Source organism: Haliaeetus leucocephalus, unplaced genomic scaffold (genome assembly GCF_000737465.1).
Source record: "Haliaeetus leucocephalus isolate CR32 unplaced genomic scaffold, Haliaeetus_leucocephalus-4.0 Scaffold362, whole genome shotgun sequence".
NCBI lineage: Eukaryota > Metazoa > Chordata > Aves > Accipitriformes > Accipitridae > Haliaeetus > Haliaeetus leucocephalus.
Genome location: NW_010972798.1, coordinates 906,313 through 1,189,697, shown reverse-complemented (window position 1 = coordinate 1,189,697; position 283,385 = coordinate 906,313). Strand labels below are relative to the sequence as shown.

The 283,385-nt window shown below is 41.1% G+C and overlaps 2 protein-coding genes across 5 annotated transcripts in view; one reads left to right on the top strand and one right to left on the bottom strand.

Annotated features, from left to right (window-relative positions):
• The window catches only part of MECOM (MDS1 and EVI1 complex locus), a 189,688-nt gene extending 140,355 nt beyond the window's left edge, over window positions 1-49,333 (top strand). Inside the window, exons 2-16 of one of the 4 annotated variants that reach the window (XM_010572859.1) lie at window positions 1,271-1,405; window positions 11,892-11,994; window positions 14,235-14,451; window positions 17,633-17,780; window positions 18,829-18,982; window positions 24,782-26,144; window positions 28,133-28,220; window positions 31,030-31,056; window positions 38,289-38,455; window positions 39,813-39,890; window positions 41,601-41,770; window positions 42,876-43,020; window positions 45,761-45,997; window positions 46,555-46,741; window positions 47,682-49,333. In XM_010572859.1, coding sequence (XP_010571161.1) covers window positions 11,946-11,994; window positions 14,235-14,451; window positions 17,633-17,780; window positions 18,829-18,982; window positions 24,782-26,144; window positions 28,133-28,220; window positions 31,030-31,056; window positions 38,289-38,455; window positions 39,813-39,890; window positions 41,601-41,770; window positions 42,876-43,020; window positions 45,761-45,997; window positions 46,555-46,741; window positions 47,682-47,816 — 3,165 coding nt within the window. In that variant the 5' untranslated portion in view covers window positions 1,271-1,405; window positions 11,892-11,945 and the 3' untranslated portion in view covers window positions 47,817-49,333. Of the gene's footprint in view, window positions 1-1,270; window positions 1,406-11,891; window positions 11,995-14,234; window positions 14,452-17,632; window positions 17,781-18,825; window positions 18,983-24,781; window positions 26,145-28,132; window positions 28,221-31,029; window positions 31,057-38,288; window positions 38,456-39,812; window positions 39,891-41,600; window positions 41,771-42,875; window positions 43,021-45,760; window positions 45,998-46,554; window positions 46,742-47,681 lie in introns of those variants that run through there. The other 3 variants (XM_010572858.1, XM_010572861.1, XM_010572857.1) reach the window with 3 other exon arrangements.
• Window positions 49,334-89,303: 39,970 nt separating this feature from the next.
• Window positions 89,304-277,822, bottom strand: LOC104835196 (multiple epidermal growth factor-like domains protein 6). Its single transcript, XM_010573084.1, is given in 39 exon segments — window positions 89,304-89,383; window positions 90,434-90,597; window positions 90,599-90,773; window positions 93,001-93,126; window positions 93,790-93,918; window positions 94,235-94,363; window positions 96,571-96,699; window positions 97,376-97,501; window positions 98,372-98,500; window positions 103,230-103,361; window positions 104,467-104,595; window positions 104,824-104,952; window positions 106,025-106,150; window positions 106,668-106,796; window positions 108,470-108,598; window positions 113,318-113,446; window positions 119,681-119,809; window positions 125,687-125,818; window positions 126,934-127,059; window positions 127,480-127,614; window positions 128,632-128,766; window positions 129,608-129,736; window positions 130,099-130,227; window positions 132,504-132,635; window positions 135,199-135,351; window positions 136,354-136,476; window positions 137,056-137,178; window positions 139,280-139,417; window positions 142,007-142,129; window positions 144,783-144,905; window positions 149,129-149,302; window positions 152,708-152,712; window positions 156,118-156,244; window positions 176,437-176,559; window positions 273,047-273,151; window positions 274,622-274,731; window positions 275,392-275,526; window positions 276,145-276,272; window positions 277,802-277,822. Coding segments are annotated over 39 exon segments (4,848 nt in total).
• Between the last annotated feature and the right edge of the window lie 5,563 nt (window positions 277,823-283,385).

Genomic DNA, 283,385 nt, shown 5'->3' with positions numbered 1-283,385 from the left:
AGCACCCGCCTGTACCTGGGGCTGCCCCCCCCCGGAGCCGCCCGCCCCCGCGGGGAGAACGTGGGGGTTTTTTTTTTCCGCGGGTCTCGTTTAATTAATGAACGGGAGCGGGTCGAGGCGATATTGTGAAGCCTTGATAGGAAACTTCCGTGGGTTTTCATTAACTAAGTGATTCACAATGCCGGGGCTGCCGTCCATTCAGCTCGGAGGCCAAAAGTGCTCTGGGGCTGGACGGGAATACAAACGGTTCCCATCGGGGAAACAACCTCCCTCTGCCTTTGCTTTTCGTTCGGGGCGTGTGCGTTAAAGTTTGGGTGGGTTTTTTGTTTTTTTTTTCTCTGCGAAAATCGGGTGGTTTGCTGCCGGTGCCAAGCCGGAGAAGTTACAAATGTAGCAGTGAGCTCACTGGGATGCTGTGGAAAGTTTAGGATAGGCCGATGGTAAAGCTTGCAAATAAATAATGACATTCGGTCATATGTAATGATTAGTAATTTGTCATAATATTAGAATAGAACATCCTCTTTAGCTTGTCCACAAGCAGTCTCATTATATTTGTTTATTGTCTGCATAATTGGAACCATTTATTGGTATGTATTGAATACTGCCATGTTTTGCATGAGTGTTTACATTGTTTTTCATTTATTTTTCTGTAGTTTGGCATAGGGAGTTCTATTATTTGCTTCAATTAAGGGGAGTGATTTAAGTGTCGCACAGAAGGGCTCTTTGGGAAGCGTAATATTAAAACGAGATAAATAACTCTGCCTACCAAATAAAGTTTGGTTCAGAGCAACAAATACGAAAAGATAAGTGGGTGCTGCAGACAACGTAAATCCCCAAACAAACCAGAAACCTCAAATGAAGCCAACACCACTTGTTTTAATAATTATTGTTATATTCCCTGAGAGAATCATATTTAATTAAAGTCATAATTTCAAACATAGTCAGTGATGAACGCGTAGAAAATCAGATCCCTCTTAAAGTAACATAGTGTTTCTTAGCAATAATTAGGTAACGTCTCGATTACACGTAAATGTTTGTCAAGACATTTTGCAATACATTTATTGTCCTTTTATTGTTATGTATGTATTCCTACCGTTCCTAAAAAAAAAACCCCTCACTAGAGAAGCATATTTCTGAATAAACATGCCTGTGTTATTGTTATTATTATTATTATTATCTGTTTGTTTATCTGGAAACATGTGATTTATCTTTTGATTAGTGTGCCCAGACAGCGGCAGAAAGATTTACTCTTTCATATTCTTCCTTTTAGATCTTGGATGAGTTTTGCAATGTGAAGTTCTGCATAGATGCCAGTCAACCAGATGTAGGAAACTGGCTCAAATATATCAAGTTTGCTGGATGCTACAATCAGCACAACCTCGTTGCATGTCAGATAAGTGATCAGGTATGTGGTGTTCACTTTCTGGACTTATTTTTTTAAGGAACATTAAGGTGTCAATGGGAAAAAAAACCCCAACAACAATTCACAACAGATTTTGGCCTGTTTGCTGTTATGGCAAAAGATAAGGCACAGACGTGAAGTGCAGAATAGAATAATTTTGATTACGGGCTGTAGATAATACAAATTTTCTATTTATTCACATTGTTGTTCAATTCATAAATATTTTTATTTTTTTAATCTTATACTTGATAAAAATCGGGACAGCTTGCCTAGGAGTACAAAGCCAATATTTGCTGATTTTGAATCAGCAGCGTTTTCTGGCTCCTGTTCCAGTCCACTTGGATTGCTACATTAAACTGTTGAGTTGATCAGAAGCTGAAATGTGAAATTAATGGAGAGAGTGGAGGGGAAGAAGCAAAACTGATAATGCTACCAGTGTAGCTGCGTGTATGGGGCTTTGGATTTGAATGCACACGTGCGTGAATATTATTGTGCCTTCCCATACACTTTGCTGGAACTCGTAATACTTGTGTGCTGAACCAGGAGCTTCAGTGGTTTTCTTTTTCTTCTCATTTATTGCACTTAACTCCACTCTTTGTTGCGCCGAAACGTTATTTATCCTCGTGTGTTGGGAAAAAGGCTGGGATAGGCAGAGGAAGGACGCAGTGAAGCATTTTGTTTTCAATTATGCTGATGAGTTATTAGGTGTTTCTTAAATCAAGGTTCGCTTTAGTCTGCAGATAATGCATGCCGTTATGAAATATTTTAATGGGTGAAGTTAGGTTAAGAAAGCTATATTCTTTAAAGTAAAATATCTAAAATAGCAAAGCAACAATTGATTGTGAATTCTCCTTTCCAATTTAAACTTTGCTACCTGCAGCATAGGATTCGATTCATTTAATCAGTGTTTCGTTTTTCACCACTTAATTAAGTGCATCAGGTGAATGTTAAAGATTATCTTTAGCTGATTTAATTGCCTTGACAGTTTTGAAAGAAGAATCACAACCAGACACAAAGCTTCAATTAGAAATCATTCTTTCTAATCAAATTCCTTACTTATAGGAAATGAATGTGAGACAGCCTGCTATTTCCAGGACAGCATTATGTATTTCGCTCATGCGAGATGGTTGATGAAAACCGGTTTAAATAACTTTTTCAGAAACTATGAGAGAAGTTGTTTGTTTTTTTAATTTTCAACTTTCAGAGTTCAACCCTGAGCACATGTAAGACAGAATGAGCCAGCCGACTGAGATATAATTTCTTTTTTATATAGCAGCTGGTTCAACTAAAGAAACCATAAAGACTATTAGTAAATGCAAAATACGCTTTCCAAGTTGAAATATGCTTTATGCTGAAAAACGATAAATTCTCTCAGTGCAGAGCATTTATGGAACAGGGATGCAAAAAGGAAACTGTATAGATTAATTGAAACAGCAAATTCAAATATTTTATGTTTAATAAGAGCTGGCATAGATAGGAAAGATTAGAAGAGGAATCACGTGCATTGGCCAAAGCAACTTACTGTCTTTGTGTCGGTATTGGGGATCTGCAACTGAAAATACACGCTAGGCTGAAACCTCAGCATCCACCTCTGCGACGCAGACACGCACCCGCGTTTTGACGTTTTTGGAAGGAAAGTTATGGTGCTTTTAACTTTCTCTTTTTTTACTGTTTACATTTCTGACATTTGGTAATGGTGGCTGTACTGCTGCCAATAATTTCTTTCATTCACTGGAGACTTGTTATTTATTTTGCACAGTATCGTGCTGTTCATAATTCCATATTTTTATAGCTTATTGTTGCTGAGATTTGCAAATTAAGAATGGGTTGTCTTTCAAGTAGCGTGTTGTGAACTGGGTACTGTCAGCAAGAGATTGTTGTTCATTTGGCCCTCTGGAAACGCTGCACGTTTACACACAAAATCGTACGCGTACTCCAACGTTTTATGACCAGAGCCTAAAAAGTTAATGCTAAAAATGTGCTCTCGAATCTTAAAGCGAAAAAGCCTTTCTAACAGCTCCTCCTTCTGCTTTCTTCTGGCACAAGCTCACCAGAGGTAATATAAAATATAATAGGAAGGCAAACTGGGAAATGGACATTACATGGCCAAACGTGTGCGTGTACAAGGAGTGACAAATGTAAGTCAGGACTGAGCGTGCACATGTGCCTGTGTATAGACTGCGTGGGGCTGCCTTCGGGTCACTCTGCCTCTGTAGCTCTGAGAAAAAAGGCGGGGGGGAAGAAAAAAACAAAAGGGAAAAAAAAAGGGAAAAAAGAAAAAAAAAAAAAAAGGCGAAGCCTGAGGACGTGTATCAGTGGTTGCAGCTAGAGCTGGAGGGCAGAGGCGATGCAGCCCAGCTGGGACAGGAGGCCCCAGCTCAACTGGAGCCGCAGCCAGTACTGGGTGCAGGGGTGGGGGGGCACCCCGCTTCCCCCCCCCCGGAATAAGAAGCACCTCAGCAGCCCTGGTTGCATGGGGAGCATCTCCGCTGCGGGAGACGCTGCTCGCTCCCGAGGCACAGACACTCGATCAGCAGTAATTGTTCACCTCTAATTGCTTCAACTCATCTGTAAAATTCACAAGCAAACATTGGGCTGTACCTGAAAAGGTAAAAGATCCCGCCAGCGCTCCCAGCCTCATGCTGCCCATAAGTTTATGCTACTAAATTCAAGCTTGACTGACAGACAGGTATGATTCCCAGACTGCTTGAGGCAGGATTTGGATGAATCTCAGGGCGATGTGTAATCTAGTTGCTCTGCTAAGCTCTGCTTTCTGTATTTAACAAAAAGAGCGAAAGAAAAACATTTTTTGTTGTTTTCTCTCTTAGAGTTTTTTCAGAGACATACCACCCCACCCCCCGACTCACGGTTGAGGTTAGGTTTCATCACTTAGGATCAACTTTACAAAAGGCCTGGGCTCTTTCTTATGACTGTATAAATGAGCTTTGCTAAGATGAACAGCTCGATAATGGTGGGATGCAGTCAAAACATGCACGCTGGATGCAACTCATGTTTCATTTGATTGGAGGTGGAGTAGGGTTTAAAAGCTGCATTTTTGGGGGTTGTTTTTTCTATTTCAAACAAGGTCGATCTAGGATTTCTCTTTGCTGTCTTCCTATTATCTCCTGTCATACCCAATCTAACCTGAACGTATGTAATTCAAGATGTATATGAATCATAAAATTCCACAAACAGGGCACTCTCATTTTTTCCTTTCCCCAAAGAGACTACAGTGTGTGCAGAGCTGTAGAGAGTCTTGTCACTGTTACTGCCCTGGAATGCGTTTCTTCAGCTCAGCAGAAACGGGTATTGAATCCTAACTGACTCTAACTTGGATGTCTCCCCTCTGTTATCATTAAACATGATAACATTAGTTCAACTTTTTAATGACTTCACAATGATTAGCCCTGTTAGGCTTTCTGGCAGTGCTGTCATCCCAGCAAAAGCATTATTTTTAAATATATATGTTAATGAAAGTGCAGTTGCACATACAGCAGCGACTATAGCAATGGCATGTCAGGGGCTGTCACATGTTCCAGGCACATTTTCAGGCTGAGATCACGGTCACCTTCAAGCTATAAAAAATACATCTTTTTCTTTTTTTTTCTTTTAAGAAACGTAGTTGGTAGCAGTTGAAGCTAGAACTCCTGAATATTGTTTTTCTCTTACTTATTGCTTGCAGAGCTCTGACAGTGATACAGCTGTATAATGCTGTGAAACTGCTCTGAGCTTCCAGGTCTCTTCCCCCTCAACAAAGCAGCTCCTGAAGAGTCCCTTTCGTTTATCCATGGAAAACTCAACGTGCCTCAAGATCAGTTTACTGAGGTTTTGGGTCGCTGCGTGTGCTGAAATAGGTTTGGGGGGTTCTTTTTGGTGTGCGTTTTGTTTTGTTTCCTTAGACTCAAGTATATGCCACTGCGACGGGACAAAAACCAGTAGTACTACCACTCTTAACAATGTGCCCGGTGTCAGTGATATAAACTTACACGAGTGAACCTACTACTGTAGGTTTCACCAGATCTGATCACATCTTACACGTTTTACAAACTTTTTTAATCCGCAGACACAGCTTCATGTTTCAGATTTTACTGCCGCTGCCCCCCCTCTGCGGCCGGCAGCTCGCAGGCAGAAAACGGCAGAGCCTTCTCCAGCAGCCCTGGACGCGCAGCCACCTGCAAAAGTTGCGTATTTAAGGAAAAGTTTTGAGGCTTTGTTGTTAGAGAGTGAAATTAAGGTTTTGGCTGTTGCGGGTCAGGAGGGCACGCGCACACTGAGCTCATACGGGGCCCTATTCTGCCATGATTCTTCCTATGAATTATGAGTTTATTAAGCAAATCAAGCTTAATCCAGCTCCCACTGAAAATCTGTCTCCAGTGGAGCGGGGTTGTGTTAGCTTAGGGCTGGTGGAACGAGGGGCTCATCGGTGGTGATTTTCCACTTAACGGCAGGTAGAGCTGAGGCTGTGCATGAAACTCCTGCTCGGTCTCTGCATCCGCCGGTGTTAGCTGGAGTTTAATGCACTGGGAGTGTTACTGCTCTCGGCGTTGGCCTGTCCTGGCGTGACCTAGAAGAAATTGGTTAGAACCAAAAATGGCGACTAATTGTTGCCATTTCTGCAAAGCGATAAGCTTTTTATTGACTATTCGGGTTTAATAAAAGCAGTAAGGCATGTCGTCTCTAAGCAAAAATACCTTTTTTTGTGATGAGAGCTGTCAAACCACACCTGGGTGCTTGCCAGAAAGAGTACAGAGGATTATAGATGTCCACAGAGCCAGGACAAGGCTGTAACTCACTGAGCGCTTTGTGTGCGTCATGAACGAAGGTGGGATGTTAGAAGACAGCTGCGTGGGAAGGTCACCTCAGGAGAACAGGCGGACGCACAGAAGTTGTGGTCTGGTGTTGGTGGTCAGCGATCTCCGAGCAGGAGATTTTGCTTGGCTGGATGTGGCAGCCCCTCACCCAGACCCGGGGCTTTCGCAGAGGCTAAAATTCACCTATGATGGAAGAAGACATGAGTATTACTGGGGAGGTGGCCCACAGCTCCTGAAAAGCCAAAGAGGGTGCCCTGCGGAGGGACATCCTGCAGCTCCTTCCTTGCTTTGGGGCAGCCGGAGGCACCTTTTACCTCAGAAGGTGGAAAAATGGGGATTCCTGGTACCGTTTCAGGAGAGCATCCTTGCTCCAGCCCTTCGTGCTCAGTCCGCTTTGGCAGTTTTGGGGCATTTTGGAAAGGAGGAAGGGAAGGGTTCGCAGTGCCGGCACCGAGACGCCGCGGTGCTCCCCCACCATCTCCTCCCCGCCGGGCTCCCACCCGTGCCCCCGCAGCCGCTCGCACGCAGGCACTTGCTGAGTTTCGCCTGGGGATTTTTGCTGAAGTTTTCTTTGGGGCCAATGCAGTGCTCAGGAAGGACTCCTCTACGTTAGCCCTTGAAAAAAACTCCAGTTCGTTTGAATTTATCATTTGCCTGAGCATGGCAAGAAGAACCTGCCTCGAGTTTCATCACACAGGTCTTCAGCTGCAGAAGTTGTTCCTCTCAGGAGCTAAAATTGAAGCTTCGCCATTTAGACCCTTTTCTTTCTTTTTTTCCCCCTCAAATGCTTAATTACGGCTCAGAGTGAGGTTAGGTATCCATTCATCCTTCTCATTTTTCTGGTGGGCGTAAATCCTGATTTTGATCGAGCTCCTTGAACATAACGCTTACTATTAGTTTTGGACATTTAATTTGCTTTGCTTTTCAGGCAAGTTCCACTCTTGCTCTGAAGCAGCGTGGAGGCGAATGCCAGTTGGTAGTGTGCACGCCGCCTCTCCAGGCGCTCGCTTTCCTGCCCCAGCGTGGGGCACGCTCCCCCCAGTGCACCAGACCCTCCAAAAGTGGTTGGGAGACGGGACCGGTGCCTTGCTCGGGGTAGACGTACCCATGTGGTGGAGGTTGGGAACCCGTCGGGCGCTGGATGTTGGCGCAGGAGCAGCGGCGCAGGGTTCTGCGGACGCTGGTGGGCTTCACCCGGCTTTTGGTGGGGGTCCTCAGTTCCTTCCCACCATCGCATGCGGAGCGGGTCCTGCACCAGTGTGGTGCAGGACAAAGTCCCTCGGTGCCTTCCCCTGTGGTGCTAGCTGTAAGTTCAGTACATCACCTGGAGGGTTAAAGTACAAACAGCACCGACTCTGAGCACCGTCTCTCGCCTGCCCTAAAATCTGAATTTCCCAGGCAGCACTGGGGCACGTGCGCTGTTTTCCAAAGCTCTCGTATACACAGGGATAAAGGGTTTTGTTGGATGCAACGGAATACAACTCCTCTCCAGGGCCGAGCGCGACAGATGCACGTGTACCAGCTGGTGCCTTTGCTCACGCTCATGGGCTGAAGCATCGCTTTTTTCTCCCCCCAAACCGGCATCCTTCGGTTAAACCTTCCCGGGGGCGGGAGGACATGCTGGATGGGAGCGGAGGGAGGGCTGAGGCGGAGCGGTGCGGGTCTCGCCGGGGCAGGCGGGATGGCCAGGGTACTTCAAAGCGCGCGGGCGGCGGCCGAGCGCGCAGCCCCGGGCCGAGCTCGCGGGGAGTGCGTTTTTGCTATTATTTCAATTATTACAACTTCCTGAATAGGTTGAAGGTCATTCATAATTCACGCTTCTGTCATCTTTACACATGCCAAATGCAGTCTATTAAGCATAAATAAAATTTCAAGTGCCTGACCAGGAAAAGTAAACTGGGATTCATAACAATGAGGCCTTATTCATCCATTTAAAAGTAAATTGTGTGTGTTCCTTTTTTTTTTTTCCCCTTCCCTTTCCCTTTACGGCTTTGCAGTTTGGGAGCTTTTATTTCTGCTCGGTAGCATAAATATATGACCTGCGGTGTAGGCAGGCACAGAGGACTGATGAGTTAGGCCTCCCCCAACTTCTCCCCACCTCAGACCCCCTGAACTTTGAAAGTGTTTCCAGATCTGGATCCGATTTTGCTCTTCCTATATAAACTGCAGTCACACACCGCTGATCCCAGGGCATGTGAAATGTGCATCTGGACTTTGCTTTTATTTTTCACTCCCCCCCTCCTCTGGTCGTTCCTCTACCGTGCAGCAGCTCTTCCTGTACTTCTCGAGGCAGACGGGTGCGCGCTTGCGAGTCGTGAGCGCAGGTTAACCCGAGAAAGTCAGGTAACGAAACGGGATTTTGGTAGGCTGAAGAGGTGATAGTCAGAAAATTAAAACCTTTCGTTAGTTACAGTAGAGACGGGACTGTGCCCAAGAAATCTTCAAGCTTTGCAATAGAAAAGTCCATTTATTCTACATTAGTGTTTCCTAAGACAAAAAATACTGCCTGTGGTAGAGGTTGCTGTTGCAAAATAAGGGCAGCCAGGAGGGGACCTGCAGGGCTTGGGGGTAATTTATGAGCTTTTTCATCCGGGGGCTTGCAGGACCCCCGTGCCGTCTGCCCCAGAAGGCTGCTGCCACCTAAAAACTTGGGCAACGTGGTTTATTTCCACAGTTAGCTTCTCACTTTTTCTCAGACAGGGTAATTCCAGGAGGTTTTAGGTAGGAAGAGTGAGAAAAAAGCTTTTCACGTGAAGCAGTAAGGACAGCTCTTAAAACCACATTAAATTTACCTGCACGATCATTTTGGTTTAAAGTTCAATATGTTTTATTTTAGTTCCTCGCTGGAACACAAGCTGGTATATAAACTGTTAGTGCAGGTGGGGGCTTTTTGTACATACAGAAATTAAAAAAAAAATTTTTAATAATACTTAGAGTTAGTATTTTAATAATAATAACGTGAAAATGCCAGAGCTGGAAATCTGTCACTTGGACCTTGTTTTGGAGGGCGTTAGTTCTGAGATGCAAAATACAGAAACATCACTCAACCTAAACCATGGAGTTTTTCGGCATACCCTGCCTTGTCTCCCCGCTGAGGTACAGAGAGGCTGGCCGGGTAGTTTCTGATGGGTAGCTTAATCATCTCTGATATTTTCGAATACCAATGCAGACAGGACAACTGGCTGCAGAGTTTACACCCTAGTTAGGGATTTGTCCCACAGCTGCAAGAAAGATGCTGCATCAACCCGGGGCTTCCCAAAGAGAAGTGATGCACCCCGGCACAGCGCTTCGTGGACAAGACCCTCTTTATGCCTACGTACGGTCCATATGTCCTCGCTTTGTGACGAGAGGTGAAAAGGTCTATCAAAACACCTCTGACGGGACAGGAAAAATACTGGAGAAGGCTTCGTGGTGTTTTTTGTTCACTCCTTGGTGTGGATGCACCGCTGACCTCAGAAGAACAGCTGAGTTTACCTGACTGTGACACAAAACCCAGGAGCACCGAGGCAAGTCCCGGGCAGAGCAGGAGCTTTGGCACGGTCCCTCAGAGATGGTGGAGGTCCCACCTGGCTGAGGGGTGGGCCCGATCCTGCTCCCACCCCAAGGGGGAGGTGGGTGCTGTTGCAGCAGGGAGGTCTACAGAAGTCTCCCTGGTCAGTGTGTAATGCCATATGCATATTATTTCCACCCAAAGCCAGCCAGCAACCAGGCTTATCTTCCACAGATCGGACTGCAGCTTCCCTTTCAGATGTGTGGAGGCCATTATACTTCTGGAAAAAAAAAGCTAGTTTTCAATACATTTATCTTAATAAATGGAAAAACAAGCATCACTTAAAGCAAATATTCACTGGATGCGGCGCTGACATCAGATTTATTTGCGGGAGTTAAAAGCTGGCTTCGTTTAAATGTGTTTTGGCCTTTGATCAAATGACTTGTGTTGCCCCAGCCGCATCCCCGGCACGCCAAAGCCCACGCAGCAGCCCCGCGTCCTTCGGCACCGATGATGGCATCGGCTCCGGAGGGGATTGTGGTACCAGGCATTCGCCCAGCTGCACAAAGAGACGCTCTCGAGACCCTGCCACAGCTCTCTTGGCCCTTTGTGCCCTCTGAAATACCTGGTGGAGTTCGAAATCCCCTCGATAAAGGGCAAAAAGGGCAAGTCCAAGCAGAGCCAGCCGACGGTTCGACCAGGGCGGCGTGGAAGAGGAGGGAAGCGCAGCCTGGGCAGATCAGGCTGCCCATAAACTCCTTCTCCTGGCTTTTAGGGGGGAAATTGGCCATAAGGAGGGGGTTGTGGCACGGCGACCTTGTGCCCGAGGTGTTTTGCCAGTGCTTCTGGCACCGAGAGAGGGACGAGCTCCCCCGCATGCCTCCTTTAGAGCGGTTTTTGGGACAAGGCGAAGAAAAAAAAAAACAAATCCGAGGAAATGCGTCTTATTTCGTTATTTTTAGGTCTTTAGCCCATATCTGTGGGCAAAGGCTGCCTGTGCAGAAAGAAACGATTAGGCTATACGGCCACCTCCTGGAGGACATCGGTATGTGCTCAGCTGCCGGGGCCACCCGATGGGTGACGGTTCACGTGTGACCAGACAAGGAAAATACCCACGCACCTCTAGATACCCGTACCTACCTTGCGACAAACGCATCTGTCTGACTTTAAACAGTGGAGGTGATTTTCTGCCTTTCTCCCAATGCACTGGAATGAGTCTTGAGAGTTAAGAGTTTGAGAGCGAAACCTTTAAAAATACATCGGTCCGAGAAAACGCAAAGGCATCATTTTTTTAGCATAGGAAACATAGCTGTCGTGTTTTTGTTTAACAAGGCCTAAGGAAGTTACTAATATTTATTTGAGCTGCTTCATGGAGCTTTTTAGTGCTCTTCACATTTCCTGCTGAGACGGAAAGCAGCCAGATGGATTTTGGGAATTTCCTTTCGGCAAAGCCTCGCGGTGCCGCCGTGCTCTTGCTGTGGGTGCAGGGACCCAAGGGACCGTGGCCCCTTCGCCCCCCCTACAGCCTCCTGCTTCCCCGATGGGCTTCTTCCCAGAGCCCGGAGCCCAATGGCACCTGTACAGGTGGACCAGGTGCCACTGGCCGGGGTCACCACCAGGGCCTTTGGCTGCTCACAGTGCTTCTTCACCCGGGACTGATTTTTTCCCTTTGATTCCCATTTGAAGCTAAGGAATAACCAGGCACACTGGTTCATGTAAGTCTCTCACCTCACAGCTTCCTGGACAGTGTAGAGGATTGAAACGGGGGCTGGGATGCCTGTGGTTTAATCAGCAGCATCTTCTTAGGTCTGCTTTAGTACCTTTTCCCAGTGCAACAGGAGTTATCTCCCTTACGTGGATCACTCAGGGATGCATTTTACAGCTACTTTGTAACATGGATTTGGTATAACTAAGCACGCAAATTGCTGGTGATATTTGCAGTCATCGCGCAGCTCATTTTGCAGCAGAGGCTGTTGAAAGCAATCATCCTTTTTATCCTCACAGAGCCCAAAGCCCCAACAGCTTTGGGGCTAGAAGGAGCAGACCTGCTGTAGTCAAAGTCGGCACCTCTCCAGCAAACGGCAGCCACACAGTTTTGACCCTGTAATAGTTACCGACAGTGGTTTATGCCTCTTTGCCTGTGGTAGTCACATTGCTTTCTCTCTTTTTTTTTTTTTTTTTTTTTCAGATATTCTACAGAGTGGTAGCAGATATTGAACCAGGAGAGGAGCTCTTACTGTTCATGAAGAGTGAGGATTATTCACATGAAACAATGGCTCCGGACATTCACGGTTAGCGGCTTCTTACTGTCTAATCTAATAGAAAGTATCATTGGCATTAAGCAAAAAATTCTCCTCTCTTGGAATCCTTTTGAAATCTGGGATGACTTCACTGCAGTCAGGGAGGAGAGCTGGGCCACAGTTCTATTCCTCTATCTTCTGCCCTTCTGTTTCTCTGAAAGCTGTTTGGTGAATAAACTACTCTAATATTATCACAAATCCTTCAGTTCCTCTGAAGGGTGAGTCTGCTCTCAAAAGCGATGCCATCACTGGCATTGGGATTTCTCTGTTTTTCTTCATCACTCCATCACTCCAACCTGGTCCAACTAGGAGTGTAGCTTCATTCAGTGTTGCATTTCAATGCAACTGCATGTTGCTTCATTCAATGTTGCATTTTCTACCTGCTAATGTGGCGAGCTCTAGTTTGCACAGTCAATATTTCTCAGCATTGAATAACTGCAACAATCAATGTCATTCAGGTTTTACCCTTGCTTACTTGAACCTCCCTGGCAGAAACAGAGGTCTGCAGATGTAACTGAGGGCAGTAGTAAGGCTTCAGGATTGAAACTTGATCATTTTGTGGGTATTGCAAAAGGAGAGCAAGAGTCCATGTCCTTATCTCTAGGCTGTGCTGCTCCTGCAGGACCTGTGTGGACCCTGATTATAGGTTATTTTTTGTCACTTAGCCAAACAACTGTTATTCTGTCATCTTGAAAAGAGAAAATCTCAGGTTGTTAATGTTGCTGTCACTTGTGAGAACATTTGAGCCATTCTTCCTCCTCGTGCTCATTCGTTACTCATCTGACGCACATATTCTGCGTCTGAAACTCCTGAGCTGTTGCTCAGATTTGTCCCCCACCTCCAAAAACTCCTTTTGCTCTGCTGCCCATCGGGCAGTGGATTATATGGGCACAGCGGGGACTGGGTGTAGGATATCTGCTTGATGCCCATTAGGTTGCAGTTTATGCCAATGTGGACATTTTACAAATTCGCAGGGATTCAGGGACAGTACACAGGGGTTTTCCCAGGGCAGGAGGTATCGAGGGGTGCACTTTCTTATAACTGCCTGTACGTTTAGAGCAGTATCTTTTGTTCTCTTAAGAAAAAGGTGGGGATTATTATTTAATTCTTATTTGGTTTTGTGTTTGGGTTTTTTTCCATAGTAGTAACTTTGTTTAGTTATTGCTAAAGATGTCCCCCTTTTCGAGCATAGCGTTTTCCACGCCTAGTCCCTATGGTCAAGTAGCTGTTGTATAAATGACAGCAGAGGACATCTCTGCAGTCACACGCAGGAATATGTCCCACAGGGGTAATTTAGAAGCAGACTGAGCCAAAGTATCACTCATGAACAGCAGACAACAGAGCCCTATGATGCTTTCAGCTCTCAAGTAGCAACCAACTACATATATTTGAGATTTCAGCCAGACTCCACTGTGTGTTTCTGACTCAGAGCCCCTGGGCATTTATACCTGCAGGGCAGATAACACTGGAACCAAACCAGGGCGTCTGGATCCTCATATAGACCATCAGTAGAAAATCTAGCAGAAAAAAAAAATCATGGGATGCTCTTCTCCGAGTTTGCTTTTTGGGATTCTCTTCAGCTAATCTATTCTTTTGCAGGAATTACTCATTAATGGAATGCAATATTGACTTCAAAGTGACACTCTAGTGATCTTCTGCACTTGTTTTCAGTAAGAAACACATTGTGACCGATTTTATGGAATTTAAAGCAAGGCCCCCTGTGTTCATTACCCCAATTTCATGTGTCTCTGGCTTACTTTGAACAGGGTTGGGTGCTGCAGAAGGACTCTAATGGAAATGAAGAGACTTCTAAAAACTCAATAAACACCCTTTTGGCTATGTTAGGTGCTGATGTTCCTATCTAAGTCATTCTCCTGCATTCAGAAATGCAGAAACTGGCAGCCTCCACTGGATATCCACCTTAGACCCTGTATATCCCCATTTAGGATAATATATACTGACATACTGACTTTTGTCCTAAGCCAGTGTTAGGGATCCCTATTGGACGTCATCCAAGCAATTAACAGGTAGTATTGCACTATCATATATTGTAGAATTAAAGCATTATTATAAAGCGTTCTAAGGCACCCTTGTTTCTTTTGAGGTTCTTCTCTTTTTCACCGGATAGCTATTTATTTAACCACACCGTCATCGAACTCCTGATGGGACGGTAGTTAAAAATGACTGAAAACTGATGCGGTCTCCCTGTGCCCAACCCCTTTGTCTTCCAGAGGAGCGCCAGTATCGCTGCGAGGACTGTGACCAGCTCTTTGAGTCCAAGGCTGAGCTTGTAGACCACCAGAAGTTCTCCTGCAGCACACCTCACTCCGCCTTCTCCATGGTGGAGGAGGACTTCCAGAAAAAGCTTGAGAATGAGAATGACCTTCAGGACGTGCATGAAATCCAGGAGTGTAAAGAGTGTGATCAAGTCTTCCCAGACTTACAAAGGTAGGAGTAGATGCTTAAAATGTGATTCAATGAGGCAAGTTCTGTAATGGCTTCAGATCATGCAGGGCATCAGCCAGGGCAGAATCATCTTCTAAACAAACCAAAGATGAACATGAATAAGACTTCTGTGCCGGTTGATGTTTTATGGCATAGAAAGTGACGGAATCTCAATAAATCTGAAATTTGGTCCTTGTACTGAAGTCCTTAGTGGGGACCTTAAATTAAGAAAATCAGATCTTTAGCTGTCATGCATTGGGCTGGTTGCAGTGAAATCAGAGGAGTGATTATAGTTCAGATCAGCTAAGGTCTGAGCTCCTTATTTTTAGGTAGAAATAACTTAGAACATCTCCAAGGGGTGTTTGCTGATGTTACCAATTTTATCTTTGCAAAAAAGGCATGCTAGTTAGAGGCAGGTTCTAGATCTTAATATATATGTGTCTATATGTTAATATATATGTATAGCCATACTGTCTTGAAACACTGGGGTTCACTTTTTTCTTATATATATCTGTCTGTTTAAACAGATAGGCCTGTGTGCATATGTACCTGAAATATGCATAGAATGTAAATAGAAAGTATAACTTTTATATGTTGAAAATCATTTACATATTTCCTGTCACTATAGTTTTTGTAGCTACTTAAAATACCGTGTGGTGGTGCAGATTACAGCAAATTTTGAAATTTACTGAAAGATACTGAGATTACACAGGAGCTTCTGCAGCACATCCCTCACAGATTCACATCTTAATGCTTTCAGGGCCAGGAGAAGGTTGACCTCAGCCAACATTTGATAATAATGCTGAGATATCTCAATAGCAAAGTCCTGGGCCAGATCCTCCACTGGGATGAGGCACTGTATTTCTTAGGAAGCTGGTTTATAGCAGCAGCAGACATGGGCCAGTGTCTCTTGCTTTCGGCCGGAGTCTGTAACACAGCTCCCACACTGTCTTCTTTCCTCTCCACGTCGTGTGGGCACAACCTAAGTGACTATTAATTGCCCTCTTAGGGACAGCAGCATGTTTATTTGTGTTGCTTAATAATCCTGTGCCCCTTAAATATTGACTTGTCAATGTAAAGTATTTTGTGCGCTCGTATTTTTCATAGAAATCTTTACTAGTCCATGATTCAGGATGTTGTGGTGTCTGTCGGAGGTCAGCACGGATTTGTGCAGCCCCTTTGGACAACTGCTCCTGGATGCTTCAGGTTCTGCAAGGTGGAACCCTCTCTCCCAAAACACAGACGCTTCTTGGCTCCTCTTGACGGAGCGGAGGTGTCTCGGCATCACGCAGGGGGGTCTCAGATCAGCGTATCATATGACCTGATCCTTACGCTTCTGCAAAATTAATGACACCAAAATTAAAACATGATGTGCCAAACATTGTTGCCCGCATAGTAGGTCAACCCCACTGAGTTGGAATTTGTGCAGGCGCAAGGTCTTATTTACCAGCTGATGGTGAGAAGTAGGTGGCTCCGCACGTCTAATTTTCAATCTGAGTGATTGATTCGAAAGGGCTGATGTAGGTAGATCAAGTTGAAAGGGTTGCAGCAGTGTGGGTGAGGCGGGAATCTGGACTGTAACGTTTTTCCACATTGTGAGTTGTTTGGTGTTAAAGTTCTTTTCTGCCTGTGAACCAGAGGACGATATCTAACATATGGGAATCATTGAGGAAATGTAAATTTAGCTTAAAATATTAAATATTGAAGAGAAAGGGCAGAAAACAAAGAACGAGTCATCATAAATAGATGGGCAGTACTGTGAGAAAGAGTGAAAAATGAGAGAGAATGCAGTCATTCTCCGAACTCTTGAATTATTGAGAGGCTAATACACCACAAAGACAGTTCGCAGCAAAAAAGTACCGAAGCGTGCTATATCCAGATTATATAAAACAAAAGGCTCGAATGAGCCATGCTTGAGGGTGTGTGTAATTAAATGGAGAAAGAGCCGAGCAGGAAGATGGAGATCTGGGCGGCCAGGACTGCCCAGTGCTGATGGCGGATCACGTAGCTGCGGCAGGCATCCGGGAGCCAGAGCCAGAGCCAGGGACAAGATTCTCTTGGTCTTACAGCAAATTTGTTTACCAATGCATGGTGGAGAGTCAATTGTTACAGAAGTATTAGGAGGGGAAGCCAGAATTAGTTTTTTTCCCTGAGGGAAGGAGACCGAGAGGGGTAGAAGTAAAGAGCATCCGCAGGGTGAAAGCATTTCTATTACCTGTGGTTGAGAATGGAGGTTGCTATTTGGGCTGCACAACCCAAACGAGACTGTAAACCCAGCAGGTTTTGTCCGCTGCTTCAGCAGAGATCAGTGGGAGTTTCACGTGAGGAAAGATTGATCCGGTTTGGCATCCCAGACTAAAAATCCCAGTTTCCAGTGCCTTTTCTCTGAATCCACTCTTACATTATGTAGTGATCTTTCCTCAAGCAGTAGTCTGAGTTGCGACTATGTATGTGACCAAGCAATACAGGTGTTTAAAAATATGTATTTGCTACAAATGAATAATAAAATAGGAATTCAGCAAATTCAGAGACGAAAATGAATTAAAAAATGTGCAACAGAAATTAGGTGGATATTGAATACCTCACTAACAGACTGAATAAATTACTAAGAAATGAATGAATAAACAGCTATGTAGTTGAACACAGTTAATAATAATCAAGTATAACTTCAGTTGTAGTGTACCCTATTTAGAGACTTCTTATGCTTAATCCTGTCCTACTCCAGTGGAGTTATTCCTCATCTATTCCTGCTGAAAGAAAAATTGACTCCCATCAAAGGAATGGAGTTAGGTCAGGTGGTGGGATCCAAGGTGTGTTTAGAGGGAAAGTCGTAAGATAAAAATAATTCAGACTGCAGGGAAGACTTACCAGAGTGAAATACTGAGAGGTGTATGAAATAATCTCCTTAGGGAGCAATGGCAGCAGCATCTCCTGGAGCATTTGCAAGTGGTCTGGCAAAACATGAGAGGATGTGTTGTTCCGGTAGGGAGGAGGACGTTCTGCATCCCGGCTGGGATGAGCCTGTACTCAAAGGACTTGGGTCTGTCAGGGTTGGGCCTTTGGGGCTTTTTTCAATTTTTTTTTTTTTGCTGTAATTATGTGTTCTGTTGTGTCCTCTTCCTATAAACCACTGATAAACCCTGTGTGTGGGGGACCTCACTGAGACCTGTTTCTGTTTCTGCAGCCTGGAGAAGCACATGCTGTCGCACAGCGAGGAGAGGGAGTACAAGTGTGACCAGTGCCCCAAAGCTTTTAACTGGAAGTCCAACTTGATACGGCACCAAATGTCGCACGACAGCGGGAAGCACTACGAGTGTGAAAACTGTGCCAAGGTACAGTGAATTTATAGGCTGCCTGGCGCTTCTTACGCTGCTGGATACACGGGAGCATGGAAGCGGGGATGCCTGGGGCCAGGATGCAGGAGGGCGTAGGGCTTCTGCCATGCTCTGGACAGTTTCTCAAGGGTTTACACTTCTCCTTGATAAATATGTTGGGTTTTTACCCCTTTTGATTTGGAAATGGCTGTGGCGTCTGAAATGAGCGCTGATGCAGGATGCTGAGCATCCTCAAGCTCAGGGCTTGGTGCCTTGCGAGGACTGGTGGGGTGTAAGAGGATCACTGAGGGGCAAGAAACCCTGGGGAAATGCAACACGGGTGGGTTCCCTAGGCTGTGTGCCAGCCCTCGGGACCAGAAACTTCAGGACACTACTGCAATATAAATTCAGATAAGAAATAGCGATGGGCCCCGGCCACGCTAAGTAAGTGCAACTATCTCATCTCTAGAGCATCTCTGTCACTTCCTAGCACCGGGCTTGCTGTGTCGGTTATTTGTACAGGATGTGGTGCTCTGCATTGCTTTTTATCAGATTCCCAAAGCTTGGGCCTTTTGCATGAGGACTTTCTTGTTTTTAAGTAGGTTTGCTGCAGTAATGAGAATTTTATATTGAGCTGACACTCGTAAGACGCAGCCAAGCCCTGAGTGCTAGCACTATGTCATGTACAGGGTTTCTCACCGTCACGCACTCAGTTGTGGCTATAAAGTATTTCTATTGCAGTAATGCTTAGAGGTTTCAAGCAGCCACATTTTGTCTCGTTTTCTGTGAACTCCCTGACCTCAAAAGCACAATTTCTAATGGCAGGGTCAAATGCATCTGCTGCAGCGGCTGCAAAGGGGTTAACAGATCCACCAAATACTTGGCTGATCCTGGGAAACTGAGGCCCTATCCTGCAGGCACAGCTCCCATTGACGCCAATTAGCGAGGTTTTTAATCTTAAATACTCCCCAAATAGCTCCAAGGTTTGAATTTTAAAAGACTGTTGTAATAACTGGCTTCTTCCGCAGTCAAGTTTCTTGGTTAATCAGTACTCATTTCCTAGCAGGTTTTCACGGACCCCAGCAACCTTCAGAGGCATATTCGTTCCCAGCATGTTGGGGCTCGTGCTCACGCTTGTCCAGAGTGTGGCAAAACCTTTGCCACTTCTTCAGGCCTCAAACAGCATAAACACATCCACAGCAGTGTCAAACCTTTTATATGTAAGTCTTCAACTAAACATCTTTGGTTAAGTGTTATTTCGTTTGTCGTAAAGCACCATAATCTGGAAGCAGGAGGTTGCGTTGCGCTCCCGTTGAATTTCTCATCGGTTTCGCGGGGGCTGTGAGTTATTAAATGAGTTCTGGGTGATTCGTAGTCCAATGCAAAGCGTCATTTTCGTACAATTTTCCTTTTGAGACAGACACTGTACGCTGTATAAATGTACCTGTTGTCCTGGGGATATTTTTCCACACACAGATGCGAAGAGCAAGCGGGGAGCGAGATTTAGCAAGAAGGAGCCGCTCCAGGCTCGGCGGCTGCAGCCTCATTGCTTTGCACCGCGCCAAGGTGGCTGCTCTCCTTCCTTCTCCTCCACACGATCAGCAGCTCCCTGTGCCGGATCTGGCCCTGTGGCACAGGGCAGCGTTAGTGCTGGCGCAGGGGAAGAGGTGACAGTGCCAGGGTGGGCAGGGAAGGGTGGCGGTGGCTGCCACCACAGTCAGGACATGCTGGGAATTGGGCAGAGCCAGCAGTACCTGGAAGGCTGCTGTGCTTTAGGAGTTAATTTTGGGCCACAGAGTCTCCACAGCAGATGCCATGACTTTTGCTGGAGTTGGAAAATAAACCTTGGAGGCAGTGAATTGCAGTTGGAGGAGCTTGCCACCCTCCTTGAGGATCCTTTGCATGCCCCAGATTTTAAGTATTGAGTTGAGCTATTAGATCTTTGCCAACAGCTGCTCCGGCAATAAAACTTGTCTCGTATGTGGGCCTGACTCTGTACTGGGCTATAAAATGGATCCTCAAAGTCTCACGGGTTGTGCTTACTGCTGAGCCAAATCCTGCTAGGAGATGGGGAAGCTGGGTGCACGGTAACGTTGCAGGTTGCTTTCTCTCACCAGGGAAGCAGAGGCAGAAAATATTTAAGAATATTGTTCCTGGTAGTGCTAATCTTCACCACAGTCTTTTCACGCACCTGCTATATCTTGAAAGGCACCTTGTGACCACCTCCCGCTAAACCTTGTCCGTTAAACCTCTTAATCTTTTGCTGCTCTCAACAATAATTTTCTAAAATACCAACACCACACCTGGACAAAGCGGTGGCCGCATGCTAACGTAATTCCTCAAGAGGAGGAGTATTGGCTTGAAAGACTCATTTGTGCAAAATCTGTATACCTGCCATTGGGTTAGATAATACTTTAGGTTTGGGCTTCTTCAATGAGAAAATGTATAACTAGATCCGATAATAAATATCACTAATAATTTTAAACCTGATTACAGGTTAAGTAATTATACTTAAAGATTATAATTATTAGAAAACAGTAACTTCTGGATAGGTAGGGAGTTTTCAGATGGTCCTGTTGCAATGCCCTACATAAAAGTCTTAAGTGGCTTCTCTCATAAAAGAAATGATCTCTCAAGTGCTCTTTGTGACTATTTATTCTGATAAATCAAAACAGCAACCGGTATTCTTCGTTATGTACAGTGTGAGGGATGAAAACCCATTGAGCAACCTATGAATAACAGCCATGTAATTGCAGAACAAAAGGGTTTGGAGACCACATGTTTGGTAGGCTTTGCTGAGCGATGGGAGGGAGGTAGGGTCACCTAAAGGAGATATCTGTTTTCCACCAGAAAGGCCACACACCATGATTTACTCGTACCAGTCTGTTTATGGCAACTGTCTCTTATTACAGTACACCACCCAAGCTTGAGTGAAAACTCACCAACACTAAGGTAATTACTCACTGCCTTCGCAAAATCTCCAGCCTCTCCAAATAGAAACCACATGCCATAATAGACTGAACATATTCAAAATAGTACTTACGGTAATTTTTTTTAATAAGCAGAAAATATGCAAACTTAACTGCTGGCTAATTTGGGGTCCAGAGACAATCGCGGTACAGAGCGTGCATAGGCCTGAGATGAATTTTTGCAATTTGGGAGCCAGATTGGGAGTTTGCGTTAAACCTGGGGTCTGTAGAGCAATAAAAGCTGCAAGGAGGGAAGCTTCCCTTACAAGTTAGTTGCTTAAAAGTATGGCGCTGAGATTTAAAGGGTGTAATAAGGTGTAATAGGAGAAATCAAACCCAGCTTCTGTTGCTTTGATATGTGGAAGCAATTAAAGTTGATAACCATCCCCCATCTACTAAAGCTTAAGCAAAGCTTTACTTGGAAATAAAAGTCATGCGCTGAAAAAGAGGTAGATCTCGTAACATGAACTTATCTGAGGAGTCCTGGCTCCTGGGAATATCCACGGAGGTCAAGGTGGCATAATCGATTTAGACACAGTCTCCTCCAAAATCAGCGGAGCACTCGCTGTGCGCTTCACTGATGCCATGTTACACCCAGGCTTCAGGCGATGGTCCCCAAGAGAAAGACTACTCTGGGGAGTAACAGCTTCGGACCTGGGCCCAAAATTTCTTTGCCAGCCTTGACATCCTGTGGATTGAACAGACTGCCTGTTAAATGCAAGAGGCACCTTGAGCAAGCAGCACCTCATTAAATAGTTTTAAATAACTTTTATGCTCAAAAAGGTAAAGTCCTCAGTACAACCGTTAATTGTTTGATTGAGTTTATAATAATAAATATTTACATATTTTAATGGTGTTGCCATTATTGGTTTAATTTAGTTTTAACACTGAGATAAAATATATTTAGTCAAATGATTAATTTGCATCTCCCTTAATAGTTTGGAAGGATATCTCTCAATTGTAAGTGTGTATTTTTGCTTTTCTCCAGAGTAGGATATTTCTTGGTTCTGTTGACTTTTGACTATATTAATGTAGAAGAATAATTTAATAATGTATCGACGTTCTTTAGGGGAGAACTTCCCAAACTTTAGGAAGACCAAATCTGTGCCAATACACCCCTTTTCACCCACTTGCCTCTGTAGCTTACCTGAGTGTTATATTTAATACAGTCATGTGAATAAGAAGCAGGCCCTCAACACAACCTGGTAGAAGATCAAAAGTTCACAAAACAAGATTTGTTTTTAATTATACATTAGCCTTGCCTTGTAAATGTATGCACTGGAGATGATTTTTTTCTGGAAAAATATGCATGGTCTGATGCTCTGCTGCTCTATGTTACGCATAACTCTATCGGTGTTGATGGAGTTATCCTGCTTTACGCAAGGAGAAGAGTTGGCCCATAATATCCAAGATGATGCTTGTGCAAACCTATGGATATGTCCATATCCATGTGGATATGAGTCACCATTTTGGTCAGTTTAATTTTGGTTTCTGTGATCAGCCTGATGGGAGCATGGGGAGCTTTTTGTGTAAGGCCTCACCAGTGAAGGTAAGGGGCCTGATTTGGTACCATGAAGGATGGAGGTGACTTTCACTGTGGGAGCAGAAACCTTATGCTTGTGATTAGGCTAAAAATAGGAGAAAATAGCAGAAAAATTGGAGCTTTGTACTGCAACAAATAAATGACAAATAGTTCTATAATAAATAAAAAAAATAGTTCTATGTTAAATAGGCAAATAAAATATTTTCCAAAAAAAGAAACAGAAAGTACTTCTCCAGAGAAAATCAAGCATTTTCAAGGAACTAGAATAATTTCTTTTCTTTTTTCCTTTCTCCTCTCCTCTCCTCTCCTCTCCTCTCCTCTCCTCTCCTCTCCTCCTCCCCTTCCCTTCTGTTTTTCTCTTCCTTCTTGTCTCTCTTTTTCCTTTCTCTTCCATCTTTTTTCTTCTTACTTTTTCATTTTATTTTTTATTTTCTCTCTTTTCTTTCTTGTCTTTCCTTGTGAATGAAGATTTCCAGCAGGAACAGTAACTGATACACAGCAACAAACGTTCTTCCTGAATTACCGCATTGCAAATTTCCTGTGTTTGGGCCCAATTCTGGACTCTTTACCCCATGAATTGTCCCGGGGATGTCAGCGGGACGTGAACAGGGAAAATGGGTGGATGAGGCAGGATCAGGCCCTCGAACAATAGCGGCATTGTTGCTGAGATATGAAGCAGCCTGCTGAAGAGGTAAACAGTTAAGAGATGACAACAAGTGGTCAAGTTTCTCAAGGGCAGAGATTTAGAGGAGCAGGAAGGCTAGCGCAGGCCCCGGTGCGAGTGGAAGTTAGAGGACGTGATTGCAGTTCATGGGAACCAAGAGTGCAGGATGGGATACATTCAATTCAGTTTCCTTTGCAGGCTTAAAATAGAGCCATTGTAAATTATGTCAGTCTGTCTCAAATCATGAAAATGATTGTTAAAAAGGCCTCAGAATACACAATGTGTATTGTTGTGTGGCTTTGATGTGTGAAAGATGAGAGCTTATGATATAACACAAATTAAATAAAAATAAAGTGGCCACATGCTTTTTCCTGGCTGGGGAAAAAAAAAAAAAAAGGATTTATTACAGAGGGATAACACTGCTTACTGATAATGCGGCTGCCTTGTTTTTCAACAAGGCTGGAGCTGATACTGTTAGGAACAAGGTAGTGCAGAGGTACAGACAAATTTTAGCAGAATGAAGAGCGCAAGACATAGCGCAGCCTTGGGCCTTGCCCGATGCCCCTGCTCTTCCAAAGGATGGGGAGCTGAGCGTTACCCTCTTCCAAACCACATTTTAACTTACAGACCTATAACCCGGTTGCTGCACCAGTTTGCTCCCTAAGGTTTGTAGCGGCCAGAAAATCAGGGACCTGCAAAATCCCATTTGCTTCAATGACTTGATTCAGTCTTCATAGCGTCTCCGTCTGCACCACCGGGACCGCTTTCAGCCTCCTGCTACTGAAAATGGTTGGGGGAAGCTGGGTTCCGACGTGCCAAGTGTCGCAGGCTAGATCAGGCCCCTGAGCTCAAGGTAGATCTCCCCTCTGTGGTTTCAAGCTTTCTCCAAGTGCTGCTTTTGTGAGGCTGAAGCTGTTCTCATCCCAGAGGAGTTTGAAAGGAAATCCATCGAGCTGTTTTGAGCATCAGACATGCAAATAAATACAGCTGCATTCTTAAAGGAAATTGTTGTTGGAGTAGAGAGTATTTTTTTCATGTGCAGGAGACAAATAAGCAATATTAAAACTAGTAAATTTATTAACGTGGAATTTAGAGTTACAGCGTCCCAGGCACCTGTAGGGACTGTATGCAGTACACGAATAGAAGTGCTTTAGACATACGAGCGTACTAGATTGAGGTTACTCAGGCTCTCGCCTGGACTTCTGTGAGATTAAATTCTTAATTTTAAGTGGAAAAAAATGTTGTTTGTTCAAAAGGTTATGCACTTGGAAATACCCGGTTGTCTCCTCCTTCACCTCTTTCATATCTTTGTGGTCTTGCAGACTGAAAGCTCTGTGAGGCAGCTCTGTCTATCTCCTGTCTGGTCCTGCAAATATTTATTTTAATGACTAACTTTCCACATGTGAATAGTGACATAAATGGATGTCATTTGAAGACACAAGTGCTCACTCGCGTGGGAGCACTGTGGGTTCATACGGTGTTACAGCACCGAGCTGTGGCTCTTGGCGGGGCGCTGGGTGCTAATGCAATATGGAATAATGGTACCGAGTATGCAACAGTGTGCAATGCAAAGAGCAAACACGGGAACTTTGTCTTTTAGTGATTTCAGACCTTTTCTGTTTCTCGGAGCGGGTTTTGGTGCTGTCTTTAGACATTTGTCTGCTTGGATGCCTTGCTTTGGAAGAGTACGGTAGCTTTTCGTACGTTTGTGCACCCAGCCTTCTCCTTACGGCTTCCTAATTGACATTTGGTGGGTAAAAAAATGGTGTTATTTGCAAAATTTTGAGGGTGGGGGCAATTACCATAAAGCCTGAGATGTGTTGTTGTTGTTGTTTACATACAGGTGAGGTCTGCCATAAATCCTATACTCAGTTTTCAAACCTTTGTCGTCATAAGCGCATGCATGCTGATTGCAGAACCCAAATCAAGTGCAAAGACTGTGGACAAATGTTCAGCACTACGTCTTCCTTAAATAAACACAGGAGATTTTGTGAGGGCAAGAACCATTTTGCAGCAGGAGGATTTTTTGGCCAAGGCATTTCACTTCCTGGAACCCCAGCTATGGATAAAACGTCCATGGTTAATATGAATCATGCAAATCCGGGCCTTGCTGACTATTTTGGAGCCAATAGGCATCCTGCTGGTCTTACCTTTCCAACAGCTCCTGGATTTTCTTTTAGCTTCCCTGGTCTGTTTCCTTCAGGCTTGTACCACAGGCCACCTTTGCTACCTACTAGTTCTCCTGTTAAAGGACTACCGAGCGCAGATCAGACAAACAAAAGTCAAAGTCCCCTCATGACCAATCCTCAGATACTGCCAGCCACCCAGGATATTTTGAAGGCACTAAATAAGCAACCATCAGTAGGGGAGAATAAGCCAGTGGAGCTTCAACCAGAGAGGTCCTCTGAAGAGAGGCCGCATGAGAAACTCAGTGACCAGTCAGAGAGTAGTGACCTTGACCTTGACGATGTCAGTACCCCCAGTGGCAGTGACCTGGAAACCACCTCGGGCTCTGATCTGGAAAGTGACATTGAAAGTGAGAAAGAGAAATTTAAAGAAAATGGTAAAATGTTCAAAGACAAAGTAAGCTCTCTGCAGAGCCTGGCTTCAATAAATAATAAGAAAGACCACAGCAATCATTCCATTTTCTCACCATCCTTAGAGGAGCAGACTGCGGTGTCAGGAGCGGTGAATGATTCTATAAAGGCTATTGCTTCTATTGCTGAAAAGTACTTTGGTTCAACAGGACTTGTGGGGCTGCAAGACAAAAAAGTCGGAGCCTTACCTTACCCTTCCATGTTTCCCCTCCCGTTTTTTCCAGCATTCTCTCAATCAATGTATCCATTTCCTGATAGAGACTTGAGACCGTTACCCTTGAAAGTGGAGCCCCAATCACCCAGTGAAATAAAGAAGATCCCAAAGGGAAGCTCTGAGTCTCCCTTTGACCTCACCATAAAGCGTAAGGAGGAGAAGCCACTTACTCCCATACCCTCAAAGCCAGCAGCCCCCTCTGCGGCAAGCCAGGACCAGCCTCTAGATCTCAGCATGGGCAGCAGAAGTCGAGCCAGCGGCACAAAACAAGCCGAGCCTCGGAAAAACCACGTCTTTGGAGAAAAGAAAGGAGGCGACCTCGAGCAAAGGAAAGCTTCGGAGTCCTCCTTGCAGCACGCCAGGCCCACCCCGTTCTTTATGGATCCCATTTACAGGTAACGGACTATTGCTGCCTTCTAGCATCCTTTGGTACAGGCACTTAGGTTTGCCAGGACCACCCGCCCGTAGATGCAGGACAACCCCGTCCCCTTCCCACCATCCCTGGAGGCATCATCCCACCACCCGGGCACAGAGTGACCTGCGCACCCCACCTCAAATCCGAGCTGCTCAGAGCAAACCCTGGGTCTGGTACTGCTGCAATTAGCAAGTCTTCATGACTGCCCTCGTTGCAGTGAGTCATTAGTTTAACCTGCGCAGCTTGGCATGCAGAAGTTGAATGTATTCTCTTACCTAGAAACCATCGGTATTGATGGTTTATTTACCATACCATACCATTATGTATATTTACCATGTATTGGACACCGCTGGTTGCCCCAAATTCCTTTTCTTCCAAAATGCTGCCCACTCACCTTTACTGCCGTCAGCCTTCCCCTGGAAAGTAGAAAGCATCTCACCAGGGTGCCAGTTGTACACCACCTGAATTAAGTAGGAGTACCTCATAAGTCCAAAAAAGAAGCAAATTTGCCCTAAGGTGTATAGAAAGTAAGGAAATTGAGAGTGATTTCAGCCGGTTTTTGCACTGATTTGAGCAATGGGTTGGTTTATCTGGGCATTTCGTTAAAATAATTGAAGGTGCAGTGTCCTTGTGTGTACAAAGCCTAACCAGTGGGCTAGTTAATCTGATCTACCCTGTGAAATCAATGGGAGCCTTGTCGTTGGCTTTGATGGGTGCACAAGCACACACTGTCAGTGAGCTGAGGTTTTAAAAACCAGTGGTAAAATCCTGAGCCCTCAGTGATTCCCAGTAGTGCGGAGATGGATCTCACTGGGATCTGGATTTCACCTGCATCCTGTGTACGTCAGCCCCTCTTTGCCCTTCACCTTTCTGCTTGTATATCTGTAACCAGCCAAAGTCATGCATCTAAATTAGTTTAGAGAAATATTAGCCATAAAAATATTTGTCTGTAATATAAATGACTGATTTTACAGCCTATTGTTAAAAAAAAAAAAAGTTACTGCCATGTAAATGATGTTAATTTATTACTCTATCTGAAAAAGAAATGCTATGGGCAAAGTTTTTCAAGAATGCTCCCACATAAGACGACAGGTATGCATTATGAAGAAACAGGATGTGATGCTATTTACTGAGATGGTTTTATTCATGCCAGATTGATATCTGTATTAGACCATAGGTTTTCTTTGCGTCATATTAATTTTAAATGCCTGAAGCAGTGGAAATAATGATCCGTGTTTTATGGTCCTGCATTACAAACTAATGAAATCTGTACAAATCCTGGCAGAGTAGCACGAGGCCAGTTGTTACCAAGCCTTCCTTTGCCGTGACTTACATCTACGTATAGACAACAGGATCTGTCCCTTAAACCGTACACATCAGTAACAGAAAAAAAGCAAAAACCTCAAATTTCCACACTGCTTCTGAATTATCCGTGCTGAGTTTCGCTGCCTAAATGCCCAACGGTCTTTGTTGCTGGCACATCAGATTCAGTGCATTCCTACAAGGCTGCCTTTCTCGCCCTGCTTGTGCGCGGCCGTGCACGAGGAGAGGGTTCCAGGGTGGTGGCTGGGATGTCTCACATGGGCAGATGAGAAGGGACCCATTGCTCAAGGCTCCTCTTGCCTTGAATTCCACTCCTCTGAGTGGAGAGCACACTCAGTTGCCTTATTTCTTCATAAAAGTGCTTGGTAGTTAGTCATTGGTTCCTGTTATAATTATTACCGGTCTTTTGAAATGGGATTATTTCCTATGTAAATGGTATCATCTCCCTTTAATCCACAGCCCCCACCCGCAGTAATGAGTTGTATGCGGGAATCGCGAGTTGACTATACTTCCTTATCTTTTACCGTTATCTCTGAGAAACAAATTACTTGATGTATAATTGACTATTTTAAACATGAGTAGCTGTATAATTATTAATGTCTGAGACTGATTCATCACAAGCAAATCTAATTTTAACATTTACAGAGTAGAGAAAAGAAAATTAACTGACCCACTGGAAGCTTTAAAAGAGAAATACTTGAGACCTTCCCCGGGATTCTTGTTTCATCCACAAGTAAGTATTTTGGGAATTTTGATGTTGTAAACAAGCCTGTTGATGCTTCAAAGCAGGTGCAGAGAAATGAATGCAGTCTTAGTCATTTTTGGATTTCCTAAAACACACAGTTTTTGCTGCACCATTGTGGTGGAAAAGCATAAGCATTGTTCTGAGCTTCTTGATGTTTTGCAGATGAAACAACATGTTTTGATTATAGAGGAAGCCAGATTCAAACTACATGTATGTTTTAGAACTGTGTTTCTCTAAAACCGTAGCGTAGCTACCAACTCTTGCAGCTACCCATGTCTTCTTCAGCACTCTCCCATGCTCTGGGCCGTTGCAGTGGAGTCAATATTGACTACAAGGAGGCAATGTAGATTCAAAGTTGGGCCAGCAAAGCTGAGCATCCCAGTTGTCAATATTTAAGGACTCCCAGAAAAGAGAGAAAACCTTCCACCCAATTCTTTCAAGTCTTAGAAGCAAATGCTCCATCTCTTTTAGGTCGCCGCTGTGGGCTAGCTATAGCGTGTGCAGTGACATTGTAGGATCCCTGCTCCTCCGTACCTGAAGACATGCTATATGAGAGGGCTGCTGTCTTGTTCATAGGCCATAATTCTGCTGCTTATTTGCTGGATAACAAAAATTTAGGAGGGTGTCCCTAAAATGGGTAACAACTGCCATGTGTATGTAGTATAGAAAGAGGACCTGTACGCCAACTATACGTTGCTTTTCTTCAACAACACGGCACCCTCATTTTGTCCTCCTCCTCCTTGCTTAAGGAGCTTTTGCTAAAAATTTGGATTAAATCTTATGCCTGAAATAAAATGCTCTGTGATATTTGCAAATTTGAACCCCTTGCTGACTACGGGCTGTTTCATCCTAATAATGACACCCCATACGTGTCTTGTATTTTAAGCACACAACCAGGAGCTGCTGTCTCTGGTTCAGCTTCCTCTAATTCCTGGGCAAACAGTGCCACTAATCTGCCACCGCTTGCCTTTTTTTTTTTTTTTTTTCCCCAATGAAGTCAACAGTTGTTATGTCCTAAGTTGTATGGAATATATTCTGAAATATGGGACTTCTGGAGAACTGGGAAGAGCAGCTGATGGCATATATAGTTGCAGATGCACAAACATAATGCTATTGCATGGGTGGAGAGTGCCGAAAAACACCCCGTTCCAGTTCCAATGCCTGAAGGAAGTAACGGATCTATTAAGTATAAAAATTGCTGAGAATTTATGTACAGGATTTAATAACAGCTCAGCACCTCTTGCAGAGTTACCTTATTTGCCCAAGTTGCAAAGCAACAAGTAAAGATTCCCATTTCACAGCAGATAGTGCTAATGCACAAATATGTGAACAGGAGCTCAATCCCCTTTGTGTCCGCTGGTGTAAAACCAGGCTGGTTCCTCTCCATCAAGTGAGTGATTCTGTTAGAGCAGCTAAGGGGCTGTAAATTAATAGTAAATTATTTAAATGCTGCAGGTTGGTCTGGTGACGGTGGTAGGTAGCGTGGTCAGTGGGTGGGAAGGGAGGCTGTTTGGGTAAAATGCACTGTTAGAAGTTTGGCTGTGGTGGGCAGGGAAGGAGTTGGATACTCTTCTATGTAGCGTTGTACGAGACTGAGTTACCTGGGGAAAGGGAGGAGGGTTAATGGGAGTTAGGTGAGGATGGTGTAGGCGTGCAGGTGAAATGGGGACGTTGGGCGTTTTGCCATTAGCGGGCAGGAGGTTGGGATTTCACCCTTCGTGTTTTTTCCTGGGGGGTTGGTTAAATCTGTTGTTGGTGCCCAAGGAAGGTCCCAGCGTGGTCACCGAGTCCGTCAGCGTGAGCAGGAGGTGTCGGATGCCACCTCCCCGCGGCGGTGCCAGCCGAGCACCCTCTGGCAGGAGGGAGGGATATTGTGCACCTGCGTTGCTGAACACATGCACGGCAGCGCACAAATATGCCCGTTCTACCTTTTTGCCCATTCCACCACACTCCTCATTGTGCAATAGGAAAAAAAAAAAATCCATGGTAAAGACTGGCTTTCATTTTATCGCTTACCTAGCTGCTAGGGATAACGTCTTTAACTTGGTGTGAGATGGATGGATACAAAGGTCACGAGTGTAACATGCACTCTTAATGTATTGTAAAAAAAACCCTAAACCACCATCACATGTCCTGTCAAAAGAGTAAGTGCCAAAATCTGCTTTCTTGCAGACTTTAATAGAAAGGAGTCTCCTGTTTGCAAAGGCAGCATTTGGCTCAGTATTTATGGAGGACTGGGGAACGACTTGCAGAAAAGCTGTTTTTCCTTTATAGTCCTGTTCACTCCTGTAAAAGTACAGGTGTGGAGTGCACTGCAAGTTTTCATTTTCTGCTGGCAGGATTTATCTGTGTTAAATATAAAAAAAATTATTGTTTGTGTCCTACAAGTTTGTATTTCTGTAGGTGAATTTATTTCTGAAACTTGCTATCTGATGAAGCAAGAATTTATTTTTTTTAACTGGATAATATGACAGCTAACAGATGGATCTTTAAAATAGGCTGCTGAAGTAGAAATTAAAGACATAAACTCTAGTCCTTACCTTGTCCCTGCCTGGGCAAAATCCTTCCCAGTGGCAGTGGCCCAAAAGCTATGAAAATTAGATCATTTAATGGTATTTCACAGTAATCTGCCATTACAAGGATTGCATTTTTAGGGAGAGAATACCCCGATGCAACAAATCATTCAGAATAACATCTTAATTAGTATCTTTAAATAAAATCTTAATTAGTAGATTGATTGCAATGAGGGTTCCAACGCAGGAATAATGTGTTGTTTTTGTTTCAATTTTGCTCCCAGTTCCAATTGCCTGATCAAAGAATTTGGGTAAGTTCATTGCTTATATTTTTGATTTAATCATTGTGAAATAAATTGCATAAGAAAAATATAATATGAAAGATAACTTACCACTCAATTACGGAGCATGCCACGCTTTCCTACAGAGTGTCGTAGCTGTAGTGGATAAATATCCTCTTATGTCAAATTGGCTTTATTTTTACCTACCTCATCTTGCCGTTTTTATTTGGTGAAGGCAATGGGAGCTTTACCTGAGTGAGGGTTTCAAAATGCAGTCTTTGTTTATATTTAAGTAAAATTGTTCCAAGCCATTTCCTTCAGAGATTGCAGTGAAATTTTCAGGCTGAAATCTTGTTAGATTGCAATAGTTATAAATATTTAATCTGCATTCAAGACATTAAAATACAGAGCCTCAGAGGACTTCACGTTTCTATCTTGCATTGACTTCAGTGGGAGTTAGTCACTTTAACAGCTTTGAAGTTTTGAGCTTAATTGCTCATTGCTGTACTTAAAGCAGAAATAAAACACCCATTTATTTGCCATGTTTGGGTCAAATTTGTCCTCTGTGTATACTTACATCGTCCCCCTTATGTGAACAGGAATTGTGCTTTTAGTACTATGGGATAAATTTGAGCTTGCTCTTCTATTTTTATAAAACGTTATTTATAATACATCTAAATTGTTCATGAATATATAAAAGCTACAGCAACTGCTTTTGCAGATGCAACTCAAATAAGACCGTGTTTTGCTCTTACATTGCTGGCTCCTCAGCTGCAGTGCTGAACCCATAAGTACTTGTCCCAGATTTTTCCCAACCTTTGGGCTTCGGAGGGGAGAGCTGGAGCCAGCCGGCTGCGGCTCGGGTCCTGACTCACTCTCGCTCATCACTCGCAGTGCGACGTGGACTAATTTCACAAGACGAAGCCAGAATTTCGCAAAATGAGAGCCGAGATCTTCATGTACTCTTTCCCACGTGCGTCTCTGTACGGGGCTAGCGCAGGAGCCCTCAGAGGTGCTGCCCTTGCAGATTGGCACATAGCCCTGCTCTCCTGCCTGCCATGCACGGCACGCTGCAAAAGCAGCGACGGGCCTCTGCTTTGCGTACACGTGGCTTTTAATCTCATTTTCTTCCTGTAAAGCAATGGTTTAGGCATCTGCAAAAGATGCGCTAGGATCCAGAGGTGAAAGGAGCTAAGCAGGCACCAAAGGACTCCTGCGAGCACCCATAGACCCCTAACGAGCTCAACGGATAGGAGGTGGGGTTAGATGCCAGAGCACAAGAGGTGGTTCCCAAACATTTTCTCTGCAGTAGAGGGAATTCAGTGTAGCACGTGAAGGGGCCGTGGCAGGATTTGTGATTTGGTCCAGGCAGCCTGGATCCTCTGCTCTCAGAAAAGTGGCTCTGTTTGGGCATATTTGGGAAGGCAAAAAACCCAGTGCAGTCTATTTCTTCTGTCTGCTTCCCTTGACATTGGCTTGGTCCTCAACTTTCCATCATCCTGCTTTTTTTTTGTGAGCGTATGTCTCCTGGCCATGCTAGTGCTTTGAGCAGCTGCAGCAGAAATACGTATTTAAAACATGAAGTGCCTAGAGCAGGATGCTGGTTCCTGGATGAATCTTCATCTTGAGAGATTTGAATATGTCACACAAGCCTTTCTATCTCAATTCACACTTGCACGTGCCATATATTTCAGATTATTTCAGATTGTTTTTCATTGTTTGGCAGGAACCCTATAGTGCAAATCAATGGGCAACGCCCCCTCTTGAAGGGACCTTGATTTATTTAGTCCGCAGACTCTTTCAGCACCTTCTGATCCCATCAAGAGAAGGTGCTCTAAAGAGGTTCAGACTTTATTTGCAAAAGCTTTATGGAGAATCATTGTAAATAATTAACATAATTTTACAAATAAATGAAAAGAAATTTGGTAAGTGCATTAACAAAGCTTTTATTTTATTGGGCTTATTTTAGGACACTATCCATTCTGTTAGATCAGCCAAATCTCCACCAACTGCATTAATACAAATAGAGTCATTCTGGAACTATACTGCAGATCAGCAGGAGTTTCTCACTACTGCTTCATAAAACTCAGCCACGTGTGATAAGTCTCTTGAACGTGAATATAGCTCAGCCAAGTTCCATGGATGGATGTCCAAATACACACAGTTTCAAGACAACAAATTCACAAGTCGTAGTTTTTAGAAAAAGCATTACAACTTGAACCGGGGAGGAAGAAATCCTGAGCTTTAATAGTTGAGTTTTCAAGATTTCTCTAAATAACACTAGTAAAAATAGAAAGCAAACATTGAACATTTTTTTTCCCGTGAGTTACAACCATAAAGTCAGTTGTTTTTGCGATAATAGCGATGAAGGAGTCGCGTTTGTAAAACATGAGGTCATGTAATTCATGACATTGTCTGCTAGATTATTTCATATCATCAGGTTATTCTTAAAAAGCAGCAGCAAAACCCCTTTGCTTTATTTATGCCACTTTTTCTTCTGTTGGTTAATAAATTTTAAGACAAATGTTCAAGGCCCCTGCTGATCATATCTTGCCCGTTGAAATGTTTATAAATACTTGTTTTAGCCGATTATGGTAATGTCTGCATTTTTGAGTCGGAGCTGGGGAATTGCGACTGCATATTAGTTTGCGTCAGTAGGAGGTTAATAGCCTCTCAGGGAGCGGGAGGGAGGTGGGGGAAAGCTGCTTCCTTTTCCAGACATCTGGACGCAGATAGAATCAACAACTCTTATATACGTAAATCAAAAGTTACTGTTCTATATAAAATACTGTCATTCACTGATCTCAGATTAGTAGCAGACATGACTTGTCCATAAGGCAATAGCTGTATGTAAAATATGTAATCGGATCTTCTCGCTCTCCTACCTCCTTGGAGGGCTTTCTCCATGGACATGGCAATTACACTAATCCCATCCTTGGGGTCAAGCGGTACCTTCCTCCCCGTGTCCCGTTCAGGGATCGCCGCAGTCCTTGGGCAGTCGGCTGGGATGCAGACCCCTCCTGAAAGCGCTGCCGGGTGGCTCGAGCTGCACGCCTGCCTCCATGGTGGTCCTCCGGGACCATCCCCAGAGAGACAAGGTGGCCACGAGCACCCACCTAACCTGCCAGGACAGATGCTATCGCTAACAGCTTGCTCCAGGAGTTGGGTGGATTGCTGACCGGTAGCATCTCCATGGTCAACGCAGCTCCTGTGGAGGCAAGTCGTGATTTGCAATCAGCCCTAACGGTGTTTTGAAGGAGTAAGAGCTACTTTGGTTGTGTTTCAGCTGAAAGAGGGAGTTTCATTGTGGAAGAGGGAAAGTCATCCCCTGGGTTAATAATTAGTCAAAAAAAAAAAAAAAAAAAAAAAAACCCTTTGGAAAAAAGGGTAAGAATAAATTAGTGATTTTTACAATCATTGAAGATTATCGGTGAGTCCGCCTAGGGGTGTCACTGGGATCTGAACTGTGGCATATATCTGTAAATGGTATAGGAAGAAGCATGACCAGGCAAAGAGCAAAGTTTGTGACTGTTTATTGAGAACAGCTAAATCCAAAGCTGACTATGAAGATTATGCAGAAGATTCACAGAAAGCTGAGTCACTGGGGATTAAAATAGCAATAAAACTCAATGTCAGTAAGTACCCAGTAACACTGAGGGGAAAGTGTGACTCTTAACTCGTGTCATTCAGGAAAAAGATCTTGAGGTTGATAGTTTTATGAAAATATCATCCAAGTGCTTAGCAGAAAGGAATTGAAAACATCATTATGTTATAGTGCCTTCAGATCTTGAATACAGCGAAGTCTCTCTCAAAAAGGACATAGTAGATTAGAAAAGACACAGAAAAGTGCAACAATGATGGTCAGAGGTAGGGAACAGCTTCCATACAAAAAGAGACTAAGTAGATTTTGATTTTTTCAGCTTGGGAAAGAAATGCCTGAGGGAGTTGTGCCCCAGCTCTATGAGACCATGAATGGTGAGCAGAACCTGAATGAGAAATGGTTATTCATTAGTTTTAACAATACAGAAAAAAAAAAGAGGGGCACCTAGCTGAATTATCAAGCAAAAGGCTTAGAAGGAACAAAAGCCAGTATCTTTTCATATGCACCTAATTAAATTGGCGAACTCTCCTTGACAAAAACATAAATGGATTTGAAAAGGGTTTAGCCAAATGAATGGGAGCAGCAGCCACCACTGGCTGTTCAACACCACAGTCGAGATCCAACCTCCAGTTAAGGCTCTTGCATCTTTCATTGCTGGTGCGTGACAGAAGGCACTGGGGAGAAGGTCTGTCCCTTGCCCGCCCTCCTGCACATCCCCTGGGGCCACTGCTTCAAAGCAGGGTACCAGCTTCCCAAAAGCGTGTGTTGCAGGTTTATAATTCCTGCAGTCAGTGCGACAAACCCCGGATTTCATATTACTCAGTTAATATTTTGCAAGTAGACTGATCAGCAGGGGCTGCCTGTCTGCATATAAAGTCTGCAGGAGAGTTTGTTGTGGGTCTGAGCTGGCAGGATTTTATGGGCTGTAACAGGTCCATGCAGCCCAGGTGCCTGTCTTGCGCTAGGGAATTGCATCCTGAACGCCCCGAGCTCCAGGACTTCTTGAGAAAATGCCCCAGTTTTGGTTCTTGTGAGCCCTATCTCCAGCAGATAGTAACAGCTCAAATTATCCTGACAGCGATGGAGTGCAGCCGCCTCGTATTAGCACAGGCTTGGGGCCAAGCGCTTCCCGTTGTTGCTGGTGCATTTCTTGAAAAATATAAATCATACCAGGTAACTACATAGATCAGTCTTTAAAAAAAACCCAAACAACAAACACAATAGTCATTCCTACGGTGAGAAACATATTTTTGGAAAGCGAGTAATACTTTAAAATAATTGGAAGTGCTTGCGTTTCCTCTGAATAAGGGATTTAAGATTAGATGCTGATTTCATACCTATTTTGGGACTGATGTAATCCTGGAGGCCGTGTTGGAGGTACCACTGATCTGCATCGCCGTACATTAGAGAAGAATTAGTCTCAATTTCTCCTCTGGAAAATCCTGGAAATAAGAACTAAAACGAATAAGCATGACTAAGCCATTTTAAATGTAAAGGGGAAAATAGTTGCTTTAATATATTACTGTAGGGGACCATGTGCATGAGAAATGGTGATCCAAAAATGATTTAAAACCACTAGATAATGAAACTGACTTGAATATTAAATATACATAAATAAAACATTTATTATACTTCTCAATGCCCTTATTATTCTTCACCACAAATATGTGCTATCATAACCCATGCACTGTCTTGTCACTGCTAATCAGCCGGAAGGCCAAAGGTCATTTTTCATTCAAACCATTTATTTTCCACAACTGCAAAATAGACAAATGAATTCTTGTGGGGAACAATTAGAAGGAATTAAAGTCAGTGGAAAGACTATTGTAAAAGCTTTAAGAATCAATTCTGACTAAAGAAAAAGATTAAGTCATGTAAAAAGAAATATATGGTAATGTTGAGTTGTATGGGTTGATAATGACATCTCGGTGCCGAGATAGAATTACCTCCTCTCCCAGCAGCATCATCATTACATATCTCACGCCTGTGATCAGTACACGTCAAAATCCTTCATATTGACAAATGTGCTGTCCACTTGCATCTGTGGAGAATGGTTTAGCAGCTGAGTGATTATGAATCAAACCCCAGGCTTACGGCCCCTACTGCCTCGCAATGCTTTCACATTTGTTGCCTGACAAGTAAATGTATCTTGACTTCCCTCTGAGATTTTTTTTTTTTTTTTTTTCACCGTGTTTGATGAAAGACATTTGGCAAATTGGCAATGGTACCCTGTACATTGCAATTTGTACTCGGCATTAGGAATCTGAGCATGAAATGAGAGGGCAGGCTACAGGCTAAAGGGGAAAAAACCCCCACAACCCAAAGCCAGAGCTAACCAGCCTGTGAATAGCAATTCCAGGAGACAAATGTGCAATTCTGCCCATTCAGATAAAATTTAAAAAAACCAACAAATGTGCAACTCTTCCCATTGAAATAAAATTTTAAAATCCCAACATTCAGAGCGGTGTCTTAGGATTCTGAAGAATGGGCTGTGAAGGTGTTCTCAGCTGAGGAGCATTCAGCATCTTGTCTTTCATATAATTTCCTCCTTTGTTACAAGCAAGGTATTGCACAGGGCTCATGCTGTGGTTTTTATGCTCAGTAGGTGAGATCTTGGGTTTCTGGTTTTTTCATTTGTTTGTGGTGTTATGAAGAGGCAGATGGTTACTCTCAGCTGTCAGTAGGCTCAGCAGCAGTCTTGAACTCTCCAAGTGACAATGTTTGAGGTTTTGGAGCAGTATTTCATGATCAGTTCCAGACACCTTAAAGGAAACCATTCTTCAGAAATTATTTAGTCCCCACTGCCTGAAAATTACAGACAGCAAACCAAGAGTGGAGACATCCCAAAGTACATAGTGTTTACCAGCGACTAAAGGTAGAGCAGGAATATTAAGAGGTTGTAGAAAAATAGGATAGGCATCTAACAGGTAATGTAAACACATAGCACCAAACCCATCGAAGCTTCATTTCTTATGGATTTATCTCATGGTCTTTGACTGTGATGGGCAAGAAGACTGGACTGAATGGTTGGATGTGGCTGGAACATTGACAGAGCCTCTCTGGATCTGGCTTGTTGAAGCCCTTGGTTAAGCTAGAGTGTTCATAAGGTTTCCTCTGCAATATTTGTCCTCTGCAAGTTGTTTTAAAAAAAACCAACCCAAACTGTAGGAATTCAGTTATTGTTGGTGTATCTATTTTTTCTGTTGATTTGGTCAAAAATGGTCGATAGTTGCAGTAGATGGGATGCATAGACTCATAGGCACACACCCACACAGCATGACTGTATAGACTGGAAATTTATAGAAGCTGAGGCTTAAAAATAGGAAGAAATGAACACTGGCTAATTTAGATTTTGTGTGGAAGCAGCTTTCCATTATAGCAATCAGGACAGGAGTTCTGCTGTATGCTGGGCTTGCAGAGAAACGGCACCCTGTTGTAGCAGTTACGGGTGTTATTCCAAGTGGGACAACATCATGGCCACCACCTTACCTAATGTGCCCCATAATTTTTGAGACTGCAACTCTACATTTGCTTTTTTTTCTTTTTCCTTTTTTTTTTTTTCTTTTGGCAGTGTATGTTCTTTGTATTTTGGGTTTCCAGTGAGGGCAGAAAGCTGAAGCCGTATTCACCGTGACGGGTTCTGTGCTATCTTCTGTTGCAGATGTCAGCTATAGAAAACATGGCCGAGAAGCTGGAGAGCTTTAGTGCCCTGAAACCGGAGGCCAACGAGCTGATCCAGTCGGTGCCGTCCATGTTCAACTTCCGCGCGCCGCCAAGCGCCTTGCCCGAGACGCTGCTGCGGAAGGGCAAGGAGCGCTACACCTGCAGGTAGCCCCAAAACTGCCCCGTGGTACCCTCCTGGGCTCCCCAAATTGCCCCTGCTCGGGCGGTTGATGGTCTTTCATGTGCCCAACGAAACATGGAAAGTGTTTTGCTTTGGGGTTCTTATTTATTAAATTACTGATGTTATTAAATAACAAGTTTGCCCTGTGTCATACCAGTGTGATAAATGAGGTGGAAACTATTGTATAAACAATTCTTTTTTTCCAAATTTTCTCATCACTTTCACATGCATAAGTGTGCTTTTATTATTGATTTTTTTGATCATAAACTACAGACGTGTTTTTTCTCAGGCTTCTGGCTATAATATCCAAAGGGATAAGTGATAAAATACATGACTTATTAGGACTTATGTGTACAGACTTAAAAAAAAATACAATGAAGATAGTCATTGTACATGTAACCAAAATGAATGGGAGCTTTGTCAAGGAGAGTAGAATTAGCTGTGTGGGTATTTTGAAGGCTTATACATCATATTGTGAAAAAATAAATGGGATGTTAAAAGTGAAGGGATGCAATCTTCAAAGTCATCATGTGGAGCGACCACCACCCTCATTCACTTAAAAGAGTGCTGTGTGCTCTGTCCCCATACAGAAATGGGCTGAATGTCATTAATAGAACTGGGCCAATTATAAACCGAATATTAATATGTTACTTGAACGAAGGGGGAGGGCTCACAATAATTTTTTTTTCTTGCCATTATTTTTCCCATGACATATTATCGAGTTTAGAGAATGCTTTTTAAATTGCATTATTTAGGTCTCTATATAATCTCCAGAATGTGCAGGCGTTTGACACTGGCATATCGGTTTATCTGATCTTTTTGAAAACATGTCACCTTCTTTCAAGACATGTTGTTATAGAAACATACCTTGATGGATTAGGTCTTTGAGTCTTGTCTGCTCTGATCCTATTCAATGCACAGAATGATGTCACGTTTGCTGACACGTAGAATTGGTTGAAAGGTTTGAAATTTGCCTACATGGAGGCAGAAATCCCAGGCTTTAATAACAGATTTTCTTGATTCCAAATCTGAATGTGACCCATAATCACCTAGTGAGCTTAGAAATTTGGGGTGATCTTTAAAACTGGTATGTTTTCCTATATCCCTTGCTTATGCACAAGAAAAGCTGGTCAGTGCCAGCAATTCCAGTCCCATTCTTGTGCGTGTGTGTCTCAGTCACTTGCATTTGCTGAATGCTTTTATTGAAATGTCATTACACCAAAGCAATGCCAATAATACCATAGACTAATGATTCAATTTGGGCTATGCATCCAGTGCAGCTCAAATTGGGATGTAGCCATTGAAGATTGCATTGTCTTATCAAACCTTTTCTTATCACAGATACTGCGGCAAGATTTTCCCGAGATCTGCAAACCTAACACGTCACCTGAGGACGCACACTGGAGAGCAGCCCTATAGGTACTGCGACCCCTTACCCCTGTCTGTGGTGTGGTCAAGTGAATAAAGCAAGGGAATGAATGTTCAACAGCCTTCCTTGGCCAACTCCGGCGCTCGCTCCTTAGCATTGAAGACCCACCGTTGCGTTTTGCTCTCTAACAGGGCTTTTTGTGTTCGATGCTGATATTCAGCATTGGAGCTGCAGAGATAGGGGAAGGTTTTGGTCCTAGCTAGCCCAGGCGCCATCCACAAGTCCTGCCTTTGCCTCGCGGGATAGCTGGTGTTTCTACACCAGCATGGTTGAAGTGATTTTCAAGAGGGCTTATGGTGACATTTTCCCTTGCAAAAATGTTTTTTTGTAAGAGCTCTGCAGTGTTATTTACAGCCTACAGCTGGGTGTTTCGTCAATCATCTGATTTCTGAAAGGTCTTGGATGCAAAGGCGTTACTGTATTTATTTGTTTCCTGCTGAATCTGGATCCTTTCTGAGGTCTGCTTAACCAAAACCCATGTGGGTGTACTCTCTTGTTGATAAGAATATGTATGTGAAATTGTATCCAGGACAGTCACATGCAGAAATGTGTATAGAAGCTTCACCTTATTGAAAATGAAAGACCAATTTAAATCAACTGGAAAGAAGCCAGTTCATGTTCCAGTAAAACAAATGCACCAATTTCTGCATTTTATGAGCTGTAAAGAGCAGCCTCATTGTTTGTGAGGAAACAATATGTTTTTTGCCTTTAGTCTCTTTAGGAAATGAGATTCACATCTAATTTTATTGAAGGAAGGTCTTGATGCATGTTATACTCGTCCACTACATAAAAACCACAAGCGATTAGTAGCATAATGAACAATTTCAGCACACACAAAAAAAATTTGACATCACTGACAAGCATAAGAGAAGCATGGGAGAAGTAAAAGATTGAAAAACTAAAGTAGTGAAGACTGTTGGCTAGTTGCCAGCCAGAGAATTTGGAATAGTTATAGTATGACTTAGTAATGGCTTAAAGAGCAATACAGTAAAGGCTTTAGGGACTCCAAATCGCTATAGAGTATGAAAATTGATGCCTCTGGTACCAGAGTGATAGACTAAACTACTCACATTGGCACAGTATTAAAGGTTGGGATTGTTTATTGCTGGTTTTTGCAAGATAACCAAATTTCCTCTGGGATTAGCAATCGAGCAAGCTAATTCCTCAAGAAAAGATTTAATCACACAGTATAATTTAGAATAGGAAAAGAAATAGCCCCTTTTTACCTTATTTGAGCATTAGAAGAGATCTGTTTCATGTTTTTTCCAAAAGTGTTTAATTGTATTGTATTGGCAGCACATGAAACAATAGAGTTATTGCTCTACTGTTTTCAGACTTCCCAACTTTGCGTGCAACAGTTTTAAAAACATGGGAATCAATTACCCTAGCTAATTTGATGCCGTTAACTCGAAATATTATGCTTATTCCTAAAGGCAGTATTTAAAATAGAAAGCCTAATGTGAATTAAAGCTAAAAAACCCACTGTAGAAGTGACGTCTCCATTCCAAGAGCATGGCTCTCCAGTTATTCAGCCAAAACTTGTCTTTATTTCAGGTAGGGTTTTGCCTCAATAGGGACCAAGGAACTGCAGTTGAGTACTGACACTGAGCCCAGAAGGCGCTTCATGTCTCTTAGAACAAATATTACACTTCCAGCTACTAACAACACCTTTTCTACCTACTTGTTTTGGTTTTTTTTAGATGCAAATACTGTGACAGATCCTTTAGCATATCTTCTAACCTGCAGAGACATGTCCGTAACATCCACAATAAAGAGAAGCCATTCAAGTGTCACTTGTGTGACAGGTGTTTTGGTCAACAAACCAATCTTGACAGACATCTAAAAAAGCACGAGAATGGGAACATGTCTGGTATGTATGCCTTTTCCCTCTCCAGCGTGCCCTACGTACCGCCAGCGTTCATATACAGGGACTGCACGTTCACTTTCAATGCGGCTGAGTGTCAATAGGCACACGTTGCTCTGTGCCGTCTGCTCCGATGAGTGGGGTTTTGAAAAATATGTAAGTGCCTAAGCTCTGCTGACATTTAAAGTGCTTTGAAAATCCCAGCATAAACTCTACCCTTGTACAACTTAATACCACTGGATGATGTCCTTTCTTTTGGTTTTAATTAAGCCAACCATAGCATTTTGAGAACAGACTGGGAAAATTGGTTTAATCCCATCTCCGCAATCACTTGGCTCTCAATAGGAGTCCTAGATTTAGAGTCTCAGGGGGCACTCTAAAAGATTTTCTTGGCACCTTCTAAAATATTCCCACTGTCAGGAGCTGAAAAGCACTCGCTATTATGGAGGTAATGGTGCCTCCCAAGCCCCCAAGCAAATCGGTCACTGTACAACAGCAGCAACGGCAGCGGCAGGTAGTGGATGTCATTGGTCTGGTTTAGGAATCTGCGGGGTTTAGTGAAAACCCTGTCTGCAGTCTTTTCAGTCTACATTTTGCTCCACTGGAAATAACCAGGTACATGCAGGGAATGCAGAGCTGTCTTTTCCCCGATGCTCAGAGAAAGATGTCTGTCACTGGTCTCTCAGTGCTAATGAACCTGGGTGATTATGTCAACGGCTGCTCCATATTTTAAGCAAATCTGCATAATTAGTAGCTAAAATGAAATTCCATTTGCTCAGTTCAACCATTGGTCTAACACAGTTATTGACTGACAGTCTTGGAGTCGCAAGGGAACAGGAGGGGGATGTTGAAATAGATACTTGGCAAAAGCAATTATAAACCATGGAAATGGCACCCAGCATGCAAGCAGTCGTTTTGGCTGGAAACCACTTTCACCCCTGGATAATAATACTTCCCTTCTAATTACCGGTTTTACAGCCAATAGATCACTATGACCAACTTTCCTGGGTCTCACCCATTTTAACCATTGCTTCAATTTCAGTTTGATTTAAATAGTTAAATATAGAAAATGTGAAGGAGTAACAACAGAAGTCCTCTATTTTGCTTTAAGGTACTGCAACATCTTCACCTCACTCAGAACTGGAAAGCACAGGGGCAATCCTAGATGACAAGGAAGACTCTTACTTCACAGAAATTAGGAATTTTATTGGAAACAGCAACCACAACAATCAGTCCCCCCGAAACTCAGAAGAGAGGTGAGTAGCACCTTCCTTTTGCTACTCTTCCTTTCCCAGGTTTGCTCACTTATTAAACCTGATTTTTCACTTGTGATGATGTCTGGAGCCAGAGTTATTTAGCAATCTGGTTGCTTCAGCTTTCACCTCGGTGTCTTGTGAAAAGAAATGTGTTGATTCCCTTCCCATCCTGCGCGAACATGTTCCCGGTGGCAGATGCTGGACAGAAGGTTCCATCTATGAACACATTTCTCCTCATATCAGGACCTCTCAGTATCAAGTTCCCATAAATAAGTCTGTTGAAAAATTCCCTCATTTTACATTCACAGCAGAACAGGTGAATTCTACATCCTGTGGCTAAATGTAGAGATTTAAATGCGATTTAAATGTGTAATTAATAAAGTAGACTAAGCTAAATTCTTGGATCAAATGAAATATTATAACTGAAAGTCCTTTCCCGTAAGTAACTCAATCCCAAGAAAGATGCTGACTAGCAAAAAGCCTGTGAGGCTGTGGGTAGGCGTTGGTAGTCGACAGTGCTCTAGCATGTGAGACACTTTTTCCTACCAAGATTTATTAAGTATATGGGTGTTTCAATTCTTCTGAACTAACAGAAGAGAGACCACTTCTAAATATTTTCAGCTAATAAAAACACAGCTAAGCAGAAAGGGCTGTAGCATGGATACGCACATCAGCTGTACATATTTCTTTGAGGTTGGTTTTGCATTATGCGTTATTTGCGCTTTTGAATTGGCATTATGTTATCAGCATCAAAAATTTCTTACTGTTGGTGACAAACTTCACTGTCTTCTCAATTTCCAGATGCCTTTCTGAAGGGATAAAAATGGTGGACATAACACAATTTCCACAGAAGTATTGGATTAAGTGATTACATGCATATTCAAATTTCATTCCATCTTGATTGGCAATGAGGGCTTGGGATTTTTTCCTTGCACATCTGGTCTCAACATGTCCTCTGACAGGAAGTCAGCAAAGTGGAAAGGTTGCTGGGTTGTGCAGTGTTTCCTTTCTAAATTTGGCACTTCAGACTGCTCTTGATGGATATTTTATCCCTGGCAAATTGCTGCATTTGAAAGCATAATTAGAGAATCTGTTTTCTTAATCACATGGGTTTTGTTACTTTGGTTGTAGTCCATCTCCCTTTCATTTCTAGCAGCCTCAATTGAGCATAACAAGCAAGTTGGCAGCCCAAACTGTGCTCAACGATTTCTTATTTCTGCCTATTTAAATAAAAGATGATAAAGAGATATTGCTCTGATTATCTTAGAAGGGGGTGGCTGCTTCAGCTCTCCCGACTCTGCACAGCCTCAGATTTTTTGATAGTGTGATATAAACAGACCATTCCCTGGCTTTTTTTTAATGCAATCCTGAACTCATGACAATCAGCTGGAATTTGCTAGGAAAATAGATGAAACTCTATTATGTTTAGGAAAACGATGCTATTGTTGTATAAGAAACCAACTTTCACTTGTGTATGCTCCATAAGAAAGTACGTCTGTTACAACAGCAAGTCAAATGTTAAATACCAAATAAATTGCTAGGGTTCATCCTTATCTTGCTCAAACTTTTGATATATTCCATATTGTCCCGCACAGTTTGAAGCACACGGAGTCTAAAGCAAACTGCGGGCAGACAATAAAGTTTCCATTTTTATAACTGTATTCCTGGAAGAGTAAGGACCTTTTGCACAATGAGAACAATAGATGAATCAAGGCCTTCATGCTACATAACTCAGCGGAGCAGATATGCTGGTAGCGTGAATTGTGTGGCTCCACCAAGTGCAGCCCTTTTACACCACTAGTACCTCTGGCCGTGCATTTGTCGACATGGAGGTGCTGAATTTCTTTAGCTCTCATTTAATGTGGTGAACACGATGCAGCTGCGGATGCTCAGAATCCTACAGGGTTGAGGCCGTTAGCAAACGAGCCCCTACTTCAGCATGGGTATTATGTCCTTGATAAAATCCCGTAGGAAGTAGTTAAGAGAAGTCATTGTCTGAAAGCAAAGGACAACGTAATAACAGCGGGTAGACCAAATGGTTTTCCATGTGCGTATTGCTATAATTACTCGTTTAATAAGAATAAATGCACTTAAAATGCTATACGGCCTTTCTTTTCATTACTTCTTACCCTTCAAATCAGTCGATAATGTAGTTCAGCATGGAGGCAATATTGCAGACCGCTCTTCAGGTCTTCAGCTGAAGTCCCTTAGGTTCCCATGTATGTAATCCATACGTCAGTGAAGTAGTATGGCTTCCAAATGGGTGGTAGTGTGCAAAATTAATTATGCATGTAATTTTGACTTTAAAACTCTGAATGTGGTATTGGATGTCATTTTTGAAAATGCTGGATCTGATTTTCAGAGTTTCTTGGCCCCTACAGCTTCTGTTAAAAGGCAATGAGTTGTTTTGCCCAGACTACATATATGATTGGAAACATGAGATGAAATAATGCATGAGAAAATTTGGAACGGATATCTGAACATACCTCCGCTTGAACAGTAGTTTTAGCAGGATAACAGGAAAATCCCATGCTGATGGTACTGTAACCTCCCACTGATTTTTGAGTGGTATTTTCTCCAATACTGCCTAAACGTCTGAAGCTAAACAAGATATTAAATACAGAAATCACTTTATTCTACTGGGACAGATCCTTTTCAGATCTGCCTCTGACAATCTGCTGGTGAGGAGCTTTCATAACTCATTTGTGATTATTGCCTGGGTTTGTTCTGGTACTTTCAGAATGAATGGCAGCCACTTTAAGGATGAAAAAGCCATGGTAGCCAGCCAGAACTCGGATTTGCTGGATGATGAAGAGGTGGAAGATGAAGTAATGATGGATGAAGAAGATGAAGAGAGTGAAATTGCAGGGAAAGCAGTCAAAGAGCCTGTTACAAGTGACATGCACGAGGGGACTCCAGAGGAGGATTACGAGGAAACGAGTACTTTGGACATGAACTGCAAAGCTTCCCCTGGCAGGTTGGTTCCTTCCGAGTATTGGTGTGCCTGATACGTGAAATAAAAACAATAAACCATAGAAGAGTGCCAGCACCAAACTGTGTGCTGTGGGAACCGGTCCGTGGTAGCCAGCTTCCCAGTTACGATAGCAACATGCGTCTGTGTTTGGGTCAATACCAGCCCTGTTTTCAGTCTCTTCTTGCAATCTGTAGCTCTTAAGAGGAAAAATAGCTGTGCTCGGGGAACTATTGTCAGGTTCTGGGTGAGACAGGAAACATTCATGGGAGGGACGTTATCTGCTCCATAAACTGATCTGGGTCTCCTGTAATGGTCTTGTGAAAGGCTGAGGAGACACTAGGAGAGAGATGACCTCTCCCTCCCCCGCCTCTGCTGCCCACCCTCTCCTTTTTAGAAAAGAAAGGGGAATTTCTTTTATTTCAGGACCACAGTTCCACAGGGCAAGGTGGTTTATGAGTGTAAAAAAGGGAGAAATGGCTCAGATGTGTAAATCTGAGAGAATGAGGGAATGCAGAGAGGATTGTTTAATTGACATTAAAACCTCCGTGGTGTTTTTGTAGGTATAAAGAGGAGGAGTATAATAAGACTGGACTTTCGGCTTTGGACCACATAAGGCACTTCACAGATAGCCTCAAAATGAGGAAAATGGAAGAAAATCAATATAGTGAAGCTGAATTGGCAGCTTTCAATACTTCCCAGCTGCCAGAGGACCTAAAACAACCATTGTACAGGAAATCCAAATCCCAGGTAAAAGCTTAACTCAGTTAAAATGTTATTGTCGCCAAATACCCGAAGGATTAAACTGTTAGTGTGTGGCAGGCAAGGTCGTTTCAGCTTCATCAGACAGGGCTGTGCTCCATGTCCACAAACCTCAGCCTGCCCCGACCTCCCCCTGCGCTCCCACCGCACCACGGAGACATGGCAGGGTGCTCTGGTCCCTGTATAATGCAGGATTTTCTTACTTTTTTGCTATTTCTGCCATCCGCAGAAATGCCATGATAAGAAACAGTCCCACTCTGCTTTCAGACAGCCAGCGTGGTCACACTGATGCCCTGGAGTTGAGCTGCAGCCTTGCAGGGGTGTGACTCGATCTTCTGGCTGGCTTGGCTTTTTGGTGTTGCTTTTTTAATAGTCTGTTGGATGTTACTGCCTCTAGGTCCTCAGCATGTTTTTAAAACAGCAATAACTAGACTGATATCCTAGTGCTATTTCTTGAAAATTTTTTAAACATTAATTAAAATGGGTCTCTTTAGCCCCTTTAAAAGACTCCTGTTTTAAAAGCTGCAGAATATGCCTGCAGAAAAGGTCACCAAAGGGGACTGTGGTATTTGGTGAAATACAGGACCAGCCAAGGGATAATGTGATTCCTCAGGCTCTTGAAAAGAGCCTCCTGTGCCAAGAATCTAAAGGCACAGGAGACTCTGGGTGCTTGTCTACTATGAAAGGTTTCTCAGAGCTTCGTGAAGCCAGATGAAAGCAGAAATTATTATTACTATTAGTGAGTCAAAAGTGTCAGTGAAAAGGTTGACAGTGGTTTTACCTAATGCGTTTTGATTTTTTTTAAATAAGTTGAGAATAGCAGCTGTAGCCTAAACGATGCCCTAACCGCGTAGGGGTGGCACGGGTCCAAGCTCAGATCCGTGCCGCGGGATCATGACCTCTTCGTCCTTTTTCTTTCCCCATCCAGGCGTATGCGATGATGCTCTCTCTTTCCGACAAGGACTCCCTTCATTCTGCATCCCACAGTTCTCCCAATATGTGGCACAGTATGGCGAGAGCCGCTGCAGAATCCAGCGCCATTCAATCCATCAGTCACGTATGACAGTGTGAAGTCTTACCAAGGATGGGACCAAGTCCAAACCAGTAGCATGGCTCTTTTCATATATGACTATTTAAAAGACTGCTGAGCAGAATGCCTTATAAATCTGCAGGGTCACTCATTTAAAGTCCGGTGACCTTAAACTGAATAATTTTAAAAAGAAAGAAACTATTTATTCTCAATATTTTGTTTTGCACAGCAAAGGCAGCTGCTGACTTCTGGAGGATCAATGCGACTTAAAAAAAAAAAAAGTTTCAGTGGATTATGTAAACCGGGGCCGGGAAAAAAGTGTCTTCCAGTTCACCCGGCTTTGAGGGGCAGGGGCAAAAGGGTTAAGACTGCATTGATACACACATGGGCACTCCTTTAAAGTAGGAACTGAATTGATTTTCTTTTTGTATAAGATAGTTTGACACAGGATTGGGAACAGTTGCTTTTATGTACAAATCTCTTCATTAAAGCTTTATGCATTTTAGCCCTTCAAAGAAAGAAACTAGTTCTATCAAATGCGCACTATCCATCGTAAATGTAGAAAGAAGTAACAGGGAATATTTTGTTCTCTCCATAATTCTTTTGCCTTCTCAACTGCATTGTTAAAAAAAAAGGAAAAACAAGGAAAAAAAAAAGAAAGAAAAAAAAGAACTCTGAGAAACAATACATAAGAGGCTTGTGTATATTGTAAACTATGAATGTTCACTACTCCAAGAAGCTAAATCATCCAGATAATTCCGTGAAAGCACCGCGTTCATCGACAGCACCACTAGTTCAAATCATTGTAAGGAGATTTTAATTTTCGACAATCATGTCACTATTTTGTTGTATTGTTTCCTTTCCCCCCTACCCTCTAATTTCTTCTTTGTGTTGTGTGTACCATGTATTTATTTGTTGGCAAACGATTGTTTGTTGATTAAAATAGCACTGTTCCTATAACAAACAGCACTGCTCCAGTCCCCCACTGCGTTACGATGTAAGGCACCCATGTACTTCAAAAAAAGTGAGGTGAACTGATCTGTGTATATGGGAGTGCAAAACAGTGTTTGAAATTTTCTTACATTCCTCTTTTATTTTATTTTTGCCTTTTAATGAACTAAATAACTAATAGATGCGACTTAGTTTTTTTTTGTAATACAGTAAATTGATTCGATTGTATAAACAGTTATAATTTCTTCATGAAAGCATGATTCTTCTGATTAAAAAACTGTACCCAATATTTTATGCTGGTTGTCTGCGAGCTTGTGTGATGTTATGTTCATGTTAATCCTATTTGTAAGATGAAGTGTTCCAAATTTATGTTTTAAAAAAATAAATAAATGACGGAAGGTATTCAGTTATTTTTGGGGTTTTTTTTTGGCCTTTAGTGAGGGACCAGTTTATTTTTCCTTTTGTTTATAATCTCATTTTGAAATAATCGGCAAGTTGAGGTACTTTCTTTAAATGCTTTGTACAATGTAACTGTTACGCATTTCAGTACATTACTATGGGAGGATCAACTTAAAAAAAAATAAAGGACTACAAAACTGAAGGGATCTTTTTCCTTATTGTCTTGTTTTTCTCTGGATCAGGGCAAAAATGGCATATTTCGTCTGCAATCTGGGGAGCTGTGTCTGTGGGGTCATGAGGATAGGGGGAACCAGAGGATGGGGCACTGTGAAGCATCTTGGACTTGGTCATGCAATTTAGGACCCGATCCAGAGTCTCTCAATAGACCATTGGAGGCTTTTAGATCAGTCCTTTAAGGTTCAAAACACTACCTTGGAAAAGAGAACTATTTCATTTTACAAGAGGGATTGGTGCAAGGTCACCTTTGAACGCTGTTGTGGAGCCTTGAGCTCGGGCTGGTGATGCACCCGCCTGCTGATCATGGGGACGATGTTGGGAAGCAGTGGCTTGGCTGGCTAATAGCAAAAAATTGTCTCACCAGAATGATAAAAATCCATAGTTGAGAAGGTAAATGGACATCCAACTGCATGAAATGAGCCTTTAGGGTCTAAAAGGAGAAAAAAAAAAAAAAGAATATTTTAGTTTGAGCATTCTCTTTGAAATCAGATCCAAAGCCCTGCTTCTTCTGGACAACCTGCAGAGCGGTGGGAGGTGGGATGTCCAGGAAAAGCCGGCGTTGGCCCAGGCAATGCACATTTTACTGCTCTTCCCATCAGCAGAGATGGGAGGACTGAGAGCTCCAAAGGGGACCGTGAGGATGTCCCTGCCTGCCACCCTCAGCCAAGCTTGATCTTTCCGGCTACTGCACAGGGCTGTCCTTTAAGTAGCTTGAAAGAGTGGATGTGCCATACTGCGGAATCTTTTTTTGCAGTGGGACCAAGGGTTGCTATCACCAGATGCAAGCGAGCTGGCATGAGCAAGCAATGAGGGAGCGCAGCGCTGGGTATCAGTAACCCAGGGTAGTTAGTAACAAACTGCATATTAAACCCAGCACTGACCCAGTGGGAAAGGCACATTTAGGGAATATGATTGGCAGGAGGTTTTGTTAAATCTGGCTCTGCCGATGCCAAAAAAAGGGCCTCCAAAGATGGAGGCCTTGTCTCCAGGCCAAAGGCAAGGGGTGCTCCTCTCTTGGCCTCTTTCAGTACACAAAGACCTCTCGTAGCCCACCAGATCCTTAAGTTACATTTCAGAATAACCTGTCATTCTTGTCTTCAGCCTACGGTTTGACTTGTTTTATAACCATCACGTAGCAACGGGGGCATCAGCAGGCCTGAATCCAAACCCAGCAAGGAGAGGCCTGGGCTGCCTTTGGTGCGCGCTGATGGCTCCGGGGCCTCATGCTCAGGTTGATGGCAAGCTGAGGCCTACGGGCCGATGGTTTTCGTGCAGGAAGCCTAAACCACACCTGGAAAAAAAAAAATAAAATGAAATTTAAAAAAATAGCCTGTGTGCATGTTCTTGTACTCACTTCGCTGGCCTGAGCCAACGGTCAGGTACATGCTGATAATTGCATAAATAGGCTATTATTTTTAGTGCAGTTAAAGTCACCGTGAAACTTGGGTTTAGGTTTCTGCCAAATAAAGAGAACAAATAGATTAATCAAGTCAAGTTTTATCTGCAAACACCTTTCCAGATTGTTTTCCCCTTCAATTTGATGCAATGACAGTTCTTATCAGCTCTACCCTCACCTGCCCTAGATGAAAGGGGTTTTAGGAGGTAGAGAAAGGGTGGGACGGTTTCCCCTGGGTTTAATGTTCTGGGTTACAATAGCACACTCCCGTCATATAACTGTCAGGGAAAGTACTCCTTGAGCTGAGCCACAGGGTTAGTTTAACCTGTGCCTAACCAGGTCTATTGACCATCAGGGAGCGGCTGCCATGGCCTCATCGAATCCCCGGGCTGATGTTCCCATGGAGAGCCTTGAGCTTTGTACTTTCATGTCAAAGTATCCCACCCAGCAGCATGCCTACGGGGTGCGATGAGCAGAGGGGGGGTGAAACATATCACTGGGGTCCTTCAACTCCATGTAGATACCTTATCATGACCTTGATTTTCACTGCCTTTTCTCAGCAGCAGAGTTTTTCAGCCAGAGGAATAGCTGAAAAGCAAACCCAGATTAGATTAGCCATCTCATCTCCCAAATAGAGAAAACTGGATAATTTTTGTCTTCGTGTCATACACTCCCTGATGGACCACACAGATGCACTTGCTTAGATGCAAACAGATCACTAAGGACGGACCAATGTTTCTGGCTTTCTGCTACAGTGATTTTTTTTTCCTTAAAAAAAAAAAGAAAAAAATCAATACTTTTTAAAAGAAAAAAACCTTCAGCTTATTTCAGCATCATCCTACTGTTCACCCCACTGTAGTAGTTTTCCATAAGTCAACAAATCATTCCCATGTGACACAGCAGCCTTACTAGATGAAGGAGCTGTGTATTACTGCCTCAATTCCTATCTACAGAATCTAACAAAGCACCAGCATGACAAGATGATTAATCAATATTTCACCCTGGCCCACATCCTTAATACCACTGCAGGTCCGAGTCACCGTTCCCGTGTCAGCCCTGCTGTTTTACTGCATTAATAGCCACATTTGTGGAGTAATGGGAGGGGAAGTTATTATAAAAACATTTGTGAGGCCACTTTTGCTCAGCGATTCAGTTTGGACTGTTGCTCCATGTGTGTCTTGAACTTTAAAACTTTTTGTCGGGTCTCTCTTGCTCAGGCGTATGGAGAATTGCTGGAAACTCCTGGAACGTTTTGCTGCACCGTGCTGCCTTCCAGCTATATTAAGTCTCATTTGTGGTTTTGCTGGTCAGTCATATAGTGGCACAGAAAAGCTAGTTCATTTTAAAGATGCTTCCAGTAATGATTTAAACAAAACAAGGGCATCCAGCACCAAACAGAAGACCCTTTCTCCATGTCAAAGACAGTATACCTTGCCAAGACTACAGTTATAAGAAAAATGAATTCTGCAGCCTGGCCAAAACCATCCTCTTTCCCATCTCATTGAACAGCTGTGTAGGCTTGTGTGTATACCTGGTCTGTAGCTTCCAATAGCCCAATTAAATCATCTTTTGTTTCTATACCGAAAATGGTGCCAGCTTCAGGAAAGACTCAGCTTTATAATTCGGAGTTGCTTAATGAAGTCTGGGGAGAAGGTGAAGGAGAGAACATCAAATAGAAAGTAAAAAAAAAAAATAATACTGTATTCCTTTTCTTTTCCTGTACTTTTTAACCCCAACTCAGATTCATTTGCTGCTAGAGGAAAATAATTTTCAGCAAAATTTACTGTTTTCCCAGAATTCAGATTTTAATCAGACTAACATTTAAATAATCCCTGGAAAGAGGCTCCACTGCCACGCTGTGATTCAGGAACTCAAGGTATGTCTTGCAAGACTGAAGCCTTTTTCCCAAAACTACTGTCTAAATTTTGCTTGGGACCAGTTGCCCCCATGGGTATGACCATAAACCAGACTGAACACAGATCCCTTTGCCACCTTGTGCTGGAAGCAGAGCCTCCTTTTTTTTTGATCCAGGAGTGTCCTATTTTAATGGAAATTGAAGCTATTTATATCCATAAATCCATTCAGGAAAGTTTGGGGAACATTTTATTATGAAAGGTGCTGTGGAAATATAAAAGTAGTCTCGTATAACATGCTGGGTAGGAACTTTAGCAGTATCAGCTCCATCTGTCTGAGCAGAGGGTCTGAAAGAAGGCACCTCCAGAAAGCACCCTCCTTTTCCCTGCTTTATTTTAATACTAATTAATTCCAGAAAGGCTAAAGAAATGTGATGAAATGCTACACTTCTAAGAAAAAGTTTTGCCTGAGAGTCTTAAAGCAGGCCTCCCAGCTTGGGAGGGTCTAGTGGGAGAAGAGGGTTAGTGGTCATTTTGATGCTTAAATTATCAGTAATTAAGAGGTTGATTTTTGAGGATTGAAGAAAATTTTAAACAGCTGCTTCTTTCAGGCCTTTACTCCTCATTTTCATTAGCATGTGCTAAGGCAATCTGGAAAATATATTTAGATCTATATTATGCTATGTCAAGACCTCAGCATCTGTACCTTGGGGCAGATACATGTGAGATAGCTGAGGGTAGATGTGCCAGCACGCACATGTGGAAATGTTCAATTTGTAATATGATTATAGCCCCAAAACAAAGCTTGCTTGATACCTGTGGCATATTTGTTTCATGGTAAGCGCAGAAAATTCTCAAAAATAGTGTCATGTTTCGCATCACCAGCCAACTCAAACTAGAGAAGTAGCGCTTTAATTCCCGGGGAATCTCTTTCAACAGAAGCGTGTCAGGCCCAATTAAGGTCCAGGCAGCCCCACGTTAATTGGGTTGAGGTATGCAGCGGCATAACATGGCCATTTAGCAAAGCAACTCCTTTGTCCAGGCCAGCGCCCGCCCTCGCACCAGCCTGTCTCTCTTCCCGAGGGCGGCCAGTGGAGAAACTCCTGCTAGAAAATTGCCTGGAAAACGTTAACAAGTGCAGTGAGAGGTTTTAGTAGCAGTGGATAAAACAGCTCGGGGTGCTCTGCCAGCAGCTCGCCACGTGGCCTCCTGCATTAAAGTTACCATCACGGGAGACAAAGGTAGTGAGCTGCATCCTTTGCCCACGTAACACAAGCCACGACAGCAGCATCCTCCAAAGATGCTCTCTTGTCTCATCCGCAGGTCTTCCTCCACTCCCAAATTAAAGAGGTTTTTTTCTTACATCTGAAGTGCTAATGCACTAGAATAGAGAAAAAAAAAAAAATGAAGCCGTGAGCTGAGATGTGGAGATGAATTTAAGCATTCAACTCCTCCCGAATTTCAGCGGGATTTGTGTGAAAATCCCAGCAATAGCCTCAGTTTCAGGTCATCCATAATCCAAATGAAAGTGAAACATTGGAGGACAGAGACTAAGGGTCTTCACACAAAACTGATTCTTACAGACATTTTAATGATTTAGATCTTCCTAATTACAAACTAGGTGTTTCACTGTACCCAAGTCTTTCATAGAATCATAGAATGGTTTGGGTTGGAAGGGACCTTTAAAGGTCATCTACTTCAACCCCCCTGCGATGAGCAGGGTCATCTTCAACTCGATCAGGTTGCTCAGAGCCCCGTCCAACCTGACCTTGAATGTTTCCAGGGATGGGGCATCGACCACCTCTCTGGGCAACCTGTTCCAGTGTTTCACCACCCTCCTCATAAAAAATTTCTTCCTTATGTCTAGTCTGAATCTACCCTCTTTTAGTTTAAAACCATTACCCCTTGTCCTCCTGCACCAGGCCCTATGAAAAAGTCTGTCCTCTTTCCCCTGTTGCTGCTAGGCCTGTTGGGCACCCATCTGGCATGTCTTCTCTTGAATTCATCTGTAGTCTGAGCGTGGCGAGGGATCTTTTCTAGCACCCAGCCTCTCCTGGCTCATGTCTTAAAGGAGGATAATCTTTGCCATCCTCGGACCAACGTGAAGTCCCTGCATGCTGACACGTGCCTACCCCTTCTCAGGAGGGGACTGCTGGAGATGTGAAGTCCAGTCAGCTGCAGTCATAACTGTGTAATAAAAATTTAGTTCAGAAGGATCCACAGCCCCTCTGCTCTGTGTAACCACAAGCCGCAAAACACTTTGCAATCCACTGCAACAAAGTAAAGACCTTTATTACATTTAGACTTGATTCCCTGGTACTCTTTTTGGAAGCAGTTCTGCTGTTTTTATTACTTAAGAGCTATTAAAACCTTAACCACTGCATGGAGCAACTCACTCCAGCTTTACACTCGTCCATAAAAACTTTGAATGGGAGATCAAGAACTACTTTTTGGACCTAACACCCCGTTAGCTGAGGAACGCCAGAATCAGGTCTGAATTTGTCCCTGTCCCGGCTGAGCGTACAGACCAGGCTGAGAGATGCTGAAGGGCAGGAGCATGACTTGTTACGAGATTTTCCCCATGCTTTTTCTTCACTGCTTGTAAGGAAGGACAGAGAGTGGGAAGCCACAGTGACCTCTTCTCCCACCGTGTGTCAGTCATAAGCCGAGCTCTGCACATGCCACCCTCTGTTAGCTTAGGAAGGAGTGAAGTTGGAAGGAAAGTCATTGTGCGAAGAACTAAGGAGAGCAGGAAGAGGGACTGGGGTAAATCCCTCAAGAAAAACCAAAAAAAATCTTGAACCAGCCTAAATCTGGCATGGTGCTGTGGGAAAAGCAGCATGCATAGGTAATCAGTAAGATGGCACACTGGCGTTGGACCAGCTCAGTCACCCCTCCAAAAAAAACCCTCTGAAGCACGAGTGCAAAACCAAAACAACCTGACATGGTGTAATGGAAATGGCATCGGCCAAAAACTTCTATAAGGGAACTCCCTGTGTCGCTCTTTACGTTGCTCAGATACTGGTGGTGTGTGTAACACAGAAGCTAGCTCAAAGCCTCTCATTATTTTAACTTTTTTTTTATTATAGAGTCGAAAAATCTGGCTTTCTCAGCTCACCGCTAGTTCCAAAGCATAACTTCCTCCTCCTCCACTCTGCCACTGAATTTTTAATATTTCCTCTTTGGAAAATGTCAGGAGTCTCAGCAGGGTGTGGGTTTCTGCTCTAATACAGCTCTGCCGGGGGTGAGCGAGGCTGGGGTGTCTTAGGGCAACACTTTGCCCTCGGAAAATATATTTTAGTTACCCTCCCCACAGAAAAACAAGAGACAACAACAACAACAAAAAAGCTTTTTTTCCCAAACCTGGGGAACCAGCCTCGTAAATTATCCATTTATAATGTTTCTTCGTTTCAGCTGAAACAATGATCCCGGCACATTTTCTTTTAAACTTTGTCTCCCAGTCCAAGTGGCCACCTACTTTGTTGTCCAAATTTCTCGTGCAGTTCGAATCCTACAATGTGTAATCTCAGTAAGGTTATCAGTTATGTCATGCATTATACAGCCTCCAATCAGCGTAGTGGGAAACAGCATTTTCATTTAATACCAGGAGAAACAGTGGAAGTCAGCGATTGATACCAACACAATGATGGGAAAAAGTGTCCAGAGGTGCTACTCACATAATCTCACTTTACAACATCTTGAAAATTCAATAGAAAGGACTTTGCTAACAATACCAGAATGACATACCACTGATTATTGTTCCTAAAGCGCTTAACAATAAGAAAGCTCTCTAAATATATCTCAACAAAAAACATATAACAGTTTGTTTCTTCTTTTTTTTTTTCAAAGCACATAGTATTAGTCAACAATTGTTGTGTGGTGTGAGCCCATTAGGGCTGTTGGCTGGTAATGTTCTGGGAAATGAGCTCTTGAAAGATCTTTTTTCTTTTTTAAACATGCCTAACAATTGTATCTTAAAACAATCCTGGAAGCATTAAGTATCTGCAAACTGCAAGGACCCACTCTAACTTATTTTCTTAAGACTGAAGAAAGAATTAACTACCCTTGCATTTTATTCACTCACTTAGAAATTGAGCCGTGAGAAATAATTTTTAGCTCAGAACAGAAATTAGAACCTTTTTAAAGACCAACTGTTTCTTGTTAAGTCAAGTCCCTGGTCTCTGCAGGGTTGGGTGAGTTCTCCAAATGACACGTGAGCACTTTCCTGGTTAATCTCTCCCCAGCAGCCAGAGTCCCCAGTTTAACATGACTTTAAGAAAGGGTTAAAATGCAATTAAAGCGAACATTAAATATGCCGTGACATTGCCCTCAGAAGGAAAGCTGAAATAGGCATATTTACTGCTAAACCCACCCTTTAGAGGTTGAGCTGGCAACCACTTAGTAGTCAGTGTCTACTACAGAAGAGCCCTGAAAGTAATTAATTACTCAGCACCTTCCAAGAGCAGGGCCCACCTTCGGGGCCGTTTCTGCTAACGCTGAAGCACACAAATGAAGCCACGTATGGAGTAAAATCCTTCACTCGCTTTGCAGCGTCAGGCCCATAGCTATGTTTCATTACTGTGTTATTGTACAACGCTTTCGGTGTGTATGGCCATCCAGAAACTCATTGGTGAAGATTAAATAATAATTGTAATGCCTTTGATATTGTTTACATTTCAAAAGCAAACCTAACCCTTATATGTCAGAGATCTTCACTGCATTTATAGCATTAAAAGGCCAATGAAAGATCCCTAAAAATCATTAACTGAAGTAAACATTGAATCACATTACAGAGTCAACAACAGAGAATTTTTGAATGAAATAAATGTGTCGTGCTTGAGGATATCGAGTGAAATATCCACTGGATTTTCTTTTATTGCATGCTCTTAATCTCTCTGTTTATTATTGAAGTGGTTAATAAGCAATTCCTAAAACAGATCCAGAAGGTGTCTTTAGCAGCCTGACTGTCAGCCCACACCAGCAAAATATATTTTCCACCAGCCTTTTGCAATCCTAGCTTGATTTCACCTTAAACACTTTTTGGAATGATTATTTTTGTTCTCTGAACTTAGACATTAGTTGTATAGATTCAGTTAAGATTTGTTTGCCGTCAATATAAACAGCATTTACTGGGTACAAGATATATCAGAAGGAAGAATTTTAACTTCTGAAAACAGTTTAGGATGATCAAATGAATGGAGCAAGGAAACATTGTGAAAATCTGACTTGAGCGCTGGCCACTTGGCACTGTTTTCCCCGCTGCACCACCACACGGTGCTTGTTACTGTCCATCAATATAACCCAAATTTATTTAGAGACATAGACCCATTCTGTACTTCACTTGGAGATATTTTTGTTTTCCCCTTCCCCACTAAATACTATGGGAGTCCTTCAAAGCACCTTCTGGTACACTTTGTGGAACCTGGTATTGAACTAACTGTCGGATCTCTGCCAGTTGAATATATTTACATAAACCTATTTATTAAGTATTAAATATTAAGAATTTATTAAGTATTAAGCAAGATTTTGTTTTCTTATCCTTTCTCTAATATTTAAGTATATATTTAATTAGCGGTATTACTCCACACAGTAACCTGAACAAAGCACCAGCTAAATTAGAGGCTGACTCTCCCAAAGGCAGGACTGGAAATACTCCTGGACTTGACATGGTTTCAAACCTGGCTTTGCACATTTTGCTGCTTTTCACTCCCTGATTTTATATACTTACAATACTTAATGTATCAGTATTGCATATAATAATAAGTACTTATATACAAGTATTGCATATAATTGCATATATACTTAGGCAATTTGGAGATGATAGCGTTTATTGCTCACCAGAGGGATGGCAGCAACTGCAATGGCTGTGATTAACCCTGGCAATAAGGAGATGACTTCAAATTACCCCTGGCTGAAAGGTGTGGGGGTCCACGCGCCTGCGCCCAGCTGGGATGTGCATCTCCTGCGCCGGCCTCGGCACCGGCCAACGCGTGGCAGAGCTGGTGGTTGTTGTTGTTGTTGGTTGGTTTTGAAGTCAAGTCATAGGAAACCGCTTGAATGGCTGGAGCCAGAGCGTCTCTGCAAGGGGCAGCCAAATACAAAAAAGCACACAGGGCTGTATCGGTGTTTAATTACTTTGTTGTTTTTAAAAATGTTTTTTTTATCCCTGTTGAAAGGCTCCAACTCGACAGTACCAGGGAGCTGGGCTGGTGTTGCCAGAGGCTCCTCACTGGGAGCTAGGTGCCTTTGAGGACACGGGGCAAAGCACCAAAGTCCCTTTACAAACCTTTCAGCCTTAGGCACCTTCTCCCTCCTCCTCCTCCTCCCAGCTGAAAGCTTTCCCAAACCCAGTCCTGGGAGCAAAAAGTCTCTCCCCCAAGGGATGGAGCCCTGACTCAGAGACACCCCACAGCTGAAACCAAAGAGCCAAAGCACTTTTGCTGAGGGTATTTACTGCGCCACCCAGAGCATCGCCCGTGCCCCTGCCCGCCGGGGAGGACACCAACCCCAGCCTCGCTGCAGCACGGCCGGGACATGCTTCTAGAGGTCTTCAAGTCACCAGGAGCTCCGGCAGTGGGATGGGATCGAGCCTGAGAGATCACAGTTCTTAGCCGGGCATGCTGCCTTGGACCCGCGCTCGCACTGCAGCCCGAGAGCCTCTCTTACATGCCTGTGAAAATATGTACCCCAGTGACTACACAAGTAAACATGTGCCTCGTGAACTACATGATTCATATGTGATCTGAGGTTTTAGGAGTAGAGATTTCTGCATTTTTTTAATACTACCTGGCATGTTTGAAAGCACTGTCCAGGAACATGAAGCCTCTATGTAAATGATTTTCCATTATTTATTACATTTATGTTTATAGCTCACCCTAAGCCTTACAGTGAAAACTGGCATAAGCTCTTTGAAAACAAAGGTAAAACCTTAACCAAGGCTTTAATGTCTTCTTGGAGTGCTGCAATTCTCCGCAGGAGCATCAGAAACGTTCCCCACTGGGGACAGTGGCGGGCGATGGACGGACCATCCCTGCCTCCCTGCAGACCCCCTCCCCGTGCCCACTTGTACACACAACATTTCTTGTCTGTATCAATGTATTTAACATGTGAGAAATAAAGTGTGGAAAACTTATTTCAGCTGCATTTCACGGGCAGGCTCTTTGATCAGCCGATGCCTGAAGTATTATTCGGCACACAGGAAAATGGACAACTTAGGTAAAGAGCTAGCCGCCGCTAAATGGCTGTCGACGTTGCCAGCAGTCATTAGGCAGCCTTTGGCTTTGAATAAAAATATCATAAGCCAGGGGAAAACTCCCCCTTGCCCTGCATCGGGGCAATATTTCACAGCTACTGCCCCGATGCACCAACCCACGGCTAAACCTCGCAGCAACTTGCGACTCAGAACAAGTAGCGAGGGTTTAGTTAACCCCGGCTTGCTTTCTTGACTCCAATTTTGTTTAAAGAGAGTAAGGCGAGGAGGGAATCCTGCGAAGGGTTTCTCTTAACATTGTCGGTGATTTATTTTCCTTCGCAGAGCAGTGCAAAGCCCTCCCAGTCCTAATTGCCGGGTGCTCTCTCGTGGCTGCTTGGGGAAGTGCTCACGGTCCCTCCTCCAGCTCAGACCAGACTTTCTTCAAAACAAATTAAAGAAAAGGGCCCGGCGCCAACTAGAAGTAACTCTGGATGACTGTAAAGTCCCCAGTAAGAGGACTTTTTACAGCCCAGTACCCAAGTGCTGGGCTACCGCAGGTCCTTGCTGGGCTGGTGTTGGGGAGCAAATGCAGATTTTTACCTAATTATTGCCTGTTTGAGTAGCCAAGAAAAAAGCAGGAGCTAAACCAGGTCTTGCTGGGCAGAGGTACCAGTGATGACCTCCTTGTGCTGGCAGCAAGCTTCTCTCTGTTAGCTGGTAGCTCCTATAGCAGTTTTGAAATTCTGCTTTACCTTTTTTTTTAGTATACGTTAGTATGTGGAGCATAATACATGAGCCAGACCTGAGCAGTGCGGAAAGGCTGTCTTGATTCATTGCACTCATATGATTTTGGCTGCAGTAAATTCACTCTCCTGCTACAGCGTGCAATTTGAGGGTTTACTGAATACTGGCACAAACAGAGGGGAATCATCAAAGTCTAGATAATTGCAGGGCTTTTTTTGCTTCCGCTGTCATTGCTTTACCAGCTATTGTCTCACTGCTTGGGAAAGCACGGCCAAATACCTCTCATAAGAAATAAAATATTAAAAAAGTAAATTTTATTCCTTCTTCTATTTCTTTTCCTTGTGGTAGGACTTACTCTCATGTATGATTCTTTACAGTCTCCAGGAAGTTTTTGGTTTCTTCTCCTATTTCACTATCCCTTCATTCGGCGCTGCCTCTGAAAAACGTTATACAACGTCCCATCCGTTTTCTTTGTTAGCACCCAAACTCTTGGCCCCTTTCTGTTAGAGATGGAAACCTAACACCTCTTCTTCAGCAGAAGGGGTTTGGCCTGTGAAATCCCTGGAGAAGCTTTCTGTTCACCTCAGCGAGCACCAGACCGACCGCTGGGAGAGCGCCTTCCCTCCTCAGCCTTCCCCTACCATTTGTCTTCCCTGCTATCCCCACGTTTCAGTTCCCCTAAAAATCACCCGGAGATCATTGGCCAGTTCAGAAAAGACAACTGCTCCTTCACAGTTGAAATCTGAGCTCGCACATATGGTTGAAGTTAAGCTAAGGTCTTCTTCCCAGAAATGCTTTGTGAAGTTCTTCTGCAGGCAAGTCTTTTCCAGTAAGATAGTGTCTCCTCGCCTGCTATTTTGCTTAGTCTCGCTTTCTTTTATCTTCCTTGTCGAACTTAAATGTCGCCATTCACTGCTAGCAGATGTGGTTTGGGATTCCTACATTCTTTTATGCCTTTATTTCAGTGCTTTCATCACAGCTTCTCTTTCAGCTAGGTGAATCAAAGGCCTTTCCATAGTCCAGTCAATGCAAGCTATACATGATGGCTTGTTTTATTTGGCAATCTTCTCCAGTATGTGATTCATTGTCTGCAGGTGATTCATAGTTAGGAAATTACTTCTGAACCCTGCCAGTGCTTGTGGTTGATTAAAGTTCAGAAGTCCCTGTAGTCTGTTCACCAGCGCTTTTTTGTCAACTCAAATATTTGTGTGCAGTAAAGAACAGTAAAAAGTGGATGTGCTATTGACATGAGCAATTTACTTGAATGTTTGCATCTTTAGAAGGCTCTACCAAAATCTCCAGAACTGGCATGAAACTGTTTCACAATGTCTGACTAAATGAATCACGTTTTACAAATAAATATCTGTCAAATTGTTCAATTACTCGAGATCCAGTCATTAAGCAATAAAATAAAGCAGTAAATAGGAGACATCTGCTGCAAAGTGCTACAGAAACATAAGCATCTTTCTCAAGTTACCTTCTTTGCATTTTGGTATAATGATTCACCAAAAATGTCTTACCCAAGGCAATCAAACAGCAGAAAATTGTCCCCTGCAAAACAATATTGGCATAGCATGGTACCTTACCCAAAGCAAATACAGCTCAACATCTCGGTGGAGGCTACCTAGGAACAAAGAGAAGACTGATCAGTTGACGTGCTGCAGTGTTATTAGGTGAGATCAGACGGTTCGGGATACTGAAACCTTGAAAGAAAAATAGTATTGGAAGTCACTGCTTCTGATCTTGAATTAATTTTTTAAAGATGTAAATGCTGCCCTTTCTTTGAAAGATAATATTTCCCATAATGGTCGAGAGAGAACCCAACTTTTTCTTTACATCAGATGTGCTTTACATCAGAGTTTCTTGTAGGAATAACATTAAAACTCAAGGCATGGATGGTCGTGGCGTTTAAACACTGAGTCTCTAAGGACTGCCTGGTCAAATCCATTGCAGCAGTAACTGAATACCAAAGGTTGGCAACTTCTAGGTAGCTGCTCTCAGACCGAAGGGGGGAATAACAGCTCCTTTCGGTCAGGCACATCTCCACATCAGGGCTGCCACGCTCCCAAGAAGGATGAGGGGCTTTTTGGCAGCATCAGCCTACAGTGTTGACCCAGAAAAATGGTATTTCCAAGAATACAAATTAATTAAAATACCTTTTGGAAAGGCACTCGGATAACAGCAAATTTAAGGAGTTGTAGCCTCTTCCCTTTGCTCTCAGGCGGCTCAGGCTCATTGCTTCATCTAGAGTGTCAGTTTGCAGAGCAGTGCTTGATTCACATTTCTTTGAAAAAGAAAATATTTTTAAAACTTATCTTGATAGTTATAGAATTTCCTGTGAAAGATACATTTTTCCTGCCAAAAGATTCCTACAATGCTCAAGTAGCACTTCAAAAACAGTAAAGCTGGAATGACACTTGCATATTTTACTGGTAATGGAGCATAGTAAAAACAGAAATGGAAAGAATACTCAAGTATCCAAAGCTACATTATCACAGAAGTATCAGCTTCTTTCAGACCTTTCTCTGTATAACATTTCAGCACCAGCAGCTCTACCTATAACTTGGCTCACAGATTATGTTTAAAATTGGAATTGCACATATTAAACCCATACCGTGTGAAGATTTCTGTGTATAAGTCAAAATTCTTTTCTAAACAGAAACCCTGTAACTTCTCTGTGCTTCAGGTTGCACCAGTTTCTCTGTACATACCTCCACTTACAGGATTGGGTGGGTTTTGACAGAAGTGAGGTTTCAAATACCTATTTAGTGATTTTAGTTACTTTCCACAGCTCCCACAAGCCTGAGAAGGTCCAGCAAGCACAGTGTGTGTTTTAAACCTTCTCCCAATATGCTTGTTTAGACAAATATTTTTTGCTGAGTTCAATTTCTCCCAGGGGAATTGACTTTGGATAAGAAGTGGTTAAAAAAAATCCTCCCCCAGGATTTGACTGAGTATAATTGGCAGCAATTTAGTAAGAACACTGGGACACCATGAAATGCAAAATTGGATTAAAAAAAAAAATCCTTAAAACAGCAGGTTAAGACCTCAGTTTTCCATCTCATCAAGAAACTGCATCCAGCGCAATTTAAATAGAGACATTCAACAACTAGGAGCTGAACGCTTGACTTGTAGCCGCCCTTTAAACCTGTCTCAGAAGACATAGAAATGCTCCTGCTTAGGCGAGATTTTTCCAAACCCCATCAGCTCCTTTCTGCCGGCTGCCGTGTGTGTTTGCAAGTCTCGCTGGCTCAGCAAACCTCCAGGTTAGATTTGCCCACTGAGACCAGCCTACGACGCTCCTCTTCTATAAAAAACCACAAGCAATGACAACGAATTTGGCATTTTATTCATACGCGGTACTCAACTTTGAATTCCTGCCTCATTTAGCCAAAGATATTTGGCTTGGTCACTCTTCGGCTTTGATAGCTTAGATATTGGTGCACTTCACCTTAATGCCACATGTGCTTTTTATTTTAGGCTATGCAAAAACTGTGTCATGACGCTAGGGAAAATATATTGCCCCACATCCCAGGATAAAAGGGATGGTAGTCAATTCAAATTGGTGTCCACTTTTCCATGATAAGTGCATGCACATCTAGCTGATGATAAACTTATTTCCAGTGTTTTTTGTGGTTCAGATGTCAAGAGAAGCACAAAATCCACCATGAGTGGCACAATGACTTCCGTGAGAAGCCATGCCTCCGGCTGATCTATTTCTCGACTAGCTTTTTAATTAACCTGAAAATGTCCAAAACCACAAATGTGTCTTTAAAGTAGGACTCAAAAGACAAAGGACACATACTGATAAAACACAAACCTAGTGTGGTTTTGCTGTTTTTCTGAAAGAAAAAGCAGCGTTATTATAAAACCCCAATGTTCCTAGTTATGATATAGGGACTCATCACATGGGGGGAGAGAGAGGAGGTAGAACGATGACTTTCTGAAATAAAACCCCATGACTGTGTGTCACACTCACTTACACACAAGGCGAAGTGAGTGGAACTGCACGTGCAGACAAACGTCGCTAGAGCTGATGTCCACGTACGTCCCGGCTGCTCGGCCATCAGAAAATGGTGGGGAGGTTAATGGCATCAGGAGCTGACCAGTCCCACTGACACATTTTTAGGACATATAAAATAAGTTTAAAACAAAGACTAAGCACAAAGAACTGACATGGTGAGACCCCTTCTTGAAAGCCTGGAGGGACTCCTTGAAAACAACAACTCTTCAGAATCATTTACAAATGCTGCCCCATCTGTAAACACAAGAAACATCCTTAATGTAAACAGCGTCCCTCGCTCTGAAAGTGCGAGGAGAAATGAACAGGAAGCAAGGCAGCAGAAAGAGGAATAAATCAATGACAGACTTTTATGAAACAAGACATCTTGGTCCTTATGCATATACTCACACACCAAAATCGCTTATTAACTCCACATGGATCAAGCGAACTCTTTGGAAAAGAGAGCCTAAAGAGATGAGGAACATGAAAGGAGCATCTAGAAACAGATGGGACATAAGGTTTTCAATAAACCTGAACATAGATGGGAATCTCACATAGCAGCAGCTAAACTACCTCGTGCTGTGAGCCCATCAAATTTCACAAGCTTAACAACATTGGGCTGAATCTATACATGTGGATGAGAATTTGCAGAGGATAAATCTAGCATGTTATTTGAAGCTGATGAGCTGTGTGGTTCAGCAGTAGGGATGCTCCCTCCAGGTTAATATAAGGCACCCATGTAGCACGTCGCTGGAAGCAGCAGCTTCTCAATGTGCTTTGACAGCAACGGTATAATAATTTGTCAATGTATCTATCTTGCCTAGTCTATGGTTAATTAACTGATCTGGCAATTCCCTTTCCCATTCTCTAAATTGTCACTGGGCCAGAAATTCTTGTTCTAAGCCTGGACCTGGACCCCACTTTTAAATAAAATAAAAAAATCCCCAAAGTCTGGTATTATTCCATAGTTATTATTTGGGTTATAGGAAGACCAACAGGTCCAACAATAAGACCAGAGCCAGTATGTTCAGCTTTGTACAAATCTAGTGTAATTCTTCATGCCTTGAAGAATTGACAGTCAAAATAGAAATGATCAGAACACAGGTAATTAGCAACACAGAGAATAAACCCCCAGTTCCTTGATACCCCACGTACTGTCCTGTCCACGCTGCCCATTCAGCCTAGGCCCTCTAACACCTTCTAATGACCACTGAAGGTTTGTTTTGGTTTTTTTTTTGATCAAGAGCTGCTGTGGTACTGATGAATACAAGTATTCCCCATGACAGAGAAGAAAAGCAATCTTGATTGTGGAGAGAAAATGCCCCAAGGTGCAATCAGATTTCCCATTAAAAGGCTTTGTGTATCTTCAGATCTGACACTAATAGCCACCAATTAAACCTGACACAACAGATAATAAAAATCTATAGCTATCTCTAATATGTAACAGTGTCTACAACATAATTACCTTAATCACATTTACCCTTACTGTGAGGCCGGCTATTCATGACCAATCATTCCACCGACCTCCATCAAGCGTTTGATAAAAAGCACCTTTGAGGAAAACCTGCACTTTACAAGAACGCTCTATTAGGCTACGGATTAAGAAAGGAAATTAGTACCTAGGGTCAAATCATTTTGGTACTATTTACATTGGAAAGGGGCTTCCTGATTTATATCTCTGTAAATATTATCTCATCACTAGGTGCCAGCTGCCAACCCTGGGCCAGGCTGGATTGCGTAGGGTGTAAATCAGGGCAGGACGTAGTGCATCCTCTGTGGCTGAGGCCGGTGAGACCACCTGAAGGGCAGGTCCCTGTGGGACAGCATGGCGTGACGGGGTGAGCTCCCCAGGGGCCGTCCCTGGTGATGCAGGTGGAGATGTCAGCTGCGACACGACATCCTCCGTTTCGGGCTCCAGGGAATTTGAGGCAGAAATATGAGCTGAGCCCAGAAATGAGCATCACGGGCACAGCAGGTGGGACACTTAGGTACACACACTTATATATACTGGCTGTCCCATTCAGATCAACTGTGCGCACAAATTAAGGGATATCTCCGTAATTTGTAAGCACTCCTTTAAGCGGGAGCAGCAGCCACCTGCCTGACTTGGGGCAGGATTTATTTAGAGGACCCCTCGCCCTTTCCCCCAGGTCCATACAAATCGGGCTGTGCTCAGGATTTTCTCCAGACCTTATCAGACATTATCAGCCCTTACCACAAAATCCTGAAAATGGCTCACAGACCGGGTTGGTCCTGCCTTCTCATCTCTTTCTGTGCTGCGAGGTCAGTCCCAACGGGTGAACGAGAGATGAGCGTGGTGCTGGGTATCCCCTTCCCGCTCCGAAAGCTCTTCAGGACCCACCTCATCACCTCGCATCTTTCCAGGGCACAAGGTGGTTGGACTCGATGATCTTAAAGGTCTTTTCCAACCTAAACAATTCTGATTCTAAGGTGATGACGGTGACTCCATCACTGGGGGGTTTTTTTTGCTGTGATTTCATGTAGTCCTAACCCATCCAACAGGGAAAGGGCGATGCCAAAGCAAAGAGCCCCACGTTTAAATCAGAGCTGAGCTGCTGCCATGGAGGATTCCCAACAGAGATTTTGTTTGTGAAGTGCCTTGGCCGAGTCAGCAGAGGCTCTGCAGCGCACAGCCATTTGCAGGAGGGGTTTGGGAGAAAGAACATGAATTTTGTGCTCTACGTTTCTGAAAAAGGCCAGTGCAGGTTAGATTCAAGGATATTTTTGACAGAAGATGGCACAGCAGAAATATTTCGATCATCTGGATCATTACCTACAGCGTTATTCTCCTAGTCCATGTGTTAGCAGGATTTATGGTCAGATCATGCCTTCAACTAGTGCTACCACAACTGCTAGTTCTATCCAGTCATTAAATACTGTTTTTTTGGAAGAACTAAGAGCCTTTCATAGTAAATATAAGTAAGTATCCTCATTTTACTATTGGAGAAAGAAAGACAGAGGGCAAAGACTTTAGATCTTCCTGAGATCTCAGTCTATGAAATGTCTGTACTGGAAAACCACGATGCTCAGAAAAAAAAATGATATGGGATCTAAGAAAGCTTCAACTGTTTTATAGAAACATTTACGCACATCAAAACATTTCATCCCAGGCCACTGCCACTGCAGGTAGCTGCTAATTAAAATCTGGTGTGCTGTGGCTACTGTCTTTAAAACTCTGGCCAGCATATGTTTTATTTCTTTTCATTTTTTGTTTTTAGCTTCTAAGCTGTCTGATGATATTCTCAAAATTCAGTTTTATGTTTAAAGATTGAGTTTAATAAGCTTGTACGATATATAAAGAGATTATAATTTATTATTGAAAAAGTTTCCTGACAAGATGTCTACAAGAAACATGACCCAAACCACACCGCCTTGTAATAATACCTCTTAAAAATTCCTGACCTCCCACTAAACACTCCTGCAGACTTCCCTGCTTCAGTCCTCCCTGAATATCTCATATATGTCCCCTATAACATTACACAGGAGGAAATGAAACGGGAAAGCCATCAGCTCAGACAGACAAATGACGGCAATTATCTAGCACCGTGTTCTTTTCTCTAAGTATTGACAAAATGCACTTTTTCTGACAGTGAAGGGCTGGAGGCTCATGCAAAGAGTTTTGGGTCCCCTGCGACATTTGGTGCATCTTCCCTCTTCTTAAAGACGGGCTGCTAAGAATATGGCGCAATGGAAAAGGAGAGATGACACAGGCTGCAGTGAGTAGAGACGTGAGAAGTACAGCCATGAGAAGTCCAGGAGTGAGATGTCCAGGTGTGAGAGGTCCAGGCATCAATGTGAGGAGTGCAGGATTTCTGCCGTCAGCCCCAGCTCATAGGGGTTTGGTGCTCACATACCCACACCCAGGCTCAGCCTGCACCCAAGCAGGACTTCTTAGGGGCTCCTCCGCTCCCTGACCCTGCTCCTGCATGTCGTGTTCACTGCCACAGAGGTTTTTCCCACCGGCGAGCGGTACTCCAGGCTGAAGGCTGTGTCTCCTCTCCCTACGGTCCCTGTGTGCCCGACGCTCCCTCCCTCCCCGTGTGAAGCGGCTGTCTCCCTTCCCCTCATTGCAGCACCTCAAGGGGCTTTATCTGCCATACGAATCACCCTAACTGCTGAGCCTTGTCTTCAGGTCGGATGGCAAATCCCCGCCAGGCGAGCCGGTACGGTGGGCCACCGCCGCCTTTTTGGCATCGCCGCTGGTCCTGTGTCCCTGCAACTGCTGGTGACGACCAGGTCGGGCACTAAGTCGGTATTATAGTGACAGCGATTTGCCAATTTGTGATTCATGACAGTATGGATCTCATATTTGCTAAAAAGGACTTGCTTTTCTAGCTGGAGAAAAGCTTTTTAGAATTTTTTTATCTAGTTTTTTATTCCTTGTGATAGGGGTTTTTAACTTTAGGAGCGTTACTGTAAGAGAGCTTTTGTGTGAGCTCAGTCCACAGCATACCAACAGCTATTCACGATCACTAATAGGTAAAACTACTCCGGGATTTTAAAGCTTTTAACAAGACCTTGTCTAGACTGGTATTTAGTGGCAATACAATTAAATCATACTGCAAAAGAAAGAGGAAAAAAAAAGAAAAAACAAGAGATTAAATTCTTTTAATTACCTTCTGAAGCTGCTTCTCCCCTGTAGAGGTCAGACCTTGATCTGATTTAAATCGGTGCACATCAGGTGTTACTCCACTGATGTAGCAGCAGTGTAAAGGTTAAAGGGATCACAGTGTCGGACTATAAGACTAGCTAAAGCCTGGTCTATAGTACAGCTGTATTTGCAATAAATTAAGGGTTTTTCTTTTTCTTTTTTTTTTTTAATCTCCTACAGCCTTTGCCAAAGGAGTCCCACAGCACTGGGGGTGACTCAGGACCTCATGTGAAATGCCCGGGATGCAGACACTGGGCATAAACCTTCCCGGGACACATGGATGCGTTTTCCCTGCCTGTTCCCCACGGGCATCTCCTCGCCCCCACGTGCCACCCTGCCCTGCAGACCCACAGCACGGAGTGAAGCCCACCAACAGCTTTGCTGAAGGCAACGGGCTCCCACCGGTGACTGAGGAAGCATCTGTGGCCGTTCGATGTGGCACCGACCCAGGGACCATTTCACCTCTGAAGCGGGCTCACGATACCCAGTCCAGAGTGGGAGAGGGCTGGTCCTTATGGATTTCTCCTGTACCGTCCCATTAATTTTTTTCCCTGTTATGCTGGGGTGGATGGCTCGATGGCGTTGCTTTGCTCCTTGGGCTTTTGGAGCCCTCCACATCAGATGCATCTCCAAAGCCTGCTACTCTTTCCCTAGATAATTAAACCTTCATTTGTTGCTTCCTTGCGACTCCAGATTTTAAAACTATACTTTTTTTTTTTTTTCTGTTAGGTTAGGATCGCTTCCAACTTCCAATCCCCAATTTAGATTACATGCTCAGAAACTAACTCCAAACATTTACTGCGTTTGAAGGTCACAGTGCTATTGATTGATTTCCAGTTATAATGTATGTTGTCCTAACATGAGTTAAAAACATTCTGGGCTAAATCCAAAAATGCTGGGATCAAAGCATCTGGACTTGTTGCTTTCATGTTTGGCACATAAAGGGGCTGGCAGTCACCAATGTGGTCTTGGCTGGGCTATAGTTGTTTTCATTCTCTGATGTGAAACAGTTGGGAATCACAGACCCTCCAACAGTTATAGTGGACTAAATAAAAATTGGCTTAATAACCTGCCAAGCATTTGAAAGTGCCAGTCTCCACAGTTTTTCACAACTTATTGGCTATGGCATGTTTTTCTTTTCATTTCTCTTATGTGTTTTTTTTAGTTCCTCTCTCTCTTTTTTTTTTTTTTTTAAAGAAAGAATTTTCTATAAAATTGGACTTTTCAGTTGAGTATTTGAAATAGGTAAACTCTTCATCTCATCAGACTCAATTTATCATCTTTGATCTGACTTCACTCGTTCCTTTGGCTGCTCCATCTGATTTTTTAATTTTTGAAAAAAAAATTATAAAAACATTTTCCCTATCTAACTTATCACATAAGAAAATAAACAAGGGCCGATTTCTTGGCTAGCCCGCCTCAAAGATATCCCAGCACTGCATCTGCACATCAGCTTTTCACTTTCAAATTCACTTTAAACAGATTATTCCTAAAGTTTTTTTTATTAGTCTCCTTAAAAGGCTTCTATTTCTATTTGCTGTTTATAAAATAGCATCCAGAGGCCATTGTGCAATGCGCTGCATATAGTCAAAAGCCATCAAGCTCTCGAGACAAACAATGGAAATACTTTACAGATGGGAGCTGTTTTACAGATGGCGTATGGGGGCAAGAGAGACGCAAAGGTTGGCGAGAGGAAGAAATATGGATGTTGGCCGTGGTTGCGAAAGAAGCCAGTGGCAGAGCCAGGCACTTAACCCACGTTCCCATCCAATTGCCTCCCTATTAATTAACTTTCCTCTCTCATCCTTTTAGAAGACACATTATAATTTTTACCCCTTCCTCTCATGTTTCTAAAAAGATAAAGCACTGGCGACTGAAAAATCTAATTCTTCCGGCACGTCACAGGTTTTTCAGTCACTTCTTGGCTAATTTCAAGGAACTTTGCGTTGGCTTTGGGAGCGATGCTTTGGAGCAGACACAGAGGCTGCCCATGGCAAGGGCACTCTGGGGCAGTACCAGGAATGTCAATGCCTCCAAAGTAAAAGAGTTGGTCCCCTTATTTCCAGCTGGGCAATGGCTTCTCGTTGCACACTAGGTTGAGGTTTATGCTCATGTAATTTTTAGTGTAGCCTATTGGCCAGTGAGAGCAATGCTGCTCCTCTCGCTTCCCACTCTTGACAGCTAATCCACAGAAAAAGTGAATTTATTGTGGCTCCATCAGTGGTTCAGCCTTGCACTAGACCTTGGCACTCAAGATTGATGTGATAAATGTTCTTTGCTCCGAACCTGCGTGGCTTTCGGCAAACGTCACCCGAGGGACCACATGCTGCAAAATCCTTTTCAGCTGCCCAAGCCAAGCCGAGATTCCTTGAATTCATGCAACCGATATCACAGGGAAAAATAGGAGGAGAAAGAGGACTGTATGGTCCTTAACCTCTGAATGAGGAGCAGGATCTTCTCTGACTGATTTTTAAGCAGCTCATTTTCAACATCCCCATGAAGCTTCCAATCAGTTCTGGAACGGTAAGGCTTGGATTGAAGAGAGACTAAAACCAGCTAAAACTAATGTTTTAAAGACAGTCAGGACATGAGGGATGAAGTGTTCAAGTAAAGAGAGGATTTCAGTTCTGGCACCTTTGGCAGTGCTAAATATCTCTTTAGGACTCGTAATAATGAAAAAAATGAATCTACTGCTAAGAAAACCAATGCTCAGCATAAAAAACGTATTTACCATTAATATGTAGTCTAGAGACATCTAAAAGTAAGATTACTTTTTATAGTAAAAGGAATATAAATTTGGCCCGCTAAAGGATTTTGAGGACTTTTTTGTGTTCAGGTGAAACATTATCAATTGGTGCTGTGTGTGGCTGTATTTATACAGTTTGCTTTTCATATTGCCATTAGAAAAACCCATGCACATTCTTTCCATGTAAAATAATTTTGTAAAATAACTTAGTCCAACAGTTACACCTAGTCTGAGTATCAAAGATTTTTTTTTTTTTATTTTTTAATGTTTTGATTATAAGTGAGTAAATGAGCATATGTGCAATTATATTTTGGGTGCAATAGCTTCAGCCGCCACGTTTTGGCATTTTATTTTATTAGCTAAAAGCTCACATATGGTTTCCATGTTTCCAATCTGGCTTTAAGGATGCAATGGCTGAATTAAGCAATGTTTCTCCTCACTCCAATTCCCTTAGATATACTTAAAAAGTCCATTCAGATTATAAAAAAAGTAAATTAAGGTTTATATTATTCAGAAGGTGGCCCATGGTAGTGACTAATACAGTGCTATCTTGTAAGTGCACTTGCACCCTGCAGAAACTGTTAAAAGCCATGTTTCATAGTTTAAAATATTAAATCACTTCTATGATCCTGTGGGGCAGAGTCATGCCTGAATGCCAACATATTTCTTTTACGAACAACGCTGTCGTTATATCAGCGCGGGAGCCGCCAGATAATGGGTCACCTTGCGTGGCCACCAGGATTTGTGGGTCCTCCAGCACCTCCCAAGATTGGACCCGGGGGATTCAGGGAGGACTTTGACAGCCCCCATTCAACGTTGTCTGAAAAAGCCTAGAAAAATGACCTGAGGGAAGGAGCTCAGGGCCATTTGATGCATAGCCATGAGGGTGATGGACAGGAGGAGAGCAGTGGATGGGACAGAGGTCTGGAAGAGGGACACAGCTCCAGGGAGGGCATCACTGGAGAGAAATGAGTGTGCTGCACCCTCAGGAACAGCCACACTCGGGAGAGCAATGGGACTGAAGTGCCTTTATATATATATATATATGTATATAAAAAAGAAAAAAAAAAAAATACATGCACACATATATGTAAGCTGGAGGAGAATTGAAAAAGTGCTTGTTTTCATATAGGAGACGTGCTAGCTATCTCCCAGCGCACAAAGTGTGGTTATGAGAAGGGCAATGAACAACTCTGTATCCTGTGGGGAAAGAAATTGCCTGTGTTTGCAGCAGAGGTGGTGCGCTCGGACGTTAGGCGAAGCTTCCCAACTGCAAAGGTCATGAAGCACTTACTTAATGAAACGAATGAAGTTAGCGAGTCCCTGAAGAAGAGGTTTTCAATAACTGCACAGGCAAACACATGTCAGGGATGGTCTTGGCATCAGTGCAGCAGCTTGACTATGTGACCTCCCAAGGTCCCGGCCAACCCCACGTTTCTGTGAGCTCACGAAAACGCATCTAGCACATCTGGAAGCACAGGAGCATAGGACTTTTCTACTGCATTGATACAGATTCAGGATATCCCTTTTTTATACCCCTCTTCTCCAGGCTACCAACCTAACCAACACATAAACTCCCATGGTCCCTTTTCTGGACTTCCTAATTTACTTTGGTCCACACATTTCTGCTGAAGTGGAACAGGTTCAACATGAGGTGTCACGTATACTAAGCATCCGTGTTTGCTGCTGATGCTAGGTGCGGCATTAGGGGCTTTTTCAGAGCATGGCCACTCTTTTTGGGGTTGATGTGAGGTGTTCAGAGACTGGAGTACTTGTGATCCAATCTGTAGCACATCTTACAGACATAAGAAAAAAAAATGGGTAAGCAGATACTGAGCCCAAACATCTCCCAGTTATCACTGCTGGGGGGGGGAACTGGTCTCTGCTTACGGTACTTACCTGAGTTTTTATTGAGCAGTAAACAATCGGCTTGAGTAAAGACCGAAGGATCAGAAATATAGACTTGCTTCTCCAGATCTTCAAGTTTCCATCTAAAGCCAACCTAATCCAGCAAAACATGCAAGTTTGAACATAAACCATATCCATAGGTACACTTAAGTATGGGATTAAACAGTTTGTTGAATAGGGTCCCTACGTTACTAAGGCATTGGCTGCTAGTCTTGGCTCTTTTTTCAGCTAAATTGAGATGGGAAAAGGTTTCCACACTGGGATGAAGCCAAGGCTTTTTCTCTCCCTTTTTCTTTCCTTCTTTTTTTTTTTTTTGTTTCTCCAACAGAACAAGATAGACGCCTGACAACTGTTTCTATCTTGCTAATATCCTGGAATTTAGGTCTTTGGGTGTGGGAAATTCAAGACCAAATCTCTGCTCAGATGCGTTCAGCTGAAGGTTGTAATCCCAGTTCTCGCACATGTGAGCTATCCTCACCACTGGGTCACTTAAAGCAGCAGCAATCTTGTGATTTGGGTAAATCACAGACTAAGAAGCGGAGACAGTGGAAGGTACACCCTAAGTTCATCTGATCCTCCACAGAGCTTTGGTGTTGACAAATGATTTTCTAAAATTTTATTTTAATTGAAGCATCCTAAACAACTCTAAACATTCAACTGATGTTTTAAAGGGTGGCCACTCTTTTCTTCAGTTCTTCAGAGACGTCAAACTCCCATAACTATGCCTGGAGCCATGGAGAAGAAGGTGACCTCAGCTTTTCTGAAAATCAGCTTTACGTATCATGTTTGCAAACAGAATTACTGTCTGCAATCACTTTTAAAAATATAGACCTCGGAAGTCCTTCCGTCTTAGCACCAGTGAAATGAAATAATCAAAACATTGAGAGTTTGGAGAACAAGTGAATATTGTGTTGAAAATTCCACACAGTGCCTGGACTGGTCCGCATGGACATGCAATCTGCAAGATCAAGAGATGCTTCAGCCCTTCTGCTGACACTTGAAAAAACCATTACAAGGCTTAAGGAGGAAAACAAAGTAATGGAAACATCCGCTTAAAAGGAACGTTTCCAATCACTGGTACTCCATTCATTACAGGCCTGAGTGGTTCCAGAGACAACAGAAAACTATGCATTGTTGCAATGCCAAGAACAAGAGAGGCAATACGGATGTTGTGTTGCTTCTCACTCATGGCAATCTGAACGTTTTCATGCCCTTCCCATCTTGCCTGGCCGTGTTCATCAGCCAGGAGGTTATTGCCATCGTCTCACTCGTGACCAAAGGTGGTGGGGTGGTGGTGGGTGTTTCGGGGCCCTTCCAGCCAGACGCAGGTTGGGTTGGGGTGCTGGCACCAGAGCTGCGTCTGCTCGCGTAGCCCCGAGAGCAACATGAGGCATTCGCTCAAGAGCAGGCAGACACTGGGCAGGATTTCTGCCTAATGCATTGTCAAGCTAAAAAGCTTTTATGGGAGGTAAAGTTTTTTTTATGGGAGGTAAAAACACAGCAGTCATTTAATTAACAATACCTCAAAGTCTTTAGAGAACCACATGGCTGAATTTTTCCCAGGCCCACTGTGATAACCTTGTTAAAATTTGGACATTATTTAATCTTTGCTCTGTAAGCCAGACTTCTGCTATTTCCCCAGTGTCACTGCAGCGTGGCAGTTGCCTACATTACAGCACAGGCTCTCCAGCACGGCGAATATTTGAAAATGTCACCATATGTTACAGGTATCTCAAGAGCACTTTGAAAAACTTCATCTCGAGGCCCAGGAAGACACGTACAATAATATAGCACTGTGGTCTTTTTCGGAAAGTGAAGCAGCAGCCCTTCATCAAAGCTTGCTTCTAACCCGTCTCTAATGGAACGGAGGGTGCACCATTTCTGATTAGTACTCAAGGGACTTCTGCTCAAAATACTCACTGCTTCACCAGGTAAGGCAGAAATAACACTACATTGTCCAATAGTACCTGCATTGATGTCAACGGGCCACTGGACCATAACCAGGAGTAGGATATCAGCTGCCACAGCCCAGTGTAAAGTCCTTCACGGTCTACTGGAGTCATCGACTTCTGTTGAGTTTGATCAAGCCAGAATGAGTTAAGAAATGGGTATGTGTGGTGAAATTGTGCAACTTGTGTTGTTTTGGCACTACATATATTCTAAACTAATGATCTTGGCCGAGATAGGCTTTTTTTGATCTTTCCTTTTTGGCCTTTTGTAACTTAAGCTTACCCAAAAATTTATGGAAAGAATACATATCTGCTTTAAGCCAATCGGTGAAGATTAGTATTTGCAAAGACTATTTTTGTCGTGCTATTTTGCATCTTGGTGCAGTTTTCTAGATCTCTTAAATGTAAAAATAAACAAACATCCATACATCTGGGAGCAGATTTCCAAGTGGAGCTTAGCGCCAGCTTTTTTTCCTTTTCTGAGTGCTCAGCACCCACAATGGGGCCAGATTTTAAAGCCAGTTCAGCTAAACCAGGGCCAGGTTTCCACAGAAACATGGAGATCCGGAGGCTCCCGTCGTGACAAATATGTGCAGATTCATCGTTTAACTCATCCTCCCACCCAGGAATGATAAAATGACATAGTAATATAGCAGTAATAACATCATCTATTGATAAGAACAGCAATGACCCTATGACAGATGTGTAAACAGCTGAGAGGAATGTTGGCCGCGGAGGGCGATTGCTCAAGTCCCCAGTGAAGACCTGAGTGTTTGCTTATGTTCTTGCTTGGCAAGATATGGCACTATCAAGATACTGTTTAGTGTTTGAGTAAGAGTATCGTTTCTGACATGCCACTGATTCCTTGAAACATAAGAAAGCCATTGGGAAGGGAGATACGCCGTTGGTAACTGCTCTTCCTTGGCGATTTACTGGGCCTAACCCTGATTTATGAAGTGCAGCGCTGGACAGGATGTTGCCAGTTGAGGCTGTATATAGCATGTCAGCTGCAGAATTTAGGGATGACCTATGTCCTGCAGGGAAATGGCTCTGCACTGGATGGAAGATGGGCTGAGCAGGTGTTTTCCATCTCCAGCTTCTATGGTGAACCAAGACACTCGGTTTGATGACTGCCAAGTGCACATTTAATTGGATAGGAGAGATAGTTGGGTGAGCAAAGCGGGGAAGTCCTGCCCTTAGTCATACAAATAGCCTGCTGAATTTCTTCCTGCTACAGTCCCTCCTGTTTTGTGTTTCCTTCCCACAAACATTTGAATGAATCAAATTAATGGAAAAGCAATTCCATGGTCTCATGCAAAAGAGTTACTGGAAATCATTTTTGCACTTGTGCTGGTAATCAGGGGGCAATAATGTCCTGTGCCAGATAAGCCGCATGGTCAGATGTTGGGTATCTGATCAACATCTAAGTATCAAACGCAGGACTAGCGAATAGTCACGCCAAAAAACTATTTGTTGAGAAGTTAGTGAGAAAAAAAAAAAAAAGTTATGGAATAACAGTTAAATAGATCATCTACATTGTAAGAAATTATTTAGCATGTTAGGAACAACATTCATTGCGTGTGACTGCTTTGCATGCCACATCTTTTTCATAAGACTTTTTTTTCCCAGCATTTTATAAAAAAGAAAAGACAAACCCACACTTATTTGCTCACTGTTTGTAACACTCTGCAACTTTAAAAATTCTTCCTCCCCAGTGCAAACATACTTCCTCAGAGAGGCAGCAGCAGAGCCCCGCTAAGATGCTTAAGAGGAGGTCAAGAGAAAAGCCATTTACCAGGGGAATCTCTCTCACTCCTTAATACATTTTTATTACTACCTATGCACACAGTGTTCTCTCAGAGGCTAGATGAATAAATATGCCTCTTTTGAGCAAACATTTATAATGCTATTTGAACATGGGGGAAGAACAGTTTCAGCTTAAAAATGATACTAGCACCATGTTTACATTTTTTTTCCCAAGCTGCAGTTAAAAAGAAAATATCCAGACAGACATTCAGCATGAAGCTCGGGAAAGCATGTTTCTTTTGGCCACTTCCACTACAGAATTTCACCTAAAAATGAAATACAAAAGATTGGGGCTGGAGGCGGGGAAATACAAAAGAAAGCTCTGTTTGTAGATGAATTACTCTGTGCAAATCCATCCAAAAACATCAATGTAATTGTTCATTAATAATAGACTTGGAAGATACTTGGAAATGTTTCTCTTCCTTTGAACTTTCTGAAGGCGAACAGAGTCCTCGAGCTGGCGATGTGCTTGAGCGTAGACTTCACTTGGAGTGAAGACGTGCCCTTTCCCTCCTCCTCCACCACCCGCAGCCCAGCAGATAAGACCCTGGCCCATTTTGGGGCACTCTGGGCTCAGCCCTTGGTGGCAGATCTACCCCTGGGCGAGGAGCTTTCTTTCTCCCTCTTTTTCACCTCTTCACATTCAGATTTTAACCTCCCGAGGTCAGGGAGCAGCTCTTATGAAATAATAAGAGGATGGAGGCATGACCTGGACCTCTGGACACTATCTCAGCAGCATTACTAAGGCCAGTTTCGGGAGGACTCCTCACATAATAAAGTTAAGCAGCGCTTAAGGGCTTTCCTGGCTGGGGACTGGAGGAGGGTAATTAGCCCCTGTAAGGATCCCCGTCCACTGAACTGCGAGAAACTTCAGACCCCGCTGACTTCACTGGCACTTCAGGGCACTCAGCACCTCCCAAGATTAATTCCTCAAGCAGGGAGAGGTCTAGAAACATATATATTAGAGCACTTTACATCTTCAGCTGCAGTAGGACTCTTTCTGGTGAGCTTGACAAAGGACAGATTATATATTACGCCGTGCCATAAACTTCAGCAATCTAAGAATTCAGAAAATACCCTGTTCTATTACTCTCCTTGCTTTGACATGAAATATTAAACACCGCTTACCAAAGTAACGTTATTGAACACAGATGTCCGCTATCACATTCAAATTGTTCAAGTCAATCTAGGTTTATATATTTTCTTTACTTAAGCGTTTGTATAAACCTAAGTGTGCCCTGACAGTAATGATTTCACAATGTACTATATTCAATTAAGGAGACAAATATGCATTTACATTTTTACTGAACTTGTTTCACACACACACAAGCTCCAGCTCCAACTTTTTTTTTGACATTTGGTATAAAATAAAGGAATAGAAAGGGTGCCACCTACTGAGTCACTCAGACATTTTTGGAGGCCGAAAAATCGTGCAAATTACCAATATGCTCGTTCCAGTTAAAAATAAACAAATGTTAAAGCCATATTTATAAACCTGTGGAAAGATAGTCATAGATAGTGTTTTCCTTATCAAACCACTTGGTGACTAGAGCACTTACCAGGGTGTAGGAGACCCCAGCTCCAGCTCCCTCTTGTATCTCAGCAGGGTTGAATCCACATATTCCTCTGGAAAAGCCAGGCAAAACTAATCAGTCGTTGTCATGACAGTCCATGAATATCTTTTGCAAGCAATGGATGTGACACTCAACACATGAGAATCTAGATGCATTGAAACATCGACACGAACCGTTCCTCGGGACCCGCGTCATTTAGCCATCTGTCACTAATTGGAAATGTATGCTGTCAAATAGCTTGCACATAAACCGTATCAAGCAGATGAGATTTAAGCTGCTATTTAAATTTACAAACCCACTGAAAAGTTGTATCAAGGCTCAAGAAAGGCTCTCGGTACAACTTCAAAAGCCAACGTCCCTTTTAGACATCCATCAAGGTAGATACAGCCCTACCTTTAAGATCCAGCAGTGTGAGGTGGATATATTGAAAGTGTTGTGCTAGTGCTGCAGTTTCCTCACTGGGGGAGCATAAACTATCAAAATAAAATTCAGTGTCGCCTTGATATCAGGCACAGAAGCCACCATTCGTGGTTTTTCTTTATTTGGAGAGGTACACAGCCTGGTCAGCCCTGACTTCCACCATGGGAAGTCTCCCATGCCTATCAAGAGCGCTGTAAATACACCTTGAAGCAGGAGGTTCACATCTCTGATAAATCATGAGTTTGCATCTGGTCTGAACTGACGCCGGTGATGAACCAACATCATTGGAGGGATGGGGAAAATACAAGAAATCCCTCCTGACTGCCCACCGGTGCAGCTCTGCTCCATTCCCTTTTGCAGCCTCTACTGAAAAGTTAGGATGTGCCATGAATAGTTTGTTGCTTAACTTTCTTCCACAAAAGATGACATACTCAAGCTGATTTTCTTTGAGAAAGCTGTAGTCATGACTATAGAGCCACAGCTTTTTATTCTTCCTGATTACATACAGAGCAGGGGGGAGAAGCTACATGATGGCAGATGCGCCCCGTGTCAGGGGAGTGGCATGAAAAGCACAAGTCTGAGATTTTTTTTCATCTCTAATGAAATAAACCAGCTTTGGGACTAGAAAAGGATAGAGTAAAAATGAAGAATCACAAGGCTTGGGCAAACAACTAATGACAAATACAACTTTTAACACTATGGTAAGGAGGCACTGAATAGGTCAGTTTTCGTTTATGGACTACTTTCTCTTCCCTAGCGCTGGTTCCCAAAGGATCCCAAGCGTGTGCCCAACACACCCCATTAATCCCTCCCTGCTGAGTGCAAGCTTAGCTCCACAGAGTCCCCACCAGACCTGCAGATGCAGCTTTATCTTGGTCTTTGCAGATGCAGACAGACCAGAGTTTTCACAGGTATCATGTGTATTTAATGTTTGCCAAAATTTCTTGTGTCGGGGACCAGTGTAGCAATAACATGCTTGGGAAAATAATTGTGAAACATTAACAAGTCCTTATTGTTAACAGGTGTTTCTGGCAGAGATTCCTTTAGGGCAACTTGGACAACGCACCACAGTTGAGTTGGTAATGGCATTTTTCCCAGAGGGACTTTCAAAGTCTCTTGTGTGGTGCTTTCTACTCCTGGCAGCAGTCAGGAAGAAACCCGGTTTTCAACATCCTCCTTCATGCCTACTCAAAACATTCATTTACCGGCCGTAATGTTTTTCACCTCTCCCGTGACTTGGCACACGCTTATGATGCGATAGCTGTAGCGCAGGGCACTGAAGCACCATTTACATACTCAAGATAACAGGTGCGGTGGATTCGTCCCTTTTTCAGTTCCTGAAGTGTTCAGGGGCTGTTTTCTGCTTGCACAAGCACTCACCGAGATATGCATTAAAATGGATTTTTTACTGCTGCCGTGTTTAGGTGAAAATCATTCTGTCCCAAACCCTTACAGACCTTTTTTGATTTTTCTCAGGGGAGGCAGCCCTGGCTCTCCAGAGGGCCCTGTGTGGTAGTCGGGGGGGGCTGCACCCCTGGGAGTAGCACTGGTTTTTTATATATATTAAAAAAAAGAAGAAAAAAAAATCAGCTAAAAGGTGCTTTTTTTGAGCTAGAAATCAGAAATAAGAGAAAATTCACTGCAAATTCATCATGACACTATACTTATTTTTTTAGAGTAAAAAAAACCTCGACTTAAAGGGCTGGTTGCACCGCCCCAGGTCACACAACTCCGTTATCCTTCTTAGGTAGCACATTATCAAACCAGTGACACCAGACTACTGAATTAATCTGCAAAGCTTCCAAGGGAAGGAAAAAACCCAGCTACCATGCCACAGCAAAAGGGTTTGCAACAAGAATCCAAACCAAAACAACTCCGCCAACACACTTTTCAAAAATGTAAAGATTTTCCAGGTGCTTGACACCCACCTTAACTTTTTAAGTAATATATCTCGGAGAGAGGATTCCCCTTGGATCAGAGGGGAGACTTTGCTGCAACAATAGCTGTGCTGGCAAACCGTCTCCTTTCAACACATTCTTGAGTTTGTATTTTAAGTGGTTTTGCCACATTGACAGCCAAAAATAACTATTTTCTGATCAAATTCGCTAGTACTTGTAAAAAATTTGAACATGCTAAATAAGACTGTGAACAGTTCGAATAGTCCTTCAGGGTGTCTGTTCGAGCCTCTCGCTTTTGAGAGGGTGGAGAAGGGTTCCACAAAAGGCTCGAGCAGGGCAGTGCCCTGGCCAAAGCGGTTCGCTGTGAGGTCGTTCCTGCAGCACTCCCGTCCCTCGTAACCCAGGAATACGGCCCGTATTTAACGTGATGCTATTACGCTTGCTATTCTATACTTCATATACACCCTAAAGGTTAAAGGAATAATTAAAAGCAGCCTTTTCGTGTTCCTAGTAGTGCAAGGCCAAGATCCACAATGGCTACCGCAACATAAATGTCAAATAGAAAAAGGGAAAAAAGCAAACAGACAGGCAGGAATTACCCCCAATAGCCTCTGCTCGCACCCATCTTATTCTTTGCTGACGACATACAGCAAGGAATCCTACCGTGTATGTTACAGGATATATAAATCATTTAAAAGTGGATTTCTGGTTGAAAAAACCTCCAGCTGTGAAAACCAAAGAAATTTCATTAAGTCACTTTGTAAGTAATTTATAGCATGCTAAGACTTACAAAATAACAAAGAAATGACAGGCCAGCTTCTTGTTAATGAGAACTGGAACAACAGGGCAGAATCAGTGGGAACATGGCGCATTTCCACCCCAAATATGGCTCCACTTAACCAAGCAATGTGCGCTCAGTTAACTCTGGTGCTCCTACGCTGGAAAGCCTCCACGCCATCTTCCAAGCAGGGGACAGAGATGAGACAACCCTTGAATTTCACAAGAGGTTTCCTTCATCTTTCTGGATGAACAAAGAAAGACTTGTAGGTAGGAAAAAAATAATAATAATAAGAAAAAAGTCAATGCGAAGTAGAGAAACTCCTGCAAAGCGGAAAACTGTGAATTTTGTATTATTTTTGGTAAGAGGTCCGTGTGAGCGCTAAGGTCACCTGAGCAGAGATGGATCTCCGTTGCTGTAGACAAACATGGGGGTCTCAGGGCAGGACCGTCACCTCGTTATGTTTGTGCAGCCTTTGCTCAGGTGGGCCATGGTCTACGACTGATGCTAGTAGGTCACACTTTACTATATTAATTAATTCGCCAAGATTTGACATCCGAGGAGCAGCAAGCCTAACTCTTTGATCACTTACACCAAGAAATCACAGCCCCTAAAATAATTAATTAATTAGTTTAATTATCGTTAGGCTCTTGGAGTCACTAGAGGGAGATGTGAGCACATGCCTTAAGCCAAGATGTTACATCTGGACTGGAAAAAACACCCAGTAGATGATGGCACAAAGCATTTTAAACATTAACTATAATATCTACACCACATGCAGCTTCTCAAGATGTTTTGCTGTCATCAGCTTACTAAAAGATAAAGATTTATTGGGCTATTACTGAAAAGGAAGCTAGATACTGCCAAATGGCATGGACAGTTAGATGACTAGTTGCTGACATCTTTATTCATATATAAAACAACACAACTGAGTCGTATTTTTTTTAACTACCATGCTTGAAGGAATCAACAAAGCAGCGCCTTATCATACTGAATTTTTAAGTCATTTTTAAACCACTCATGGGCTTTGGACAGGTTTGGTTTTTTTACTGTGTGTATACAGAATATTAGCCCCCTGTGAACTTTTAGTGCTGACTAAAAGAAGAGATAAGCAGTGCTGGCCTCAGCCTGGTTTAACAGCGTCTGAAGATGCTGAGGGGACCATACCACGGAGCAGTGCTTTCTGGATCACAGGCACAAGATCACGCTTTTTCTGGTGCCATATATCTATTGCAGGCATACACGAACATTTCGAGTGCTGCAGAGATGTGGCTGTTTTACAGGTTTAAGACATAGATCAACGCTAACTCTGCGTAAATTGAGAATATTATGGTTTAATATTCCCACGTCTACCTTTTGATCAGCTATTAATAGCAATCATAGGGACTGAAAGGTTAGTGCAATAACATCAATTCCTTTGAATAGTTTAAATATTGCTTCTTAACAAAGAAATTATTGAATAGGTTGCAATGATTATAGAACTATCTTTATAACATGTTAAGAAGATGACAAACCAAATGAACTTAATTATTCTATTCCTTGTTGAAAACTCTATGAAAAGTGAAGTAAATCACATACGACAAAATCCTGCAGTACTACAGAGCTTAATTTAAAATGTTTGCTCTAAAATTTAAAAATAAGTCCAAGCCTGTAGAGCTGTTCTCCCAGAAGCTAGCTAGCCATATCTGTCGTCTTTTTCTCTGACAGCTTGATATACTGTCCCCCCTTTGTTACACATTTTGAATTCAATTTAGCATGCTACTTCCAATTAACCAGCACACACTTATTGCATTATTTGGCATTAAACAGGCACATGTGTTCCTTTAGCTCCTGCCAATGTGAGAAGACAATACCCTTAAGGTGAACCGAGCTATTTGTTCGGCGAGTATTAGGCTCTGGGAAGCATCCAAGAAAGCTGATAGAAGCCCGCAGGTGTGCGGTTTCGAATGCTTTCAAAGTGCTTCATGCCCAAGTCTTCTAGAAACGTTACACTTCATAACCATCCTCTCCCAGCAAGATTTATGCTGTGTTTTGAATATTTCTAATACTCTGGAGTCTGAGTGCCAGAAACCTCTATTTGTCAGGCTCGGTCACTGGACAAGTTGCTCTGGTCAGGGATCGTATATAAACCCATTTACGTATAGGCCATTATTTATTCTATACAAACTACTGAAAGCAGGTGTGAATTCACGTGTTTGCTCTGAATGCAAATTAGTTCAACAGAATAAAGTTTCATCTGCAACATGAGCCTACTGCTTCAAGACTATCAATGAGGAGAAAACAAGAACAAGTTTTAATGACATGTTTATATAAAAAAGTCAGCATCCTTTCGCTATGATACGTGTACAACAGAAAGTACAGTACAGTTTTGAGATACATCCCACATATTCTTTGAAGAGGGATTACAAATTCACAAAGACATAATATTGCTATGCAAGTGCTTATTAAAAGCAATAAAAAGAACAGAATAAACAATTTATGCTCTACAAGTCTGAGATACGGTGTTTACTCCTAGAAATTGCTTTACACAGTGTTAGAATTTAAAGCTTTGACCCCACAAAAGAATTATTGGGCAGTCGCAGCTCACGCACAGAGCTGCTGCAGTCAGCCACAGGTCGACGTGCAGGAAAAGTCCTTCAAGAACTGGGGACTGAGAAGGTTTCTAGCCTAACTAGAAAAAAAATTAACGCAAGGATGGGAGGATGGAGGTTTCTTGGTCCACCAGTTCTCTCAAGGACTCTTCCTAAGCTTTTCTTTGCTCTGATAAGAAGTTAAACTCTAACAGAAACGTCATTTGTCACTGTTAGATCAACAGTATGAAGCCACCATGGCTCCAAAAAGTGTCTTTGGCTCTTCTGGGAAGGACATAAAGGTATAATTTCCATGTTTGTCCCGTTGGCAGCTCCCGATACTATGATGGTTATTACTTACACAAACAGAAACCTGCAGCCAATCAAAATAATATGGTTGGCAAGAAATCTGGGCAAACTTTAATAGCTATAGTTCTTCAACATAAAAAGGATAAAAGTAGAATAATAATTTTTGGCAGGGAAAGCAGGGAATTTTTAAAATTCTGATTGTTTTCCTATGAGGATAGCGTTATAAATACTGAAGTCTAACTTAAAACATGTTCTGGTTTCGTGAATTCACATTGAGTAAGATTCTGCTGGACCCACTGAGTTACACTCAACTCATTTCCACTCTTCTCAAACTGAAGTTATCTGGAATATACAACAAGGTAAGACAGTGGGATTTGGCACAGAAACTGCATGGTCAAAGTAATTTAAATGTCTTTCTGAAAAGAGTTATCTGTGCACGCAAGTGTGTTGCAGTGGAATACACAGAGCACTCTTTTCAAGAAAGCATAATTAACTTCAGTCTTCTGGGAAATGGAGAGCCAAGAAAGGCATTTACCAAGTGGAAGATGGACATAAATTTAAATATAAAAGCCATTTTCACTGAAGTTTTCACTTTCATTTTCAACAAGCTCCAGTGCTATGTTCAGGACTGACAGTTTTTCACTGGAATCGGACAAAGCAAGTAAGCAGAGTTATATTATTTTAGTAGTAATTAAACTCACTTGCCGGAAAAACTAAGTTAGTAGCTTTTCCATTAAAAAGTACATGCTGTCTAATAAAGACCATTTTGTAGGCACAGAATTAGGTAAATTTGTTAATCTGCAGTAAGGAGCAGCATCAAAACATGTTAATGACATCACAAGCAAGTAAACTTCCTTAATTAATAGCTAATGACATAAACTTTTGGCCCTTCTAGAAAACAACATCCTGTAAACATTTTCCCTGCCTTGTGAAAAAAGTGAAAACCTTCACAAGTAGAGAATCAAGAAAAGACACTCAAAACCACCCCATCTAAAGTAATCTTTTAATATGAAATATTTCACTTTTTACCTTTATATGATGGTACTTTGTTTTGGAACAAGGTCATATGATCTGTTTAATGGCACTGAAGTGAACTTCTTTCCCCAAGGCAATAGCCTAAAGAAGCTAAGAAGTATTCTGAAGGAGGAATGCATAAAAAAGACTATTGCATGTGAACGGTTTTGTATGAAGTGGCATTTTTGGATTTAAAAAAAAGTTTGCTGAAATATTTCCCAGGCAGATCTACTTGGGCCTCTAATTCATTGGCACAGGCTCAGTATCAGTCACTTAAAATACATGTTTCATCATGTACCTAAAATTGTGACATTCTTTAAAAATACTTAATACAAAAATCTTTTATTTCCTTTATACTACATATTTACAATTCTATTATCAAGGTACTGTGGAAAATGTAAACAAGTATACACAGGTGTAAATAATATGGCTTGAGAAAGGCTTCCCCTTTGATTAGCTGCTCTAATCACCTATCAGTATACATAGATAAGAAAAAAACAGTACATTTTATAAAGTGCTGTCAAACAGCAAAATATAAATTCTTGGGTTTTGTGTATTAGCTGCTGAGTAACCATACCAGTCTAAACTGAAATGTCCGATGTACTGGAATGGGGAGAGTGGAGGGTCACCGAGGTAGTGGGGGCTGACACAGTTGGGGCTGAGGGAGCAGGGTTTGCTCAGTCTTCAGAAGAGAAGACCAAGGGGAGGTATTGCTGCTGTCTTCAACTACCCCATGGGGGCTGTAGATGAGATGAAGCCAATCACTTCTCAGAGATGCACACTGAAAGGATGAGAAGCAGCAGACCAAAGTTGAAACTTAGGAAATTCTGATTAGACACTAGGAAAAAAAAAAAAAGCGAGCATGACATTTTCACTGGGACAAGAGCTCAAAGAGGTGGTGGGATCTCCATCCTTGGAGATATTCAGAACTCAACTGGAAGAATCTCTGAGCAACGCCATTTAACTTTGAAGTTGACCAGGCTTTGAAGAGAAGCCTGGACTTCTAGAGGTCTCTTACAATTTAACTTACTCTATGATTCTATGAAAAATCTTGAATGCAACGCTTAGATTACTCCTGTAGTTTGGCTCTGCGGTAAATACATAGTTAAGATCAAAACATTTCAATTGCTTAACTTGGATTGTTCTTCTCCAGCAGTTGCTAAGATTATATCTGTCTCACACAAGAGTTACCTTATCAGTTCCAGTTCAGTGAAATCACCCCAAATTCACATAACTGTAGGATCAGACCCAGGCCATCACATCTCCAAAAGAACATTTAAAATATCACAGCTGACAGTAAAGCCCTGCAGAAAGCCACACGCTTCTGACTAGTTTTGGGACAACAATTGTGCCACATTTACATTGAGTAAACTTTCCAGCGACATTTATAGAGCTCTAAAGAAGAAATGACAAGGGATTAGCATCAGCCCCTGTGATTTTCTAGCTGAAAGCACAGTTGGTTAATTAATTTTGACACATTCACAAATATCTTTACTGTGTTTCGGATGACTTTCAATACCAATGAAGTGATGAATAACAACAATAAGACTTCCATGAAGCTTGAAAAATACCTACCAAACCTGTATTGCTTCCTATAGATCACAGTTTGAATTAAACTCCCAGGTGAGCAAAGTTGCGTGCTTCATACTGGACAGTTAATGACCACAGATTTGTTTAAGACCTGAGGTGAACCATGGGTTAAAACTGTTACTCACCTACTCATTATCCAACCGCAACAACAAACATCATCTTTAAAAATCACAAGTTAGCACCAATTATTGTCACTTTGTCTCTTCTAAGACAAAAACCTTCTCTTGCAGAGTTGCAGTTCGTTATGGTGTGTGAATGGTAGTGTGAACACAAGACCTGGAACTGCCTGTACTACCACGTCTGCTGAGCCCATGGTCCTGACGCCCTTTAATAAGTGCACTTTTGATATAGTCAGACTCAAGAGGTTACTACATAGATTTTGTAACTCCTAACCTAAAGAGAGGTATAAAGAGGTACTCTGACATCTTTTAGTCTAGTTAACTCAGAACATTAAAATAAAGAACATTATTTCTTTATTATGACATAGTCCTATATTAAAGAACAACCTGTCTAAAAAGACAAAATAGCACCAAAATGTCTTTGTTCTATTAGTGACCAACAGCAGCTGTTGAATTGTATCAGGACTTTTTAAAGCTGACTTAATCAAACTATTGTGCAGTAAAAGCACATTATAATCCTTTATATAAAGAACACAGAGATTATCTTTAAACATCTATCCTCGCTTACTATCTGCTTCCTCTATCCAAGATAAAACTCTTTTCTGCGTTAGCAGGTAATGTTTGGTGAGAACTGCTGCGCAGTTTGACTCGACAAACCACCGAGAAACTCAACTGACAAGACGAGAGAACACAGAAAGCCACAAAAGCATGACAGATGACACCATGCTCTTTGGAAGATGGTTTCAGACATAAGCAAGATATAGATGGAGACCTTCCAATCAGTCAATCCACACTAGCAATGCGGTACATATTCTTAAATCAATTAAAAACTTATCGAGGACTGTGGTGGATTCTTCTTCAGTTGCAAGTTTAAAATTAGACTGAATGCTTTTCTAGAGCACACAATGTTCTTCAAAGAGGAATTAATTTGGTGAATCCCACTAGTTTCTGTGCAATGTGATTTTGCAGTGAATCCATATTGGCTTCATAATCTGTGAAATGCTCATTAAACTTCATGCTGGTTGTCAAGCAGGTTCAGAAAGCCACTTATACGTGGTGTGGCTCACTGCACGTTGATACGTTACATACTGCTTAGCCTGATACTTTTTGGAGCTGGTCTTATTAAAAACATGTCCAAGCTTTCAAACAATGAATTATATTATATATCAGAAAGAATGTCCAGAGCAGATTAATGGAGGGGTAAGAGCTAGGAATAAATACATGAAACAGATTCAACTTTTTAAAAGGATCCAGCTACTAAATGGCCTCTGTAGTCTTCCATAAGAAGTGTGAATACTTCAGTACAATTCAAGCTGAATTGAATAGCTGTTTTCATATCCAAATTCAAATACCGTCTGTGCATATAAAACAGTTCATTTATTAGTCCAAATGTTACTGTTGTAGAGCTCTTGGAAAAATATTCCCTCTTTCTTGAGTTTGTTCTTCATAAAAAGGAAGCTTTGGAGGGCCACCTAGAGAATTAAGTAGAAACACGGTTTCAGGTCTATATAACATAATACTGAAATATTATATAGATTATACAATTTACACTTAAATAATTCAATAAATTGTACTCTTCAAAAGAAGGTAGAGGACTAAGTTACACTGACCTCCTCACAGAGGCAGAGAGCAGGCAAAACAATAAAACACCTCTCAAACGGAAGGTTCTCAAAGAGTTTCCTAAACTAAATGCAGAATCGTATGGTATCACCATCAAGCCAGTTGGTGATTGATTAGTCTACAAGTGGGAGGCAACTTTCACTCGGTATTATATCTCATTAAGAGGAAAAATTATCTAAATAAAAAGAACCCCAAACCTTTTTGTGATGATAGTGTGATGAGTGCTTTAGCACGCTCACAAATCAATCCAAATCTATTTTCCAATCTTTTATCTACTTGTCTGGCTTATCACATCTCACCATGCTCTTCAAAACCTGACACCTCTACAAAAAGTAAGCAAATGTGATGGCACGTAGAGCAAGTAAACCTCCTTATTCACTTTACAGAGGCTGTGGATATCAATTATTTTGGGCAAGATTTCATACTGGCAGGCATAGAAGAGTGTATTGCTCTCCGGCACAGCTGTGCTGGAGGCAGCCTCGGGAATCCTTGAGCAGGCTGTGCAAGATCCCTGCAGCCTGCTCTGAGGGGAAATCACTGCACTGAGTCAGTTCAGCTTGGCCAAGACCTCACAACCACCTGGAACGACTCCTGGCATTTGCAGTTGTCTGCTGGCATTTGCACCATCAGGCGCCTAGACATTTAGGAGGACAGCACACACCAAATGCAACCCTTCCAAGCGAAGCTGCTGCTATCACAGGCTCTGAGTTTTTAACCAGAGGTGGAAATGCAGAACAGCTTCTGCCTCACACAGCCCGATGCAGAAACTGTGGTGGCTGCTGCTGAGCACCATGTTTGCGTGATGGGTTGACACTCCTGTCCAAATGGTCCACTGACCACCACCATAGTTGATGCATGATTTCTTCAACTAAGAAAGGCTGCACATCTCCAGCTTGTGTTACCTTCTTTGCAGGTTGGCCCCATCCACGTGGCTGGGCATATGCAGTTCCCGTTGTACGGATTGCACTGGGATTTGCTGGCACACTGGCATCGCAGGGAGCAGTCGGGGCCGTACTGGTCTGACCTGCATTCTGGAAGGACAGAAGCATTTGGAAAAGGGTGAATGCTCCCTAGCAGTTTCCCTGTTCTCCGGGATCAGGAAGCTACTCAGACACCTACATCTGTTAACATTAAAACATGACATTTTGGAAAGCCTCGCAGTCCTCAGGTTTCATCTACCGCATGGTCTGCCCAAACTGTAGCCCAGCTGTCCTAAAGAAGTTCCCAGAATGGAAACCATGACTGGTGTAAAAACAGGGGTTGAGAGCCCAACAGAAAAGATCTTGGGATCTGCTCAGGAAAGTTACAGTCAGCATCCTGGATCCACACTATCTTCTGCAGCTCTCCACTGCACGGCTTGGCTGTCTGCGTGCACCAGCAGAGAGCCTTCGCTCAAAGAATGTGAAATTGAAAATTAATCCACTTTATATATACTCTTATGTCTTACTCTGACTGCACAATTCTGCTGCCTCCTGACAAATTAAACTCACAAAACGTCTCACTCCCAAACACAAATACGTTTCATACCTCGCTGCAATTTTTTTATGCAGTCAAGAGTATGGGCATGAAGGAAAAGTTAGCAGCAGGTCACAAGGCAGGGTGCTAAATACACTGTAAACAATAGCCCTCTCTCCCTCACCTTGCTAGAGAATACTGTAAATAATCAAGGCGCTTGCTTTCTCACACAAGCACCATTTAGGTAAATAAAAGTGCTGCCGAGCCCTGCATCAGCTGCAGCCCCAACACGTGGGAGAACTCTCCCTGTGCGCTCAGAGCTTGGCCTTTTCAATTAGGAAATGTTATGAGAAAAGGTCTCCTCAAACACCTCTGGACCTGATTTTCATTTATGTAATACCACATTTTCATGTTAATAACAATGTGTATTTAAGACATCTGTTTGAAAGTCTGCAATGTTAATTTACTACAGAAAAAGAGCGCCCATAAAAGTCTGTTATATTCTCTCTCTTTTTTTTTTTAATTAACATTTTGCCTGTTTAATGGGTGCTTTACCAGAGTTCAAATTAAAATCAGGCCTTTTATCTTTATGGCTGCTGCACAGTCACAGCTGCTCACAGTTATATCACAGATGAACTGAGCCTAATTGAAAATAAAAATGCAAATAAAACCTACCCCATAACAGCTTTTCATGGATGGGGGCTACCCTAGCTGGTTTAAGAAAAATAAAAATGACTCCTAGAGTTTGCAAGAAGCAAAAGATCTATTTACATTTTTGGTGCTGAGCTTCCCCCTTGTGTTCCACTTCTGCCTAAAATTTCGCTGGAAAGGCCCGTGGATGCCCAGTGCCGTGCTTGCTGCAGGGGTGGCTGATGTCCCCCATCGCACCAGTGCCTGCAGACTGGGTGGCTTCGCTTTCTGACCACAGGACAGTGCGGAGAGTGAAGCAAATAATTTTCCATTTTAGTTTTGCAGGTTGCACTAACACTTAAGGTCCCAGCAATTACTTTGCATTAATAACAGGCTGCTTAAAGCTGTTTCCTACTCTATCCTAGAACAAAAGGAGAAATAATATTCCCCCACTGTGATTTGGGGGCTCAGGAGGATTATGGTTCCTGGTGGGAACCTCCAATAGTAGCACATGGATGTTCACTCCTTTTATCTTGTTTGCCACAGCATTAGGATCACAAATCTCTTCTTACACTTGTTTAAACCACTGCAATTCCTTTTACTCCAATGATTACCCTAAATTTACTCCGTCATAACTGTGATCAGACTCTGGCTCAAAAATCTTGCCTGCCATTGCTGCCTCTCAGCCCTGCAACCATCTCATCAGGCTACAGCGGTAGGACTGGTTTTCCCTACAGGAGAATTTTCTCACCTATTTTTATACCCTTGTTACAAAATAATTCTGTTCTCATGGGCCAATCATTTCCCCAAACACACAGCCCAAGTGCCTGTGCTGCAAATGAGGGAATTTTATTTGGATTAAATGTTCCTGGACTACTGCTGAACCCCAGAGGCAGGCATAGCTGCTGCAGCTCCGCTACCCTCATCCGCAGGGATTCTGCCCTCCTTCCTGGCAAAGCAAACCCGGAGCTGGACATACTTTTGCATTGGTCTGAAAAGGGTCACAAATGTCCATGTGACAAGACACACAGCAATTGTATCCCTTCATGCCCATTTGCACCCTCTGGAGTCTTCCCAGCTACGTCTGGAAAACCATGGGCCTTCTTGGTATATTCTTCACCAGCGTACGTTCTCCAAAACTCAGGGCGAATGACATTTTACAGTTGACCCATAAACGGTTTTCCTATCAGTGTATCAGTCTAAATATTGATTAAATCAAGAGGTACAGCCTGTTGTTAAAGCTGTTGATAACCCGTAAGAGTAATTTGCTACAAACAATGTGTTCTTGAATACCGGTAAATGTCCTTTCACAGTTATGCTTAGACCAACAGGTCATATTGGTTTAACTATACGTAGTCCAGCCCTTAGAAAATATTACCCTTACCAACGACACATTTGTCTCCAGTCTTCCCAGGTGGGCAAAGGCACTTCCCAGTCTCTGGATCACAAGGAGCTCCTCCACAGTCACACCGGTGCTGGCACCTCTCTCCAAACCAGCCCCTGTCGCAGCCTGACAGTAAGAGCACTTTTTTAGATGTGCATTTGAATGGCAAGATGTACATTAGGCCAGAGTTTTTCCAGGATATCTCAGAGGAAAGCTCATAAACTCTCCACTGAAGCTAGCGTAAATGCCAAGTTTAATGAAGAATCAAACATAGTGGAATAGGCATAATATTTATATGAACTCTCCTTATGTCAGGTTCGTCTAATCTAACCTACCAAAGGTATCTGTAAAACTGTCCCAGAAATGTAACTGGCACTTATTTTCATTTTTAATTAGAACTCTCTAGAAGACCATTCCGTAACACTCAACAGGTCTGACATGCACCTATTTAATAATCTCATTTGGAGTTTTAGAATCAAAATGACAATCAGTAAAAGGGACTTATTTTTAATAAACAACATGTGGAACTCATTGCTGCAAGACATCACGGAAACCAGGACTTTCACCGTGTTAATTGGAACCAGATTAGTTAATTTCTAAGGAAATGAGAACACCCAGCTATATAACAGGTAAACAATCCCAAATCTAGTGGTTTGGGATATTCATAAAGCTCAAAGTATGGAAGAAGTTGCTCTCAATCAAAAATTTGAGTAATGACATGGTTTTTAGGGGGGTTTATTTTGTTTTTTTGTTTGTTTGTTTTCTTTTACGTCAGAGGGGTACAAGTACCTTTCTCGCAGTAGACACCTTGATAGCCCAACGGACAAATGCACTGTCCTGTCACTGCATCACAGCTCGCTCCATTTTTACAGGCACATGCATGAAGACAGCTTAGCCCATAAAATCCAGAGGGACACCCTGAAAAATGAAAGTATCAAATGAGGAAGGTTTATGAAGAAAAACATATATCACTTTAAAATCCTCTGTATTGTTAGCTACATTCCCTGGGAGCCAACAAAAAATTGTATTTACCATTCACTCTAATAATGCCATGTGCTTTTAAACTTCTACCACCCAGCATCAGAGGTATGCAAGTTAGTCAGATCTGGAAGCAGCCAGGTGATCTGGGACACCCCAAAAATTTTAACTGAACTGGCGAGGCGTTTACGTGACAACTCTGGAGCCCCGCATCCCATCACTGTTGGAGGAGGCTGCCCAGTGTGGTTCCACTTACTGTGCTCACAGGAGTGGCCGTAGTAACCCTTGGGGCATTGGCAGCAGCCCGTGAACCTGTCGCAGGTGCCGTTGTGCTGGCACGAGCAGTCCAAGCCGCAGCCAGACCCATACTTCCCTGGGAGACATTCTGCTGGCAGGACACGGACAGAAAAACAGACAAACAATGACAAAAAAAATCACTGACCTCACCCAGAAAAGCTCTTATGCAATAGCTTGTATAGCTGAAGTATGATGCCCATACAGTAAATTGCAGAGCCAAGGAGAATGTTTGTTATGAAGACACAGCATTTCTGCACAACTATGATGTATTTACATACTTTGATGAGAAATCTTTTGTATTCTATAGATGTCTGAACAGCAATTGCCTCGTACTTTTTATAGTCTACCTTTTTTAATTTGTCTCTTCATGTAGTCAGTGTTGTAAAGCCACATAGTAGATGGCATAAATGGTATCTTCAAATTTTTTTCTGTATCTACAGCAATATTTTCTTTCAGGCACTCAGAAAGTGTGAAAGAAAACACGAAGCTTTTCTTCCTCTGTGTTGTCATTGGAGTTCACACTATTCCAATTCCTAATAAAACCCAGAGGATCTCTTTTTCACACATAGCAACAGACTTCCCATGTATAATGAGATATCTGCTTTTACAGAACCAAACACTTCTCAAATTACTGAAAGACGAGTCATGCAAAAGTGACTGTGCCAATATAATTAACCTAGGCATCACTCCTGCATAAGTTAACTTCCCACTGCTGTGATAATTTGAATCTAGGCAGACCAACTTAAATGAGCGTGGCCGTCCAAATAATCAGATTCATAACTGCAAATGTCAGACAAGAGCTTTCAAGAACATCATATCTAATCACTAGAAAAAGGATGCCTGATTAGCTGCCTTTGATTTCAAGTCAAAACACACTCAAACCCACACTGCTGTGGAAATCAAGACTCAATTTTCCCAATAACTTAGCGATTTCTGTCAAAAGATAAACAGTGAAGTTCTTTCTAGTGATATAACACACCATCCCTTATACGATGTGTGCATGTCTGCCTCCTGTGCTTGACTTCAGAGACGTTTTATCTAAGCACATCTCTAAGATACACCCACGATCCACTGCTCCACGTGGTGACACCTGCATGACCCTACTGAGGTTTTGCAACCCAAATGCTGCCTATGGGTGGTTACAGAGATTTCAAGGAACAGACAAACAGAGATGAACACAGGTGGCCTACGCAACATGAAGTTAGCTGGTTTTTGGTAAACTGCACTTTTTTAGTGCCTGTCTGCGGTGGTATTCACATTGTGAGTGGCTCCATGTAGTTAGCATCGTTCCTTTTCTCTTGGCTCCTTCTCTGCACACACGCATGCACGAAGTGGGTGTCTGGGTCTTCTCAGGTGCAAAGTGAAACAGTTGCATTGAAGAATGCTGCTAAAAAAGTGTCAAGAACGACTAGTTCTTGGTAAAAATACGTATGGAGTTTGAGGTAGATATTCTACAGATGTCAGGGACAGAAAGGCTGTAAATGACGGCCTGGGAGTGTGTTGGGGAGATTGCACCATGACAGTTACGACTTAACAATGACATTTGTCTTGAATGTGAACTCAGAACTAACTACTCTGAACTAACTGTTCATATTTCATACCAGTAAACTCATGGTTTCCTGAACATTTAAATCCATAACTATACAGATATCTCTTATCTAGAGAGAGAAATGGGAACACAGAAATGCAGAATGACTTTTGGGAGATGAACAGAAGGAGACACTTGGAAAGACTCTACTCTGGCCTGTCAGGAGGGTTCCTGGAGTAAAACCTGAGCTTATTCTGTTTAAACGTGCTTTGTTTTGTGTAAGGGAGAGCTGTCATAGCACGACAATCTCAATTGCTTTGGACAGATGTCAGAACTGTACTAGCAGGGAAGTCAATACATGGGAAGTTCAACTGCAGTCCAATGTCAAAGGGAAGAGAATAACAAGAGAGAACATAACAAGAGAGGAGGGAGATGGAGGCTTCTGCTGACCTCGGAGGAGCACGTGAGAGAAGATACAAAATAATGTTCCCATGAACGAAGGAACACGAAAGTTGGACAGGAGAAGAAATAAGAGTCCGTGCAAAGGAATTTATGAGAGTTACAGAGCAGGACTCATGAGGAAACTTGTCTCTGAAAAAAGACCTAAAGCTCTAACTAGGGGCAGTTCTGCATGAGAGAAGCTACAGAGATGAATGCAGCTGGGAGAGAGTTTACTTAAGCAAAGCCTGTCCCCTTTTGTGGGTCTGTAGACACTGCAAACCGCTGCTTGAATGTATACATCCGCTATCACCAAAGCAGAAAATTACCTTTCTCGCATGATCTTCCTGTCCAGCCGAGCCCACAAGTGCAGTTGCCATCCACGTGGTCACAGATACCACCGTTCTGACAGGTACATGTCAGGTGGCAGTTGGGGCCATATTGTCCCTGGGGACACACTACAGAGAATTAACAAAGTTTGAAAAAAAAAAAAATTAGCATCCCCAAAAAGGATGAAGGTGACAGGGAATAAATACAAACACATGCTCCCCACAGAGTATCCCTGGTGTCTCCCGAGGGCTGTGGGACGCTGTACTCCGTGCTTATTAGCAGTTTCAGCCACTCTCTGTCTTGCCATATCTCCTCACTTGGCTTCACTCCACGTTTACGTCTCTTGCTCTCCGCCCTTTGTCCCATCTCTCAACTCTTCCTCTTCAGCAAATCCTCTCCCTTCACTTTTTCTGCTCAAGCAACTTACTTCTAAATTTAGTCCCATCCCTCCCCAGCACCCTCACCCTGCTCACATCGTGTGGTACAAACTACCCTTTTCCCCATCTTTATGTTCTCTTTGGACTGCAGTCTCTGAAAGGAGTCACTTCAGCTTTGCGGAGAGACCAGCGCAATGGTACCGAGTGTGGTGGAGCAAAGCGGTGATATGCGGACAGGAGACGGGGCCAGGATAAAGACAGGGCGATGGAGCGGAGAGGGACAGGGGCTGAGTACAGCAAACCTCAACGTTATCAAGCGACCGCATTGGGAAACAGTTATAAACAATGTTTGGCGCCGCGTTTTATTTGCTGGTGGTTTTAAGCATGTCACCAACTGACAAGATGACCTTGGGTCCCGCTTTGTTACCTTGCTGACAGCTGGGTCCCATTTGGCCGGGAGGACAGGTACACTTGCCAGTCCGTGGGTCACACTGACCTTTACCACATGCACAGAACAGGGTGCAGTCCTTCCCGTATCGGTTTTCAGGGCAAGCTGAAGGAAACGCAGACTTTTGTTAAACACCCTGGGTATCCAATGCCAGTTTTCATTTTTAACATAGGCATGATCTTATAGGTAGAGTTGGCTTCATTTTTATTCCAGCTAATATGCTTCAAAGCAACAGCTATGAAACCAAAATCCATCCAAAGTCATGACTGCTTCTTCCTCTGAAACTTTACTTGAGGTTATAAATACAATCCATGGTTTCACATGGAACATTTAGTAGCTTTCCTACCAAAAAGCTGAACATACAACTGAAATATCAGCTGCTCATCCTTCCAGCTAAAGACGTCTTTCCTTCCTTAATATTGATGCTGCCCTATGCTGAAGAGCAAAGCTATAGACTACTAAACATTAAAACATTGCCTTTCTGTGAGAGAGAGAACTTCAGAGAGATCATAGCTTTGGAAATAGCACAGACTTTCAGCCACACAACTTAGCTCTGAAATACAGAAGTAAGAGTAGGGTTGCCATGGAGTCTTTACCAGTTTTGCCATGACAAAACTTGATCTTTTTCCCATTTATTGAAACTAATGGCACCATAGTGTGAAGCAAAATATTGAGATAATTTCTCAACCTAGAAATTTTGGACAGGAAGAAGGAACTCGAGCAATTCATGCTGAGCTGGCTCTAGAAATAAATTTGGGCAAGCAGGTTGTAATCCTGGGATGAGTGTCTTTGCTTCTACACATGCAGAAGAGAGGGAAAATATTTTGCAAGAGATTTTTTTACAAAGCTGGAATCCTGATTTACAATTCAAGGAGGAGGTAGCTGGGATCTTTCTGTTTTCCTACTGACAAGCTCTTATGCAGATTATTCTCTCTGCTGTTTTTTGAAAGAAGCAGAACATGAATGTTGGCTTACTTTTACTACAGTCGGCTCCAATGAAACCAGGCGCGCAATCACAAGTTCCCAACGCAGGGTCGCACTGGCCTCCATTCATGCATTTACAAGGGGTTTGGCAGTTTGAACCATAAGTACCTTTTGGACACCCTGTTTTAAAAGAACAAAATAGCAATTAGGCTATGTTGCTACTGGGGCCATTGCATCTCATGTCATAAGCACTTTGTTGCTTTCAACCCAAATTGGCTTTTCATTTTCTAACTCTATTCCCTTCTAGAGGGCCAGGAGTAGATGGCACTCCTTGGGGCAGCAAGGCAGCGCTGACTTCCAATGTCAAACGCCTGGAAAGCCAGACCGACTGCTGCTGCCGACCCTGGTCCAGCTGCTCCTGGCTCTGCCTGCTCTTCCCATTCCTTCCACGTAACGGTAGCAAGAAAAGCGAGCCCCATTCTTCAGAGGTTTTTCCTCTTGGATTTCTGTTCCAAGTCAACCTGTTCCCCCTTTCCCTCCTATGGCAGAGATGGAGAGATGGGGCCCTGGTCCCTCTTCCTTTGGGCAGCAACAGCCTGGTTTGCCTGAGACGGTGAGAAGCCGTGAGCCATCTCGGCCCCTTTTAGCAGTCTTTTTAGCTGACCAGCTATGGATACTGGGCCAGGTCTCGTCTTTTAAAAATGTTGAAGAAAGTTTGTTTCCTTTATAATCTACTCTTTCCCTCCAAACTGGAGCTGGCATTGCTCTGGCACATCTAGTGGGCTGCGGATGGAAGACTACGAAAATATGATGTGACAATAGCATGAAATTTCAGAAGACACCTTCTCAGAAGATAGATACAGAAGAGAGATGGTTTAAATGCAAAGCCAGAAAATTCTCCAGAGGAAAAAAAAAAAAAAGCAGCTGTATTTTGTAATAACCAGAAGAAACATTAGACCTGGATGGATTGCTGAGCCAGTGTTACATGGCAACGAGCTGTCCATGAAGAGGTTTTCCAGGTGGTAGTGAGTATTTCTGGTTTCTTTTTGGACAGCTAATGTTGAAGGAGAGCTGAATACAAGATGAGAACGACATGAATGCATCTGCCATGCTTAGCCCATGTCTTCAAGATGCTCTTTAGAGTGATGGAGGCTGGAACTGAGGAAAAGAACTGGGCAGAGCTGCTAGGCACGTGCCTCCATGTGTCAGGGTTGCCTCCAGCATGCCACCACTGAACTCTAGAGATGCAGGTTATTCTCCTAATTTTCCAGTGAAGAGGGAAAAGCTGGTGTTTTTAAAGCAACGTGATCACTGCTGAACAGTTCCACTAGTGCTACTACCACTACATGCCATTTCTTTGCTCCTTCCTTCCTTCTCTTCCCCTGGCAAAAGAAAAGCCTATGGCTACTTTAGAAATCTGGTTGAATATATATTTGCACGTCTCCAAGCAACAGATCTCTCACAATCTGTGCATAAATAACTTTATATATTTTCTCTCTTTTCTGAAGGCATGAAACCATGGTCTGAAGTGGCTGGAGAAATCTCTGGATTTTTTGAACTGTGCAATAGAGAGGGAGAGCTTATGGTGAAGCTTTAAAGGGATGCCTTTTAAAATAAAACTGAAAATTGGCTTCCGCTCAAACCAGGATAGCAAATCATCAGGACTAAACAGATACACACTTTTATAACAAGCAGATACTCTCCCCAGCCATTCTCAACCACGGCTTCTTCTCAATGAATACTTCGTCATCAGTGCTTCCATCTGTCAGTACAGAAAATCTGTTTCATGTGCAAACCCTGGCACCAAGGAGTGAGCCCTGCAACATCCATTTCATTTCCACCAAGACATGAAGTTAAGGACACACCCAGATTCAACGATTTAACTGGACTCTAAGTGAGTTTCTCTTTTCCTCCTCCCTTTCCTTTCAGTCATAATTTGGCTTTTCTCTTTTTTTAATTCTGTTTCCCACACTCCTAAACATGTTGCTTCTCCCTGGCAAAGCTTTCAGAGTTGTTCCTCAGCTCAAGACTAGAAAGAGATGCTCCTTTACTGAAAGGGATGCAGTAATTCCCTCCTTACCAATGTATTTACCCTTGCAGCATTTTATTTGTTACGGTTCAACAGGGAGCAGCACAAGCAGGGCAAACACATCAGCTGCAACGTTCACGTGATTATTAACAAGGCCATCTCATCTGTTACTACTTTGCAGAAGAACTTCTATGCAGATAGCTAGGGCAATTTACACAGTGTCCTGCCATTTAAGTAGGCTTTGCCTTTATAAAGAGGGTTAGCCTCTAACCACCAGTTATCTCATAAAGACATTTTCTAATTTAACAGTTTCCTGTGCATCTGACTTATGTTTTTCTGAGAATGGTAGGAGCAGCAGCCAGATTTCTAACTCATTTCTTGAATTTTTCCTTCTGGTTTGGGTGGGTTCGCCATGATCAAGAGCTTCTAAATCTTTTCATACCAACTGCATACAGTAGGGCTTTTCTTACCAATGTTATTAATTGCATTTTCAAAAAAAATCACTTCTGAAGCATCCTGTTACCTACAGCTTGAAGGTGAAGGCGAAGCTGGTGTGCTCTTTCTGGCTCAGGGTTCACCCAGCCCAGTAAATGTCACAGAGACATAGCATGGGATTTTTTTTACCCATTACAACACTACTTACTGCTTTTTATTCATAACTCCACTCAAGTAGATCTGCCCGTCCACCGAGTTATGGACAATTGATGGGAACCTTATTGCTAGTTTGTCTGCTTCCTTTGGATCCTGCCAAGAGACTGTTTCAGCTCTTCACTCCAAAATTTGAGAACATGAAAGCCTCGTTGCTCTTGGCTCCTGGAAATTTGACTTCCCAGCCAACTACACCTTTTATAGATACTTTCTTGAACCTTTTTTCACAGTACTATAAATATAGCAATAGTTGCCAGAAACCGTTTCCAGCAGCATCCAACCACATGTTGACTGGACTGAAGCCCATTTCACGTCTTTGGGAGCGGCTCCCTATGCTGTTTTTAATATTATATCGAAAGCTTCTTCATCCTGGAGCAGTCCCAGTTCTCCCTGTAGTGAGGACGGCGGGAACACGGAGTATTCCCACCAAAGTCACGCTAGCTATCCTTGGTTATCAGTCACTTCAGAATGAGGTCCACAGTCTCCCACTCCACTGACCTAAACCTAAAAATAACTCCCACTTAAACTGTTTTCCTTCCAGTTTTGTGTCTATCTATGCAATGGTCAGAGTGGCATAGGGAAGAATAGGGAAAAAACTCCTCATAGATGCAAGACAAATGTTCTCTCTCTGTGAACCTCCACCATTCCATTATCTCTCCAGTAAACATTTAACAAAACTGTATTTATTAAGTGAGAATTTGCTGTGCAAGATAATGTGTATTTTTTGGAATCTAAGAGAACACGATGCCATGAAGGCTCATGTCTCATATGCTACAGGTTTAATCCTAGCTACACAGAAGTCCGTGCCAAAATCCCCTCTGAATGCAACGAAACATAGATTTCATTTTGTAAGTAATTTCTTTTATATCAGAACTTCAGTGTAATTACTGTTTTAAATTTTAAAATTCTGAAATTAAGTCTTAAGGATCTAAGCAAGCTCAAGGACATTTACTATAATCTATAGAGATTTGGTACTATACTACACGCACAGGTAATCACTACTGAAAGATTGCTACATAAAAGTAATAGGCTAACCATGATTAAGTCTTTTAAAATGATACTGTTAAATAGTTGATCTCCACTACTGCTCTACTATAATATTTATTATAATCTAATGTATAATGGATCCAGATGGCTCTAGCCGAGATGTTGAAGGCCAGATTTCAATCTCGTTTACAGTGAGAACTGATGTACAAAGGAGAATAGAATCAATCCTTACATTTACATTTAAAAGAATAACTTGTGATGACATGATGGTAATACAAATGCCCGTCTCTAAAATGAGCCTCTTTCCTATTTCTACTCAAGGAGTAAGGCACAGGTTTAACCCTTACTAGAGCCACATATATTGCGGCTGGCCTTTGTATCCAAATTGTCACCCAAAAAAGCAAGTAAGCAAACCAAACAGAGCTGTACTGGATTCCTAAGACAGAAAAATAAACATTTGCCAAAGAGAGAAAGACTGAGCTTGAAAGATGACAGCTTTTTTTTTTAAAACAGGATTATTACAAGCCGTGGAATAAGAACAAAATTAAAGTTGTAAATAATAAGGTAATTAACTGTCTCCTTTATTGGATACTTTGGTATATGTTTCTTATCAGTTGCCACATTCCACCAGAAACAACTTCACAGATGTCCTAAAACAGTGGCATGAAGCATGTGGATCAGGGAATATTTTTTATGATGGAGCATTCGGCCAATTGGCATGTTGTCCTCTACACTAGTCACCTTTTTTCAATCCAGAGTAACAATTTGTTTTAATTTGATTGTTCCTCAGAAGGCCCAACAACTTAAGTGACTTTATGAATCACTTAGATTTATTGCCAACTGAAGCTTGTTGTTTTCTAATAACCATTTGTCCTCACTTGAGCACGCAGAGATTTTGGGAATTATTTTGGCCTAGGTATTTTGAAATAAAGGAGCTACACAGTATCCAGGTGTAGCTGAAGATGAGAGGTAAATACAGAGAATGATACTGATATTCTTCAGCATGGCATGAAATTGGAAAGCATGTAGCTAGTAAATGAGTCTGTCTTTTAATTATTTTCTTTTTTAAAAATAATCCTTTGCAATAATACAGGTAATTTTATTATCGTAAATTAACCCAACCTAAGCTTATTTTATCTCAGTCAATGCTGAAGGTACTGACACAGATGAACTCAAAGCACCAGCACACACTTCTGCCTAACTCGGTCCTTGCTCGGAAAGCAGACAGCCCACAAAAATACTCACGGAGGTTGCAGCGGGCCCCGTAGTACCCTGGGCGGCACATACAGTCGCCGGTCACTGGGTGACATTCCTCATTCTCAGCAGAGCACTGACATACTTGGTTACATTTCTTACCATATGTGCCCGGTGGACAAGCTTGGGGAAGAGGAAATGTAAACCAATAAATTAAATTTGTCTTGGTAAATATAGCACTCAAACAAAGAGCAAGCTCAAATTTATTAAATAAAATCCCTGCCTATAGAACGATGCTCTCCTCTGGGACTTTGGATTTATTACATTTACTTGGGGGTTACTTCACTGCTTGATTTTGTTTTGTTCAGTCAATTTGTGCCCAACTGTCAAGGGCCAGATACAATTTTCTTGTCACTAGAAAAAATCATAGGGAAATGTCAGGTAAAATTGACTAAAATAACAGCATAATTCACAAGGAACCAGGCATGTGGATAAAGACATTCTAGCTTTTGCAGGGAGTTTAAACTTGCAAAGCTGCTGTAGCACCAACATCTTCACGGGTTTCATTTTGCCTGTTGACAGCCACATTGCCTACAGGTTTTGGACTTTCCACATCTAATTCTCACAGCTGACTTCCATTAAGTTGCCCTGGTTGTGGCTCAGGATTTAGAGTCTTTTAGTGGAGGATATGGGACACCAATGTCAATTCTTTTAATTCTTTTTTGGTGGTGGTGTTCTTTTTGCTAAAGCAGCCCTCAGGCAAAATGTTGTAAGGAAGAACAAAGTCAAAATTAGGCAGCTGGGGTCACAGAATGAGCCTCCTTTCAAAGACAGCTCCAGACGGCCAAACTCAATGCTGAAGACAAACCAGATAATGACATTTCCATGAGCTTTGACAGCGGGAAGAGACAGTCTCTCACAGCGACAAAGCCAACAGAAAGCAGAGCTGCTGCTTTACCCACGGCACAGCGATGGCCGCGGGCTGAAGCCGGGCTCCGCTGGCACCTCCTCAATCTATTTTGATCCAGTTTAGCCCCCAGCTGCTCCCTGCCAGCCTGAGTTGCAAAGCTAGAGAGGGCAAACCCCGCCAGCCCAAACTGTGCCAGGCACAGAGGCCAGAACCGACCAAACCATTTGGGTGAGCGACAAGCAGCCCTCGTCCATCTTCACTGCTGTGAGGTTGTTGTCTCCTCCCTCTTCAGACATTCTATCATCAGGTTTTTATTTAAGAAATTAATTTCTTAATTAATTTACAGGGGAAGCATTTGCATTCTTATAACAAACTTACTTTTCTCACAGCCGTAGCCGGTGAATCCCGGAGGACAGCCGCACTCGCCCGTCAGGTGATGGCAGGGGGTACCCACGGGACACCGGCACCGCTGGGCGCAGCCCGTGCCATAGCGGCCGGGCAAGCAAGCTGCAACGATGCAACCAGTCCTCATCAGGGCATGGGGCAGGGGCCAGGCAGGACGGTGCAAAGCTACCCCCCTCCACTGGATCTGCTGCACCCATCCCCGGTGAACGCTTCCAGACCGACCCCACAGAGCAACACAGGAGCGAAAGGATCCTGTCACCAGGTCTGGACCTGGGAGGAATGTACACGGTGACCTGAACTTCCCTCCGTAAACGCCCAGCAGACACTCACGTTTGTCACAGTGCCTCCCTCGCCATCCCTTTTCGCAGTGACAAGCTCCAGTTTGATGATGGCAGGACAAGCCGTGCACGCAGTCACATTGCTCCTCACACTGCTTGCCAAAAAATCCCGGGGGACAGACTGCGAGGAGAAGCAGAGGGTGTAAGGGTTCTTCCTGCTGCACAGAAATGATCCGTCATTGGCAAATGAGCCAATATTGTTCTTCTTGCACATGGCGATGTATATTTAGAAGGCTGCATGCCCAGGAAATATCATTGAAAGAGAATATATGAAAAATATTAAAAGCATTTAGCATTGGCTATTAATGAGTCCGCACATGGAAGTTTGTAAAGACTTAGTCCCAGTCTAGAGCACAAATCCAGATGGTGTCTATAGAGAACGCAATGTCATTCACTTTTACACAGTTACGCATAGACAAAGGGACAGCTCTTTGAACAGTGAAAATACACTGTGTCCACGTGTACTGCTTTCCACCTCACAGGTCTCTGCAAAGCGATCAAAGAGAAAGAGAGGCTTGAAGAAAAGGAAGGTGGGCACTGTGAAAGCTTTACAGGTCACACTAGTGGCTGGGGCTTTGCAAGTCCTCAGCACCTCAGGGGACATCAGAAAATTGCTTGTGGCTTACAAAAATCACAGCACCTCGGTAGCCAAGCTGAAAGTGCATTTCAAGTTATCTGATATTTACCATTTATAAGATTTCTATTTCAGGGATTTACATGGCTCTAAAAGTTCCAGACAGCTATGTCAAATCTGGGCAGTCTAGTCCACATGCAAAGTTGGTACAATCTGAACCATTACAGTCCAATTTGCTGAGCTCCCCTCAATGACCCACTGAGATGCAGCAGCATGTGCCTGATCTGGCAAACTCTCCTTACAACTCACTCCCTTTTGTACGTTCTTCCCTGTACCCATAAGGTAGAGAAATACATTAATTTTCTGAGCAGGCAGGGAACAGAACTAGGAGGACATAAAATGATTTGGACAGGGGCATGTATTTGTGGTTGGGCAGAGACCTGCTGTGGTGCTCCCAAGACACGGTGAGTTCTCACACCAGCTTTATTTCTTATTGGCCTACAGAATACTGGAAAATTAAGATACAAAGTAGAAATGGACTTCATATTGTGAAAGCAGAAATGACTGATTGCAGAAGAGAGCGCTAAAACACAGCATCTGCAGAAGGAACTGCCCTTACCAACATCACAGCGGTCCCCAGTCCAGCCGGCGCGGCAGATGCATTTCGCCGAGTGCTGGTCACAAACGCCATGGTGGCAGCTACAGTTGTGCTCACAGCCGTCTCCGTACCTCCCGTCCCCACACTCTGAAAAGAGAGGGGGAAGACTGACGGGGGGCCAGGTTGGAGAGGCTCCAGGAAGAACGCAGTTATGCCTCTGAAACATGGTGAGTCATCTAAGCTCGTCCCCAAAACCTTCAGTGAGGGAGATTTTGAAGCCTCCTTTGACAAAATTCTCTAGAAATACATTGTTTTCCTCTTGGAGGATTTCTTCTGGTTTTGTTTTTTCTCCTCAAATTGAGTTCATTAGCTATTTTCCTTCTCCCCAAGGGACAGAGAATAGCTTATTCCTCTCCTCTGTCCAGCAAGTTTCTAGCACCACAGTACATTTAAGTGCCAATACCGTATCTCCCCTCAGTCTTCTCATCCCTTACTAAACAACCCCAATTTTTTCAACCTCTTCATACCCGGTGCTCTCCAGCCCTCTGCCCCTCCACTCTCTTTTTTCTGGGCTGTCTCCAACCAGACCTCACCAAGACCTGAATTTCCTTGCAGAGCGACTGAAATGAGGTGCTGGAGGGGTGGAGGACACGTCGAGACTCACCCAGCTCACATGCTATCCCCGTCCAACCCTGGGGACACAGGCACTCGCCCGTCACGCGGTCACACGTCGCCTGGCCGTGGCAGACGCAGCGCTGTAGACAGTTTGCCCCATGCCATCCCGGAGGACAGGCTGCGAAGAGGAGGTAGGACAAAAACCTTCCATGAAGAAATGCAGAAGGACGCAGGTTAAACACAACCTTTCCCACCTTACACCTTGCCCCGGTGATCATGAAGATGATGTGGGAGGTACAACCAAGTAAAAATGGGGCCACAACTGATAAGGAATTACGCAGACCAGTGTAAAACTGGTCTGGGAACAAAATAGGTGATGAACAGAATTAGCTATGGCCCACCAAATGGCCTCAAGATTTTCTGTTCGCGCCTACAAAAAACATCTTTTGGTTCCTACCAGCTTTCTCGACACCAAGAAGTCGAGTTATCGATTTCCCTGTTTTCAGAATTTCTTGGTACAGTCCTCTTAAAATCACAACTGCTTTTCTGATTGATCCTGCTACCCACAGCTGGCTGACACCACTTCACAGTTTACCTGATTTTAGTTAAGGAAGTTTATTAATTCTCATCACAAGCACATCCTATAGATAGGACCTAATTTTTTTGGCACAGAAAATACACACCTCTGTCATGTGCCAGAGTAGCACCTTTTTAAGATGCTAACAGGAGCAAGTTCTCACTCTGCAAAAGCACAGTCACCAGAGGATGGCTCACCCAGCCTCACACATTTATTCTACCTCCTTACTTCCAAAGAGAAAAGAAATCCCCAAATGTACCATTAAAGACAAATGTTTTACAATGTCTTCATATTTGACAACAGCTTGTTTTAACTTTTGCTTTGGCTTTGTATTTGAGGCCTTCATGCAGAACAGAATATTTTAGATCGTGTCATACATGTCATGAAGAACAGTTTGGTGCCTTCTCAACTTTTTATTCTTTCATGGAAAGAGCTCTTTGTATTAGGTTTTAAAGGGGGGCCCACTTAATTTATATACTCCTTTACTCCTGCCAGCTTTCATCCCCTTTCCCTACCTGTCCTCTCGGTACACTGAAGGGCAGCCGCTGCTTGCATGGAGGTGCTGACTCCAAATCCCAGCTCACCCAGGAGCATCCGCAGCAGCATCCCCAGCTCCGTGGCACTGCTTACAGAGCCAGGTACCTCACGGGGGAGGCACAGAAAAAGGAGCCTTCTGCAATGGGAATGGACAGACTTTTTCTAGCAGCTTGGATGCAGGGGATTAGGATGTGTAACGTAAGCCTCAGTGCAGCCTTTTCTTTGCCAGCCTCTTTTCTTAAGGCTCCTTGGAGTTGGGCTTGTGTTCGAGTCACATGTATTGGTCTAATTGCCAAGGCTGGAAGTCCCAATGCCTTTCACATGTTCTGGATTTAGCCTATGTCTGGAACAGTGTACGGTAATGACGAGGATCAGTCGGGCGCACGGGACAGTAAAGCAGGCCATAGAAAAGAAACAGAGTTTTATTTCAGTGTCATAATTGGGAGTTTTATGGACCTTTCTCCCTTAATCAGCCTTCAAAATCAGCTCTGTTTCCAGTTTATGACTCTGTTTCAGCCCCCCTTGCCCTACGTACAGCGAGCTCCTACACCCGGCCCCTGCAACACAGTGTCACAGATTTATTTAATGGACCGATCCCCATCATTGCGTGGATACAAAACCAATGAACAACACAGGGCAATGAGCTGATAATTAAAATACCAATGAAGCCCCCTGGGCAGAAGTTTTATTTTTCCCTCCTATAATCCTCCGTGAAGGGTTTGATTTTCCGACTGTACCTTCTTGGCAGGTGGCTCCTTTCCACCCTGGGCTACAAAGGCACGTCCCGGTTACGTGATGACAGAGCGCTCCATTGTGACAGTGACAAGTGTGGCTGCAGCCTGGCCCGTAGCTGTCCCCCTGGCAGGCTGCAACGAGAGAATTCCATAAAACTCCATCAGAAAGCATCAAAGGAGGCATTGCACTGAGTAAACCTGAGACAGAACCCAGCGCCAGGGAAATCAGTTTGAAACTGGCTTCTGACGACACACTTTTCACATCATAAGGGTGCCTAAGTCTATGTATTAACTATGCCCGACACTAAACAATGTGGCTTAAAAATATGTATCATAGCACATTCTGAAGAGGTTTTTATCGAAGGGCAGGATCGCTCAGGTGATGGATCAGCTGTCATCCCCTGCCCTGCGGAATGTCTTTGTGCTAAACTAATGGTCCAGCAGAACCGCCAGCTTGACAGCCCGGGTATTTATTTGCATCCTGGTAAGAGAACTGACAACTTCATTGTTTTCAGTGTTCATTTTTCACAGCTGGATGCCTTCGCTCACCCAGAGTCTTATTCTTTGGTCAGAGAGGGGTGATATTTTCAACGCATTCGGTTAAGCAGCTGGCTCCCAGGTGGAAACTTAACAGCCATCTCACAAACGTACAATTGCTGCAGCTCCGTTTTCAGTGCTGCTGCCTATGAAAAATAGCAGTGATAAAATTCCTGTAGTCTCCATTGCACTGGAGATTTGGATAGCTTTAAATGGTGGAAAACAGTCAGTACTGCTACCCTGTTTTCTTCAGATATCACCCCCAAAAACACAAAACGAGTTAATGAAGATGGATAGCCTCCTTGCACGTTTTTTGCGCCTGCCTTGCAGAGGCTGTCCTTCACTTACACGTAGCTGTCAGAGCCTCTCATCCCTGCAGCACTGCTGGCATGCATTGGAGAGGCAAAAAAAGCCCTGATCCCGAGGAGTGTCCTGCACTCGCTGAACGTGACATCTCAGGATCAGACCCAAACGATGACTTTTCACCAGAACCTCTATGCCTTTGAGGGTGTCAGTGTGTGGAGCGAGATGCAGTGTTGTGGGAGGACACGTCCCTGGGGACCGAAGAGAGGCGTGAAACCATCTTGACCTCAGGGGTTAACTCAGTTGACATCTTGACCTCAGGGGTAAACTTGGTATCTGACCCAATCTCAGCTCTTCTCTTCCCATCTGAGGACTTCCAGCTTCCCACAGTTCTCACAGACACCATTTCTCCCAGGACTTCTTTTCAACAGTGTTCATTTTTGTCATCGCTTGGACCCCGTCCACATTGAAACCACAAGAAAGTGCAGGAGCTCAGTCCCATCACAGTTAAAAGTCTGTTCTGCAAATGAGGCTTGGTTGCCAAGTTAAAAGTTCAGCCCATCCTACAGAGCTCTGGCTCGGTTTTGGGAGCAGAACTAAATATTTCCACAATACAGACCAGAACTATATCACAACCAAGCCAAAGGAAAAAACCAGCTCATAACCAGGTCCCCTGACTGGTTACTTAGTGGTCCGTGCGAGGTTTTTGGAGTATGTGTGCAAAGCTCTTGTTATGCTTACCGAGAAGACAAGAGAGTTTTCCAGTGAAAATTCTGGTAAGAAAGCAGAAATTTCTGGAGAAGAAAATTTTAATTCTTCTGTTGGGTGGATACAAACGTTTTTAGCTTCTTGGTAGGACAATCCTGATTATCAAAGTACTTTTCTGAAGATTAAGATGACAAGTGATATATTGAAGCTATTTTATGAAGTTCCATAACTGAATGTACAAATATCCCTGGGCCTTTTCTCCTTTATTCATGATGAATGCAAAGGCAAGAAGCAATAGAAAGGTTTAAATTATTAGACTTCTTCTGGCTTCAAAATTTTCCTCTCGGTGCCTTTCCTCTGTAAGAGGAGGATTTATTCGTTTGCAATCTTTAAAATCCCTTTTTGCACGCAGAGCAAGGAACACATGAAACTGGAGATTTTTTTCCAGACTTGAAGTCAACAGCCATCAAAAGTGTCAGGGAGCATGGGGAAGTGATGGGCACTCAAACTCTATAGGGTGCCCAGAAGCTTTGATTTCATGCAGCTCCTGTGGATTATTCTCCCCCAAATGAAGCTTCAGCTTTAAAAGAACAGGGAATTTGCAAAGTCAAGTTCTCCCACACCATGAAATGTCAAACCCCTGGTTATCAGCGCCCCTGAGCAGAGACTCTGGCAGAGCCGATCTTTCTCTACTCATTTAGTTTGCAAACCAGTGTGGTCTCTTTTTTACCACAAGAAACTGCGAAGATCCAGCTGAGCCCCAACAGCTCCAAAACCAGGCGTTTTTAGTACTAATAAAGTCAGGGCAAAAAATGCAGATGCTGAATTGTGTTCAGCTTCTACAGACTATATGCAACATGAGATTTTTGGAGGTGTTTTTTTGTTTGGTTTTGGGTTTTTTTGAGACAGCAAAATTTGGAGGAATTTGTATACAGAAAGGAAGGTTACATCTCTGGCAAAAAGAGATACCAAATGGCAAGTCCTCACTTCTGTATCACTGAGTCATCACGACACTCAATGAAACAGTTTATTAAAAAAGAAAGAAAAAAAAAAAAGGCAACATACTTTTCCTAAACCTCTTTCCTGGAAACCTGAAATATCTTAGGTGGACACTCAAAAAAACCCCCAACATAAAAAAATCACCAAACACAAACTTAAGCTGAAGCAGAACTTGCTTGGCAGATTTCATCCCAGATTAATATAACTCATTTACAAGCAACTGAAAAACACGGTCATGTAATAGAAAGCATTAGGCAGCTTCAACAAAAGGTATTACTGTCCGTATTGCCCATAATTAGATAGCAGTGTATAAAATGCGCTGCATGGCCGGCTTAAGATCAATTCAAATCCCATGATGTCAGAATTATTCCTCAATATCCTCCAGCACATTGCCTGCAATCTGATTACTTGAACATGAGTGCTGTCCTTCCAGCTGCTAGAGCTGGCAAGTCCCAGGAACCGGCAAGGTGAATATTAAAACACCCAGCAAGGATGGGGAGCGGTGAGCTAGCGTCTCCAACCCATGGCGGCATTACTCCGAGCAGCTTTTGAGTGGTGTGGCTGAGGTCCAGTCTTAAAATCAAAATGAAGATTCACCATTTAGCCAAGAGAAAAGGAGATTACCCTTTGCACTGTTAAGTGACCCTGCTCTTTTACTTACAGGCAAAGGACACCTTGGAGGCTTTAGCATCTTCACCAGCGTGAGAAATAAATCAAAGCGGCATAAAGCTCTAATGGCTGCTGCGTAAGAGAATAAATAGGGTTTTTTTCTCATGCAAGTAGAGGCGCAGAATGCTCTTGACAAAGAGTTGTATTTCTTAATTGAGTTTAATGAAATATGTAGGAACAAATCTTCCCATCCCTAATGCAGTCCCTAAGGAGTGGGACATTGCTAACGCCACGGCTCGGCTGAAGGGCAGTAAAAGTGGGCTGTGACCAAGAAGCAAACATTGTACCTGTTCAGCAGCACCTTTTCTGCTCTGTGCTATGGCTATATGGCTCTGGCTCTGCATTTATTATTTCACGGTCAGCTCATTAACCTACACCCACAGGGGAGTATTACCACCACCATCTTCAGGCAGTGGGAGATGGAAAGCCAAGTGTTCCTATGGGGGGCCACGAGGAGACAAAAAGGAATGCAACGGTGTGATGTTTGCAGAATTGTCTAGAAAATGGAAAGATTCATCAGCATTGACTTCCTGTAAATCAAAAGAGCAGGGGATTTTGCAGGAGAAGCCCTTTCAGAAGACAGGCTGTTGCATGGTGGGGGAAAATGAGGGAAACCTATGAGGAGAAAGCGCAGCACTCAAACAGGGCTGATTATAACATGGTGTATGGCTGGAGAATAGAATTGTTTCAATACAAGTATCATTTCTCTCTATTTTCTAAGTTAAACCATTTTTCTGTTGCAGAAATCTGCAACCTGTGGATTAAAGAAGTCTTACGAAAGCGTTCACCACTGATGAACGTTGGGTCCTTGTGGAGCTGCCTTGGACCCCAGCTCTACAACACAGTCCTGCAGACGGCAGTCATATTTTCAAAAGCAAGTATAGACCATGACATCATCCTAAAGTGAAACTAGGAAGTTGAGAGGCTAAAACCTGAAAATCTTAAAAAAACCCCACCCTATTTGCTATATTTTGCAAATACGCTCAGTGATCTCCATATATAATGCTGTGTAGCTAAAGAAAATAATTTAATTTCCCATGAAATTTTGTGAACAATTTCTCAGAGGAGCCAATTTCATATATGCATACACACAAACATACAAAAACCCCCTTATTAGCTTAAAGATTGTGGGATAATCCACACTTATGGAAATCTAGGAAGTTGACTTGTTTTTAAAAACAAATAACTTTTCTAAGAATTAGTTAAAAACCTATTTTGTCAAGCTCAAATAACAAAATAGTCCCAGCTCTGATTTTTCCACTTTGCACATTGTAATCTGTTACTTTATAATTGATAATTAGATGAGATACACGAAAACCAGAGATACAGCATTTCATCTCTTAATGTTGCACAAAAATAAAAAGCAGAGATTCGTCATACGGTAGGAGACAGCTCTGCTATTTAAAAACTGATGCTTGTAATGTTTGACAAGTGCCAACAGCAGTTAAAAAAAAAAAAAAAAAGTTGATTATTTACACAGCTACCAAAAATGGTTCCCCTTTTTTGGCATCTTTGGAAAGGAATGTGACTTATCTAAAATTGTACCCTGGTAGGTCATCCTACATTCCCAGAAGAAACCCGTGTTAGCGCTGAAAGAGTTTGTGAACAGCGATGGTGAGTGTAGCCTGTACGTACGCTGCTCGCAGGTCTCTCCCAGCCAGCCGGGGAGGCAGCGGCATGTTCCCAGGACGTGGTCACAGCCAGCAGCATTCTTGCACTTGCACACCTGGTGGCAGTCAAGCCCAAAGAATCCATCTGGACAAGCTGAAAATGCAAAAGATTCATTTTTAGCAGAGTTCCTGTTTCTTTTTTGTATAAACTTTAGCTCAGAGATCTGAAAACACAGGGTGCTGCTCGTCTTTTTGTGGATGCTTTGTCACACGCTGCTCTGTGACTATGCTGAAGAGCCAAAGTTGCTTCAAGGGTTAAGCCTGCACAATTCTGCTACATGCATCTCAGAAAAATGTGACCCATTTTACACAAGCAACAGATTTCTGCTTAGAAAAAAACAGCTAAGAATATTGAAAAGCCATAGAACAGGAGAGAGAATGGGTCTGGATTCACACAAGTGCTTCTGTAATGGACAGAGGAAAAAAAGAAGTAATTCAACACAATGCAAGACTATGGGGCCATTCCTGCCTTTTGAAATGCAAAACTTATGCTCCCATTTACTGTCTCTAAACATTTTTAACAGCGAATATAAGCCATAGCATTGTAGTTCAGTGCTGAAATGAAAACCTGGCAAAGAGAATGAGGAGAGAAAACCAAGACAAATTAAATGCAGCAAAAGAACTCCGGGGAGCTTAGGGAGCTCGGTACCCACGGACACATAGGACACATCTAGGACACGTAAGGAAGAGCAGCCCCATGGACTCAATTTACATCTGTACCAGTGCTGACAGCAGTGAAAATAAGCCATTGGTGCCTGTCAGTGGGCCACATCATACCCAAAATGCTGCATTACAAGAACATTAAGGCTGCTATGCAGAGTTACAAAAAAAAAAAAAAAAAAAATTAAATTAGGAATTATGTTGCCTATGTAGCCTTAATTTAACCTCTCTGTCTGCATATATATGTGTGTGTGTTTAGATTATATAAGTACAAGTATAATTATAATAAATCTGTAGATACACAATTGTATGTCATTCTTTCCACAGAACCCCCAAATCACTCAGTCTCGGGAGCGACGGTGCTCATTAAATAAGCAGTTATTCAATAAAACTTAGCTCTTTGTCCTCCTTGTTCAATATAAACTTACATTTAAAACCCGATCCTCACTTTTCTACCATGAAATCAGAATGACTGGTTTCCCAATAGAGTCTTATGATGATTATCATCATATACACTACGCAACGACCCTCCACACTAATTTCACAGCTCTCTACCGGGTCAGAATAACACCATTCTCCATATGCACCTTCCACCCTTGGACTCTTTTGTCCCTTTTCTTGCCCTGTGTCTTCTTCATGCCCAGGCTCTTTGTCCCAGTCTACTTGCACTGCCTCTTCCACAAATGTAAATTCAGTCCTCTAGCAGAAAGCACTGCTGTCTGCTTTGGCTACAGGGGGGAAATTCCCTATCTGTAGATATAAGGCAAACCTGGACCTTCAGACAGGGACAGCCGTCGTGTAACGCTGCAACATCTGCTTTGGCTTCTCTACTCTCAGGGCTCCTGCTCAGCTTGTGACTACATGTGATTGTTTCATCTACTCAAAATCAGAAGGCTGTTCTTCCCTTCATCCTGTCCAGACTGCAGCTTCTTCTTCGGCCTAACAAAGATTTCAGGCTTACACCACTTTCCAAGTACGTGCTGTCCCAGAAAAACAGAAAAGTGCCTCATACCAATATAAAACTGTACCGCATCCGTCAGCCTCTGTTCGGTTCGTACTGGGGAGAGAGCTGTTATCAAGTTGTAAGGAAGAGATATGAGCATGTGGTTTCAATCTTTATGCCCTTATTTATTATGCTTTGGTAGCGTGTGTGGCACAGCATACAAGAAAGGACTTCTACTTAACCCTAGGTGATTCAAAGGCTGACAAAGTTTTTCTTTGTTTAATGCAGGGACTACACAGCGTTGTCAGCTATTCCTAGATATGCAGAGTATTTATTTTTCCCTTTTAGCTTATTAAAACAGAAATCTTGCTGGGCTATCTTATGATAATGAATAACTGCTGAAATTCCAAGAGAGAAGCCCAGTCAGTCTGTCCTGCGGTAGTGCTGATTTAGACAGCAGTTCAAATGCAAACTTCACAAGGGCTATATGTTGCTGTTATTCATGCATCAGTTAATGAACATACTGTAGGAAAAGTCCAAGACTCCTGCTGCCTCCAATTTGTGGAATAATTGTGTGGCATTTTGGGATATTCGGTCAGATTAAGCAGTGAACTGGATAATTCTTCTGTTGGCCTGATCCTGGAACTGGACACATGCCTTGAGTCATACAACACATACCAGAGCAGCGGGGAACAAAATTAAACAGAATTACGGTGCAGTGAAAACAATCGCAACCTTCAAAGCGGGAGCAGCAGATGCTCAGCACTTCACAGAATGAAACCAATTATAACAATTGCCTTCCCACCAAACAGGACCAGAGCAATCCCGGTGCAGAGGAGGGTGACCCGGCTCGCTCGGCATGGCACGGCACGCTTGTGACAGAGCTATGAGCACGGCTGGTGAACGCAGGCACGCTTTGATTCCTTTTGGGTTGGCTGGGTGGGTAGTTGGGCTGCCTGACATCAGAAGCCCATGGCCCAGGCTTCCTGCATGTCAGATGTTAACATTTATTTGAAGACAGCGTTGATATATTTAGCTGTTTATTACAAGAAAGATTGGGTTTGGGGTAGGGGTTTTTTTGGTTGGTTGATTGGTTTGGGTTTTTTGTATTTGCCTGCTTAGCTGTAAGCGCATTAAAACCAAAGCCCCGCAGCAGTGGGTGATCACGACAAGCATGTTTTCTGGAGAAAATGCTACTCACATTATCTATGCTTTAACAGGATAGAGAAAGGACTTAGAAAGCCATCTTTTGCTATAATCGCTGCCTTTGCACAGTCCAGGAATGCAGAGGCACTAATTGCTGCTTCAGTTCAGGAACAGCCAGAAGCCCACATGTGCCTGAGGTACCTTCTCCCCAGGCACATAACATTGTTCTCTCAGATAGGAAAGATACTTAGAGGCATTGCTAGTAGCATCACTCTCAAGGAACCACAGAAAACGATTCATTTTCCTTTGGTAATACTAGACCTTGTGAAGAACCATTCAGTGTTTCTTCAAGTGTTCTAGTTGTATCACTTGCTGCTTTCAAGAAAATGCAAAGGAAGTCTTTCCTAGGTTGTTCAGATATCCTGCAAACATTTCTTAGTAGATTATTTTGTTTCCGGGCTTATTTGCAAGCGTTAGCTACTTTGGAACTGAAACAGTTCTGCTCCTTTTGCAGCTATTTTGAAAGAGTTACAAGATTCACAAGGTTCATTTTTCCAACGGACTGAGCAGAGCTGAAAGATGGAGCGGGCATGTACCACCTTTAGAATTGTCTAATTTTCTTTCAGAAAGTGGCTCGATAGCTTTATTCTTACCCATTGTTATTATATGTGATCACACCACTACTGGAGAGGTAGCAGGACGACTGAATGATACCAGGTGGAGATGAAGTACAGCTGATTGAAGCTGATGCAGAGCAGAGCAGAACTGAGACGCTGATGGACAGACGAAACTACTTTGAAGAGTGTGAGGTCTCTTGGCAGCATCCTGTGGCTGAGGGCACAGAAGTTCAGGCAACCCCTGAAAAATTCACAGCAAGGTCTCACGAAACGGCAACCAGGAGCAACAGTATCTCCTGCTACTGCTTAGGCTTGGAAACTGTCGTGCGCTGGTGGATGATGATGTGGCTTTGGTTGTGGTTGTTATCTGTATTACTGACAGGCGATATATGTACGTACATACCAATTTGCAGTGAATATTGCAAATATCTTCTGAGCCACCACACTGTCCCCACTCTTCATGCTCTTTTCAGAGAACACTGAATCACATACAAGGTCTTGGGTCATACCTTCAAAATACTCAAGTCCAGGGAACTGAAAGGTTTGCCTTGATTCAGTTAAAATTGAAATATGACTGAAGCATCGCCCCTGCCTCAAACACGATGGCATGTTCAAGCATGGTGCTTTTCTGTTAGGTTGACTGTCTCGCCAGGGGATGAACACTGGTTACTGGTCAGGATACTGCAGCTCGTCAGCTGGTAACGTGACTGCTCAGACTGACAAATACAGGCTTGCTTGACCAAAGTGCCATAAATCCTCTAATGGCTTTCTACAGTTGCTAGTGCGCATCCACAGAGGCAGAGTAAGCTGGATAAGCCTGGTTAACTTCACCATAAAGAGAGATACTACAAAAGCCCAATGTTGAGACTTAGCAAGGGCTAAGATTACATTAACAATGCTAATAATAAGAGATTATGGAAACTACTACTTCACACTGAAGGTAGTAAATGAAGGAAAAGGAACAGCAGTACTTTGTTCCCACCTGAAAAAAGAAAACCAATTCCAAAAATCCCAAAGGCAAATCCTGGGACTTCTGTGATTTCAGCTTGAATCTGGATCCCATGCTGCCACAACGCAAAATACCAGAAGCAACAACTGCAGGCTCAAACATGCTTATTGTGCAGGGGTGAGATTAATATTAATTATTAATATTAATCAATATTAGGTTTCATAAGGTGCTGTCTTCTTCTAGGACTTTGAACTTAGAAGGCTGCAAAAGTTTCAGTTTCAACATTTCTGTGATGATGGAAAAGTCCTTCCCAGCCCTGGGATGAAGCATCAGCAGTATGTGAGAAGTCCAAGGCAATTCAGCCGCACCAGGTCTCAATCTCTACTTTCTTGTCTGCAAGGCGCAAAGCTTGGCTGACGTGGGTGGATTGCCAAGAGGACAGCAAAAAGCACATCCTTGCCAGAAGGAAACCCTGCCAGTCTCCTAGTCACTAAAAACAGAAGTGTTACAGCTCCTCAGAGAAAAGGTGCCAAGAAGGTTCTACCAAGGGCAAACCACCCACATGTTTTCCTCCCTCTTCATCTTTTGGAAACAGCCAAACCATTCTGGCTGAAACTTTCTACGTGAAAAGGTAACAGAGGTCAGCTCAGAGGAAACACTCTGCCTGCTTGAGAGAAAACTTGCAGAAAACAGGGTCTTAATGAATGGTAAGCGTTAAATTCTACTCTCCCCTCCACAATCTTCTTTCAGGAATTTAAAAAGAAAAAAATGTCCAACATGACTGATTTGGAAGCTGAGACTTGTATTTTTTTTTCCAATAGACGTCACCCAGGCTTCTCCATATTCCTCACACCTACTTTGGCGAAGGATATTTAGCCTCTTTGTCCCCATTTTGATTCCTTCTGGAATGAACAGATTTATACCACAACACAGATAACCATATAGCTTTTCCAATTAAGAAAAGAAAAAAAAAAGAAAAGAAAAGATAGACTTATGAAAACAGAGTTACAGTAAATAATTTAAAAAAGAGACATAAGGGAGATACCATAAACTATGAGGCACACTTTGCAGCAGAACCCCGAGAAGAGTATTTATTTTGTATAATCATTCCTGGTAAGAATGAGAGGGAAATAACGAGCAATATCTGAACTGCAGTCACTGGGGTGCTTTCCTACATAACCAGTAAGGCTGTGGAGCAACTCCCTTCCCATCAGAGGGCAGCAGCTGCCTGTGAGTGCTGTCTCTTCCCTCTGTTGTAGTTGTAACACTACCTTTGTAAACTGGCTGATAGAGCCGTTTTCCACGCAAAATAATTGTGACTGGTTTAATGATCATCATTTGTAGAATATTCAATCATTTACACTTAAATAACTTTCATAACGTCTGACTGACTATGTGCTGTTTCTGTTGTATTCAAGAGTGTATTTTTTATGATCTGCACAATGATGCAGCATGACAGCAACCTCGTTAGACGATGCCACAGACTGACTCATAATAATGTTTCCGAAGAATCCAGTCCAACCTTTCCAACACCTTACCAAATGATCAGGTAATAGAAAATGATCTGTTGGATTTATTAAAGTTAAAACTATATCTGTTCCTAAAGAGTTCCTTTGGGAAGATGCACAGATCCATGCTTTTCTCTAAAACGTTTCAGAGATGCACTAGGAACAAGCAAGTGTAAGGCAGGACAAGCATCTTTCTGCTCAGTGTGCTAATAATAGGAGTCTGCTTGAATAGAGAGTCTTCATAAAGATGTGTTATAGCAGGAGTCTTAAGCATGTATCTAATTTTAACCACGTTAAAACACGTGTCCAACACTAAGCACCCGGCGAAACGCTTTGCTGAGTTAGGATGGAAGTGCGCACCTCAGTATCATCTTCCAGTTAAGTTCCATGGTTTATTTAGATCAGGCACTGTAAACTGTAAAACCAGCTCTCTGCATAAAAAAAACCCAAACAACAAACCAACCATCTGCATAAACCCAAAAGGGACCAGAGGGAGCAGCGGTACCTCTTCCACAAAAGGTTCCTGTCCAGCCCGCTGTGCAAGTACAGGCTCCGCTCACGTGGTCGCAGGCAGCTCCGTTCTGGCACTGACAGCTGTACTCGCAGCTCGGGCCAAAGCTTCCCTCGGGGCATCCTGCAGTGGAGGAATCAAAACCAGATGATGGGTTAATTCTGGAGCAGATTCAACAGGGAATTTTTAAATACGTGGGAATTCTTACTATTCACAAAAGAAGAATCGAGGCATAATGGTAACGCCTTAAAACTGATGTGATTAAGCGTTCAGCTTGGGGTCCAGGTAAGTTGGACTGTGTTTATTAAGGTCTATTTTAGAAAAACTCTAGGGCATTGAAAGACTGAATTCTGCACAGAAAACTAATATCATCTGGTAGTTGCAAAGCCTGCGACTTCGCGGGTTCTGCTTGATGACACTTTGCACGCTGGTCTGGAGTTGCTTACGTGCACATCTCAGGGACTTCATCAGTCAGGAGGGGGAAAGCTCCCAGCTTCTGTACTCCTTTTGAGGCCCTATCCTCTGTTTTCCTGCAAATCCTCTTTCCCCAGAAAGCTGGAGAAAATAGGAAGTGTGGTGGCTTCCTTCAGAAAGCTCCAAACTGAATGCTGCATACTCTACTTTCAGGCTCTGCTTTGAAAAATTAAAGCAAAACCATTACATCTGGGGGATGGATTAACAATTACATTTCCACAGCAGTTAATGTAAGGAGTTTTAAAAGATTTGCATGGTACTCACTATCGAAGGAAAGAAAACAACACTTGAGAATGAAAATAACTTCTTCCAGGATTATAGGAAAATGAATTAAGAATAGGGCCAGTTGCCTAATTCACATTAGGTATTTTGGACAGGCTGAAATATAGAAATATACTTGGCTAAACACAATATTACAGGGCCTCTACTCATGTTTGAAGTCCTTGTGAATTCCTCTGTAAATGAGTTAGCAGATTATTGCCAGATCTCTTTTAAAATTGTATGATTTTAGCATTTACATCAACAAAGTGATTTTCAGGCAATCTGGAAAGAATCACAGAGAACAGAAAACAATGAGGATCCTCAAAGACAACTCTACATCTGGAATAAAGGGGTGGGCTTGGTGCTGCCTATTTGGTACCATAGGTGGGCAGTGCTCAGAGCTGGTGCGAATTCAGTTGCTCCTGCAGCTTAGTGACTCTCTACTAAGTGGAGGCAACTCCTCGGTCTCTTAGAGAGGCTACAGGTTGCAATGGGAGACAGAAGGATAGCAAGGTACCTTAAGTATTTCTTTGCTCTCAATCACCTGTGTCAGAAAATGGGCCCTTGTTTAAATGTGGAGTTGTTTGAATGTATTTTTTGCACTTACAGGTGAAATTCAGTCCCAGGGTTGCACCGGTGCAAAATCCTATTTGCACCGCCTCCTATTCCCAAAGCTGCAGATCATCGTGCATCATGCCTCCTACACTAGTTTAATGAGTAAATACGTAGAAATGCACTTGTGCCTTAAAAGCTCAATCCTGCTCAGTGTTTACTTTTCACTTGAAATTTCAGTCAGAGTCCAGAGAATCTATGCAAGGAAAATAGTATTCCAGTGCAGTAATAGGTGGGGGGCTTTCAGCTGAGCTTTCGTCAAACCTACGGCGTTTAGCCTGGGGCTGAGACTTTCAAGGTGATGGCAATGGGTCAGTAGACTTCACAAATGATTTCGCAGTCTACATCACAGAAAATCTGCCCCCTGCTCGAGCAGGCGCAGGCTGGTGCGATGCATGCTGAGATACAGCCACCCAGCCAGAGAACCGGAGCTGCCTGCAAATCCGCAAAGGGAAAGAGCCCGACCTGCCTCAAGAGGCTAGAGATGCCTCGGGAACAGAGGAGCTCTCCAGGGATAGCACAGATCTCACATCCAAGGCAGCATGAAAAGTTTGGGGAAGAATTATGGCTTTCATAATCTTGCACACACACACACACATATATATATGCATTTTTTATATGTATATTTATATATGTATACACACACACACACACACAATTCAAGTGGGGTAAAAAGCAGACTGAATAAAATGGAAAACCCATAAACAGAACATTAGGGGTTGCCAGATGTTTTGCTGGTGGCAATGGCTTCACTGATTACCTTGCCAGAGAAGATGACAACCAGCTATTTGGCTACTTTCTGTCTGCAGAGGTGCTGTTTTGAGAGACGTCAAGAGCAAAAGAGAAGTGGAGCTGGCAGCTCTTTCTCTGGGAGCTGGTCTTCCCACTAACTGCCCTTCCATTCCCTCTGTGCCAACAGCAACAAGAGCCCTAAGATCAACTTTCCAAGGTTTTCGTCTTAGGTCACCATTCCAGATTAATTGTTTTGACATTTCTGTGTGACACCACCAGTTAATTCTGCCTACACTTCTGAGCCTCTGGTAGCTACATCTGTGCTACTTTAAGATTGTTAAACTAATAGATAAAGGATTTATTTTATTTTACAACATTAATACTACTACTACTATTACTACTAATAGCAGCCTAACTACACAACTTATTGTCACAAGATGAAGTGGATACCAAATGTTTGCATGGAATCAAAAAGGAAATAAGCACATTAATTGGAAAAAATCAATTTGTATTAAATATAGAGATATTGCTTCTGTCTCAAGAAGCTCCTAAGTGACAAATTGATGAAACTTGGGGAAACATATCAGGAATTACATATATGACCATTTTTATCCTCTTAAGGCATCTGCTGTTGACCTCTGTTTGAGACAGATTAGTGGAGGTCGTGGCCCTCTGGTAAGACCATTGCGCATTTTTGTTGTTAACAAATAAAGGACCCTAAATCTTCCTGATTTTTCTTCTGTTATGTACATGTAAAGCATTTTACATGCTTGGCCTTAAAACAAGATTTATGAAGAAAAAGCGCAGACCTAAAACTGGATAAATAAAACCGATATGGAAACTTCTATGCCACAAGCCAAATATACATCAATCCTATCACTCACATGAGGTCTCAACATTAAAAATAGCTGTGGAGTCCAAAACAAGTCTGACAATAACTTTTCTGGAATCCAAATTAGGGAAACTACCTAACCCCGATGGAACCCAAGAGCCCTGCAACGCGCTGGGCAGACCGGAGGCGGTACGGCCTGGAGGTCTTCTTGGAGAGAATTATCAGGAAAAATAATTTCTGGTTTTGCAAATTCCCCGTGTTGACAAAGTGGCAACTTACTCCATTCACAGTGTTTCCCAGTGAATCCCGGCTCACAGAAGCAGGAGCCAGTGACCGGATCGCAGCTACCGTCGCTGTTATTGCAGACACACGTGTTTTCACAGCGCTGTCCCCAACGGCCACTATTGCAGGCTGCAAGGTAAAGCAGTATTTGCATTAAGAATCAACTTCGAGCTCAGCTAACGGATTATTTTACATCTAAAGGAGAGAACAGAAAAGATGCAAAATGGCTCCTTAAGATACAGGCGCTCTGGACTAGACTCTCAGCTGCAGCATGGGGCACAGATCAATGGAAATAAATACCATTTTTGCTGATTTATTTCAGCTGAAAGTAGGGGTCCATAGGCAGATATTACACCATTCACGTAAAACTAATCATTCATAGTCAATCCATATCAATCAATCCACAGTCACAAACGCATAATTTCATGGAAATAAAATATCAGCTGTTGACTTACTTAGCATAAATCTGCATAACCAGAATAGCTAATGGGTAAAACAAGACAGATTTGTGAGCATCCTCCATATTTTCCTCAAAATGCTAGGAAACGCAACATGGACACAGACAGAGAAATCTCACAATCTTTGTTAAAGCAACTTACTGCTTTCATTCTAAAAATCACACAACACTGACAGGATTACGACAGTGTACCACAGCATCTCCGTCCTTTCTTGTAAGGATAAAGATGAAAGCGTCAATTAGGGCAATGGAAACCTGGTTTTGGAGTTGGGCATCTGTTTCATGCCCGGTCTCCAATAGTTGGAAGAGCTGCCTTACTGAGACATCTCTGCAAAACAACTTTTCTCATATCTTAGCCTGAACAGGAATAAAAGCTTTTCTTTGCCATGGTCTCTTAATTCTTTAGACAGCCTAGGGAGTTATGGAAAGCTATCTAAATGGCTCTACACATTACCAACTGGTTTGATTTTTAAAATATGCATATTGGTGGAAACTTCAGATTTCCCAGAGTTTTCTTCAGTACGGAGGCTGAGAAGCTGGTCCAAAACTTACTGCTGTCAATACTGACAACTAATTTATATGATTTTATGTGTTTAAGACCAAGTTTAGAAAGCAGTTTGTATTCCGTTGGCTTTTTGCAAGAGGGATCATAACAAATCAAGTAGAAAAGACGTGAAACAGGAAAAGGAAAGAATAAAGCAGGATGGCTTAACATTTATATGGTGCTATCCAAAAAGGGCAAATCTGCACTTTTACACAGCCATCAGTATGGAGAGCGATGCTAAAGTCAACAGAATGATGCTCTGCTCTTCCAGAGAACAGAATTTCTCCCAGCATTTATATTCACAAGTTAAGAAGTGACCTTAAGACACCTGACTGTACATGCCACTCACTTGTTGAATAAATCTCCCCTAAACAAAATGAAAAATTGAGAATTAATCTTGAAACTAATCTGTGCTGAAAATGAAAAACAAAACTGTCTGTCAGTCAAAATGCTGACAGGACAGATGGTATTGGGCAAAGGGATCCATAGTGTTGAAATAAGAGCTTATATCAATACTTTGCGCTTCATCAGCCATCTATTTCAATACTTTGAACCTAGATAATTAAGGATTATAACCACCCAGGCTGTGAAAACCCATAAACACACAATTTCAGAAGCAATAAGATTAGCAAAAGTATATTAAAAAACTGTAATAGACTAAGAACAAACAGAGCTGCTTCTTACGTTTGCAGTTAAGTCCTTGGGAGATACTGTGTACCCCGTGGAGTGAATACGCGTTTGACTTACGGTGTTTGCAGTCGTGGCCAGTCCAGCCGGGGGGACACGTGCACTCTCCGGTGACGTGGTGACACTGAGCACTGCTGCTACAGCTGCATAACAGCAGGCAGTTTTGTCCATAGTAACCATTGGGGCAGGCTGAAAACAGATGAACAGACTGCAATTTCACCTAGGTAATAACTCAGGCACGGGCTGATCTTTTCAAACAAGACAGCAACAGCTTGCCTCCTAAAACATCCATTAGCTGAAGCCAGAAATCAAAATGGCAAAATGAAAGAAACATCCGTAATTTGTATACTAGGTGTCTGGGGCCAAGTCCTGTAAAGCAGGAATAGCTTGAGTGACTTTCAGGTACTTCTCCTGCACATCAGGATCAATCAGAGGAGGAAAAAAGAGTGCTGAGCAAACCTTTGTCGAAAGCGATGTTGTGACTAACAAGGAGAAAAAATATGCCACCACTGAGGTCTTGCACGAAGCAGCACTGTCCCTGAGAGCCTGTCTATGCCAGCATGACAGGCATACCCAAGCAGCCTTTAATACCTATAGGCTGGGTAAGGAGCCATGCCGCGGTAGCATGGACCAGTTGCTTGAGCATATTCCCATGGTCTCTGGTGGATCTGCAGAGACAGCACTGGTACTACTCCTTCATCCTCAGTACTATTTCATCCTGAGTTAGCTACATCAGGGAGTAGTGCTACAAACATAACCCAAGAGTGATGCCATAAGGGCGAATTAGTCGGCACTTCTTGCCAAGCAACCAGAATTACAATGCAAGTATTATGGCTATTAACGTATTTCTAAGTATATATTGCCATAAATCAGGTCTAAGGACAACATCGACTTGGGATGCAGTTTAGCTTATCATCGGCATTTATCTGTAATCTCCCTCCAGTAAATAATGTCAAATCCAACCTGAGGAATTCCTGAAGCTGAAGGGTACTTGTCTTGGATCAGTGTGTCTAACCTAACAAGCATCTCACAAAATAGCAAGAAGGTAGAAATCAAACCATAACCTGAATTTTCAAACTGACTTTCTTTTCACGGGGAAGGCCGATTGTGAGGACTTACATGCAGAGCAGGATGCCCCAGTGTAGCCAGGGGGACAGTCACAGGCTCCAGTTTCTCTGTTGCACTGTCCGCCGTTGGCGCAGGGCTCACAGGAGGACCGGCAGTCTGGTCCCCACCGGCCGGCCGGGCAATCTAGGAAAAAAAGCACATGAGATGTCCCCAGTGCCATTTTCTGTTTCAAGGCAGTTATAGATTTCTGCTGTTACCCTGAAGAATTTAAAAATATAGTAAAACTAAGCTGGATAAAGGATTGTTGTATTATGTCTATAGACCTACAGCACTGTCACGGTAAATCTTCTGAAAGAGGCAACACGCCTCTGTACTGCAGCATGCGAGAACACATCTAAAGAGAGACCCGAAGGCTCTCTTCCAACTTCTGTGGTGGTGCATCTGTTTATTGGTTTGGTTTCTGATACAGTAATGTCAGGAGTATTTGAACATATCTGAAAAATTAATTATTGCACTCAGCAAAGGACATGTCCAGAGGATGGTAATCTGCAGACAGATGCAGAAGGAGAGGGTTGCTGTTGTATTTTTGCTGGGCTGGGTGGGGGTCAGGATGGTCATCCAGTCCAGAGGGACTGGATGTGGGGTGGAGCCCAGGTTTCCATACGGCTCCACCACCTTCATCCGGGTCCCGCTCTGCAGCGTGGGAAGCCACAACCTGGATCCACGCAGGGCAGATGCTCCTCAGGCAGGCAATAGCCAGAGCTCTGCAAGTGGAAAAGGGGCATCCTGTGGCCCCTTGGTAGTTCAGCGTCCCTGAGGCATTTTTCATCCCTTTACTTAGTTACCCACAATAATGGTCTCCTTTTTAATTCCTTCCTCTGTTCTAGGTCCTTCACTTGCTGTTTCCACAATAGCTGTCTTTGGTCAAGGCCCTTCAACTGTTCCTGAGGCAAATTGTGTGCATATGGCAGCACAGTCCCAAGCTCTGCTCTGGGACTCAGAGCTGCTGTGATGCCCCGATAACGCTGCCCAACTTGTAGAAACCCAGCCCAGCCTACAAATCACTATTATTAACTGGAACAGAGGGATGGGTCAGGGTAACTGAATCACACTCCCTCCTTTACAAGCGATCCCACATGGTGGATGTCGTATGTTCTGCACCAAGACTTATCCTTTACCCATTCTGCAAATGAAGCCTATTGCGTTGCAGCAGTTTTGGTGGGAAACAGAATAATTCCACTTCTTATCGTGTCTGTCAAAGCAAGACACTCACTACCCTAGTCCGACATCTAACACACCTTGCTCACACGTAGCACCAGTCTTCCCAGCTGGGCAAATACACTGTCCCGTCTTTGGATTGCATGGTGCTTCTCCACAGCTGCATTTCTGCCTGCAGTTCATGCCAAAGCTCCCGGGCTGACAAGCTGGTCAAAAGAAACCCAAAGACACGGTTAGGATAAGGAAGCATTTTGAAGACATTAGGAGGCAGCAATGTTAAACTGAGCTGTGCTGGTACCAAGTGATCAATGTTAGCATCGGTGTCTCAGTGACCGGTGGTCTGTAATTAACTGCAACAGAGCTCCAGAAAATCTGTGCCTGAAGCTTTAAAAGGCACTATAGTTACCTGGACAAATGTTAGTTTTAGTAAATGGCCTCAGCCTTGTGCCTTGACCTGTGCAAGCAGAGTGACACAGCAGTTGCCAGGCTCCAAATATCAGTTTGGCTTCAGTGGGGAACAACAAATGTACCTTTTATTTGCAACTTCTATATCTGAACATAAGTTTCTTGAGTAACCTTTCCCATCCAAAGTGTACCTCCCAGGGAAACATGCAGTGAATACCTACATAAATGGCATTTTTCTCCATGAAACCCAGGTGGACATGGACGTTTGCAGACTCCCGTCTCATGATCACACAGAACATCGGTAGGACAGCTGCACCTCTGTTTGCAACCAGCCCCATAAAAGCCAGGCGTGCACTCTGGAAAATGCAAGTAGACACAGAACACGTGTAAGAAAAAGGAAGAGTTAAGAAAACTGAACAAAAGTCAGAAAATAATTTGGCAGAAACTTGCAGAAATTGTATTATAATGTACATTTTAGAGGTGCTGATAACGAAGTGTAAATACTTATTAAACACTTGCACGGACATTTCAAAGAGGTTATTGCTTAAATACAACCCAGAAACAGAGTGGCAGAATACTTAAGGATATATTCAATTACAGCCATCACAGAATTACTCTTCTTATCTGTCTGTACCTTCTGCTGCTCTCTGCCTTGGTGCAAAGCCAGTGCTGGGCGAAGGATGCTCTCCCCCAGAACTGAGCACATCACCAAGACGCTAAAGATATTAAACATTGTCACTATTATTCTCCACCAACACCCCCCCCCCAGAACTACTGTCATAAATCCAACACGTTCCTGCCTGCCCAGAGAGGAATCTGAAGGAAGAATCTTTATTGCGTTACTCCATTACTGTCTGGAGAGGACTACTGAGACATGCAAACATGAATGTGGAATACAATTCTCTTTGAACTACCCCCAAAAACTACAAAGTATAAGTTGAATTCAAAGACCTGCAAATCTGAAGGAAAAGTAGCATTACTGAAACCATTTACAAATAACCCTGCTGCCATAAAACAGAGGTTTTGCCACTTATTTACTGTCTGAGTGGAAAAAGGAAAGAAGAGAAGTGAAAACTCCCACAATCCTCATTATATAGGGTTGCATTAGAATTTGGTTTCTAGATTTCTGTTATCATTTGATCAGGCTAAAACTGCTGCACTCTTAAGTTGTATTCCCCTTGATGTCCCTGTAAGCCCTGTGATAGCAGGCACTCATGGCATTTGCTGTATGAAAACCCACAGACAAAATAATTAGTAGAATATGAATATATTAGTGGCAGCAGCAGCCGAACAAAGCAGATGGAAGGAAGAATGAGAAATAATGCTAGGACAAAGGAATAAGCAGACATAAGGACTCTGGCTTTCTATTATACCTTTCTGACACTTTTTGCCGTGATAACCAGGCTTGCAGGTGCAAGTCCCGTTCCTTGCGTTGCATTCCAGCGTGTGCTCTTTCACGCACTGACACTCCTCCGAGCAGCCAGCTCCGAAGGCCCACCTGGGACAAGCTGCAGCCAGATGAAAAAGAATCATTAGCTCTGTAATTATGCATGAGTTATTTGAAATTGCACACTGCTGCAGAATGCAACTGCTGCAAAAAGCAAAACATTCATTTTATTTTCAGCAAATACATCCACATTCCTATGACAGTGCCTATTAACGTGTGGGTGTGTAAAATATAGTTTACATGATTCCTACATTAAGTAATTCATTTCGTTTCAAGCAGTATGTGGTGAATGCAAGAACCAGAAATGTTTCAAAGCAAACTTAGTTAAGTTTCTGAAAGAAAAAATATTTGGATACACTCCAAGACAAAAGCTTTCACAAAAAAAAAAAAAAAAAAAAAACAAACCCCCACAACTATTTTTCAGTCTTGCATAGATTTTATGAACAAAACCAGTAAGTGCAAAGAAACTTGACCATCTCTTTTGCAACAGTTTTGTTTTGATACTTTTTATTCCCATTTAACATTTTGCCCTTGTCCTGCCCCAGCCAGCCCTGCTCCTCAGCTCCCACTCCAACCGTATCAGCAGCCACTAACTACCTCCAACCAGACTTTAACCACACCGACAACCCTAATGTTAACCTGCCTATCCCAACCTGACCTATAGTCCTCACCTTTGTGCATCAGTAAATCTCAGTCCTAATGGCAATGATTATTTGCTAGAGGAAAAGATTAATGGAGTTTCTGGGGCTTGCCGACACGCATCAAAAGTCATGTTCTCCTGCTACTCCTGGCTCGTGACAGAACCCAAAGCCTTGCTCATTTTCTACATGATGTGGAATCTTTAAGACTGTTACGTCGCGCATGTGTTAAATAAACAGATCTGAAAAATGATGGGGACTTACTAAGATGGCAGAAGCGCCCGTAGAGCCCGGGGTCACACAGGCAAGCTCCATAGAGTCTGTGGCAATAGCCGTTGTTGGCACAGTTGCACGGTTTGTTACAGTTCTTCCCAAAGAGGCCTTTTGGGCAACCTTTTGAGTGCACAAACACAGCAAGGCATCAGCCGTTAAGTGTTAAAACACGAACACCAAATCAGCTCTCTTTTAGCTGACGTTACAGAAGAGACTGCGCTGACTTGTCGCTGACCTGGGGCTCTGCGCAGCCCATCCGTACAAGGCGCTTGCTTTTTCTCACCCTCTGTCTTGCTTATTATTTAAACAAAAGTCACTGCAAGGCAAGCTGCAGTGTTATAGCACGTCTCGCACAACGGAGACCATTCTCGTTCAGACCCCTAAGATTTACCACGCACAATTACATCTAGATAGAAGTGAAGGGCAAGAAGTGGTGAGGTTTCAGGCACGCACTACAGCCGGCAAGACAAGGGGAGCCGTACCATCTTCGCAGAGCTTGCCGTGCACGCCAGGTGGGCAGCGGCACTGCCCCGTGACGGGGTCGCAGGAGCCTCCGTTCTGGCACTTGCAAACGCTGGCACAGCCTCTGCCGTACATCCCGGGGGAGCAAGCTGGGGAGAGAGCAGGGAAGATGAATGGGCCAAGGAATCCTTTCCCTCCGCTAGAAACGAAGCGAAATAAGACTCCAGTCATCCAAACCGAGCAAGGAAAGAGTCCCTTTAGTCAAGTGGGCTCTAAACAAAGTCATATTCTTTTTATATAAGGTAATACACATCCATCTAGTATTTACTAGATAATTGGAAAAGGACACCTGAATTAAACAAGCTTACTTATGTGAAGTACTATGTGATGTATCCAAATTCTCCTCTGCACAGGCTCCCCTCCACACAACGCATGAGGCTCAAAAGACATTGCCTATGAAGTGCAAAGCTTAAAAATCAGAGCACAGTTTTGAATACTTGGAGATAATTATTTTAAACATCTTTTTCTTCTTCCTCCCAAATACTATTACAAAAATAACATTGTCTTTTTCTAACATAGCCTCTTAAATTCCCCAGATGATCATGGTAGAAATGCATCCACAATAGCACGGGATTCTTTCCTAAAGCCCTCATCGCTCCAGCACAAAACAAATTGTGAAATGAAGCCTTGCTCCACTGTTTGCAGCCTGAGCTAGCTGAGTAAATACAATTGCTGGAGTCATCTGACTTAACTGACATTTTATCAATGTACATTAAGAAACTTGACATTTCACATCAATTTCCATTCGCCTTCTTTGGTGCATTATTGTGAAAGATGTCCCTGCCCATGGCAGGGGGGTTGTTCTAGACGATCTTTAAAGGTCCCTTCCAACCCACACCATTCCGTGATTCTGTCATTATTACAGAAATTTTGTTCCAGTTTTCTCAACTGCTTAGCTTACCCTAAACCCATGCACTATACAGTATATTAAGAAAGTGAGAGAAAAGAGTGAAAGCAATCACATATGGCTAATTCATACACACTATATATTGTATTTATCACTGTCAATGCCTACTTCATTGGACTGCAGGTCTGGCTCAATAATGCAATCCCATTAAGGTTCTTTAAATTCCAGAGGCAAATTCTACCAGATTACATGCATGGATATGTACTGTAAATATAGAGCAAAAATATTATTATTATTTCTTAAGTGAACTAAAGAATTTGTATCCTGTCTTGAAATTTTTATAATCTATCCTGAACCACTAGAGCACCATGAATAGAACTAAGAATATCCTAACTGGATAGCTTGAACTGTCTTAGGTAGACTAGAAATTATCATTTCAATCCTCCTCATTCTTATTCTCGTAGCTGTCCCTAGCATTTACAAACCAAACCCACGATCAGCCGCCCAAAATAACTACAGGAAGACTGCTGATTTCAATCATCTGCTGTTTTTTTCTATAGTTCTTGCGATGATGCCTCCAAAACAATCTTGATGGTGTTTAACCTGAAAATTGCTGCCTACCAATGCTAAGTAATAATTCTTCATCGTCCCTTTGTCTCTTCAGGGACAGCGCAGACTTTCTGAGTATGATGGGCCATCATGCCATACACTATGAAACAGAGGGATCAATCTCAAACATGTGGGAGACCTGCTGTGTGAAGTCTCAGACAGGCAGCAGACAAGTTTTGCCAAACTGCAGGTGAAGAACAGTGCATGGTACATCCAGAAATCGCCGCTCTATCTTTCCACTTGGTTTTGACACATACTTTTGAATCAGAAATAACTTATGCCAGGAAGTAGGAATAAGGAGAGTAAAAAGCTATTGCAAAGGGCACTGGCTGACTTGGTAAGAGAATTCTGAAAAATACAATTTCCAATATTAAAAATTAACCATCTCAAGAAAATGATGCTGATAATAAAAAGAATGATAAGGGAAAAAAACAGGCCCAAGTTTGCCAACACAAGGCAAAAAAAAAAAAAAAAAAAGCAATGTCTTGGGATGCTATAATGGAAAAAAATCAAGTTTAGTATACATGTCCACCCAGACTGTCACACCACCTGCCAGGACAGACTTCTGAAAGTCAGTGAGACAAGTTGTGCAGCAAAGCATGGCAGCCAAACCTTGGCACTTTTCAGCAGCAGAGTGAATAGGAATGAATACCGACACAAATACTTAGGAAGGGGTACCGTACTGTACCGCACTGGAGAGCAGAGACCTCGCTGTTTGAGGTAAGCATCCCTTACAATTTCTATTTAATGTGCCACATTACAATAAAATTTTGATCGGCTTGTAAGGCAGCTGTGCTCCTTAGAGAGCTTTACAGATTAAAAGTACAACAGGTTATTCCTATTTCCTACCTATCTGCAGTGTCACAGCACTAGGACAAAGCCCCCACCTTTCAAATACACTGTACTCACTTTCATTACAGATAATGCCGGTCCACCCAGGTGAGCAAACACAACCACTGTGTTCACTGTTACATCTGCCTCCGTTCAGACAATCCTCACAGCTCAAGCTACAGTCATTGCCAAAAGTGTTATCAAGGCAAACTGAAATGAAAAAATATACAGAAGGTTTAGTGAGCATCCAGACAAAATACTTCCACAAGCTCTTACCTATTGTTCCAGATGCACAAGTGCAAAAAGAAACCTACACAACATTGACAGTCTGAAAGAAAAGTATTCATGTTGTTAGTGTTAATGTTGGTAGTGTTGCAAATACCACTGATTCATCGCAAAAGACAGTCCCAAATGGAGATTCCCAAGTTTTCCTCTTCAAATTTTAGAGTCTAAATAAAAGGAAAGCTGGGACTTTACGTGGAATTTACTCCCTTAAATGCTATAATTCCACATCAAAGAGCACTTAAAACTACTTTTTAAAAGGAAATATTTTGCCTTCAGAAAAAGTGAATTTGCACCTAATGCTTGATAATATTGTAAATAATTAAAAGTATTTCTTGGGAGAGAATCTCCTTTTCTCCTTGCTAGGCTATCCTTTTTGTTATTCTATTGCAGTAGGTGGATGCGGTGCTATTTAAGCATAGTTCAGTGATATTTTTAACAGCATAGTCTGAGTGTTATCCTAGGAAAACAAAGCATAATCATGCATTTATCACTTCCTTTTTTTCTTCATGGATATGAAAAAAAAGGTTAGTTTATATGGGAAACCTTGTATGAAAATGCATTCCTCCCTCACCTTCCCCACCCTCCTTTTCTCCCTTGCACCCACAGACATGAGCACACTCATGTTCTCTCTTTGTTGGGTCTATTGAGAAAGGCATAGAAAATAAATGTTACTTTCTGCTAAAATACCTCAGTGACACTAAGATCCTATCCACATGGTCAGTTTATTGCCTTCGAGGCTTTATGGCTGTGGCTGGGGGGGTTTTTGGAAGGGGATTTTGAACAACACCTGAAAGCGAGCTGGCAGATTATTTCAGCTAACAGTAAGTCAGCAGGCTGGTTGCTTTTCACCAGCAATTTTCTATGTGAGGCCAGATTTCCTCTAGGTCTCAGCACCCGACTGTTCCTTTTTCTGAAGCTGAACAAATGCCCAAGCTTTCAGGGACATTCAGAATCCCAGTGCTCCCACTTGGAACGGGTTACAAATTCATACTTCAGGAGAAGAATACAGACTACCATTAAAAACGTCATGCTTCTACATAAAAAAGTCATTCAGTCTACAGAAAATAGTTAATTACTTGCACCAGCTTATTGTTTAAAGCTGTATTTTTGTAATATAGATAGCAGCAGAAAAATATGTCTGAAAGTATGAGAAATAAATCAACATCTGGGAGGTAAAAGAACTTACTAAACCATTAAAAGTTTCATTCCCCCACCACCTTTTCCTACAAACCCACACGTGCTACAAAGCCTCCGCCTTAGAAAAAGTGCAGACACTCAGCTATGACTGATAATACCCAAATTTATGTGGCTAAACATAAATAAAACATGTAAAAACTGGTCAATAAATATTTGATTGTGGTTTCCAGGCCTGATAATTTTGCCTGTGGTTATCTCATTTATCAGTTTCCCAATTGGTTATCAGTGTCGTTGAGTCCGGCTGGATGCTATGTGATTTGGGAGGTCTTAACAGTTTTGTTCATAAAAATAAGTTAATTTTTTATTAAAGCCAGGACCAGTTCCTGATTTTTGCCTGTAGGGCACAGTCCTCGGATGAGTAATTAGAGCTCATATAAAAAGCACAGGACATACGTAACAAAAATAAGAAATCTCATTCCTCCCTGGTGACCCACCAGCAAATACTGTGCTCATCAAAAAGAAAGCACAGGGTTCCAAATCATAAAACTCTTGAAGTGGTGATGTTTCCACCTGCAGGTGGAAAGACTGAAGTCATGCAAAATCCAGGTGGGGGGCAAAGCTGCTTTGCACCCACTCCTGTGACCGTGTGTGCTCATGCGCTCTGTTTGCCACCAGTTGTGCCAAGCCCTTGGCCAAGCTGGGCTCTACATGGATAGGTCCAAGCTTTTCCTGGAGAACACGCTCAAAGCATCAAAAAGGACCCGAACCTCCAGAGGGTTGTTTTTTCCACCAACAAAAATGCAAATATCTTCAGCAAAACCCCTCCAATTATTATAAAATGGCTTGTAAACAGGTACATGTGCCCCCACAAGCCCCCTTCCTAGCTCAAGGAGAAAGGGAGCATTTCCCAAGGGTTTGTTCCCAGCTGAATGGTTCCAGCGGGTTTTGTGCATTGCAGTAACCCACGCAATCCTCTTGCCCCCAGGGTGAAGAGGATCTCTGTGTCTGTTGCCTCCAGGGCTTTGTGCGGACATTGTTTTTCCAAGAAGCCTCCCATCCCCTGCTTGCTGTGCTGCTTCCTTTTCCCATGCCTCCCTCCGCATCCCTCCCTGACACATCCAGGCAGCAGCAGCTGCGACCGGGGAGCCTCCCTGTTCCCCAAACGTATCCCATTTGGGATGGGACATGTGGCGATGACTCCTCCCCACCAGCGTGGCAGAAAGCAGGATTAACGCTCACTGCACCTTTGCTTAAGCCTGGCCACCCCAGCACCACTCTCACCCCAAATCCTCTTTCCAAGACTACTCCCCCAATTTGCTGCGAGGGCTAAAAGCGACGCTTGTTCACTCACCGACCCTCTGCACCAGGGTGAGCTCTCCTCGGGGGTCTTCGTCCTCGTAGACGGCACCGAGTGCGTAGCGAAGGAGCTGGGGGGGACCTCTGAACTGCAGCCCCGGAGCCGCGGCAAACCTGGCTGCCTCCTCCGCATCCACCTCCTCCCCACCTAGGGCTGACACACACACACGTGCCATGACGGCCTGGCCCTGAGTCTTCCTCCATGACACTTTTCTCTCCTCTACCTCTTTTTTTTTTTTTTTTTTTAATTATGCTAGTAGATTTTCCAGCTACACCCCTGTGCAGTCTGCACAGCAGTCACAGCTGATTCGTTTTCTCATCTGTATTTATAAACAGAGTTTCTGCTATCCAAAAAAGAGAAAAGGGTGGGGGGGGAAAAAAAAAAAAAAAAAAAATCTTTCCCTTTCCTTTCTTCTGGAAATAAACTCTGGTTCTGGAGAGTGAAAAAAAAAAAAAAAAAATCTAATGGAGAGTTTCATTTTCCTCACTTGAAGTTTGAGATTATGTTTAGCTAATGAAGGTCATTACTCTAGCTCATTTTGGAAATGACAAATATAGAGACAGGCTGGCTGTCCGATTTATTTTCAGAAATACTAAAATCTGAGCCTTAAAATGATGGGAAATAAGTTGGCTTTCTTTTTGGAGTTGGTTAAAATACCAAAGTCTGCCCAAGGTTTAGCAGGTGCTAAACTTGGTTATAAAATTAAGTTGCTAGGCTAAGCTCTGTACTGGTTACACTGGCAGAAATCCAGAATCACACCACTGACTTTAGTGGAAAAATAAAAACCCCAAAACTTTAGTGGTTCATCAAAGCAGAATCTGGCTACCTTTTTTCCACAGGATGTTAGACTTCATCAAATAGTGCAAGAAAACTGTCAAGAATAGCATTTATTTCTAAAACACAAGCTTTACATTTTCAAACCTATCCAGGGGATTTAAGCGTTCATCTCCCATTAATCTTTGGCAAAACCCATTACTTGAGGATGAACTCGGGATCCACATGTTGCACGTAGCTCTACCCTGGCCACGTTCAGAGATGGCTGAAGTTGGGCTTCCAAAATCCCGGGATCCATGGAAATCCCAGTTCAAAATTCACATTTTAAATCAGTGGGAGATACTTAACGGCCTGCGCGATATAAAAATAACTTACCGATGCAGGACCGTCTGTTAACACCAAGCCTGTAACCCTCCTTACATGCACATTCGTACGACCCCAGAGAATTAACGCAGAAATGGTCGCAGTTGCCATTATCAAGACGACATTCATCCACATCTAGAAAAGGCAGATATAAATGCTGATTAGGTGCAAGTCCCTCTGCTTGGAGAGCGCACTCTGTGCCTGGCTGCATCTGAAAAATTATTCTGCACATAAGAAAACCTGATTTTCTTAGTACTTTGGGGCTCTCCATTTCTCACTAGTATTGGAGATATTAAAACATTTCAGGGCAACATGGAATAGATTATTTCACCTTTTTTGTCTCAAGTGAAAACAGCTGCTTTAAGCTGTTAAGCTCAGTTGATCCTTTGGTTATTTTGAGGGCTCTCTTTTTGTAGAAGTAGTCTTTAACACACATCAATATACAATGTCCAGGGAGAGAGGAGGAAAAGTTCGTCTCTGCTGTCTCATCTACCACAGCCCCACTTCTCCGTGCTGGATGCCGGGTTATTACTGTATTCCAGTCTTACAAAGCGGAAATTATACATCTGTAAACCTTATCAGCAAAGCAGGCATACGGTCACTGATTCTCTTATTAGGGAAATGCCCGCAAAGCCCTGGGATGAGCTCTGACAGCATTTCTTCCTCCTGCTGTTGTGCTTAGTTAGACTGAGCCACCGGTATCAAAGGACTCACCGTCGCAGGCGCAGCCGTCGGCGTTCAGCTGGAACCCCGCTTTGCAGGCACACTCGTAGCCACCCGCATAATTGATGCAGAATTGGGAGCAGCAGGACTCTCCGGTCTCGCACTTGTCCAGCTCTGCAAGGAAGGGGCAGCTCGTTCAGCCCTTGGACACGGTCTGAGCTGCTGCCGCAGTTTTGCTCGGGAGCTACTGCGCTTTTCAGCACTTGCCTTTATCTGTCTCCTCTCTCTTCCCCTACATAAAAAACTGTCTGAATCCTGACAGCAGCTGTCTTCTACCTTCTCCCACAGCACCCAATACCCTCGATGTCCAGGGAGAGGCATCTTTTCTGCAAGTCTTAGCCGCCGCAAGGGGATTTACGAAACAGACAACAACTAGGTTTCACCAGCCCACAAACCCCATCTATTTAACAGTAACTTACATTTAACTGTTTTACGTTCAACCTTATTCAATGCAAACTAACAGTGAAACAATGCTCTGATCCCGCAACGCATTTGCCGGACACCAGCAGTCTGCTAGGTGCAATTTTTAATAACTAACTGCCCATTGCCTTATCCTGCCCTGCGTCCATCCACAAATTAGTATCGTTGACACCACTGTTCAGCTGATTAGATATGAGAATCGAGCTGTTATCTTTTCACTGCAGGCTCTCAGCTGATCTCAGCCCCTGCAGCCTGCTGAGTGGGTTGGTGGCCATTCAAGGGCCACCTTGTCAATGCTGAGTCTGCAAAATGCTTTTGAACGTTACCCAGATGAGCAGCCGCAGATGGGAAAGGTCAGTGTCTCAATTAACCTTGGAAGGAGCAGCAACATTATTAGGAAACACCGACAGGAGAAAGAGGAGAAAGAAAATGTAATTAATCAATCGAGGTGAGGAGGTCAGCATGAAAATGATTAATGTAGGTTATGTGAACACGGAGTGTTTTCCAGAAATGTCACAAGCCGAGCTCCTCTGCAGTACGTCAGACGATGCCTTGCTCTGGGGTCTAGAAACAGCCCCTTGTCTGTGTAGGAATGCGAAATGTGCATCCAACAATAAGGAGATTTTTTGCTTTTAAGAGCAGCTTTTCATGTCCTCAGCCTTGCCAAAGCCTTCCCCTATGCTCTCGCTTCCCTCGCTGTGTCCAGAGTAACTGCTTCCCTCTGAAATTTCCATCAGCAGCTCACTGAGCCGGGCACGGGCAGCAGGCTGCTCTGCCTCCTCTCATCCATACACAAACAAGAGTGTGTAACCCATCCCACCCCTGCCAGCCTCTGGGTCCCGATCTGCCTCCCTCACTTTCTTTTCTTTTCTTTTGTTTTTTAAGCTCCAGCACCAACTGCCCTTGCAGACCTCGGTGCTTCCCTCCTCCCCTGCTCCTTCCTCTCTCCTGCACTTGGCTTTTTTTGTTGCAAGACCCTTCTTGTCTGTAATGCCTCTCACATTCACCAGAGCTCCTGCTCTTTACATCTCCTCACGACTTACTATACGCTTTATGATGCCTGCTCTTTTTCCCACCCCCGCCTCTTCTTGGCTATTCTTTAAAATTTTAATGGCATAGTGACAGCAAGCCTAAACCAGAATGAGATACAGTTTGCATAGCAAAAGCTGTAAACAACAACCCCCCCACCCCAAAACCCCCCCACACTGTAAAATCATTTAAAACATGAAGGAATTTTTAAGCTCTTTTCTCGAAATAAAAACAAATCTAACTCTATTGCTTTCACGTCCTAAGTGAGACTTCTCACAGCTAGAAGTGCAATCTCATCTCTGAGCAAATCTGATGGAAGTACAGCAGCTTCCATAACACAAAGTGGAGTTTGCGCAAGAAGCACTTGAGAACAGCAGTGCTACCACTCCCAGGCAGAGCCGACCCTCTTCCCAGCTACTGGCTGAGGAAGGGAAGGAAAAAAAGGTCAGGGAAGTGATGCTTGGGCTGGACACAGTGAGATATGGCCACGGCAACTGGTGATGCACCAAAGTGTCATCTTCCATTTGGGAGGCAGAACTCCTTCCCCTCATTAATTAATAAGCCCAGCAAACATGTAGAGCAAGGCAAGCTGGAGCAGCGGCTGAGGAAGTGCCAGAGGATAGTATTAATTAAAACTTGTAGAAGAAGGGAAGGGGATGGGAAGGTGTTTACTTGAGCGACAGCTCTCCTGCAGGCTCCTCTTACAGAGAGACCCACCACACCTCCTCCTTCCTCCCGCAGAGACGAGGCATTCGCCACGCATTACCTGCGCACATTTTGCCATCAAAATCGAGGCGATAGCCGTCGTCACAGGAGCAGCGCGGCCCCGCAGTCGTGTGCTCGCAGTGGTGAGAGCAGCCACCGTTGTTGTCCTGGCAGCTATCGACAATTTCCATTTCAATGCCTTGCAGAGAAATAAATCGAAAGGATGTTAAAAAGCAAGCACAGGGGAGAGTCACTGGAGAATAAGCCTTCTGTAAAAGAGCATCCATAAGCCGACTGTAGCAGGAAATATAAACTCAGCTCCCATCCCCGCCCCAGAAGAGCACGTTTTGGAGTCACTGAACTCCGGGTATTTGTCTCCTTGTGTCATAACAGTGGATGCTCTTGACTTCAGTGACATGAAGCCGGCTCACTGTTTCGGCAGTCTGCCTGCTATGGGAACATTCACAGGTTTCCTGAGATTTATGCTTTGTTTGAACGCAATGGCGAGTTCTGCCCTTGCCCCAGAGGAGGAAAGGAACCATCTGAGGAACCTGGGTGGTCCATCTCAACCCAGACTGCTTATGCTTTCCAAAAAGCAGCTTTTAGTTTTGTATGTGAACGGGAAAGAGTTGGATTCTGAAACATCCACCAAACACAAATGCCTTACACCTTAGCCTGACACTAATCACAAAACAAAACAATCCACAGGTTCTGACCCTTGGATGTCCCTTCAAGGGGACACGTGGCAGCTCCTCTGCTGTGACTTTGTCCCCCGACAATTAAGACAGAGTGGTGGTACGATGCTGTCACCAGCCCCCTTCGCCCTGACAGACCACCCCATCCTCTGGCACTCGGTTGCGCTGGACAGTCCTCACAACGTTTTGGCCAGGTCCAGCAGAAACGCGTGTAGAGGAAAAGGAACATCTGTCCATCTCATTCCCACCAAGGTACTTCATTAAATGATTTCTTTAGGATGAAAAGAACATATAAGGTCAGTTATAAAGTTTCTCTTGAAGAATTAGTCGGATTGTCTTGTTACAGAGCTATTTAGAGAGGAATTAATTTCCCATACTGTGTAGGAGAACTGAGAAACACCCTCCTTAAAGGAGCCACGGCACATCCAGAAACACGCCAGGTCAGAGCGGCAGCCATCAGATCTGGTACAGAAGGATGGCATTTCCCCACTGCCGTGGCTCACAGACACATCTGCATCGTGGCTCTGATCCCTTTTTGTGCCCCCAGGGAGCAACCTGCCTGCCGACAAGAAACGCAAGTCTAGCTGGAAAAGGCTATAAATTAGGAGAACATATATCGAGGGCTACATCTCATGCATAGTCTGATTATTTGCACAGGGAGAAGAAACCTAGTCTCCTGTCCAGTGTGCTGAGCTGCGATTTAGGAAACCCAGTGATCAAATGCAGTATCTGACTTTATACACTATCTTCATCATTCACTTTGTCTCAGTTCTTCATCAATAAAACTGGAATAACGGTTCTTCCCTGTGCCACTGGGGAAATGAAAGAATAAACAAAGATTGTAAATTGCTCAAACACTGGCATAATCCTGATCATAAATATATGCAGAATGTTTTTATTTTTATTGTTTGCTCTCTAATATTGTACATAAGGCACAGAGAATCAATGTCCCCTGAGATTTGCTGAACATCGAGAAAAAATACTATCAGAAAATCACAATAAAACCTAAGTGGTCTAAACTACTTTTTTTTTATCCCCATAACAGATCATTTTGTAACTACATATTAATTGCATTTCCTCCGCCATTGCACTACTCACAATTCCCCATCACCTATGAAATAATTCTCCAGAATGTCTTGCACATGATTGGGTTTTGTTTTTAATGTATGTTAATGCTTTGAAACTGATTTTCATCCTTATTAAGTATTTCTTACACACACATTCTTAAAGAAAGCATTCATTCTCTGGCATGCAGTGTATTTTCCTAAGGAAATTCTGCTGAAAGTTCTTGCACAGTATTATTAGATTGAATGATCTTTGCCCACCTCTTTGCTGAAACAGGTCATGCTTTTGTCTGCATTCCAGTGAGCTTATGTTAGGTCCATAATAACACCAACTCTTCCACATCACCTCCTTTATTAATCTAAATTTGCCCTCAAGGACAGCCCAGGGATCACCTACCAACTAACAGTGCTGGGAGTCAGCCCCCTTCTCAAGAAAAGTAGCATTGATTAAGAAACCCCACTGGCAAAAAGTAAGTATGTGAGGGAAGACAACAGGGCTCAGCATCAGTTTAGTTTGGGAAATTTTAGTTGTTCAAATATTTTTGTCATCCCTGATCTTGTTTTTTCCCCCCTTTTTTTTGGGGGGGCATCTACTTAACAGTATCAATATTGTCAGGAGAAACATAAATAAACCTAGACAGATAAAGACAAGAGCAGAACATCACATTGGTTTTCTTTTGCATCAGATCCAGCATATAAAAAAACTGGGAGGAGGAGAGCAGGAATGAATACATTTCATAGAAAAGCAATATTTTGGTCACTCTGCAATAGAATTTGCCAGACTCTGAAGATAAACCAACAGGGCTATTTGCTCTTTGAAATGCAGTAATTAAGGTCTGTGAACACAGGCTTAGGAATGTATCAACCTGCAAAACCAGCAGTAGCAGAAGATGAAGAAAATAGTATTAAGCTTGAGCTTTTGCATACATTTATTTTGCTAGGAGTGCTAATCCAACTGAATTAAAAATGAAGCATAGCAGTTTGCAGATAAGATAGCCTGAAATGCATAGCTTTAAAAGCGTCACTTACGGTAGCACTGCTTTCCATCAGCCCCCAGCTCGAAGCCGGGATTACAGACACAGGTGAAGGATCCCAGAGTGTTCACACAACGATGAGCACACCTGGCTCTCCCTTCTGCACACTCATCAATGTCTATGAAGCAGAGAGAAAGGCAGAGACATTCATTTGGATATTAAAATAAAAAAATAATCCTGCTCTACATGCACATGGCTGTGTCCACTGAAAAGAGCATCCTGATGTTAGTGTACAAATTACAGCATCTGATGAATCCAGGAATGCTGAACCCACAGCATTATTCTCCCAAATAATCTTTTCTTTCCAAACACTGTTGACCTTGAACCTCTCAACGTGAATATTTACAATACCAAACATTATATTTACAGCATCAGCCAAAGCAGTTTGTTTATTATTCCTGTAACAAAAGCAATGGCAAAAGAAGCCACATGAAGAACTCAGAAAAAAGTCCTATCTTCCAGTACCCTAAAATTATCACTAGGTCCTCAATGCCATTATATTTAATTTAATGAAGCGGGAAATAGCTGATTATTTTCTGAATGTCAAATGATTTGGATTAAATGCTGGCTGGGTCTCAGCAGGTATGACGGAGACAGATCTTCTCTGTCATATCCCTGAATCCTGCACCTACTTCTACAAAAGTCCAGGAGGCACCTACTCTAATCAGAGGTGTTTTACCCCAGCCGTAGGAAAAGAAAAAAGGTGAAGAGCTGTAGGTGGGGAGACTGTTCTTCACCCAGTCCTCTGTCAAGCAGTCGGTTCCTCAGCTTTACACTCGCTAGTCTGTATTTTGGAGTTTAATGTCACCAAAGGCAACCATCTTCCTAAAAACTTAGTGGAAAAGCATGAAAACATTTTTAAGGAATAACAATTGGGAGGAAAAAAAAAAAGACCAACAAAAGCTTACACTAAATACTGCTGCTGCGGAGTATGGCTGCAGAAAACACCAGCCTCCTTGCAAAGACTGGCTTTATCTTACACATGACAAACCCCTAACCGACCTCCTGCTCCTTTTTTTGTTCTGATGTTTCGCTTGCAAAATACAGATTATTCATTGCAACGATCCTGGGTCAGTCTCTCACACACAGGAGAACAGTCCGGTGTGCAGCCCCTCACTTTTTACCACAGCAAACCACTTTCTAACAGTTTTTTTCCTCCATATGTGCTGTAACCAGTGCCGTACTCATGGCCCCTTGTACTTGAAGACAAGTAGCTTTATGAATGCAATCAGCCTACTTGCAAAAAGAGGCCCCAGGCAGTGCAAACACCACACACCGACTCATGAAAATTTCAGGATAAATGACAGCTTCTCTGAAGCAGCAATGTGAGTAGCTGCTGTTTAGAATAAAATGGGTTATTTCTCCTTTTTCTGTAATTAATTGTCACTTTGCAAGTAGAGCATGTTGGCAAATGCTGTAAATGTTCTTTTCTCTTTTTCTGCTTTTTCAAAGAGAAAAATAAAAAGTTGGAAAACTGAACCCCAGCCACCTTCCTGCACATGTTTCTCCGTATCTTGTAAATACACTTAGTAGCTGAAGTATGACACTTTAGTTGCCCTGTGTCTCCTTCTAGCTCAGTTTCCAAATACCAGTCTGAATTTTGCAAAAGACGTTGAATATTTTCTAGGAGAAAAAACAATAATTGTATATCCATGGTAAGACATGATGCTTAATGATTCAAAAGACTGTTTGCATGAGGTCAGGAAGAGAATTTGTTCTAGTATATAACATTGCAAGTTACCTACTGTTTTAGTTTATACATAAATTAACAGAACTGTCAACGTGTATCCGAGATAAAACGAGTAACATGCTGGCCTTAGTATTAAACCCACTGCTGTTTCCATCCATTAATCATCAGTGAAGTGTCTACGTTACTTGAAAATACTTTGCTTTTTCAGTAACCTTACTCATGAGTAATCCCAGTAAGAGAGGGGAATCATTGAGGTGAGCCCCTACTTACAGAAGGGCTTACAGGCAACTGAGCAAAATACTCAGGGTAGGAAGTAAGTATTTTGCAAAGCACCCAGCACCCTCTATACATAAGACAACAATTTAAATATTGGCAAAATTTTGGCCAAGTTTTCAAAAGGAGTTTAAAATTAGTGTCTGAATACGTACCCTGATCCTGACAAGGCTGTTAAAAATCTGTGCCCCATAAAGTCCACAAGTGCTTTTTACTTCATAGAACTGATAAACTATCTAGCTTCCAAGCATCATATTGAAAGAGAAAAGCAGGTATTTTGATCTCTAATTCCCCCACATTTCTGGTCAGAAACGCTTTAGAACCTTTTGAAAATCCCAGACTAAATACAGGACTTTGGAATTCAATTTTTTAAGCTCCTCTCTTTGGAAATCTTACACTTCATGATTTCTTCCTTCACAGTAGTTTCTCTATTAATATGGAAACAGTTCTCCAGCTAAAAAGCCCTTTGAATTCTAAATAGGTTTTCAGTGACCTGGTTCAGAGTGTTACTTGAACCAATTTTCCAGGAGCTGTATCTGGGGCATTATTTTAAAGGGACCCTACAAGAATAACACTATGGCGTCTACAAATCCAGTTGCTAGAAAGCATGATTTAAGAGATCACAGAGCAATTTTCATTACTAAAATGGTCCTTCAAGACTATTGGCTAACATAAATATCACAGAGAGAAACACTGTTCCAAAATGCGTACATATATCTGTATAACGTATTCCTTTCCATTCAAAGCTCAGTAAGCCAGAGTGCTGCTTAATATCTTTCTTCCCAATAAATAGTCCATAGCTTCTTACCTAAACAGGATTTTTTGTCTGCAGAAAGATAATGCCCTGGATGACACTCGCATTTTGCAATTCCTCTCTCATTCTGACAGATTTGTGAGCATCCTCCATTCCCACTTGTGCAGGGGTCTATCACTGAAACCAATTAGAGTACACTGTCAACTTAAAGGTCACGTTTTTGTCTGAAAATGGTCTTACCTGCCATCGTTACAACTAACAACGAAGATTACTGTAGCTGTAAGAGATTACATGGAAAAAAAATATTTGACAGAAATTGGTGTATAGTAAAGCCGTCGTTTTTCTGTATGCTATTTTCTCTGTTGCTGGACAGCATTTTTCATAGAGCAGCAACGACGCTTTAAACAGCAGGAAACTGGGCTCGTATTACACTTTGGAAGTAGGACAGGAAAAGCACATTTTATTCTTATTTTGCTGTAACTGAGCAGATATCAAGAGTCACACTAAACAATAGCAATTAGCACTCCAATATGTGTGAACCCATAAACATATACAATGGTGGAGTTCATCACGGAACAATATGTATTTAAAAGTCTCCAGAGGAACTAAATGCTGAAGATCCCCAAAAGGCCTCCTTCAGTCTAAAAACATACGCTGCTCATGTTGTACATCCAGAGTTTTTTCTTTTCTTGAACAATAACATATTATTTCAAGGATAAGCTGTTCTAAGTGGCAAGTACTTAGAAACACTATTTATAAAGTGTCTGCAGAAGTCTCCACCTCAAAGATTTCACTGTGTTTTATGGGTTTATTTCAGGAATACATACCTGCTGGAAGTGTACTGATGTATTTGCCCAAATAAAAACTTTGCACACACAAAAATAGACCTACCGGGACTGTTTGGGACAGGTCTGATTTGAGTTAAGAGCCAGAGTTTTGATATCAGTATCTGGTATTCTGCCCAAGGTTGAGGTTCCAGTTTAGAATACTAGTTACACTAACACACTGGTGAATAACATTACATAGGCAAATTTGGAAGACACCTTTGAAAACGTGTCCTCTGAAGTTTTGCTTAGTTTCAAATAAAGCTTTTTAAAAGTTAAGCCTATTTCCTTACAATTCAAGCTCTAGTTCAGTATTAGGGTGTTACTAATTACTGTCCAATTTGAGACATTTGACCAGTATTCCTCACTCGCCTCCAGCCCGACATGTCCTTCACTGACCATCTCAAGCTCTGTACAAGGCAACTTCTATCAGGGCACCAGGAAGAAAGTCAACATCAGTTCAACAGCACTGGCAGTGGAGTCAGGGTTTCAATAACCCTGGGGAAGGGTTGAAGGTGCTTTTCTCTAGACCTTGCTGCTTTACTCTTCCAGTTGCTAACCACATACATATGTATAGTTATGCAGGAGAAGGGAATAGGAGAGAAAGACCTCTATTTTATATAGATACATGTAAATATGGGGTGGGTTTTTCCACTTACTCCAGTTTTCACTTTTCTATGTAGCCAGTGGCGTTTTGTGCCGCCATTTGGCAAAAGAGGATGTTGCCCCAAAACACCTTCAAATTCCCTCGTTTCACCTCCTGCCATCTTAGGAACATATATGTTCAAGTCAGCAGGCTGAGAGTTTGACTTGACAGTATTTAAAAAAAAAATAATAAAAAAATCACTGTTAAGGATGTAGAACTGAAATTTTCTGTTGGACTTCCAACACGATAGGTTGCAAATAGGTTTCCAAAAGACAGCGCCACTTCATGCTACTTTCAAGGCTGACAACTTGGCTCTGCAGTTCGACAATTTGCAGTCTACAAAGGATTTAGCTTCAAGCAAGAACTCACTCCTTGCTGATACGAAATATTGAGTTATTTGCAGCTTCTTTTCCTATTTGTTTAAATTAAATGAAATTACTATCAAACAGCATCTGTTAAACCTGCACATTATAAAGGTTTTCCAAGCATCTAAAGCTTTAATTTGAGAATGATTACAGCACAGTAGTGTGAGTGAGTATGGGCTCTGCATGTGCTGTGGACCTTCCAGACCTTCACTGCAAGGTTGTAAAGAACAGGGTCTCCAGTCCTATCTGTCACAACCTCCAGAGCACCTAAAGAAAGAGAACTGGGCCTTACCGAGTTAATTTTCTTGCTCATGGCAGTCAGGACTTTACACTGGAGAAAATACGAAGCAGTAAAGAGTAAAATTTCCTTCTCGTGGCAGGGAAGGCTAAGGGTGGAAATAGCATTGACTTCTAGAAAGGAAACTCAAAGTGGCTTGATATTTGTTCTTGCTGACCCTGGGTAACCCAGCGAAGAATTTACTCCAGCACACATCCTCTATAGCACATCCTCTTACAAGTATCGCAGCCACTGCTGATCACATCCATATATGTCTCACCCCCAGAACAGCTATTCCACCACTTCATCCGGTGCTACACCTCTCCATCCCATCGGTTTGCCTCCATGCTGAAGGCTGCACCACCATGAGTGTTTCTGTACGGCCTTTCAGGGCTACAGGGTGCAGCATTAGCTCCCAAGGAGTCAGCGAGGATGAATCCACACCTGCAGCCCAGCTACGCCTGCTGTAGTAAATACCCTCGTGATGCTGTCGTTTGTCCATCCAAACTAGCACTACGGCAACCATCCTTTCTGGTTGGAAATTAAAAGCAGCCAGGCTCACCTCCTCCCACCTTTTCTATGTAAAACATCTCTAATTGCCAACCCAAATGTATTCATGACCACTTTATGCTCATTTGTTCCTGTAAAAATTTTGTCCATCAGCTTAACTAGCACTTTTCTCTCCCAGGTGTTTATTCACCAAGGTATTTATGGGAGAAAAACATCCTACTCAGTCTTCATTTTGCCAGCTGAGCTCCCCTTGTGAGACAGATTCTCCTTCCTCTGACCACAGCTGTCCTCCTGCAGGGGTTGTGCTATTATATTTTGATTTACACTACCCTAAACAGAGGTAACCAGACATACAAGCAAACTCCAGATAAGGTCTGACCCGCAGACAAAGCTGACCTTGCCCCTTCTCCACTGTTCAGTAATTACCAGCTGGTGATGAACTGCTGCCTTCGGTGGGTGGCTGACCCTCATCAGCCCCACAATGTGAGGGAGCAAACGGCCACAGCTGCCAGTGCAGTGGCAAAACCTCACCAATTAGGGGAGCGAGCCTGCTCGTTTTGCTGCTGAGCTGAACCAGTGGTTGGTGGCCGAGACAGAGCGTGAAGTGGCACGTGGAGGTTTGAACTGCTCCATGACCGCCCAAGGGACAACTCCCACCCGCTCGGGCATCGCCACAGTCAGACCCTGCCGATCCAACCTCTGTCTCACCACACCACCCTAAAAAACACCAAAAAGTTTTATGCAGGGCTCCGCACGCCCAGCTGGCTTGGCCAAGGACATCTCGAGCACCAGAGGCAGCGGAAGAGCCACGAGAGGTTTGGAAACAGGCTGGAGAAGAGGGGAGAAAGGCCTCTGATGGCCTGTCCCCACTAAGGCTCTCCTTTTCTGGCTCTTTCTGACAATCTCGGGGACAAAATGCGGCCACCCCGTGAGAGACGGAGGAGAGGCGAGCTGGCTGCGGGTGCTCACTGAAGCGCAGTGTGTGTGCAGTCTCTGCCGAGGGCAGGACTCGGGGAGGCCAAAAACCGAAGGCCAAGCGCTCGTTGCACACAGCATGAGTTGGAAGCGAGCTGAACAGCAGGATTTACTTACACTTTATACACAGCATATAAAATCTCCGAGCAGAAGAGGAGCCATATGGAAACGGTTTTGTGACAGGAATTTTAGCGCAATAAATCCATAAATTTGGCCCTATCTGTCTCTGGCATATTCAAGGGTACCATGTGTGTGCGCTTGTGTTGGGGAAGGGGGGGGGGTGCCTTAAAAACTGATGAATATGCTAAGATATACGAGAAAAAAACCCAACAATCAAACCCAAAGGTAGCGTTCCTGTTCTGCTTGTGAGAGTGTTTGCTTAGGAACCTGAAGAGGAGGATGAATGAATCAGTCTGCGATTAGGAGCAACATAAGCCAAAAGCAAATAAAGAAAAGGCTTCATGTAGAATAAAGCATGGTATACAGGCCAAGTCTATATACAACATGATGAGTAATAAAAATGTTAGAATTAAACCACAATTAAGTTCCTAACCTCTACCATCATCGTCAGTGCGCAACAAACAGCCAGAGGTCTATGAGGCCAAAATCTCGTTCGAAGTTGTGAACCAATGTGAACTTCACACCTCAAACAAGTGTCATTTTCTTCCTGTTAATAAGCGATTCCTAAAGCTGCTTTGGCAAGCAGGGTGAAACATGAATGAATACAGGGACCCAAAGCACTGTCCTGGGGGCTTTTAAATTGCCTTTAATGCCTGTCTCCCGGCAGGTAGCTCAGGACTTACCTTCACAGGATTTGGCATCCCTCTTCAGCTGGTAGCCCGGCTGGCACTGGCACTTGTAGCGGTCTTCACTGAGCTGAACGCATTCCTGCTCACAGCCCCCCCTGTTAATGCTGCAGGAATTGATGGCTGGAGCCAAGAAAGCATTGAAGGAATGCACGTCAACAACCCAAGAAACTAATTTCCTATTTTAAATACATAAATGACAGTAAAAAAACCTCAAACCTTGCCAAACAACTTTCATAAATGCACCTGTCCCCATTCCCTGCGTGATTACTCCCCCCTGCATTCATGGTGCTTGTTTGACACAGCGTCCCACGTCGGCGAAAGCCCGTGATTCCAGCGAGAGGCAGGTGAGATCTAAGAGCTGCAATGCTGACTGAAGTACAGCCACCCTTTGATCTGACAGCAGCAAAGCACTCGAGAATCCACTGAGGTAAGGAGGGGAAAAAAAAGAGCGGCCCTACTGGCACTTGCCCACTGTTGGTTTTTTTCTGTCCCTGCTATCATTGATTGAAAAAAAAAAAAATAATATTTGTCTTTCAGGCTGATTTCCTCAGCCTCATGCAAAGGAAGATGCAAATGACAGGAGTCACAAGCTCCGCAGGACAGACTTACAAAGTAAACCACAAAGAACAAGAGGCTCTTTAGTACATCTCTAAAGATGTTTCTTCTTTTACCCAGACAAATTAATATTCTTTTTTGTTCAACATAAATCCCTGGCCTCTGGAGAAACATTTCTCCTCCTGCCAAAATACGTTAACACACACCCACAGCTATTCACACACTGCATATAAAAATAAGATAGATCATTTGAACCTGTTATTGTGCTGTACGTATGTAAGTGTGAGCGTGTGCATGACTGCATCTATATATATTTTAACAGCAGGGATGTATTATGTTCTCCATGAGTAGCTGGGAAGACTATTTGGTCCTTCATGGAAGGCAGGAAACTCTGGACCCAGCGAAGTCAGCAACAAGCTTTGATATTTATTTTAGGAATATTCATATTAATTCATTTATCTGTAATAGACATTAAGAAAACATTAGCCACAAAAGCTGCTGTAGGATGCACTTCACCCTACGCTACCCATTAGCAAATACTTAGTTTGTGCAGTCAAATATGTGCTGAAAAGACAAAAAGAAAAGCCAATTTTTACATTGTCATGGCTGCATACAGAGCAGTAGCCAGGAGACACCTCGCTGCACACTGGACCTGACCCTGGCTTCTGATCTCCACCTCTGTCTGCAAACCTCCCGCCCAGTTAGCGAGGTAACTTGAAAGCAGCTCGATATCTACACGGGAGATGGCAGACCCGATACACCCAAAGCTTCCCCGCTTGCTGCGCATTTGTATTCAAAGACCTGTTTTTCAGCAAGAATATTCAAATAAGATGAAAATATTTCAGAAGATGAAAAACGCCTTAGATCGGCTCCAAGCGACAGAATATACATCTCGATTTTTAAAAGCGCCATTTTCTCCCTCCTTTGCTGGGCATAAGCCAATCTGGATGTAAGGGAAGATAAGAAGCAACCTGCCATACCGAGAATTTTGGACGTTTCGAAGCCAGAAGGGGACAGGCGTGAACTCCCGTGTCGAGAGCTTGCACCGGTGGGGCTCTGCCGGCGGCCGGGGAGCGAGGGATTACTCCTGAGCAGCCACAGCCAGCTCTGTCACGCCTGCTGCTGAGGCATCGTGCAGGCTACGTGAGAGGAGGTGTCAGGCTGAATGTCAGAAGAGCTGCCGGGGAAGGAACAGAATGAATCGGGCTCGTGCTGCCAGGTGCCGGCAACGCATTTTTGATCAGAAAAAGGGAGACTTGGCACGTCACGAGTCCAACTGCGCCTCTTGTAAAGGGGCTTACGGCTGGAGGTCTAAGCACGTGCATGGGGTTCAGGCAAAAATACGGCACGCCCTCCGCTTTCAAAGATTTTACTCTTGAAAAGTTTGGTAGAAAACCAGCCTTGCTGCAGAGTCCTGACAGGCACAGCGGTATGGGACCGGCCCTGGCTCTTTGCCCGAGCGGCTGGGGGTAACGCCTGGCGATGCCGAGGGAGGGATGCAGCAGCGCGGGAAGGGGGACGGCGCTGGGAGGCAACATGAAGGAAAGACAAGAATCTGAGAAATATACATTTCTCAACCCATTCTTTTTTTATAATAATGGTCATATTTGTACAAAAAACCCTGAGTATGAAGCCATAGTTAGATGTGTACGTAGCAACCATGGGGTTAGAACATGCAGTCTCTTCAAACCTATGTTTTCTATCACCTTATCAATGACAAGAAACGTAGTGTCAGACATACTGTGCTTTTACTTATGTGGAAAAACAGATTATAGATTTGTAGAGATATTTTCTTTGTTAGTTAGCCTTAGTGTGTGAAAGTCTCCATAAAAACCCGCATCTCAACAGCTTTTCTACATAAGGCAGACTTCAAAGATAACAGCTGGCACCAGAGATGAATCGGGGTCTAAAGACTGTGCTCTGCTTTCACTTCTAGGAGTTCAAACAAGAATAAATTCCAGTGAAGACAATGAATTTGCATCAATCCAAAAACACAGCCTGATACTACAATAAACATATTCTCTGCCTGAGTTTCTGCTTTCCAGACATCAGTTGGTTAAACTCTAACGAAGTTAAATTCTTTATATTGACACAATCAAGGCTTTAAAAACAAAACAAAACAAAATTGGACAGTGTTACCTTTGGTTACTCTAATTACCTAACTTGTAGTGAATGTTCAGTCTGGCACATATATCTAAAGATGAATTCAATATTGAGCAAAATTTGTGGGACCAAAAAGCTAAGAAAGAAAAGGAGCATTGAAAAAGATGAGATTCTGGCATGGCAGAAAGTATTGGGGATCATCAAAAGATTCAAGAAGAAAGTATTTTACTTTCACACACTAGTTATCACTGAAGAAAGCAAGCCATTTTAGAAGTTGTTTGCCTTTGAGTACAAGAAGTTTCTAATGAGAGCAGGAGGGACGACAAACAACAAACAGATTTCTTCAAACCATGCTATTTTGAGGCTCATACTAGCAGTGGAGGGATGGACCACCAGCAGTTAGTCAGGATCCCAAACACACTGTGATGACGTGGTAGGAGGACCGGACTCGCTGGAAAGACCTTGTGACAGACATTCAGTAATCTTCCATGCAATCGCACGAGAAAGTAGCTTATCCCCGGTTTTTGACTCTTCAGATGTAGGCTGAATATCTTATAAGAAGATAGATCCACTTGCTTATGTATGGGAGACTTCCAAGCCATCTAGGCTGCAAAATCTGCTTCCCCTCAAGTCATTTTGGCACTTTGGCTCCCAGAAACGTAGGGTTGCCAAAAAGAAAAAGAAGACGTGGAAAGAATGAACATAACAGAAACCTGGGCTGGGTTCATCTGATAAAGCCTGTCTAAAGGGATGCTTGTTTCTTATTTCTGCAGCCAAGATAATCACCTTCCACAGACACCTCATTTCCAGAATGTAATCCCTTTTATTTGTAGTATGTGGGAGAGATTGTTGCATCCTCTGACGTACCCACAAAAGAAATATTATTACTAATGCAAGGCCTATTTGAAACGCTACATCTGCTGCTTAGCTGCACTAGGTCAAAAGAGAGGTGCAATATTGGGTTTACTTCTTGATTGGATGAGTGCTCAAAACTGACTGTATAAACCGATGCAGCAGAAGAGGCAAACTCTCCATCCTCAAAGGTCAGCGGAAGCAGTTAGTGCCCAAATCCCAATGCTAGGTACTTGTGGATTACTGGTTTATAGGAAATGCTTCTCTCTGTCCTCATCGATTAGTAACTGTCTTGTGCTCCAATGCATGAAAGCTTATTATATCCATTTATTTTGGTGTCTTGTCCAAACAGCTGAAACAGAACTCAATATCCTCTGCTCAGTATTGTGTATATCCATTATCATGATAGCAGTTCTGTCTGAAACTTCCTCCTGTTTCTCATCTTAGGATTTATTTCTGTTTCTCCTCGATAATTTCTGAGATACTGCAAGCAGAACTGAAGATTGTATTAAGTATTTTTAATAACTTCTTGTGAATACTTACATTTGTGAAATGAAAACTTGCTTTCTGATAACGTTCATAGCTAGGACAACTCCAGACTGAGCTTCTTGATTATTTGTGCCATGAGAAAACTTTACTATTCTATGTCCATTGAAGGTTTTACATATTACACAGGTAAATTCATTTAATTACCATAATATCTCCTTTTTGCGTTTATCATTCAGTTATCTCGTTCTTATCCCCAAAGCCACTTTAGTCCTTTTTTGTAATAAATTCCCTCTCCACCACAGCTTAAAATGAGATTATTCAGTAAAAGTAACGTAACTCAGACATCACATTTTTCACTTCTGGGTCTTCCTTGGTCAGATCTGATCACAGAGATTAATTTCTCTCTTTTAATTCACAGAAAAACACTAGTGTTTCTAGTTAACTATGAACTACTCTGCTTTTACATTAATTTTTTCTATCACACTATTGTTTCCTTACCCTTTCCTTCTGTAACTAAGATAATCAAGACAAGATTGGGACTTCACTGTACTTTTAATTGCAGTTAATTACCAAACCACTGAAAGTGTCTGTATGTGGTAAACCCAACAAACCTAAAAGGGTATGTTCTTTAAATAAAAAATATTATTCCCGCAGCTTGAGCACTGGTACATCTTGTGTTCCAGTTGCATCAGTAAATTTATTGCTGTGATAATACCAGAAATAACTGATGACATATTTGGCTGATGTTAAGCACAACCAAGGGACTTTGTGCAAGAACCGAGACAATGACCAAACTGTGAGTGAGCTTACTCTGCAGATGTGGTCTGACCATACTTGACTGTTCTCATATTACCTAAAATCAGGCTTAAATTTAAACAAATTACATCCTTTTCTTCTTCCCAAATGAAAGAACATTTTAATTCTTTTTGCAGAATTCAACAACTTGACTTTTGTACCGATTTAAATGCAACACAAGGACAGTATATTTTTTTTTTATTATTATTTTTAGCAACATGGAGAATTAACTCTGCATGACTTGTTTCAGGGCTCAGAGTCCAACTTAAGAAACACAGGGTTTATTTTTAATGGTAGAACTGCTGCTAATCCTCTCCACAAGCACACAAATGGGCATTGTGTCACGGGCTGAACTGCCGAGCTCCACGGTGCTCTCCTTTACATGAGCGTACATAGGGTAACTCCATGCTGTAAATTAGTGGCTTTTCACCCGAATCTGAAAAACAGGGTATAGCCTTTGGGATCATATCCACCCTTTTCCTACTGTTTAATAATGCCTGTTCCTTGGAATGGGATTCCTCTGACCAACAGTAGATGTCTGTCAGTACAACTGCGAGCATTGTTCAGATTAGCAGAGCAGTTGCCGAGATGAGACCTGCAGCCAGCCCATGCTCTATATTTAATGTCAGCAGAAAGGGGAACACATCTATGAGCAAGCATTCATGAACTGAAGATCTTCAATATGGGAGCTTTAATACTAATTTAAAAAAGGCAATCAGTTTGGTTTGCAACTTCTTTTGTTGTTGGCTTTCATGCGTTATCTTTTGCTTGGGTGTGCCACGGAGGAGTACAGCACGGGTTTTGCTGGCTGAGCAAGAGAAATTTGGTATCAGTTCTAATGGAGACGTTACAAACTGGACTGCAGTGGATGAAGATGTATCTCTGATGCACAGGAGCAGTGCAACCTTTTAAAGACCGATATAGAAAAAGGAATGGATCAAAGGGCATAGGACTGCTGTGGGAACAAGGAGCTTTTGCAAATCTATAGCACCCTAATTATCAGCCCACACCATGAGCAGAATCTCAGGAAAAGTGCTCAAAACTCTCAGCTTCACATGCATTGGCACCTCCCGCGTGAGCTAAAACGATTAGCACAAACTAAACATTCATGTAATATGCCTTGGAGGAGAGTTTTCAGCCCACCCCATGCATACTTCTCACTGTGCCTAGTAACTAAAATGTAAACCAGACCCAAGCAGACAATTCTGCATTACTGTTTTACCTAAAAAAATTCAACACACAGCAAAGGCTGAAGAGAAGAGATGAAGGGTAGGGCTTCTTCTCTTCATGTGCTCTCTGAAAACCAGAGAAGACCTCTGAGTGCATACTTAAATATTTCATTAGCCTTTTAGAACTCCCTCTCTAGCTACCAGTCCATAGCACCATATTCTGAAATGTATCTTAGTAATTCACAAATTTGGCCTCTGCTCTTGATCCTTCCAAGAGGATTTTCTGCTCTGCTCACTGTAGCGCAGTTGCAGAGATTTGACTTCATCATCTCACCCCTCAACCCAGTTAATGATATCCTTCTGCCTGTGCTCATGCCACCACCTGGGAAAGTCTATGGGGTCCCAGTCTGGGCATTCTGACTGAGATGGTCACCTACTGTAAGGTTAAATCCAACTTCAGGGTGGCAACCACAAGCTTTTATTTTGTCTTCATCACTGAAGACACAAGCTGCACTTCGGGACTGCTTGGTTGGAAGAGCAGCATTCTGCCAGACACCTGTGGGAGGGAGATTTACTGTCTGTTGCTTGTACCTCTTCAGAAAAAACAGGCAAAAAGCCTAAGTAAGAGGAAGAGTAATGGGAGCAGAAAAGCCCAGGGCATGACTGGAACATGGAGGGGGTTGTGACAGACAGAAAAAATGCTCCGAATTGGAAAATCCATTTTCACTGGAAATGAAGGCCCCCTATTTCTTTAATGCCTGCTGCAAAACAAAAGAAATTTTCGCAAGATTGCATCACAGAAACATGGGACACCATCACTGCTTTGTTCTCAAAATAAGAACAAATTTAGAAACACTTGAATTCTTGCAAACTACTTGAACTGGAAGGGATACTGACATCCTTTCTGAATTAGGCAAAACTCAGACTGAGGAAGTCTACAAACCTTTGCACTTAATGCAGAAGCAGGTTTAGCAGAGAAAAACATGTCTTGAAGTATGTGAAGTGCTTGTTAATGTTTACTTACCTATGCAAGTGCGCCCATCAGCATGGAGCCTGTATCCCGCCTGGCACTGGCAGTGGAAGGAGCCGTGTGTGTTGACGCAGCCTTGCTGGCAGCCACCATTCACCACCGCACACTCGTCCACATCTAGAGAAGGAAAGCGGATGACAAGAATTACAAGACAGCCTCAGCAAAGACATACCCTGGTTCTCCTGGATGGCACGTAGCTCATACATAATGCAACCATTACACTCAGACTGGGTTTTTGTTTACTTCATTTCTGTGCCGTAAACAGAGCAAAGAAAATTGAAATTTTATGGTGTTTTTCCATGTTCCCGCAGGCACTGCCTCTGTAGTCTCTACTTCTGAAGCCCTTGTAATTAGAGTGATCTGTGACACAGCTGTTTCCTTGGGGCCAAGAGAAAAATATAGGGAAAGAATTAGGGTAAGATAACACATCTGAGCTTCTAGGTGTCACTGGTCAAACTTTTGGCTTTTATAAAAATTTGCTGTATGAAGATTTCCTCTTGCATCAGGCCTGTAATCCTATTAGCAGGTGCTCTTGAGGGTACAAGCACATACAACTGACGTGAATGGAAAAAAGCCATGCAAGAGCAGCACCCGTGCTCTCAATCAACATTACATTTTCAACCGTTGAATACACAGAGAGCTTAGACATTACATTTAAAAAGAATGATGATTTTATGCCACTTTTTCTGTGACTCTTGTCACACCTCTGGGCTTCCTTGTCTTCACCTGAACTTTCCATAGCATCTTCTCAGACGACCTCCCACAAAAATGATGGGATTTCCTGATGATACCTTCTCTGAACCTAAGCAGGTATCTTTCCATATTTCACATTTTAGGGGATTATGTTCAGTCAAATGAAGAGGGAAACTAGCATTAAAACAGCTTGAGAATACTGCTGTCATGTTTCATCTGAAAATGGTGGACAAAAAAGATCAAGAACAGTTTAAGTAAACAGGTGAAGGTTTAAAACAGACCCACAAGCTGAATTTCCAAAAGTACCACATAAGCAGTTTCTGCACCTTATCAGCAACACCGGGCTACTGTAAATAGCATTTGATTGGCATGTTGACGCCATTACCTTAAAAATCAACACAGGAGTCATTGGAAATAAGGGTCAGTTAGTCCACTCCCTGACAAAATTTCACCTGGTAGATGTTTGCCTAGAATTTGTCTGTCCTTTCCTTAACAGCTCCCAGGGATGGCAACTCCACCTCCCTCCATCTCACCTAGGAGCGAGGCTGATACCAAATTATCCTGACCACCAAAGACACTCTCCTCTAGCCACAGCCAAACCTCCCTCCTGCAACAGGCATCTATAAAGAACCCCCCATCAACATTAAAGACTCCCATTGATTTAATTGCTCTTTAGATCCTGTTCTCAAATCATCTAAGGGATTTACCCACCCGAGCGGGTGTAGATGAGGAGACTGGGATTTAAAGACATAAGAGTGGCTGCAACGAGAGGCAAGTCTGCAATTGCTGCTGTGGGGAAGCGAGCCAGCAGCGGAGCAGAACACAGCAGCACAAAGACATCCCCCCCCATATTGCGCTTGAGGAACAAGGGGTCTGGCTTTCATATTTTTGCTGTTGATATATCTGCTTTGCATTTAGCTTTCATGGTTTACATTTTTTTATGCTTTTATGTTTATTCCATTTTAGAAAATCTAATAAAAATTAAATGAAAAAGGAAGTTTTAAAGATGACTTGGAAATACACAGTGTCCTGGTTCTAAGGAAATGTATTTATAAAGTTAAATTTTAATACTTCACATGTGAATTTCACTTACCTAAAATGAAGTCCTGGTGTTGACTAGTGTTTAAATTCAGACCATTTGCTAACGTGCGCCACTTTTTAATCCTTCTGCTATATTTGCTGTTCTATTAGACTGTATACTACATACATTTCCTACTGCCTGGAGACATCTGGAATACTCTTTTTTTTAAACAGAAGTTTTGCTTTCTTTAATGTAAACAGTAAACAGAAAATGTTACTCATCTTGTTGAATTCTATACTGTTAAGAAATAGCCTGCTGAAAAATGCCAGGATGAAATCAAAACCAGGAAACTATTTGCCTTGAGTATCACAGAAATAAAATAAGCAAAAAGGCTCAGAAAAATATAACAAGGAAGCAGCTGAACTATATAGTACAGCCTGTTCTAGTATTTATACATCAATAAACTCAAATACTGGGAGCTTCAATATATTAATTTTATAGGCTACTATCAGCTGCAGAATTTCTCTAATACACCAAATACAGTTTTAAGTTAGGATATCAACACTTACAAAGGAGAAAAAATAGTCCAGCTAATAAAAATGAGCACTTGGAGTTAGCTCTATTTGTTAGTCTCTATTTGAACGTTTAAAGAAGTGACTTAGTTTAGGGGGAAGCTCCACACCCAGCAGCTCCAGCACCCACTGCAGGTGTTCTTTCAACGGCATTTCCTTTGTGCTGGCACATCCCAAAAGGCCATAAGGCAATTATATTGCTGAAAGGCAATATAATTAAATGAAAAATAAAAAACTCTAAAATACTTGTATATATAAGCTATACCTAACCCCACCCGAAGACTCCCTGAAGCAAGTGGGGAAAAAACAGGGGCGAGATCAACGAGCCTGCAACACAACTCCACGACCGTCTTCCCAGGATGCCACGTGAGTGGCAGGTTTGGTGACAGACGATCCCTTCTAGTCTCAGGCTTTCTCTGCAAGATCAATATTTTAAGGATTATAGGTTGAAAGATTCCGTCACGTACTACAGATATAATCAAGAAAAATGCAACACACAGTTGCCTTTCAATGTCTCCTACATCTCAAGACCAGGAAACTTTGCCCCCAGTTACAGAAGAAAAATGCCTTAATTATTTTGTCTAGGGAGCAGCCTGCAAAGTAGACACTAATCTAAATGCTTGAACTCCACTTGAAAGTTTTAAAACTCTAACCTATGTGGACTTTTATATTTAAATTGCTATACTAGTAAAGGACATATATACCAGGAAAACAACAACTTATGCTGTTACAGGTACAGAAGTAGCCATTTCTTTTTCTACATGGGAATAATTATAGAAATACAAAATTATTCTAGAATTACAAAGTTATAAAAATATAAAAAAATTCTAGAAATATAAAGTCATTCTATTGGAATTCTAGAATATTATGGGATCATGGAAGATTGTACCTGTTTAACAATAGCCTATAATTAAATTTATATTAGTTTTCACTGCAGATCAAACTGAAACACCTACGTGCTCAACTTTCTATAGTCACAATTTAGGACGCTTATCTGAATAACCTGAATTTCAAGCCATTTATGGCTAGCTTATCACAAGTCAGACCGTGCATTCCCACAAAACAGAGGGAGAGCAATCCGCCAAGATGAGAGGCAAGAAGCGAAATGAGAACAGTATGCTGTCCCCAGGCTATCTTACAAAGGGGATTATGCTGCTGGGTGAATAGAGCAGAGTCAGTACGTGAATATTCTCCTCTTCACCCGTGAAAGATTTCAACAGAGATGCATTTTAGTGGGATTTCCCACTGAAGGCGTCTCTGCTTTCCATGCTGTCTGTACGCAGCACGTATCCCAGGACGTACAGGGATTGTGTCCCCGTTTATTCACTTTTCATTGGGAACTAGCTGGCAGGGATGACCTTATTGTCAGTCATACAAGCTAAAAGTCAATCCTACGTGTTTCCAGGACGTAAATTATTTTAGCCACCATGCCATGCACCTTTTTTAGCACCTCTTGCTTCTGAGGTCTGTGCATTAGAACTGAGCTCTGTGCATCATGACTGCACACTGACCTTTCCTCCATCCCAAGAGGATGCACATCTCAAGTCCCAAACATGGGAAAAGAAAATGCGGTGTACAAATACACAACCCCCTGCCAGCACTGTGCCCTTTCCAAGGGCAAAGCCTACTGATGAAGTTACAGATTTTAAAGTCCTCCACACCCCTGAATAGGTGCTCTGCTAATCTTCAAGGAAGTTTGTCCCCAGTTGATTTGACGGGCCACACTGGCAAGAGTTCGATTTCCCTGCCCAAAACCTGTTTAAATACAGAGCTGTGTGATTGCTTGTTCGGAATTCAGGGTCATCACATCAGTGGCTTTTTTCATATTGTTACTAAAATGTTTAGGAACAGCTATGATCAATCAGCTGCTTAAAAATAAACTGACAGCAGTGTTAAACACAGATAATTAGTGAACCTGCAATCATGTTTTTATAAAGGAAAAAAAAAAAAGCAAGATGTTGCCAGATCCCTGCTAACAAAGAGCTTAGCTTTTTAAACCATTAAGAAATGTAAACAATGTGCAAAACTAAACCCTAAAAGAAAAAACAACTGAGTTCTGATGGCAGTAGGGCTTAGTGTTTGCGGTATCCTCTCTATTTTTATGATCTTTCCTCTCTTTTCTGGCCATATTGTGCAAGACAGAGTTATAAGCAAGGGGGCTGATATTCAACTCCCAATTTTTAAAGTTCTCCACTTGCAACAGCCCAGTACCACTTGCAGGTCAAGAGCAGGCTGCAGCCACAGCTCCCATGCCTCCGAACAGAGGGGAGCTGGTGTTGCCAAAGGCACTCGTGCTCATACTGCAAACGGGGTAAATCCTTAAACCTGCACGTAGCAAATACCTGAACGGTCACGGGCCTCCAAAGGGACCTAGAAACGTTTGTCCCTGTTTTAACCACTTAACAGGTGCTTCATGCAATCCCAAGTCCTCTTTGCTTTTAAATCCTTTTTTTTTCTAAGGAACCTGTCTAGAAATTTCTGCAGTAACTACTCCCACGATTAACGCATCACCCGCTCTCCCATAGGTCTGCAATGATGCATCCATGACCCTCTGTAGGCATACACATATATTTGGGCTCTGGTGTAGGACAGCTGCCACTTCACATCTCAAAGTTCCTGTGGAAATACCAAAAGGCAAGCCTGCTTATCCTTCTAATTAAATTTCTTTTTTAAAGCACTGCGTTCTTCACAAGGTCATTATTTGCAACTTTTATCGCTTTTCACGTGCCTTCTGTGCAGCTGCTTTGAAAGTACAAGATTAAACGGTCTTCTAATATTGTTTATTGCACACTTTTCCTGCTTGCACATTTTTAGTAAAATGAAAGGTGTAAGGTTATTTAAAATACAGCTTCTACTGCAGGCCTGAGTTCTCTTCTTTGGGCTGGCCAAGCCAATGATGGCACAAACATTTTGAGAATCCTGAATGGGAAAGAGAGATGATGTGCCAAGGGTATCCCAGGGATGGCATTCACATCAAGGGCACGTTGTCAAGATCACTGTGTGAGATCTAAGCAGGCACAGGGTGACAGAGTAAGGTTTACCTCCCAGCTAGCTTCACGGAGCAAATGGCATTTCTTCTAGGTGACAAATGAACAGGCTTTCTGTCCCTTCACTGTAAAAACATGCACAGATTGATAACTGTTCGAAGCCAGTACTTTCTGATAGAGAAGCAGAGAAGAAATTTCCTCTTCACAGTGCCCAGGCACTGATAGAGAAAGAAACCAGAACTGAACAGTAGGGACCTCATCATTTGAGGATATTCTTTTTATATATATTTATTTATTTATTTTTAGTTTTGGCAAAAACTGTTTACTTTGGCAAGTAAAGAACAACGTGAAGTAAGGCAGAGACCAAACAGTTGTAAGCATTGCCCACCCCACAAACACCAGAGGCTTGATATGGATAAAAAGATTTCTGTCCAGCTGGGAGCTGATGTAAGAAACATGTTCTGGGTACATGCTAGAACAATCGCCTGCACGCAGGGACATGAAACACCACAATACCATCTGTGGATCTGGCCCAAATGACTTTCACAGAAGCATAACTACACCCTTTTTACCAGATGCCTAAGAAATACTACATAAAATTGGAATGAATGACACACACACGTTTCCATTTTCCATTAACCACAATCCCCCCAGCTCACTGCAGAAAGGATGCAACCAGCAGATGCAGAGAAACACAAAACCCTACTTGCATTTACTTAGAGAATGGTTTATGCTGATGGTTTTTAAAGTCAGATTATAATTAAAAATAATTATCGTAATTATTTATCAAAAAGTCATGACCGGAAAGAGGAAGCACAGCCTACTCTTTGCAGCATTATCTTAAAATTCAGTAAAGTCAGGGGTTTGTCTCTTATTTACCCAGGGAGTTCTGTGGGTCATTGCTCCCCACACAATATTGTGAGGGTTAGTCAGTAATGATGGTGATGATAGAGAAACAGAGAAGAGAAGAGAAGACTGGGTCTTATGTAAAGAACCACAACGAGAAACCTTAAGTGGCTATATTTAAAACTACCGCAAGCGGATAAACTGTTCAACTCAAACATTTATTTGGAAATAAATTAACAAAAATCTGGCTTACCACTCCCTTGCCCTGACTAGCTCTCCTAGTCTCTTCAGTTGTAGATCATTTAGTACATCTGACATGAAAACTCCTTTATTGTTTGCTATTTAACATGATATTTAAAAATCAACAAAGATGTATGACAGTGCTTTCCCTTCTGTTATTTGTAACGGCACTGTGATTAGTCTCTTTTATATATTCCAAAGGATGTTTAAACCTCACACGAGTTATGAAGTGAAAATATCATATGGTCTTTCCCCACTAATTTACATGGCGGATTTTACACATTAATTTAGTGTGTTTCTAAATTAAATAATTTATATACTTAAGGGAAGGAAGGGAAACAGGCTTGGTTCCCAGCCATTCATAAGCTGATCACAAAAGTCAGAAATTACTTTTATAAAAGAAGTGAAACATAAAATAAGACCCGCTATTGCTATAAATAGATAAATTTATGACAGATTCAGCTCACAGCTTCCTTTAACTCACATAGTCTCCCCAAGTCTCGAGTTTGAAAATGTCTGTAATTTGACAACCGGTGTGAATCCACTCACAAATGTACTCGCTATTAAGCATGACGTAATTTGCTCTTGCAGCAGAAGTTTTTAAAAGGATCTCTCCTGTTTTACTAACACTAAAGCAGTTTTCAGGGTTTGAAAGTTTGATTGGAGGAATTTTGAAACTCCTGTTGCTAGAAAAATATTTGTCCATTTTTTTCCACAAGGAAGGAAGTTTGACATTTGTATTGACTCTAGGAGGAAAAATACAGGTTAAAGTCTGGTCAAAAACAAAGCCTAAAATTCAACAAGAAAAAGCAAAATTTCTGTTCGTATTAATAAAACCCGTATTTCTGTTTCATTGAACCCAACTGAGCAGCAAAGAGCCATTTTTGATAGCTGTGAGATTTTAAATTGCAAAATCCCTAGTCTAGGGCTTTTTTTATGCTTCACAAAACCCCATAAATATGCTACAAGCTCTTTCGAGTGGTCTACTAGAACCTGATGTTAAAACACCTTCCTAAAACAGCTTTCAGCATAGATAAATGTGCTCTTGCAGAGCCAGCTGGGTCATTTTGAACTGTTAGAGTTCCTAGGCTTTTATTTTTGCTCCTCAGCTATTTGTTTCTGCCCTTTCCTGGCCCCTCCGATGGATTATATGAGCATCCATTGTCTGCTCCGGTTCAAAGTCACCCAGGTTAGCTCCAATCACTGCTGAAGCTTACTTAAATTTCCGTAAGTCACAGGTGTCTGAGGCAAGCCTGCTACAACAAAATTAATTAATGGAATAGCTTCAGCAAACCGGACTGAAAGGAGCATGTCACATCTGGTAAGAGATTGGTTAAAAGGCATGCTTAAGAGATTCCTTACCCAATTTAGTCCCTGCAAACCGACTCCACAATGAAAGAGAAACCTTGTTAGAGCAGCCAGTTTTCCACTATGTTTCTTCTTTACCTGGGATTAAGGACAAAGCAGCTTTAACCAGCACCTGTTTCGGCAGGGCTAGCCAATTAGCCATGCATAAACAGACTTTCCAAGTCATCTGATTGTTCACCTTCCCCTGAAAATCGATGGCATTAAAAAACCCACAGCTTTTTGTACCAGATCCACTGTCTTTCAGTCCATCACCTTCCTTTAGACCTCCCCAGTGATTTGGTCACATTGCGGAGAGAAATTTTCTATCCTGTAGTTGGGTACCTTGCCCTAGATTTCAGAGATTTTTCCAGGTAGCTTCAATGACTTCTAGTTGTGTCTAGGTCGGGCTTCCTTTCTCTCACCCCTGGTTTATCTGTCTTTATACCGAGAACACCAAAGGACAGAGACCACGGCACTGTGAAATGCTGAACAGCAGAGTCATCTATGGGACTATGTCTGTGTTAGGTAATAAATATTTATGTCCAGGTCTGAAGGGAGATGCATTTTCTGATGACTGCTTTCAAGGAGGGAAGAGGACAGAGGCATCGCTGAGGTATGGCTTTTTGGGGAGATTCATGGAGCGGCTGTGGAAAGCTGCTTCCAGCACAGATGCCCAGTGCAAGCTGCCTCACAACCCACTTTTGGGGAGACTTCTATAAGCACTGAAAAGACCAATCCACCTGATCAAGTCTTAAAGGCCTGGATTTAATTTCCTGATCTGTCACTGGCCTTATTGGAGAATAAATATATTAATAAATTGCTGTGAGAATGTCATGCAACCTTATTAGTGGGGGCCACAGATGATTTGAAAGAACGACATTGATTTGCCAAGGAACCTGGTAATTTGAATTCATTGTCGGGACGGGGGAGGAATATATCAGGGAAAAAGATGCTCTAGGACTTTTTTTTTTTTTACTTTTTTTTTTTTTTTTTTTAAATATTGCTTTCATGTGAAGACTGGCACAATACAACCATTGAAAGTGGTAACTCGATCCTCACCAATGACTGGATCCCACAATCACAGTTCATTTCTCAGATGTCCCTCAAGAGCAGATCTCCTGGACAGAGTGATGTGAAAAGACAAAAACGACCAATATCTGTACTGCCGATTTCTGCTTACTTTCAATGCCTGACATGCCAATCTCTCCCAAGATATTTAACAGGGGTTTAGCTCAATAAACAGCCAAGAGCCCCTCATCCACAACTCTATATGCAAACCATATGTTGCAGTTGAAAACTCTGAAAATTATAATTAGAACTGTCCATTCAATTTAAACAAGGTCAAGAATGAAAACTATTTCAAATTCAATAAACAGGCCATTTGAAAGTGTAGACGCTGTGGAGGACAAGCTTAACAACTTAATTGACAGGTAAAGCTTCATTTCTAATCCTCATTTTGATATCGTCTGTAGCCTCAGGAGTCAAAACACATCACTGCTCAGTCCTCAAAATATGCAGAGAAAATGAAAATGTCAGTTGAATGAAAAAAAGGAGAAGCATCTGTTTGATAGCTGTGTAAGCCTGTGATATGTAAACTGCTTTGGAGTCAAGCAGCCCTAATTAGAGTTTCAAGGCATTCTTCATTAAATATACACACACAGACACATATATATTTTTATATATATGAGTTTTAAGCAATTATTGAGGCCAGAAAATTTGCAAGAAAATCAGGGTATAGAATTAAAATAAGGAACATGATAATTTCACGGACCGACCTCAGACAACAGTGTGACGTTTTCACACAGCCACAAAGAAATACTTTTCTCCGTCTTTTCACAAAGCAGATCTGTACATTTTTCTCCACTCTGAGTCTTTAGAACAAAAAACAACGATCCATTTCTGAATCTCAGAGTAGTACACAGCATCTCAGCAAAGTAAAGCCAAAAAGGAAGACTGATAAGGTTACCAGCCTCCACAGTGGGGTTATACTAATAGATGTTTTGGCAACTGTACACCCTTGATGACTCCAATTCACATCCATATGAAATCCACACAGATGGACATAAACTCACAGTGGAAAACTGGTGCCAGGATAAGTGAATGACCACATGAGGATAAGCGAATGACCACATGAAATAACAAGGGAGTACAATCTGAAGAATGACAATCCAGACAAACGCATAACTTATGATCTTCAAAAATGTTTATATACTGAAGAAAACAGCCTCATTAATTTTACTGTTTCCTGTGGAAAAGAAGTGAATGTACCAGCTGTAAACAGTGAAGTTGGAAGAAGACCTTTTGCCTGTGCACCGCAGCAGTGTGGGCTGAAACACAATAATTAAAGTTTTATGTAATTTCTGCTTAGGATAAAGGCTTTGAGATCACTAGCATCAGCAGCTTTCCTGCAACGCTCCTGCAAGTTTTTCTGACGTGGGGCAGAATAGCAGATGGAAAATTTGTTGTGGGGCTATCAATTTTTAAATACAGTTCCTCAGCACAATTCAGTTAGGCCATGCTGGGAGGTGGGAGGGTGGCAAAGGAGGAAAGGATCTCTACAAGGAGATGTACTTAATAAGCGACAGCATGATACAGCCCAAACTCCTTCCGCAGATTCAAATCTGAGACGTACTAAGGAGGTTTATACATTGGGCCATCAGCATCTTCTCTCGGCAGGATATGACAGCTTGAAAAAACAGTTATGGAATAAAAAGAGAAATGACTGATCTGATGAGAACATCTGGTTTGTGTTAGCAGCAATATTAATGCCCACTTGCTGAGCTCAGTAAGTGTCTTTACTACAGTAGAACGCATAGAGAAATGTCTTTTCCACACACAGTAGGTAAAATATGCAAAAGAAAACGATAATCATGCAAATACCTTCATAATTAGATGTTTCCAGCTTACAGTACATACACTCTGCTGGTCGGAAACATGAATGCTATTTGTGACAAATGTCCTACTTGGGTTGGTAAAAAGCTTTAAGACATCACATGGATAGACTCATCTTGCAAACTGACTGGAACATAAACCAATCTTGGGAATAATCGGTTTGGGAGGAGCAATCACCAGTCAGAACTGTATTCTTCAACACGTGAAACACGTGCAATGCTGGCACTGCGCTTGCAGTGCCAAGACTACGCGGGACTAGGAAAACAGGGAGGAACAACGCCATTCAGCCACCAAAGTCCACCTCTCTGCCAATCTTACCTAGATGAGGCCACAGCACAATCCACTCCATTTCTGTAGAAACTGTCTCACTGACGTTACTCTACAGCTGCTAGTTCATAAGGCCCCTTTCTCAAGAAGCCACCACAAGCGTCGATCCCCCACTGGACCTATCGCAACTCCAGGCCGTTGTCCAACAGAAACCCCCAGTGAGCAAAAGACAGCATCTTACACAGATTTTCTTGCTCTGCTTCCTTATGCCATATATTAGTTGCGACTCTGCAGAGATTCAACCACAAAAAGAGAGAAGTGGCATTAACACATCCCAAACCTGTCCATACCAACTTCCAGAGCTGGATCCTAATGAACAATGTCACCAGGCACGGAAGATTTCCGCCCCCCCCCCCCCCCTCCTTTTTTTCCTCTTCCCAAGATTAAAAATGACATCAAATTAATCACTTGATTGCTCCATTTTTATTAGTTGTTTTTGAACTCCTTAGCTGACATTGAGTCTCTTTTGGGATAGTAATTGTTAACAAGGTTCTCAGGTGAGTCTTTCAAAGATCCGGTATGCAACAACGGCAGGTTTATTTCAAGTTGGTCTTCTAATAAATCCCAGCTAAAGCCCTCAGGTACTCACGTAATTGAAGTTTGAGTAATCCAATATGATGTTGATCAAACTACTGATCTTTTAATAATGAACTGTAGCCCTCCCAGCAGTTGCTATATTGCTGACAGTCACGTCTGGATCGCTTCCTTTGGGCCAATGCTTTGAACAGGGAAGCTGACAGATTTCTGTTTGGTTTAGATTTTATCACAAATTGTTTTAAAGCTTTTTAAGGATATATCAGATGGCTCGTAAAATCCATGGGCATTTCAATAAAACACGGGATTTCTATTAGTTGTCCCAGGGAAGACTGGTATTAAATGCTTCTAAAGAAGAATATAAACACCGCTCAGGAGTTGTACTTCTTCCTATCTCTGTATCTGCCATTAGTCCTTGTTTACGTAGCCTGTAGGCAAAGCTATAGAAAAAGCAGTAGTTACCCTGCACAATACTCTCCACCGAAAGGCAAATGTGCACATTTTTTCTCTCATAATTTCCATTTAAAAGTATGAATTGAGGGTTTCGAAGCCTTGCCTCTCTACACAAGAATAATTCAGTTGCAATTTACATTTTCGATGTGCTCAAAATGAACACCAAGATGACTCATGTGCTGTTTATAAGATGCTTATATTTGCTGGTAAATACCTTGCTACAAACAAGCTATAATTTAAGTATTCAAAAGTCTTGCTTCTGCATAAAATTACTACTAGCAGTAATTTTGGAGACCATGACCAGAGCTTCAATTTCAGGCTTGCAAAGCTCTTCCTACACAATGATTCTTAAAAGTACGAGTGTGTTTTCTTCTCTGACAACGGCAATCATTGTATCTCTGTAATTGCGGAAAAGATTACCTGGCTTTTAATTCACATTAGTCAACTGCAACAATACCATGCTTCTTCCCTTTCCTTTAAAATAAACTAATTATTGTCAATCAGACCAGTGGAATGTTAACATTCTCCATAACCTGCCTTTCGGTGGTAGTCATAAATGCGAAAAACTAGCTGATATAAACTAATCAGAGCCCCGGAAATATCTCAAAACATGTCTGTACTGCAGTCTATCATTTTTGTCATATTATTTCTAAATATTATATTTTGTCTGGACAATAACAGCCTTTTCATATAGTTATACAGTGCTTTTCATCTGACTATTCAAAGCTCTTGCATTAATTAAACAACATTAAATCCCTGAGTGGTATAGCAAATACTATAATATTTCCAAACCTTAAATGTTTTCATTGTCAAAAGCTGATCAATAAAGCTTTATGCATCAAGCAGTTTGGACAAAGAAAATTTTTCAGGCCAGTATGTTTGCTCACGCCCAACTTTCTGCACAAACTCACAATTGCAAGACCCGGAGTCACACACAGAGAACCCGTGAAGGGGATTACTGTCATTCTCCCTGCACTTTACACAACCACTCCTTTCCAAAGATAATAGCAAGTTACGGTTCCCACTTAGTATTTCCTTCCAGCTGGTAGAGCCTGTGTGAGGCTTTTCAGATCCCGGAGGAAGACACAGGAGCTGGAAGCCTTGGGGAAGCAGCCCATGTGCTGAGTCTATAATCAGCTGTGACGCACGGTGAGCTTTCAAGCACCATATGGACTAGACCAGCAGATGCCGTAGAGATGGGACTCTTCGTTTGTTGTTACCTGGGAGGCCTGTGACATCTAGAAACAATTTTTCCCTTTCAGGCCGTGTCAGATCAGTGATCAATAATTCATCTGATAACTGAAATGCAGAACGGAGTGCCAGTTTTCTGTGGTTTATGAATAACGCTGTGCTTTTTAAAAAACACACTGCTTTGGAACACAGCAGAAGATGCGCTGAAGGAAACACGTGACACGCCGATAAGCTGCACTACACCCAACCCTGTGTGTAAACCGTACGTAACCTGAAAATTAAACTGCCAGTTGTATGGTTTGTTTATGCAAAAGGCTGTTATTAAAATGCTGCAGATGAATTAAGCATTCAAAGAGAAAACTCTAGACACGAAAAAAAACCTCCATGGAAAAAAAGAGATTTTTTCCTCCATGGAAAAAAGGGATTTACCAAGATTATCTTGAAATAACCACTGAATTCTTGAAATATGAGTCAGCCCCATTCTGCCCTGAGAGCCAAGGCTGCAAATGCAGGTAGGACTCCTTCAGCTGTTGCTTTGGAACCTTGGATTGGGATATTGCTCTTGACACCAGCCATTTCTACCCAACTGGTCTGCATAAAACTTCTGCTTAAAAAGTGACTGCAAACTGACTGTGCCTGTCCTCAGCTCCAATCAATAAAAACATGCATCCGGGATAAACGAGCTCACTCTTCAATGGCAATACTCACTTTGGAGGAAGCTGTCATAACGGTTAGTTCATCTACCCTGAGGGATATCAGATGTGAGAAATTATGTAGTTTAGCTCACAGCCATCTTTGTTCAGTGTGTAAGAGAGGAGCGGAGAGACTTAAGCAATAGTCAAGCACGAATCTAGAAAAACCTAAAGAAGTGCAATTAAAATTCAAAAATGTATCCATTATCAGAGCATCAGATGCTCTTCTCAGCTAAGACTGCCACTTAAGTGCTCAAAAAAACAGGTTGGAAGTGTCTGTTCTGGTCCGAGTAATGTGTCTACCCTTCCCTGATTGAAGAGAAACAGGTCAGACAAAATGACTGTGATTTTGCCGAGTTTAGTATATGATACATTTTAATAAGATTGAAAGGGTTCATGTGTCCCCAGCGTGTAATTGAGTGGATTAGGCTTGGGAGGGCGCACAAAATGAGAGGGGACTGACCAAACCAACCCGTGGCATTCGCTACGTGCTGACAGCCCCTGCGAGCCTGAAATGAGCCCGCCGAAATTCAGCTCAGGTTCCTGCCTGCCTTGGGCTTGCCATTAATCAGGATTCAGGTAATTCATTTAAAAAGTCCAATAACCTACAGTTAATGTTACTTTTACTATGAATCTGTTGTAATTTTTACTGCTTGTTTTGAGTGCATTTTTTGCTGTAGTGCCACCACAAAGAGACAAATGCAGAAAGATGACGCTATTTGCCTAGGAGATTGCAACAGCTTCTTGCAGCTATTGATCCCAGCTGGCTCCGAATGCAGCCCAGGAGTGCATGAGAAAGGTCAGACAAATGACCTCCAGCCTTCATTTCTTCTCAAAAGCCAGAGACAAATGCTTAAAAATGAGAATCAGGAATTTCCAAAAGAATTACTCAGGACTAGAAATAAAATTACATTCCCAATAAAGTTTGCAAATGTAGCTAGGAATGTCTTCAGTAGTTTCTGCCCAGATCTCCTCTGCACCCATGCACAAACACCATGCAGTTCTCCTGCCTAAATCAAATAGACTCCAAAAACCCACAGAAGTCTGCCTGAATAATGCTAAATAGTGTTTAAAATGCACAATTAATCCTTAATCTTAGTTAATATAATTCCCTTTATAAGAGGAGTAAGGGAACTGTTGATTTTTCTCAGCTGGGATCTGAAATCAAAAGCAGTAATTATGCTTTTTATTTGTGACTAAAAGATACTGACTTGACAAGTAGGAGTAACCATAAATAAACAATATTCAAATGTAAAACCAGGTATTGCTTCTTGTTGAATTCCCTTCGAATGATCAGACATCTACCAGTATTCTGGATGTCCAAACTAATGGAGAAGAAAATGTTTATTCTTCGGCCTCTGACAGAGTGCTTCACTGCTTTTTTTTGTATTTTGAAACTGAAATACTTGGAGTTTTCTGACTTAGATGTAAGAACCCATGTTGGAGTCCCAGGGTACCCAAGAGCACCTAACAACAGGGTTGGAAATACCAGAAATTAGGTTTTGTCCTCTTTTCTCTCACCATTCTTTTCATCTTGCCTATTCTTTTTCTCTTCCCTTTTGAATTGCTGTAAAAACCCAATACATTAAAATATCTTCGTTATCAAGACTGTTCACCCAGGGTTTGTTAAGGTCACAAGATGGAGTTGCCCGTTCCCCTAATTCTCTTAGGTGGTCATTAAGTGGGCAAGGTAATTCAGTTATAAATAGTTGGATAATTGTGATACAATTCCTGCAACTGGTTTTATTTCCGTATCTCAAGACAAGGTCTTGAAATAGAGAAAGCTGAAGAAGGCTGGGTGGCTTCACCTCATCTAGGAATGCCTTCACTCCATTGCTCTAAGATTTGAGTTCACATGGAGTGGTACTTGTTGCACCTGTAATCAGAACCGGGTTGTTTTGGGGTTTTTTTTGTAAAATAGAATTTATTTTCCTTATTCTCCTTCTACCGAAGTGTCCCTGAAAATAACTAACTCTGTGTCACGGCATGCCATAGTGTTATGAGTCAAATGCAACTTTGTCAGATAAGACAATGGAAAAGCATCCTGAATCCCTCCAGTGGACTAATTTCGCCCGTTCTATTAAAAAATAAATTAATGAAAAAGCTCCTTGGCATTTCCCTAGAGGTGCACGGTATTACATCCTTCAGGTTTTTTTCACAGGACATGGCAGAAGCCTGGTGCATTGATTTGTTGGGCAAGGAAAACAGTCCAAGTGCAGAATTAGCATGTTTGTTCTCTTTGACAAAAAACCCAGAGTTTGACAAGAGTCAGTTACACCTCAAACCTTACAGACTAAATACATGCTGAGGTCATTTTAATAAATACTTTCTTGCTCTTCGACAAATCCCTCTGTATTCCTTTTAGCCCAGCTATTAACTCTTCCGTGGCAAAGGTGTTTGGAGAGTTCCCATCCGACCCTGGGATCAGGCTAAATCAGTGACACTGGTGACTGTTACATTACTGGGGTAAACAGCGGTGGCCTTGCAAAGTCACACACCGGCTCTGGACACAGCTGCTCTGAAAGTCCCTCTGGCAAAAGTCAGGAAACCTGCCAGGGCTTCGAGGTTTGACCAAAACCCCCGGGGATGGGGTTGCAGTGATTGCAATATTACTCTAATCAGTAAAATAAAAGCTTCTTTTCATCGACAGCTAATCATAGGACTTCATTGGTCTCTAACTTCCTTCAGTTGTCTTGACAGACGAGAGCACAATAATATAAATAAGAAATGACATTTTACCAAAGAAGGTTAACATAAGGTCACAACCTTTTTTTATTTGACTTCTGGAGCTTATTCATGTGTGAAAACATGCTTTTGTAGCTGTAGCCTCAGCATCCCTTACAGATCTGGACTTGTGCCAATAACTGAGTTATAAAACGGTATTTGTGTTCAGAAAATACCATTTCTGCTTTTTGTGATGTTTGAGTAGAATTGTTAAGCATTAGTATAAAATATTAAATGAAAATATCTATACAACTCACAGCGTATCTCACTGACATAAGAAGTCAGCGGTAGCTCTGCTTAACAAATAAGGAGGTATTACACACACACACACACACACACACGTAGATTTCCTCTCCCTTCCTTAGACCAAGTTACAGCTTTCTAAGCAAATCTATGCACAGATGCTGACCAGACTGCCCCTGAAACCGGTGCAGATGCATGGGGCACAGAATCAGGCCAACAGCCATACACTGGTAAATGTCAAATATTAAGTTGTTGTAATATTTGTGCGGTGATTTAAATCCAAATCCTTTCTCATCATTAATATCCATCAGACACACGAAGAGCGAGAGGTAAGCATGAGCCTTCTGTCAAAATCTGTAATGCCTATGTGACTATCTGCCAGAAAATATTTCTCTGTCAGATAAGAAAACTGAAGTTCTGTCCATGAATACCGGAGAGTAAAATCTGCAGTACAACATGTAGATAATTAGTTTTGAAAGGCTAATCAGTTCACCTCCCTAGCTGGCATTTCTATGTAGATGCACATGCCTTCACCTTACTACAACTTGCCTCTTGATGTAAGTATGCCTCCACTGATGTGAAATAAGACTTTACATACCACATAACTCTGCATGATACATTCTGCCATAAGAGTCCCCAATTAGTCAGAATAGATCCTTACAGGCCTCAGAAGGAGTACGGACCCCACAGCATGGGCTGTCCCAGGCTGTGCTGCTCGATCCCCTTCCCCATGTGGCTCTAACCAGCCGCAGAACCACCTGAGAAAGGGAAGGTTTAGTCAATGCTGATAGCAATAACTTATTTCAAGATTATCTCGCCTATTCTATGTTGTCGTCTTTTTCATATTCACGGAGCCTTGTGTCTTGCACGTACCTTTGACATCCTAGAAGATAGAGATGCTGAGCACCCTCAGTTCATTCTAGCTGTGGAATTAGGCATTTGGGTCTCCTAAAATTGCTTACAAAACCCCCAGCTATTATTGATCAAATCAGCAGTACACTTCATTATGTTGTTGGATTAGTGAACTTTTATCCACTTTCCTTTCCTTAGCATTAAACAACTACAAACAGCCGAAAACATTAAAAAAACCAAACCAAAACAAAACAGTTATTTCCTGACAACATCTTAACTTTTTGTCAGAAGGATGCTCTATTTTGTTTCTGAAAAAAAAAAGAGGATCAATCTTTGCACTAATAATGACTTATGAATAAAATCTGTACTTCTTCCACAGTGCATGTCTAACAATACACCTTATTTGTACTTTGGCTTATAAAAAACCCTGTACACCAATTGACCATTTGAGTCACCAGTGAAATAAAACAAACCATGAGACGGATAATGGGAGCAGAACAATAGTACCTATCTACTTAATGCTCGAGTTTAGACTAAGGGGTAACATAAAGCACAATGATGCTATAAAAAAGAAAAAATGTAACTACCCAGAACAACTATAAGCCTTATTCCTCCAAAAATGCTGGCTAACCTGAATGAGATGTTGTTTTACTCTCACCTGCAACGTGACCCCTTTGAGCAATGCAGAGGCATCAATAAAACACCAATTCAGTGTCATGTCCTGAAAGACCAGCACCTTCCAGCAGCACACACAGTTTTGTTTGGAAGCTGACTTTTCCCTTATGTAGTAATCAACCACTAAGTTACTTATATTTTAACATCTGATGGCTAGAAGTTGGCTGAAGCTGGCCTTCTTGCAAGTCAGTACAGCCATATGCTTGTCATGATTATCATCTCCAAAAAGTTCAGGTGTAATTAGTGTCACCGCTATGTTCGCTTTGTTCTATGACTTGAACATTTTCAGTTTATTGAACATTTCCATTTTTGTCTCAAGATTTCAAAAAGCAGCTTCAAAACGGCTAATAATATATTCTTCTGTAATTCCTGGTTAGGATATAGTACAAGAATCAAACATCTTAAGCTCTGTTTGAGTTTTTAAAGAATGTCAAAACACTAGAATTTAAAGTATATTTTAAGAATAGAAGAATTGTGCAGAAGAAACACTAATTTAACTAACTCATTAACACAAACTATTTTAAAGGAAGTGGGACTCTTGCATACTAAGCAATTTAGGATTACAATGAGTAGGACCTGCTTTCAAAAACTTAGTTTTTGGACAACTTTTGTGCAGCTCTGAAAGCTGTAAGTAGTCATCAACATACAGACCTATACACTCATCCATAGGAATATTACAAGCCAGTCCCCAAAAGAGGTAAGAGAAGGCTGACGTGAAGTAGCAGGAATCTGTGAATCATGCATAGTATTTCTGGCTTGAGCTCTCAAAAGGCCAAAATGAAAGCATGGATGACCATAATGAAGAACTTCAATCAAAATAAAATAACCATCTACAGATTATTTACACTGTCAAGTTGGATATCAAATGATAGGGTGGTGTGGAAAGTAATTCTACCATCTTCTAGTGAAAAAAGGAGTGCAGCCAAATAAATTATAAAGTTAGGATGAAGCATATGACCACAGCCAAGAAATACATTGCTTGGTACAAACCATAAGAAAGGAGTTGAAGGACAATGGTAAAATGAAATCCTGGAAGAAGGGAATTTGTGAGATGCTACGCAGCAGGAAAAGCCAGGGAAAATGGTTTCTTGTGAAAAGATGATAATACAGTTCATTAAAACCTACCTAGTGCCTTTCATCTTGAGACAATCAAAAAAAGTCAACGATATACTTTCTGCAGCAATGAAATGCAATCGAGGGTGCAGTCCAGGCACACAGCCAGTGCATACAAGATCATACAGCAGCAAACATTCATTACCTGTGCTAGAGGAGAGTTCAAGAAGGAACTGCTCGGGTCTGCAATACAGTACACCTTGGCTACTTTACACCTGATCTCCTCTACCTTTTGCAGCGTGTGATGCTGCAAAAAATGTGGTGACTATAGGTCAACAGATCAGATGGGCTTGCTTACACCCACTCTATGTTTACCAGTGCATCTTTAAGTCTAACCATAATTCATTATGCCTTCTAATAGAAGCTTATATGATGTTTTGCTTCTACAGAAAGTCAAGCTTTTGCATAAGAACAAATTTTACCCCATAATGCACTGACTAGACTTATATTTCCCTTAGGAAGAAGACAAATGGGTTTACGTAGCATGTGGTTTTAAATCCTTTTTCATTCAGTTAATCTGTAGCTGTGGAATTGTGATTGAAATGCAAAAATGTATGTGTATTTTCTGATAAGGATGATTTTGGTTTAGAGACAGATGAAATGCTATCAAACATATACATTTTCTTCAAGTTTTTAACTTGATAGTGGAAATTCCATAATCAGAACATGGCACATCCAATCCAGGTTAAGTGATAAAGTTTTTTTCAAAAAAAGAAAACAAAACCCCAACCCTTTGAAGTGTTCTTGCAGTTACATCTTCATAATCCAGATATGAGAAGATCTGCACTCTTGACAACTCTGAGTATATGCTCTTCAGTTGGCTCCAGATAAAAGTTAACATCTCCTTTTCCTTTCCAATGTCTTCACTGATTTCTTAATAGCAGCGAGACACAGTACAACACATTACCTCCACATGATTTTCCATCTTCCTCCAGTTTTTGGCCAGCTGGACATTTGCAGTGGTAGCTGCCGATGGTATTACAGCACTGGTCATGACAGCCACCGTTCTCAGTGGTGCACTCATTCACGTCTGTCAGAAGAAAGCATACAGCAGTTAGTAAAGAATGGGTACTGGCCACGTTACCTGGTTATTTGAGGACAATCGCGTATGATCCTGATGAGACAAAATGAGAAAGTTATGGAGAAGTACAGCTAAGGACCCTGAAGGCAACCACAGGAGCAGTGACTCCCAGCTACAGTGCTGTGCCCCCCAACTCAACCAAGAGCAGCACCGGTGGGATTTCCCCCCCCACTTCTGTGCAAGGTAAGCTGCAGAGTCCACCCAGCTCCAGTTGCAGGCTCTACCCAACTCGCCAACTTCCCACTTGTGTGCAACAAGATCAGGAACAATCTTTATACTGCCATTTCCACCAGGCTCACTCGTGTATTAGGTTGCTTCTAGCGGTCATGGCAGAGATGAGAAACCTCTGAAAGATGGTAGTTTTTTAAGTCAATTAAGGTCCTTCTTTTCTTCAGACATGTGTGCACTAGTATCTACACACCTTACTTATTCACCCGATCAAGTTAGTGCTTGCCTGCGTGCAAAAATAGAACTTTACACATTATAAATGAAGAACATTAAACAACCACATAAATAAATAAATAAGTAAATAGGCTATCCATGGCAGAGAAAAATCAATAGGGAAGACATTTGCTTTTTAACCCACGTATTATATACCCTACATAAGAATTTCTGAAGAAATGTAATAGAAATCATCAAGCCAGTAATACTGCTCTGTTGAACAGGATCAGAGACAACAGATGGTATGGAAGTATTTCCAGACTAGAAAATTTATCAAATAGGATAGTAAATGTAACAAACCAGCAGGTATTTGCTGCACTGATTTCATGTATTCTGGAACACATACTTGTGCGATGCTTTCTTGCTTGCTTTGCTCTCTCTGAAGTGTTAATGTCACACACACACATAATTCATCAGTGCAGGGATAAGCAGGGACAGCAAACCTACATAAGAATAATGGGCTGTGGGTTTCTTTTTTTCCATTTTTTGACAAACGTCTTGAACTGGCTTGGTGGCAGAGCAGACCTCCTTGGCATGTTGGTAAGGGGAAAGCCAGGGCTAAGGGGACACAGCACCTTCTCAAAGCCTGGCATGAGGACGCAGGTGACAGATCTCACATCCACAAGGCCTTTGGCACTGGTAGAGATCATATATTACATTCAGGCTAGACAGAGACAAAGGCAGGAGGAGGAGGAAGATTAAGCAACAGAAGATAAGCATCACCATGACTGTAAAAATCGCAGGCAGTTACTTCATATTAGCAGCACTCTGCATCTCCAGTGGGGAAATGCGGTCTTTTAAAAAACTTCTAGTTAGACTCTGGTCAAAAGAAATACAAGGTGCTGTAAAAATAAATCAAAAAAAGAAAGAACTTCACATTCAGGCAAGAGAGATGAGAGCCTTTCAATTGCAATCCTTAGCTGTTAAAGTCTAAGATTTACCAAGGTTTGTTAGTTCTTCGATGAGCTTGAGCTTAACTTTACCAGCTCATTTCTGATCCTGGCTAAAAAACAGAAGTTAGAAGAAATTTTTGGGGGAGGTTTCAGACTACTAAAAAACTAAAAGAAAAGTGTATCATGAACCACCAATACTTACTAAAAGGCAGCTGAAGAGGCACAAACTCACTAAACCCATCTCCCTTCTCTATGGCTCTAAATTCAAGCGTAATGACCGACACAACAAAACTTTCTTTGTCCTTCGTAATACTGAAAAACCCTGGCAAGGTATATATAAAAAAAAACCAAAACCAAAACAACATTCAGTTATCTCAGAGCTACACAACAAACCAAATCCTAAATCATGTGAAGTCAGCAAGGCTCTCCTCAATTTCATGGGAACACAATTTAGACAGAAACTTTTCAGGAGAAAAACACTCCCCTCCGCCCAAAAATGCAAAAACAAATCATACCAAAATAAGACATTCGTCTGTTCACTTCTCTTCAGCAAGAGACAGAGAGAACATATGACAAGCGACAGATTTTAGACATATTCCTCAAAGCACTGGAAGAAGGCACGCTAGCGCTGAGTATCGTGCAGAAGATCGACAAAACAGGCATGTTTCAAATGATTTACTCCCTCTAACTAGCAGACATCTTGATGTGCCTTGTGGTAATAAACAGTAATGAGCCACATAATAACCCTGCTCCACAGCTTCGACTTCTATTTATACTAACAGTATTGAAAACTAATAAAATCTCTTGCTCTTTTTTACTTTTTTAAACAAAATAATGGGAAGAACTACTTTATTCTTCTACACTGTGTTTAGCACCTACAATGCTACGTGACCTCCTAGCATAAAATATTGACTAAGTGATGCGGTCTACAATACACAGCCCAATTTATTAACACCAGTGTCTATATTTTGAACCAAAATATTGGAAGAAAGCCTTTCTAGCTGAGGAGCTAATCATTATCCTCTTGATTTCACTAGGGTATAATACATTCAGAAGCGTATAGTGCTATTGTATACTAATGTATAGAAAGTTTTTCCTTTTGGTTGCAGTGTGTTTCTATGAGCAATCAGAAATCTTTTTCTTTCTTGTTCAGCATAAAATGCTGTAGTCCACCTATGAGTTTTGCCCCCAAAAAAGCATTGGTGCTATATGACTGATAACCTCATCTTCTTCTTCCAGCCCTCTGTCTTCCTAATGCTCTGTCCAGGATTTCCTTGTCTCTTCCTTAAAACTTGCTTTCATCCTTCAATGAAATGTTTTTATCCATTTCTTTGCTGCTTCTTACACCAGAAAACCACTGCTTTTTCTATCATATGCAGAAAACCTGACATTTCATCCACATGTCTCTTTAAAACAAATACCTCATTTAAAGCTAATCATCATAATTCAGAAATTAAATTATAGTTTATTTTAAGACACCAGAATAAGCTTTTGGATACAGCTTTATCCCTACTACAAAGCACTCCCATTTGAAGGAATACACTCACTAGGTATAAATCATACTAGTTTTAACCTTAGCGTTATGAACATTTGCTCTCTAAGCATCCGCATCCTTTGCTGTACTGTCTCGTGTACAAGACCTTCTCCATTGCCTGTACCCTGCCAAGTTGTTTTGTACGAATCCAATAAAGGTCAGATGTTGCCTTAGTCCAAGAAGCACAAAAATAAATGATCTGAATGTGAATTAATAAAGAATGCGTTTAACATTTGTAAAAAGATGGTTCATATAGCTCTTATAAGCTGCAATCAGATGTTCTATATTCCTAAAACACAGAGTAGTCAGAATTTTAAAATCTGATTACAGCTTTGCCACTGTAAAAAAAGAAATTAAAAAAATACCAACAAAAACAATTCTGTCAAATGATAAATTTCTGTCTGCTTTCCATATTCAATGTCACTCAAGGTTGCAAATATATTTGCCTTTTGAATAGCAAGAAAAATGACAGAAAATTTCTGATATGTAACAAGTCTGCCAGGTTAGGTCTGACAAAAGTTCAATGTTATCAAGACTATCAATCCATCTGTAATGACATGCTGTAGGCGCTTCAAAAAAATAAATGTGATGTTTGCTACTGCAATGCTTCACATTTATTTATAGAGCCAATGTTGCACCACAAAAACATTATCCATGGGACATACTCTATGTGAGCTTTCAATCCTGCCATATGAAGTCTTAAGGAAAAAAAATTGAAACCACCCTTCATCTAGATTAACTTGATATCAACTTTATATATGATCTGACTACGATACATGTGGAAAAAAGATCCACAGCATATTTTAAATCCACTAGTGTTCCAAAACGTGTATTGTAGACATGTGCCTATGTCCCTCGCTCCCCGCACGTGTTATAATGGAACGGCACTACATAAAAAGGTATTCTTTTGTCTAAAAATCTCGTCAAATATTTGATATGTAGGGGAGCATGCCTTTTGTTCATGAAACGGACCATCTTTGCCCAATTAAATATGCCTAGGAGCTATACGCTAAATGGAGGAGGATTGATTCCAATCCCTTTACTTCTCTATTCTTGTTTAATGCTACTCACTCCCTGTCTGAAAATATCACACAGCAGAACAATTCAGAGACATCTTTGGCTCCAGGGAAAACAACTCTCCACCAAGTTTTTATGCAAGTCTAGGTGATTTCAGATTTCCTACAAATAAATGAAAACTTTAGGTAAAAGCAGACACTGGACAAAGTGGTTTTCATAGATTTAAAATTGGAATTACCAAACAGAAGCACTATTACTAGCTCTCAAATGTAGCAAGCAGATGAAGGAAAAAAAAATTTAGTCTGAAAAGCAGAAATACATCGGGGCAGAAGTCTCCTCTGCACACCTCTATGTTGAGCTATTGGTGAGGGCTGCAGCTGTGCAGGTCCCCCATATGGACCTTAATTCAGCATCTTTAAAACCCAGCAAGGGATTAAGCCTGCCCTCACTGCACGACTGGACAGACTTGCTGAAGCAGAAAGCATCTGCACCAAGAGGAACAACCCTGCAAGGAAAGGCCGTTGTCTTGCAGCAGGAAAACAACGGAGTGAATGACCATTTAATTTTGGCAACAATTTGTACGTTTAGATCTATCGGACATACCAGCTAACCCATTGTGGACAGGTTAAAGTATTTTTAAGTATATTTTACCTGTACAAGTTCATGCAATATGCATTAATATAAAGATTCATTTTTAAGATAACAAAGAGAATGTCATAACTGCAGCCCAGTATTTAAAACCTATTTTCCAAGGTTTCTATATTTATCAGCTGTATATGGGCAACAACTTTATTTATTTAATGCAGCCACATGCAAAGTTGCCATTTCAGTGACCAGCCTTTGGGGCTAACCTGTGCTCTGACCCATAAGCCGCTGACTTCAGTGCATGTCAGAGCTCGCTGGACTGGTAATAAATCACTGAAGTGGAATAAAATCTGTAAAATCATTCACATTGTTATTGCAATACCACACGAACAAAGCCCACCATCATGGAGAGGGGAGGTTATTTTGATTAGTTTAAAATTGTTAGGCTAACACACCGAGCTTCAATTAGGGGTCAAAGTAACGAGAACATATTTATTTAGGAGGAAGACAGCATTTCACTAATAATACTTCTTCCCAGTTGGAATTTTCTCCTGAAGACTATGATGAAGATGGTCTGATTTCTGGAATCTAAATGTTAAATATCTTCATCTAAGAAAGAGGTTTAATTACTCTAACAGGCGCTGGCAGCTTATATTGACTTTAATAGCAACTTAGAGATGTAAATTCCTAACTCAGAAAACACAACTCAAATACTTTCAGGTAAAAAACCCTCATAATGGTTAGAATCAAAGCCTAAATATAGTTTATAATGTGCAACTTAAATGCACCTATACGTGTACCTTAATATATCTGAGTAACTGGTACACGGACAAAGGAGTATATATGCAACTGTATTAAAATTTGCTTTTTAAGGAGGTGTTATAGGCACGTGTCTACAAATCATAACGGACACCTGACAACTTCTCATTTGTAGATCTAAATAATTTGATTCAATTTTTAAAAAGAGGTAAAGATCCAGCAAATAGGTAGCTCCTTTACTTATGGTTTTAGACACTGTTTTTTAAAATTATGGCCCAGATGGTCTGCAACCAAAACCATATGTCTAAAAAATCCTGAAACCTGAGAAAGTTGATTTGAACTTTAAAGGCCACTCACTGCTATGACACAACGTAGTTCACCCGAATGCATACGCACATACATCATAGCAATGTTATATGTAAATATAATGTAATGAGCAAATACACTGGACAGGCTGTCGAGCACAACACTCACACCCCAGAGACTGCATTTGTCTTTTTCTTCGTTTTGTGCAAGAGCTTTGTAATAGTTGTCTTTGAACAGTAATTGTCTCTAAAACATAAATTACATCCATCACTTCCAGCACTAACCATAAATTATCTGCCTGAATAGAAAACAAAGCTGCTCATTCTGATAGTCAAGCGCAGTCCTACATGTGTATTGATTAAGCACTCTTAATGCTTTATTAGGTTTTCTTCCTCCACAAAGTCAATAACAGGATGAATATTTCTTCTTGTGCTGTTATGAAGTATCGTAAATCTGAGCTGTTATTAACAAGCGTCTGATTAGTGGAGCAAACTTATCTGAGAGTTTGGCACAGGCTCTTTGTGTGTGAACTCCCAGAAAACACCCATCATTGCAACTGTCTCCATTGGCAGCTGTAGTGCTTGTGTTTTCACAAGTTATCACCTCCTCTTTTTAATTGTTTTTCTTTTTTTGTTTTGTTTTGTTTTTTTTTTAAAGAAATTACTGCTGCACTCATTCCTCTTTATCCCCATGTCACATTCACGTACACAGAGAACATCAGTCACCTAACAAATGCATGCACAGCCCGTGTTTCTGGGGATGTGGGTCTCTGCCATGGTTTGCTCTCTTTTGTTCCTGGGGCACTAAAAAATTCCATTTCATAAAACTTAGATGCAAAAACCAAAATCAAACAAAGCCCCTTGTTAAACATACTTTGCTAGTATTATTTTTTCCTTATTAAAATCATCATCTTAAGAAAAAAACCAAACAGATTCATCAATCATTTGCACTCGTTTGCATTAAGAATAACTCCTTTGAAGTCAGAATAAAATTCTGTAGAGGAAAAAACAGGCTCAAAGTTTAAATAAGTGAAACAAGTAGCTCTTGAAACCCAAGGTTCTGGCAAGCACTACCATGTTGGACGAGCCCTGTAGTTTATCTTGTGCAACAGCAGAGAATGCTCAGTGCCCTGCTGCAGGTAGAGATGGCCTATTGCACCGCAAGCTCTTCTCCTCCTGCTCTCTGCTAACTAAAGACTAGACTCAGTTCTGAAAATTGGCATTTAAAGGTCCTTTTAACATCTCTACCACTGGTTATGGCAGTCCTCCGTAACCATATACATGACTGCTCTCCCCCCCCCCCCCCGCCTTTTCATTCCTATTGTCCTGAGCATCAATGACATTTTGGAACAATTACTTCCAAAACCAAAATGTTATGTGAAAAAATACCAGCTTTAATTTTTTTTTTTTTACTCCTGTTTAAAATTCTCTGTCAAGCAGGAACAACTATTTCCTAAAAGGGAAATGCAGGACCTAAATCATGCACAAAGTTTTCCATCCTGCACCAACTAGAATCACTAAAATGAGAGGCAGGAAAAAAAAGAAAAAAGAAAAAAATCTATTGCAGTACAATGAAATCCTGTAATAGTACTCATTTTTAAAATACATTTTCCCAGACAAGGTATGAATAATGCAACTAAACATCCCAGAACGTCTGAATTAAGCAACAACAGACTAACGGATGCTAATTGGCAATGATTGGAGATGATTGTGGAGTACGGCTGGAACTATGATTACAAACAGAGCTTATGCATCCAGCGCAAACCTCAAGTACCGTTGCTGCAATTAAAGATATTTTATCAAATTAGACAAGTGTTTGCCTTTGCCTGCTATGATGGTTATGAGCAAAACATAAAAGAAAGCATCGTTTGCTGTACTGCAACTTTCCTTACATCAGAGCTCTGCTGAGATAGATTTCTTTCTGCTTTGATTTTTTATGCCACAAAATGGAGCCTTTTAAGAAAGAATTCAGGACTCTTCAGTGACATCTTTAAAAGCCCTTGCTTTTGTCTAAAAGTGCTTTTGCCCTACAAATGCATTCTCTTTGCCGTATATCTAGCTTCCAGTACCAACAAGTGCTAGTTATGCATACACAAACAAGAAAAGACTTTGAACTTCAAAAATTTGATTTCACAATACAAGCCCTTACATATTTTGCAGGCAGGTAAACATTCTTTAAAGATCATTTCCAAAGCAGCGATTATTAGCAAGACTTCAGGACTCATAGCAACTGGATTTCTTTTATGCTTTAAGTGCTAAATCCCAAGCATGAATTGCAAGCTCAAGCCAAGCAGTTGACTCCAGCCGAGCCAAGTCCTGGTGTCTAAAAGGGAGTTCACAAAGTGCACCTTGAACCCGAGACAGGCTTGCATCTTGCTGCCTTCTGCTTTCCTGGGTAAGAAAATCAGTAGAAGATATCAGCCACTTGGTCACAAACTAAGGCTGGCTCTTTCCCAGTATTTTCTATTATTCCCAACAAGGTGTCCAACTTTCGTCTCTTGCTCCTGTATCTCAAGAAAAGTTACATGCAGAACTTCTGCCTTTCCTCCAGCTTCCTATGATCTCCTATAAACCAGGTCATCAGATTTGAATTGACAAAGAATAAGAGAAAAAAACAGGTATGCTCAGTCATTTCTAAAAGCTTAGCATTTACAGTCCTTAAGATTAAGTTTTATAAATCTCTGTAAGAACTAATTGCTTCCATATTTAAAAAAAAAATCAAGGCTATGCAAAATTATGGAGGTTCTCAGGCCAAGATAGCTGGGGAGTGACAGCCAGTATGGTTACATGGAGGTACCCATGGGTTAGCAAGTGGCAACGTCTTCAGGACCAAACACAAGCTCAGAGACTTACAGCGCTGGCATCAAAAAAGAACAGCAAGGAAACAAAGGAGGCAGCTCGTGCATTCTGCTCAACCTGTATTTTTCAGAGATTTAAGATGTCACGTCCTATGAAGAGCACTGCAATAGTCCAACACATAAATAACAAAGGCAGAGATAAAGAGAGAGATGTACGTTGTTGATGCCTTTCAGACTCACCAGGATAAAAGGTGAACGAACAATTTCAAACAGAAATAAATATGCTTGCTCCAGGTAAAACCTGTAATGATGGGTCAGATTCTACCAATTCAGCAGTGGCATACTTTGGTACCCATGTGCAACGTGGGATGTTTAAAAGCTCTGCTATACTATTACTTGAAAATCTATGTATAGCAGCAATTTGAGTTTGCGACAGCAGGAGTCTGAGCAGGGCGAGCTCCAGCCAGCAGGATGCAGGAAGTGGGAACTGGGCGCTGCGAGAACGGCTTATTTGGAAATTAGCTTCCAAACATTCATGTAAAGCAAACTCAAATCACGGTTTTAGCTTCTAGTTGCAGAAAAGATGACAAAGAAAAGTACTATTACAAGTGTAGAATAAAGTAAGCGTTTATTCTAGCTTTGTCTCTTTCTCTGTCTTTGTACTCAGAAAAAGAACTGATCAATCTAAGCAAGTGTATGGCTCCTTTTTCCTAAGCCTGTAAAATAAATGTCTCAAATCCAGGACTGTCCTCGCTTCCACTGCAACGCTGTGGAAAAGGGACACTCGAAGCACTCCACGATAAATGTTGGTACTTCAACTGACGTTGGGACGGGCACTTGGTACAAAATACTACCTGATGTCATGCCAGCGGCGTGGCCGGAACTGTAGGTGCAAAGCGATCGGTGCTGCCGTGGGAGGAACCCCCCAGCAGAGACCATGTCAAACCACACCGCCTGCCTACAGCCCCCGGTCCAGGACCAAAGCCACGAGTCCAGAAGTTGCTGCTTAATATACAAACAGGCTGATGATTACAATAGCGTGGTCTGAGCAAGCTAACAAATTAAGCAGCTTAAATTTCAGGGCACTCCTGTTGTAACAAGTCAGTTTCTTACAAACTATTCTTTTTCATAATATAATTAACACCAGGACTAAGCATGTGAGCAAATTAGTTCATTTTTCATATGAATAATGAAAACCTTTTTTTCTTTTTTTTTTTTTTCCAAAACCATTACGAACTGAAATGAATGTGAAAGATTTCTCAGCAGAGAAAGGATGATGTGTGCCCAGCTTCTGGTTTAGAATTGGAATTCATTATTGAGATTTAAATGGAAGCTCCTATTTTCTTTTCTTGTTTTTCTTAATAGTTGTCCTTGCCAGTCAATGTCAATCACAGGTAGAACAGACTCTACTCATCATCAGATATAGCCTGGGATTAGATCAAACAGCAATGAATGGCACGCCTCTGCTACTGACTTAAATGGGTTAAATATTTCTTTCTTCCTTCCTATGTCCTCCTGAATATTCTCTCCCATCTTTTGTTTTCCATTTCTAGAAGATCTTCCTAACAGTTACGTGGGCAGAATTACTCACTGCACTGACAAAAATCCTACGCTACCTATAGTTGTAAAGTCATCTTGCTTTCTACTACAGAAAACAACTTTTCTGTAATCATTCCCTGCATGGCTGAAATACAACCATACAATCAGGTCACTCGTTTACAAGAGACATAAATGAGAACTCATTATTTGGTTTACACAGACATATGCCATTACCACTTAACTGCACTCAGTCACTGTGTCTTCTAGTAACTGATCTTCTGTGTCAAGGGCAAAGGAACCCATGTAAGAAAAAAAAAAAAAGATTAAATCTTCATCAGTTTAATTTGTAAAGAAACCCAAGGGAAGTCATTATTCCCAGAGACTTCATTGCCTAATTTGTCTTCTGAATTCTTCTAACTTATCTGACACCAATGGGTGCTTGTTAACTATTGCTTGTTGTGACTGCGGGGCAGGTTTGCTAAGGAGCGCAGCATGCAATAGCCTACGCACACAAAGAGCAGCTTTGTTCGGTGCCACCTCAATGAAAGGGAGGCACTGGGTGCTTCTGAAAGGCACCTATTTCATTTAGTGCTAAACTGGAGCTAAATATTTCAGAGAGGTCTGGATCCTTCTCACCAGAAATAGCAGTGAGGTAAGCATCCTTTAACTGGAAGGGAATTCCCACTAAGGAATTCAAGCAGGACACTTAAACTTGGATATGGAGTTATATCAAGCTAAGAAAAAAAAGAGATGTACAAGCCATTAAGTTGCATACAGTTTTCTACCAGTGACAAGCTTGAAGCAAAGGACGGAAGAAATAAGATTTTCTTTTTCCAGTTAAATTAACAATGACTAGCAGAGAACAGCTGTGATTTCTCAGGGCCTTTCCTAGCAGAACAGCACAGAGGTCTCCTTTAAAACAAATAAATCAGGCTCAGCGTGATGGTGTAAGTCAGACGCTCTGCAGAAAGAACAATTTGGCAGAACGTTACCTCAGCCTGACACCGGCATTTGAACCTGGGACCTTCACTGCTTCTGCAAGCACATGTGTTCACCACGTGTAGCGGCTGTCGTTAGCAGAGGTAGCAGACTTAGTTTTACAGCCTAGGAGTTCTGGTTATAAAAATATGTGATCTCAAGGTTTTTAAACTGTCAAATGTCAAAGGTGATCACAGGCAGAAATTAGAGGGCTGAAACTGTTAATCCTGCATTGCTAAAACTGATTCATACCAGAGCCAGAATGAGCCAGTTTTATGTAACCCAAACTTTACCTTCTGGTTCCCGATACAAACTAAATTTGCCTTTTAAATCTATCTGGATGTCAGGCATCTGGTTTTGATGGAGAGCCATACCCAATTTTGTCAGGGGATATAACCAAAAAGAAATTTGCATTTGTGTTTTCAGCAAGGCATCAGTGAGATGGTGTAAATAATTTAAAACTTCAAAGTTACTACATCAGTTGGTCTTTTCAAACACAATCATTTTACGCTTTAAAACATGCGTTCCTCTACCTCTCTCCCTGCAAACAGCAGACATATTTTTTATGTTCCTCACTATTAACAAAGGGTATACCATTGTAAAATCTTAAATAACAACACACTCCTACAAAATTGTTGGGTTTAGGATAACCAACCATATTTTTTCAGCAGCAGTTAAGGTCAAAGCATTAAATTTAATACTCTTAAACAGAACATGTATTAGAAATAAATTCAAAGTTCTTAAGATCTATTGTAGATGTTCAACAAATTAAAAACAGACATCAAAGGGCAAATGCTATTAGGGGCAGAAAAAACCAAACATGGCCACGGAGGCTGTGTGGAACTGAATACATATCCACCAGGCACTTGTGTGCAGCACGTGTAACTTAGGCAAAGACAAGTATATTCCACAGACATGTGTATTGTTTGGAGTCCGAGTCCTGTTTTCAGAAGAGTGAAGAAATAGATCAATAAATATGTTTACCTTGATCTTTAGCTCACTCTTACAGACCACTCAGAGCATCTATTTTAACCAAACCTCTTCAAATCAAACGCTGCTGGCTCTTCAGCATGTGGAAAAACAGTTGAACAATGTACTTCAGAAGAATCCAAGGCTGGATAGCCTGGTCTGAACATACCCCAGACTAGATTGAGCACTATTTAAAGCCAAGACCTTTCTTGCTATATGCGTAAGTCCCTCCTAAGCGTGAGCATTTATGCGAGAGAGCAGCGGTGCTGGGGCCGTAGGTCGATGCCAGTTCACAGCTCAGGTTTCCACATTTGGAATTTCACCCTTTGGTTCCAATCAAAAAATAAATTCCTCACATTCAACCCAGGCTAATCACTTTTTTGCATGGAAGAGACAGCCAAATTCATTCTGACGCACAAAAGGAAAGTGTGATATATGAGCAAAGTACACGTAGTATAATGTTATGGATGGTTCTGAAAATCTAGCCAGAAACATACGTCGCTCCTAACATCGTAGCTGTTGCCAACAGTTACCACCTAATGTTGTCTGAGAGACTGCAGTGATTTCATGTTCAAAGGAAAAGGCAGACTCTGGTATCTCAGATACCACACTGCCGTTACTGATGGCAACAGTGAATTTTTAACAACTGGAGAACATTCCTAGAGAAGGCAAGCGACCATCTTCTTCACGTGGGATGCATTCACCGCATATGTGTCCCTGCGTTACCTACAAAACACCACACAGCCCCCAAATCCTGGAATTTGGCCATGAAGCTGTCTGGTGAAGGAACTGACACAGCAAGGCCATCTTCAATTACAGGATACTTAAGCTGTGAATTTTATTTGTTCTGTGTACGCTGTACTGCCTCTTTGGCCCACCTAGAAGCTTAAAAGTCTTAATTTTACTAAATACTTACATCTCTTCTCCAGGGTACCCACATTATGAGCATTAACAGTGAAAAGAACTGGTAACATGGATATTTCTGCACATTTGGTTTTTGTAAATGCGAAAAAGGTGTGAACAGTGACCAACACAAGTAACGCTAAAATCTGGTTACTACACCACTACAGCAAAAGACCACAGCTTCAAAGACAGGAGAGGAGGAAATTCATATTTTAACTTAATAGGCAATCTTCTATTTAACATAAAGCTAAGAAGGATTATTTGGAGGTTTTAGGCAACCCAAAATTATTAAGGGAAATTGTTTTAGCAACTGGCCTTTTTACCTAGTAGCCAACCATGGTGCTAGTATAGCCCACAGTTCACCCTCCCACTGGATATTACAGGGGTTTTAGCGAGCTATCCTGTGATGACAAACTCCTGAAGTCTAGAGAGACCCAGCCCCAGTGTACATCTCCACCAGGTCCGTGTTGGCTCCGTGCAGGATCAGGTCAGATGTACCCGTCACAGTGCAGTCACCCGGGTCCTGGTGACACTCTCGGTCTTTGCACCAGCGTGGACAATGAATCAGCAGAAACAGGGGGACAAGAGGATGGCCGCAGCCCAGAGAGAAGAGACAGCAGGAAAGGCAGCCCCGCAGAAAGGATCTCAAAGTGAATTAGGCTCATTTTCTGTAACTTCTGTCCTCCATGCTGTGTAACCTCCCTGTGGCTGGATCAGTGGTATCTCAGAAACCTGAATAATTCTGTCTGTGTACTACTCCAGGAGAGCTTTGCAACACTTCTGGGTGAAAAGCAATACTTAAAAGATACCTGTGCCAGATCTAACATGAAAACATTAACATTCACAGGTGGCCCTGGCTCCTCCGACATGCAAAGACCCTGTAGGAAAACCCACAAAAATAAATGTTAATAAACATGCTTATCAGCGGATATGAAATACCTTTAAGGAATGCTTCGGCACTGCTGAAAATAATTTCACACTTGAAAAAAACAAAGCTCAAATCTGTATGTAGGAACCGCACTCAGAAGGGCAAACCAGAGGAGCAGATGCTGCCCAAAGGAGACAACGCGGTGGGACGGTGGCCAAGGGTCCTTGTGGACTGTCAGCGTTCCCAAGCTAAGGGCTGGATGGCAGTGATTGCACTGGGAAAAAGAACAGAGCTCAAGGAAATATTTATCTCCATGATGAGCGTTCCTAATTTTTTTTTTTACAGTTGAGTTTGGCCTACTGTGGGGCAGACGACTGACGGTATAAAGCAATGAGGTATGCTGTGCCCCCAAATTAGATGCTTGGACATGGCTCTTTTTCCTCTACTTTTTTCCTCCTCTTTTTCTTTTTTAAGGGTTTGTTTTCTGAAATTCCTCTTGTGCATTGTCAGAGGGACTGAGCGACAGCTTTTCTAAGAAGAAATCAGCTGGTTTGGGAGAAGATCAACAATTCTTGTGAGGCAAAAATTTAAGCTGTGTTCTTAACTGGTCCCCTAAGCCTGCAACCCAGAGAGGTGACATTCCCGTATAAAAGAGGCCTCTTCTCCACCCTCAGGTAAAAGTTCTTCACAAAGTGCAAAATACTTTTAAACATTTTTTTTTCCTTATTTCTTTCTCTTCCCCCACCTCAGCAGCCGTACACTTCTGATTAAATTAAAAACTGGCAGACTATAGTTTTGTGGGGTTTTCCCCTCAAATGCTAAAGTATAATTATAAGATGGGGGGAATAAAATTACAAATTCAACCAAGGTCATTAATGTACAAAATGCAAATTGTCTCCCATTTGTCAAAGACCCTGGGGAAGTCTAGAGATAATTGAAATGATAGATGAACAGAGGAGACTAACTGCTAATGGTCTGTATATCAATGAATCAATGTCACATTTATGAAGGGCTTTGGGAAATTATTTTAAATACTTCATGTATAGCTGAAGTTTAGCCTACTTTTTCTTTTTAATGCTGAAAAATTAGTGATAAAGTTCAGTTTATAGTTACAGAAGGGTAAACCTGTGGTAATTTAAGCTCAATAGCAAGATTTTGAAAAACTACTTATGTTAGTGCCAGAAGTGACCAAACTTCTCAATTACCAGGGATTATGGTATAACTAAGAGCAATATATATTTCAGAGATAATCAAATATAGGACCAGCCCTCACCCTCAAAGCATTTAAACTCATCTATTTTCCTGTGCATCTCATTTCCTCCAGAATTTGAATAAATTGGAAAAATGGGGAGTATACATACCCCTGATTCTCTCGTTTACCTATTTTCCTCATATTTTCAATTACAAACTGAACTGCTTAGAGCAGGGGCTATTTTCAGATGTATTTATGGGGCACCGACCAAACAGGAACAGGGAGAGGAGAAAGGAAAAACAGAAATATTTCCTTTTCAAACAAAAAGTGAAATGAAACTTGGAGGTAACTTTAGTACAGTTACACAAAAAAATCATATTTCCACTTCAAAAGAGGAAATACTACAAACCAGTAAGTCACCCTGCAGAGTCTTCTCCCAGTTGTCTAGGGGCCACGGTACATTAGTAAGTGCCAAGGCATAAATAAAAAGGAAGTTTCAAACATTAAGATGCCATTTCGGTTGAATCTGTAGTATGGGGAGGAGGGAGCAATTGAGAGGTTTTGTTTTGGTTTTTATTTATTTATCGCCCCCCCCCCCCGTATTTTTCTGCTTTTCTTCCTGCACAACAAGAAGGGTTCGGATGAAGGGAAACCAGTAGGACACCTGCAGGCTTTTTTATGGAAAAAAACCTTTTTCTAGCAAAAAGAAATAAACCATCACATCCCATTGAAGTGGCAGATAGCTGTATGCTGAAACAGGTAGCATCACTAGAAAATTACCTGAATTAACCCCTTTTCTTTCTCACCCTCTCACATTTCTTACATGAACGGAATCACATGGGGGGACAGGGAGAAGAGGTGAGTTTTCATGAATGGTCTGTAGGATTGAGAGAGATTTGCTTCATCTGAAAATAGTACCACAATTGCTTGGCTTGTGGAAACATGAACTAATCTGGAAATTAAATCTGGATTTCCCCAGAATTTGAATAAGCTGGTTATATCTAAAACATACAACTGATTCTCCTATTATAGGATTTGGCACATGAAGCAAGCAAGTGAATAAGGCTCTCGGGAAAACATCACTGTCTGAGAGGAAACTTTGCTGCTGTCTGAGAAAAGATAACACGTATGCATTGCAGGTAAAAAGTTCACACTAAATTTTCTAGTCATTCCAACCTTCAACCACAAACATCTCTAAAAAGAATCAAGAAGTCCCATCAAGCTGCTGAGAAAATAAGGAGGGATTCCCATATATTGGAACCAGTCTTCTTGATTATAAAATATCACTGGGGATGGTGGAGATCTGGACCAGCTTCTCTTAGGATAACAACAAACCTTGAAGCAAAACTCATCAGAAATGTAAAATCCATGCAAAAAAGGACCCTCCAAATCCATCTGCTGAGAACCAGCACTGGCCACACTGACTGTTTTTTCTAATAAAGACTTGTGAATAAATACTCCAAAAAGTCTCCATAGAAAGGGACTGGTATTACTGGGTAAAACAAAATTTGCAGCGCCTATTTTCAGGAAGGAAGGGAGGGAGGGAGCGAAAAAAAGCTAGCAGCACAAACAAAACAAGGTATCTTAAAAACTAGAAGATATTCTTGGGGAGAAAGTCTAATCTGGATATTTAAGTTGGTTGGGAAGGCCTGAAAACACACAAAAATAGTGTCTGCTTGATGCTGGTTTGCTTATATACCTGTCCTTTCTCCCCCTGCTGCCCTTTTAAAAACTTCATTTCTCTTTCAGTCTTCCTTAGCATGAGCTCAAACTAACCGCTCTAAAACCAGTAATGTAACAGCTTGCCTTAGTTAAATGAACACGTATTTTTCTCCTTTTATCTATTATTACTCATTTACCAATCGGCAAATAGGAAGGGGAGCAGGAGTGAGCGGAGGGGGGCAGGAGAGCTCCCTCTCCAAGGGCTCTGAGCTGCCCTTCCCTCCTTGCAGCCCCCCTGTCCTCCCCAAATCCTTCCCCCAAGAAAGAGGCACAGAGAAGACAGAGAAAAAGGCCACCACCAAAGAATAAAAGCTCCAACAATGGAATAAAGTTGAGCTTTACAGAAATCTTTAACTTTCCAGTGAAGGTGGATATCAAGTTGTTTCTTTGAGCATCTCAGTTCTGGGCTGAATTTCCACCTGGGGCTTCATGGAGACACTAAAGGAGAAAAAAACCTGGCCTTTGCAGATTTTCAGGGGAAAATTAACTCTCCCTCACCATGGACTGTAGTGCTATGTAATTGGAAGAGGGCTATCGGTCAGTCATTCCACCTCACAGGTGTACCACGAGGCTCAATTAATGACTCTTTGTGAAGTGCTGCCTCTCTCTGCTGTTGTTACAGCTTACTAAGTAGCCAATTAATAAAACATTCCATTCCTCCATTTGCTGAAGCACATTTGTTCTGCTAGATTTTAATTTTTTGAATGAGTGAAATACAAGTAAGATAATTTACATGAGTTAATGATACAGTACAAGTTAACTGATCAGTTATTCTGCATGAGGAGATATCTATTTTCAGGGAACAATTTATACGCAGACTTTCAGGGACATAATTACTTGCAATACCACAGTCTGAGCACACTCTGCCATTTTTATTTTTTGTTATTTTACAGATGTGTCTTTCTCAAAGTCCTAAGTGAAAGCAGATTACCTGCCACTGATTACCCAGCACATCCACAGAGGAAGTTAGGGGAAGCGTCTCTCCAGTGACAAGTTTTGATTTGTGGATGAAATTCCCCTCTTAATTGAGCCATGCTTCTTCCGCTAACAAACTCTTGACGAAACCCTGGGATAAATTTGCCTCTTTGTAGAGTATGTTTTCCCCCCATCGTGTCCTCCACTTTCTTCTTATTTTATTAAGATTTTGAGTTATACATACAAACCGTTCATTTCAAATACTCATTATGGAAATACTGCAAACCCAAAAGATATCACAGTAATTTCTTTTACAGCTTTTCTTTTTGTAAGCGACATTCATATTGCAGAATAATTTAGACAGTAATTTAATCACAGGGTTTAGAGGTCCAGCAAATGTTACATTTACATAATGTCAGTCTTTCAGCAGATAATTTGGTCCTTTGCGTGTGTTAAAAGACGACATAGCTTGTTAAGATCATGTTAGTACGTTTAACCCAACAGATGAATGGCTGGTTTGTTAATCTGCCATATATTTCTAATTTTCCTAAAGATGATTAGAAAATTCTATTTAGAGTAAAGTCGTGAGCACCTTCATGCCATCAGAGTGACAAATCAAAAAGGTTATTAAATCTCAGGATCTAGAAATCTCCATAAAACGGTCATAAGTTCTTGCTACACAGTAAATACCAAAGCTTCCCTCATATAAATACTACATTAGTTTATATTTTGCTTATGCCTCCTTTGAGTACATGTGACTGAAGTTACTAAAGTGTGCCTTATAAGTTTTATAATGTTCTCATAAGGAAGTATGGGTGTTTTGTAGTTTGGAAACATAATATTCTTCTTTATCTTGTCAAATGCTGCTGAAGAATGAAATATGATATAAGAAATATGATTAAGTTTCAGTGTGATAATGCTATGATCCTGAAGCCCCAAAAGTTAAAATAGAAGGTGGTAAATCATTATTACTCAAAGAGAAACAGCATGTCTGTACAAGTGCTTTTCAAAAAGTACTACTGTGTATTTAAATTTAGAAGAATAATAACCTAGTCAAACAGCATCTCAGGACCCTTAACACTGAATATTTACATTTAATGCTGTATTTCTGCCTTTTTATTTCAAAGTTGCACATTGTATCCTTGCTACTTACATTAAAATTGAAATCTCCCTTTTAATTTAAACTTGTACAAGACCAGGATTTACAGCAGAACAACTGTTGCATCATCTGGCCAGCCCATGCCACTGTAGGATATTCCCATATTTTCCATTGCCTCACTTGTCTGGTTTTAAATGTACTGTAGCTAACCACAGACAAAATCAATAAGCCAAAAATTACACCTGAAGCTGATAGCACATTTTCATCACTTACTTGTATCTTGGAACAATTTAAAATAGACGTGTGTTTACCTAGAGGACAAATTTGTACAGTCTTCTATCAATGAAATATATAGCAGACATCCAGAGCAAGGGTCTGAAAGAAGCTGGAGAGCAAGGTAGCAGAACAATACAAGAAAAGAGACCCTCATTATTCTCCTTAATCCACTCAATTGACAATTGTTACCAGTCCTACTTCTACAGTGCAGAGAAACACTCACTTTCTCTCCTGGCGTAAGATTTTGAAAGGATCATATTTCATTTCTGAAACAATTTTATTTCTTCTCATCATACACTTAAGAAATGGAAATACTGCCCCTTCCCCCACATTTGTGTGGCATCCTCTCTTTGCAGGATATTGGAGATAACAGCCGTAGTCCTTGCTGCAGGCTGATAAGAGACCTAATTTGGGTTGTGAAGCAAGGGACAGTATAAGGGAAAGGAAGGTATAGCTGTTTTGTAATAAAAATTTTGAGAACGCATAAAAATTTCAAGTCAGTAGTTTGCAATCTGTATCCTTTATAAATTATTTTTACTTATTAAAGTAACTTAATGGGTTTTTCCATTCATTATTTGTCTTTAAAATTAAATCCAATCAGCATTTCTGTTACGGCAAGTTTGGGCTGAGGACTCCAGAAAAATAAGGAAACCCTACCTCTTCAAGATGTAAGACAATCGTGCATCATCTTTGCAATGAAAAAATGGAATTGGTTAATTTGCATTAATACTTAGATGATGAAGTTTTAAAACCATCAGAATTAAATCACATAGAGATTTAATTACCACTAAGGTTAAAAAAGAATTATTTGCTATTGATGCTTGAACTCAGCAAGTTCCAAATTTAGAGTTAAGACATAGCATCTACAGGCAACTCAGAATGCACTGATAAGTTTGTCATCCAAGTTATAAAATTCTAAGCTCAAGATACTTCCTTTGGATATTTTTTAACATAGTTTGTATTACAGCACTAAGACTGGATGACCCATCGCCAAATGTATTTCCTTACTTAGTTGCTGAGTCTTTTGACAGTTTAAGGAAATAGCCTACCAATGAGAGGCTGGATTTCCTTGAGTCAAAAGGTCCCACCAGTTGACCCCTTCGTCAAATAGACTGGCACAGACATTACGACTTGTGGGTCTGCACTAGGAATACATTGGAGAAAACAGGCATGATGTCAAACTAGTCCAAAAGTCAATGTGTATATTGATGTAAGATGAGATCTTTAATGGCAAAATCTTTAAAGTTCTTTACATCAACCAAATAATTAAATTAAAAAGAACTAAATGTTTTCCTAATTAAACAGCATGAAGTGCCAAATACTGAACTGTTTTCATCTTCAACATGTTTTTGTCATTCTTCTCCTTGCAGACCCTGATGTTTACCTACAGAAAAAAAATCTCATCCACTTGGAGTTATTAAAAAAAAAAAGCTGGGTTACAAATCCAAACAAAACCTTGAACTCTTATACAATAAAGCAGTGAAAAGTTATAGAATTTACTCCAAAATGTTCTCATTAGTGCTTCTTTTAGGTAAGAATGAGAATGAAAAAAACAGCTCTGTGAGGAATGAATGTCACAGCTATTTGTTGAGGCTATTATAATCGTACCAGTGGCTTCTTGAATTTCATAGCTGTAGCTATACACCCTTCACTGACAACTAGCAGTGAGCTGAACTCAAACTAAAAGCCTAAACCAGGATGAAAAGCATACACACAATATGCTTACAAACTGAAGAAGAAAAAATCTCAAAACGTCAGTTTTACTTTATGGTGAATATATAGTCAATAGGGGCAGGCATAACGCTCCGATTCATATCTTAACCCTAGTGAAGCCATAAAAGGGCAAGTTGTGAAGCTCAAATATTATATATGTATTCCTTATTGTATATTGACACCGCACAATACAGCACAATGAAGAACACTTCACCACTCTTATTTTTCAAACGAACCTCATTCAGTGCCAGGAATGAGGAAGTACTTTGCTTTCTGGTACCAAAGTGTTACACAATGTTATTGGGAGCCAACTCCAGCCTCTGCCAGTGTCAAACCTGGGATGGGCAACAATGATCCACTAGTACCAGGCACGGGGTGTGCAACCTCCTGCTTTCCCTGAGAACCCACAATTGTGAATAACTAGCAGCTGGCACCAAAGTAAACCTTGCATAATCCTCGCTAACACAGCTAATCTTCCTCTTACTGTACAAATGAGTTATGCAGTGCAAAGTGAAGCACTGCCTTTATGATATATAGGTTTTTCTTACACCCAGGTTACACATTTAATTTGCTATTTACCGAAGCCTCCAAACTTGGCAGTAGAGGGAGGCTGCATGATTGCCAAAACAATTGGAGAGAATTAAGACTAGACAGTATACTAATGACAAAAGCCTCAGGAGAGATCACACAGATGTTTCCTGATGCTAAGCATAAACTATCTGCGACCCCAACTAGTAAACAATAAACTAATTGATACAAGTCCCAACCCAGTGCAAAAGGGGAATACTTTAGTGACTCGATGTGTAAAGCATCTCACCTGCTTGCACTGTCCTGCATAAGGCACGTGAGCCTCTGGGCTGGTGTCACAGCAAAGTCTGGAAGATATCAGTCTCAAACGGGCAAGACGACAAACAAGATCTGTGATTTAATTAGGCCACAACTTTATTAACCTATTTCTTCAGGGAACTACCGGTGATAGCTCACACAGCGTAGGCCATGATTCATTTTTTAATCATTTCTGTCTGGTAAAGAGCTGTGTCAATGTTTCCCTCCCTCCCTCCTCCTCTACATAGCTGAATTCTTCTGAGTAACACCGAAGGGATCTAGGTGCGTGGGGGTGCCTTTACCATGGTCAGCCCCATGCTGTACCCCACTTCTTTTTACACTCTCTCCCCCAAGAAAGAAGTACTGGCACAGGCAACATGAAGGTAGGTATCACATAGTCGTTCAGCTCCTTCTCCTCGATCCCAGCTGAGTATGGAGATAATTAACAGTTCCCTCTACAGAATTTCCCACTGGAAAGGTAGACATTAATACCTTAAAAAAAAAAAAAATCACATAAAATACAATATATTCAGACGGCAATTATGCATTCACATCGCTCCGGCTGCCTTCTGGTCTTCTCACCACCTGAAGGGCAGGTCTGATAAATCCCAAGAAGTCGTCCGTGTACAGTCCCCTTGTCAAATCCCAAATGATTCTTGTTTACATGCAGAACAAACACTTTGCAGGGCTCTTCCTGGGGGGGATTAGCCCATCTGGTCTTGTCTTGGCCAACCAAGAATTATTTTACCTTTGAGGTACAGCAGCAAATTTCCAGGGGAATTGCCTGTCCATTTGAAGACCCAGCACACAGTAGAAACAAACATTAGCTCACGTCATCATCATTTTTTATAGAAAGGCTACAGCCCAAGACACTTTCAGATCAAGACACGACAATCAACTTTTATGGCACTTGCAACTTTTGGGCCAAGTACTCTGCAGGCAGAGCTCCAAAGACTTCAGAGTTACACCAAGAGAGAGTACGTTAATTGTCTGGCCAAGAGCATAAAAAAAAAGTTCATGTTGTTGTTGGAAACCGAATGACAAGCAATTCATTATTGCACTGTAATTCAGTGCAATTTATTGGTTGATTTGCTGTGAGGGATTTTAGCTACGTACTAATACACATACTATAAAAAGAATGCAAATTCAGTAATGCAAGTCTAAATGAATGAGAAGTAACATTTTCTCACAGTTTGCAAGAAATTAACCTTTAACGTCTTTCCTATGCTTTGGGAACAGCACTTGGCCAAAAGCTCTTACAGTAATAAAGCAGTGACCCATAGCAAAGAATAAATGTCAGAGTGAAATGATAACAGCAAGCCTATTTGCCAGAAAGTGGTAATTTATAAGATTTTAATTTGAGATCATCATGGGGGGTCAGCCTTATCAAATAATTCAAAATGTAGGTCACAATTATAGCCCTTGAAGTGTGGTTCTTCTCTGAAATGTGACTGTAAAAATGGCATGTTTATTATTTCTAAATGATTTCTTTATCAGATATATTGAGTTTACAAGTAAAATGGTAATGGGACAGATTTGCTTTTTGCTTTCTCCAATTTTTACATTTGTGTAGCTCACTGATTTCAGCAGTTATTTCTGATTTACATTACCCTAAAAGGAAAATCAGACCCCTCAGTTTCTCACCTTCCTGCTTAAAGTTCTGCAGAGCCAAACTATGTCCTTGCTGTTCCCTGTGTCACCAAAAGCTTTCAACAAATTTACACATTTCTAAGCTAACTGGAATGCAAAACCCCCAATTCTCTCAATAATAAGGAAAACAAAATACAATCCACCTCTCACTTCAGGCAGATTCCTTGGGTGGTGTCAGTCAGTGCGGCTCCATCAAAATCAACAGAGTTCACTAACGTACAGCTTTCTCTACAGTGCTGTCTCTTGCGTTTGTTGGCTCTTCAAGTCTAACAGCACTGGGAGAAAACGCATTTAATAGGTTTTTAAATCACCCTGCCCAAATCAGTAACTGTGAAATGCTAATACCTGTCTGGAGCAGATCACTAGGAATGGCTGGAATCCAGCGTATGTTTCAAAGTGAACCATACAAAGATGATGGTCCAGGAAGAAGGACAGAATGACCAAACACATTTCTTACCTTTTCTCACAACATTTTCCACACCTGTGAACTCCCAGTTCCAGGTGGATTCTTGATCTAATGCAATGTAATTGCTTATTACTCCCAGCAACTCAGCCTATTTTCAGAGATGCATTTGGGCCACTTCTCAGCCGATTTCCAGAGAAAAAAAATTAATTCTAATAAAGCAACAAAATGAAATGAGAACAGTGAGTGAGGCCCACTGGCTAAAGACAAGTGTGTTTGCTCCACCATCATCTGTGCAGAGGTATGGAGACAGGGATGTTGTTTATGTGCAGGAGGGACCTTGCCTGTCAATAGTACACACAGTGAGTCAATTCAATATTGCTGCTGCTAAAGAGCAAGTCCTATTCATCCTGTTGTGTCTTGAGAATTTGCATCTTTGCTTCTTTTTTCCTTTAAACCACAATGAGAGTTAGAAAGGCTGAAAAAGCCCTTACTCCTCTCTTTGGCAAAACAAGCTGTAAACAGAGAATGAACCCATCGAGAACAATGGGCTGATTCTCCTTTCCATTACACAGCTTAGAATCAATCAGAGTTTGAATAAATCAGACTTAAACACAATGCAAGTGAGAAGATGACATGAAACGTCTCCATTCAAAATAGGGTCACATTCTGATTTTGTCATGTCTCCAATTTTATTTACTAATTTTATTCGATAATTACATTTCTGCAGTAATTCTGCCTTTTGACATTCTTCTGCTGTCACAGCTTTCTTTAAGCCAGCATATGCATTCATAAAACTCAATATTCACATGCAAATAGATGACGAAAACAGACTGAAGTCTGTATTTATCTGTCCTAGAAATTGTCACGGACTAAAAGCCAAACGCAACCATTAGAACACAGATTTCATGGGACTGCTGAACTCCATAGTTTCAAAAAGTAAAATTCTGCCATTACTTCAAAACACTTTTAAATTGATCTCATCTTCTCCAAGGTATATTCCCAAGAGAGGGAATAACTGGACAGTTACATAGACTCAAGAGCTAGTGGCATTGTCTGGGGGTGACAACTGAACCCAAGGAAGCATAACATTAAATATAATACCTTTCATTATAAAACAAGGTAGCAGAAATGCAACAAATTATTCCCTACAGACAATTTGTTGCTTAATGGCCTGAAGCAATACCAAGGGCCGTTAGAGCTGGTAAGACAGTCCTTAACTATAGTAACAATCTATACACTGGGATTAATGCTATCATAAAGTTCAAGCAATGGTTTATAACTCCAAGTATTGGCAGAAGCAACCAATTTTCTGTCTCCTGGAAAGCAGAATATCTTACATTAAGTAAATCATAGTTCAAAAGCAAGGAGGGGGGGGAAAAAAACTCCTGCCCTCCAAATGAATAGGTTTCACTTATTATAATATGTGTGTTTGAAAATACATACTTATATGTCAGGAAACAGAACATGAAGTAATGCACTGAAAATGCCTTCCTGCTTTTTTCTCCCAGGTTGAGTCAATGTTCAGACAGCATTTTAAGGCCGATGCACATGGCTTAGCAGACACAGAAGAATAAGCCTGCTTTTAGGAGGCAAATGCCTGGCAGTACTTGCCTGGTCACAAATGCACACGAAAAGGCTGGAGATCTTCCAGAAGCAGCTGATATTTTGCCTACTGATCTACCAACAAAAATAGTCTGAAAAACACTTCCCCTTTAATGGTACCTAGCTCTTCAAAGCTTCAACGGTCAGTCCAAATCTCTTGAAAGATGAAGTATGAAAACCCGAAGGTTGACAGTGAGAGTCCAAATAAGCCCAAACTCAGTCCTAATAAATACCGTGTACTATTCAAAGCCTTTAAGAAACTCCATTGGGGTGCCAAGTCCCACAATAGCAAGCTATCTCATTAGATTTTTAACATGGAACTTCTGATCCAGACTGGAAAAAATTCAGTAATCATTTCTCTCTTCAAGTCATCTACCATGTTTGAGTTTCCAGATGGGTCTAGAGTAGATGCAAGTTCAGGAGCAGCAAGGGCTGGATTCCTATTAGAACAGCTTGCTTTTTCTTACAAAGGATCAAAACCAGGTTAATTAATATTAGAACTATCTTTTAAGTTCTCCCATGCAGTGAGAACTTTGAAATGAAAGCACAATGTGTTTCAATTAGCACATCTAAATATTTTGTATCTTTGCTTGCACTGGAGAACAATGGAGAAGGAGTTGGCAGTGTTGCAGCATTTGATTTTATCCCTACTGCTTCCTTGGACAGTGCCTGCACTGGTTTCTGTCCATGATCGAGGCTTCTACGTAGTGTGCTGGGATATGAAAAAAAAAACAACCCAGCATGGTTTATTTTTTTCCCTTTGCTACTGTAAGTTAAAAAAAAACCACAAAAAAACCCCAACAACCCCCCCCAAAAAAACCCAACAAACCACCACATTTTAAGTAGGAAGCTTTCAGAAAATATACTGGTCTTTCAGCATTTCAACACCTTCTGTGTCATCTTGCTACTTTCTTCTTATTAAGTGGCTACATTACTCTTGCAAACTAGCAATGGGTGTGGAAGTATTTATTATCATATATATTTTCCGTACAGATCATCAAAGGATAGTGAAAAGTGTCTGTGTGCAGAGAGGGTGAAAGAGAAATGTAATTACTCCTGCTTGATCTGTTTATTTCAGAAGTTGGACACAAGTCATTGCCATGACATTTTCATTTTCCTGGATACACGACTGGATTCTAATCTCATTTGTGCTGGTGTAACTGCAGGAGGATCAGCGAGCTTTCCCCCCATTTACATTTTGGTAAGTAACAGCAGGAATCAGGCCTGTAACCCTTGATCGTTAATTCTGGTTCACCTCTTGCATGTAACAGTAGCTGTCAAAAAGATTTTGGAAAACTGTCAATCTCTGGTAAGAGATAAAATCTTGATTAATAAAAATAATTTAAAGCTGAGTTTGTTCTATTGGAAAGAGAGGTCATTGGCACTACAGTGTCAAGAAGCCAATATTTTTCACACATGGTATTCTTAGGGGAAATCAAAGCAAAGTCTGTACAGAGACTCCTGCCAAGTGAGCTAACAACTCCATTTAACTAAACAAAATCATCCTGATGCTTAGAAGAACTCCTTCCTTAACAAATAAAAATCAAAGCAAAATGCAGACCAAAGCAAAATGACTTCCCTGATCAAATCAGAAGCTAAGGACCAAACTGTGTGTGTTGAGGGAATGGGAGTGTGTGTGTGGGAGTTTTGCTTTTAACAAGCAAAAAGACTAATGGAAATGATCAACAGTGAAAATTCAGTTCTCTGAGCTTCTGTTCAGCTGTTCCATGATTTACCAAGAAGTTGCTTAACAGATTTGAGTCTACAGCTCTTCTCAAACTGAGAAAGTCTAGAGAAAGACTCCGTAGGAGTTGAGATGATCTTACTCAGTCTGACTGTCCCTTTATTTGCATCCTTTTTATATACGTGCATTCTCTCCGATACCAGCTATTTGGGTAACACTATTACAGCTAGCTCATCTGAGAGCAGCCAAAGATTCGATGCAAGGGTTGCAATAATCCTGTTACTTCACCTGCACGTGCAGACCTCCAAAACATCACTGGCCTTGGCAACTTTATGACACCTTTCAAAAACAAAACTGACCCATAGAGGGCATTCCCGTACAGGGCTAAGCATGCTTTTGTGGATGCTAAATATCCTTTTCACCTCTGACTAGTCATGCTTTTATACCAGTCCAAGGCACAGACAACAAGGGGGTGAAGTATCCCACCAGTTAGCAGATACATGTATGTACAACACTCCTTGCTAGTTTTTAACATGTGATAAATTTCACGGAGATACAGAGACTTTTGGTCCAAATTTATATTTGGAGAAACTACACCAGGGCTCCAACAGATGCAATGTATTGTCAGTGAGGGTCACCTCCAGCTAAGCTCAGAGAGCAGCTCTGGTACTCTGAATTCTCAGACTGAAACCTAAAATTGCCTTTGCATCAAGTTTTCCTTACTGAAGTTACTAGAGGCTATGCTTAAGACGGGGAAAAAAAAAAAAAGTCAGGATTCATTCTGTGATTCTATGAAGATGTGCTTCTACAGATATGAGTATGTGTATATGTTGCAGATAACTAACTAGCTACATGACAATATGCATTGGAGATGAAACCAAAGCAAATGCCAGCATGATATATTGTGTCAGTAACATCAAAGGAGAAGGGGAGGGGAAGTGAGTGTGAAAATCAAACAGAGTGCTTGGGAAAGAAAGCTAATTTTGAGTTTGATGTGCACGAGTGACACTCATTAAAAATTGACGAGTGCATGTGAGAGGATGCCACCTGGGATTATGCAACTGCTAATTAACATTTAACACCATTTTCTAACCTTATAAAATATTCTTAGCCTGCTGAAGGCTTTTTCATAACAAGCACAATGGAAAAAAAAAAAAAACCAAAACCACCCAGCACCTAGCAACAGCAAATCAAATGGGAAAACTTTATGAACTTTTTAAAACAACATAGGAGACATGAAGGGCTTGCTTAAAAGGACACTGCCAAGGCAAGCACAGCCTATCAACAGGTGAACTTCTGCGTCTGTGCCCCTGCTCTCTCTCAGTTGCGGGCAGACAGCTAAGCCCAGCAAAGGGACAAAGGAGCGAAGGGACATGGCACTGGTTACGGGTACTGGTGGGTTAGTGTGCCTTCTAGTGCAAACAGACCCCGGTCCTGCCAGGTTCCCACTGTCCTGATGCTTTCAGAGCGGCACTGATGCTCCTGCCTGTAGGATCCACTGGATTTTCATGGAATCGTTTAGGTTGGAAAACACCTTTAAGATCATTGAGTCCAACCGTAAACCTAACGCTGCCAAGTCTACCACTAAACCATGTCCCCAAGCACCATGTCTACACATCTTTTAAATACCTCCAGAACACATTAATATTAATATAAAATCCAGCACATATGAATATTAAATATTCTCCAGCACAGCACCCAATTTCACCCTGAATGACACCCTCCTACTTACTGTAAGCCACAACTGAAAGTATTACTTGAGGTCTCTCACCCTTGAGATTTAGCATGAGCCTTGCAATAGCTGCTAATTTTCCCCCCAAAACCTGTCTCCTGGATTCATGCCACTACCCAACAGCCGAATCCCGGTTTCTAGTCCTTTTTGTAATAGTGGTCAGAGGAAATACGGATTCCAAGGCACCTAGCATCTGTCCTTGCTGTAAATTCACATGGCTTAGGGTCCCAAAATAGTAATTTTGAGAAGCTGAGTAGGAAATACTGGTGAAAAGAGGAGAATAACTGAAAAGAACAGCAGAAAGTAAGGGAGAAAAGACAGAAAGAGGACAGAAAGCAGATAAGGTGACAACAAGACCTGAACCTGGTAGAACTCATCGTAGCTGAGATGAAAGGGGCACACTTGCTGATTCAGCACAAAGTTTAAGGAGCCTGGGAACTTGCACTTCAGAACATTTAAAAAACCTAAGCCCAAAGTAACAAAGTTTATAGATTACATTTGCGTTTGGCTATTTATGCTGTGTGTTTACATTGTGCATTTCATACTTTCAACAAAGAAAGGAGACCAGACAGACAAACCCAAACAGAACTTGCTTTTCCAGGGCCCAAAGCACAGGCATCTCAGCAGATCTCCCTGCAGTAACGACAATATGGTTCTTTGCAGTTAGAGACGTTTCTATAAACCCAGGAGCCTTCCAGACTTTTATGTGTCCCAGAATGAAAGTGGTTTTTTTAAAGATAAACATCTAATGCTGTATGTGTACACTGTAACTTTATGAAAAAAGATGGCCCCATGATATCTTCGATATGGCCCTAACTGCAGAATACTGACATATTTAGATAGATTTTAATTAATACATTGGTATTCATACAGCATGCCCAGGAGGATTCTTGTGTCTTTCTTCATATCCTTCCAGATGAACTTGCTAATTGAATGGTTAAATGCTTTCCACGGAGGCAAGACAGAGATTCTCCCTCTTTTCACTGAGAAAAGAGAATGGGATTAACTCTTACAAACAATTCTCCACCACAATCAAAATCTTTTAAACCACAATAATACCTCCAGCATTTTCAGATGTGCTGCAGTTTAACCATGTTCCTTAAATTTCATAGATACCAACAGCTATTGATGTAATGTAATTTATCTATACCCAAAAGATATGACGTGTTGCCTTGCAGTTCTCTGCTATAATTAACAACTACTGTGGTACGTCTGTCCTGGGTAATGGATAACAAGAGCAACATGCAGCCAGGGAAGACTGAGCATACTAAAAACAATAAAGGATGTTTCTCTGAAGGAGAGGTATAAAAGAGGGAAGAAAAGGGGCTCAGTAAATAAGCAGCAGCGATGTTCCAGCCACAACAGAAGACAACATGAAAGACCAAGACCAAGAGAAGATAGTCAGGGGGCAAGCAGCAGCATTAGATATTGGCTTGGCAGACATGGTACTGAAGCACAGCAGGGAACTGGAAGAAAATTAATTTTTAAATAAAAGGAGAAATGGTTTTTCTTGCAAAATGTGAAGCAGTGCACTTCCAGATGTTCTGCTTGGGACTGTCCAAGCCTCCACCCGCAGCTGCTGCCCTTTTGTTTTTATGGGGCAGTGTCAGGAGCAGGGACAGCTCTGGAGCTCTAGAGCTCTACCCAGGGTAGGACATCACTGCACACCCAAAATGAAAGGCTATAACCTATATAAACTGTACAGCAGATATATTCTCTAGATAGAAGATGAAAGGGATGTCAACATATGAAAGAAGAATGAAGGATGCCTAGGATAAGAATTGTTGCTGTAAAAAAGAACATTTTCCTTTTTATGGGCCCAATTCAAAAAATCCCCCACTGTATTACAGTAAATAGCTTCCTGGACTAAATGAGAGCACTCAGTCAGACCCAGGGCAGGACCATGCTTCATGACCAGCATCCATATTAATTTCAGAGTGTGCCTGCCCTCGAGTTTGGATTTATAAATTCCAGATATTGTGCTGGCTTCCTCCTTATGAATTGCAAAACCTACATTGAGCAAATGGAGACAATGAAGTTTAGATATTTATTTATTTAGGCTTATTTTTATCATTAAACATCATTGTTTAAAAAATTTTAAAAGTATGACCTTTTCTGAAATGGTCCCTGTTTAAAATGTAAAAATACACTTTCACATAAAGAGATACTTATTTTGCAGAAAAGAGATAAAGCTTACTGATTGCCATGAACTGTCATCTTTATAAGAAAAAAAAAAAAGATCAAACACAGACTTTAAAATCTGCCCAAAGCTTCTAACCCCTAAGCTAATAAAAGAAAAACAGTAAATCAGCTTTAAAAATATACTACCACAAATCTTATATTCCTAGAAAAGCATGTATCTGAAAATTATTACACCACAAATATGAAGTAAGAAAAAAAATATAAAGACCCTATCTTATATGCCAGAAGGAAACAGAGCAATTAAAAAAAAAAGTAACAGGCCTGAAAATCCTATTCAAAGAATGGGGGAGTAGGTTATTTTGATTGCTAGTATGCAAATGAGAAAGGATATAGATAAATGGCATGCAGGGATTGGATTTTTTTTTTTTTTTTTTTTTTTCTTCTTTAAAACCTCTTGCCAGAGCTTTCCAACACAGGAACTTTCTGTTTATATTGTGAAGTATAATTTTAGGAATTTTCTTATTTCTTTCTTTATTTTCTAAGCATTTGAGTTTAGAAAGCCACTGATAGGGAATTTTGGGGCATACTTAGAGCAGGTGGCTTGTTTTGTTGAATATTATTGTCAACAATTGATCATAAAACAGATGCTTATATTTGTCTACACTTCCTTTATTTCTATGCTTCTGTCTGCATCTAGATGCAAACCAAAACCCAAAGGGATGGAGTGGATTTTCTGTAGCAAAGTGCTGATTACTTGGTCCACCCCATTTGCCAGCTGTTTCAAGGGGTACCAAATCCAAGATATATTGGAATAATTAATTCAGAGAGCTACACCTGCACAGGCAAATATGGTCAGCTCCACAACCAGGAGAAATGGTAACATGGATTTACTGTATTCCGCAGGAAACCAGAAAAATTGTATTCACTGGGGAAAAAAAAACCCCACCTTTTCAATAACACTGGACAGGCATCACAGACTCATATTGCTTCCTGCCAGTTTTACCTTTGGTTTATTTCCAGTTGATAACACCACAACAGTTTGTTGCAATTTTCCATTCTAATTTGGCAAATGGGAATTTGAGTAAGTCTCTAGCTGTGCTGACTGAAAACTCGTACAATTTGTCCAGCAAACTTAAACAATGAAGTTTTGGTACTGGAAGATAAAAAAAAGGTACAGTCATTACTGTAGGACATTTCTTGATGGACTTCTTGTATAAAACCAACATTCTCAAAAGGAAAACTAATTTGAATTTTCCACTCTTCAAGAAGAAAATTTAGGGAATGTGACTCCCTTCCACCTCCTAAAATTATAGTAATACTAAAATCAAACATGATGAATTTATTGGTAAGTTAGATAAAATTGTGAAGGAAACAAAGTTTTTCCTATTTTTACAGAGAAGCTACAGCCAACAAAGCCAAGGTGCTTTCTACAAAAATATATACCATCTATGAAGCAGCAGGGATAAATTTCATTTTCTTCCCAACCACTGTGCCTTAAAATCTCCCTCAGATTTATGACTAGTATGATAAAAAGGAGGGCAAGAGTTTAAAGCCTCCCTGCTTTCCCTCTTCACCAACAAAAAGTAAGCTTGCTATTCGCTAATACAAAAGGCCTCTTACTACGACTCATTCAACTTTTCATTGTTATAAACTTTGTTGCAAGCATGGGGAAAGCAAAATTGTTCTCTACTTGCCATGCGTATAGTGTTTTGTGTAAGAAAACAAAGCGCGTCCACGCACATGCACGCACATTGATACCCAGCATTGACGATAGCCACACAGCCCCTGAAACCAAGTATGGGTCGCCTTAAAGGTTGCTTACGAGGTCTTACCCACCCTTGATTTCTGGAGCCATGGGGATGGCTTTGGGCGAGGTGCTGCATCTCTGTGGAACCCAGCCTGGGGCGAGGATGATGAGTGTGACATCTGTCTGCACCAAATCCTTACGGATTGATTATAAAACAAAGGGGTTTTGGCCAAGAAACACATATGCCTGATCTAATGACTTATATTTCCTGCACAGCATTCCTCTTACATCATTTGTACCGTCTCTGCTGCACTTTACTGGGACTAATAAACATTCCACACTTACTCTGCAATGTATTTTCTCCCTGCAAGACAGCCTACTTGCTATTAGCATGTAAACTGCACACTTGCCAGTCAGGCTAACCTCATCAATCTTACCCAAGGCAGAGGAGCTTGTACTCTCTTGCAATATTTCTGGGATTGCACTTTCAAGTTATTCATCCATTTATTTGAAAAAAAAAAAAAATCTTAAAGATTTCATCTCTAGACTTCAAAAATAGGACATATTAATGGAAAGAAAAAGGATCACTTGAGTTATTTTTAAACTCATACTTGAATTTTTTAACCCAGAGGAATCCATTCTTGTGTTTCCCAGAAGAATATATTACAATTTCATCTCTGCTTTGAATTAAGAAAGCAGAATGAAGGAATTAAGATTTTTAAAATAACTATCAAACCCATGCCTTGGATTTTTGTGTTTATGCTCTCTCTCAATAATGACTAGCAACTCACCCCCTAAGGAGCAGAATAAATTAAGCGTATACCATATTAACACAGCTTCTTATTCTGGGCCTGACTTCAATATTCCTGCACACCCCTGCACTGCATGGAGATGATCTTTTCAATGCCTTGAAGAACAGGGCTCTAACCACATGCTGCCAGCACGCCCTGTGAGAAAGGCAGTCTCTGCTGGGAAGAGCTTACAGTTGAAAGAAGACAAGGAAAGAGGGTACCTGAAGCATCCCTGATGATCACAGTCTGACCTGGTTCAGCATCCTGGCTGGCTGATGGCTGGAAAATCAGCACATCAGGAGGGAAAGGAAGAAGTCCTCTCCTCTCTTCATATTTTGTTGGGATTTCTCTGAGACAAAAATTGCATCTGGGCCACAGGATACAACCGCTGCTGATGGGCACAGAATTTGTCTAGTCCTTCCGAATTCGTTTGTACTTTTCGGGGGGTCCACGTACTGTGAAATTGGGTTCCCTCATTTTGCATTGCTTGAAAAAGTAATTTTTCACTTTCTCTAAAAAGGAAGCATGGGTAGTTTTGTTTTGCAGTAAGAAGAGAAAGGCAGGGAAAGATTATGAGCCTCGCTCAAGACCGTACAGGAAAACCATCAAAATAATAAAAAGACCTTTTCAAATTTCACCTCCGATATTTTAGAACTAATTCCTGAATTCCTCTGGAGGATTTGTGAATGAGGAATTTCAATATGTTGCCTATGCCTGAATTAACATGAGACTTCATTAAACAGAAGTAAACCCAAAATCTGAAAGATTAGACCTCAAAGGGCAAAAACATTTGCCATTGTAGAAGCTCCGTTCTTTAGCAGTGCTGCTTCCTAGCAAAGCTTTTCCAGATGATACTGCACAAACTGAACATTGCTCGTAATGTGAACAAAAGCTTTCACTAGTAGGAGGGGGACGAAAAAATCATCCACATTATTTCATTCTGAAGAGTGGCTGTTGTACAGCAATTACTTTGCATAAAATCTTTCATAATGAATTAAGAACACCGAGTTAGTGCAGCAGCCAGTCTGACATAGCAGGCAATCCATCACAGAAATGATTCATAAATTAAATCATCCCCAACTAAGGCCTTCACATATCACTGTATAATAGCTCCTAAGGAGTCATTATGGGTATTCTGTCAATAATGCATAAACTTCATGACCCTTTTATCTCCTACCGCCCCTGAGATCCAAACCGTAATAGCCCTTCACTCCTTCCCCCCATCCGTGATTGCTGCGTGCTGTTTTCTCACCCCCATGGAAGTCAATGAGAGAGCTGTCATTGATCTCCAGCAACAGAAACTCTCCTTCCCCTCGCCTTAATTTTTACAAACAAAGAAATTCAAACTCAGTGGTCCTGCCAGGGCTGAAGCTGCATGCAGAGGACTTGGAAAAACAAAGAAAATTAAGGATTAAATACCCACTTCATTTATATTGCCAAAGCTCTGCCCAAACCCTCGTTTGTGTGATACACAACATGCATACAGAGGCGAGCTTGTCCAGTCAGTTTAACTGCTACCGATTTTGTTAATCCTTCTCAATTTTCTGCGTTCACACTGTGGTTTCATGTGCAATTTCACTGATAAGAACTGATAAAGCCAGAAGAGAAAGTCCCGTTCGACATGGCCTGTGTGACTTGGTGGTTTTCTGAAATATTCCACCCCAGCACCACAATTACCAGACTGAAATGATGAACTATCTCCCAAAATGCCAGTGCTGCCAAGGGGAAACCAGCCGGAAGGCACCTCCAGTAGCGTAAGGGAACTAGGAAGCATTTCAGCAGTTACTGCCAAGGAAAGGTGCTTTTCAAGTAAAGCTTTTTAGATCAAGAAGGAAGCAAAACTGTAACTTCAAATCTGAAATACATTGGTTAGGGAATAGAATAATTGAATGTGAAATTCCGAGTCTGACATTTTACAGCCCCTGTTTAAAACGAGTTATTTTGCAGAGGTTTCTTTTGGTAGAAGAGATATTATGGCCAAATTCAGAAATGAGTGCGTTACTACTAAACGATAGCATAACAGGTTATACCTTTATTAGTTTAAGGACTACTTCACAGAAGGAAACTCTGTTCTTTCTTTTAAGAACTTGAATAAGTTAAGAAACCTGTTTTGTTACATACAAGAAACCATCCCGCAACTTGGTAAGAAACAACACAAAAGCAACGGTCCAAATACCGCAGGGATTTTGCTTAGAAGGAAGATTTATGAAAAGGAAAAAAAAACAAAAACAAAAACAAAAACCCAACCTTTTAGCAGAATGTATGTACAAGAGAATTTTTACTTCTAATAAAATCTCTGCCCCAAAACACTAAACAGTTTGGAGGTGTGCTTGAGATAAACAAAACCTAAAATTCTGAGTTTACATTAGGATGCCCTTTACCATGTAGCATAGCGCAAATCAGTGTAATCTGCAGCTGCATACATCTAGTAAAGCAGACTAAAATACAGCCTGCCTCATTACTGTAGCTTTTGCAATTTCATTGCTATTCATCTTACACCTTACAGAGTTCACTCACGGATCAGTCACATCAATTACTGCTTTATGCTATGAAGCTCTGATATTACCTTAAGGAAAGCTCTGTACACCCAAATTCAAAGGCTGCCAAGGTGCAGTTGTGACTTAAACATTATCATTTAGTTTTCACACACAACAAGGAAACCTATCATTGTGAAAATGGGTAATCAGCCAAAGAATCTTGCATTCACCTCAATTACAGGTCTGCAGTTTACAGTTTTAACAGCTGAGTGAAATTGTTGGGGTTTTTTTCAGTAGTAAATATTATTTGTAGTTTACTGGAATTTTCAAGGGAAAAAAAAAGAACAAGAATGAAATGAAGAATACAAACTGCAAGAAACCACACATACTGGGTTTCTTTCCAGTATTACTCTTTGGGATGGTTCAGATATTTCTCTTTCAAGGATTTTACGCATGGTAAGCAGTAACAGTAACCAGAAATATTTTCACTGCACCAGCCTTCTGGATCCACTGGAATAAATCACCTCTTATAATAGTAGCACCAAATACTTCATGTCATTTTAAACCTCCGGATACCTAAACCCATCCTTTACTTCACTAGTAATTACTTTTTTAGAAAAAGAAATATTACCTGCTTGACAATTTAAGCCAGCACTGACACATTAATCTTTCTCTTCAGGTAGTGTCTCAGACCGAGCGTCCCTCCTAACAGCGAAGCCTGGCTTGGGGAGACACAGACAGGTGAGGCATCCTGACACTATTTTCAGTCTGACACTAGGGAAAGTCAAAGAAATGACTACCCGCATTGTTTCCATCTAACAGTTGTTAGATTTGGTACAACTATTTTTTTTTCCCTACCACTTTGCAAGACAGAAGAATTCAAATAGAAGTTTATTTTTATTTTTTTTTCTGTGCTGTTTCCATGCCTGGACACCACAAGCCTTGAACTCTCCCATACCTACTAATTGTATTTGTGCTGAGGCTGTCCCTGGTGCTCGCTCTCTTTTGCATATACAAACATACACAAACCCATTTTTCACAGGATACATAATAACCTGAAAACTATCATTTCCACTAGCGAGAATCCTGAGAACTGTGAATTTTTCAACTCCTTTCACTCCCATTAAAAACAAAGCCGGATTTTGGTTGTCGCGACAGGTGTCGAGCAGAAGCTGCTGTTGAACTGCAGGATACATGAACGGGACAGTCGCGCTGACATAGCGTCAGCAGCGGGTGCAACAAGGACACATCCTCAAGTGGTGTAAAAACCAGTATGTGAACCTCAACAAATGCAGCCAGGATTTATAGGAGCTGAGTATCCTCCCAACGTTATGCAGCAACGGGACGAACAAGGATACGGCATTGGCTTCGGCTCTCCCACAGGAGATTTACACCAGCACCACAGTCCAAGTGAATTGGTGTGCTCCTTAGGACTCTAATTTTACATCTGACACAGCTGCACAGGCACTGGAGTCTCTTAATTGCTGCTCTTAAGACTACCAAGCTGGTGTCAGAGTACATAATCAATAACTTTGTTAGGATTATAAGTGGTGGGAGAAGCAGCCAGGAAGATGGCCGTGCTTCAGGGGGAAGTTTTTTCTTGTTCTCTACGCGTTTTTTAATATAATACATACTCGTATTTTATAGTCTCATAGCTCTATAATCCTAGCCACTGTTAGGCTACCCTTCCTTCAATCACGTCTTTGTCATCTGCCACACAGCAATAACAGTTTGGGTTGGAATTGTAAATGCTGGACCTGGCAGCATATGGCCTGATGCTGCGAGACTGAACATGAAAACTACCTCTGTGCACCCGTGCACTGATTTGTATGAGGAAAAACAGCTCCATACAATCAATATAATTTCAAGCGCATTTAGTGAAAAATTATACCCACAATTCAACTGCGTGTTCAATTGAGTTTCCTGCAAACTTAGATCAAAGAGGTATTTATATATCCGAAACATGAGATAACCAACTGCATTGGAACATAACAGTTGACACACACGTACTACTTGGGCTACTTAGAAGAAAGAACTCGCCCAGAATAAGAATTTTCCTTTCACTGAATTTATTGTGTACCCAGATGCATGGCAAACCTTACTTGATCTGTTGCATGTGCACTGTTTCCTATTCAGATTAGAACACAAATGCAATCCACTAGCTTCACGTCTTTACTTCTTACGTATTGACTTTTTTATACCCTTACCTGGCCTAGTTCCATTTATTAGAAGCATATAAAAAATGATTGCCTTCTATAACTCTTCTTCTAACAATGCCTCCAGCCTGAAGGCTTCATGAAGTTATAAGCAAAGATTTATATGTAATAAATTATTGAAATTGAAAAGGTCTTAAATAAGTTCTGTCTTCAACAAAAGAAGTAGTATATTTCAAGTAACAATGACTTTTCTAGTGAAGGGGAAGATAAAAGTGTATTTAACAGGGATTCTGATACCATAAACTAGAATACAACATTTGCATGCTCAAATATATTACAGAAGAAGGTGCTAGTTCAAATCCTACATTAAGAAATGACTTACTATTGTAAATTGGAATTCCAAATAAAACAATAAACTGCACTACAGACTTATATAGCTTACACAGTCCAGTTGGCAAAGAAAATCCACTCAAAGATTTAATTAAAAAAAACCCAAACCCAAAAAACCTAAACACATGCACATGATTGTTAAAAGCACAAGAGGAAATACTAGAATGAGATTTCCTACCTTTGTAGCACATACCTTCTCTCTTAAATATCCACTCCTGATTTTCCCATAGGAGTCCTACATCCACACCCCATGACTCAGTTCATAAAATGGACACAGCTTTTGTACAGAGAAGCTACTAAGTGGATTAAAGCTTATTTTTCATGCATGGCTTTCTGCTTTACTGTGTTTTGCCAAGACTCTCCCTTGACCAAACTTGACCTAATTCATACATAATTTTAAGATGATTTAATGTATACAAACACATGAATAGATCACAAAGCTATACTACTTAGATTCATTATAATAGAAAACAACTCTTGAGATTTAAACTCCAAATATGGTTCTAAAAACAAATGTGTGCTCTTCATATTTTTGTTTCAAATGACAACAAATCCCTTTTCACTGCACTGGCAGTTGACTTTTGACTAGACAGGTTAGGATCAGAATAAACTAGTTTTAGATAGTTTAAACTACTTCTATATCTTAAGTTGCAGTACCTACAAAGTTCATAAAATGGTCCAAAGAGAATTTATACCCACATTACACAAATAACACATCAAGCATGGAAGCCAAAATGAGAACGGCACTTTCCCAACAACAGGAATGAAATAATACTGAAATAATGTAATACAAAAGCCTCATGGGCAATTTCTTCTAAATTACCATCTTAAAAACCTGTGCTATACTTTTATTATAAAAAGTTTCAGTCTATTATACTGACAGAAGAACTTTCTAAGAATTTGTTTTCACTTTCAATACATGAAAAGACGATGATGGTATAAAACAAAGGTTATAAGATGGATACAATACCATAATTCCAGTATTTCATTCTCTTAAAAACAGTAAGTTAACAATCTTATTACTGCCAAAGAACAAGATACCACTTCAGTACCTGTGACAAGTAGTTTCCCTAACATAAGGTGATAATGAACCATAAGGCTTGAATCTCAATGGATGTGAAACTTGCTGCGAAAGCTGATACTTTGCACACCTCTCTCCGCAAAGTCCTCAGAGAACCACAAAGAAACATTTTAAAAATTCAATGTAAATAACTAGTCATCAGTTTATGAACACCGATAGGCACCTACCAGCAACTGAGGTTAAATACAAACCAGAGGCCAAGGGAAGCACACTGCTGAGGAGGTTAACAACAGCCTTGAGTGATGTCTGCACACCAGGAGCTGATTTCAGCCGCCTGGTCTACATTATTAATTTAAACAGGGAGATAGAAGTTTTGCATTGCCTAGGACATCAGCTTCATGTGCCTGCTTCAATCAATTCTGTTGGAAATGAGAAACACTCTCATATTTGGGAGGCTTCTCAGTAAGCTCCTGAAGACTAGAGGAGGGAACCGCGTGGTGGCCAGGTGAAAGGACTGGAAGCATGTCCCGTATCCCTGGTCACTTGTTTACAAAGGAGGAAAAGGAAGAGAATGAAACTGATAATACAACAGTAGTCTGAAAACAAAGATATGTTAGGACTTACATGGCACGGCTGGCCTATGGCAGCAGAAAATTGGACCCAATTACCCAGACTGATCCAGCTACCCTAAATTCCCACAAACCAGGCACTTCTGATTTGCCACCACAGTCCCAAAAGGTCCCATTCTGTCCTACCTCAGCACACTTGCACAGTTCTAGAAAACCAGTTGTTAGTTCAGGGCTTAGTTTTCCTTTCTAGCCTTGTGTACTGCTGACTAGGCTCCGCACAAAATGCCCTGCAAATCAATTTGCATTTTGCACTTGGGGGGAAAAACAAACAAACAAACAACAACAAAAAACCCCAACAACCAACAGAAAACAAAAAGAAAACAAACCCCACATTTTTTCCCTACAATTGTACATTTTCGCAGCAAAGAAGTATACTTCCCTACTACCACTAATTTTTTGAATGCTGAAATGCTGTTTCTTTTTATACATACAGTGCTCTGGGAGATGCCCCGGAGATTGCCCCATTCCCAGGAGATCTTTAAATTTATCCTGACCAGGTTATTGGCTTCCTCCCATTGATTTCTGGCAGCCTAGCAATTTCATTTTGAATCTAAAAACCCTGACAATTTTTTTTCTTACTGAATGTATTACTGGCCATGAAGATCCTGCTATCGGAGCTTTCCTAATGAGTATGGTGGATTTGCTTAGCCCTGAGAAAAGCCCAACTCCCATTTCCAGGAGCATGCTGACTGCAGAGCTACTAGCAAACAGAATCTATTTTAGTTTCTTCCATCAGCAGGTTGGACTGTAAATGCATGCAGGAAGTAGATCGGCAAGTAAGGTGGTGTCATCATTACATACTTATTTTCAGGATAGTGCCAGGCTTTAATATCTTCATAATCACAATACCATTTAAAAGCTGCCCCAAGCTATTGCCAATTTATAGCGGACACCCATGCTCAGCAATAATGGCTTGTACTGTGATAAAATAGATTTATTCGCAATATAAATATACTTACTGAAACAGCTTTTCTTAAATCTTTATTTATGAGACACATCAGATAGCCCAATAAATGAAAGGAAATATTTCTACGTATCAGACTTTTCACTTCATTTCCTAGAAAGATTACAGAATATCATTGACACAAAGATCACACTAAAGGCTACATATTCTAAATAATAATTTCAGAGAAAATAAAACACTATGAAGAAAGGTATCTCTACAGAAATCCACGCAAATATCAGTCTATATACCCATGTTTGGCTCTAAAATGCACAAATGTAGCTCAGACTTCAAAAGGAATGGAGTCTAGTTGATGGGCCTTCTGGAGATATTTATCTGACAAAAGACTTTCAAATTAGCCCACTGCCCCTTAAGATATTATCTTTATAATGTACTAAAAAAAAAAAAGGCTTTCGATATTCACCTGGCAGTACACTGGGTTGTGTTGAAATTAATAAATAATAGAGCCACTAGCAACACACTATTGATTTTCTGCCGGATTTGTCTATCTCCTCAGAATTTTAAGAACTGTTTAAACAGATATATCCATTATGTGTTGGAAAGAATTTTAAAACTCCCCAGTAGGGCTGTAGTTGATGACATATTGACAGTATCTCAGACTGAAATAATTTTGGACACTCCGCTTATGGATACAGAGCCAAAAACACCCAGTTGAAGGGCAAAGTGAAGGTCAAATGCCTAAAGCACTCACGAAAAGCAGCTATACTACAACACTATTGCTTCAACCCTTGGCCATCAGTTAGTGAAGACAGAAGCAATTCCTGTTATCAACTGTACAAATAAAATTATTAAAGCATCAGACTGTTTTTCCATCGAAAAGAGTGCCCTAAGGACTGAGATTTTAACTCTGCTGCTAAAGAACTGAGAAGTTCTTATCTTCATTTGCTAATATAAACAGAATACCTTCACTAATTCCCCAAAGCAGCTCCCAGCTCCTCTGCAAAGTGTTCCTGAAGTTCTTTCCCCATGCTCTTTTTCTATTACGGCACAATTTAAGAGAACATTTAATGGATTAAATCTTGAAGGCTTTAGATTTTCCATTTGAAATGTAGGGCACCAGAACATTGTCACCTTGCTAATAAAATGGAATGATGTGGTTTCACATCCATTTACCAATCCCTTGGAAACTAAGGTAATTTTTTTACATTTTAATGCACTAGTTTAATAGAAGAACGTATAAAAGTTTTGGTTCAACTTTGACAGGAGACTAAAACAAGAACATGTTAATCAGCTGCGTAAATGCTCCTTCTTGTACTGTTCCTATTTTCTGCTCCTTTGCTTGAGTAGAAATGTTTTCCTCATTATGGTCTTGATTAAGTTTGATGTGCTGACCTTGAATATCAAATTAAGCTCCATGCTGCAAGCAAAGCATCCTATCTTCTCTAGTGGCTTATAAACTCATTAGACACTTCAGACATAGTTTTAAAATTTGCTGACACTAAATTCATTTAATGTGGAACAGAACCGTTAAGATTTATGAGGCAAATTTGCAGTTAAGTGAAATACGCAATCTCCAGGTGATTTCCACCAGGAATCCCTTCCATCTAGGTTTCGCCTTGTTCTTAAAACAATGCCTTATTAAATATCAGGCTGTTAATTATCTTTTCATTTTCCAGTCAAATGATCAATACAAAAAAAGAGACAGCCATCTGACAGCTGTTGGTACGAATCTGAGCCAGAAAGGCTACAGCACTGAAAGACGGTGTTTTCTTGGTGCCGTATGGCTCGAGACAGTTGTGTTGCACACCACGCAGAAGTTCAAAAGGAATAATTTCAGTGTAAAAGTTCACTTGCTGCTATATAGTGAAAATAATTTATTTCAGACACTGTGTTTTTGAAGCTGCTGGATCAGAATTTTAAATCTTTTTGCCATATATACTCCCCAAGGGCATGCGAAGTGAATCAAGGCTCTTTTTTGCTTTCATGAATTCTAGACTTTGACAAGAGTTCACAGAGAAAAAAAAATAACTTCTGAACATCAGTCAAGCCCTGTTTGCCTGGTCTTTGCTTAACATGCTTTGTTTTCATTTTGGCAGGATATGTTTTGTTTGCATTTAAAATGGGGCATTTGATGTAAAATACAAGTCATTAGCTAAAAAGCAGCTCCACCAACAATGACGATCTCATCTAACATGCAGGATAAGAGTCACAAAAGAAAGTTAATTCAGTCATTTGTAAAGACACTTAAAGGGGATGTCAGGATGTAAAGCCTGCTCACAACAGGAAGGCGGGATGAGGAGAGGGAGACATAGGGTAAAATTTATTATTGGAGTAATATTCTCACCAGAATAATTTATCTGATATAAGGAAAAGTGTATGTCGCATACCCTCATGCTGACAAGATTTAACTAAGCAGATACACTGCAGAGAAAGGGTCAATATGAGGACACAGAGGCACCTAAAATACCCGGCAGCCTTCCCTAAATACTCAGCTGAAATTATTCTCTCTCATCTTCCACATGGTGTGCGACACAACAGTCTCAAGCCGTATGGCACCAAGGATGCTGATGTGCACTTCTGCTGCCATCCTGGCCAAGAACCCAGAACAGCAGCAGCTGCCACAGGGATGTCTCTTCTTTCACATTGATCATTTTGCTAAATACTGAGGATCACTGCAGCTATACACATCACAGCTCCAGGGTGGAGGCTGCATGGCTCATACCACCACTTTCTTGGAAGTCTGGTATCAGTCTGCGAGTTACTTGTGAGAAGAAGATCCAAAATCAGAGTGGCAGACAGGATGTTCAACCAACAGATGCAACCTTAAGCACAAAAGTACTTTTTTTTGGTGGAGTTTCACTTAGAGCCAGTTCTGCCTCAAATATATATTTCAAAACGGAATACAAATATAAGTAAAAAATTGATATGCTGATAGAAACCATGTACAAATGCTCGGGACTGAAATGTTTATCTAGAGAGTGATTCAAAGTGGCCTGAAGAAAGAGAGTGGCATCAACAAAACTTGATATTACTGTTCGGTTGACTTCTCTGTTCTTACAGCTGTTCGAGGGAAAGCAGCTGTATCTAATGTCGGCATTAACTGCTGGAGCTGCAATTCAAACCAGGATGGCAAGGTGGAAATAGGGGTCATATGTTGACCTTGTAAGTAAAGAAAATAGAGAGTGTAATTTCAGTCCACAAAAGACCAACGTGCAAATACAGAAGGACAACAAAAGGACTTTATCCCACATTCAAGTTGACATTTCTAAGATTTATTACAGAAATGAAGGTTTTAAAAAAGTGTCACACAGCTAACGACATCAGAGAGGAGAGTGACCTTCACTAACCCAAGTAAAAGCAAACCTAAATAAAATAGCCAATTAAAAGACGAGGTGAGAAATGGGAAGAGACCACTAGCCATTTCTGCTTCCTCTTGAACCAGAATGTAAAAAGGAGGGGAAAGAACTGTACTCAACTCTGAATGGTGGAAAAAAATGTTAGCTAACATCTTCTATTGTAGCTAATCTTTCCCTGGGCAAATACAATTGGCTTTAACATGCAATGACAACAACAAAGTCCGTCTTTTGCATTTTGGCCACTACACATTTGATAAAGTACCGAGTGTTTAATTAATGCTACAAATCTGCTTTCTGAAAACCAGAAATAATGTATTGTGGTTTAGTTACCTGTAAAAAGAGAGCAAAATACAACACAAAAAGTTATACCTTGTGTCCATGCAAGTCATACAAAGAAATCAAGATTTGTACACGTATTTTTTAAAATATTTTGCACTTAATCTACAGCAGCACGTCTAAAGTGTTTAAAGACATGTCATAGTAACCAAAAATAACATCTTCAAAAACAATTTTATGTTTGTCCTCTACCCCTTTTACTTCTCTCTTGTTTAATGTTATAGTGCTTACATTTGATATTCCTGTTAATGATCACCTGCCTTTGTTCTAAAATAACATCACAGGATTCACCTCTCCCATTGCTCCCCTTCCCAGATCTACTGCAACTTTACTCCCCAGTCACCGCCTAGTGCCACACACAAGCTGATCAGTCACCTGTAGGTGTCCTGCTGTGGCTTGCATTAGCATGGAGTTTTATTTAAAATTTTTAATTGGAACGGAGGTACAAAATTTGTTTGTGGAGTGTGGCGTATTTAAGAGACGCTCACCTTTTTGTCCTGTTCTACAAGGGAACTGCAATTGCACAACGCTTTCTGCTCTGATATCAGAGGTCTGCTTTGTCCTCTTTCCGAGAACATTTTCCTTCACGGCCAACTCTACGCAGAGAAAAATGTTCTTATTGGCATGAAGATGGACAAACTAGGCAGGAAAAGGAATAAGATTTCTTCCTGTTTTTTCATATTTTTTCTGCCAACTTCCTGAAAAAAGCAGAGACTTTACACAAGAAGTCCAAAAGCTATAATATTTTGTGTTCTGAAATGTTTGTTTTAACTGAACACAATGAAAAAGCAAAATTTCCATCACAACAGTGAAGGTCTACGTATTAAATGAGAGCTGCCTGCACACAGGTCAAAGTAAGAGAATTAATAGTGTTTTAGCCCCTCAACTCCTCATTTCTTTGGATTTACGGTCTCGTACTAAACCAGGAAACCAAAACCCAACAGGAAGAGATGAGGAAAACCTTGGAAAAACTAGAGATCTGTGTCCACCGCCAGATGGTTTAAGAGCAACAGCACTGACAAAAATATTTAATGACAGTAAGATCTGAAACAAAGATACGACTACTATAACATACAATTTTTAAAGCAATTGCTTAACAAGCTTATAGAGGGATTAATAAGACACATCTGCTCATGCTAGATGGAAATTCTGTCAGTGGCCCAGGAGCTCTCTTCCAGTCCTAGGTCTATATTATTTGATGGGAATCTCTTAGCCTTCAACGCGTTTACCATCAAGGCTTTCCTGCAAGGCAGGGAAGCGCCAATCTTTCCATTTTACCAAGGAAAGGGGGAGATTGAGGACCCACTTCCTCACGGAAGGAGGAAAGCGCAACCGCCTCAGCAAATACACAGGCTATGCCACCATCTCAGAACCTCATTTCAACCTTTCACATACTGCTGAATGTTCCCTTGCTGAAATACTTCCTTTATTCTTTTACCTACAGTGAAGTCTCAAATTCCACACCTTCACTAGCTGCTGCTAGACAGCTGCGTACTGTGTGCATTCAGAATTATCCATTATCTTAAGCGTTAGAACCTCTAATAAGAGTTGTGCTTTCAAGTTCTCCCAGGCCTTACAACCTAATTTCTATTGCTATTTGCTTTAGCAAATACCAGCTGCTTGTTTTTCCCTTCCCCGAGTTAGCAGATTTTCAACCCCCTTCCAACCTCTGAGACGGATGCTGTGTTCCTCTATAATGACGTGATCCCATGAACACTGATCTCATCCCACCACCCATTTTCCCCTATGTGGTTTAATCTTCTCTGCAATGAAATAATTAACTGTTCTCCTACCTTTTCCAAGATCAATGAATCTCAGTCAGCCCTCATTAGTGTAACTCTCTTATCATAGCACACAATATGACTCTATCAAAATTATTTCCTGAATCCTTATGAATGCTCTTATTAACAAGTCAGCAGAAGCTTCTGGGTGGAAGGGTTTTAAATACTGCTATATAATGTACAGTTTAGTTTTGCCAAATCAAATTCTTTCTCTATCCATCCAAGAACATAGGTGTATATAAGTTATATGGTATAAATCGTTTTTAAGTCTGTAAAGGGTGGGCTGCTCCATTTTTGGTGTGTGTGGGATACCAATCAACAAGCAGGTATTGCCAAATAACCCAAACAACGGAAATAACAGAAAAACAGCAAGGACCATCTTGAAATACCCAGCTTTCAAAAGAGGTCACGGTTTTAGATGAGTATCTGGATCTTGGGTTAATCTACAGCCAAGTCTTAATCACTTGCAATTTAAAGACACAAACACCGCCAGTTAGGTTAAAGATGTATGACAGCATTGTTGAACAGTATCTTTCATCTTAAAACTCTAAATGTCAACTTACTGAAGGGCTTTGATTTTCATTTCATTTTGTTCCAATCCTGCTGTCCTCTTTCAGGTTTCTCTGTCCTCATCTCTTTGCCTTCTCCAAAGGTATGTTCACAGAGGGACTAATAGGTAGAATGAGAATAATGCTAGATGTGGCAGGTATTCAACTTCCAAGCACAAACCTTGGAAATCTTCAGTTCTTTGCAAATCCCCAAAAGCCTAGACCAACTGACATGAACTTACGTACACCAGGTTCTGTGCTCAAAACCACTTGCTTCTGTCCCACCCCAAAGGAAGACAATTTTATTAAAGGAAGTAGCAGAGTGGCTTAAACTAAACTTTAATTCTAAGCTCTTTTTAAGGTAATCAATCAGGCATTAAAAACAGCAGAAAAAGTAGTTGCAAAATTATCTAGTCCTCCAGCTGCTAAGGATTCATAACTGCCTTCCTGCTTCGCAGCCTGATTCAAGCGGCGAGCCTCAAACCAGAGAAATTCATCTTCTGCCACTAAGGAATGTTAAAGCAAACCAGCTCCTTGCGCCCAAGGGCAGCTCACACAGCCCGGGACAGGCCTCCTGCAGCACTCGCCTTCAACTCCCCTGGAGAAATGCTCTTCCAACAGTGCATAAAGAGACGGAGATTTGTAAGAGCTGGCCCATTTTCACTGCCGGGTAGACCTGAATTTGCTAGAAAGGTTAAACTCTCCATTTAGGTTAGAAGTGCACAAGGGTTTGTTGGTTTTTTTTTTAAAAAGTCCAGCAAAGAAAGTGCCATATTTCCATGATCTCGTTACTGCCCATGTGGGAGATCCCTCGCAGGTTAATGAGAGCCATGAATCTGACATTCCTGCTTAGCACAGCCACAGCTTTCTTTAGCAGACTTGTGCAGCACAGCCAGAGCAGACCCCCAAAAAGCCACAGAAATTTCAGCTAGCAAGTTCTGTTTTGATCAGAAATAAACCTGTGTTCATCCCTCATTCATTTTAATCCACAGACTAGATTTCAAAGTGCCTAGGCACACTTCAAATGCAACAAATACAGTGTTGGTTTTCTCTCTCCTGGAGGAAAAAAAAAGTCTGATAAGGAGAAAAAAAGAAAAATCAATTTTTATCATGAGGCAACTTTAAGTTAATTTAACAATATTTCAGGATGACTGCACATAGATTCTCAGACTGTCAACTATACAAGTTACATTCCCTTTACAGTCTTATGCTGCACCTTGGGATCTGCTCATTGTTTTAGTCTCCTAAAATTAGTTTGGAAGCCTTGCTTACACACGGTTATTTTTTCTCTGTGTGTCCTAACTTGAAAAATTATCCCATAAATGCTTCTAAGTGTGATCAGTATTTCTGATAAAATCAGGAGGTGCTTTGTTAAATGGTGGTTATTGTTTTAATTTTCTTTTAAGACCTAACATTCCCTCTCCTAGTAATTAATTAATTCAACAACAGGATTTTACAGTTCTCCTGGAGGAAGGAGGATTCCTTATAGCTCTCTGTCCTGCAAGAAGACAGAGATGCCTACGTGCACACTTTGTGCTGCTTCACTGCATCTACAGCTACTCTTACCTACAGCTCAGGAGCGTGTTTTATTTAGAACTATGAGTAATGTGGACCTCAGTCACCATATCTGCCTTTCTATTTTTTAGGATCGTGTATGATGCCTTTAGGAGCTGACGTACAACAAAGAAAATGAACTTGAAAGAAAATGGTCCCATCTATGCAATAAAAGAGTTTATGTTTGAGGATATTAATTTCTTCTTACATTAGTGACAAAGGGGTAGAAAGAAAAAACTGCCAGCAATCAGCAACAGAGAGCTGGGGGGAAGAGTCTAATTTGAATCCTCAAGAGAAATTTAGCTAGACAAATTAAACATTCCAGTTTAGATTTTAGCTGGTTAACACAGCTTAAAAGGACAAGAATAAAGTTCTGGGTTTAAAGGTGCCCAAAGCCCATCACCTGCTACTACCCTATGCCTTTCACTTCCAAGATTAGGCTTTTGTTCAGTACAGAACCAGACACCATCTCTGCTCACCACACTACCTTAAAAGCAATTTCTGCCTCATTCTGTGCTTCCCATCTAACTGCTAACCAAATCTGACATAATTAAGCTTTAAAAACTAAGGCCACTGTTGGGTTATTTGTCTGCACCAAGTCTTCCAAGTTTATATGGTAAAGTTCCTTTTGTTTTGTTTAATTTTTCTAGTCTTGGAATATTTTGTAACATGGTAAGTTAAAAAAAAAAATAAAGAGCTGTGCGACAAAAGGAAGAAATATTCAAGTTACATAGTGTGCATTGCTTTTGAGAGAAGAGATTTATTACTGTTTTTCTGTAGGAGAACACCAGAGAGTCAGTGCCTTTCAAATGCACTTAACAGGATGATGGACATATCTCAGAAAGCACAGTGGCCAGTGAAGAAATAACAAGAAGCAGCAGCCCACAGGCAAGAGACTGCTAAAGGCAGGGCAAGTGTGTGCTTGACTAGAGATCAATATGTGCTGCAAATGTGGTGACAGCGCAATGGATTTCAGCAGAGGAAAAAAAATTATTTAGACAGTGAAATGATGTGCAGGAAGACCTGAAGACCTGGCAACAGTCATGCAACAGGACAAGGGGAGAGCCACTAACATGCACTAGAAGTATCAAAAGAAATTCTGGTTAGCAGGGATTTTTTCTAGTCATCTTTAACTACCTACTCCACAGTCCTGAGAACTTCTAAGTGCTTACAGAATCTCTCAGAAGAGATATATCAAAAGGACAACTGGAATCATACTTTATCAGGATAATACTTTCAGACCTCTCAGCAGCCCCCTCACATAGTCTTCAAGTAGTAAGTTTTCTCTGGAATTTGCTCACAGATCGGTGGAAGAGGTGTCATTTTCTTGGGAGGTTTATGGCCTTCCCCAAGGAAATGTTACTGAAATTACTTCAGAAAATGCAAACGGGTGTGAAACCAAGGAGAAAAAAGTGCACACAAAAAATGACAGTATTCAATTTTGGGTCAGCAAAAAATTAAGCTAGGTTTTAAAGTTTCACTCCTGAAAGAATTAAGATTTTTAAATCTTTTCTGTCTTGATGAGAGAAAAGGTTTCCATCTAAGTAACTGTGTAGCAAGGTGTGAGTTGTTTTACAGTTCATGCAGTGTTAAACCTATTTAACATAAAATCCTCAGTTTTCAGGGGGCAGTTGTAAGTGCTAGTGTTCCCACAACTTCTATGTTATTTACGTCCTATAGTGCTGGCTCAGTTCAGTGGTATAACACCATCAAGCGCATGAGAAAAATCGTCAGGAGTTATTGCAGAGCCGTACCTCGAAATCAGAAGCTGGGCATAACGGTTAGCCACAGACAATTGAGCTAATTGAGCATGTTTCGCTTATCCTGGTACTTAAGAGCTAGAGATACTGAGTGTGCTGGTGAATAAAAGAACATCTGCCTGATAACATCCATTTCATGTGCGAGTTACAAGTTTTAGAGAGCAATTACACAGCATTTTTGTTTCAAATCCAAATCAGATGTTTAAACCATTCTGTGATTGCACAATTATCTTGTTTTACGAGGCAACCCAAACATCATTTAACAAGATTTGAGTACCACTGTGTATTTTCAATTTATTAACAAAAATACGGAAGCCGAGCCCCCAGACATGACAGGGAGAAGCAATGGAAAAACCATGTAACAAGGCAACAACCTTGTTGGGCCAATACCACTCCCCACCTTAACGGGAACAGAGATGCTCCCAGCTCTCCTACTTCATTATTGCAGGATTATTAAACATGCAGTAGCTGCTGATGAAGCAGAGGCACAAAGGGAAGCCAAGGCAGCTCATTCCTACCAGCTTCCCCATAACTCTCATCTGGTGAGGCAACAGCAAAGGGCAGAAGAGCCCGTTCCCCACAGCACGACACCAATCCAAGTACCAGGAGAAGCTGCTGCAGTGAAAGCTCTCCTCGATCTTTGGTCCAGACTCGGCCTGTCATCTGCAAATCTGGTCAAGCTATTCAATGAATCCTCACAGAAAGCCAGAAAATTAGAGACAAAAACATCAGCCCTCTATTTGCGTACTCAGAGGCTTTCCAGGACCTGTTACAGCAATGAGCAGAGAGCTAGAAAAGGATCTAAGCAGTACGGGGTCCCTGAGTTACTTGGTGAACTGCAGTACAACCCAGAGTTTTCTTATTCGGACTTTATCCAAATGTAAAATTGGGAAGGAGAATAAGCCAGATGCTGCCTTGGAAAGGATAGAGGCTGAGTAGACATAAACATAATTCTGTTACTCAGGAATTAATTCTCACCAAAACATATTTCTGCCACACTGAAATGGTAATATTCAGCTTCCAAATCCACAAAACTCATTCCAAGAGTACTCAGTACAAATTACACCCTTAAAAAAGCTTTGATTTATCACGTCTCATTTATATAACCTTCTTCTACAGTCTAAAGCTAATTTAGTGTTTTCTAACAGAAGATTTCCAATGTTACTGTACTGAATTAAGCAATAAAACTGGAAAGTCAAGGCCAAGTCTCAACTCCTAAAGCAGCGCTGTTGAGCAGGGCACAACAAACAAGAGTCTAAAACGCTCACTTGTGCCTCCCAGTTTTCAGTCTAGGAGCACAAGCAATCCCATGCAGGAGGAACCAGTCATGACCTCCACTTGCAGAATGATGGGGGCTCCAGATGTTCACCTTTTAAGGTGAACTTCATCATGTCCTTCTAGCCTTTAGCAAATTTTAAGACCAGACTTTTTCTTAAGAGGTCATGAAACACATAATCTCAGCTATATAACTTGCACTCTCAGCAACAAACTACTCGGTGCAGGTTTTAGTCTTCCGTCCCCGCTAGGACCCATCTTTTGTTCTCATGACTCCCAAGGGCTGGCAAACCAGAACTCTGAAAAGACCAGTGGCTAGCAGGCCAGATTGAACACTGCACTGCAAAAATCTTGGCAAGGTAGAAGGATCACCACTAAATCTGGCTACAGTCTGCCTAATTACTTGACAGAACATGATGGGAGACAAGCAGGGCTGCTGCCTGAAAAGCGTAGCAGAAATTGAGGATTGCAGACATAAGGGATTGGAGAACAATGACAGCCCCAAACCTCAAAGATAATTACAACTGAAACTAGTTGCTTACTAATTTGTCTACCATTAATACTCTCAGTGAAAAAACATTACTCTTCAGTTTTATGGAGCAAAAAAAATCTTTAATGGAAGCAAAATAACTTAATCATTCCTCCACATTTAGGAGATTTGAGGTCCAAGGAACACAGAAGACAATAACAGTGAAATATGTACTGCGTTTCCTTTTGTTTCACCACCGAGTACATTTGCACAGGCAGAGTACTCAGACCTAATCTCCATTCTACAAGGACTTGAAATATGTATACAATAGGAAATAATCCTGCATTAGTACAGGGACAGACCAGATGACTGAAAGGTTACCCAGAGCTCTAACTTTTAACACTGATTTTCTGGACTTTTGGTAGAGGGTACATGAGTGTAGATAATTTGCAAACTCATTTCCTCCTGAGTCATCTTTTATTTACCTTTTTTCTCCTAGCTGACTTACAGAACCAGCTTTGTGACTAAACAATTTCAGTAAGCCTTGCAATCAACAGGATTAAACAGTGCGTGTTGGGTGAACTACAGACAGAATTCATTTGTCAGATCCCCAGTGCCCTGACTTTAATCAGGGGTAATAAAGCCAGCAGTATTGCTAATCCAATCAGCAAGTCCAATGAAAAAATAAATTTGTAAATGCAGTTCAAAAACTGCCCTTTCACTGTGCAAAGCCAAAGTGCAATGAAAATCTCTCCCTTTTTCTGTCTCACTCCAAAGGTCCCTAATGAACAAAAAAGCAAGGAGGCAGAGGAGCTGCATATCAAAGCCCAGTTGTCCCTTGAAATCTAACTTCAGTTATTAATATATATGATGTGCTGAGCAAAGACAACATCTTTTAGGTCTTGCAAGCTTACAGTGCAAAATGGTATGTTGCAAAGCTATATCACTTAAAACCAAGTCAACTGCCTTTTCAGGAAATTTCTCATAATAAATTGTTTATCTGAATATGGTATTTTTCTACTCTTTTCTGAAATATTATTTCAAAACTTAAGATGTTTCTTTTCCCAGGAAATTGTTCTCAGTGAACAGCTGCTTCCGTATTCCATCTGCAGAGGGGTAAGGTACAGCTCAGAGCACTGAAAACCACAGAAGAGTTGCAAGGACTGAACAGGCCACGATGATTAATGGACACTTGCTGACTCTGCTGGCACAAACTGATGCCAAGAGCTTTTCCAACTCACCTTCAGTGGATATGTATGGCAGCATTTCTTTGAAGCAAAGCAAAAATCAAGGAGTGTCTACCTTACAACTCTAGCTCCCCTATACTGTTCCAGGAGTTGCCACTATTTTACAAGAGCTATGATAAATATTTCACTTACTAACGATATGTTGGCTCCAATAATTTCTTGCATGCAAATCAGCTGGTGGAGGACGAAGCAATTACCTCATGGTGGGGACAGACTCCCAAATTTTGTCTGAAACTGGGTCTTTCACACACAGCAATTTCACATTGAGAAACTCCTTGTCTTCTTAATGGCAAGACATTAGCTTCACAGGCATACCCTCACAAGGGCAATGACTAAAATAATAAACATTTTGTATGTCTTAACTTTATTGCCAAACTTCTGCAGAATGAACCACAGCAGTGAATGAGCACTATGGACCTCGCCGGCCTTAACCCACGTGCTCCTCAACCAGAGCTGCCTGCCCCTGACCAAAATCTTTTGAAATCTAAACTGTAAAACAACATTACTGTGGCTTTTACATGGTCAGAAAGAAAACTTGGTTAACGCAATTCGCTTTCAAAGGGGGTACTTCCCTTGAAGCTGCTCCTGTTTTATGGCCATAGCAAACCTAACTTGCTTCCTCTGGCTGATAATATTTCAATGTAAAACAACTCCTTGTAAGTAACTTGTAAAGAAGCCTGGCCAAATTTGAGACAGTGGAATATACTTGTAGGGACATTTGTCACTATATTATTGGGCTTGGTCTTCTTCCCCATCAGGCACCATATCCAAGCTTTTAAAAAAATGAAATGGATGACCACCTTTCAGCCTCACCTTCCACTTGTTGCTTGTGAGTGTTTCACTCAGCATGGTTCCACAGATATGCGAGTTCCCTTTGTCTCTCCATCAATTTTTAAAATGATAGACTCCAAGGGTGTAGCCAAGAAGCGACAATTCTTTAAAAATTCATTATTTAAGTCTTAATAAGATCTCCCCCAAAAGCTCAGGTATCAGCAGGAATTTTAAAAATACAGGTCAAAAGCAGAATGGGTTAGGAGCAAACCCACCTCTCTCTACAACATTAGATGCTCTGAGGCCATCACAAGTACCATCTTTTAGACAAGATTTTGAAGACGTGCAGTAATTGCTCAAAATCACTAATGAGTGCAATGAAATGGTAAGAGGAACCTGCATTAATGACAAGATGGTAACTGTAATGCCTTCTTGACTTTTTTTATTATTATTAGAAGCTACATTCTCACCTGTATCATTACTTTAGCTGAATAGGTTGTTCTAGACAACTGAGCAGCTGCTCTAAAGTAACCACTGCTAATACTTTAATTATAGCAATATCATCATTAACTTGTGCTCTCTCAATCTGTTGCCTCCACCTGTTATTGTTAAGTTTATATTTATCTTACTATAATACCTGAGAAAGAAATTACCTGCTATGTAGTTGTATGTTGCTCAGCAAAATGGGGGCCCAAGCACGACCAGGACTTTTATACACTACCAAATGAGGAGAATAAAATGTTTCAAGTTCTCCCTCAGTCTTCTCTATTGCTACTGGCTGTGATGTAATGACCAAGGAGCTCCAGCCTGGAGGTTAATGCATTTTCATAATGAGAGAAGCAAAGAATTTCATAAACACTTCATAAAGCCCACGGGCACTGATGAAAAGCAGAATATACATCAAATATAAAACATTATTCAGGATACCAAATTCTTAGCAGGTAGGCACTGCCTATTTGAACAGATATTTTTTGTATCAATATTGGTTTAATGAACCAACTTTTGCTAGTTGTTAAAAGAAAAAGTTTATGTCTCTTATTATCATAGCCTGTTGATCACTGAAGTGGATGCTCTTTTGGTCCTCTGAGTCACAGCAGGAAGCCAACACACAAGCCACAGGTTGATTGAAAGTCTGAGATATGGGCTTTGGATCAGCTCCTGAACAAAAGTATATACTTTTAGGAACAGTGACAGACTGTCTAAATCTGAAAAAAAGTTATGTCACACATGACAACCCCAACACAAGTCCACGACACCTTACCTGTCAGCCTACTCATAAAACCAGGGAACAGCAAGAAAAGTTTCTGAAATTCTCTCTAGACAACAAAATTACTTCAGATTTTCCCCAGACAACAAAATGACTTCAATTAATCTTTACACTGATAGACTGTTTCAGGGCATATTTGTAAATGGCCTAGGGAACAATAATTAAGCACTTAACTTGATGAACAGCAGCACTTTTTTGAAACCAGTCATTAAAAGTAAGGACAGAGTTACCTGCCTCATTGTTTAACAAGATCTATTAGAATAAAAACATGAAATAGTAACCCTAGAGGAGAAATCATTCTTCATAAAATATTAGATGGTTACATTTGGTTTCCCCACAGAGTTCCTTTCCTGGCTCCGAATTTCTTCAGGAAGAAGGCAGCATCTCATTACTGCACTTGCTCTTTTAAAAGAGCGATGCTTGTGATTTAGGCTAAAGAGAAGACATTTCAAGGAAGTGGGTGACCTCTATATCCTTCTTGGATGTAAAAATTCGGAAAAGATATATATGGGTCACAGTTTCTTGGAATTCCCCATTAAAACAATATTACCTAAAATATTGAGATGTCACACAATCACAGTAGAGGTGTGTTATTCATAAAACATTTTTTCTTAAGAGTGTTTTTTCTAATGCTAATTTATAATTACTCAACATTTTATTCATTTATAAAAACTATACATTCATTAACACACACAAGTTATCAAGATCTTTCATGCTGTCAAGCTTCAACAAAAAAACCTAGGATGCTTCAGTTTTGAAAAAAAGGTTGGCTGGAATAGACAAAGAAATATTTTAGTTTTTATAGCCAACTGCTTTATCAATCTGCTATAGAACAGAACAAAGAAAAGTATCTTCAGATACATCCTTATTAAGCTTCATGAAAAATCCTTTTTTTTTTTTTTTTTTTTTTTGACCTTGGTTAGGTTAATGGGAAGACTCTAGTGACTTCTACTCATGATTGTACCAGGATGTTCCTATAGGGCACATCAAAAGGAAGTGCAAAAGAAGTGTTGTTATTATTATTAAATCCCAGTTCCCTTTGTATAACAGAGTCACTTCAGTGGCATCCAGAGTCACTTTTCAAACACAAAAAGAAATTAATTCAGCAAAAGAAAAATAATCAGTCAAGAGGCCAACTTTCTCACTAAAGGGACGATTAGAGCCTGATCTATTCCCAAAGTAGACACTGGAAAGACTTAAAGAGTATTTGGATCAAGCTGAAGACAGGAGGAGTAGAGAAGGCCTGACCTGGATACATATTTCAAATTTGTTTCAATTTATGGTGTCAGTAATCTGGAGGGGAAGGACCGAGGCGAGAGGAACTGTATTTTAGCTTCGGACAGGTTTGGCTTTAAGATCTCATTTATGCCACACTGCATTTTACTCAATTAAAAACACTTTGACTAAACACTTGAATATTTACCACTGCCTTAGCACCAGTAAAAGAAAAACTATTTTTCCAGAACTTTGGAAGACTGTGGGCAACATTTTACAACCCAGAAGTCTTATTTTCAATGTTGTCAAGGTCACATACCCCAAATGACTTCCCAAATGATTTGGGCAGCCAGCATTTCTGAAAAAATCAAGCTACAGTCACTACCTGTTCTTCAGGAAGGTGAGCAAATCACCATCAAAATAGACACCCTTTGATGGCAAGGGTTAAACCCTGCATCAACTGGTAAGTAGGAGTTACAAAAATAGCTTAGGATTAGGAAATTTAGCTTAATTGTTGCCATTTTCACTGAGTCATATCTCCACAAACACTGAATAACAACGTGCCTCAGTTTCTCTCATTTATCACAAAGTTTATATAATCAAACTGCCATTAAAATCAAAATGACATGTGCTTACAGATTAGGTGGTAGGAGGATGCCATTTATAAAAAAACATTCCTGTACTGATGCCTATAAGTCACGCTGAGAAAGAAGAGGCAGACAAAACCAACATGGCAGTTGGCCCTGCAATTTCAGTGGCTCTGCAGCAGTTTGCATTAACTGAGGAGCTGAAAGAGATGAAACTACATTCCGTACTTTCCTCATACCGGAGAGCTTTTAGTGGGAAAAGCAAAACATCGTCGAAGCTCTAACCTTGTGTAAGCAGGAAAGGTTAACAGGCAAAAATCAGGGCACATAATGAGAGACTGAATGAAGAGAAAAGAAACCTTCCTGGCCAAAGTAGTTATCTGCTCCAGAAGCAGAAAACAGTCAAAGATAACACAATTTGCCCCCAGAAGATAAAGTTTCTGGTGTCTGTTCAATGTGAAGGCTTGTGCTTGTTCAGCATAGTACTTTTTCTTGTATTTGTTTCCCTTAGACCTTGGTGATCTTTCCTGTATTCAATTGCTCGGCTCTATTTCTCATCGTGCTGTGTGTTACAAAAGCAACTATTCAGGACTTGGAGGTGCTGAAACTCCTTATCTTGAATTTAAGGACAGATTACACTAACCTCACTCACAGTGAACAGTATTTTATACAAAGAGTATGCACCAGCAAAGTCCCCAAGAGCACCAATGCTACAGTGTATGCCACAACATGAACAGGGATATCACAAATGATCAAAATCCTTTCTTGGCACTTCATGCTGGCTGATAAATATACCAACACAATACAGTATCAATAAAATTTTGGAGATCTCTGCCATTTATTACCTAAGAAAATCCATACCTGCATCAGAACAACAGGGCAAGCTGCATTTATAGAAATCTGTTTGTATTAACTATTCTTACAATATTTCTCTCTGCCTGGACTGAAAGCTCTTGTAATATTCTGAACTAATCCAAAGGGAAGGATAGATATTTCTTGCTTTGGAATAGATGTGGATGCCAAACCACAGGGGTTGCTTTGACTCCAGAGGACCAAGTCTTCTAAATTTCCCTTTACTGGCAAGAATTACAAGAAGTAAATGAACCTCCATAGAAGAAAAAGGGAGTACAATGTCTTTTCCAAGAAAAAAAAAATTGCAGGACCTCATCTGTCATATATCAGAAAACCGAAGATGAGCAGAGTAAGCATCCATGAGCATACAGAGACACACAAACCTTTCTATCTCACAGATGGAGCTGACTTGGAGATTGCCAGCCCCAACAAGGTCAAGCTGGCAGCAGTCCCTGTCATGACTGGACTACAGTCTGGCCAAGTGTACCATGAATAAGCTGCCAGACAAAACTCACACTCTGACCTACTAATTGTGCCCATCAGTTGTTTGCAGGTGAAAACCAGAATCACTGAAATTTTGCAGTGAAGTTAACTTGTTCGTATTTTATTCAAGTCTGTCTATAAATTGTTTCTTCTTCACTCTTTGTTGAATCAAAGGCTATAGTAGCTTATTATGCCTAAGATTAATTTCTGAAGACCCTGCAGCTGCAGTGCACCTTACCAGTCCTTTAAATCCCATCAACTCGCTCACAGATGCTCCTCTGAATGCCAAGAGCAACTAAGGCACTTACCAACCCCATAGAGCAAACAAAGCAAAGGCTTCAGCTAGCCAGAGCAAACTAAAATTGGCCCAGGATTCCTAGCAATCCACAACAATAGCTCAAAAGCTCTGTAGGGTACCTTTTAAGTAAATAAAATGATCTACCGAGGTATAAACTTTGTCATAATATTTGACATACACACACAGTTTTTTGGTTTCGCACTTCGAAAATTATCTTAAGTAAAATTAATGCATGTAAGTGACCCAAGAGCACTTTTTTTTTCCACATTACTGAATCTCATGGAGACAGCATCACATGTGCGTATCAGCTCCAGAGAGAAACCTTTTTATTAAATCTTTACTCAAGGAGGTTACCATCAGTATTCCTCAAATTCATTCGAAAAAAGACAGTTATTTTATTCAAATCGACATCATCACATTAAAAGTTCATCATAACATTGTAACAGTTCATAGCACAGCCCAAATTTTGTAGAGATACATTTCTAAAGAAAAGGTATTATCCCTCAAAACAGTGCATACTGCTGTTTAAAACAGAATTACCCTCCAGTTGCCTGTTGAAGGACCCTTAGCTCTGAGGTGATTACAAGTCTGCAGTCCATCTAGCACATACACATGGACCACATGAGACTTTACAAAAAGTGGCAGCACTTCAGCCCTCTAATGCAGCTTGCAGTTATTTGTAGTATTCTTAAAACTAAAGAAAAACCTTACAAATTGTAAACAGCCTTTCATTCATACAAAATAGTTTATGAACAAGTCAAGCTGCCATATTTGGTGTCAAGTTCTCTTTGCCTCTCTTAGTAGAGGAGATAAGGGTAAATCCAGAGAACCCAGAATCTTGTTTTTGCAGGCAGAGTGATTAGAAGAAAACCTGTGGTCGTCTGCTGTGTTGTAAATCTGCTTTGGAATTAATGTGCAGTGCTTAGAATGTCAGTCTATTTATTTTTAAATTTAAAAAAAAGAAAAAAAAAAATCAATGTGTATGACCATAGTCCTTCACAAAGAAAAAAGTATTCACCTAGTTTTAAAAAAAAAAAAACCCAAACAAAAAACCAAACCAACCAACCAAAACAAAACCCAAACAAAAAAACCCACCAACTTACACAGTCCTGCTCTGTTGCATATCTCTTGGTAAAATATATCCCCCAAAAACATGTCTTCTGGGGCAAAGGAGGAAAAGGAATACTTTCTGCCTGCTTTCAATGGTCAAACATGACAAGACTATTCACATACCCCAACGCAAAGTCTAAATCTAACTGATATTTCAAGGACCATACTGTCTTGGTCATATTAAGTGACCAACCCTGGCCTATGAGCAGAAAGCTGCTTGCCTTGATAGCACATAGAGATATGAAATACTACTGTGGAACCATAGAAAAACCAATCAAATTAAAAACTATTTAGACCCAGGTATGGAAGAAGTCTCTATTGTCTTTGAATCCATGTTCAGTTCTAACCCAATTTCAATTCAATTCCAATCTGAATTACTATATGGGAAATTAGAAACATTGCCTACAATATATGGGGTTAGCCTTATCATTTACGCTTTTCTGTATACACTCATACTTACCTATGAGTATGTAACTTCAAAAATCACAAGTTTTCTATTTCTCCAGAAGTCTCATTTGTTTAATAACATATGGGATGGCTTTACAGAAGAGAACACATGCTATCAATTTGAACCACCACATTTTATTTCTTTGTATGAAATAAGTAATGTTGAGAAGTAAGTAACATTATAGACCAAAGGGAAGTACAAAAAGATGCAACCTGACTTTATCTTAATCAGCCTGTCTAAAAACAGCACAGATATTATGGTATCATTTAAAGGTCTCAGCGATAACAACCTGTACAAAAGCAAGGTGCCTTACAAAAGCAAGCAAGATGCCTACATGGCACAGCAAATTGCCATTTCCAGCGCCTCCTACGAGCTTTGAGTAAGTTCTCAGCTACCAGATGCAGTATGGCTAAATTAGCTAGAAAAATAGCAACAGGTAGTCTGGGGGAAAATCCAGGCTAACACTGCTGAGAGCACATAGGGTAAAATTGTCCCCATTCTGAATTAGTTCAAATGAACCAGAAAGAAATGGTAGGAGGTGGAAAGCAACAATACAGCAAAGCAAAAAACTTGCTAACACGGACTACGCAAAACAATCCTACAGCAACGCCAACACAGAGCCAGGTCTCCTGACTCCCCTTGCTTGCCCTATATATCGCTCCCATAACATATGGTGAAATTCTGCAAGAATACTAATGAGTTATAAAAATTATGATTCTTGAAGTTAATGCATTTCTGCACTTTGCAAAAAGGGCTTTGTGCAATACCTTCTGTTGGACAGCAAAAAAGATCATAACACTTTTCACCGCTACAGATTACCATTAAAGTCATTCCACAGATGATGCTTTCAGATGAAAAAGCGCTTTCTAAAATGCCTGCTCTCTTCCCCTTTCCAAAACACAAGGGGTTTTGACTTGCACAATTAGCAATCTCTCTTGCAATTGCTTGGATCCATCAGCTGGTAAACCCCTCCTGGACCTGCCCCTCTCTACCTCCTTGTTGGCAGTGCCTGGGAGCTTTCCAGTGGACACGACCCCTTTTCTGTAGGGTCTGCCCACAAGACAGAAGCTATTCTGTTTCCACTGCAAATATTATTCATTACTTGTCACCAAAGGCCAACAATATTTGGTACTGTGTAAACATAAAGATACTTTCCTGAAAAGACAATGTAGACTCACTGGCTCTTTATGGATAGGAAAGATAAACAAATTTACTGAATATAGATGCTACCCTAAAGTAACCAAGCATTAATATAGTGAAATAAGGACAAAACAATACCAAGCAACGGCCTGTACAGTTTCTACCTGTTATAAACAAGAAACGAAGGACCCTGATATATAAAATGTACAAGAAACACTCTTGAAGACTTGAATTCATTTAAAATGGATTTTGTTTAGAGTCACTTTCAACTCCTACTGCTTTCTTACAAGCCTCAGGTCTTGATTTTTAAACAATGAACCCCTTGTATTCTGTCACACATTCACAGTAGTAAAAGCCAGATGTGAACTGTAGAGTCTCATTAAAAGCATCGTTGCAAAGAGGTGATGGAAGCTTAGAGGACTTATGACCAAGCAGGGAGGTCTGAGATTTCAGTAATTCTTTTGGTGCAAGAATTTATCTTCAGAGAATAAAGCTGTCTAATGTGAAACAGCCTTTGAGCTTTCAAATAAGTATAGGGCTGAGAGCACTGCTGTTTGTAACAGAGTGGTAAGAAATAAAGATAACCAGCATTTGCTAGGTTTACTTTATTCTAGACATGCTGAAAATAACTACGGTTCCTAGTCAAGTAAGTCCTGTACTCCCAATACTAGTTCCAAACATAAATGGCTTTAACCCAGATTACAGCTAATACCTCACCACGCTGAAAACAACCTCAATTTACACAAATTGCCTTATTAGAAGCCTGAAGTGGGAACAAAGACAACTCTCTGCTTGGAAGGGTTTCCACCAGGGACAGCATAATTGAGGCACGTTGGTGGTCCAGTAACTCGGAAGGTGGCTTCCCTACTCCTGTTCTGGGACAAATGGAAGGATCTGGAGCTGATGTTTCATGCAGTTTCATTTCTCTTTTCACAAGAATTATGCTTACAAAGAATACAAAGTAACATGTGGACTGAGTGGAGTCAGGGCTTTAAATGTATTTGGGATTTGTACTGTGACTATTTTGCATATTGCTTATAGGGCACTTTTGTTGGTAATTAAAAGGTTGCGCTCTTAAAGATGGTAGTAAGATCCTTGTGAGCACTTTCCTGGCTCAAATGTTTAAAAACTCACAAGCCAACAAAATGTACACAGTCAAAATTAACACTGTATATTCAGTATCAGACTAGCTAAGTCTTGAAACTTTGCGCCTTTTAACAGTCAAGTTATTTCAGTAAAATAGCATGCTCCTCTCCTAGAGGAGATATGAAAACTGGTTGCACCTCTGTTTTCTCAAATATTCATTTTATTTTAAATAAAGCCACATTGCCCACTTTCCCTTTATCTGAGGCATAAAGACGACATTGCACTAGAAAGAAATTGGGCAGATTTAGCAATTGAAACTTATCTCCTCTTTTAGGAATGATATAGGTGAATTTAATCCAGAAAAACTGTGTCATTAATATGTGCTTATAGGCATTTCCTTGAGCTTTAGAGTTTGGAGAACAGTATGAGTAATCATATCAAAACTGTAAGCGCCAGACAGGGAAAATGGGAGTTGCAAGGTCTGTGATTAAACATCAAGATAAGGTGAGAAAAAAGTTTCATTTTCACATATGTAAGTTCATTTTTCTTTAAAAAATAAGTGTTAAATTTACCAGTCTTCTCGGCACCACTGTTTGACTCTTCTTGTAACTTCTACTAACCATGATTAAAAGAGATGAAGTCCAATTCTGTTCTTTGTGACAAACAAAAAAAAGATAGTGATGAATGAAGTATTTCCATCTGGTAAACAAACAGCCACAAAAATATCAGAAACACTGTCAGTGCTAGCGGCAGCAGCAAGGCAGAGATTTGTATTCAACCTTTAGCTTTGCTGTAGCTATCTGAAGTACTTAACATTTTCTTTCACTTTGTAGTAGGCTGCTTGAAAGGGAAAATAATTCAATGTTCTCTACACAGAAAAAGAACAAAACTGTATCTTATTATAGCAAATAATTTTTTTCATTAAAACGACTACCTCCTAAGTTTTATATACAAAAACTGTCCTAAAAGTACTGCTATGAGGAGGTACAGAGAAAATTATGGGGATTTAACTAGTGATTCAAATCCAAGGAAGATAGGGGTCACATAAATTTTAAAATAAAAACCCTGCTTTTTTCATTAGATGTCATCCAGATAATTTTTTTTTAAAGGAAAAAAAAGAAAAGAAAACCAAACGTTTTACTGCCAGATGTGGATCAGACACTGCATTATTATTGTTGTTTGTTATTTACAGCTTGCACAGGCAAAGTATATTACTAAACATCCCCTTTGTTTACAGCATGTTACACTTTCCAGTTTGCAACTGTTTGCATAATATTGCAGTAGCTGGATTGAAAATACTGCACAGGGAAGAGATCCCTGACCCAAATGACTGGACATATGCCTCCTCTGAGACTTCCCACACAAGACACAATAATTCTGAAGCACCTGATAAAACAGAGACACATCCTTGGGTATGCAGAATAAGGGAACACAGCTGACAAAGACAGATTTCTTACAGATAGCACATGAAAGGGAAAACTGCTTTTGCAGGGTTGATGATCATAGGGCAGAATAACAAAACACCGAACTACTAATTTCACCGAAGCCAGAATCATACTAAGCTGAGAAAAGGTACGCTTGTTTCTGAATAAGTAAGTGTTAGACAAGCAACCAAAGCTTGCAGTTAGCTACCAATTACAATATCTAGTAACTAGTCATGGCATAGTCATTGGACAAAACAAATGAGACCATCATCATTTCAAACAAAAGTTCCTGTAGAAAAAACATTTCTGAAAAAACAAAGCATGGGCACTTTCCATTGCCAAGCAATAGCAATTAAAAGCAATTATAAACAGAGAATTTGCTTTCCTGTATCATCATATTCATTCAAATCTGTATGCTTGCCATATGAGAGGAGGGTCAGGCAAGAGACAAACACGCAGAGAGCTGCACAGGTCAATTCAATTTATTTGAAAGTCTCAGTGGACTTCCAAAATAGAGAAACCTTATGGAGGGAGAATTGTCAGCTGCATAGGTCTGAAGCTACATATATTTTAGTTTTAAAAAAGAAGATACAAAAAGTTAAATGAGGAAGCGCAAAAGATTAATAGTTCTGATCATTGTCAGGCATTTGATTCATTTTGTCAAACTGACTAGGTGGGGAAGATGAAGATCAAAAAAATTGTTAGCAACTAAAAAATAAAATATTAAAAGAAGAAATCAAATGAGAGGATGGACCCTGCTGCAGATAACAGAAGGGAGCAAACTCTTGACAGTGAAGAAAACTCTAGATCAAGACCCATCCAAGTCTCCAGGGTGGCTTTTCCAGTTAAATGAATTGCTTGAAATTTGGTTTATCACTAGCTGTATCTGTATTTTTCTAATTCTCAAATAGTTTTGCTCAAAACAGGAGCTAGTTTACTGCTTGCTCTTACTTAGATTTAAAATTCTAAATCTGCTTTTCCCCAAAAACTGGAATTCCAATTATTCCATTCCAATTATGTCATCGGACTCCTAGGCATGTACTTTTGAATGGACAAGCTAATTAACAAATTGTTTTGATGTTTTAATGAGGTAGTCTCCAGCTCCTTTAAGGATTAATTGCAGTGAGGAGACCAGGGTTGCCATGTTGTCTGTCTGGGTGTTATTTGGAGAGGAAAAAAAAGTTACTGCTACATCTTCTCTCGTCTACCAGGTACCACATCACCATCCTGTCAGGCAACCTGCTAATCTGCACATCATCTGGATCTGCCTGCAGATCCCAACTGCCAGATCTGGTCTGCCTACCAGCTTCAATAACAGCGTATTCATCTGCATAGCTTAACTTCTTTGTGAGGCTTTCATAATTTTTTACATGTTGACTACTGTAAAAAGATTTTCTCACACTTTTTTTTTTGAGCATGAGTGTTGCAATTTCCCTTGCTTATATCAATCAGTACAGACTTGTGAAACCACCAGTCCAGATAAGTGGTATTTGCAGCCAAATCTCATGCTGTTTCTTCTACTGACTCCTTCTCTGCAACATCAAGCATATTTTCTTGCCTTACCTTACTTCCAAGGTCCCCAATAGCTCTGTCCCATCAATCAACATGTCAGACTTCATTACCCATATGATAAAAATAAAAGCAAACATCTCTCCTTGCATATTGTCTTATGTTGTCCCTCACCTTGTGGGACCAGGCAGGGACACAACTCTCCCCGAACAAAACTAAATCATTGCCGACCTTCAAAAATCCCTCTAACAACTTACTTTGTTACTAAGAAGCTCAACAATTAGGTCATAGCTATGACAAAACCACAACCTAAAACAATAAATAGTTTGAATTCTCATTGGTTTTCTACCTCCCTGTCCATTAATGTCTATTGTCTTTTACACTTAAGGTGTAATTCTTGGATGGGGATAAGCAATCCTCCTTTGTATTTTCACCACTCTGGGAACCTCATCCATAACTAAACTCCCTAGTAATAATGTTAAAGTGAAATACTGTCAAAACCATAAGATACTTCTTATCCCTACAAGTTAAACAAGAAACAAATCTACCACATTGAATCTGTAATTTCAATATAGGTAGATGGCCCCTGTATTTTTGTCACTCTTTTTTTCCCCTCAAATCACCAGGAACATGCTCCTCTTCCTTCTCCTTCTGGCCTCCACCCAACCTTTCTGTTTTGGCACTACTGCATGTTGATGTATTAAGTATTGGATTTTCCAGTGAACCATCTCAACTCTCTCTGATATCATGTTCGGAGGAACAGTGTACTTGCTTATGCTAACGTGGTTTTATTACGCTTACCAATATTTTCTAGCCTTCTAATGTTACTGTGGAATATATGGAGTGTGCTGGACAGGTAGCATGCGTTAATCTTACTGCCAGAAAGAATAAGAATTTCGCATTGGAAGCATCTGGTAAAAGCACACTAGAGGCCTTGAAATCAGGACCGGTGCTCTTACTATTTGCAAAAATATAAGTAAAAACACACACTAATTTGACTTCCCAGAACCTGTTTGCCCAATAGGAACCATCTGCTTCTATTCGTTGACTCCTATACACCCTGATCCAAAATTCATTAATCCAGCAGCAATCATCCATCCTTTGTCTGCAGTTGTCTTTGCATTAATCCAAAGCAGAAGACGAAATAAAGAATGTTAAAATGAGCTTTAACAATCTATAAAATTCTTCCGTTATGCAGTTTATGGCAAACTATTATCACTACACTTTGGATTTCCACAATGAGTTACTTTCTTAATAGCCTCCTGAGGGCATCGTAGAACAGAGTCAATGGTTGAAAACTATACAGCAAACAAGAGACAGCTCCGAATCAGCATTTTATATTCAACAGCAACAGAGATGCAAGTGGATTGACTTGGGCTCTGCATCCCGAGATGGTTTCAGTAACGACCCTGAGTGAATGTAAGAGAAGAATTAGCAGAGTTTCTCTCAACTTTACTCAGCAACGCCTGCATATTTTTGTCCTCTGAAAGTATGTATTTGAGACATTTAAATAACAGCAGATGCAGCTGGCACAGAGCAACAGATTTTCACAAAGAGGAGGAGTTGTAAAAATCCTATGTGCTGGACAGCACACTGTTACTCATCACAGACAGTGATAATGGAAATAAGGACTACGTGAATCATCTAAGCTGCTCTCTAGGAACACACTGGACCATTCTACATAGGCCATAACAACAACATTTGTTGTTCTACAGTGGACTTTTAGATTAACTGTCTTATCTGTTTTTGTGATACTGTGCTTGGTGCATTTCAACACAGCAGTCCTGCAGAAGGTAAATCATTTCCCTAGCTCACTAACCAGAAAGCTATAGTATATCTTTAAAGAAGTACATATTGATCAAACCTCTGTCATAATTATAGACTCTGCAGAATATTCCATTTTCACCAAGGAAATTTTGACATTATTGGGGAAGACTATGTATTTGCAATGAAATCTGCTATCTCTAATGATTAAATTGAAAGAATAATTTCAACTGAAATTCAGGTTAGTATGAGTACTGACCAATACTTATTACAACTCTAAATCATATTCTTTTGTAAATGATAACCAGTGAACAGATGTAGCACTATCAAGTCAAAGCACAAACGGGAAGATGCTGCAATATGTGTAAATTCTTTGAGCACTTAGCTTAATGATATTTATTTTTCCTAAAGTTTTGAGGAGCTTACAGATGCAATGGAACAAATGCTAACATGTAGAAAACTGTTTTCTAGATTTTTTTTTTTTAAAGAATGGCCACCACAAAGTTACAACCTTTGAAGAACCATAAGAACATAAGTATATTAAGCACAAGGTTACAAGAGTTTCTAAAAAAAAATCTTTCCATGACTACCCTTTCTCATTCTGGTTAGCTATGTAACAGTTGTCAAACATCTCATTACAAGAAAAGCTCAGTTTTATTTCAGAAACTGAGGAACAGACAAATTAACTGACAACCCCAAGAACAAGCTGGTAGCAAGAAATGGGATCAGAAGGTGCTTTTTATAATCCCATGAAATACATATCTCAAAAAAGCATCATTAATGAATTTTCTCAGAACTTTTGAAACCTTTGAAACGTCATTCTAAGAGGTGAGCAATACAAAAACTAAAAATAAAAATAAGTGGGTCTAAAACCCGAAATGTCTTCAACTATTTTCAAATCTCCAGATACAAGAGAAGGGAAAAATAACATAGGAAGAGAAAACATTACAAGAACAGTTTGACAAACAAAAGTTTTCATGTTTTAAAGGAGTTAATAATTTACAGAATGTTAGAAATAATTACTTGTTTAAGCAAGCCACCCACTGAACAACTTTTAGAACCAACAGTGGGTTTTTTAATACAATGTATCGGCTCAGTTCTGCTTGAAAAAGTAATTTATTTTACTCAGAAAATAAATTGTAAACATGATGCTCTCTTTGAAATCTGGTAGGAACCCCCATTCTGCTGCAAGAAACGCTTCGGGGGAGAAGCTATGTTTTAAATTTATTAATGATTCCTCAAGTTGTTATAGAAACGCAGTTGCAGCAAGGCAATGTCTAGAGACACAAGTCTCTTTCATGTACACTTTCATAGGAACTGGTTGCTGAGGTTACCTAACAATGGAGTAACTTGTACATCCAATTCCCTCTTTACAAAGGCATTACAAAACTACGGCTTTACAACAGAACAATGCTCACTAAAGCAACTACTGCGCTTTATTTACCGTGTACGCATTTAGAAAACTTTGTTTCCTGGTTTCTTCAAATACCTGTTGGCCATTGTAAGCAGAATGAGTTCTTCAAAGCAGACATAAAAAAAGCTTTAGCTGGGGAAGCAGAACACTACAGTTATAAAACAAGCATCAGCTCTACCAAATACTTAAGAACTTAGAGCATATGCTAAATGCATTTTTAACTTCAGTAGGACGATTGAGTACTCAGTGAGACATCTAGGGTGAGATCTTAAAGACTTATGTACACTGTAATACCTTTAGTCAGGAATACAGCTCCTGTGGCTTTCAGTAACAACTCCAGAGATGAACAGATAACCTAAGTTTTTTTTTTTCCAGACTTGTCTAGCATGTTATACTTGCTGTGAGCATCAAAAGCTATTGGGCTATTTCTTCTTTTCAAAGGGCACAAGAATGAGTGATGGAAGTTGACCATCCAAAAGAAATAAAGTTTGTCGTTGTTGTTACAACATGCAAGTAAGAGCATTTGAATATGATGCAAGTGAGATGAAAAAAATCAAGCAAGGAGACAAGAGAAGGCATAGGGAAAAAAAAAAAAAAAGAGGGAAAGGTTTGTTTTCATAATTAAAAACAGATTTCAGAAGGAAAACTCAGTTCCACTACAGTCAATGAGAGTTTTTCCCATCAATTTTAAGGGAGCCATGACTTCACCCCCAGTCAGTTATGAAGTACAACCAGCTACTACACTTTTTTTTTTTTTTGAAACAAGCAGAGGAATAGTAAAATGAAAAATCTTTGAATCTGGCAAATCCAAGAACAGCAGTTGAATATAAATGAGGAGATAAATGATGAAGAGTGTGTTAAAGCAATTTTTCAATAAGTTGGAACAGAACAAAAGTTTGTAATCTCACTCCACATCCCCAACATTATTTTTGTGAAACTGGAACTAGAAAATCATGGTTTGGTATGGGTAGATGTCTCACTAGATGACTGAACATTCTCAATGGATTTGATAAGCAACACAGTATCCCTGTGAAATATACACATGTGTTTGTGTGTTACACATAATCACATTTGCTAGAAAGAGACAATATTTAGATAAACAGTGTCAAAACAAACAAAGCATTTCCTTCAGAATTTATCATTTTTGAAGCTTTTTGCAATAAGGTCTCTACTAGTATTCTTTGAAAAAAACTAGCTGCAACTGTACTCTATGTTTTGGTTTTTTTTTTTTACTTTAGCCTCTTAACAGTTTAAGTTATGATCACACTTGTTATGTTTGCGATAGCTTCACAGATGGGATTTCTGCCAGCCTTTAACTAGACCACTACAAAGTGTTTCTGCACCTTCTTGGCCTTTATACTAAGTGAGTGTGGACAGTAGGGCTACACTGCCATAGTCATTTTGCATCCAACACCCTTTCGGACACATTCAGAAACAATTCCTTGCTGGTATAGCTTGTACTGGGTCCCAGCCCAATTTACATATAGCAGTACTGGTCCCAGTATAAAAGTACTGGAAGAACACTGTGTACCTATACAACTAAAGGAATTGGTCTTATTTACGATTCATTTATCTGAAGTGCTCAATTTGGTATAGAAAGAAAGAGGTGACCGAATTTTAAATTTAAGAAACAAATATGCTCAATAGAAGATGTTCTTAGTATATTTGGTTTCAAAAAGACAATGAGTCTTTTCTCTTTGTAAGCCTTCTCTATATGGACTATCTTTTTTGCTCAGCATTTGTCCAGTCCTTGACACAAGCCTCCTGGTACATGTCACAGTGCCTAAAAACTCCAGTTCAACACTAAGGAATGCAACTCTCTATTCAGAGCTCTAAAAGATTATAAAAAAGGCTATTTTTCACAGAAGTGGTATAAAGAACACTCAATAATTCCCAATACATGAGTTGTGTATAATTTCTCTGTGTGTATCATTTATACGATTAAATCAGTAATGGCACATATGTCTAGAACTGGCAGGCTTCACTTACTGAAGGAAGATATTAAAAAATTAAATGCCTTAGTTTCATTACGCTATTCAGAGGGTGCTCTTGCCTCTTCTTGCCAAACACAGTCTGAAATCTAGATTAATCTCATAAATCATTTCCTGTTGTAAACACCTGAACCATGGACTAGAAAGGAAATTCATCACAAGCTCTTCCCATCTATTGTGGCATTCTCCAATTCTCTAATGAAAAGACCTCAGGCTCCGAGAACAGACTTTTATTTTCTTTAACAGTTCTACTTTAATAAAGCAGATATAATCCAGAAAGGCTTTAAAAGAAGATATCCACTGGATAAGATCCATGTATATTTCAGTTTTGTCCAATAAGGAAGAAATTGTTTTCACTCTTACATGACAAAATTTATGATGAACCAGTCTTGCAAACTATTCCTCACTAGAGTCTTACAGAGTCTTGACAGCATGCCCATAACAATTACACTCTCATCCACACAGATGACTGATGATCATAAGAGGCTGCGAGTCCAGTGTGTCTTACTGAACTTTATTTAAACTCATCGCAGCTACACAATTCCTCTGGAGATCTCATGGAATATCTCTCCTCTTACTTCCAAACACTTATCAATAGGTTTGAACCAGTAATGAGGCTTTCACTGCCTTTTGCTGCTTTATGCTCCAGACAGTCAGGGACTTTGGGAACGCAGGTCTGCCAGAGCACTAGGCAAAATGGTACTGGACCTGTTCAACCAGCAAACTGAGTCAGTGAGAGGCATCACGTCTACAGGAGATACTGAAGTATAAAATAACTGGGTATCTTTCCTTGTTCCACAACATACAGGCTAGGTACTTGACATAGTATCTCCACAGCAGGAGAAAAAGCTCCTTTGTGGCAACTTCTGCCACAAAACCTTTTGCAGACTGGTTTTCAAACTCTCCAGTTTCAATTACATAAAGTGACTTCAGACTGGGGCCAGTAAAGCTGCTCCTGATTTACAATGATGGAAATAGAGGAAAACTTATCAGGAGAGTTCACAGAAAGTTAATTGGCTGAACTTACAGGCAGAGAGTCTTTCTCCATTAGACTGTTACAGAAAATACAGAATTAAGAACATAATGATCCTCTGAACTTTTGAGCACAACTTAAGCTACAAGAGAACAGAAGGGGAGACAACAGCAAGTGTTCAGCTCCAGCACTGACTGAGTCAATTCCCACAGTGATCATCCCCCAAACTAAATGCAAAACTGACTGCCAGAGGACAGAGACTAATGTATATTTTATAGATGCTCCCCTGCCCCTGCTGCATTCTCCATCCATTCTTCCAATGTTTTCTCTTCCTTTGCAGCCATCATTGCCAGGTGTTTAAGGTTTCCAGGACTGCTAGTGAGCCTGAGGAAAAGAAGAGGGCCTGCTGGGCAGGCAAAGGGGTGGATGACTCAAATATGTAACTACATTATGGAGGAAAGCAAGCCACCAACCTGACAGACAGGAGCTCCAGATGTGACAGCAAATTCCTTTTCTTTGTATTACAGTGCTGTACACACAATAAAGCTGGCAGCAGTGGGGCAGAAGGACAACTGAGACTCAATAGTCTTAAGCATTAACCTTTCTTGTACCTCCTCTTGTAATCCAGGACAGCCTCAAAACCTGCACCCACTCTGCTGCCATTTCTAGTACTAGTCCCCGGAAGACTGGATAAAATTATATTCTGAAAACTTCACACACCACATTGAGAATAAGTGTTTGAAATTCCCACTAAAGTGAAACAGATGTTGGAATGCAGAAATGGAACTAAGAGTTGCATCACAGCACAGAAATTATTTTGAATTATTAAAAAGTATTTGGAAGACACAATATTTGTAGAATTATGCCAGCATATAATAAGATGAACATTTAAACATTAATATAGAACAGAACTGAAGGCTCAACTCTCATTTCTATTGACTGTAACACACATTTCTCCAGAAAATGGGTGATAAGTGAAGATGTGTTTTCTTTCAGTGCCAGACATGCACATAGATCTGACACTGAAGAAAGTGTTTCACAATATTCTCCAGTGGCTGCAGGCATGTTCCAGAAACCAATCCTTTAAGAGCATTTAGTCATAACACTGGTACTTTGCAAATAAATCAAAAGCATACCAAAGTAGCCACAGCATTAGATAAGGCATTGGATAATTTTGCTTAGGATTATATTTACTAGTGCTGAGAAGAGCCTATTCCAGTCTTACTACCATTTCTTTGACTTCTAATAGGACTGGAGTTTAGAGGGAGGGGTAGCTTTTTTTCTTTTTTTTCTTTTTTTTTAAAAGTGATGTTGTAATTCAAATCCTGGTAACCTTGGAAACAGCCTCTCTCCTCAGATATGCCTGTGTCAATTAAAGTAATTGGGACACTCCAGCTAATGGTGCCTAGTTTTCAATATCCAGGCTAGTGCTGAAGCATTAGACCTAAAGGATGCTTAGCTGAGAAACAGAACCTCTGAAAAAAAGATTGTCTTAGAAAGGTTCTTCTCTTTTTGTAAGCATTTGTCAGAAGGTTAGCTGGGAAAAGGGTTGCTTTAAAGAATTTCTTCATATGTATACAGGGTGCACAGGGACTATTTAGTAACAGTGAACTTGGACTTGGAGTTTATTTGTACGTGCACATAAACAAAGCTCCCTTAGCAAAGCAGAGAAACACTGTTTACTTAGCTTTAAAGTCTTTCACTAAAAAACCCTACAGATTACAAAATTAACCTTCTTTCTTACCTGTTGTATATGTATGTGTACATACACACGCACACACACACACCCTCCACTCAAAATTAAATATTCACTAAGACAATTTCTATACATGGTAGATGCATGATCAAACAATATTGACTTTACTAAGTATCATCTTAGGTGATCCTAAAAACTGGAATAAAACTTACAGAATTACTACCTTGTAGCTGGCTGGGGGAGGGGGAGAAGAATCAAGAAGCTGTTAGGAATTTCTCACAGCATCTAAAAGCAACTTGTTCCTTCTTCCTTTATTGAAACCAGAAAGACTTATTTTAAAAAAAGGAAGATTCTCCAATGTATTTTGAAAGCCACATAGCCACCTATCAATCACTCGGTTCAATGACATGCATCACCACCTCTCTGCAGATATATATGTATACTCTTGGAAAAGGTTTTTGCTAAAATATATCTTGAGACCCACTCCCGCACACACCAAAAGACAGCATTAAAAAGAAAATTTCTTCCACAGAGGATGTTCATGGCAAGAATATCGGAATGTAGCATTGCTAATTAAAAGGTACAGACATTTTAAAGATATTTGCTCATTTTTGCATGTTAAATTATTGTATGGCAGAAAGTAATTTTTAGTAGACGTTTTTGGTTATCATGCAAATGGTAAAGTGACTAGACCACATGTAACATCTGTCCTTTCCACCCCTATCAATAGCAGGGAAAACAGAGAAGGAATTAAGTAGTATTTGGGAAAAACTGTCTAAATAATGATGGCTTGAAACTATTATTATTGGGTATTTCAGTTGCCACATATAATACTGGCAAAGGGAATAAAATAAGAAAGTCCAAGCTTCAAGGAATATTTTCCTATATTAAAGATCTACTTTAAGTCTTTTCTAAAGCCTAGATGATCTAGGCCTTCCAGGCTAAAAGACCAAAAATGACCAGCAAATAGGGTATTCAGACCTAGGCTGAGGTGACTAAGTGATCCTTTGATATTGTTAATAATGGAAAAGAAAAAAAAAGCAAAAAAAAAGCAGCCAAAGAGTGCAGTAGCTGAGTCAGGACTGAAACATACATTCACTGCCAGCAAAGGCATAAAAAGATCAGAAAAATCACAGTCCAGAATTGGCCGCCACAACTGTTGTTTCAGTCCCTTTGAGATTTAAAGTTATTTATATAAGAAAACTGTAATGCAATATGGAATAACTCGATCAACAAGATTTAAAATGAGAAGCGTACAAGTCTACAGTGGAACAGCTGCCAAACTGGACTTGGGACAGCTCAACTCTAGAAGGCCATTTTTCAATGTAAAGACTACAGTAAGCAAAATCCTGAAATATTACGCCTATAAAACAGTTTGGAAATATGCTGTAAGACTCAGTAAAACCAGCAAATGTAATGCAAGTTTCAACTTGTTACTCATTATAGTTTGAATATGGAAAACACAGTCTAGTCACCGAAAACCTAGACAGGAAGGTTTTCTGTAACAATTTATTCTTATGAAGTAAAAACTTGTGTATGTATTCTCACTCTTAAGACATAAGCTAAGGGTCCAGTTCTCCTTCCACCGAAGGAAGCCAAGTTTGACATTCACATTAACAGCAGCAGAATTAGGCTATAAAGCTACAACTGCAAATAAACAGCTGTCTGACAATCACATTGCAGAATAAACAGAAACCCAAAATTAATTCAGAGCAATTATTTATATAGGCTTAAGTGAGATGAGCATTGTGGCTTTTTTTAATTTGGTGAAGATAAAAATTGTTTTTGTGTTACTACCTTCTTTTACGTGAATAGATGCTGAACACTGTATCTTGCTTAAAAACATTTCATTTTTTAGCCTAAACATGTACATTCAATTTCATTCTGAGGCAAAAAGTGGTTTACTTAGTGTTGTAATTTAGTAGTTTTACTTTTTCTAAAAGTGGTTATATTCTCAGCAGAAGAGGTGTTAAAGCTGTACTAAGTCCATTCTGTTGGCCATCTATAAGAAGAGGCCCACTACAGTGGATCATGCCAATCAGATCTTCCAGAAACATCAGCAGAATTAAATATACAATAAAGGCTATTGAGCTTTTTCCAAGAAAAACAAGTTTGTTTGTTTTTAGATCATTCCCTGAAATAAGTATCTTACAGAAAACACATGAGTTGAAATCAAATTCTGATGAAACATCGAGGAGGCATATGTTAGTGAAGAGCATAGCTGCTCAGCAGTTCATGCAGATGGCTGCTAGAGATCCCTGGTCTGCCACAACCCAGAAGAGCCCATCTGGAGGAGTTACGGACCCAGAAACCACAGGATTTTCCTTCAGTCACAGAACAGGGACATTCTCGGGAGACAGATGTCCCCTACGTCTAGAAGCCACGCTGGCCAGGGCCCTGAAAGAGCCAAGCTGCAAGGGACACGTCATGCTGTGCGACTGAATGGCTCTTCGTTTTATTGTTGAGTATATAATGGAAGTTGCAAAGATCATTTCAGGTTTATTCAGCACCTGCCGGAGCAGGTGTCTTATGAAGTTACATGTGTACTCTACCTGAAGCAAAATAATGGAGATCTTCAGATCCATAAACACTTGAATTTTGGTAGTCTGTTCTGAACCAGAGCAAGATCAAAACAAAACAGCTCTCTGATCTTGAAAACAATCACAGAACAGAAACATCGTTGCCTGGCCAGCCCTACACTATGACACATTTTCTCTCATGCTATTTGCAAAGGCATCTGCAATCTCAGCCCTTGCTGTCTCTAATATTCAGTATTTTGTTCACTTCAAACTAAGTACAGGATGATGAAAACTCATGAAACATGATGGTGCCAAAAGAAAATCTGCACCACCATTAATTGGTACAGGAGTACATCGGATCTGTCATGAACAGTGACATGCCAGGCATAACAAGCATCTCTGAAGTCAAACTCCCAGTTTCACTCTGCCACAGAATAAAGGATGCTGATGACAGATGGGCAGAGTTAAGCAAGCCGTTCGGCCAAAATCCTAGATAGATGACTGTAGCTGCATTTCACTGCCAAGACCAGAACCTTAGTTTGTATCAGAAACCACTAACTTTCTGGCTTCAGTCAGGGAAAAAGAAAAAAAGTCTATAAAAATTTAATGTTATAAATAATAAGAATAAAAATGAAACAATCATCCACTCTCTTGGCTCCTATTCCTAGTTTTCTCCTCTGGCTCCAGGACTATTCCCTCTGCCTACATAGTCCCAGATCCACGTAATTGCAGAACTACCATTCCACATCACTTAATGCTGCTATCCACCCAAGTCAAAACTCCTCTTCTCCCTTCCATCTGACTATTTTTTATTCTCTCCACCAGAACTAGCATGTACTTTTATTTTGCCATGTTGACTGGGCACCAGCTTGGAGTCACTGGACAGAAAGGTTCAGCCATGCCTTCTGTCTCTGAAGTCTAGCAGCACTTCTACTAGAAGGTGATCATTTCTCATTTACTCCATTGTGACAGCACATCACTTGCCAAAATTATACTGAAGCTTCAAAACATGCTCAGGGTGCATGCAGTCAGGAGGGACCCTGTCAGACAGATGCATCATATACAACATGGTATTTTACCACTTTGCTCCTGCTCTCCCAAGTTCTGCTGCAACAGCTTGTTGCAGGTTCACACATGTTAACCTGAAGTTGCATCATTTCTCATTAAGAGTTCCCAGCGATTTCAGTAGGAGCTGCAAGTATCTAAGAATCAAGAAGATCCTTTATTTATTGAGGTTAACCATGCATCAATTCCTCTGCTGCCTCACATCCCTCCCTCAAAGTCAGCAGGGCTGAAAAGAGTGTAAGTCAGGGTAATTTCAGCCAAAGCCTCTCCAAGTATTTGCAACTTTCACTTTTTTCCTACCTATGAATTGTAACAGCAAGTTACAGAGTGCTGCCAATTACATAAACTTGCATTTTAAGCTTAAACCTATTCTCAATAAGATGACAACCATTTACTTACGTATGAGAAAGAATGAGATCATTACAAGTACAGTACAGTCCAACAAAATGGCAAGAAGGTTTTCAAATGTTTTCTGATATTGGCAGCTTGTGTAGACTCACTTTGCTAGTCATTAACATCTGGTCAAAATTAAAACAATCAATAATACATTTCTACTAAGAGAAACCTAACGTAGCTCAATACCATATTGTTGTGTGCATTAAATCAATAGACCTCCTCAATTTTAATGTAGTTGTTGCAATACTTGAAAGAGAATTTTGAAAGGAGTGTTTTTTAAACCACAGAATCTTACTTCCTTCATTGTGAATACAATAGGCTTTTAATGAGTGTTTCTCCGTAGAGGTAAGATTCTTTATAAAAGGAAAATATGTAAGACTCAGAAAGGCTTGGCAATTATTTAAAAACAAAACAAAACACCCAAACAATTATGATGTTGTTCATACATGGGTAAGATGAGGAAAAATCTGGGGGCTGCTTGCCCCCAGACATAAAACATGCCAAACAAGCCAAGGACAGACCCGTGAAAAAAAAAAAACCCAGATGTTTTAGGGAATCATTTCAGCCCCTCTGTGCTCAGAAGCACAGTTTGTAGGATCAGTTATTTACTTTTCAGTAATACGTATTCCTGCCTGTAAGCCCAGATGCAGGGACCTTTATGCTACCTCTTCACGAAATGTTGCAAGAGCCCTACAAAGCAGCTAACACCACCTTCATCAGAGAGCCAAGGAGGACAACTAGGCTAAGTAGGATGTGGAAAGGGTGCCCTGATGCACAGATAGCAGAGTTGGGAGTCTCTGGCTAGAGCAGCCAGTATCCTCAAAGAGTGTTTAGAGAGCTCAGCTAGAGCCCTATGCAAGTGCTCGCGCTGTTCCTTTTAAACCTCCAAGAAAAGCTCTATTACTTCATACTTGTAAAAGGAATATAAATTTTACTGATATTTCTAGCAGTGCTAAGAGGTGGGACATGTGTCTGAGCCACCAGGAGGTGGCCAGAAGTGCAATTACACCATTTGAGAAAAGAAAGTAATCTGAAAAAATCACGTTTTGCATGTCAAAACCTTCATATTTATCCAAAACAAGAATAGACTGTTCAGCAGAAAAAGGTCAAATGAAACTTTGAAGATGACCGGTTTATATTTTGACTTTTAAAAGCAGTATTATAAGAAGTGAAAAAGAGAGGTTTAGTCTGAATCAGGATGTTGAAGGAAGAGGGATAAAGATACACATGACTAGAAGTAACAAAATGGCTTATTGTGCTCATCTAGCAATGTCAGACAGTAATAAGACAGGAAAAGGAAGAAATACTAACTCACCTTCTCCACATTTATGGGTTCAGAATATTTTTGGTTGATAATCATCACTAGGCTCATTGTGGGGGATGTTTGATTTTCATCACTGGTTTCAAATTTGCTTTTTATTACAAAAAAAAAAAAAAACCAGCACAGGGCCCCTAATGAAGGAATGCAAATACCGCACACTAGTCCCGGCCATTAAAACCTTTAAATCAGAAAGAAACTGAGCCAGGAAAAAACAGTAAAAAGCCCTTAAAATTACAGAAGTGCCTCAGACTCACCCCTAATAACTAATCCAAGAGAGACTGTTAGCAGTTCAGTTACTTACACACAACCATGAGCCTTTCTATAACAATCCATGTGTGTAGAGGTAGGAGAAAGGGGAAGAAGTAACTTTTTAGGAAAAAAAAAAACCAACTTTTTTGTCCTATTAGGCACTACTGGCTCTGCATCTATCTGGACATACAAAGATGCTTTTTTCCACGGACGTAGACTTCCCATAAATTGCTTGTGGGGTCTCTAGAGGAATACCAAAGCATTCACTCTACACTTAAGTACCTAATTTTCAGAGGAGCTAGAAAAATGAATCATGATACTATTAAGATGATCCACCATCATTTTGTGGAAAACAACACAGGAGCGAAACCAAAAAGGCACCACCAAACTAGTGATCCTCCTTACCCTTTAGCTGTGGATTCTCAGCATAAAACATGTTCTTTTGCAGAAAAGCACTGTCAACTTATCCTTCCCACACTGCATTTGGACTGCGTCTTCACTGCCTCCATTTGACATAGGCCTGATGTGCAACTGAGTCAGACTTTCCTTCATGTCAATACATGCATATGGTACTTTTGATCACCGAGACCTATTTTTGCAATCTAAAAGCTGGCTGCAGATTGCAACAATCAAAAAGACATACTGGTTTTGATCTAATTTTCTTACATATAATTTGTTGAAAGGTTAAGTGCTCATTTTCTCTAGAAAAATAAAACAAACCTGATGTAGAGTTTAAACACGGCTAAATACCTGCCATACAAAACCTTCAAACAGAGGGTATTAGAGGCCAAATGCAATGCAAATAGCTTCTGCTAGGCTATGCAAAAGCAGACATGGGGCAAGTGCTCATAAAGAAAAAACGCTTCTGCAGTATGCCCAAAGGCCATTTCTTCCTTAACAAGGGCTGTTGATTCTTTAAGACCTGGAGACCTATACTAAGGCCTGTATAGTTCTCAGCTCCTCTGAGGAAGCACTTACATATTAATCCCAAAATGCTGAGAGGAATACAAGAATAGGACAATCTTTTATAGTGGAAGGAAAGACTCAGGGAGGAACAGGCAGGAGGACACCACAATATTTAGTATTTGCCTTTGCAGATTCAAGTTGCTGGCATGGCAACAAGTCCTTCCTGGCTTGGGAAGGAGACTAGGTGCTTCACACATGATCCTCTGAATTTCTGTACTGGCTATAATCATACTCCAGTGCAATAAAATGAAATGCAAAAGACATATGTTCCACAGGAGATTGCAACATGCTCTGGCCCATGTCCTAGGGACTATCAAATAAAGCCACCTACCACTGAGCCTCCTAGCTTATGCTAACATCTTGCAAGATTAAACACAGAAGGAAAGCAAGGAAAGACCTTGCAGTGGATAAAAGACAATCCTGAATTGCATTGGCAGCAAAAGGACTTCTGAAAGGTGCTGGATTCTTTCTGGACAGTGCTGGAGAAAGGAGGGCTGCTCTGTCCTTCAACTGGGATGCCAACACAACAGCATTGGAGCAACCTCCAATCACTCTGCTCTCATACAATAAGACTATATTTATTTTCTTTTCCTCAGGAAAGCGTATAATGTAAGACACATGAGCCACATTGATGTGGTTTCTGGACAAGTGTAATAACCCATCCTTTGTTCTCATGCCTCAGTACATCAAAGCTGTGTAAGTCATTAACTAATTTTGCCTATAGACATTAGGCTGTCATTAGGAAGAAACAGGCACATTTGTGAAGATAGTATGCTATGTAGGCAAGAGTTCTTCACCATTACTAGTTAAAAATCTAACAGGTTTCCTGTTAGTACTGAATAATGCTAACAATGACCACACAGAAAACATTTGCAATGGTGACAGAAATATGGGCCTCCCAACAGAGCAAAAAAAAATATGACCTGTTTAAAACTACTAAGTCAGGAAATTTGATATTGGAAAGGAACAAGCCCAGCAAAATAAATCAGGTGATAGTTACTAAGTACCTGTGTCAGGATAAAGGGCAAACGAAACTCAAGGCATTATATCCAATGAACTGTACAGACAGAATGAACTGCATTGCAGGTCAGCCAGAAATGTTTGTGTAAGGTAACTGGACTATAACCTTCACTATGATGAACCATACTCCAAGCATATTCAATTTCTGAATCCCAAGCACAATGCTACCCTGATAGTATATTTTCATCTGGTTATAAATTTGAATGTGCTGTTCCTATACACACTTTCCATTTGATACTTTGATAGGTCTATTAAAAATAAAAGAAAGAGATACTGGCATTGAATTTGCATTTTTGAAAGCTTATGTAAATGAACATTCATAAAGAGGGCATGAAAGCAATACATCAATTAATAAGGAAAACTTGCACTGACAGAGTAGCCACGTTTCAAGAACTTGTGGTTAACTGATGCCATGTCAAAGCACATTTAACCTCACAGTTCCTCTCCTGCAAGTTCTCCCCCACTACAACCTTTGCATCTCACTTTTCTAAATGTTTAGGTACATCTGAAACTTCACAGATATGGGGGACTGGATATTTGGGGTAGTTCAAGCTTTTTTCTTGAGACAGTCTTCCTTATTTATTTTAAGACTAAAGCATGCAGAAAGAATCATCCCTGGGATGCAGTAACTGAACCCTGCGAAGCGCTGGAGTTCACTAACTGCCCAGCTAGGCTTTTACAAGAAAAGCATGCATGGAGCATACCATAAGTCAGACATAACTGTTTTTGGTTTCTAATAAAGACAGCATGCTTACATTACAAATGCTTATTTAAGAATACACAGGAATTTTGAGAAAATGGGAGAAGAAAAGTCGGTACTGACCAAACCTCAGTTTGAACTGTTCTGGATGGATAACTAAAATTTTCTCTGCAATTTTACTCAGTTATGTTACCCTTCATACACTTTTCTAAATTGTTCGTTAGCTTTATCCTTCACCTCCAAAAAGCTGTCCATATTCCACAACACGATTGACAGCAATGTGGTTGTTAGTGACTTGTTTTATTTGCCATTCCGTTTTCTTACAGAATTAGATGAAACCAAAAGAAAATGTTTTCAGTGAAATTGAATTAGTTGCACAACCCAAAAATCCTAAAGTATTTATTCACGTATACAGTAGTTCATCAGCTCCAAAACTCTCAGATTTATTATGTGCTTGTCAGAGTAAATGATAATGCCAAGTGGCTGGCAGGATAATGAACAACTGCCATGATAAATGGATCGTCACACAAAGCTATCTGAAATACAAAGATGATGACGAGAGCAACACTTAGAGCTACACCTACAGTTTCTCTTTTTCTTTTTCCCCATGTGTTGTGCAATTTTCTTCTGTCTCAAATTTACTTGGCTGGAACAGAGGTGGAACATGAAACAGCGTGGCTAAATTCTCTAGAGATGTGAAGTACAACTCCGCTGCAATCAATGTATAATTGTACAGTCATGCCACAGATGAATTTGCCCTCCATGCAAAGAATTTAGCAAATGTTGTTAAAACACTCATTTATTTCACAGTTATTAAAATTTGCCCTCTGATGAACATCTATCTGTTATCTACTCTGTTTGCACATTTCTCCTTCCTGTTGCTTCACACACACCACATAAAACTAAAGGAAGACTATTACAAGTGAAGATTGTTGCTTTACGATGCTAAGGTCAAAAATATTTCCAAATTCAGTTCCCAAATACATTCATATAGCACCACCTTGAAGTTGATGAAAGCAGATTTTAACTACAAAGCAGAGAAATCAGGGAAGAGAGAATTTAGTCGAACTTTAACTGTGCAAAGATCTGGAAGTGATATACTGCAGACCCCAACTTGGAAAATATCACTTACATAAACAGTCCTTTGCGGGGGGGGTAGGGGGGAGGGTGTAGAAAAAAAGTCACACTTGTACCTGCAGGTACATTTCAGGTTGGGGCAGGGGTGGAAGAAGAAGAAATAGATGGATAAGTGAAAGACTAGCCCTAAAAATCACCACTGGAATGGGCTGTTTCCCCCTCCTCAGTTAGCCTTTATGTTATATACAGGATTTCTAGTATTCACATGTGAAGTAAGTGATGTAAGACACATCTACCATCTAACAGATCAGTATTGCCTCCCCTAACTCCTGTCAGCTTTTCTGAGCTCCAAACCAGTATGAGATTACAGTGAGAGAAAACAGATTCAGGTCAGCAACCCTGAACACAAAAGCTATACTTGCAGTATGGGTAATAGTGAGAAAAGCAATTGCCCATGAATTCTTGGTGAACCAAAAGCAATTAGATTTTACAAAAAAGGAAGCAGTCAGAAATAAGTTTTCTTTAAAAGGATAGCACAGACACCATTTCCCTCACTTCAGTACCTTACAAGTGATGCACACCATCAGAATCTCTCAAACATCTTGAAAACAAGAGTAGCCATGAAATAAATTTGGCCTTTTCAACTTTCGTTGTACTTAGAAGAGGTTATTAGAAAGTACCTGAAGAAGCAGAAAACAATTTTGAAAAAAATGGATCTGAAGTTTAAGTCACAACTTCACACTTGGAAAGTAGCAAAGACAGGAAAAAAATGAACAGGGAAAAGAAGGAAGAATGATCAAACACTCAATAAAAATGAAAGAATTTCAAACAATCACAGGGCTAGCACCTCTAGAGACCATCTCATCCATAGCTGCCTCTTCCTCCACAGAAAGAGGTGACAAAGCAGAAATGACAGATATCTGCCTAGACAAATAAAAGTTGCACTTTCTTTAAACAGTGTAATTCAGTGCTTCATTATTATTGGGGGGAAAAAAAGGGGGGCACCTAAGAACAGGCCTAAGAAATGCCACATGAGACTCAGCTTTGAAACAGCCAAGCCTGGAATTTGACCAACTTTCATAGGTTTTTATGTGCCCAACAAAACATACCTTAAACAGGGCCCATTTTCAGAAAACAACAAGGCTCATGGTACAGAAAACAGAAAAGGATTTCTAGTATTCCAAATCATTACTCACCTCAAAATTTAAGAGAGCATGGGAAGTCATTTTAGGAAGTGACTGTAACCAATGATGCTGGAAAATGGCAGCAGGGAATGTCAGAACTGAGTAGAGTTGAAAACCTGCTCCACAGTTCAAGACTGCAATTGTCGGGGTTTGTACTGTACAGCTACAGTCATTTTAGAGATGCTAGAAAGCCTTTCTGAGCAGGAGAAATTTAAGCAAGAGTAGTTAAACTTGCTTCACCCAGTTAAATGTTGACATTTGGATAAAATAAAGTCCTCATATTTTTTCTTCTACAATTAACTTCTAGACTGATCATTACCCAACATTAAGCTTATACCACAACTTTCAGAGATTAATAAAGAATGTTATAGGTTACATGCCTACGTTACCATTGAAATACCACCAAAACTGCTGGGAGTAAGATAGCAACTTACCAATGATACAACAGCATTAGAAAAGAATTTTTTTCAAACAGCTGCTAGGGCAAATCTTTGTCTTACAGATGCACCACAGGGTCTGTATAAGTATACAAAATAGTGCAGACTTGCTTTATAGTGTCTTCTCCTGAAGACACACTGGCATGCAAGTAATCTAGTGACACAGAAGAAACAGACTTGCCTTCGTGGAAGAAGAAGTCATAGCAGCAAACAGTTTTTCAGGTGTAAAAGGCAGGTCATACTAAATGGCACCAATACAGCCAAGTTTGAAACCAGGCATATAATCTGTATCAAACTTAGAATTTCCACATCATTGAGACCTAGCTCTTGTTCCAGTCTGACTTGGAAAATACTTCAGATTGCTTGTGGAGGTTGTAGCTTCTGTGTTTAGTTTTTCAGACTCAAACTCATTTTAAAATTTGAAATTTTCCATTCTATAAAAACTGGAAAAATATCAACTAAAGAAAATATAATTTCAATAGCCACATATTATTCCATAGCATGTCAGTCATGGTAGTCTATTACTGACATATCACTGAGTAAAATAACAAAGAAAGTGAAACTTTAAGGTGCGTTTAGCAAATGGTTAGCCTTCTCCCATGTTTAGCCTTCTCTCCCTCCTCACATTTCAGGCAGGGATAATGCTTACTTCATAAGACTGCTACAGAAATACAACAAAATCCAATAAGTATTATTTCCTTTCTAGCCTGTTTAGCCACATGTTAATGACACAACCAATGCTTAGCCTAGACTGCTTAGCATTACAGAAGTCGCTCATAATACAAAACACACATGCACACACATGGCTGTTCAATATGTTCGGCGATCAGATACTTCAAGACTTTTATCTGTGAATAGCCTCATATTTTTGGGTGGAAACACAGAATAAAATACTGCATTCCTGACATATCTGAGCAAAAGCCAAATAGACAAAAAACAAACCTCATACTGCAACCTCCCTGGGGAAATCTTTGTTCATTTTAATACTTGTTCAGTCAGCTGTCTCCGTGAATGACAAGGTTTTATCTCTAATGTGAATGGTTTCGAAGGCTACTTGCATTATCCATTCTTCAGCAGCTGCTGCTGAAACCACAGGGTTGCAAACTTGTAATTAAATCCAGCTGCCACTACTGTGAGTTCAGTTATATCGAAGTGAACAGTAATGCCTCGTGGTTGCTGGCAAGATTCTGTCTCCATTTCTAGACAATGTAATTAACTCTTTTGCCCCTTTTAGATGAAATAAACATCAGCACTGAAGAATGCTGTTAAATGACTGTAAAATAGTATTTATATAGAAGAATTCTGTTGCAGTCATTACACCTGAGAAAACAAATTTCTAAGTGGATGATGGCTAACAACAAATAGCTGTTTCCTTAAAAGCACTGAGAGTACACCCAAAGAGACACAAGGCACAGGATGGAAGGAATTTCCTGTAAAGGAGGCATGACAGGATACACTAACAGATCTACACTTAAGCATCTAGAATAAAGCAAATATCAAGATCTAGCTTGAGAGAATTGCAGGCGAGGGTTGAAAAGGAACCAGTAAAGGAACCACAGGCCTTCCTTTGATGCCAAGATCATTTCTTAAAGGCCATTGTCCATGTCTTAAACCAGACTTAGAGATAGAGTCCTGACTGGATAGCTGCATAGGCACACTTCTAGAGGCACATTTTTTTTCTTTTACAGTCAAAAACTGTTCATATCCGTGTGTCAAAGTGTTTAGGTCAGCAAAAACAGCTACCTGAATTTGACTCTCGGTCATAATCCTTGAAGAGCTGCTCAAGAAGGCTCCATTTCCTCACTTTTATATGAAACATTGCAATGACAATGCCTCAAAAACATTTCATGGGATTAAAAGCAATCAGCAATGACATGCTAGACTAATGCCACTGAAGTAGAAAGCAATAGTCAACTGAGCTTTGTTTGTGAAGAGTTCTCTTATTATTTGTACGTCTTTGGAAACACACAACAGTCCAACTACTTCTGAGGATGGGTGAGAAAGCACAAGAGAAGACAGAAGCACCTGACCTCTGACTCCAAGCACAAGAAGGTTAAAGAAAGGGGAGAGCTATCTCTTGAGAGGAGAATGACATGCATAGCAACCATCTCAAAAATTCACTCTGCAAGCCTCCCAAAATACATCAATAAAGATTAAAAAAAAAATTTGCTGGATATTCTGCCAAATCAGTTAAAATGCTAGGTTATCTAGATGCTTTTTTAACATAGGGTTTGCATACAGAGCTGCATAAAAACTGCATGAACTGGGTGTTGGCAAAGGTCTAGCCACAGTACCATGGGCTAAACTCACCTGTATTACCCAACATAATTGATCGTGATCTAGCTCAGATACCTCTGCACTGCACTGAAGCAGGCAGGCTGGATACACAAATAAGTTTGCCCAGTCACAGAGACCAGCAGGAGTCATGAAATAGAATCCAGATGTTTTTAGAGACTCAAGGTCTGTTCACTCACCTTTTGATGGGGGCAGGGGAAACGTACCTGCAAGCACCTCTGCACAACGTTCCCCTTTGCTATGGTTTGCTACCACATTTCCTGAACCAACATCAAATAAATGCTAGCAGCTAGAAAGCAAGTTTTCTTCCATTATTTTTCACTTTTGCTTTTTGCAGCAAGTACAAAGTAAACAGCCTTTTGTACCAAAGACAATAAGGGTAAATTTGCTCTCAAGTGGTATTCTTAGGTTCATTTACTTTTGACGTATTTGTTTGCTGTTTCACTACTGCCGTCTGTCTACCTGTCGCTTTGTACTAATGGCTGCAAAGCCCAGGCACTCAAGAGCATTTCAGCAAGATGGGCTGATTATTATATCCTGTCATATCTAGGTGAGGCCCAGTCATGATTTTTCAATCAGTGTTTTACCATTCCCATTTTAAAATGGCAAAGCTTTTATTACTCCTAGCTTTTTAGTGGCTACTTTAAAAGGCTTTTTATCTGTAGAGGTTCATAACTTACCGACAATGAAAGGTGTTCCTAATAGACAACACTGGCAAAGACTAGATGTGTATGAAGAAGGAAGTGAATGCTGGGGAAGGGTAAAGAAAAGAGAATGGAAAGGTTGGAAGAAGCCATGCTTCCAGGTTTTTTTTGAATCCTTCATAGGATCTTGCTTGCAACTGGAATTAATCACTGAATCAACTGTTATCCATCATTAGAACAAATAATGTCATTTTATCTTAACCATAACTTTTTTCTTGAGAGATTATAGATAGCTTGGACCTTCTGCAGTGTTTTGTGCACTACATTTGTCTTTTGCAAGTCTCCGCGCAGAACATTCAACTCATCTTTCTCATGGGTTTCTAACTGGCTCCAGCTCTGTGACACTTTATATTTAGGTCCAAAGTTACATTTGTATTACATTTGTGACTATATATGTCTATAATGTATTATTCAAATCACAATCTGTTTTAAGTGTCAGGATAGCTATCAGTTGCCATCAAAGTGCAGAATACAGGAGACGGATTAGAAAAAGGTATATTACCATGAGACCAAACCCAGAAGGCATTATTCAATGACAGCAGATGACTGCTTTGAAGGACCTACATGTAGGGCTTGACATTGCATATTAGAAACAGATTTTTTTAAAAAATACTTCATAGGTGGGGGTTTTTTCCTTTTAAAACATTTAAAAATCTAATGTGAAATTTACATGCTACATTAAGGCTTATTAAAAAAAACAAAACAAGAAAGAATCCATCAGTGCATATTTGTTTCTCGGATTTTCAAGGCAATTAGATCACTGAAGTGCTGAAGGTCTCCAACTATCCACTGAGACCAGAATCTGCTAAAAGGTTACATCAGAAGACTTTATCATGGCTAAAATTTCATTAAAGTTGATACACTAATTATGGACTGAAAGAGCAAGACACCAGTGTTTTTCCCTTTTTCCTACAAGTAAGACAGGATGAGATCGATTGGTTTTAAGTAGTGCAAGACATCACAGAAAAAAACAATCAATTCAGTTCACTAACTATAAATAACTGCTCTGATTAATATACTCATTTTGAATGCCAAAGGTCTGTTGGCACATTTTCTCTTGCCAATACTTTTGATTAACCACATAAAATTGCCTAAAGCATTTGGTTTATACAAAATCCTTTATAAACTGAATTTTTATCCAAATTTGCTCCTGACAAAGGACGAATTAGAATCATAGAATGGCTTGGGTTGGAAGGGACCTTAAAGATCACCTAGTCCCAACCCCCCTGCCATGGGCAGGGACACCTTCCACTAGACCAGGTTGCTCAAAGCCCCATCCAACCTGGCCTGGAACACTTCCAGGGATGCGGCACACTGGGCAACCTCTCTGGGCAACCTGTTCCAGTGTCTCACCACCCTCACAGGGAAGAACTTCTTCCTTCCATCTAATCTAAATCTACCCCCTTTCAGTTTAGAGCCATTACTCCTTGTCCTATCCCTACCTGCCCTTGTAAAAAGTCTCTCTCCAGCTTTCTTGTAGACTCCCTTTAGGTACTGGAAGGCTGCTGTAAGATCTCCCCAGAGCCTCCTCTCCTCTGGGCTGAACCCCAACTCACAGCCTGTCCTCATAGGAGAGGTGCTCCAGCCCTCTGATCATCTTCATGGCCCTCCTCTGGACTCGCTCCAACAGGTCCATGTCCTTCTGATGTTGGGGCCTCAGAGCTGAACACAGTACTGCAGGTGGGGTCTCATGAGAGCAGAGTAGAAGGAGAGAATAGAATCCCCTCCCTCGACCTGCTGGTCATGCTTCTTTTGATGCAGCTCAGGACACATACAGTAAAAAAAGCAGTAAAAAACTCATGCAGTAAAAAAAAGCCAAACAAAAATCATTCACCATTTCCAAGCACAAGAAACAGAAAAGCATACCAAAGGACTTGCTTAAATAAGTTCTACATAACTAGCGATGCTTCCCAGTTACTACAAATGACCAAGTTAAGTGTCAAGCTCTTACGACAGTCCAAGGGAAGAGCTGGCTTTGTGCCTATACTTCTCTATTGTTCCTGTGAACTCTCAAGCTACTTTGAGTTGAATATCCCCATCCCACTATATCAGTTGGTTCCTGCCCTAATATTCCTCCAAACGATGCAAGGATTGTCCATCCTTTGAAAAATTACACAAGCCCTGTTTTTGAATGGATATGAGGGCTGAAATAGTTTTTGAAATGCAAGGACAGAATACTTTCATCATTCATACCTTCCTTTCTGCTTTTTGACTTGAACAGCATTATCTTAGTTGCCTCTGCGCTTATAGACTCTCTGGACTTCTGTGCCATCAAGGAATCTTTAAGTGCTGTCAAGCTTTTATATTGCTTCTGGAAGGGCCAAAACTGAATTTGTAGTTCTTGTGAGGCTTCACAGCCCCCACCTGAGGCAGAAACAGGCAGTGCCATGACAGCAGCTTCCAAGGTCACCAAGAAGCAGATTGCACAAGAAGCTTCAGAATGAACAAAGCGGTGACAGCAGGACACCAATTTAGCCCTGACAACTCCAAGCTGACAGAGGCTGATGATACACTGGGGATTACATTGAGAAATACAAAGGCTGCATTTGGTACAAACTCACAGGATACCAGTGTGCTACAGACAGTATCAAGGAAGGTGAAGAGATGGAGACTAGGAGGACCACCACAGTAATAACACCAGTATTTTCATATGAAATATGATACTGATTTTTAGTTAGTGAGAGGGGAAATTTGAAAAGGTCATCCTTATTTTAGACTGAGCAGATTTCTAGATCTCCTTTTGGTTTGGCCTTCTTGCCTACAGGACCGCTCTACACAAATCAAGTGTACAAATTGCTATGCCATACAAAGACACATCTAGCATTTTTAGCAAGAGCAGAACTGTCTAGCCAGCTGAAGTAGGACTTTAAATCCAAAGCCACCTAAAATAAGTTAAATAAGGGGGGTTTTTCAAATGCATGTTGGGCAGTACAACACTTAACACCGAATAAAAATCACCTGAAACACCCTTTGAAACAGTTTTAAAGGAACTGTGAAATCTTCAGTGTTGGAAAGAATTACAGCAGTGATAAATACTTACTGGATTCTCAGGTCACTTCATCGAAATCAAGGGCTTCTGCATTTGTAACATGACCAATTTATATTAAGGTTGTTTAAAACCTAGACTGCCTGCTATTCCATTGAATTAAAACAGTTTGCTTTAGAACTGGCTGAGATGTCAGCAGTGACTACTTCCTTAACAAAACATTAAGCATTAGTTGCTGGCCACAACCTGCCATGTAAGAAGTAAAGACATTAAAGCACCATCATATGAAAGTGCCTCAAGCTGCTCGTCTCTCCTGTGTGGTTCACACATGACAAACACAAAGGAAGTGCCACGGTCTGCTCTTAACTTCCGATGAGATGAAGCATGTCAACACACGTCATTAACTGCATTTGTTGTTTAAAACACACTCACGTTTTCAAATTTTGCTACTTGGAAGGGTTTTGGATACTCTAGTACAACAGCACTGTTATTACTTTGACAAGTGCTAAAAAAGACACTCATTACCACAGCCCCTAATTCAGGCACAAGCAGTTGCACAACTTTGAAGTGCTTCAGCACATACCAAGCCAACAGGATGCTCAAGCTGTCAAGAGCTCACATGACACTGGTGCTCCTTTACTGCCATATAAAGCACCAAAAGCATCTACACCTTCATGTTTGCCGCCAGCCAGTGCTTCTTAATCATGAGAACAGAAGGTATGGTAGCCAAAGAAAAAGGTACAGGACTGATGGATCATTTTTCCTGGGAGTTGAAAAGGAGCAGAGGAAGACCAGAAGAGCACGTCCCACTAGGAGTAGAGGATAATCACAAGGTTTTTTTTCTACTAGAAAATAGGTACCTTTCTATCCTGAGCAGCCTAATCAGTTATCTCTGCTTCCCTTGCCGTGACTGGCTCACTACCATTTCACTAGTGAGACTGAGTCATTTGGAGCAGGAGAATGACTCTGCTAGGACAGAAAAAAACCCCTGATAATCTTAAAGAGATTACGTGCACTAAACTAGAGCAATCTGAACATAAATTATCTTTGCACTATCCTCTTCCACTCTCCCTATGGGCTAATAGAGAATTTTCATGTTAAAAAATTTGTCTTCAGTAAAACTGCACAGGACTAGTAGCCAAAATAGGAAAATAAAATGCCAAAACCCCTGGCAACAGCAAGGGCCTTGCTATCAGCAGCACTGAGTAAGAATGTTAAAAACTAATCTACCCTCACAAATACTGAAACATTATCTAGTTCCACTGAGAAACAAAGATCCTGAAAACTAAAGACATCTCTACATCTCTATGGGTAACAGATCCACAGGAGTTTTAAGCTTGCCATTTGCTATTTCAAGGGACCTACAAAGAATGAAAATTTGTAGCACCATTTCATGGATATATACTGCCCTGTAAGGTTTGTCTAGGTCTTCAGTCTCAAAGAAGAAAATATGCATCCCTACAACAGACCAGAATGGCAGACAGGACATTAATCAGAAGTTTTATCAAATAACTCTTTGCAGGAGGAAATATTCCCTAGAGGAAAATGGAAGAAAATTCTTTTTCACAGTGAATGAAAGAGCATTTTTAGTTGCAAGAAGATACATCAGAATTCATGCAATTTTAATCAGTGGTTTCAAAAAAACTAAAAAAAACCCAAACAAACCACCTTTAAGTAGTTCTGTAGTGTAAACTCTAATCTACCTGGACTAGGAGGTGCTGACATTTTTGTTTACTAGAATCTTTATATAGTTCAATATCTTAATAGTGTGTGACCAGAGTTAAGGAAGAGATTGACAGCTAGTCAATGAACTGATGAATATCTATCTCATAAGCATTTCATTTTAGCTACCCATGCAGTGTGCATTTTGCCTTTATATACACATTCCAATGCTATTATCTTACACTTAATTACTTAGGTCTCAAAGCACTTTACAAAGGAACTAGCTATCATTATCAACATTTTGTATATAATGAAATTGAGGCATAGTGGTTTAATTTGCTAAGTTATTGAACTAATATCCAAGGTCAGTGGCAAGTAAAAAACAAAGCTCTTATCTCAAATATCACGTGAGCACTGTTTTCAGCAGACCACACTGCCTCTCAAGATGTGGTAAATGCTTCCAAAGCACACAATCTTTAGTAATCTACATCAGGTAGTATAAAAGAATTGAAAATTCCACCTGCATTACAGCAAACATTAACAGTGTAAAATTTAAATATATTGACACTTAATCTGCTAAACACTGGAATATCGTGATCAGCTTTCTTCAAATGATTAAGCTAAGATGACAAACATCATGTCATCATAAGATGACTTTCCTGACAAGTCTGCCCTGGTCATTCCTCATCTACTTTTAAATGTCTTCTGATAACACCCATTGCCTCAGAGATGTTCAATTGTAGTTACTCTTTCCTAATTACGGTAGCCTCTTGCAAAACCTTTCTAATGCTGGGATTTTGTTTCAGTCATGAACTTATAAAGCCTGGTCAGTTCTCACTCTTGCTTTTACTTAGAGTATTAAAACCAGCAATAACTTGAGGCTTGGTGACAAAAAACGTTTGAGTCAAAACTAACCCCTCATTTTGTATTGAACAATTTTATGTACATGAGGAGTAAATAAAGTTATCCTTGTTTGTAGAATTTGGAATGCTTTCACTAGCTGCATGTCCAAGCAGAAGTCCCAGGGCTGAATTAAACAAGCTAAATGAAATTAATTTACTTCCATGTCCAGCTCAGGTGGCTAGCAGGCCTTGAACAAGATTACCAGGACAACTAATGAATAACAATGAAAGCAGCACTGCAGCAGATTTTATTCTTGGCTCTGGGGTTTACAGTTTTGTTACAAGTCTTCCCTCCCTTTCACTGGCTCAAGAGAAATGGGAATCTCAACTTCCAAACAAGTTTAAAAAAAAAAAAAAAAAAAAAAAAAAAACAAACCACAAAGAAATACAGCTTACAAGTTTACATCGTAATTGATATAAGTCTATTATTACAAGACAAATTGCAGCAGACAATGGAAGAGACAGCTCAATCTGTTACTGAATCCTTGTAATGGCTATATGAAGAGCTCGACCATTTCACTCATAAATCTTTCTTCTAAGTTTTTATTGCTGCTTGTGTGGGTAAAATAATAAAACTATGGAGTGAAGTATACAAGAGATGCAGTAATGCATTTCTAGTCACAATTACATAAAGCTTGTTACAGGAATCATAACCCTTTCAGCGTCTAATCAGAAATAACATTGTGTTACAGGCTGCTAAAATACGACATGATATCTTTAAAAAATCATTAGATGCTATCATGCCAATTGTGAATAATCATCTCTGCTACAGATTGCTATGATGCACTGGGCTGTCATAAGTCATTCTTGAAAACCTGCCACAAACTTTCTGCAGGACAGACCAAGACAAAGCATTTAACAACTTGATTTCCAGCAGGCTGACCTCCTTACTAACTTAATGGCAAATATAAACTCAGCAAACAGGAAAAGCCAGATCAGAAGATTCTCAAGACTTATGTTCCCATTTATTTTTTCAAGTAGCTGATTTTCATAATATTTTTATAATAATTTCTTGTCTATTGTCTGTGGATCATAGTGCCCAGCCAGGAGATCATGAGGGCCACTGCACAAGTGAAACTTTAGAATTAGCTGTCAACACTGACTGACAGAAACAGAAAGATGATAAGCAAAGAGGTTGGAGAGGGGGAGATATAAAATGGGATACAGGCAGCAATTTTGCTCAAATGAGTTAAAGTACAGTTATGAAATGTCCACGGTTCCCTCTCTGTCAGGAGATTGACAGGAGGCCACAACACCAAAAGTGACAGAAACCAAGATTACAACCAAGGATACCCAACGGGCAGATTTCTGCCAGTAGTTTGTGGTCTCATACCCAGTTAGAACCTCCCGTCCCCTGTAAAGCCCCCAAGAGGGTTATCCAAACACTCCTGCCAAAGAGGCAACTGAGGGATGCAGTTTAGAGGTACAGGGAAGCATGCCTCTGTACCAAAGACAGTCCCCTTTGACAGCTTCACATAGAGTATAATCTTTTCCACTAACATTGTGTAGCACTTGTTCCAAAAACATAAACCGTGGTTTTCCTGGCACTCCTCTGTTCCACCAAATCCTCAAAGCAAAAGATGCTGCTAGGACAGATTCTTTTTCCTTTGGGTTAAGCGTTGGAAGGAAAACAGTTTATTTTACAGTAAGGTTGCACAGGCAAGCAAGGAGAAGAGGACAGACTAGACTTAATGATCATTTAAAACCACAATATATTACCATTAAGTAATGCAGTCACATGAAATTCAAGCTACTTTAGGAGAGCAATATTCCAACATCAGCCAGAAAAACAGAGGCTATAGCTGCTAGTTTCACAATACACTTTCTTTAGTTTTGCTTGCAACAAATATGATACAAACCTCACAAGCATCTGACTGGAGACACCTGCAACAGTTAAAAGGCCTTACACTCTAAATTACCTTGCTTTTGTTAGGCAGGTGAATTGTCCATAACGTTCTTTCTGAAAGGAGGTTTTTCCCTTCAGAATTTAATTTATAAACTCACTCCTGCCAAGCTGCGATAGCAGCTACTGTATAAACCTGAAAATGATGACTACTGAAATTCCATTCAAACCTTAGGAATCAATAGAAAGCAGACAAACCACCAAGATAAAGTTCCACCCAACTGCAAAGAGCCAGAACTGCAGGATACCTCACATCATTGTTTTTACAGTGTCTGCAGTCACCAACCTGAGAAACAGAGACCACATAATCCCATTTCAGTTTGAAAATCTGACCTGTGCTATCCACAGGCTGCACCCCCATAATCCGCCTGCTGGAAATGCTTTAGTGCCATAAGTATTTCCAAGCAAGAGAAGGAGACTCAAAAGACTAGCGAAGACAGTTTAGAATTTGCCAAGACTTATATTGCATTTGGTAAAAGCTTATTATATGGGCTCCTTAGAGATCCTGATCCTGCTTACCTTGAAGCAGCAGCTCTGCTGTAAGTCAATATCAAAGCTATCTGCATTGGTGTCACTCTGGTTCATATCAAGTTACATATATAAACTTACTGGTTCTGTAGGCAGTAAAGAAATACACAATTACAGCATCTCCCTTGCAGTCTGCTTAACTGAACTAACATTGTCTGAAGGCAGATGTTGGCACACTGATCTGATGACAGCTGAAGTTTCATTGTGAAGAGCTCTGAATTTTATTTAAATGCTTGCTCATAAATGAAAAATGTTGTTATCTATGACCCGGTGTCAATGAAAACAACCCTGTTACAATGTTTGCTGACTTGTTGCATTTCCCACTTACCATGCCTACTGTAACTCCAGCTGCTTTATTACCTTCACTGAGGGAGGCTGCTACCCATACAGACACAGTTGCTTTGGTGCAGTGAGCCCACACAAGACCCAGTCTATCACACAAGCCTTGGTGGAGCCCAGAGATCAGAATAGGACAGAGGTTATGAAGCAAGCATGATACAAGCCACGTATCAAATACAGAGCTTAGCTTTTCAGCTCTTAAAGGGATTGTTGCAGTTATGTTCATTCTCACTTATACTTCATGACAGACAAGCCAGGTGAGGATGTGAACACACTAGAATTCAAAAGTGAAAAACCTAAATATTCAAAAATCTGCCTTCCTTTGAACAAAACACAATGTGCTTCAGTTGAAAAGGAAATTATCATTTGCCTAATACAAAAGAAATCCTTTGTCCCAATCACAGCCTACTCTGAGGGAATGATTTCCCCCCCCTCTTAAGAAGCCAAATGGATGCAGTTCTATAATTTTGGAGAGCTTTACACAGTACGTGATGGTCTTATTTCACATAAATTACAAGACAACCCATTGTGGGTTTATCAGATTGTGAACCAGCATATGAGAGAAAAAGATTCCCATTGAGAGTGGGTGATAGTCTAAGTCACATAGAATTTAGTCTATAATATGCTAGAACACATTTACCGAAATGAAAGATTGGTGCATAAATTACTTTAAGAATACTAGGAAATATTTGGTAATGATCTGTAAAACCAGACTTCCTACTTTCAGATGCACCAAAAGAAGTCCCATGAAAAAATACATTTGGTTCATTTGCTACATTCTTTACCTACTGTACAACCTGTTTTGACTCAGAATTTACTCTCACAAGGGTAAAAGCAATGCTGAGAAATTTAGCAAGAACACCACAAGAACATGCAAGTTCAGAAGCAATAGAAAGATACTCCACTGGGCACCACTGCTCATATTCATATCCATTACAGAAACCCATCTGATATCAGCCAAATTAAATTTTCATCTTGCTTTGTTAAAATTCAATACCAAAAAAGGCAAATTCTGGAAAATAAGCGAATGACCAAATAACCAGTTAGAATGCAGCAAAAGCAACTTTAAGTCAACATTAATAAAATATTCATGTTTTAACAAATATTGTTAAACATGCATTTTACCCAAACACCAGATGCATTTGAGACAATTTATGTTTAACTCACCATACTGGCAGCGAGGACCCTGAAATCCTGCAGGACATTGGCACATCTGGGATCCTGCTTCAGAACATTTTCCTCCATTGAAGCAAGTGCCAACACCGCACAGCACTAGTGCACACAAACAGAATGAAACGGGGAGGGAGGGTTGTTGGTTTTGTGCCAAGGATTCTCCAAGAATTGCCTGTTCCTGTCATAGTCCTGCTGTAACATGAACTTCCAAATAAGAAGAAATCCAGCTTTTTATTTAAGTGGAAAGGCTAGACTGCAATAGAAACTTGTTATCATGGGTGTAACTACCATGTTAATATGAAGAAATTTAACTTCAATAAAAATAAGACTAAGATAACACAGTTTAACCTGAAGATGCTTCAGAGGCAGAAAACAGTTTCTTAGGACTCGAAGCACTGCCTGAATCCAGAATGACCGAAGAGAGAGATGAGCTGCTAAAGAACAATGCAGCAATGGTTAAGAAACACTAGTGTACTAAAAGATGTTATATATGTCCAAAGGAATTACAATACTTCCCTTCTTCCAGGGCAGAACATTATTTATTTACAATAAATGAAATTCCAGATACTTGAGCCAAACTTACAAGGAGTATCAAATATAAAAGAATAATTCAACCACTTTGGTGCCTTAAAGAATTCAGAGCAAGTCTGCACTGCTCTTTCAGGAAGAAAATAATTTTATATTGCCACTGGTGTTCAAATATGTTAAATTCCTTTACACCAGAGATCAAAATACAGATTGTAAACATATCTTTGACTTCTTACAACTAAACAGGTGCACACTAAATATGTAGATTCAGGCTGAAACTAACGGGAATACCTCTCAGGCTTGTTTTTGTTTTCTAAATACAAAGAGAAAATCATAAAAGCAAGCTTTCTGAATGCAGCCCTCAAGTTGGTATGAAGATTAAAAAATACATAGGAACAGATGCTAACTTTCATACAGAAAATACAATTACTGACAAAACAGTAACAAGACTAAACACTGAGTAGATGGCTATCTTATACTCGTGTCTTGTTAACAGTGGCTAAAGTGCTTCCTTAACATTTAAATTAAATTCCATCTTCTAGGAAAACATCCAATCATGATTAGAAATTACTGATAGGAACGGGTTCTCATCAGATGGAGAACCATAGCATAGAAACACAATTGCTTCAATGGCAACAGCAGCAGTGAAAGAGCCAAACCCAGTCAGACTCCACAATGAGTGCTACATCCAAGAAACAAGCGCCTTACAGCAGGTTTCTTTGCATAATTTGGGTAACAGCAATAAATTTGGTTGGCCTGTCAAAGCCAGGCTGGCACAAAAATGCTGCAACAACTATAATCAGAAATTCAGTTTCCCCTGTTTAGATTAAAATTAGAGATACTTGGTACTTTTACATATGACAGCTTTTGTATTTTTAAAAGAAGCTTCTTTCCCCATCAATAGATTACCTCTTTATAACTGGAAAACCCAGTTATAAAAAGCAAGAAACAAAACCCATCTTTCTAGAAGTAAGCATCAGTAGGGAAGTAAGGCCTAAGGATGTCATCTCTCGGTTTGTCACAGTTTTGCCATCAACTTACAGTGCAAACAGCCAGGTTCATTGTCATGTTGGACCCATCCAGGGCAGCACTTATAGACAGTTTGATGCTCCATTCTGTACATCTGCTTGTAAACTGTGTAGTACCCAGACCTTTGAAGAGAATAAGTTTAAGAGAACAATCACAACTTCTATTCCACTTATCCACATCTCATCAGTAACAAACTGTACTCATGTCATATTTACTATACAGTTTTTCAGCCCCTATCAGTAGTTCTTGTTAAAAATGAAGCAAATATAGCAAAATGCATCCTGATAACATCCAATAGCTTTAATATACTATGTCCACATATTTTCTGATGAATTTCTATTCAGGCTAGTGAAAGGTGAGTAATTTTGTTTTGCAATCAATTTTAGTTTTAGCTGTTGGGGGACTCAGATCTCCCATCAGTTCTAAGTGTATGACAGAAAAAGAAAGAAGTTCAATTTTTCAAAGTAGATGACTTGACAGCTGGACTTCACATGAAAGAGAATGAGACAGAAGCATTTTCTGATAATATAAAATTGTGATCTAGAGCCAGCCAAGTTCATGACCCACCAAAAACATGGGGGGGGGGGGGGGGGAGTCACATTTTCTGCTTAGTAATAACAGACTTAAGGTGAAGTCTCAGCAGGACACTAACTATATCCATAACTAAGTCACACATATTTCAGATGAGAGAGTTTACAACTTCTCACACCAAAAAGAGTTACGAAGAATTTGCACTAAGTTCAGTAGCAAGAATCCATTTATAATTATAGATAATATATTACCTTCTCTCATAGCCCATACACCATCTCCTCCTTGTACAACCTTGTTTCCACATCTTGACCATACGACTAAAGGCTTGGACACATGGCTGTTGGTGTCCTACCAGTGCCAACTCAAACACTGGACAGACATTTGGCCTTGAGGGAAAGAAAAAGATATACTTTATTACTTTTAGCACCCAATTTAGAAGGCTAGAGAAATATACATAAAATTATGCTATGTATAGCAGTTAGTAACAATTTGAAACAGCTTTTACATTGCCATTTAAAAATACTGTAGTTCTATGATTATTTTTTTTTCACCTTGAACTGATCAAACAGCTCTCTTGCAAAAAATACAGTATCCATAAACACCTGGCAAATCATGATCCCATGATTCCAGAATGGCAAGTGGTCCACAGACATTAATGGAGCCAAGATTTCATTAATACATTAGCTGCACAAGTCACAAGCACGAACACATTCCCAATGGCAATTTTTTTTACATGAACAGCCTGGCTAGCAAAACACAACTGTATGTTGTTCCCAGAAAACGAGAGCTAAAGCATTGGAGCAGGATTTGACTGACAACTCAGCAGACACTCTTTGCTGTCTCTCGCTAACACCAGTCTACGGTAACCCTTTCAGATGAGGCGCTGCCTGACAAAGGATGGCACCTCACAAGCTGAGGAGCAAACGACTGAGGCAAGGGAGCTCAAGAGGCTCTTCCTACACCGAGACTGCTGAAAGACCCCTGCTATGTCTTGCACATGTGACAGCCCCCATTTCAGCTGAGGTTCCACAGTGGGAATCAAAGACTTGACGACTATAGGCACTGACCTCCACAGCTCAAAGCTACTTAATAGCCAGCCTCTATATATATGCAATGAAAACACAGCATCTGCCTTAGAAAACAGTATGCAAACGTACAACGAAATTCAGGCTCCACACAAGTCAATGGAAAATTTACCATGGATTCAAGGGCAGGTAAGATTTGTTTAAACTATTGCTGTGGAAAATGTATATTCTGTAAGAGACCCCCTTTGCTGTCAGTCGCCTCAGAGAAGCACATGAAATTCATAAGAGGAAGTATCCTTGTTCTCTGCTGATTATTCCTAAAATAACAAGACCAAAATTAAAGCGTTGCTTTGTAGGTTGATATGTAATCTTCATCCTGCTACCTAGCCCTAGTTACAAAAATAGCAGGATTCCAGGAGGCATGGAGGGTCAAAAAAAAGGGCACGTGTTTAGTTTTGCAGAGATTCTGCCAGCCTTATTCTGATTTCTTTGCCCTGGGGTAAATTAGGAAGTACTGCATGCCAGAAAATAACTGCATAAAACATGCAAGGTCTAACTAAAGCCACAGAACATTGGGGTTTTTCGTTCTCTTTTAAGGCAGAAGCCTACTGTATCAAAAATGAAATTAATCCAGTGATTTTGAGTAGTTTACAGATTGTTAACATAATAATTAAATCATTAATTCCCCCAGACAGCCTGCTCTAACTGGTGAAGATTTGCAAGTTTAAACCTCAATGACTAAAACGCAGGGGGGAAACGGGGACCTTGTATACCCACTCTGGTCAGTGGTAAACAACATTCAGCAGTTGTGTCATACTGGCTAGCAGACAAGTCCTTCCCCAAATTTCAGTTTGAGACCCCTCTTCAGGCTAGAGAGTAACACATTCACACACTCATTTCCTCTGTCAATCGACAGAGATATGAATGTGAGCCTGGGCTAGAAAACGGAGAGGGGGTGGTTGCATTAATAAGATAGAGAACTGTTCTAGCACAACTGCTGCCTGGCAGTTAAAGTTATCATTAGTTACACTGGATACTGCTAATATCTCATTCAAGATTTACGGTGCTTTTCCTCTCAGAGGCCCAAAGTAATTTACAGCTCCCTATTATGTCTGAACACCACACAAGGTAGCCTTTCTAATAAAAAAAAAAAGTACATCTTTCATCTGCAGGTCTTCAGGTAGTTTACAAACATCATTAAATTAAGCCTGTGCAGAACAGGAAAATATATAAGAGCAATCATTTCTACTGATGAGCTAAATATGTGGAAGAAACCCTGCCTACCTAGATCAAATCCACTCCACAATATTCCCAGTACTGGGCAGAAGACTCTCAGTACTCTGCAGAGGCCAGTGATCATGCAAAGCACACCCAGTATGGGAAATCCAGCCAGGTCTCCCAAAGGTACTGGAGCTCCCCAGCTGAGGGGAATACTTGGGACATCCACCTCAGGGTAAAGAGGACCTTTGCTGAACGAGGACACTGCAGTAGAGAAACAGATCAGATTTAAAAACAAACCAACCACCCCCTCAGGAATTCCAGATAGCCTACATAAAGGAAGTTATGAAAAGAAAGTCCACAACTGCATGCTCTGGTTGTCTTACCTCACTCACCATGGAAAAAGAGTAAAGAGTACATCTGCGCTAGAAAACCTCATCTTGACGGAATTAGTTTCCTGAACTAGAATGCCTATTTCTCCCAGGATTTGGAGAAACTGCTCATCTCCATCATCCTAAACCCCACTTCCAGTGGGCATCCCTCCCACATTGTTCCACGTTCTTCCTCCTCCACTGCAGAGTGTTTTCTATATTGCTCCTTATTTCCCATTCCTTGAGTTTGCCCTAGCTGCAGCTGCCAACACCATGAAGCAAGACAGAAGACAGTAGCATCGTAATTTCAGATTGCCTTAAATTCCTCCAGAAACCACTTTTCCTCCACGTTCCCATCTCATCCCCACTACTTAGCAATACTTCCCACGTGTCCCAGCTACCCCTTCCTCTCAAATTACCTCACCATTTAACGTATTTAGCTTCAGTTCAGAGCAATTGTTCCCAAGCCATTCTTAGCACAAAGTCTGCCGTTTGTGTCACATCCAAAGGAGGTCTTTGTACACCCAAAATCTTGCCTGCTTTTTTTCCATTACGTCAGTTGGTCTAATAAAACCCTCGCCTTACTTAGCAACCATGCCTCACTTAGCAGGCTTTTTAAAATGACTCTCCCTCTAGTGAATAGAACATCATGTACTGATAATTCATGCATATCTCCTTTTATTAGAATTGCCTAAAACTTTCCAGATAAAGGTACATTCATATGCATTGCTCTTCCATAAATAAAAGAGAGAAGCTGACAATCGTTGTAATGACATACTGAGCCCATCCTATGAATTCTTACTCATGTGATATTGCCATCTTTCCAGGAATAGCTGTATTGACTTCTATGATACAGTTAATAGGAACAAATGGCACTCACAGAACAAAACAAGCCAGCAGCATAAAGTCATATGTTTATTAAGATTTATTCAAAGTAAGCCATTCTTCCTAGATGCCCTTGGGATAATTTAAAGGCAGATATCAAAACCTCTGCTACACTATAATTAAATTGCAGCAATTGCATAACATGTAATCCTCTGCTGGCAAAGCTGAGAAAGAAAACATGCCCTCTCCAACAATTAGCCATCTTCACAACTCCCCCCACACACAGTCAACACACCAGTTTTTAAGCCATCTGACTCATTGCTCCGATATGTTACCTACAAACTTAAGAACAGTTTCTTGAACAAGACTACAGCTATTGAAAAATACAGTTTTGTAATATGGCATTCTATTAGAGGCCATCTAAGACTAACTTGAAACCTCAAGTGGATATAATAGTATATTTAGAGGAGGAGAGCTCCATTTTTACTCCCACACCCTTTGCATTCAGAAAATATTTCTTAATGGGAGCTTAAGTGTTAAAACAAGCAAACCACACAAATGCATATTATGTTCTATGATTTGATTGATACACCAGTCCCTTAAAACCTTTTTATACTGATGCTCTCTGTTAGCCAAGACTAACATGAAGGCTATTATTAGCTTGTCAGTCTGACTCGGGCAAGCCAGAAAGCTCTCTTTTAATATTTGCATTAGGAGACTGCCCTTTAAACAAAGACACCCTACACACTTCCAGCTCAAGACTTAAGATTCTAATGAACAGATAATTAGACCAACATGAAGCGAGAGCAGCCTTGGCTAATCATATAGCCGTGATGCCTGTGAACCACTGCACAACAGGAAAAGTTCAGAGAAAATTGAAAGCATCTCCAGGCAGGATATAATTCATTCCTGTGTTTAGAATTTAAAAAGGAATATGTATCTCCATACAAAAATACAGTCAAAAAAAGCACCCATGGAGGTCTATTAAATACAAAAATGGCACATCTGGCTCAGGAAGTCCATGAGCTTCAAGTTACTGAGGCTGAGGCAGTTATTCAGGCAAAGTCTCACTGCACACTCACCCCTTTTCCTATTCTCCTCACTAGCATTTTGCTGCCCATTCCAGGAAGCAGCCCACAAGCTCAATGGCCTCTGGTCTCACCTACCCAGCACCTCACAGCATTTGAACATACAGACAGCATCCTTGATGTCCTCAATGAGTCACTTGGCAATTGTGGTCATTTGTCCTGAGCTGCAATTCTACTTCTTCCACCTCAAGCTGTCATCACCACCAGTATCACCTCAACCAAGCTCCCCTGAGAAGAGATTACAGCCTTCCCACAACTCGTGGCAGAGAATAGATGATAGAAACAGCATGTCTACAATCTCCCAAGTGAGGATCTCTGCAGTTTCATCTTTGCCCATGATTCTGCAAGTCTGAGAAGGATATCGGTGCAGCTAGCTCTTTTACACACACTCACCCAAGCATAAGTAATTTTATATAGCAGTAGAGGGGCTCTTATGATGAAGTGCACATGGTTTTCACATAACAAAGGAGAAGACAGTTGCAGGTACAGGCCATCTGCTCATGGGAGCAGAGGCGCAGCTTTCTGCACACACTCCTGGCACGTGTGGTCCAAGAGGGACAAACAGAGGTGAGGAGATGGTAAGACAACTGAACACACTAGAGCTACAAAGGGAACAGCTCCACCATTTCAAAAGGTACATCATATCTCTGTTGGCAGGGATATTCTCTTATTCTGCCTACCATGATCCTAACGCCTGGCTCTTTGAATGACAATTAAAGTAAATCTCTCTTTCTATCAATCCACTTTTTTCCAGCTCTAATCAAGAAGCTAAAGGTAGGTAGATTTAATGGTAGTAAGAGAGCAAACACATCAAGAAATCCCTAAAGGTTTCTTTCAACAGCGCAAACTTTAAATCAAAGCATTAATGAATACGAAGCAAAGAATGATTTGGCTGCCTGATTTTAGGTTCTTCCACAGAGACTAAGTGAATGACAGCACTTTCTACACTAAGCCAGAAGGCTGTTAACATCTTCCTAAAAATTAGATGATGTAGCCTGCATTGCCTCAGCTGAAGAATTTGCAGCCTGAACACTATCGATCTTCCCATGAAACAGTCAATAGATGAAACCTGTCATAAGAAGTGACTTGCTGGGATTCTGTATTTTCAAAACACTAATTGGTCGGTGCTCCTTCCCTTTATGCCATTATTAAAAGTTTAGAAAAGCATAGTTTATATGCTTTTCCAGATTTAGTTTGAAAAGATCAAATAAGAACTTTCCTTACGAAGACCAAGATTATAGTAAGGGCTAAATTCTCCACTGCTGTGATGACAGCTAGTGGCTTTGCTCTAGAGGTACACTGATGTTGATCAGAACATAGTTGTACATAGCTACAATGGCTTTGGCTAGAAACTTCTCGGGCTAGAAAATTGTCTGAATCTCCTCACACCTCCAATCACCCAAAGAAAACATGCCCAGCTTCTTATAAAAGAGACCTCTAGAAAGGCAGGTTGGCACCATGCAGAAACATCCTGCACCGTAAAGGAGAAAAGGTCAGCAACATGACGTTGTATGCAAACAGGATGTTGATTAAAAGTTTGCTATAAATATCTCAAGTGGAAAGGAGAGAAAAGCAAATTTCATCTGAACACAGGGAAAAAAAGTCAAATTAGGAAATAGGCCACAGAAACAAAAGGTTCAAAGAACAAGTTACATACATTTATTTATATAGAGACAAAGATACAGATAAATTTTGTCTCTAGATACATATTGCTTAATAGCAACAATAATTCACAAAGGCAGGAATGACAGAAAAGGCTTTTCTTCCTTTTTAGACTGCCAAGCTCCCCTTTCTACCCTTAATCTATTTTAAGGCTCATTTCCCCACATTTCCCAGATAAAATTAATCAGCACTACCAGAGACAATTAGGACATCCTGCCCCCTTGACCACTAATCAATCCCTGCTCTCTACTGATCCTATATCCATATTTGTGATGTTTATATGTCCTCTGGGATATGGATCGTAAGCACCAAGCTCATTTAGATTAGGTCTCATTATCACTACTATTCTCTCGATCTGTGGACGAAGGTCCACCACAGAAGACTCTCCTAACCCCACAGGTTACTAATGCACTGCTGTGTCTTATTCACATCCTCCCTCTGATTACATGGAGCAGCTAAACAACATGAGAGTTCTTTCAGCCTTTGTGCACTGCATCTAGATTAAGAGCAAATCAATATGAGATGATTAATTACACACTCAGCTATTATAACAACAATAAGATTTTTAGTTCCTACTGCTATCAAAGTGCAGCGTCTGTTCTTTAGCTCCTATTTAACTATCCTCCTCCCTCCCCCAAGACAGAATAATCTATTCTGGTTAGCAAGAAAAGCAGAAGATAAACATGCACATCCAGGTCATTTAACTACAATTTGCCAAGTCACCTTTTTTTGCATTTTAAATCAAGGAGTGATTTTTTTTATTTTATTTTTTTTAATTGTGTCACATGGGCTCAGACCCCAGCAACAACCAGTTTTATAGTTTCTTCTACCGGCTGACCTCTGAAGGCACTAAGTGGCATCTGCAGGATCAGGTAAAGCATCAAGTAAAGTACATACCCACAGGATGGCAACTATAGTATCACCACTTTGGCATGCAACTCTGATAACCTCCAAATACGTGTCTTCATTCACGTTCACTCAAGTGTGCACATTACTTGTATTTACTGTACCCAAAATAGTTGATTATCCCAGAATATGGCTGCTTTGGCATGAGTCTTACTGCAAACAAAGAAAATTCATTACCAAAATAATAGTACAATAATTGCAGAGACTATGTGATATTGGCATCTTCTTAAATCCATTGTGCTCTTCATTGTTAGTTGCCTTCCGCACACCTCCACAGATTTCTACGCTGGGGTTATTTTTAAACAAGTGACTTAAAGAACAGCATCCAGGAGAAAGTCACCATCACTGCCAGTGACGAGGCCTGCCAAGCCTCACACAGCACCAACAAACCCTTCTAGCATGCAGGCTGCTTTACAGACAACTTAAAGTACCTTTGTCCCAAGGATCCAACTCTAATGTAGTTAGAAAACCATATGGGAGGTCACATATAAGGAGGCTAAGAAATAGTTTGCACGTAGTCATTGTTAAGACAAAGCAAATAATTGTCCAGAACTCAGAAAAAAAAAAAAGAACGTTAAAAAATATGAAATTATAAAAGGAAAGCATCAAGTAGCAGCAGTCACCTCTAGATGAAATTTCATATTAACTACACCCATCTCAATTATCATTCCACTGCAGAAGAGTGTATAATAAAAGTCACCCCAGTAAATCTGCCAGGTACGCACACCTCGGCTTCTTTTGGCAAGAAGACTCAAGAGGACCTGATGCTAAAATATTAAAATAAAAATCTCTGAAAAATGTCACATTAGTTGTGTCATAAGAAAAAAAAAAAGCTCATTTTGGTTTACAGCAAGTGCCACATTGCTTGACAGTGAAACTAGTTAGAAGGTAACGAAATCCTCAGTTTCAGTTTGGCAGCCAGTATCTAGGAATTGTTCACCAGTTTTCTGGTGGATGTCAGATTTTAACAGTTTAGAGCCAAAACTTCTTTTCTTGAAAGCTTACTTCTGAAGTAACATGTAATATATGTAAGAAAAGTCCCTACATGCCAATGTTTTAAGTGTTAAAATATTCCAAGTCTTTTACTCCCCTATACATCCTTAGCTTGATACCACTGATGCAAATGCCCATTTGTTGGGGGGGGGGGGGG